At 38.9% G+C, this 288,358-nt stretch overlaps 2 protein-coding genes and 1 pseudogene across 4 annotated transcripts; 1 reads left to right on the top strand and 2 right to left on the bottom strand.

Moving 5' to 3' along the window:
* Nucleotides 1-6,273: 6,273 nt before the first annotated feature.
* On the bottom strand, nt 6,274-7,437 carry LOC149253753 (protein LURP-one-related 6-like). 2 transcript variants are annotated; one of them, XM_089456912.1, is made up of 3 exons: nt 7,133-7,437; nt 6,795-7,046; nt 6,274-6,720 (listed from the first exon to the last, which is right to left on the bottom strand). In XM_089456912.1, exons 1-3 carry the CDS (start codon nt 7,370-7,372, stop codon nt 6,577-6,579), a joined length of 636 nt encoding a protein of 211 aa, XP_089313038.1. In that variant the 5' UTR covers nt 7,373-7,437; the 3' UTR covers nt 6,274-6,576. The 2 variants fall into 2 exon arrangements, with proteins under 2 accessions (XP_089313038.1, XP_089313040.1); XM_089456914.1 differs by having other exon boundaries at nt 6,274-6,687.
* Nucleotides 7,438-48,382: 40,945 nt separating this feature from the next.
* On the bottom strand, nt 48,383-69,134 carry LOC149253752 (peroxiredoxin-2B-like; annotated as a pseudogene). Its single transcript, XR_016265477.1, has 4 exons — nt 68,849-69,134; nt 68,423-68,502; nt 48,610-48,686; nt 48,383-48,427 (listed from the first exon to the last, which is right to left on the bottom strand). The product of XR_016265477.1 is annotated as a peroxiredoxin-2B-like (transcript).
* A 48,130-nt stretch (nt 69,135-117,264) lies between these two features.
* LOC149253751 (putative ribosome-binding factor A, chloroplastic) lies at nt 117,265-226,518 on the top strand. The gene is made up of 3 exons (XM_089460012.1): nt 117,265-117,940; nt 145,016-145,189; nt 226,077-226,518. The coding sequence occupies exons 1-3, from the start codon at nt 117,521-117,523 to the stop codon at nt 226,275-226,277; spliced, it is 795 nt and encodes a 264-aa protein (XP_089316138.1). The 5' UTR covers nt 117,265-117,520; the 3' UTR covers nt 226,278-226,518.
* Nucleotides 226,519-288,358: the final 61,840 nt, after the last annotated feature.

Genomic DNA, 288,358 nt, shown 5'->3' with positions numbered 1-288,358 from the left:
ACCCTACTCCTCAGGAGCCAACGTGCTTTCAAGGGTTGCAGTTTAATGCACATGCTACATAGGAGATAGGTGCTGCCACGGTGTTCAGCCATGGGATGTTCAACTCACAACTTACTTTCTCTGCCAACGGGCCATGGTGCCTTGTAATGGTACATTGATGCTTGAAGGCCTCATTCAATCAAATATGCAGGGAAATATGGAAGGAGGAGTGGCAGCAATCTGACTATCTGAGTTCGAGTCCTAAAATTGAAAAAATCTCGAAATTAGTCTTTCTCCGAAGAATTTTCAACTTCAAAAGAAGTCAAAATGGCACAAGTATTTTTTGTTTTAGGAATTCTCCAACATTTGTACCTCACTCTGCTGCAGTGGGATTATATTAGAATATCTGAAAACAAATATCTAAACATTTTAATACTCACAATAAATTCCATTGTAGACCTTGATGTTCTCCCTGTGTTTTAGACATTATCCTATGTTAAAATTTCTATTAAGTATCTAATACAGATGCGAGGAAAGAATTATCGAGAGAAGTTGCAAGTGGGTTAATGTAATGGTTAGAAATTCACAAGTTGCCTGTGGAGCTCCCAAGTCACCATGACATCATGGTTGTTGAAGGAGCACATAGTTACATTTGAGCATTTTTCTTTACTGACTCAGACTCAAAATCAGACATATTAGAGCACGGTTCTTACAATTCCTCTACTAATTACAGCAACCATCGCTTTGGCAGTGGACTGCCTGCCCCTCCTCCTGCTTATCAGTCTTCTTTTATACATTAGGTAGGTACGGTGCTTATCTTACCGTGGTCAAGCAAGTTGTGAAATGTATATGATTTATATCATATCATCCATGAACACAAGATTTATCGGGCCAGAAACTGGTTTTTGGTTTTGGTGTGCAAGTCCCTGGCTAATGTCATAGTCTCAATAGTCATTGTTAGACATGTCAGCATTCACACTGGCTTTGACACCTTCAAACCTTACTATACTTCAATTCGTTCTATTATTATAATAAAGTATTATTGTTTGTACTATTCAATTTTTTCTGGTAAAAATAGTACTGGACTACATTCCATACATTGCAATTTCATACTGACCTCCCATCGTGGCAACTGTCCTTTCAACCTAAATATGGAGGAGATTAAGCCCTTTCATTGCTTCCACCGACAGTGTGTGAAACCATCTACTTTCGACCTAACTCAACATAAATCTCAGGGCCATATCTGCACTTCACGTGTACTGCTTGTACTACCAGATTTTGGTTCCTTTCTCCTTCTCTATCAATCTCATTTCAATAAATTATAAATTACAGACATTCATTGACGCAGTTTCAGAAAGGGTTTCCCCTGCATATTGGGTCACATGAATAAATGAGACAGAGCAGGCTCGATTGGGGTGACCTTGCAACACATTCACAGGACTAATGGAGAGATCAAGAGTTTAGAGTAATGTGGACGTGTTCCCAGGTCGCCCCAGTCGAAACCTCCTCTGCTACTGCTGCTTTAATGGTGTCCTCCGCTTCTCTTCACTTCTTATCTCACAGCCAATATACTCAAAGGTAAGGACAGATACTATAACTGCAAGCAAGAAAGAAACAGAATCTGCAACAAGCAACAATGTTTAACAGTCTCTTTCGTTTGTTTGTGATTCGTGCAGTCTCCCCTCTCTTTGATAGCAGTGCTTTGTTTTCAGGTGAGCAAATGTTGTTTATAGGGGCAACCATGGGCATTTTTATATATATCAGGAATCTGGCAGATAACAGCAAGGTTAATGGTTTGAACTTGCTCTTATTTTTAGGATTGCAAGATATTTTTAGATTCTAATAGTTTTTAAATGTGATTTTTTGGAAAGTTTTCTTATTAAATTTGTCTAAAATCTACTAGGGATTCATTGAAATCACAAGCTCTCGAGGTGAACTCTTCACAAAGAAAGTGCCCCAGAGATTTTTGAGGGTGCTGAATCTATATATGCAATTAAAAAACCAGTTTAAACAACACAAATCAAGATTTGGCCACAAATTTTTTCACTAGGAAACTCCAAAAAATCTCATTTAAAGACATTGGCTCTACCTATCTGTTATGTAGAATTTGCATTTAATAGCGACCTTGGCCCTCATTTCTAAAAATATTCTTGTTTCTTTGATTGAGAAAATTGTATGTCACAACTGGCATAATTCAAGTGCAATAAGTTGTTTGTTACTGAATCCTTCTATGCTATCAAAATCTACAAATACAATTACAGCCAAATTATTTGTTTACTTTCATGATCTTGCAGAAATCAGGATGCAGTATATGTTTATTGCTAAATCCAGCTATACCATCACAATCTACAGTTTTAATCAAATTGTTTGTTTGTTCCATGAAATTGTATATGAAACCCATAGTGCATAATCAGGGTGAAGTAGATATTTGTTACTGAGTCCATCAGTGCCAATCAGGCTCTACAATTTCAATCCATTTAATCATAAATTTCAACAAAAATTGGTCCACCATGTATGTGGATCAATCATTAGTCAGTAACCTTACTCCTCAGGAGCCAACGTGCTTTCAAGGGTTGCAGTTTAATGCACATGCTACATAGGAGATAGGTGTTGCCACGGTGTTCAGCCATGGGATGTTCAGCTTGCAACTTACTTTCTCTGCCAACGGGCCATGGTGCCTTGTAATGGTACATTGATGCTTGAAGGCCTCATTCAATCAAATCTGCAGGGAAATATGGAAGGAGGAGTGGCAGCAATCTGACTATCTGAGTTCGAGTCCTAAAATTGAAAAAATCTCGATTGTTTTAGGAATTCCTCCAACATTTGTACCTCACTCTGCTACAGTGGGATCATATTAGAATATGTGAAAACAAATATCTAAACATTTTAATTCCTTTGAATAGTGAGAGTATCTAGCTTATCAATCTTCTTTGGCACACACATACTATTCCCAATCGAGGAAACTCCGGAGGAGTAGCAAAACAACTGATGCCCTCTGGCAAATGTAGCCACCCATGAACCAAATCGGCCTCAGGCAGATCACGGTTTGGTCCAGTCGCTTGATATTTTTGCGTATGTTTAGCAGTTCAGTAGTTTTGTTGATTTGCTGTCATGTCCAGTGTTGCTGAGTTGCACCTTTTTTCTGTGTCACAAGGTCGTATTATGGTGTCTGTTGATGTCAGTTCAGGGTTATATGGTAACTGTTTTGCAATTTCATGCTGGTTTCCCCAATCTGGGGCAGTATCAACTGTTTCGATGAAAGCTAGAAACAGAGTTTGAGGCGGGGCCTCGGTGTAATTATATTTTTGCCTTTTTTAATTGAATTAGTCTTACTTAGAAAAAAAAAACTGTTTTATGCATCCTATTTACTTTTCCAGCTATTGTATGATTGTTGCTATGGTCCGAAATTAATTTCTACATTAATTAAATTCAATAATTGATTTGTTTGATTGAGATCATAAGGGAAAGAATCACTTAGGGCTAGAATTTTCTACAATTGGAACAATGCACAATGGGTTCATTATTGAACAATTAGAAGCTAAAATGCGAGAAATTTCACAATGGATTCATGATTGAAACCATTAACTTAAAACAAACATGTTATTTTTTAATCACCTTGTCAATTTCGAATAGTCACAACTATGGAGCAATTTTAAGGTAACCTTTCATGAGGTGAATGCTCAATTTGAAAGAAGTTTCAACTTAGAATAGGGTTGGTTATGTCGATATTAGTCAACAGTGTCAATTTTATAAATTGAGAAAGAGCCAAAGCGGACATGCTATTGCCAAATCTCCTTGCTCATGTAGAAAGGGAGTGGCATTACATGTGACAACTCCTTAGTTACCTCAAATATCATTTCTCAACTTTTACCTACATTGTATTTTTAATTAGTAGCATGTCGGATAACCTTTGAAGGAAAAAATCAATTATAATTGAATTGTGGAATGGTAATATTCAAACCTTCAAGTGAGCAACTGCTTTCTTTTTGTCGATGAAGACACCTGTGGGTTCAACCACATACTCATTTGTTGACACAAATATAAGTTCCAGGCCTGTACAACATACTAAGTACTAGGCGGGTAAGCTGTTCAGAGCTTTTAGATGTTCCAGAATGGTGCCAAAGGTGAAGTTATTTGGCTTAAAAACACTCTCCTCATTTCACCAAAAACATTTAGGGCCTCATGGCATTACCCAACGCAGGCCTTGACAATGGTGCCAAAGCTGAAGTTGTTTGGCTTAGAAACACTCTCCTCATTTGACCAAAAACATTTAGGGCCTCATGGCATTACCCATTCTGTGCATATCATCAAATTACGGAACCTGAAACAATTGCACAACATCTCTCCACCATTATGTACAACATCGTTTTCTCTGGAAACAACAATACTCATGCAAAACCCAAATTCCACAATACGAATTTTCCCAATACAAAACCCACAACATAGCTCTGGTGTTGCTACTGCCCAATGCCCTAAAAAATGTATACATTATTTGGCATTAACTGCATTTTGCAATTTAGTATTTAAACATTAGCCGATGATGATAGTAATTGTTGCTAAGCTTGAATAAATCTCTGTTTATAGTTATGACAAACTTTATCGGTCAGCTGGTTTTACCTTGTATGTCTAGCTAAGCCAACTTCAACTCAGTTTGGTGATTCTACAACTAGACCTTAGTTGATATCAACTCCACTACACATTTTTACATCAACTCAACCAAAGCTAACATGAACTTGGCTCATTCAATGGACTCACTCAACAAAGACTTTAAGTAACGGGAAACTCAATAATCATGGCTTATCTGATTGTTTCTAACATGTGCAGGTTTCTGAAATTGTTAATTTACGGTTTTAACTATGTTTCAAAAAGAATAATCATATAGAAGTTGTTGTAATAAATATCTTTTTTATTATGTTTACGAGCTTAGATAACCACTCATTTAGAAACAAATTGAACATGCTTCTTGCCCTTTCTCCACACCCATTTAATCTAACAATGGACATAGAGCATGTATATTTATACCTGTGCGTTGGAAATACCATTTTATACTTTAATGTTTATTATTTTTGTTTTATTATTATTACTTGAATTTCTTCTTAACAAGTGGTTGTGTTTCTTTTCCTTTTAGTGAAAGTATGGGCTCCAATGTTGGCTCTCTTATTATGGAGTATAATTCATCTTTGAGAATTTTTCAATTATTAAATTAGGTTAGTCAATTGCTTAAACTATAAAATTTATTTCAAAAAGTTTTTGTTACTTTATAGGTTAGACACTGGCTTGAAATATTAAACTTATTTCAAAATGTTTTTGTTACTTTATAGATAAGGCGTAGATTTCTTGGCTCTGTGATGAAAATAATGAAGGGAAAATACATGTTAATCTGTTACTTGTGCTCTTTGATGGAAGTTTTGTAATGCATGACTGAAAAATACATGGTGAGAGAAAAATGCATATTATGCTAATTGAGGAATTTTTTTCGCTTGTCAAACTTACAGTATTGAATTTAACACACTAACACTTTACAACAATGAACTAACAATATTCATGATGAAAATAGCAATATGGAAGATTTATCTGCATAATTAAAAAGACAATATGGGAGATTCCAATCACGTTCCAAGGCATTTTTTAAAATGTGGATGTGACAAAAGGTTGTTGTGGAAGGTGTTGTTTGTATATGGGAAATTTCTTGATCATTGTGTATAATCCTAATGTTGATAGATATGTCTACTAACTGGTTTCAGTTAATGGGGCATTGATTTGAGCGTTCAATATATTTTTATTCTTTATCAAAGTATTCTTTTGTTGTATTTGTGTTCTTCAATTTATGCCTTACGGCGTTTCCTTTGCAACATCTGGTGCAAATGCTAGTTTTATTTTAAAAGAAATATAAAGGGATAGATCTTTCCTGTCTAGCTCTAGGCTAGAATTACAGGAAAACAAGTTTTTAATTTATACCCTATATATAACAAATCTCACTTGTATAATAATAATAAATATTGATGATGTATAATATTTCCATATATATTTTTATTTTATTTTAAAAGAAAGATAGATCTTTCCTGTCTAGCTCTAGGCTAGAGCTTTTTATGCAAATATAAACCTGAGAATTTTTATGGTCTCTTCTCCGATAAGACGTTTACTTAATTTGTTACAGTAATGTTCTCTGCAACCTTATTTGTTTTCATTTGAATGAATCGATTTTCCGAGAGAGCGATGGATTTAGACCATGGAACGGAAGTTGTACAATATTTAGAAGTAAAAATAATCACGATGATGTCTTACACACGTAAATTTAGTAATAGAGATTTGTATTATATTTTTCTCAAAACATTTCTTTCCTTCCCATACCAATCAATATCTACAAAACTTCAACTCCAAGTACCGTACTCGCATGTTTACGATATTTATTTACCCCAATTCCCATCAAACTCTGCTAATTTATTAACATTTATAACAGATAATTCCAGAGCACATTACATTAATGTAAAAATTCAGAACACGGCCTACTCAGAAATGGCTACAAATGTTAGGTTAAACGCCAACAGCTTTATAACCGAGTATTCCTTATCTACAGTTTGTTTCAAGGAGTATGTGTTAATACTGTCCGTAGCCATGATCTTCTTCACTAAGTTTGTCAAGAATAGCAATCACTCCAAAAACGAATGCTTGATCAACTCCTGCTCCCACTGCAACGCTGTATATGTCCTTCACATCCGTAAATGCAGTATCCACAAACACCTGCAAACCATTCAATATTTGGACCATTTATATGAATAACCAGGCAGAAAGCAAGAGAAAGATAATGGGCCCACCTCTGCAGCAATTGCACCGGAATGATCGTAGATGCTACAGTCTCGTTCAGTGAAACTACCCACAATCTTGTAGTCCCACCCTCTTTTATTCTTCTCTGAATTTGTAAGAGAGACCTTAATGGGGTCGTCCTTCTGGCAACAACTCACGGCCGAAGCGATGACCTTAAAAATGGGTTTCTGGTGCTCATCTATCTCGTCCTTCACGAACCCTTTCCATTGAGTTCGAAAGCAGAACACCTCCACGAGACCCACCTGGAAAATGCATACATACAACCTTAATATTTTCACAATTATTATCAATTTCGAAAAATCAATTGGGTGCTTTCCAGGGATATTACCTTGCGTTTCAGGGAGAGTACAGAATTCCCTTCCCCGTCTTTAAGAAGAGCTTCGTTTTTAAACAATGGACCGCATCCCTCCACTCTGAATACCTCGTCGCCTCCACAATTCATGACCACAAAGCCCCCGCCATTAACAGCGCACGGCCTCTTTCTCACAATGAATTGTGTTTGTGAAGTGGAGCAGAAGTGTTTGCTAACTACAGGCAGAATAGTCACAGTACCACCGTTTCCATTCATCTTTTCTTGTTTTCAGTCGCCGGCTGCTTATCACATTCATCTATCAGCTGCTCATGGGGATTAAATAGAGGCCAACATACTTCATTTCTCTACGGCAATTCTGCTTTAAAAACTTGGAAGTTAAGTAACCTTTAAAATATAAAATTCTCTGTAAGTTTTCATTACCCTATGAGGTCGGCAAAATATTGCACGAGGTATAGGTATAGGTATAGGTATAGGCATAGGTTTACATTACCCTATGAGATCGGCAAAATATTGCACGAGGTATAGGTATAGGTATAGGCATAGGCATAGGTATTGCGTATCGGTTACATGTTTCGCTTTGTTTTATATTTTTTTAACGTAGAAGAGACGAAGAATCGCAGAAATGTGGACTTATCGAGCCAGGTTTCTAAGTCTACCCTGAATTGTCAAATCACGGGCTCTGCGTCATAATCAATGTTCAGTGGCTTTTGAATCAAATACAGTTTCTTGACAAAATATGTTTCTATTGTGCACGCGCTCAATTTTCTTAGGGGAGTCATTTTCACCAAACTAATCTATTAAAAGAAAAGTAGCTAAAAAGTAACATAATTATTAGCTACAAACAAAAATATGCTCATGGATTTGAAAGCCCCCAGAACAAGTCAAAAGTATAATGCCAACCGCATAAAGTTCACCATTTATCCACTAACCATGATTAAATTATAAGTGACCCTTAAAATAATAATAAAATTAATTTTCGAATGATTCACTCAGCTACAGTGAGGGAGAGTAACACAATATTAAAACCCCAAATCAAATTTCATTATTATTTATATTAATTAAAATAAATTAATATTTAAATTAATTACATAAATTAAAATATATATATATATATATAATATTTATGTGTAAAGGTTCTAAGTATGTTTTAAGTGGTGGGGTGATAATTATGTACTTAAATTACTAATAGGTAATTACAAGTGGTGTGATAAGGAAAGTCAAATTTGCAAGTAAAGATGTGCTTGCTGGGTCGTTGAAGTCACGGTGTAGAAACTTGGCAGGAGCTCACCAGCCTCTTATAGGGCATTAAATTCCCAGTTATATGTAGGCTGGATAACCCCATAACACGGGCGCGGGGAGACTAGATAAATAAGAAATAAGCGCTCGTGTGTTATCGGGTTATCCAACCTGCATATAACCAGACATTTAATGCTCTATGGCAGATTAATTAGCCGCTGCCGTAAAAACTTGAGAAAAAACTAATGTTTAAATTACCAATAACTAATGAAGCTAAGAAACTCAAGTTAAACGTGCGTTCAACATATTCTCCAAAGTTGATAAATATATTGAAAATTTTAATAAAGAATTACAACCCCACAGAGTTGAGAAAACTATTAAAAGGTTTAATAAAGTAATACCACTTTTGGCAGCCCCACAAAGTCTCATGTTTTTCCCAAAAAGGATATCCGGTAAAATTATTTTTTGATTGAAAAATAGGATAAGAAAATAGTTGGGAAGCAAACGTGTTGTTCACTCCACAAGTAATGATTATTATTATAATCAATTTTTGAAATGGTATTTTATAGAAAAAATTGATCAGTAATATAAAAGGTTTTTTTGGTTGAATTACCTAAACGAAATTACTATTTCAGATACACTAATTAGCTGAAAATTTAATCATTGGCAAAATATTTTTATCGCTATAAGATTTCATGTATACGGTCTATTATTTTTTCTATTTCACTATTAAAAAACCATTTTTTTGAGTTTGGATATTATGAACTAATAAAAATATTTATATTATTTTATTCTTTCGTTAAATATTGATGATTTATCTTACACCAATTTAATTTGTATTTTAAGTTTAATTTTTTATTTTATTAGAATAATGATTTTTTATAAAATTACTTTACATATTTTTAAAGAATATATAAAGATATTTCTATATTTTGAGAGTTAACTTTTAAGATTGTTTATTTTCAAATATTATTAGATATTAAATTTTTCCTTTTTATAATCTTTTGAAATAGATTAAAAAAAATATTATGAATCTTAAATCTCATGAAAAAGTTGCTAATCTAGTAATTTGGAGGGCTTTCTTGTAATAAACAAGAATCTAACACCCCTCTTGCTGTAACATTTTTTTCTTTTTTGGTAATGGTAGACTCACACCATATATAGTAGTGCCTCATTTTGTTTCATGCCCCCTCATTTGAGGGGGTGATCACCCTCCCTAATCTCTTTTTCATTGGGATGAGATAAATCTTTCCTTCAAAGTGTACAATGCATATCTAATAAAAGGAAGAAAATAAGAACCTTGGGCCCAAGATAAAGCTTATTGCATTCATGTGCTATGAATTAGGTCTCAAACAACTGAACAAGTCCTTTCTAAGGGATATTTAGCTCATGGATGGGATATGGGTTCCATGAAGAGTATTTAGCAACACATGTGGTATTTAATTCTTATACCATGGTTAAGGGAGGAAAATAAGGCCCTTAAGCCATCAACAAAACTTTATCATACTCAATTTCCATAAGAAAGGCCTCTAACTAGAAGTATAAGAAATACTATATGTTTTGCCTAATAAGAATGAGTATTAGGACCCTTACCATGGTTAAGTAAGGAAAACAACAACCTTAGGCCATAAACAATATTATTTATCTTGATGACCATGAAAAAGGCCTCACAAAACTACACAAATTCTCTCTAAGGGATATTGGTCCCCATGTTGGATATGGGGTCCATTTGCAAGTTTTGAGCACCACAGTTGGGTCTCAAGGCCTACATGTTGGATGTCAATTCCATTAGGTATTTTTATACATAATGCAATGTAGTTGGGACCTTAAACATGGTTAGGTAAGAAATGTAAGGTGTTAATGACCTAACTAAGTCTTCTCAAGATAAAGCTTCATGTAGTACTCCTCAAACAACCAGATAAGCCATATATGAGGAATTTTTTGTCTCCATGGGGTGATTTTGGCATTGTTAGTATGTTTTTCATAATAAAAATCAGTTATTGAGACATACGCCATGGCCTAGGGAGAAAATTAAGGACTTGAGACGCAAAACAAAGATTCTCAATTTAAAGAGCCATGAATTAGTACTCAAACGACTATATTGATATTTTCTAATGTATGTTTGGCCTCCAAGTGGACTTGGGTGCTATTAGGGGTTTTCGACAACACATATGGGCATCATGGCCTATACCATTGGTACAAGGGGAAAACAAGGGCCACATGCCCTTAAAGAAGTTTTCTCATGCTTAATGACCATGAATAAGGCCGACCATTATGAATTTCCACATTATTAATATCCTTTCATGATAAAATGAATCTTGGGACCCTTATCATCACCAAGGGTGGAAACAATTGCATTAGGCCCTAACATTGCTAAGGAAGGCAAACAAGGGCACTACACCCTAAACAACGCTTATTTGACTTAATGGGCATGAGAGGAGGTATCATAGCACTTAACATAAAGGGTATATTCTACTGTATCATGAGAGTTAGACAAGGGAAGGAATAATATGAGATGATGAAATTTTATTCATAATTGCATGTGCACATTCTAAAAACATAAAGGGTAACTTCTATTGTATTATAAGAATTATGAAAAGAGGCAAGGATAATATGAGAATATGAATTTTTATAAACAATAACACATGAACATTCTAAAAATAGGCACATAATCTATAACACAGGCACTTTGGAGCAAGCATACATTTTATAACTTTAGAATGATATGACAACTAGAACTAAAAAAACAATAAAACCTCACTTTTTTCAAGATGTTTCTCAAATATATCCATTTTTACATTATTTCTAGATAGGCTACAGAAACTTGATTTATCATACATGTAAACCTCACACATTAGTGACATTGGTGCAACTATCTCATGGCATGTGCCACAGGGTGACCCATAAACCGTCATGGATATTCAACTAGACAATTCGTCACAATAGTTACTTTTAGAATTTAGGATATGTAGATTATTGTTAATAGAATATGCATGTGAATTAAAATTATGTATAAATTGGAGAACAATGAAATAAAACCTCACAAACACATTTGACACAAGAAATGACTTGGGAACCCTTTCTGAATAAAAACCCAACTAGAAGGCGATGTTGCTCTACTCTATTTCTCTAAAAAGAAAATGGTTGTGAGTACAAAGAAGTATGGCCTATGGTTCTTGGGCTACTACAATACACAAATCCTCTTTGTGTTCTATCTCCTACCCCTCTTAGCTATTTTTTTCATGGAACAAATGCACTCAAAAGAATGGAAACCCTTTTCCTTCTAGTGAAGACCATGACCCTTGACCTAGTTTAGCCACTCCAAGACCAAGACACCAATCCTCTTCTTTGTCACTGTTGAGATTTTCATCTTCACTGCACCACAAAGATCTTCATTACTATTGCAACACCATTGTTGCACCTTCACTGAGATATTCACAATGAGATCATCACTGAAGTTATATTGTCACATCTTCACTGAGATCTCGATATATATGACAGTTGCATCGAGATATTTTCATGATCAATACTGATACCGAGATCATGACTTCGTTCAGTTCATCATCAATGTGTCGAGACAGAGTATGCTATGAATGTGTTACTGTAGGATCACAGTTGTACCGAGATAGAGATCATTATTAAATATATCGAGACAATGAGTGTGTTCCTTCCTTGCACCAAGATCTTCATTACATAACTATGCTGAGACTGTTGGTATGTCGAGAGTGTGTCCACAAGCATGCCAAGACAGAGGAGATGCTTTAGTGAAGGATGTCGAGATAGTGAAGAGGCCAAAACTGTAAGAAGTCCAGAACTTTGATCACCGTGACTCAGTTATTTTCATTGCATCGAGATCATCATTACACTGAGATTGTAATTACTCAGAGGTACCCAAGATTGTGTCCTCCTGTCATCATAGATATGTTGTGTCTATCTAGTATGTTGAGAGTAAGTGTGCTCTATTCCTGCTACGAGATCCTTATTATATTACCCATCTGAAGAAATGAGATTGCAAGGTCTTTATGCTTACTCATTGTGATTTTGTTGAAAACTTCAGAGACACCCGCGATCATGTAGTTGTATCCACGAAAAATCACAGAGGAAATCGATTTCTTCTTTTGCGCAAATCCTATATGGTATATATAGTAGTTTTGTTTTCCATAATAAGCCGACTTGAACCATTGAAGAGGTGTGTCATTTATGCAAGCCGACATGACTAATTTTTCTTCATTTCGCTGGTCAACTTCATCAAGAGGATTGTGTTTGTCTTGGAGGGCTAATCTAGACATTTTGTAGATGTAACGAATAAAATATATAAATAATATAAATATAAATAATAAAGATAACTTGTAATAATGATTAGTTAACTGGTAATTAGGTTGAAGAGGCATGTCTAAATGAGACATGACTCTTCATGAAGAGACACTTGCTTGATATATAAGCAAGCCTCTTGTTCTCAATTGTAATTCATTCATTCTCATTCTTATTCTTATTAATATTTAATATTATATTTGTATCCTCATGGATATCTTGATATTCCAAGTCTTCTGGAGTAATTAATTTTTAGAAGGAACTTTGTTCGCTTCATTTGGTATTAGAGCAGTTCGGTCCTCTAGGTTGCTTAATTGGTGCACAGAGCTCATTCTCTGATCCAGGTCCTTGGCTATCGAAATTCATCAACCGTGTTGCCGTACAAGTGAAGCATTTTGCTCAGAATTTGGGAGTTTCTCCTTTTCTCCATTTTTCTAGGCCTTTGGCCATAAATAAAAAACAAAAAATTAAAATAAAATAAAATAATTAATTAATTAATTAACCTATATATATATATATATATATATATATATATATATATATATATATATATATATATATATATATAAAATAAAAATAAAAAGAAAAAAAAAAAAAGTAAAAGAAAAAACAAAACGGATACAAAATCTCATACCAAGTATATTTAAAACTTTTTACGTGGAGAAGCCCGTGGTTTTAAAAACAACCCATGGTAATAGCCCATGGTATTTTAAAAGTTAAAGAAAAAACAGGGATACAAAAGCTCTTACGTGAAAGGTAAATATTACTTTTTACAAGAGGTTTTAAAAACAACCCATGGTAATAGCCCATGGTATTTTAAAAGTTAAAGAAAAACAGGGATACAAAAGCTCTCACGTGAAAGGTAAATATTACTTTTTAATTAAAAAGTATTGTGAACATCGTGACGAAAAGACGTGACCTTTATATTTATTAAGTGGGGTGACATTAAAAAGGTATCAAGGGAGTAATTAAGTATATAAAAAAGGGACCAATTTATTATTAAAAAAAAAGAAGTGAAACTATTATTATTTTAAGATAATAAAGCTATTTTGAAAATGGGTCTTAATATAAAGAAATACATACATATATAGAGGGCAACAATATAAAGGAGTATTTTTTTTAATAAAAGGGTATTCAAGTTTTAACAATCCACATTAAGGGAGAATATTGGAAATATATATATATATATATATAAGGGAGATAAAATAAGTTAAAAAATAAATAAATAAATTCCATACAAAGTTAAAAGAAGTGAAGAAAAAGAAAAAATATGGAATCCCCGAGTAAGGAACAAAAACAATCAATCGCAAGAGATATAGAATAATTAATTACAATAATTGAGCGACAAGGTGAGGAGAGAAAGAGAATGGATTCCTTCTTCCATTCTCTACATCCATCATCACTTCCACAGAATGATGTTATCCAGTGTACCAAGAAAGTGCAACTAAAAGATCAAGAGAATGACAAAATAGCCAAAATTCAACAAAGCAAGGAAGTGTTAAAACGCGAACATAAAAATCTTGTGGATATACATTACAAAGAAATAATGGAAAAGGATGAAGAAATTTCTCGTCTCAAGGACCACGTCAAAAAATTACTGGCACAAGTGAAGAAGACTAAAATCTCAAAGAAAGAACTCAAGCAACATTTATCAGAACAAGAAGAGGAAAATTTACGTTTAAAGTTCCTTAATAAAAATTTATTAGAACAAATCAGAGATCTAAAAGATGTAAAACTTAAAATTCAAAACACTGAATATAAGGTTGATGAATCGAAAACCAAAGAACTTTTACGTCTGAGAAACCATAATCAAAGTCTGCTCAATCAAACTAAGAAACTTAAGGAGGAAAAGAAAGCATTAAAAGATAAGTTGGAACAAGTCACTCAAGAAGAAGTATCGAAATTTCTAGTCGCAACAGTTCAAGTTGAAAATAAGGGAACGAATATCGATCCAATGAATATGACAACTCAAGAAGATAAGTCTGTTGAAGAAACGACACACGTAGATGTTGCAGTTCAGACAATAGGCATCCCAAGTGAATGTTCCATAACCAATTCAACAACATCTTCGCAAAAGAAAATATAAAAACTTTATATCGGCATCTGAATCATGAGAATAGACAAATCAACCAAGCTGTGTATCAGGACCATTCAAACCGTAGACAACAAATTAATGTTTCAGAGAATAATGACGTAAAATCAATCCAGTTTTATGCTAACAAGTCGTTACAAAATTCCAGTGATCAAAGTACTATACAGAAGATTAATCTGGGATGGTCTGATCCCTTCTCAATGCGACAATTTTGTTTGTCACTAAAAAGATCATATCAACTTGTATCAACAAGGATGAATATTCCAAGAGAGAAAGACGTTCGAAGCCGAAAAAGAGATCAAACCTTTTTTCATCGACAAGCTTTGAGGACAAAGCTCTTTGAGGAAGGAGGCAATGTAACGAATATAATATATATAAATAATATAAATATAAATAATAAAGATAAATTGTAATAATGATTAGTTAACTAGTAATTAGGTTGAAGAGGCATGTTTAAATGAGACATGATTCTTCATGAAGAGACACTTGCTTGATATATAAGCAACCCTCTTGTTCTCAATTGTAATTCATTCATTCTCATTCTTATTCTTATTAATATTTAATATTATATTTGTATCCTCATGGATATCTTGATATTCCAAGTCTTCTGGAGTAATTAATTTTTAGAAGGAACTTTGTTCGCTTCAGTAGACTTGTATACATTACACATAGGCTCAAGAAAAGCTCCTTATACATGACTTTGACTCTGTGACTTTCCTAGACTTATGAAATGAGCAAGAAACTCATTCTTATAATTTGCAAAAATAATATTTATTTTTCTTGACAAGCACAAAGATCAAAATTACATTTGTAAATACCAAACCTAATTACACTTTCTTCAACAAAAATAAACAACAAAATAATACTTAAAATACATTATGAATAATGAAATAAAATTTGTTAAATACATATTTTCATTGAATCAAATAAATAAATGAAATAAATCTACATTTAGTTATGCATTTCGCATTGGATTAAAGCCATTAATTGGAGCAAAATAAAAGATTGTTACACTATCTTCAACAAAAGAAAATTACAAAATAATATTGAATGCAATTTATAAACATTTTTTTTATAATAACAACCATTTATTTTTTTCCGGATTAAGGAATAATGCACTCAACAAAGAAATAAATTTTTAATGTAAGACGATGCATTGAGAAATTCATGTTTATTATCAAAATCATATTCAAGCAAAAGACAAAATTAATTGCAATATTAAAATTAATAATATACAAAATTGTATATATATATATAAAAGGTGAGAATGATTTTTCATGAAAAAGGAATGTTTGAAAAATGTAATAAAAAAAAATGTATAGTGCACTTGCATTTTTATAGAGGTGCAAAGCATTACAACATAGGTGTAGAATTAACACAAGTGAAACAACACCATCTCAAATATGATTACAACAATATTTTGGTGCAAAGGTGGCATATGATATATAACCTATATGAAAGTGATCATTGAGTGAAGTTTGACTTCATAAAAAAATAACTGACTATATTAACTCTCATTAATAGTTAGTCAAACGCTTGTTATATTTTACAAAAAGCTTGTGAAAGACTTGATCAATGATCACACATACATATATAAATATGTAAATACTTTATTCACACATAGATTAGAACAAGAAATTATAAATTAAATGTTAAAGTCATTTGCCATAATGTTGTGTACAATGTTATCTACCAATTATAAATTTCTCTATAAATTATTGGAATTGTAATCTTCTTCTATAAGATAAAAATCCATATAACATATTTGAAAAAAAAAATTAACTTTAATATTAATAAATTCATTTTAAATTTATTTCTCATCAAGTTAAATCAAGTTGTACACTTTTTTTTAGGTAAGACACCATGTCTTAAGAAACACTTGTTTTTGGTACACTTTTTATAATAACACAATAATCTGATTTTTTTTTGTAAAATTTGATCATAATTTCTATTTATATCTAATAAGAAAAATTACATAGGATCAACGTGCTTAGCCCAATATTGTCCTGGTCAGAAGACCAAAATGAAGATAATTTCAATACAAAAATCACCATTGGAGAGATACTAACTGGACGACGTGACAAAACAAGCCAAGAGATTCCACTGTGAGGAATTCACTACCATACAAAACGAAGATATAACAAAGAGAGAAAATTGCAGCAAATTTCTAATAAGTGACTCACCATCGCCTAACCAAAGAAGGATAACCAAAATAGAGGAACAACCATGTATGATAAACCCATGAACCAGAAACATAACCTGAGAGAGACTTAGTCATCCAAGATAATCATTGGTTGGTCCGGAGAAGAGTTTGCAGTAACCATATTGATTGGTTGAGCATTTATAACCACTTCACCATCGGGGGGAACATTTGAATCTGTATCTAAATCAGAGATGATGTAGTGTTCTATCTTGCTCAACCGAACCGCGATCTCATCCATATCATAGCGAAGGTCCCTGTAAATCTGTTTCAAGTCCTCATGACCCACAAAGAGCTTGTAGTTGTCAATATGCTTATCTTGGATAACCATGTTCAAAAGAGTCTCCATCTACCTGTGGGTGAATATGGAATTCATGAAGTATAACCTCCTCTTCCCAAGCTTTCCAGGATCGGGCACCCATTTGGTGTTGCCAATACTAACCTCAGAATCAGAGAAATACATGCGGACTCTGAACTCTTTAGTTTCTAGAGTTCTTATTTCCTTCCTAACTTCAAAGGGAACTGCATCAAAGAAATTTGCAACGGACTCCCAGCCAAAGAGTCTACAGTGCCTAGAATAGGACTCCATATGTGATCCTCCTCTTTGGTTGGTTAAATTTTGATGGGGGGCATGACAATCAAGGACTTATCATAATTCTTAGAAAAGACTTGTCCCAAGAGCCATGATGGTAAATAAGGGATCCAAATTAAATGTCACAAATGTAAGGTACAAAGAGAGAGACGTTGGCCCAATGTAACTTGAAACCGTTCAGAGCTTGAATACCCAAAATTAGCCACTTGAGTCATCCGAGAAGATAAAAAGAGTATGAGGTCAAAACCAAATTGATAAGGACCTTACTATACCAGACACCCACCACCAACACCAGATAGTTAAACTAAGTACCAAATGACCCGAGGGATTGGATATCAGTAGAGGGTAAGATGACGACAAGCTCAAACGAAGGCCCTAAGGAATTGTTATGGAGAAAGCATACAAATAACATTTGCACTAAGTCTATGACACATAATGCTTAACCAATAAACACTTTAGGAAAATACCATGGAGCAGTGTCATGTGAGCCAACGCCAATTCACCCAGACAACGCAATTGCAACCAAAACGAAACTAAACCCAATGAAAAACAACAACACTTAACCTGACGCATAATGAAATTTACCTCTAAAAATAACCATGGATAGAAAGTAGAGGAACCCAAATGCTGAAGAGACGGAGCAACAACCACCTGAAGTGTTCGCCACCTTTGTTCATGCACAAATCTAATATATAATCAGGCACGCTCAATGGACCAGTTAACAGTCGCAAGCCGAAGGTGAAAACAAGAGCTCAACAATCACCAACTGTTAAACTTCTCCCAGAAAGCCAACATCCCAAGAAAATGTCGAGAGGTGAGGTCATAAATGGGGCTTGATCTCCTATCGGGACAATTCCCTGTCATATCCATCCCCACGAATATGCTCATTAACTTACTTGCTTCAAAAAACCAAATCATCTCTTGGTAATCATGCAAACAGGCATGCCTCCTCCCTGCCCTTGTGAATTTAATGTGACACCTCTTCCACCATACAAAAGTTATACGAAAAACAAGAAGTTTCCACATGTGGAGTAAGTGACGCTAGGTGGAATCTAGGGCACTACCTCCGAGACAAACCTTTGGCTTGGCCAAATAGGTGGTGTGCATGATAATGATTAACTGAAAAAGACCCTTTCACTTGAGAACGAGGAAACTGATGACCATCTTTCAGCGGGACACCCCCTTCAGGGAACATTTATGCCACGATTATACTATAGGTTGTTGTACCATTTGCATTGTTATATTTAATAAAAGCGATCTTTTATACAATATTTTCGTAAAACATTTTTTTCATGTATGTGGTGAATACTTTACTATTCATATGTTTGAATTATTATATTAACTTTTTAACGTGCTTCAAATAAATAATTATATAATTAAATATTAATATTTTATGTATTGTTGATGTAAACTTTCTAACTTGTATAAAATGTAGTTTTGTTCATTGACTTTTGCATCATTTTTAATTGACACAAGTGGTGTTCAAATGTTGTTTGATGCAAAAACACTTTGAATAATCAACATATAAATGTTTTGGAAATTAATAAAGGATTTTGATGTGAAAAAAAGAAGAAGTGATTTTGTGATGTAAAACACTTTGAATAATGAACATGCAATTGTTTTGGAGCTTGAGAAAGGATTTTGATGTGCCGCCCAACTACTTTGAAGAAGATGTGCTTTTCCTTGAAATTTGTACATGTCGTGATTTATATTAGTATTAGAGAGGGTTGGATATGATCACTAAAACATTTAGTGTACTATTACTTCTTTGATATAAAACTAAAAAGTTCTAACAAATTTATAAAATTTTAGATTTTTCACATTGGTATATGGTGTCTTTAGCCTATACAAAAATGGGTTAGCACTCTCACAACACATTTTTATTATAGATGGATAAATAAGTTCACCTCATACTTATGTCACATTAACCCAAGGTTTAATGAAGTTCACATCATTGCACACTTAATTTGTGGAAAACTTGACCTTTGATCACTCCTTCCACCAATTTTACGTAAGTCACTATATTTATTTCTCTTGATCTCCAACTCTCCTCTACACACTTGCTTAGCCTAATATGACATGGTCAAACAATTTAGAAACAAAAGTAGAGAAACCCCATCATAAGGAAGTTTTGGTATGGTTTCTTCCCTTATATATTTTTTTTATCTTAGTACAAGCATTCATTTGCCTGATTACATTAGATTGTTAGCATATAATTTTGACACTTTCTGATATAATTGTCTGTGCCATATGAGACTCTTTTGCTGAGGGGAAAATGTGGCCTTAGATATTGATTTTTTCATGCAACCTATTTGAGCCCAAGAATTAACAAAGCATAATGTGTGTACTTTGTACTCTTGATAGTGTGTGTTATCACCCCAAGAAACTCTCCTAGGTTGTATCTCAAAGATGCTCGGGAACATTACAAACTCAATAAAATGTTGGAAATGGATGAATGGAAGGAATGATGCATATTCAAGCTAGATAACCACTTCTACTATGTTTAACTCCGGACATGGGTGAACACCCCTAGACTACAAGGTTTTAGACCACCAATTACTCTCAGTTTGGGGATTAGGTGAACATGGAGAATATTGACCACACCAGCAGATGCACAAGACCATGTGATGGGTGGTTGCAACTAGTAAAAGAGGTCTGCAAATCTACTTCCTAATGCACAGACAGGATGACATCTCTCTAGCACTAAGTAAACAGAAACTTGCATAACACATTCAATGATACATACCAGATTCTAACACAGAGGTGCGATGATAGCCCCTCTAATGCTAAACATAAAGAGCACATGAAGAATGCATAACAGGCACAGCCTAGAACAGAGCAGAAATGGAAAGTGAGCAATTAACAGCAAAACAAGCTTGTATTAGTTGAAAATGAAGCCCAGACGCTGCAAGTATCACAGTAGTTACAGTCTCCAGAAGTTGAACCTTACATCAAAACTACAACCATCAACCCTCATTACATTTGTGTTCAGGGTATATATAGAGGTTGATTACAAAAATATTCTGTTATTCTATGCGTGGAGGGGTCATAATGGACCACCAACCACCTTGACTCTCTAATGGAGTCTCTGCTACAATCTGCTTGCTTTAATGAACAAAATTGATCTTTTGAGATACTTTGTTGTCCTTCTCGAGCAGGTGGAGTGCCGTATGGAAGAAGTTCCATAACCGGTAAATGCTGTGATCTACTCGAGGCTGTCCTTTTTCTTCTCGGCCATCCTCTTCCTTAAATGCAGTTGTTGAGGATCTGATACAAATAGTACAGGGACTAGCTATGCTCGTCCTTCGGATGCACAGAGAAATTAAGGAGCTTGGACTTCTTGGTGGGCCAACAAACTAAATGGAGGAACGAGGCTGACCGTCAGATTGCGTATATCAACGGCGGAGCACTCTTAGCGGGAGACGACGGGAGGAAACAGGCAAAAGTGGGTCAATTAAACGTGTGTCGTCGGATCTCGGGCAGACAGATCCGACGGCAATCGGACGACAAAGGTGCACAGATGATAGCGAGCGGGGAACGAGCGAGTAGGTGGTAAGCGGTATTCCCTGCACTGCTTACAGGGTCGGGCAGTATTCGTACGCGGGCGCGTGATACCTTTCAACGTGCGACACGTGGCGGACGTGATGGGAGGGAAACCGCTTTCCCCGCGCATTATCATGTGGTTAAGTTATGGGCACGGGATGAGTGATCACTGTTGGATCTCACGGTGGATGCTATCGACGGTGGAGGAAACAAACGCACAAGTGGTTTGTTGAATGCAACGGGGACCGTTAGATCGTGATGCAGCAATTAATGGCTGCAATCAAAAGGCAGCTATGGCGATGAAGGCGCAGGGTCATATGGTGACGGGGCTATGGGGCTTCAGGCTTAGCTCTTTGGGGCTTAATGAAACGGGGCTCATGTTGAGTTTTGGGAGGAAAAGCAGAGATGACGGGGTTAAGGGAGAGTAAGGAGAATGAAGGGGAAGCGAGGAATGGACTGATGTGAGCTTTCTTCAAGCACAAAACAACACGGCCAAGCTGTCTTTGACCCTCAAATGTTGAATTATATAGCAGAGCTAACACTGGCTCCTTCTGGGGATGAGATCCTCCCTGTGAGGTCTCAAGAACTGCAGACCAATGCCTTCATACAAAACAAGCTTAAAAATATCGCCTAGTATTCCATTAGGCATGGAGTCTAATTAAGTCTATGCTAAAACCTGTAAAAGAAAATGCTTACAATCATTAAGGCTTGAGAACTTTAAACAACATAAATATTCAAAAACTGGCCATCTGCAGGACCATCAAAACTATTTCTCCTCCTCTCGGCCAGTTTATCAAAGAGCTGCAAAACTAGATTTATTTGATCATCTACCTCAAAAAGTTTAGGGCATTTGGCCTTATCAGGTATAGATGATTAAAATTTCATCCCCTCTCTGTGTGCTCTCATCCTCGGATGTTCTTCATGGGAGCCTCTGTACACTTGCTGAATAACCACTGTTGTTGTGTACTTGTCTTTGTCATTTGTGTCCTGCACAATTAACATGAATGGCAAACCAATGTATTCTTGTGTGGAGGGCACACAGACATCACCTGCTCCTACATCTTGCTTAGAACAATCTTCATCTAAGGAGGAGTCCCAAAACTGTGCACCCTCTCCCTCTGTGATCTGGAAAACTGCCCTTTCAAGCTGTGTTGAGTCCATCTGGGTAGGCTTCATGATATCAAGACTGAGATTATCAATATCAACCTTGAGCATTAAGTTATAGCTGGCCTCAGAACCTAGGAGGCAATTATGAATGGTTTTATCTTGAACAGACAGAGAAGCACAAGATGATAGGGAGCTTTCTTCACCCTTTTTAATCACTGGGCTAAGAATAACAGCAGGTTGGTCAGTTTGCAGAGATGCATAGTCATCATAATCTGGGCAAGCTTTAGGCTCAGGCTCTTCAAGGATGGTGGGACCTGCCGCTGGTCGCTTATGCTTATAAGCTTGTTGTTCTACAGGTACAACAAAATTATGAGCAGGGCCTTTGGATAATGACTTTTCATAGGCAACTATGGTTAAGAAGGGGGCACTGCCCTTGTCTTCCTTGCAATGAATTTCATCCTCTTCTTCAAATTGTTCCTCCTCCATGACTACATTCTGGAAAGGAGCTTTAACTTTTTGTTATTAATTTGTTTCTCTACTTTTTTTCAAAATCTATAACTGCTCCTGTGCTCCTCTATATGGATTTTAGTTTGGAAGAGTAAAGGAACAAGGAGCTCCTGCTTCCTGAGAATACTGCTCAGCCTCCAATCTGGAAAATTCAGAGGCCAATAGCTCTATCATCCTGGCCAGTTTATCGATCTTAGGATCAGAGGATGATGAGGACTCACCTCCATGTCTTTTCCTTTCAACATCACCTTCGAGTCTTTCTACAACAATGACGTTTGCTTCTACTTCAAAGGCTGCATTTTGCATATCAGCCAAAGAAGCACATCTTCTTTCTTTTAACAGCGGGCAGAACTGAGAATCTAAGGCATTGGCATAAGTAATCATAGCATAAGTAGGGGTAGGCTTTATTTCACATGGTATTTTGTTGTACATATGGTTGAATCTCTTGTTGAAATCAGACAGCAGCTCACCATTTTCTCTCTGCAAGTTCCCAAATTTAGTATGATAGTAGAGCAAATTTCTCTTATCCCCCCAATGCTTTAGGAACACATCATCTAAAGCCTCAATGTATGCAATAGACCTAAGGGGTAATTCTCTGAACCATTTTCTAGCTTCCCCATCTAGGCTTTGGACAAAAACCCTCATCCACACATCCACTTCATTGATATCTAAGTTATCAGAATAACTATAAAAGGACTCTAGATGTTCTTCAGCTGCTACTCCCTCTACACCAGTAAACTTAGGCATAAATTCCCGATAATCTCCTGCAGGCATGGCATTCAAAGGGGCAGGCAAGACCAAGGGTCCATACCTAGCAGCAACGATTCTTTCTATCTTTGTAAGAGCTTGTTGAACTGCCATGACTGAGGTGGGTGGAATGATACTAGTAAACTGAGTGATATGGATCAATGAAATGAATAGCAGAGACAAAGGAATATGATGGACAGCATGGGATGCTTTCTTTGGACTGAGATCCGAAAGGGAAATGAATGAACAGGAGCTTTATGAATCTCTGGAGGTGATTTTTCACTAGCAGAGATACCTAGGACCTTTAAGGCTTACCTGATCCTGATGCTCCTTTCTGTGATGTTTTCTTCAACTTGACAATCTTCTCAGGGTCAGGCACTGGGTCAGCTGGTGATTTCTGAGGATTTCTTCGAGTATGCCTCACAAACTGAGCCAGGACTATAACGTGGAGTCGCCAAAGGTTGGTCTTCCTCCAGTGGAGTCGCCAGATAGATGATTACAACCAGAAATGTGTCCAGACCTTGTCTATCATCAAAATCTAGAACTATGTCGTCTCCCAGGGAAGCTGAGCTTCAATCCCCTCCCCGACAACGGCGCCAATTAATGTTATCACCCCAAGAAACTCTCCTAGGTTGTATCTTAGAGATGCTCGGGAACATTACAAACTCAAAAAAATGTTGGAAATGGATGAATGGAATGAATGATGCATATTCAAGCCAGATAACCACTTCTACTATGCTTAACTCCAGACATGGGTGAACACCCCCAGACTACAAGCCTTTAGACCACCAATTACTCATAGTTTGGGGATTAGGTGAACATGGAGAATACTGACCACACCAGCAGATGCACAAGACCATGTGATGGCCGGCTGCAACCAGTAAAAGAGGTCTGCAAATCTATTTCCTAATGCACAGACAGGATGACAGCTCTCTAGCACTAAGTAAACAGAAACCTACATAACACATTCAAGGATACATACCAGATTCTAACACAGAGGTGGGATGACAGCCCCTCTAATGCTAAACATCAAGAGCACATGAAAAATGCATAACAGGAACATCTTAGAATAGAGCAGAAATGGAAAGTGAGCAATTAAGAGCAAAAGAAGCTTATATTAGCTGAAAATGAAGACCAGACACTGCAAGTATCATAGTAGTTATAGTCTCCAGAAGTTTAACCTTACATCAAAGCTACAACCATCAACCCTCATTACATCTGTGTTCAGGGTATATATAGAGGTTGATTACAAAAATATTCTATTGTTCTATGCGTGGAGGGGTCATAATGGACCACCAACCACCTTAACTCTCTGATGGACTCTCTGCTACAATCTGCTTGCTTTAATGAACAAAATTGATCTTTTGAGATACTCTGTTGTCCTTCTAGAGCAGGTGGAGTGTCGTATGGAAGAAGTTCCATAACCGGTAAATGCTGTGATCTACTCGAGGTTGTCCTTTTTCTTCTCGGCCATCCTCTTCCTTAAATGCAGTTGTTGAGGATCTGATACAAACAGTACAAGGACTGGCTATGCTCATCCTTTGGATGCACAAAGAAATTAAGGAGCTTGGACTTCTTGGCAGGCAGACGAACTGAACGGAGGAACAAGGCTGATCGTCGAATTGCGCAGATCAACGGCGGAGCACTCTTGGCGGGAGGAAACGGACAGAAGCGGGTCAATTAAACGTGTGCCATCGGATCTCGGGCAGACAGATCCGACGGCAAAGGTGCACGGACGATAGCGAGCGGGGAACGGGCGAGTAGGTGGTAAGCGGTATTCCCCGCACTGCTTATGGGGTCGGGCGGTATTCGTACGCGGGCGCGCGATACCATTCAACGCGCGACACATGGCGGACGTGATGGGAGGGAAACCGCTTTCCCCGCGTGTTATCATGTGGTTAAGTTACGGGCACAGGACGAGCGATCACCATTGGATCTCACAGTGGATGCGATCAACAGTGGAGGAAACAAACGCGCGAGTGGTTCATTGAATGCGGGGGGGACCGTTAGATCGCGATGCGGCAATCAACAGCTGCGATCAAAAGGCGACTATGGCGATGAAAGCGCAGGGTCATATGGTGACGGGGTTATGGGGCTTCAGGCTTAGCTCTTTGGGGCTTAATGAAATGGGTCTCATGTTGAGTTTTGGGAGGAAAAGTAGAGATGACGAGGTTAAGGGAAAGTAAGGAGAATGAAGGGGAAGCGAGGAATGGACTAATGCGAGCTTTCTTCAAGCACAAAACAACACGGCCAAGCTGTCTTTGACCCTCAAACGTTGAATTATATAGCAGAGCTAACAGTGTGCATATAATATTTTAGAGCAACTATGCATGATTTGGTTCATAGTTTGCCTAAGTTCTTGTTCTAGCTCCTTTTGGAATCTTCTTTACGATTATTGAATTCCCTTAGGTCCTTCTAGTATCCCTATTAGATCCTAATCAACGAATTTTTCAAGAATTTTGGGAGTATTTTATGGTCAAAGCAAAAAATTGATAAACTTCTCACCCTTGGATATTGTTTGGTGTCTTGTCCCATATGTTTACACGTGCTCTCCATATTGTGCATTTCTACCATATTGACATGTAATAAATACATGTTCATGGTGAGATTGCACCGTTAAACACTCTCCCTCTTAGCTATATATTAATGTCTCTATTACTTATCTTAACATCCCTTTTTATGACAATGACACTATTATACCCTTGATTTAATCTATCATGGACACTATTCTTAGGTTGATGGCTTTAATTTTTAGAGTTTTCCCTTCACATTCAATATGCTTTATGAATTACCTTTAGAGCCCTCTCTGATTACAGTTTGGCTAGGAACTGTAATCCAAAGCTTGGTTAGTGGTTACCCCGGCCGTATTCCCTTGGGAGTCAAAGGGAACAACCTGGGTGTTAACATAAATGGCGACTCCGCTGGGGAACTGGATAAACTTTGCAACCTCCTATCTGATTATTAATGTTGTAGATAAAGCCTGAGTGACAGCCAGATAGCCTTAGAAACTGCCTCTGCTTTGCATTTGCAGGAGTATATAAAAGCTGCCTCAGTCAATCTTTATTCAGTATTAATTTTCATATAGTTGTGCTATAACTGACCAGTCCTTGTCAAAAGATCACTACATCCTTAGAAATCCTTACAAAAAGAAGTTCAGAAGCTGGCTCCCAAAGGGAAAACTAGGCACACCAGGTCAAATCATGACCCAAATCCTCATCCTGTTTTCAATAACCCCAATTTGATCCATAAAACTCATAAAAGCCAAGAGGAATGGGAGCAATCTCCTGAATCTAGCCCTGAGGCAGTTCAACATAGTTTTATCCCCACCCCTTCTAAACCTACTATTCACCTCCATACAACTCATTCCTCCCCCTCTTCATCATCCACTTCACAAAACATATTGGCAACATCTAACACACAAACTGCTATTGTTGTTCCTGGTGTTCGTGTTGTTCCAGTTGTCCCACCAAACATGGCAAATCGGTATGCACCCCTCCAGCTGCCTAACAATCCTGGGGCCATACCTCAGGATTACCAAGGAAAAATAACTTATTTTGATGGAACCAGTACATACACTGCCTTACAGCATACAAAGAAGATGCAAGATTACTTCGAAAACTATGAGATAGATGATGATGATGTGAGAATGAAAATCTTTGTACAAAGTCTGACAGGTGAAGTAAGAACTTGGTTCAGGGCACTGGCTGCAAATTCTATAGCTAATTCGGGTGCCCTTTATCAGTCCTTCCTAAACAGATGGGAAAAGAAAAAGGACCCTCTACACATTTTATCTGAGTATGACACCATAAAGAGAGGTCCACAAGAAATTGTCTCGGACTATTGCACTAGATTCAATTCTATCTATAGTGCTATTCCTCAAAACCTTAGACCTCCACCTGATTTAGCATTAATAAGGTTCCCCGATGGGTTTGATGCTGATATGGCATATCAACTAAGAGAAAGAGCCCCTGCAACTTTGGCAGACATGCAAGACATAGCAGTAAGTGTAGAGGCAAATTTGATTGCCAAGAGAAATAGGGCTAGAACTGAAAGAAGAACTACCTTTAAGGAAGAACCCTCAGCATTTGAGTAGAAGTTAGATGCAATCATCAAAGGTATGGATAGACTTGGGGACAGAGTGGAAACCATAGAAAGAAAGTCATCATGGGAAGGGCAAACAAGCAATGTAAGAAACCAAAACTTTAGAAAGAATCAAAATCCCATTGTTGGAAGAACTGATCCTGACCAACATGTCAGACCCCCTTTCCAAGAGAATTATACTGAGGCTTCTACATCTAGTGAACCCAATGAAGACCCTCACATTAATCTAATGGGTTTGGATGGTGAAAATCAAGTTTTTTTAACTCAGGAAGATCATAAGGATGATGACATCAAGCGATTCCAAACCAAATCAGGTGAGTCATATGATTTCAAACAAGGATATGATACAGTTGTTTTTGAGGTTCATAAGCAATACAGATTGAGGAGTAGGACAATAAATGTGACACAGCCTGACAAAACAAAGGACACCCCATAGCCTAAGAAAGCTATTGTCACAGAGCCAAGTGACAAAACTGGTCCAATTACAAATGAGGTAACAGTTGAGGAAATAACTGAAACATCTCCCTCAAATCAACAACCAGTGGATACAACACCCTTCCAACATAAGCCAAGCAACATTTCTCAAAAGACAAGTAAAAAGGACAAGCCTCAAGATCAAAAAGAGAATCAGGAGGAAGGCATCAAGGATTCCATTGAAAGGGAAAAGGCTGTCAACCAGAACACCAAAACCCAATCTGAAAAACCTTTTGACTTGGAAGCTGAAATTGGAAAACTGAAAATAGCCATTCCTCTCTCAGAGTTGGCCAAACATAACATCTACAAACAACAAATCAAGAGATCCCTTCAACTTACTAATAACAAAGATGATGTTAATGTGTTGGATGATACTCCTGAACTACTTTTCGGCCCAGAAGTTGATGGAAAGACAGCAGTTACAGGAATTTTACCTTTTTATGTCAGCCTGCATGTTCATGATAAGATATTACACAATGCAATGTTTGACTCTGGTGCCTCTCACAACCTGATGCCCAAATCAGTGATGGAAAGATTAAATCTAGATATTACAAGACCGTATAAGGACTTATTCTCATTTGACTCCAGCCAAGTTAAGTGTTTGGGCCTTATAAAAGATCTCTGTGTGTCACTTGTCCAATACCCTAATAAGACAATCTTGATGGATGTTGTAGTTGCTGATATCCCACCCAAGTATGGAATGTTGTTATCAAGGTCATGGGGGGCTAAGCTCTAAGGTTCCTTGCAGTTAGACATGTCATATGCCACTATCTCTGTCTTTGGGCAACCAAAAAGACTATACAGAGAAACACTGATGAAATACATGGTAAGCAGTGAAGAAAAACCTCAAAACTTCCCCATATATGCTATTCATTCTGACATTGACTCCTATATTCTCTTCAATGATAATACAGGTTCTACAAATGATGATGAAACCAAGACACTCAAACAAGATCAGGACATTAATGAACAAACTGCTGCTCTAGAAATAATGGTTGAGCAATCAATAAACAAAACTGTCCTAGAAGACAAACCAGATGAAAAACCAGAACTCCAACTCACAATTCCAGGTTACAGAGAAACTATTAAGTCTCCCCTAAAACAAGAGGTCCTATGGTTCATTGAGTTTGATGGGTCTGTCAACAAATTAGGGGCAGGAGCAAGAGTTTGGATACATAAAAAACAAAACAATCATGCAGAAGTTCGAGCCTATAGACTAAATTTCAGGTGCACCAACAATATGGCAGAATATGAAGCTCTTTTACTAGGCCTCAAACTAGTAAAATCCTTACAAGCCACAAAAGTTTCAATCATGGGAGATTTACACCTAATTATCCAACAAGTAAAGGGGAATTTTGTCACTAATGACAAAAGATTGAGATCTTATAGGTCTGCTGCTGCGGAAATACTAAATTCCTTCACAGAATTTCAAATCACCAAAATTTCTAGAACCCATAATCTTCATGCTCATAGTTTGGCCACATTTGCAAGTACCTGTAAACTACCTTTTGAACCCAAGCACTGTTTTTCAGCCGAGATAAAACACAGACCTTCTGTCTCAAACAATGTTAAAGATTGGCAAGTGTTTGAGGATGATACACAAATAAATAATTTCTTAACTTTGCAGCAAGAATTTTCAGGACTAAACATTGATACAGAGGTTGCAAGTGAGTTACAAACACTGAATGAACAGAACCACAAAGCAATATCACCCAAAACAGCTAATCAAATGCTACATCCAACAATTTTCAACAAAGATAACATACAAGAAATTCAACAAATCGGTTGTGAAGAAGTAGCTGGTATAGAGGTTGAAATCATAGAGCTGAAGGATAACTTTTTACCAACAGGCCTAACTCCATTGGAGGACATTTTTGACTCAAATGATCTCCCTAGAAAACCGAAAATGCAGCCCCTTAATGCTGCCATTGAAGAATGCAACATTGGAACTATTGATAAGCCCAAGATAATAAAATTGTCTGCATCCTTACCTCCTGATCAGAAGCCTAAATACATTGACCTCTTCAAAGAGTTTCAAAATGTCTTTGCATGGAGTTATGAGGATTTAAAATCCTATGACACCTCTGTTATCTAACACACAATCCCTCTCAAGCCTAATCAAAAGCCATTCAAGCAGAAACTAAGAAGGATAAATCCCATGCTTCTCCCTTCAATTGAGAAAGAGCTACAAAAAATGTTTAAAGCTGGCATCATAGCACCAATCAGATTCTCAGATTGGATTTCAAATTTGGTCCCTACAAGAAAGAAAACTGGTGAGATAAGACTTTGTGTTGATCTAAGGAATTTAAACCAAGTATCCCTCAAGGATAATTATCCCTTACCTAAAATGGATCACATTCTCCAAAGAGTGGTAGGGGCTTCAAGGATCTCATTACTTGATGGATTCTCAGGCTTTAACCAGATCTTACTTCACCCTGATGATCAGGACAAAACAGCATTCACAACCCCATGGGGAACCTTCAAATATGTAAAAATGCCTTTTGGATTGAAGAATGCAGGGGCTACATTTCAAAGAGCAATGGATATTGCTTTTGCTAAAGAGATTCATGACTTCCTTGTCATTTATTTAGATGACCTCACACCTTTCTCAAAATCTGACCAAGAACATTTGAAACATCTAAGACAGATATTCTTAACATGTAGGAAATACGGAATTTCCTTAAATCCTAAGAAGTCTCTATTTGGTTTGGAAGAAGGTAAGCTGTTAGGGCATATCATTTCGAAGGATGGCATTAGAATTGACCCAGACAGGATACAAGCTATCTTACAAATGCCCCACCCAAGAAACATCAAAGAATTACAAGCATTCTTGGGGAAGATCAATTTCTTAAGGAGGTTTATCCCAAACTTAGCAGAATTGATCAGATTACTAAACAACATGCTAAAGAAGGATTCAAAAGTGAAATGGACAGTAGAAGCCAACCAAGCTTTTGAAGGTATAAAATTGGCCCTTACCCAAACCCCAGTCTTAACAAATCCTCAGTTTGACAAAGAATTTATCATCTTCTCTTTTGCCTCCCAGCATACCATTGCTGCCGTTTTATTACAGAAAGATGACCAAGGAAATGAAAAACCCATTGCTTTCTTTAGTAGAGCTCTTAGAGATGCACCTCTGAAATATCAAATCATGGAGAAGCAAGCTTATGCTTTGGTCAAAGCCATCAAAGACTTTAGGATTTACATCCTGTACTCCCATGTTATAGCTTATGTGCCAAGTCCCATTGTGAAAGACATAATCACTCAAGAAAACTTAGAGGGCAGAAGAGGAAAATGGATTGCCAACATTTTAGAATTTGACATTGAAATAAAAGCTACAAAACTGATAAAAGGGCAAGGTTTGGCCAAACTAATGACAGAAGCAAACTTTCAAGCTTTAGACATCAACCAACTGGACAGTGAACCGGAGCTGGCAACTCCAAAGATCAATGTAGCCTTTCAACAATCTCCCTGGTATTCTGATATATGTTACGTGTTGCAAAACCTGTGTGCTCCCCCAGGATTGTCCAGAACTAAAAGTAGGTTCTTAAAAATGAAAGCTTCAAGATTTTGTGTCATGGATGGCAATTTGCTTTGGAAAAACCATGAGGGTATATTGTTAAACTGCCTAATTGAGAATGAGACTAACAATGTCATGAAAGAATTTCATGCAGGTGATTGTGGTGGACACTTGTATTGGAAGTCCACTGTGGATAAAATACTGAGGGCTGGTTACTATTGTCCCACCTTGTTCTCTGATGTCAAAAAATTTACCACTTCATGTCATAAATGCCAAGTGTTTGAGGGAAAGAGAAAGTTACTGCCACTTCCTTTGAGGCCTATTGCTACAGAGAGACCTTTTCAACAATGGGGCTTGGATTTCATTGGGGAGATTCATCCCTCATCTTCAGGCCAACATAGATGGATCCTAACAGCTACAGACTACTTTACTAAATGGATTGAAGCTGTTCCATGCAGACAAGCAAATGATTCCACTATCATTCAGTTCCTTGAGACCAATATCCTTTCTAGATTTGGTTGTCCTGATAAGATAATAACAGAAAATGCTGCTGCTTTCAGATCTAAGAAGATGGTGAATTTCTGCCACAAATTTCACATTACGTTGGGCCATTCTACTGCATACTATCCCCAAGGAAATGGCCTTGCTGAATCATCAAATAAAAGCCTTGTAAACATCGTAAAGAAGGTGTTGGAAGAAAATAAGAAGAATTGGCATAAGAAACTGGTCAATGCCTTATGGGCAGATAGACTAACAACCAAGAGATCAATTGGGGTCAGCCCATATGAGTTGGTCTATGGACTAGAAGCCAAATTTCCTTCATCACTAGGGGTTCCTGTTATGAAACTACTTCAAGAAAGCCAGGCTGAACCAAATGACATGCAAAGAAGGATCAATCAAATAATATGTCTGCAGCAAACTAGAGACCAAGTTTATAGCAGAGTTCAAGTTTTACAAGAAAAGTTAAAGAAAGCTTTTGATAGAAGGACTAAGGCTGAAGATTTCAACATTGGTGACAAAGTCCTCAAGTGGGATTCAAGAAGGGAAGATAAAGGAAAACATGGAAAATTTGACTCCCTCTGGAGAGGACCATTTGCTGTGCAAGCAGTGCAAGGAAATAATACTTACTTCCTTAAGAATCTTAATGAAACTGATTTGGATGAAGGTCCTGTGAATGGCAGGATGTTGAAGCACTATTTCGACTACTGTCCATGAGTGTAGCCTAATTCTCCCCTATACATACTCAGGTGTATATATTACTTTCTGATTAACATGTAAAAGAATGCAGTTTTTCAAGTTTTGTGAATTATCAGCAAAAGGCAAATAAGTTCAGAGATTTACCAAGATGGCAAGAGCACAATTTTGAGATTTCAAAGAGCAATACTCCAAGTTTTGATAAAAGAAGTCAAGGGCCAAGGCAATCTGACCTGCTGTTCTTGGTCTTTCAAATGGAAAAACCATCCCCATGTGGAGCCACTGTTAGCTACCTATACCAATAGGTTTCATATTTCATGATTGGCAAAGAAAGTTCCAAATATTCTCTGCTTTGGTAATGCAAAGATCCCATATTTTCAAGGGAAGACAATATGTGTATATAGCTTGATGTTGATTCAATTTTGATGGATGGTCCAACAGCCTAATCTGGATCATGCCATGTTTCAATTTTCTGTTGTAGAATAGAGAAAGAAGTCTGTCCAAACTGTTTAATCTTGGCAGACCAGTAGTTAGGTAGAGAATTAAGGTTCCCAACTGCTTAATCTGGGACCTTGGAAGCAATAAGGGTAGTTCTAGAAACAAAATCAAAAGAAAAAGCCAAAAGAAAAGAAAAGGCACATAAGGGTCTGCAAGTCTAAGTGCACCCTCCATGAAGAAACAAAAAAATGCTAGGCAAGTAGATGGGTAGGTAGATGGGGTTGCAGAAATGTCATTCCTTTCAACTGAATTGTGCTGGTCTAACATAAAGGAAGCATCAATGGATAAGAGAAACTCCTCTTCCCTATCGTTTTCAGCAACACAATGGAGCATGTCTAACTTCCTAATCTCCCCCCTCACATTCATTGCTAACATCCCATTGCCAACCATGTTCATGAAAGAATTCAAGGTCTTATGGTGGTTCTTGTTTCTTTAAAAGCCACATTTCTTGTCTAAAATTCTTTTCATTTTGATCTACTTCCTAAACTAAGTTGATTTCATATAAAACTTAGTGTTTCACCCTCTCACCCCCTTCCTCCACTCATACTAACTTCTAAAATTCTTATTATCTAAATCCCCTATGTTCCCCTTTTTTCCCTACTATTATAAACACTATGGTGTATAAATCCCAAGCAATGTATAAATATTCCCTTCCCCTTGGCATTATAGCCATATGTCCAAAGTCAGGGATTAAATTGACCTCTGGTCAGTTTAACAGCCTAAGCATTACCCCTCTTTTCCCTTCAGAAATCATTTAAACCATTTGCCCCTTCATTTGCAAAAGAACCTTGTAAAAAACCCCATTTCCACCCCTAACCCGCTTTATTTGCAAAAATACATCAAAAACCCACTTTTCGGCTTTATCCAAAGTTTGGCGCAAATACACATTTTTATAAAAAATTACATTGAAAACCCATATTATCCGCCGAACTCCTAAGTCCCCACCGGACGCGTATTCCAAAGAAAATATTATTTTAATCCCCGCCCGCTGCCGTATCGTCCTGGCGCCTTAGCGATCCGTCTACCGTCGGATTTGGTTCTTTTCATCCGACGGCTTACATGCATATCGGGTCGGACCCGACGTCCGTAAGATAGCACCCGAGAAACTGTCAGAGGGTGACGTGAGGCCTCTGCCACACGTCGCCCCCACAATTTCTCGGGTCACCCTCTGACAAAACAACTTCCGTATCGATAGTCGTCCGAGAAAACCCACTTACCGTTTTCTGGTTTTGTGTTAACCCGCCATGCCAACGTCATTACCACGTCAGGCCCACGTCTTTGCTACATCACCGCCGCGTCAGCACCCCTGTCCGCCACTGCTCCGACCTGTCCGCCACCTCATCATCCCCGTGGACCACTCACAGGCCACCACGTCACTCGATGACGTCATGCTGATGTCATCCGACCTTGACCCCACCTGATGACGTCATCCAAAAAAAGCGCCAAAATCCCAAAAAGTCCATATTTTGGCCGAAAATCGTGTTTTTTATAACTTTTGTTAAAACGACTGTTGCTCACCTCTACATGCATTTTACGACCAATCTGTCGCCAACCTGCAAAAATCGACCCGAAGACCGTTGGCGCGCCAATTCCACCTGCATTTGTGACCATTGCCGACAGTTTAACAAGTATTTATCCCAGTCATTCCCTCTGCGCCTGGTTTTGTCCATAATTCTCCAAGAATAGCTTAAAAGAGTGAAAAAACACAGTATCTACCAGTAAATCCCGGTGGCTGGCCTCCTTTTTCAACTGTTGAGTCGAAATTCACCTGCAGAGCCTTGTTTGTCCGAGTTTTCACCAAACCTGCAGTCTGTCCGCGCATTCGTGGACTTAAAACCCGAACTGCTCTAATTCACCGTAAAGAGGGTTTTTCAGGCCTGACATTTGCTCTGGCAGTCCTCTGTGCAGTATTTCAATTGCTGCTATCACAATTTACCCTCTGTTCCTTGCAATTCACCTCTCTACTGTAAAGATACCCCTCTGTGTTGCTTTGTTCACTCAAAACCAGTTCATATACAAATCAGAGGCCTTATTAGCCATGGAAGCACCATTAAATATTCAGCCTCTGAATGCCCCACAGAGAGAGTTAGAATGGAAAGCTCTAGGTGACAAAGATTATCAAATGATAGACTCATTTTCAATGAACTCCAAATTTAACATCCATCTGCTGAACGAGTTAAAGGCCCAACACCTCAGTGGAGCTGATATATTAGGGATTTGGGACTCCAATTTGCCCATTTTTAACCTTCCTCAAGTCAATTCCCTACCAGACTTGATCCATAGATGTTGTGAATGCTATGATCCATGTCAGAGAGCTGTTCTCAGTCCCACAGGCTCAGTCTTGTTTCATATTACCCCTGAGGCCATAAATGAGATGCTGCACTTTCACACTGCAAGACCATTGACTCCTCTCTCCATGTTAGACTTATTAAAGAAGGGGGGCAACCTATCCAGTACCCAGATCATCAAAATCAAACAGTTATTCATACAGCCAAGCTCTGAAACTGTGAGAACGCCTCCTATTGGAAATCCATACCTCAATGACTTGGGCAAAATGCTTGTAGATTTGATCAGCTATGTCTTGGGCTACAAGGGAACTGAGGATGTTGATGACACCATTATGGCTATGCTGTCCATATTTTCTCCTGGAAAGCCTCCTGCTGTGCACTATGACTATGCTACATATATTGCGAACAAGATTCATGAGCAACTGATGAATCTAGAAAGGGAAAAGTTGTTTAGATACACCAGATACATATATCATCTATTCTTATTTTATCAACCTAACAGTTTCCCTATTCCTCTCAAGAAACTTGATGCCCAGGGAAATCCAAGGTCAGTTGTGTTTTGGACCTCAGTTTTTCATCACACCTCTTGCTCACCATACACATACTCTGAATTCATAGACCTTTTCATTCATCCAGCTTTGACCTTGTTATATGGTGTTCCTCCTCCAAGATTAACAGATGAAATGCAAAGAATTCTCCATCTCTCTAAGTCCTACAGCATTGGTGATTGGTACTTTTACCAACACCACACAGTAATCAGAATATATGGCTGTGAGTTGGACCCTTATAGGCTGCCAAGATATGTCCCTATGAGACTATTTGCCTTGGAGTATTTCAGGCAGTTTGGAAATGCAGACATGATCCATTTCCATAGTAAAAACAAGAAAGTGCAACTAAAAGTCAGGAACCAGCTAGGCCCTTTCCTTTACAACATAAGGGAGGAGGGATGGAAGGAAGCAGATGGCATGCTAGAGGCCCTCTGATTTGAAACTAGTTTCAAATGGATACCTTATGACCCTAATCATTTCATTTCTCTCAGAAGGATAAAACATAAATTGGGTGGCTATGCTCACATTAAATTGCCTCATATTGAGAAATATGCCAATCAACTAAGTTGGAAAGAGGGCACCCTAGAAGAGCCAATCACTAGAGAGCAAATGCTACAAAGAGAAGCAAAAAATATTGAGAAAGAGGCTGACTTGGAAACTTGTGGGCAGGTTTCCTCTTCATACCAAAGGCAGCTTGGAGCAGCTGCATCATCTTCAACAGCACATCAGCAAGCAGCCAGAACTACTCATCAAACTTCCAGCAAAGGCAAAGAGAAACAGATGGAGCCAAAACAGCTAGCTCCTACAGAACAGCAGCAGGAAGTACAACAGCAAGAGGTACAGCAGAAAAAACAGCAAGAACAAGAGCAACCAGGGCAGCAAGAGCAAACATCTGAAGCTCCAATATCCACTGAGCAACAGGCTCAAGAGAATGTGCCTCCTAGGCAAGAGAAGACAGTGGAGGCCTCAGTGCTACAAACTCCACAAAAAGAAGAATTGGGAAAAAAGAGGGATAAAGAGCAGGAGACTCCCCTCACCACCTCCATAAGTCATGGGGAGAAAAGGCACAGAATGAATCCCCTCTCTGAGGAAGAAATGCCTATTGGGCAATCTTTAGGAATGGGCCCACCAAGCATGGAAGCATCTGCAAGTTCCTTTCAGCAGGAACAGGAAAGGACAGTTGGAGGAGAAGTCAGCTCCTCAAGCCACCAAAGGGGAGCTGAAGCAGGCATCAAACAACAGTTTATAGATATCAAAAAGAGGAATGAGCCACTCAAGATACAACTCTACAACCACTTGTTAAAGATGGCTCCTACAAACCAACAGAGGTTAATGTCTGCCTATGATGTACATGAGGGCAAAATGGTAATGAGTCATTTCATGCCAACCATGTTGCAGCCACAGTCAGCTGCAGACTACATAAGGACCAACCTTGAGGTCCTTGCAAAAGACATCCACCCTATGGATCAGATTGAATTGCATAAGCAAACGGGTGAGATGGTGTATGCCACTCTTGCAGACAAAACATTGGTAAATCTTAGGCTGGAAAATAGCCTAAACAATACAGCTGCCCAACTTGAGTTGGAGAAAGCATCCTCTCAAGCAAAGGACAACCGAATCAAAGCTTTAGAGGATATAATCATAGAACTTGGGCATGATCCCAAGGACATCAAGGCTGTACAAGCACTGCTGAAGCTAAGAGATGCAGATATGGCAGCACTAAGAAAAATGGTTAAGGTCCCAGCAACTATTCACCCACAAACGGAAGAAGTTGCTCAGCTGAGACATGACCAAGATGTAGCAGCTATGCTGGTATCGTTATACAAACAGCTGATCCAGACACAAGAGAAATTGGGAGAATCAGAGGCAGCACTGCAGGCAGCCCTACAACAGAGGGAAGTAGGCCAAACATCACAGCCCCCTCCACAAATAATCAACCTTGAGGAACCCCCTCAGACTACTGCTCCTCTTACAGAACAGACAGCTCAGGCAGCACCATCTACATCAGCACCAGCACCAACAACAGAGTAGGCTCCAAGCCTTGATATGCAGAAGCTGAAGAATGAAATTCAGGCCCTAGAAGCCCAAATGGCAGAGTTAAATGAAGCCAGGGAAAATTTGGCTAAACTCAATGAAAAATATGACAAATCAAAACAAATCATAGCTGAAAAGGGAAGAGAAGTGAAGGCTCTCAAAGAGAAGATAAAGGAGCTGGAGAAGGAGCTCACCCTTGACAAAGTGGTGGCTCAGCTCAAGACAGTTTTATGGGCCAACATTGGCCAATCAATCACATATCAGTGGCAGTATATTGAGACCATTCATGAGCAAATAGAGCTCATAGGAAAAGCACACAGAGAAGTCTAGAGATCAAGGGCATCTCTAGGCAACATGCCTGAGGTAGCCAATAGAATGATTAATGTGCTCAATAACCGTATAGGTCCTTAGCTAGCAGCAATGGGAATTCCCAACAGAACTGAAACCATTTTGCTGATAAAGAGGGTCCTTACATTAAGAAGCCTGGTACAAACACTAGAAAGAAGAAGCCAGGACATGCAGACAGAAGTAAACAGGTTCATGGACAAGTTTGCAGCATTAAAAAGCAGAGGTCTTCCTGGCTTACTGAACAGCGCAGGAAAACTTCTTTCACATGAGAACTATGCTAAAAGGGTCAATACATTTGCTACCAATCAGATCACTGAAAGACCAAGTACTTCAGAAGAAACAGGGCCAGCATCTGGGCAAAGTCTCTATAATAGAGTAGAGAATTTATTTTTTATTATGAATGAGATCAAGCATTTGTTTGAAGTGCCTCCAAACTTCTATAAATATACAGAGGCAGATGAGACCTTAGATGCAATTCTGAGACATCAACTGCCCACACAAGAATGGTGGACCAAAATGATACAGATGATACTGTGAACAAGAGGCTCTCATCAAGTTTTTTCATCAAAAAACATAAGTTATCATTGTACAGGAAAATTTGATGCATTCAGTATGTATGAAGAAGAGTGGACTAAGCCAACTGAGCAGAAAGATTCGGCCACCAAAGCAATACTGACAGCTGCAAATGACAGGGCCGAGAAAGCTACAGCGTGACAGAGCATAAAGACACATCAGTCAGCATTTATTCAGAACGCTCAACCGACTCAGTGGCCTCCAAAGGTCAAAAAGTCTTCTGACAGAATTAAAGAGCATTCATTTTGTATTCAGAGCAGTAATAACTTCCTTATCTGCTATTTTGTAAAGTTGGTGAGCGTATTCAATTCATCAAGTGACTCAGCGGTTCAGATATTTTATGAAACCGATTGTATATATTCCCCCTCGCATAAGCATGCAGGGGTTGGTGATTTTCTTTTCTAGAGACCTTAGGCTGTAAATTTTCAGAGTATTAATACAAAAGCTGATGGAATTCCTAAAGTTCTGCGTTGTCTGAGGCGTTGTAGTGTGTTTGCTGAATGCTACAGGATTCCTGCGTATTTCATGGCACAATAAGTCTCCTTTACACTCTTCGTTATGTGTTTTTATTATTTCTTTATAACCCATTCATGTTCTATGTTTTACAGTTTAATGGCAGAGAAAAAGAATAGTTCCAGGATTTATTCATAGAATACCCTGGCCTCAATCTATGCTATTATAAATGTTTTCTTCCGATATAGTTATAAGGGTGTAATTCTTAATTGCTGCACCTCCACACTATATCTCTCACAGTGGTTATTGCTCAGGAATTCAAGTCTGCTCCTGTGCAGTATATCCCTTTCTTGCACTCACAGCTTAGTGGAAAATTCTTAATTGCTTTTCACTGGTTAAACATATTTCACCATCACAATTTCAAATTTGTTTCATGAAATGTTTAAATGGCCCTGTAGTTTCAACAATCTCACTCAATACTTCAAACAACCTATAGCCCCAGACTCCTTTGCCCAATGGACTAATACTGTATGAAGATTTCCACCCTAGGTACTGAAAGACATTATTCAACCAAAACCTTGAACAAAACTGAACATCATAACTAGCCTGAAAACTTGACAAAACAGAGATAAATCGCAAAGAGAGAGCCCTCTCTGATTACAGTTTGGCTAGGAACTGTAATCCAAAGCTTGGTTAGTGGTTACCCCAGCCGTATTCCCTTGGGAGTCAAAGGGAATAACCTAGGTGTTAACATAAATGGCGACTCCGCTGGGGAACTGGATAAACTTTGCAACCTCCTATCTGATTCTTAATGTTGTAGATAAAGCCTGAGTGACAGCCAGATAGCCTTAGAAACTGCCTCTGCTTTGCATTTGCAGGAGTATATAAAAGCTGCCTCAGTCAATCTTTATTCAGTATTAATTTTCATATAGTTGTGCTATAACTGACCAGTCCTTGTCAAAAGATCACTACATCCTTAGAAATCCTTACAAAAAGAAGTTCAGAAGCTGGCTCCCAAAGGGAAAACTAGGCACACCAGGTCAAATCATGACCCAAATCCTCATCCTGTTTTCAATAACCCCAATTTGATCCATAAAACTCATAAAAGCCAAGAGGAATGGGAGCAATCTCCTGAATCTAGCCCTGAGGCAGTTCAACATAGTTTTATCCCCACCCCTTCTAAACCTACTATTCACCTCCATACAACTCATTCCTCCCCCTCTTCATCATCCACTTCACAAAACATATTGGCAACATCTAACACACAAACTGCTATTGTTGTTCCTGTTGTTCCTGTTGTCCCACCAAACATGGCAAATCGGTATGCACCCCTCCAGCTGCCTAACAATCCTGGGGCCATACCTCAGGATTACCAAGGAAAAATAACTTATTTTGATGGAACTAGTACATACACTGCCTTACAGCATGCAAAGAAGATGCAAGATTACTTCGAAAACTATGAGATAGATGATGATGATGTGAGAATGAAAATCTTTGTACAAAGTCTGACAGGTGAAGTAAGAACTTGGTTCAGGGCACTGGCTGCAAATTCTATAGCTAATTCGGGTGCCCTTTATCAGTCCTTCCTAAACAGATGGGAAAAGAAAAAGGACCCTCTACACATTTTATCTGAGTATGACACCATAAAGAGAGGTCCACAAGAAATTGTCTCGGACTATTGCACTAGATTCAATTCTATCTATAGTGCTATTCCTCAAAACCTTAGACCTCCACCTGATTTAGCATTAATAAAGTTCCCCGATGGGTTTGATGCTGATATGGCATATCAACTAAGAGAAAGAGCCCCTGCAACTTTGGCAGACATGCAAGACATAGCAGTAAGTGTAGAGGCAAATTTGATTGCCAAGAGAAATAGGGCTAGAACTGAAAGAAGAACTACCTTTAAGGAAGAACCCTCAGCATTTGAGTAGAAGTTAGATGCAATCATCAAAGGTATGGATAGACTTGGGGACAGAGTGGAAACCATAGAAAGAAAGTCATCATGGGAAGGGCAAACAAGCAATGTAAGAAACCAAAACTTTAGAAAGAATCAAAATCCCAATGTTGGAAGAACTGATCCTGACCAACATGTCAGACCCCCTTTCCAAGAGAATTATACTGAGGCTTCTACATCTAGTGAACCCAATGAAGACCCTCACATTAATCTAATGGGTTTGGATGGTGAAAATCAAGTTTTTTTAACACAGGAAGATCATAAGGATGATGACATCAAGCAATTCCAAACCAAATCAGGTGAGTCATTTGATTTCAAACAAGGATATGATACAGCTGTTTTTGAAGTTCATAAGCAATACAGATTGAGGAGTAGAACAATAAATGTGACACAGCCTGACAAAACAAAGGACACCCCACAGCCTAAGAAAGCTATTGTCACAGAGCCAAGTGACAAAACTGGTCCAATTACAAATGAGGTAACAGTTGAGGAAATAACTGAAACATCTCCCTCAAATCAACAACCAGTGGATACAACACCCTTCCAACATAAGCCAAGCAACATTTCTCAAAAGACAAGTAAAAAGGACAAGCCTCAAGATCAAAAAGAGAATCAGGAGGAAGGCATCAAGGATTCCATTGAAAGGGAAAAGGCTGTTAACCAAAACACTAAAACCCAATCTGAAAAACCTTTTGACTTGGAAGCTGAAATTGGAAAACTGAAAATAGCCATTCCTCTCTCAGAGTTGGCCAAACATAACATCTACAAACAACAAATCAAGAGATCCCTTCAACTTACTAATAACAAAGATGATGTTAATGTGTTGGATGATACTCCTGAACTACTTTTCGGCCCAGAAGTTGATGGAAAGACAGCAGTTACAGGAATCTTACCTTTTTATGTCAGCCTGCATGTTCATGATAAGATATTACACAATGCAATGTTTGACTCTGGTGCCTCTCACAACCTGATGCCCAAATCAGTCATGGAAAGATTAAATCTAGATATTACAAGACCGTATAAGGACTTATTCTCATTTGACTCCAGCCAAGTTAAGTGTTTAGGCCTTATAAAAGATCTCTGTGTGTCACTTGTCCAATACCCTAATAAGACAATCTTGATGGATGTTGTAGTTGCTGATATCCCACCCAAGTATGGAATGTTGTTATCAAGGTCATGGGGGGCTAAGCTCCAAGGTTCCTTGCAGTTAGACATGTCATATGCCACTATCTCTGTCTTTGGGCAACCAAAAAGACTATACAGAGAAACACTGATGAAATACATGGTAAGCAGTGAAGAAAAACCTCAAAACTTCCCCATATATGCTATTCATTCTGACATTGACTCCTATATTCTCTTCAATGATAATACAGGTTCTACAAATGATGATGAAACCAAGACACTCAAACAAGATCAGGACATTAATGAACAAACTGCTGCTCTAGAAATAATGGTTGAGCAATCAATAAACAAAACTGTCCTAGAAGACAAACCAGATGAAAAACCAGAACTCCAACTCACAATTCCAGGTTACAGAGAAACTATTAAGTCTCCCCTAAAACAAGAGGTCCTATGGTTCATTGAGTTTGATGGGTCTGTCAAAAAATTAGGGGCAGGAGCAAGAGTTTGGATACATAACAAACAAAACAATCATGCAGAAGTTCGAGCCTATAGACTAAATTTCAGGTGCACCAACAATATGGCAGAATATGAAGCTCTTTTACTAGGCCTCAAACTAGTAAAATCCTTACAAGCCACAAAAGTTTCAATCATGGGAGATTCAGACCTAATTATCCAACAAGTAAAGGGGAATTTTGTCACTAATGACAAAATATTGAGATCTTATAGGTCTGCTGCTGCGGAAATACTAAATTCCTTCACAGAATTTCAAATCACCAAAATTTCTAGAACCCATAATCTTCATGCTCATAGTTTGGCCACATTTGCAAGTACCTGTAAACTACCTTTTGAACCCAAGCACTGTTTTTCAGCCGAGATAAAACACAGACCTTCTATCCCAAACAATGTTAAAGATTGGCAAGTGTTTGAGGATGATACACAAATAAATAATTTCTTAACTTTGCAGCAAGAATTTTCAGGACTAAACATTGATACAGAGGCTGCAAGTGAGTTACAAACACTGAATGAACAGAACCACAAGGCAATATCACCCAAAACAGCTAACCAAATGCTACATCCAACAATTTTCAACAAAGATAACATACAAGAAATTCAACAAATCAGTTGTGAAGAAGTAGCTGGTATAGAGGTTGAAATCATAGAGCTGAAGGATAACTTTTTACCAACAGGCCTAACTCCATTGGAGGACATTTTTGACTCAAATGATCTCCCTAGAAAACCAAAAATGCAGCCCCTTAATGCTGCCATTGAAGAATGCAACATTGGAACTATTGATAAGCCCAAGATAATAAAATTGTCTGCATCCTTACCTCCTGATCAAAAGCCTAAATACATTGACCTCTTCAAAGAGTTTCAAGATGTCTTTGCATGGAGTTATGAGGATTTAAAATCCTATGACACCTCTGTTATCCAACACACAATCCCTCTCAAGCCTAATCAAAAGCCATTCAAGCAGAAACTAAGAAGGATAAATCCCATGCTTCTCCCTTCAATTGAGAAAGAGCTACAAAAAATGTTTAAAGCTGGCATCATAGCACCAATCAAATTCTCAGATTGGATTTCAAATTTGGTCCCTACAAGAAAGAAAACTGGTGAGATAAGACTTTGTGTTGATCTAAGGAATTTAAACCAAGTATCCCTCAAGGATAATTATCCCTTACCTAAAATGGATCACATTCTCCAAAGAGTGGTAGGGGCTTCAAGGATCTCATTACTTGATGGATTCTCAGGCTTTAACCAGATCTTACTTCACCCTGATGATCAGGACAAAACAGCATTCACAACCCCATGGGGAACCTTCAAATATGTAAAAATGCCTTTTGGATTGAAGAATGCAGGGGCTACATTTCAAAGAGCAATGGATATTGCTTTTGCTAAAGAGATTCATGACTTCCTTGTCATTTATTTAGATGACCTCACACCTTTCTCAAAATCTGACCAAGAACATTTGAAACATCTAAGACAGATATTCTTAACATGTAGGAAATACGGAATTTCCTTAAATCCTAAGAAGTCTCTATTTGGTTTGGAAGAAGGTAAGCTGTTAGGGCATATCATTTCGAAGGATGGCATTAGAATTGACCCAGACAGGATATAAGTTATCTTACAAATGCCCCACCCAAGAAACATCAAAGAATTACAAGCATTCTTGGGGAAGATCAATTTCTTAAGGAGGTTTATCCCAAACTTAGCAGAATTGATCAGATTACTAAACAACATGCTAAAGAAGGATTCAAAAGTGAAATGGACAGTAGAAGCCAACCAAGCTTTTGAAGGTATAAAATTGGCCCTTACCCAAACCCCAGCCTTAACAAATCCTCAGTTTGACAAAGAATTTATCATCTTCTCTTTTGCCTCCCAGCATACCATTGCTGCCGTTTTATTACAGAAAGATGACCAAGGAAATGAAAAACCCATTGCTTTCTTTAGTAGATATCTTAGAGATGCACCTCTGAAATATCAGATCATGGAGAAGCAAGCTTATGCTTTGGTCAAAGCCATCAAAGACTTTAGGATTTACATCCTGTACTCCCATGTTATAGCTTATGTGCCAAGTCCCATTGTGAAAGACATACTCACTCAAGAAAACTTAGAGGGCAGAAGAGGAAAATGGATTGCCAACATTTTAGAATTTGACATTGAAATAAAAGCTACAAAACTGAAAAAAGGGCAAGGTTTGGCCAAACTAATGACAGAAGCAAACTTTCAAGCTTTAGACATCAACCAACTAGACAGTGAACCGGAGCTGGCGACTCCAAAGATCAATGTAGCCTTTCAACAATCTCCCTGGTATTCTGATATATGTTACGTGTTGCAAAACCTGTGTGCTCCCCTAGGATTGTCCAGAACTAAAAGTAGGTTCTTAAAAATGAAAGCTTCAAGATTTTGTGTCATGGATGGAAATTTGCTTTGGAAAAACCATGAGGGTATATTGTTAAACTGCCTAATTGAGAATGAGACTAACAATGCCATGAAAGAATTTCATGCAGGTGATTGTGGTGGACACTTGTATTGGAAGTCCATTGTGGATAAAATACTGAGGGCTGGTTACTATTGGCCCACCTTGTTCTCTGATGTCAAAAAATTTACCACTTCATGTCATAAATGCCAAGTGTTTGAGGGAAAGAGAAAGTTATTGCCACTTCCTTTGAGGCCTATTGCTACAGAGAGACCTTTTCAACAATGGGGCTTGGATTTCATTGGGGAGATTCATCCCTCATCTTCAAGCCAACATAGATGGATCCTAACAGCTACAGACTACTTTACTAAATGGATTGAAGCTGTTCCATGCAGACAAGCAAATGATTCCACTATCATTCAGTTCCTTGAGACCAATATCCTTTCTAGATTTGGTTGTCCTGATAAGATAATAACAGACAATGCTGTTGCTTTCAGATCTAAGAAGATGGTGAATTTCTGCCACAAATTTCACATTACCTTGGGCCATTCTACTGCATACTATCCCCAAGGAAATGGCCTTGCTGAATCATCAAATAAAAGCCTTGTAAACATCGTAAAGAAGGTGTTGGAAGAAAATAAGAAGAATTGGCATAAGAAACTGGTCAATGCCTTATGGGCAGATAGACTAACAACCAAGAGATCAATTGGGGTCAGCCCATATGAGTTGGTCTATGGACTAGAAGCCAAATTTCCTTCATCACTAGGGGTTCCTGTTATGAAACTACTTCAAGAAAGCCAGGCTGAACCAAATGACATGCAAAGAAGGATCAATCAAATAATATGTCTGCAGCAAACTAGAGACCAAGTTTATAGTAGAGTTCAAGTTTTACAAGAAAAGTTAAAGAAAGCTTTTGATAGAAGGACTAAGGCTGAAGATTTCAACATTGGTGACAAAGTCCTCAAGTGGGATTCAAGAAGGGAAGATAAAGGAAAACATGGAAAATTTGACTCCCTTTGGAGAGGACCATTTGCTGTGCAAGCAGTGCAAGGAAATAATACTTACTTCCTTAAGAATCTTAATGAAACTGATTTGGATGAAGGTCCTGTGAATGGCAGGATGTTGAAGCACTATTTCGACTACTGTCCATGAGTGTAGCCTAATTCTCCCCTGTACATACTTAGGTGTATATATTACTTTCTGATTAACATGTAAAAGAATGCAGTTTTTCAAGTTTTGTGAATTATCAGCAAAAGGCAAATAAGTTCAGAGATTTACCAAGATGGCAAGAGCACAATTTTGAGATTTCAAAGAGCAATACTCCAAGTTTTGATAAAAGAAGTCAAGGGACAAGGCAATCTGACCTATTGTTCTTGGTCTTTCAAATGGAAAAACCATCCCCATGTGGAGCCACTGTTAGCTACCTATACCAATAGGTTTCATATTTCATGATTGGCAAAGAAAGTTCCAAATATGCTCTGCTTTGGTAATGCAAAGATCCCATATTTTCAAGGGAAGACAATATGTGTATATAGCTTGATGTTGATTCAATTTTGATGGATGGTCCAACAGCCTAATCTGGATCATGCCATGTTTCAATTTTCTGTTGTAGAATAGAGAAAGAAGTCTGTCCAAACTGTTTAATCTTGGCAGACCAGTAGTTAGGTAGAGAATTAAGGTTCCCAACTGCTTAATCTGGGACCTTGGAAGCAATAAGGGTAGTTCTAGATAGAAAATCAAAAGAAAAAGCCAAAAGAAAAGAAAAGGCACATAAGGGTCTGCAAGTCTAAGTGCACCCTCCATGAAGAAACAAAAAAATGCTAGGCAAGTAGATGGGTAGGTAGATGGGGTTGCAGAAATGTCATTCCTTTCAACTGAATTGTGTTGGTCTAACCTAAAGGAAGCATCAATGGATAAGAGAAACTCCTCTTCCCTATCGTTTGCAGCAACACAATGGAGCATGTCTAACTTCCTAATCTCCCCCCTCACATTCATTGCTAACATCCCATTGCCAGCCATGTTCATGAAAGAATTCAAGGTCTTATGGTGGTTCTTGTTTCTTTAAAAGCCACATTTCTTGTCTAAAATTCTTTTCATTTTGATCTACTTCCTAAACTAAGTTGATTTCATATAAAACTTAGTGTTTCACCTTCTCACCCCCTTCGTCCACTCATACTAACTTCTAAAATTCTTATTATCTAAATCCCCTATGTTCCCCTTTTTTCCCTACTATTATAAATACTATGGTGTATAAATCCCAAGCAATGTATAAATATTCCCTTCCCCTTGGCATTATAGCCATATGTCCAAAGTCAGGGATTAAATTGACCTCTGGTCAGTTTAACAGCCTAAGCATTACCCCTCTTTTCCCTTCAGAAATCATTTAAACCATTTGCCCCTTCATTTGCAAAAGAACCTTGTAAAAAACCCCATTTCCACCCCTAACCCGCTTTATTTGCAAAAATACATCAAAAACCCACTTTTCGGCTTTATCCAAAGTTTGGCGCAAATACACATTTTTATAAAAAATTACATTGAAAACCCATATTATCCGTCGAACTCCTAAGTCCCCGCCGGACGCGTATTCCAAAGAAAATATTATTTTAATCCCCGCCCGCTGCCGTATCGTCCTGGCGCCTTAGCGATCCGTCTACCGTCGAATCTGGTTCTTTTCATCCGACGGCTTACATGCATATCGGGTCGGGCCCGACGTCTGTAAGATAGCACCCGAGAAACTGTCAGAGAGTGACATCAGGCCTCTGCGACGCGTCGCCCCCACAATTTCTCGGGTCGCCCTCTGACAAAACAACTTCCGTATCGATAGTGGTCCGAGAAAACCCACTTACCGTTTCTGGTTTTGTGTTAACCCACCATGCCAACGTCATTACCACGTCAGGCCCACGTCTTTGCTACATCACCGCCGCGTCAGCACCCCTGTCCGCCACTGCTCCGACCTGTCCACCACCTCATCATCCCCATGGATTACTCACAGGCCACCACGTCACTCGATGACGTCATCCGACCTTGACCCCACCTGATGACGTCATCCAAAAAAAGCGCCAAAATCCCAAAAAAGTCCATATTTTGGCCGAAAATCGCGTTTTTTATAACTTTTGTTAAAACGACTGTTGCTCACCTCTGCATGCATTTTACGACCAATCTGTCGCCAACCTGCCGAAATCGACCAGAAGACCGTTGGCGCGCCAATTCCACCTACATTTGTAACCATTGCCGACAGTTTACCAGGTATTTATCCCAGTCATTCCCTCTGCGCCTGGTTTTGTCCATAATTCTCCAAGAATAGCTTAAAAGAGTGAAAAAACACAGTATCTACCAGTAAATCCCGGTGGCTAGCCTCCTTTTTCAACTATTGAGTCCAAATTCACCTGCAGAGCCTTGTTTGTCCGAGTTTTCACCAAACCTACAGTCTGTCCGCGCATTCGTGGACTTAAAACCCGAACTGCTCTAATTCACCGTAAAGAGAGTTTTTCAGGCCTGACATTTGCTCTGGCAGTCCTCTGTGCAGTATTTCAATTGCTGCTATTACAATTTACCCTCTGTTCCTTGCAATTCACCTCTCTACTGTAAAGATACCCCTCTGTGTTGCTCTGTTCACTCAAAACCAGTTCATATACAAATCAGAGGCCTTATTAGCCATGGAAGCACCAATTGCATTAAATATTCAGCCTCTGAATTCCCCACAGAGAGAGTTAGAATGGAAAGCTCTAGGTGACAAAGATTATCAAATGATAGACTCATTTTCAATGAACTCCAAATTTAACATCCATCTGCTGAACGAGTTAAAGGCCCAACACCTCAGTGGAGCTGATATATTAGGGATTTGGGACTCCAATTTGCCCATTTTTAACCTTCCTCAAGTCAATTCCCTACCAGACTTGATCCATAGATGCTGTGAATGCTATGATCCATGTCAGAGAGCTGTTCTCAGTCCCACAGGCTCAGTCTTGTTTCATATTACCCCTGAGGCCATAAATGAGATGCTGCACTTTCACACTGCAAGACCATTGACTCCTCTCTCCATGTTAGACTTATTAAAGAAGGGGGGCAACCTATCTAGTACCCAGATCATCAAAATCAAACAGTTATTCATACAGCCAAGCTCTGAAACTGTGAGAACGCCTCCTATTGGAAATCCATACCTCAATGACTTGGGCAAAATGCTTGTAGATTTGATCAGCTATGTCTTGGGCTACAAGGGAACTGAGGATGTTGATGACACCATTATGGCTATGTTGTCCATATTTTCTCCTGGAAAGCCTCCTGCTGTGCACTATGACTATGCTACATATATTGCGAACAAGATTCATGAGCAACTGATGAATCTAGAAAGGGAAAAGTTGTTTAGATACACCAGATACATATATCATCTATTCTTATTTTATCAACCTAACAGTTTCCCTATTCCTCTCAAGAAACTTGATGCCCAGGGAAATCCAAGGTCAGTTGTGTTTTGGACCTCAGTTTTTCATCACACCTCTTGCTCACCATACACATACTCTGAATTCATAGACCTTTTCATTCATCCAGCTTTGACCTTGTTATATGGTGTTCCTCCTCCAAGATTAACAGATGAAATGCAAAGAATTCTCCATCTCTCTAAGTCCTACAGCATTGGTGATTGGTACTTTTACCAACACCACACAGTAATCAGAATATATGGCTGTGAGTTGGACCCTTATAGGCTGCCAAGATATGTCCCTATGAGACTATTTGCCTTGGAGTATTTCAGGCAGTTTGGAAATGCAGACATGATCCATTTCCATAGTAAAAACAAGAAAGTGCAACTAAAAGTCAGGAACCAGCTAGGCCCTTTCCTTTACAACATAAGGGAGGAGGGATGGAAGGAAGCAGATGGCATGCTAGAGGCCCTCCAATTTGAAACTAGTTTCAAATGGATACCTTATGACCCTAATCATTTCATTTCTCTCAGAAGGATAAAACATAAATTGGGTGGCTATGCTCACATTAAATTGCCTCATATTGAGAAATATGCCAATCAACTAAGTTGGAAAGAGGGCACCCTAGAAGAGCCAATCACTAGAGAGCAAATGCTACAAAGAGAAGCAAAAAATATTGAGAAAGAGGCTGACTTGGAAACTTGAGGGCAGGTTTCCTCTTCATACCAAAGGCAGCTTGGAGCAGCTACATCATCTTCAACAGCACATCAGCAAGCAGCCAGAACTACTCATCAAACTTCCAACAAAGGCAAAGAGAAACAGATGGAGCCAAAACAGCTAGCTCCTACAGGACAGCAGCAAGAAGTACAACAGCAAGAGGTACAGCAGAAAAAACAGCAAGAACAAGAGCAACCAGGGCAGCAAGAGCAAACATCTGAAGCTCCAATATCCACTGAGCAACAGGATCAAGAGAATGTGCCTCCTAGGCAAGAGAAGACAGTGGAGGCCTCAGTGCTACAAACTCCACAAAAAGAAGAAAAGGGAAAAAAGAGGGATAGAGAGCAGGAGACTCCCCTCACCACCTCCATAAGTCATGGGGAGAAAAGGCACAGAATGAATCCCCTCTCTGAGGAAGAAATGCCTATTGGGCAATCTTTGGGCATGGGCCCACCAAGCACGGAAGCATCTACAAGTTCCTTTCAGCAGGAACAGGAAAGGACAGTTGGAGGAGAAGTCAGCTCCTCAAGCCACCAAAGGGGAGCTGAAGCAGGCATCAAACAACAATTTATAGATATCAAAAAGAGGAATGAGCCACTCAAGATACAGCTCTACAACCACTTGTTAAAGATGGCTCCTACAAACCAACAGAGGTTAATGTCTGCCTATGATGTACATGAGGGCAAAATGGTAATGAGTCATTTCATGCCAACCATGTTGCAGCCACAGTCAACTGCAGACTACATAAGGACCAACCTTGAGGTCCTTGCAAAAGACATCCACCCTATGGATCAGATTGAATTGCATAAGCAAACGGGTGAGATGGTGTATGCCACTCTTGCAGACAAAACATTGGTAAATCTTAGGCTGGAAAATAGCCTAAACAATACAGCTGCCCAACTTCAGTTGGAGAAAGCATCCTCTCAAGCAAAGGACAACCGAATCAAAGCTTTAGAGGATATAATCATAGAACTTGGTTATGATCCCAAGGACATCAAGGCTGTACAAGCACTGCTGAAGCTAAGAGATGCAGATATGGCAGCACTAAGAAAAATGGTTAAGGTCCCAGCAACTATTCACCCACAAACGGAAGAAGTTGCTCAGCTGAGACATGACCAAGATGCAGCAGCTATGCTGGTATCGTTATACAAACAGCTGATCCAGACACAAGAGAAATTGGGAGAATCAGAGGTAGCACTGCAGGCAACCATACAACAGAGGGAAGTGGGCCAAACATCACAGCCCCCTCCACAAATAATCAACCTTGAGGAACCCCCTCAGACTACTGCTCCTCTTACAGAACAGACAACTCAGGCAGCACCATCTACATCAGCACCAGCACCAACAACATAGCAGGCTCCAAGCCTTGATATGCAGAAGCTGAAGAATGAAATTCAGGCCCTAGAAGCCCAAATGGCAGAGTTAAATGAAGCCAGGGAAAATTTGGCTAAACTCAATGAAAAACATGACAAATCAAAACAAAGCATAGCTGAAAAGGGAAGAGAAGTGAAGGCTCTCAAAGAGAAGATAAAGGAGCTCACCCTTGACAAAGTGGTGGCTCAGCTCAAGACAGTTTTATGGGCCAACATTGGCCAATCAATCACAAATCAATGGCAGTATATTGAGACCATTCATGAGCAAATAGAGCTCATAGGAAAAGCACACAGAGAAGTCCAGAGATCAAGGGCATCTCTAGGCAACATGCCTGAGGTAGCCAATAGAATGATTAATGTGCTCAATAACCGTACAGGTCCTCAGCTAGCAGCAATGGGAATTCCCAACAGAACTGAAACCATTTTGCTGATAAAGAGGGTCCTTACATTAAGAAGCCTGGTACAAACACTGGAAAGAAGAAGCCAGGACATGCAGACAGAAGTAAACAGGTTCATGGACAAGTTTGCAGCATTAAAAAGCAGAGGTCTTCCTGGCTTACTGAACAGCGCAGGAAAACTTCTTTCACATGAGAACTATGCTAAAAGGGTCAATACATTTGCTACCAATCAGATCACTGAAAGACCAAGTACTTCAGAAGAAACAGGTCCAGCATCTGGGCAAAGTCTCTATAATAGAGTAGAGAATTTATTTTTTATTATGAATGAGATCAAGCATTTGTTTGAAGTGCCTCCAAACTTCTATAAATATACAGAGGCAGATGAGACCTTAGATGCAATTCTGAGACATCAACTGCCCACACAAGAATGGTGGACCAAAATGATACAGATGATACTGTGAACAAGAGGCTCTCATCAAGTTTTTTCATCAAAAAACATAAGTTATCATTGTACAGGAAAATTTGATGCATTCAGTATGTATGAAGAAGAGTGGACTAAGCCAACTGAGCAGAAAGATTCGGCCACCAAAGCAATACTGACAGCTGCAAATGACAGGGCCGAGAAAGCTACAGCGTGACAGAGCATAAAGACACATCAGCCATCATTTATTCAGAATGCTCAACCGACTCAGTGGCCTCCAAAGGTCAAAAAGTCTTCTGACAGAATTAAAGAGCATTCATTTTGTATTCAGAGCAGTAATAACTTCCTTATCTGCTATTTTGTAAAGTTGGTGAGCGTATTCAATTCATCAAGTGACTCAGCGGTTCAGATATTTTATGAAAACGATTGTATATATTCCCCCTCGCATAAGCATGCAGGGGTTGGTGATTTTCTTTTCTAGAGACCTTAGGCTGTAAATTTTCAGAGTATTAATACAAAAGCTGATGGAATTCCTAAAGTTCTGCGTTGTTTGAGGCGTTGTAGTGTGTTTGTTGAATGCTACAGGATTCCTGCGTATTTCATGGCACAATAAGTCTCCTTTAAACTCTTCGTTATGTGTTTTTATTATTTCTTTATAACCCATTCATGTTCTATGTTTTACAGTTTAATGGCAGAGAAAAAGAATAGTTCCAGGATTTATTCATAGAATACCCTGGCCTCAATCTATGCTGTTATAAATGTTTTCTTCCGATATAGTTATAAGGGTGTAATTCTTAATTGTTGCACCTCCACACTATATCTCTCACAGTGGTTATTGCTCAGGAATTCAAGTCTGCTCCTGTGCAGTATATCCCTTTCTTGCACTCACAGCTTACTGGAAAATTCTTAATTGCTTTTCACTGGTTAAACATATTTCACCATCACAATTTCAAATTTGTTTCATGAAATGTTTAAATGGCCCTGTAGTTTCAACAATCTCACTCAATACTTCAAACAACCTATAGCCCCAGACTCCTTTGCCCAATGGACTAATATTGTATGAAGATTTCCACCCTAGGTACTGAAAGACATTATTCAACCAAAACCCTGAACAAAACTGAACATCATAACTAGCCTGAAAACTTGACAAAACATAGATAAATCTCAAAGAGAGAGCCCTCTCTCATTACAGTTTGGCTAGGAACTGTAATCCAAAGCTTGGTTAGTGGTTACCCCGGCCGTATTCCCTTGGGAGTCAAAGGGAACAACCTGGGTGTTAACACCTGGGTCGCCCTGCCTTGGCTTTTCCTTTTGCTCTGCGGTTTGGGGGCACCTTTCCCTTGCTTCATATTTGTAGATCCAAAGTCTCACTTTTTCTATTTAAACTTATGCTCAATCTTGACAACGTATTGGTACGTCATATCGAGCGAGGAGATGTCCAGGAACTCCATCTCATCCTAGATATACTTGTGTAGGCAGTCGCGGTACTTAAGTACCAAATGTTCCTCAAAGTCCTTGATACCCAACTTCGTGTGAAGGGTATGAGAAACATTGGTAAACTCTGGCACATCTTGGTCCCTTCCTTGTCGTAGCGGGTAGCATTGCTCCTTGATGGCGTTCCGAAATGGATTTCAAGTGGGTGCAGACAAAAATACTAAGGGCATACTTTCATCCTTCTTATCACAGTAGGTTTCCCACCAGTCCTTGATGTGGGGGGTGGCTTTGAGAAGAGAAAAGTAATATTTTCTCGGCTGGAAAAATCATGAACAAAAAAATATCCTTCTAGCAGATTTAACCATTTATCTACAACGTCTGCATCTATCTGACCCTCAAATATGGGAATGTCAAAGTTAACTTGTACCTTAAAGGGTGTGGTGCTTCCAGAGTAGCTGTTGGAAGGAGATGCGTCGCCCTTGGTTAGTCGCTGAAGGATTTGGCCAAAGTTGTCATCATCATGTTCCTTTGTTACTTGAGGGCTTCTTCGACAAGATTTTGAAAGGATCTCCTGCCCCCTTGTCTTTCTTTTCTTTGACCATGGGAGGTCGTGGGGATTTGCGAGGCTAGTCTTGCAAAGGTTCGACCAGTTCAAGCCCTAACTCCTTATATCTCGACCTCGTTGGGGACATGCAAAGAAAAGTAGAGAAAGAGCAGAACGCTCTGATACCGTTGATCCGAATTTAAACAGGAACGCAAAAAAATACAGATATAACCATAAATACAGAGATGCAGTAGAAATAACAATTCATTTCATTAATATCAAATACTGAACTATGCTTACAAAAAGAATGGAAATAAGACTAGCTCGGCCGATGCTAGTTTATCTCTGAGAAGAGATGTGGCGACTACATGCTTCTGAACTATGTTACAAATAGGCTCAAGGGCCTATTTATTATTGAAAAACATGAGAAAAACCTAACCCCAGGAGATGTAACACCAAGAGTTTGTGGGCCCCGTTGGGGTTAGTTGGGCAGCCAACTTCCCAGTGTTGAGAATAGCAACAATAAATGATAAATATAGAAATGCTAAAAATAGCATGCAGAATATTCCAATTTTAATTTGTCCTTGAATTAAAATTGTGAATTAAATTCGAATTTAGTCTCACCAGCTGCTTGAAAAATAATTAATTAATTCATCTTGAGTTAATTATTTGGAGAAATTCAAGCTAAAAGTCTTTGTGAAGTCATGCAACAGTTATCCCTTAAATTAAGGAAGTTTTCCCTTAGTTAAGGAGATAAGGATGAGTTGTATTTGAGTTGTAATCAGTTAGCTCAGTTAACTAAGTTAAGTCCAGTTAAATTAGTTCCAAACAGTTGGAGGAACTAATTATGAGTTCAATCAGTTAATGCATGCATGCATGCAACTAGTGTACTTCAGATAACTGAGGATTCTCTCATAAATAACTCATGCATGTCAGTTCAGATAAAGACCCAATTGAGATTAAAGACAGGGACATTGTACTATCAGTTGGAGGAATTTTCCTATAAAGGAAACTCATCCATGCAGAAGGAACAAGGTTCCTTGAGGATTGCGCAGTTTTATAGGGTGTGAGATCAGTGTGAGTGATCAGTGTTACACTTGGTAACAGTAGGATCACCCAGGAGAAACAGCGCAAGGAAATAGGAGGCTTGGAGGGCAGAGGAGAAGGTTTGTGAGAATCCTTGTTTGCCTGTGAGCATCCAGGAGGATTGTACTGAGAGCTGGCTAGCTATGAAAGCTAAGGCTTTGTATAGCTCTGATGTATTTCCACCTTGTATGATAATATAGATAGCGAGGTTTTAGCTGAGGCTTTCCCCTGAGTATTCTTCTGTGTTTCATGTGCATTGATTCTACTTCTGGTTATATGTGTTCTGCTTAATCTTGCTCAAATTGATTCAGCTTCCGCAAGTTTGATAGTAGAAGTAGATTATAGTATTTTGCTTTGGTATATTGCATTATCAAGTTAATCTATAATCAAATTTTCTACATAGATCTCAGAGGTATATTTGTAGAGAATTTGCAGGAAAATCTACATGGTATCAAAGCAAAGGGGATCGAAGTTGTGAACAATATACTGAGAAGGGAAATTCTAAGTTTGAAGTTCGGGATTGAAGGTACAAATCGAATTCATCTCATACTTCAGGTTGGTCAATGGCATTCTATTGCTTAAGACTCGAGTATGACTTGGATGGCAGCTCGAATTACATAGCATGGAAAGATCACATGGAAGTTGTATTAGAAGACAATGGTTTGAAGGATTTCACTGATCAAGAAATCCCCAAACCAGCTGCAGCTAATGCACAAGAATTGGCTGAATGGAAGAAGTGTGTGGCGAGGGAGAGATGGATCATCCTGGAGGGAGTTCGAGACCATATTGTCTCGAGTCTCCATGGGAAGGATACTCCATATTCAATTTGGAAGACATTGAAGGACCTCTACCAGAACAGTAGCGACAAGAGGAAATTGGCCCTCAAGGACAAGCTTCGAAGAATCAAGATGGAGAACAACGATACTATTTCCACATATCTGAACAATCTCACCACTTGCAGAGATGAGCTTAGCAGTGTGGGAATAACTACTGTCGACGATGATGTGGTGAGCCTCGCTCTCCTTGGCCTTCTAAAGAGCTGGAATAGCTACCAGGACTTTGTGAATGGAAGGGAGAAACTGTCATATTGGGAACTACTGTGGTCGGATCTCATGCAGGAGGAGATTAGGAGGAGCACACAAGATGGTTCTTCATCCAAGGAGGATGAAGAAAATCTGGCCTTAGCAAGTAAGGCAAGGAAATGGAAGGAGAAGGATTCTCATTCCAAATCGAATTCTTCTCATGGAGGGAAGAAGGTTGACAAATCTAAAGTGAGATGCTTTAATTGTCACGAGATGGGTCATTATGCGACTAATTTCCCATCAAAGAAGTCCAAGAAGGGATCCTCGAAAGGATCTAAAGGTGAGGCATTAACCTCTCAGTTCGAGATGTACTTCACCCTCATTGCATGCATGGTTTCATCAATGATGGGTTGTGGTTGGTTTCTTGACAGTGGAGCCTCATTCCACATGACCGGCGATAAAATTTTATTCAGTACCTTGGAGGAGAAAGACCTCTAGATACTCATAGATATGGATGACGATGAAAGGTATAGTGTTTCAGGAGTGGGCACGGTTGCTTTTTAGAGGGAGCATGGAGCTCTTATCACCTTAACAAATGTGAAGTATGTGCCTAGACTGAAGAAGAACTTGGTATCGATCACGATGTTGGAGGACAAAGACTACGATGTTGTCTTCAGTAAGGGAAAGGTTTTCCTTAGACACATCACCACGAGACGGGTGAAACATATTGGTTCACGTGTATAGAACTTGTATGCTCTTGAGGTTCAAGATGCATGCAAAGCCTTGAGGAGAAAGGCAAATGTTAGAGACTTGGTGGTTGAGAAGGAGAGTAAACTAGCATTTGCACCTAATGTTGCAAAGGAAACGTCGTAAGGCATAGAGTGGGGAAGAATAGCGGACATGTAAATGGAAATTATTGAAAGCAAGGGTGGATGATCAGAAACCAAGTGACCATTGCATGTTTAATCAGAAGATTGGGCAAGCGTTCTTTGGATTGGTGATCATTAGTAAAATTGCAAGGAGGAATATATATATCAGTAAAAGCTCATTGTCGGGAGAACAATGAGTGCAGTTTGACTGCAATATCTTTTCCTTCTGGCACTTTTATTGCTATATCTTTTCCTTCTGCCATGCTCCTGCTCTCTAGAAAGTCCCAGAGAGCAGTTTCCCTTGAATATCTGTCATGCTCAATTGTGTAGATTTTGATTTCAATTAGAGCTAGAGAAAGCAATGTAAGAATGTCATTCTTGATCACAATAAAACAAGTCGTTGGAGGATATCAAAAACGAAGTGACCAATACATGTTTAGTCAGAAGACCAGGCAAGTTCTCTATGAATTGGCGATCATTGGTAAAATTGCAAGGAGGAGAAGATATAGCAGTGTAAGTTCACTGTTTAGAGAACATTGAGCACACTTTGACTGCTATATCTTTTCCTTCTAGAACTTCTACCGCTATAGCTTTTCTTTCTGTCATGCTCCTACTCCGATATACTATATTCTCATTCCATTTTCATTAGCAAACATAGTACAACTATAGTCCTGAGCACACCTCTCTCTCCATGAAGTCCAGCTAATCTTATTCCTTCCGTGATGACAAGTTCTGGATTTCATTCCAAAAAGGTGCATATGTCTGACAAGTTTGATATGAAAATCAAGTTTATATCTAGAAAGTTTGTAGATACTAGGCACAGTCGTTGCCTACCATGTAATCACATCCTTTGCATTCATTCCTTCACTCAATAAAATGTAGTTTAGTTTCTCACACTAACATCTATCGATCTATCTACATATATGACTAGCAGTCTCCACAAAAAACAGAGCTCATAGGTAGCTAAGTCATTAAAATTAACAGTTGGATTGATTTTCCTTTCATAGGTCAGTTCACCCTGATAGGTGCTGCAATTTTAAATGGCCAAAGAAGATGCTTCAGCCCTATCACTTATGATTACAACTATCAAACCATGTAATGGCACCCACCCTGATAAGTGCTGCAATTTTAAATGGCCAAAGAGGATGCTTCAGCCCTATCACTTATGATTACAACTATGAAGTTGAAGAACAAGACAACCATATGTCTAAAAATAACTTAAGTCAAAAGCCAGACACTGAATATATTTGTTCTTTTGAAACAGGGCTATTCATTACAAAGATGTAATATAACTCTTCACAACAAGAAGCTTCTCCATGCATGTCTTTAGGTGCCAACAAAACCACTTATTATGGTATTTTGGCAACACCAACAAGGTGGAAACTAACAAAGGTTGCACTTTCCACTATTCCCTACATGATCCATCCTTCTCATTAAAGTTCGAGCCACTGGTCTATCCTTCACTTTTTCTCTGAGAAGAAACCCACTGATTTATTATTCAAAATGCTTGATTGATTTTCCCTGGTAAATTATCTTAATTCAAAAGAGACTGTAATTGGTTTTCACCTGTGTTCATCTGGAAAGAAACATACAAGAATAAAAGCTAAAGAACGATGTCTCATTCAAAATTAGTGGGCCTCCTAATAACATTTCCAAACCTGCTTTCACTCACTCCCCACGAATTTAGATAAAAACACATTCCAAAGAAGAAATAAATATTTTTTCTATAATCTAGATCTATCTCCATAAGCACTAGACCCTAGCAGAGCAGTTTCCCTTGAATATCTGTCATGCTCAATTGTGTAGATTTTGATTTCAATTGACTAAAATGATATAAAAAAAGTTGTAAAAAAGGAAGCCCATTTTATCTTCAGATGCATAGCCAATTACTTCAGAGGCTCAGCGTATATCTATGGTTGTAAACATGGCCAGGTCAGTGGCTGACCTTAGAGAAGACAAGCATGCATTTGTAATCTTTGCTTAGGCAAAGGATTGATTACAACAATGAAGATCAAATCACAAGTCTGAGTAGTCGGAGGCAAATTGCACATGTATCTCAAGTTGGTGAAAATACTCATTATAACTTCAGCACAAGGAATAAAAAAAAAAACAGACTCATTTTCTCAGATTATATTGTTCAAATTTATACACTCCCCTCTTCCATTAGTGAATGTATTATCTCAAGTTGGTGAAAATGCTCATTATAACTTCAGCACAAGGAATAAAAAAAAATAGACTCATTTTCTCAGATTATATTGGTCAAATCTATACACTCCCCTCTTCTATTAGTGAATGTATATCTCTTGTATATACCCATTTTTTACAAAGGAATATGAAATCTAAGGTTTATAGTTATTGAAAAAAATAGACCTCAAGTTTAGAGAATTTAAGATAAAGAGGTTGTCTCATGTCAGGAATTTGTAATCCATGGATCTGCACAACTACCCTCTATTTTTCCAATTGAACTTCACATCCAATCAGTACTATAACAAGGTGATCATGAACACTTATTGAACGATTAATTTTTTGGTGTTGTTTATTGGGGAGGTTGACTAATAATCTGTCCACCAAGGTTCCATTCTTGGAATAACTACACCTCAGGCTAAGCACAGCCAAAGGTAGTTTGCTATTCACAGTGCAACCCCTCTAGACATGATATGTCATTAAAAGAAAAAAAAAATCATGTTCTATTCAGAACAGTTGCACATTTCATTTTAAAAACATGCTAAGAGACAAAAAATAATAATTTGACATCTTCATCAGAGTAGTTAACTTTCCAAAGAGTTCACTTAATTGACTTCTTAAATAAATATTGCTTAATATTTAGACCACTTTAATATGATCACTAGTTTGCTGCTGACAAATGAACAATTTCTCAATGTTAATAATCATCTATAGTTCCTATTGCCTTCGACGTTGGAGGACAAAAATGCATGTGGATGTCTTAACAACTTGTTAAGTGCCACTCATTCATGATTTTCTCTTAAACGTCACCCTTAAGAATGCCCTGGATCTTCCTTGAGGGGAATCGATTTTCTTAATGCTTCTTATTTTCTTAATGCTTCTTATCACATAATGGTATCCCAAAAGTATCATAAATCCAGTCCAATGGAGAGGTATGACTGTAGGGGCTAAATGTCAAAACATACATTTTGCATGCATGAGGCTTCACTGATGCTGTAAAGCTGCCTTTATGATTAGCTGTCGGAGTTCTGTGCTGTAATATCCACACAGAGAAGACTATCAGTGAAATAACAAAAAATGTCATCTGCAACTGAGAATTAAGTATAACGGACACGCCACTGATAACCATCCTAAAATGTTTATGTGCAACTCTAGACATGTAGATGAAATTTACCTTCCATAAGTTCCTGACTTTGGCAGAAAAAGAAGAGTGAAGTCCAATGTCTTTCCAACCATTTTTCAAGCAATCCCACAAATACTAATTCAAATTCTATTCTGAAAGGAAGGAGTTATGGTGGCTTTCACAATAATCTTGCAGTTCTACTTGAGCTTACCATGGTTTCTTAATTGTACTCCAGTATTGAATAGTGTTAACAATTAGCTGACCTCATCTTTGATACTATTAGCCAACCTGTTTAAATGAATTATCCTGATAAAATTATAATGGAAATGTTTATATATTTACCCGTTAAACATTGAAGCAAGTCTCAAAATCATTCTGTCATATAGTCTTGGAGACAGGACTGCAAGTTTATGGTCTGAAGCATTGTCCAAAGTGAAGAGAATGCAGCTTATCCAGAAAACATGGGTACAATTTCAGAACAAGTCAGGAAACATTATTTCCAAAAATGTTGTTTTGAACAATTCAAAGAGTTCATTTCAACTTCGTTTGTACTAGAGCAATAAATAAATTCTGTTATGCTCTGGTTGCTGATCATGTTAGAGAATAACTCTCCAATACATAAATGTAATAGGCTATTTAGGGATTCTGTTTTAGAGTACAAACAGCTCATGTATAAGTGTTGTTAAGGATGATTAGCTGTAGGTTAATGAGTTAAAATAGGGAGGTTAGTTGTTGTTGAAGCTGGAATCTTTCAGCAGGACTCCACTACTGTGTTTGTGTATAAATAGAGGTACCAGTGAATAAAGAATTAGTGAAGTATCTTTGTGTGCACATTTTGTATTGCTGCAATATGTATGTTTCTCATTATTTATCAAGTCACACTCCCAGTTGTAGAATCTAGATGATTAACATGTTGGTCTCCTTGTTGGACAGTAAGTAAATAACTGTGGAGATCAAGTCATCAGTCAATCGATGTGAACTGTGGTGTAGTTAGTGGAGTTGGAAAGATATTTGACTAATGTAGTCAAGTCTGGTCTCGTGCTAGCTGAATAAGCTATGTAATCTGCTCATATAATCGAATATTGAGACTTTACCTTCTGTTTATATGTATTTATGTTTAAATTTGAAGCCGCACTGTGACTTTAGGAAATTTTTTGACCTATATAACTTTAGGATGATTTTTGGGTTCAACTGAGTTCCACAAAATTCCAATGCAAGAGGGAAGAAATAAAAGGAGCAAGAGAATACCTTGAGGATGCAGTTATCACTCTAAAAACTGTTTACAGTTTCTATGGTGAAATGATATATACACAATTTTTTGTGATGGTATGGTTCATATAGGCAAAAGACAGAGTTTCATCTCGTTCTACCGCTTGTACTCTCTGAGAATGACCATTTTTCTTGTAAATTCGGCACAGCACCCAATCATCAAGCTGGAGAACAGAAGTGCCATCAAAATCAACAATACCAATTTTAGTTGAATGAATCAATTCCTATTCATAAAGAATCAAAACACAAGAACTGTGAAAGGAAAATCATTCATATTGATCAATATTCAAGAAAACATCACTTTGTAGGGTGTGTTATTTGTATTTACACAATTGATTTTTTTATTCAATCAACTATGCTATTCTCTGTGCTTTTGCTGGGTTCCTTCATCACCACCATCATTGGGAAATTCATTTCCCTCTTGAAGCATGAAACGAGTAGCAATTCCCAATTGATCTCACACTACCACCACAAAGAAGCTAGCAATCCTGATATACAAATCGAACCAGCCATCCTATCAAGCAATCCATGTAGTTCTCAATCTATAGCTTTGATAACCCAAAACTCAAATCTTTTATATTCAATATGCACAGAAATTTTCACATTAATATGTTTGGATCTCATTCTAAGATCTTTACAGATATGATACAGAGGTAAACCAGATTTTTCATACTATGACAAGCGATATTAGCAAGTCTTGGAGTCTCTCTTATGTAATGTCTCCTCCTTATTTGATAGAGTTGACGCTGTATGAGCATCGACTGCACTGAAGGGATCATCCAATAGATAAATGTCAGCATCGTTATATACTGCTCTAGCCAACTAAATCCTCTATTTTTGTCCTCCACTCATATTCAATCCTCTCTCCCCAATCTCTGTCATATCTCCATGAGCAAAACTCCCTATATCCTTGTCTAACGCACAAGCTTTTATTGCCTTCTTGTATTGAATTTTGTCCATTGGTTTCTCATAGAGTATGTTATCTCTGACAGTACCACTCTAAATCCAAGTTGTTTGTGCCACGTAAGCAACATTGCCATGTACTTCAACCTATACGTAGTCCAATCAAAAAGTTTATGGAAGAATTTATGTATATAGAAAGCACAAAGTTGCATCTACAATCTTGTTGAACTATGAAATGGTTACTTTTGCTCAAGAAGAGTAGTTAATGTTCAACTTACATCTCCTGAAATTTTTGGGATTTCTCCAAGAATTGTATATATCAGAGCAGATTTCCCTAATCCCACTGAGCCACAAATTGCTACCTTTTCTCCAGTTTTAATGTGCAGATGATGTGACTTTGACGTTTGGACAGTGGATTGGGATCATCTATGGCAAGTCAATCTATTCACTTTGACTAATGTATCATTGTACTTATGGATTTCTCTCTCTCTGAACATTTGATATTATCAAGAAGAAAAGATCTGTGGGTTTTCCACCTTGTGGGGTTTTGCCCTGGCTTTAAGCCTTTGAACTTTGATGTTCTTTCATTAGTTACTGTCATATGATAATGGTTAATGTGATTGCTAATGAATTAATGGAATTAATAATGAGCTAATGGATTAATGAAGTAACTGACCTAAACAAAGAACATGTTAACTCAAAAATTAACAGCAATTCATTTATGGCGTTTGCCTATAAAAAGACATTTAACAAGTTCTTGGCTTCCCACTCAATAACTGAATTATAACATGAGGCAGAAATTGTTTCAGCTATGAAATGTGAATGTTGTGTGATCCTGCATGGTCATGCCCTTACTTCAAGCTTCAAATTAGATCCATAGACATTGTCTCCTAATACTTTGACAGCAATACTAGTCTTTTTGGTATGTGTTGTATTGGATGTTCAAAGCTCTACAATCCACCTGATGTAGAGAAGTAACAACCTGCGAAGGCAAATGCAACAACCGATATTACATTAGAGGCTCTATAGCCAACATTCAGCTACACTTTCATGTGCCAGATAGCTAAAAAACATATAAGCTCTAATTTAGCAGTCCTATATTACCTCGGGGAAATGGAGCAAAAGATTTTCCACATCCTTCTTTCAGGACATTTGGCTCATCAGATAGTACAAGGTAATCATCAGCTGCAGTGCCCCAAAAGAAAGGCACTGAATCATCAGCATCCTAGCAAAACAAATAGTTATTGGTCAAAAGTCAAGAAACCCACAATTTCAAGGAATGCTTAATATTTTATATGGGAACAAAATATGTTCAAATAAATACTCAGGGCACCATTCTGTTATTGGGAAATTGGAAGTGCAGCCTATGATAGATCATATGAGCAGAATTTTCGGGGTAACAGGTGCCAGTAGCCCATATGATTATAAATAACTAATCTTCCCCCTTCCCTCTCCCAAAACAAATAATTAGAGAAACGTTATGGGAAAATAACTTAAATTTATTTCAACGAAGTAGGAATCTGGGAAAATCTTGGGAAATTGCTTTAGCACATTTGCAAAGGAATACAAACTATCAGACTGGAATCTTAAAAGTTTTCGGCAAAGAGATATATTTACAAGCCAAACTCCTATATCATGTACCCTATTAGAAAAGCAAGTTGAAAATTATTTCCAAGACTCAAGACCAGATCTCAAGAATTTAGAGCAATCCATTAAAACAGAAAGTCGGGCTGAAAGATTGGGATCCGATTTAAATCACTGTTCTGTTTCAAGTAAGTGATAGTCTTATTTTCCTGCATCAAAGTTGTAAAATAAATCGGATAAGCCCAATGTCATTACAGTCATTATTGGTCAACCTAATATTCTAATAATGGCTGTGAGGATAACCACCAAGTAAATATTTCTTTAGATTACAACATTTCTTTAGAAAAGGCTAACTCTGCTACATGAATCAGCTATGATCAGTGAGGGGTAGTTTGTTGTAAAATAAATCGGATAAGCCCAATGTCATTACAGTCATTATTGGTCAACCCAATATTCTAATAATGGCTGTAAGGATAACCACCAAGTAAATATTTCTTTAGATTACAACATTTCTTTAGAAAAGGCCAACTCTGCTACATGAATCAGCAATGATCAGTGAGGGGTAGTTTTAGTTATGATGACAAATGCAGATGACCTTTTACCATGGATAGAATTTTTCATAGGATCTTACAATGGATAACTTCTGTCATCTGGACTCTGGGATCAGATAGAAAGTCATGAATTTGGCAATTTGTCCCGTAAATTGTCCACAAGTGACTATATATATATACTTTCTCTAATTTAAAAACAGAGTACATAACTTCAACTGCCACTTCATTTCAGAAATATCCACATTGTAAAAGTCAACGCCTTCAAAGCACTAGATAAGTTTGAGGGTAAATTCAGCGTAGAATTTACAGCAAATGCTTCAAGACCGACCAAATTTGGTATCCTTCTCGAATGGAAAAATTAAGGGTCAATATAATCCAGAACAGTAAAAGCATAATTTAGGAAACAATTAAAAGAAGCAAAGGCAACAAAAGCTATTGTTGAAAAGTTTCGATTATATGGTTCAGGGCCGAGAAATATTTAAGAACATTACGTAGAATGGCTACAAGACAATGAATAGCAAAGCCAAAGTTTCGTGGATCTATCAAATGTTAGAAATTTGCTACACGAAGAAAAGGGGCTACGGTAGAAAATTCAGTAATGAAAATCCAATGTTTTAGCATAATTAACATAGATAGAAAGAATTGATGCAAACACAGATTGCTCAGTGGGACAGCTTGCGTCGATTCAGCTAATTCTTCTGCTCAATATCTATCTATGAACATTTAATGACTAGGAGAAACCTGAAAGAGTGATAACGAGAAAACATTACGCAATGTCGGATGACTTAAAAAAATTGTTGTTATTATTAATCTGTATTCTACAAGCAAGCAATTAACACGTATTACTTGAGCTCGAACCATAGTTGACATGTCTTTATCCCGACATCCGAGTTAATGTTAAACGGGGTAATTTCTAATTACAAGAAAACATGAGAATGATACACAGGAACTAGAGTATCAAATTTACTTGGTTCTCCACCAAGAAAAGCAACTTTGAACTGCAGGGGAATACCCAACTTGGGTAATTTGTATTTACAAGAATAGATGAGTGCCTATACAAAGGAACTAGTATAAAATACACTTGGTCCTCCACCATGGAGATAAATGCAAAAGGCAACTTTGACCAGCAGGGTTTGGTTCAGGTCAACAGAATATGAAGCTTAGCAGGGTACCGTTCTTGGGCAGGTCCAGGTAACTTATTGATGTAGCCTTCCCCCAACCAGCACGAGTTTAAAGGAAATGAGGCCAGGTGTAAATGCCGGACAAATTGAATAGAAAAAACTACCCCTCAAACCTGACACCAAAAATCTGAAAGATGTCTACTTAATGTAGCAGATTCTGTGTGTGTTCCTTGAAGCATTTCCAATAAAGATAAAGATGACTTCAAAAAAATGAGAGGTTAGGAGCGGGGCTGCAACAATCATAGTTCATGCGTTTCTTGAAGCATTTCGAACAAAAATGAAGATAACTTCAAAAGCGCATAAAGAGGTTAGGAATGAAACAATCACAGTTCGTGTGCTCCTTGTATTTCTTAAAATAAGTAAAATAAAGATAACTCTAACCACATGGGTTCGAAGTGGGGATGCAAAAAAATCACTCAATATAACTCAGTTGCTAAAAAAAATCGGGAGTTGTTCATTTGTGGCTTTGGCAAAGTTATATGTCAAGAAAGAGTATGGTATGATAATTACCTAGAAGGGTTTATAAAAAGGTATATGAATGATCAAATAGGTGTAATCATCAATCTACGTCGACTATGCCCTCTCTTTAGAACATGCAGAGGCACACTATATGAAACGGTAATTAAACCTATTTTATAAACGTGTGTCTTTATATGAAGGCCTGACTATTTGAAACGGTGATTAAACCTATTTTATAAACGTGTGCCTTCATATGAAGGCCTGATGCCTGATCCCCTCCCGGTTGGATCCTTAGCGTGCTTTTAAGAGTGAATAGTGATTAAATATTTACAAGCAGGTGGTACAAAGCTCTCGAACCACGATTCAGACGTTACTATACGAAAATAGGTGTTTAATAAGCATGGATCCCTCAAGTTGGATCCTTAGCGTGCTTTTAAGAGTGAATAGTGATTAACCATTTATAAGCAAGTGGTACGAAGCTCTCGAACCACAGTTTAGACACAGTTCAGACATCACCATGAGAACATCAAAACATCGGTGCTCAGAAAGCAGGAATAAATTTTGAATTTTGTGTTTCTCAAATAAAAATAAAATACATAAAAAACCAAATACATAATTAGTATAAATTTATACTAAACTGAGATATTTTAGGTACCAACAAAGATTGAAAACCTATGTGCAAATCTATTTACACTACGTAGATTCAATGTTGAGATCCAACCTGACAGGGTAATCAACATTCACGGCCATACTACAGAATCTAGTCAAAATTCATTGACTAGATCAGGTTAAAAGCAAACAGGGCAACCAGCGTTGAGCACAACATGACAGAATCCATCCAAAATACGATGATTGGATCAGGCCAGACAGATTCAGAGTACAACGAATAATACTAAATCATCCAAACGGTTAATAGGATTGTGATTTAATGGTAAGCCTGTCAAATATAGTTAAAAAAATTGCAAAACCGTCAAAATCTTTCCTTGAAATGTGCAAATAGGTCAACGAGGTGTGAAAACCGTAGGTAAGTCTGTTTTGAAATTCAAACCCGGCCAAACCACTACCAAAGTACGATTCCCAGCACCAATAAGCTTACAATCAAACTGTTGACGGGATCGTGTTTTAATGATGAAGATGACCGCATTCCAGGCCACCTATCAAGATCCCATCCATCCCCCTAGACACTAATAAGCCGTTGACACCCCTGTGACCGCACTAGACAACTTTGAAGGAATAGTACCCCTATGGCCGCACCATAGACAAAGGGAAGTGTTGGTCTTAATGGTACAACCTTCGAGAGACATTCCTCTCACACAGACAGGTATCTTGTGTTATCAATAAGTCAATATAAACTGCACCATTTACAAAACCCTAACTCCAGTCAGATATTAAATCAAACTTCATAAAAATTACCACTTACGCAGATAATTTCGTCGATCCATTTTCCTTTCAACTCCTCCGCCTTCTCAACAAACCCCAGAACATGCTTCATACTGCCATGGCGACAACATCTTAGTGTGTATTTTATTGATTTAATAGCAAGAAGAAACTCAATGAGCCATTAACCTTACAGCCTGATAATTAAATCCAGACTCTAATAATCCAAATGCCAGAGCATAGCACTATCAATCATATCTCAAATCAAGCATTCAAGCAGAAATTCAAGTTACAGAAGACTTATCGATTTAATAGCCAGAAGAGGCTCAATCAGCCATTTAACCGTACAACCTAATAATTAAATCAAGATTCTAATAATCCGAAAGCCAGAGCATAGAACTATCAATCATAGCTCAAACCAAGCAAAAATTCAAGTTACAGAAGAATTAAAAAAACCCTGACCTGCAAGTGGGAGTGAAAGCCCCCCGGGACGCCGAAGAGAATAATCTTCTTCCCAGCGGCCAAAGAGTGGACGGAAACTTGCTGGAGCTTGCTCTCTTCGTCAAAATAGGCCAGAACGCCATCTGGAATCTTATCACCGACTGCTATGGGTGCCATTGTAAACTCTCTTATCAAAATCTAACACAGCCCACGGGGATTCGAACTCAAGCGCAGCTGCAAATACTCGATCCCAATACCTGAGGACTCTATGGAACAATGTAACTCATTACACTGTGAATTCGGCCAGCTGAATAAAACCCTCGTTTAGAAATTAAATAGAATGGTGTCCAAAAATAAAACCCTCGTTCTGTACCCTGGATGATCTTTCTTCTCTGCGATCTGGTCTGGTTGTGCCGCTGCGGCCGACCACTAGAAAGGGCTTGCGCTAATCTAGAGTTCGAAATTGTGCTGTTATGATCACTGAGTGTCTCTTTGTGATGCAGTTACATGAAGGGAAAGCAACGGGCCCAGCGAGTCCCAACCGGTCACCAACCAATTCAAATCAACGGCTGAGGATAATCTAATCGTCTAACAAAGGATCTAACGGCGTAAAGTGATGACAGAGAGGCAGTTGAGAGAATTGATTTCAGAGGGGAACGCCTTACGGCGTAATTACCTCTCAACATGCAGCCCCAGAAGAAGTCTCAGACAATTGTGGAGGAGCCACAATTGGAGATGTTGAGAGGAGATCGAGTGGAGGCATCCACTCATGCAGAGACCTCCAGTAGGGGGAAATTTTGAGCCAAGTGGGTAGAGGGATCACATGCAGCCATACCTCCAGTTGTGAGGTGGGGCGATGTGAAGTGATAGTCCCAAAAAGGATGAAATTAGGCAGGGTTCATTGAGAGGTTTTATCTCATGGATCATACCTTGCTACGAGAACGCAAAGTACATAGTAGCGAGAGGAATCAGTGAGATTGATGCAGTCAGAGATGAAAAAGACAGAGGCTAGAGGAGTCAGATACTGAAGAGCGCAGAGAAGGATTGACAACAGTGTAGAAAGGCCGAGTCAGCAGAAGCGTGGAGTTTTCAGTCGACAGAGGCAATAGCAATCATAGACTTTAATGACAGAGGCATCATACTGATTCAGGTTGGATATTTTTTGTTTCTAGAGTTTCTAGAGCAACAACACTAGGGAGAAGTGTTGCATGCAGAACATTCCGAAGGTTCAAGATCGAGATCGAGTTGAATTCCTTTCTTGTTGAGAGGGAGTGTTGAGAATAGCAACAAGAAATGCTAAAAATAGCATTCAAAATATTCCAATTTTAATTTGTCCTTGAATTAAAATTGTGAATTAAATTCGAATTTAGTCTCACCAGCTGCTTAAAAAATAACTAATTAATTCATCTTGAGTTAATTAGTTGGAGAAATTCAAGCTAAAAGTCTTTGTGAAGTCATGCAACAGTTATCCCTTAAATTAAGGAAGTTATCCCTTAGTTAAGGAGATAAGGATGAGTTGTATTTGAGCTGTAATTAGTTAGCTCAATTAACTGAGTTAAGTCGAGTTAAAATAGTTCCAAACAGTTGGAGGAACTAATTGTGAGTTCAGTCAGTTAATGCATGCATGCATGCAACTAGTGTACTCCAGATAACTGAGGATTCTCTCATAAATAACTCATGCATGTCAGTTCTGACAAAGACCCAGTTGAGATTAAAGACAGAGACATTGTACTATCAGTTGGACGAATTTTCCTATAAAGGAAACTCATCCATGTAGAAGGAACAAGGTTCCTTGAGGATTGCGCAGTTTTACAAGGTGTGAGATCAGTGTGAGTGATCAGTGTTACACTTGGTAATAGTAGGATCACCCAGGAGAAACACCGGAAGGAAATAGGAGGTTTGGAGGGCAGAGGAGAAGGTTTGTGAGCCTTGTTTGTCTGTGAGCATCCAGGAGGATTGTACTGAGAGCTGGCTAGCCGTGAGAGCTAAGGCTTTGTATAATTATGATGTATTTCCACCTTGTATGATAATACAAATAGCGGGGTTTTAGCTGAGGCTTTCCCCTGAGTATTCTTCTGTGTTTCATGTGCATTGATTCTGCTTCTGGTCATATGTGTTTTGCTTGATCTTGCTCAAATTGATTCAGCTTCCACAAGTTTGATAGTAGAAGTAGATTATAGTATTTTTCTTTGGTATATTGCATTATCGAGTTAATCTACCGTCAGATTTTCTACATAGATCTCAGAGGTAGATTTGTAGAGAATTTCCACCTTGTATGATAATACAGATAGCGAGGTTTTAGCTGAGGCTTTCCCCTGAGTATTCTTCTGTGTTTCATGTGCATTGGTTTTGCTTCTGGTTATATGTGTTCTGCTTGATCTTGCTCAAATTGATTCAGCTTCCACAAGTTTGATAGTAGAAGTAGATTATAGTATTTTGCTTTGGTATATTGCATTATCAAGTTAATCTACAGTCAAATTTTCTACATAGATCTTAGAGGTAGATTTGTAGAGAATTTGCAGGAAATTCTACACCGGGGTCATAACTTGGTCATATTATCTTCGTTTGGCACATATGATACCTTGTTGGAAAGGTCTCTTCGAGTACTACAAGATTTGTTGTAGGTCCATACCTTTGGTAATGGGCTTGCAAAAAAAAAAAATGTCATTTAGGGGGTCAAAACTGCTTCCGAAGTTCAAGACCTAAAAAATGCTAAAAATAATAATTGCTGAAATAAACAAGGAAACAAATGAAACTGTCTGGAGGTCTAAGTGGGATAGGTGGGTGGCCACCAATATCCACCTGGATCAAAATAATATCATGGTGCAAAAAAATTGTGTGTTCTTCATACTAATGAACTGGATGGCTAGTGGTGAATTTAAAGGACGATGTTTCATTTAAATAATGCATATAATAAGAATAGTGTAGTCCAAATATGATCATTTTTTTCATGCATTAATTTGATAAAAGCAAGAGTAGGCGACAACACACCTTGGAAATAATGCAGAATAAGCCTATGCATTTTAAATTTGAAAACAAGATTACGTTTATACTTATCCTCGACGGGACACGAGAAAAAAAAGGTTATTGAAGTTTGTTCCATTTGATGTGATAGTTTGTCAATACATGGAGAGAAACGACTCCCTGAAGTTTCTTTGGTTCGACTTGTTGAGAAAGTTTTTTGTGAGGATGGCAACATTCATAGTTATAAAAAAACCATATGGGATAGTTTCTTTTATTTAAAAGAGTGGCATATTTTTTACTTACGCCGCTAATGCTAACTATTATATTTAGCATCAATTTGTTTATTGAGTGCCACAGAATATATTTAGTTTCGAACTGTTTTAAATACGTTTATTTGATGGAGATAATGACAATAACTAAAAAAAAATGTTTACCTTATTAGCTTATTTACCATACATATCAATACATAGGAAGTTTGGTTGATATTGTTGATTGTTTTGGTTAATAAATCATTGTTTCATCTGTATCGAATATCATGATTATTGTTTTACCAAGGGTCTAGATCCCATACCTAGGAAATCACAACCATTCGAACACATGGCATCAACAACCAACCCTGACATCTCGATATACAAATGTTTCCATCACAAGTTTAAAGCCCAACACCGAGGGTTATATATATATATCTATATATATATATATGGTTGATTTATTAACGCCTAAGCCTCTCCAGAAAGTTCCATTTTGTGATGACAGCTGGCCCAGGGTACAGGGTAGGTGTTAATCATCTGACATTCGTGGGCAACCAATAATTCCTATGCTATTGGGCCATTAATGCTTTCCCATATGTCTTATGCAGCACCATACCATGCCCATGGTATCGCGATGCCCATCCTGGGCCAGTGAATGTGGTTGTGCGAATGGATCTGATGTGTAGATACGATAGGTACAATTAGCAGTGAATGCAGTGATGCGGATGGATATCATAGATTTCCGACGTCCATTTAACACAATCATATCTACCTGCACTAAATTATACGTTTCCCGCCGTCTAGATGAACCAATTTTGCCTTTTATATAACAGATGAAGGGCGAACAGGGTATGGGCATCCATTTCTGCATTTTGAGCTATTTGAAGAGCGGCACAAAGGATTTTAAGCACTAAACCTGCTTTCTCAGACTGACAGGTACGTTTATGATGCTACCATTACGATTTCGCATGGTTTGTCTGAGTTTTCTATAGTCGTGCAACTCAATATTGGATCTAATTTTAGTGCCTATGGAGATGTTGAAATTGTTTTCTTTTCTATAGAACAACAACTTTCTCAAACCTGCACCTGCTTTCTCAGACTGATAGGTAAGTTTATGATGCTACCATTACGATTTCGCATGGTTTGTCCGAGTTTTCTATAGTCGTGCAGCTCAATATTGGATCCAATTTTAGTGCCTATGGAGATGCTAAAATTGTTTTCTTTTCTACAGAACAACGTCATTCAAGCATACTTCTGTGGCATCTAGAAAAACCTGGTGTCGTCCGATTTCTGCATAATATCTTTACAGATGCCTGCAGCGATTAGGAAGCTCTGAGAAACTGTTAGGGGGTCGCCGCTCGTATTGATTATTCGTGCAGATTTAATGTTTTTTAATTTAAAAATAGTAGATATTAAGTAATTATAGGTTTAACGTAAAACCTATACTATATTCTTAAAAAAAAACCTGTTAGGTTAAAAAAATATTTCATTTCTTACCTTAGATCAAGCATTCCAGGAAAAGTTTTCATTAGGATTTTGTTTTGTTAATAAGAATCTAGTGATTTTGGCTTATTTAGTAAAAAAAAATTCTTATTTCAGGTTAAAAAAATATTCCATTTCTTGCTTTAAATCAACCATTCCAGAAAAAGTTTTCATTAGGATTTTGTTTTGTTAATAAGAATTTAGTGATTTTGGTTGATTTAGTAAAAAAAAACTATTATTTCAGGTTTTAAAAATATTCCATTTCTTGCCTTAAATCAAGCATTCGAGGAAAAGTTTTCATTAGGATTTTGTTTGGTTAATAAGAATTTAGTGATTTTGGTTGATTTTGTTATTTCAGGTTAAAAAAATATCCCATTTCTTGCCTTAAATCAAGCATTCCAGGGAAAGTTTTCATTAGAATTTTGTTTTTTAATAAGAATTTAGTGATTTTGGTTGATTTAGTTTTCATAACATATAAATTTAGTATATTTGGATTAGTTTGAGTTTCTTAACATATAATTAAGTTTTATGGAATATAAATTATTTTCTATAAAAAATTAATTACATTTACTTTTGAGTTAAAATAATATTTGTTTATATAATTTGGTTTATTTGTATTAGTTACTATTTATTAGTCTGCAATGTTAAAATAAATTGGTTACCAAAACTATATTGGGTTGCATGATTTTTCAATTTAATTTAATTTAATTTGGCCTAATTTTACATATGAATTTGTTATGATTTTGGTTTCAAAAATCCATATCTACTCATACTTATCTACATACATTCAATTTATTATACACATTTGCGAAAATAACTGTGAGATTAGATATAATTTTGTTTATTTAATTGAACACTATATATTTGTGAATGAAAGTTTATAGCTAGCCTCTTAAGAGAAACGAAGTGTGACACTGTTTTTAATTTGTTTTTTTTATTTTTCACAAGTCACATAACTTAATTAGTAAAGGAGTAAGTGGTCCATAATCCACACATATTTTTTACTAACCAAAGCATTTTTACTTCATTAGCAGTGGGACTAGGAACCGAGTGTTATTAAAGAAAGGGAGTAGCCCCTGCTTCCTGTGCGTCTTTTAGACGATCCTGGGCTTGCATCTGAAAGCTTTCTCAAAGCACTTGGTTTCCCATCTCCCTTTTTAGGCTCACATAGTGTAATAGGAAGGTAGTAAGTGGCCCATCAACCACACATTATTTTATTTGCAGGTAAGGAACAAGCATAACTTAGTAAAAGTAGAGGATTTTGTAAAGGATCATCGTATGTCCACATCATTCCACTTTTTAGGCTGCTTCAAATCCTTCAATCATCCCACGGAAAAGACTACCCGAGCAGCACAGAGACCCGATTCAGAGGGGGTTCGGCTTAGGCTCAGTGCATGCGGTACTATATGGGGCTACCCGACTTGTATAGTGCTCGGTACTGATCACCGATTACCAAGAAGCTAAAGACTCGACTGCCCCCGTGAGACGAAGGTATCTTATTGGCCAAATTTTAGGGCATCTTTCCCTATAGGTGGAGGTGCGGGAAGCACTAAAGCCTGATTCATTACCTTGGTTGATTCTTTTGGCTACTGGAAGCGTCACTAGTTCTTTTGAGACGTAGCCCCAGCACCCATCATAAAAGATATCTCTGCAAGGCCCAGCTACTTTGAGAGTGGAAAGGACGAATAGTCTTCATAGGATCTTTTATCATACACCAAACAAACTAAAACCATTTTTCTTGTTTGATTTATCACATAGCTTAACTTAAACAGAAAGTAACAGTTTATTTTTCACTTTGTTTTATGTATGTAATTTTTTTTGTATACACATCCCTCGCCTCACCACAGAAATGACAAACAATCCATTTAACAATATATAAATACCTTACTTTTTCATATTAAGAATATTAAGAGAATGATATGCAAAACATTCCAATTCCCGTTTCACCTAAATATACATTTTCTACAAATAAAAATTGAAACGAAATATTTAACTTTATGAACAAAATATTTTTAAATAATAAAATAATTAATCAAATTATAATTAATTAAGAAAATTGAAACCATTAACTATATTTCATTCACTATAATTATAAATTCTAATTACTTATAAATAATGTTTCCTTTTTGTCCATTAACTATTCTAGAAATGTAATTAGGACTGTAAAATATACTATTATTATTACCAAAATTTAATAATTTAATCAAATTCAAATGATCCATTAAAAAAATGAAAAGAAGTGTAAACTTACTTCATAATATATTTTGTACAAATTGAAATATGTTCCCAAAATACTCTTGTTAATATCTAAATGGAAATTTTGTTATACTAAAATGGAAATAATTCACGTATTTGTCATTGAGATTTTGAAATTTGTTACCAAATGATATAGAACCGGTTATGGTTTATTAAGTTTTATGTCTTAGGAGCCAAATCAATGTTCTTAACATTTATTTATAAGTGGAGAAAGAAATACAACTAACACATTTTAATAAAAGCACACACATATTGAATAAATAAATAACCTACCGAGTTCATCAAATGTACTGACAAAAGTAGGATTCTAATTCTTAGAACTAGCTGCAAAGTTTATGTTCGGTTAGAAAAATTCAAAATAATAAAACTAGTGCAGTCATAAAAATGAGATGGCTAATAAATATTAGTAGATATCAATTTTCAAGGAGATATGCCTTTCTCATTATATATCAAAGTAAAAAAAATTACTTCCAAAGCTTGTGTTTTTAAAAACAATATGTTTGATTACAAAAGTTCAATGAAACCACTGCAACCATATAAATTAGATGACTAGTAAATAATAGATATCAATTCATAATCAATAACAATAGACACTACTTTAGTATATCTCATTTTATTAAGATTTAAAAAAACATAAAACTTAACTAATTTATAATTGTATTTTAAATTATATTATTATTATTAATTATAAAAACAAGTAATACATAAATTAAACATCTATACATTTATAAAAAAAGTATCTAGATTTTTAATCACGGGGATTTGCACTCACTTTACGATGGAGATTTTCTAATGTAAATAAGCTTTCATATAATATGAAGGCTTATCAATACCACATGACCAAACACCATAACTTGTTTTATATGATACTTGGTTGTATGGAATTTTTTTTTAATTGATCAATTTAATTAAAAAGACCAAAAAAACATAAATATTCTAGAACATTCCACGAAAATTAAATTCCTACCACTAATAATTATTGATTATTCAATTAAAATTCTAAAAACTCTACTAATTTTCTTAACTTACTAATTAGCATGTTATAGAGTGGGGTGGTGGGTGATATAGGGGTTATTACAGATCCTATATGATTAATTGAAAGTGCATTTGTTTGGGTTCTTGATATTTCAATAAATAATCATGCTGAATCTTATACACTATGGAAAGGTTTGAAGGCTTCCATCAACTTTGATTTTCAAATTTTGAAGGTGGTGATGGATTTTTAGAATGTAACAAGGCATATGGTTCACATTACTCCATTGAACACTCATTTGGCTTTAATACTAAAGTGGGTGAAGAAGGTATCTAAGACCTCTCTAGGGTTAACTTCTTGCATGCTTTAACGGAGCATAATGCTTTGATCGAGATATATGAAAATCAATTCGCACGTTGCTTATGTGAGCAACTATTTGGTTCCACACAATTTCGATCCAGCGAGAGGTTCCACCCTTTATTCTTTAGGGGTTATGGTTGTAGGCTTTGGGATTTAGCTAGAGGAACTAGATTGCAAAATAAAGTTTGATTTGGTGAGTCTTAACTTTCGGAGCTACTTGATTTGCACGATCCTTATCCTATTCTATAACATTAGTAAGTCACCACCATTGTGTCTTGTTTTCTGAAAGAAGATTTAATAGAGGGGATTGCCTCTTGTCTTAATTCACAACATTTTTTAGTGGTTTTACTCTCGATATTTGGGGGTTTGCTGGGAGAGGTGTTATGTCTCCCTTTCATCCCTCTTCGAAGGGCCCCTATTAGCACATTGATTCCCACTATTGTACAATCAGTGGGGGTGTATCATAGCCCACACCCACTACCTTTTTTCCTATTTCACTTCCACCATGCCTTTATCCATCAAGCTTAAACCATGCCTATATCCATCACCAAGTGGTTCGACATCTACCTAGGAAGGGCGGTCTTCTCCATTGCCCAAGATCTTCACAGTGAGAATGAGTAGTTAATCAAAATCTCTTCATGAATTAATAAAATTGATTCTATGCATTATATTTTTTACAACTAATTGATTAATGTAATTTTTGCAGAAATATCAATCAGGAAATTCACTTGGGAGTACCATACATAAATAATCATTCTTTGTTTTAAACGAAAAATATTAGAAACTTCCTTAAAAAAACATAAAACACAAGTATATGATAAACAAAGCACAATATATCGTCCCATGATAAATGCAACTTATTGTATAAAAAAAAAAAATTTCATGTGCATTGTAAAGAAATCCTTGTAGGAAACAATCATAGACTCTAGCTAATAGATTATAGGAAAGAAAACTTGGGTCCCCACCAGGACCTTCCAATTTAGAATTTTAAAAAGTGGTATACGATAAATAATAAATATTAAAAATTAACGCACACTGTCTTTACAGAAAGTAACTAATTAGTATATACTTACTATGGGTTTTTTAATATGAACGAAATTTATTAATGGATCTATGACATTCATCAAGGGATAAACCTTCTTCAACAATGTTTTATTTTGTTCAATCATGTCTATAACAAGAATAACACATGAGAAATAAAAATTGGGTACTTCTTCAACTATGTATCCTAAGTTGGGGAGGAGAGAGCTCTGCGATGGAGCTGGTTAGGGTTTCGAAACCAGAGCTCAAGTCGGAACCACGCACGGGCCACGGGTAGGTAGTTCAGGTCAGGTGTCAAAGAACAGCTGCCGGCGTAGGTGCAAAGGCGACTGGCAGGTGGAGGTGGAAGCTTGTATCGGGCCAGGTTTTGTCGTTTTATGTTTTTACCATAATACAGTCGATTACAGTTTGTTATCCGCCTTTTTTCCGTTTTTCCTCCACAAGAAACCGTGAAGGTTATCACCATTGACCATCGGCTGTAGCAAATACCTTGGAACGGGTTGTAACCATGGTTAATCCCGCCGAACTTGTAGACCTGGACCCAGCACTGGAGGACATCCTCTCTATGTGGGGGAAGGATATCACCGCTCAGAATGTGGAACACTATTTTGGGGCTTTCGAACTATCAAGGTTGGAGGATTTAACTCAGGCGGAAACACCTTTGTTTCGGTTACAAGACAAGGATGCGGGCAGCGCGGCTCACAATAGATGCATAACGGCCGTCTCCAAGCAGGTGGGAAGCGAAATAGTGTCCAGGGGGACAGATGAGGAAGGGTTGCCCACAGATCCAAAGGGTAAAGCAGTGTCGACCCGATTTACGCCTTCTAAGGGTTTTGAAGATTTAACTAATTTAGGGCTTTCTGCAGGCTATAGTCTGTCAAGGGCCCCAGGGGGTCTTCCATCGATAACAAGGTTATCTCTGCCAAGAGAATCCCTTTCTCTAAAAGGGTCTACAGCAAACGGCCTCGGAGAACCTCCAGCTGGGGAGCGGGCAGGCTCTGATGGACTGGCAAAGGGCCTTTTGTCACCAGGGAATTTTGAAGCAGGATTTGCGAGTCAGACCCCGACACAGCCGGAGATAGAAACTATTGGGGGCATAACGCAGACAATCCCAGAAAGAAATGATGGTCGAAGGGGTTTTGGATCTCCGGTGGAAGAGTTAAGAATCAAAGGTGCGAAAAGGAAACCGCAAAGACCCATTGGATCTCAGGAGATTGAAGGCAATTTGGTCCTTGGGATGGAGGTTTCTATCGAAGAAACCCTAGCTGTCGCAGACTGTACCTTGGTCGGCAGAGCTAGAGGTAAGAAATACTCTTCTAAATTTCTTCAAGTATGGGGTGAGACTTGTTTTGTGTCTGCCAGACCTATACAGTTTGAAGCTCAAGTTTTAGGGAAGGGTTGGTTTAAGCTCAGTTTTGTTGATAAAGACTCGGCAGAATGGGTTTTCCACCGTAATTGGCATATTGGGAACATTCCTGTTCTGTTAAAGAAATGGACCCCCATGTTTGATGCTTTCAAGGAGAGAACGGACGAGTTCCCTGTGTGGGTGCGAGCTCCGGGCTTACCATCCTTCCTGTGGACAGAAGAAGTGTTCAAATCAATTGGGAATAGGCTGGGGGTTTATTTGGAGGCAGATATGACTTTCTTGGAGACGAAGAATAGAACGATGGCGCGTATTTTGGCTCTCCTTAACCCTAGTAGAGGCTTGGCACAAAAAATAAATCTCCAGTACAAAGAATACATGTTTGAGCAGATATTAGACTATGAATACTTGCCGTTCAGATGCCATCGTTGCCATGAGTATGGGCACTTGGCAAAAGATTGCCCACAGCTGAGAAGAAGGAGACACTTTCGGAGGACTACAGCTAACAGAGGAAATGTTCAAACTCCTGTTCAGATGCCCATGGAGCATGAAATACCGGAGACGCAAGGAACAGAGGATATGGAGACAGAGGAGACTGTTAAGGATCCTGTGGGTGAAGCTGTACCAAACCAAGAGGATGCTCAGGAAACCATAAAACATCCGACGGTTGCTGTGGAGGAACCCGATAAAGAAGTGGAAGCCGCGGAAGAGATCGTCAAGGAAGATCCTGCAAGTCAAATCCCGCACGAAGATGAAGAAAAGGGTATGTGCTCAGGGACCCCTATCTCTTCTCTAAACTCTCCTGAGCATGTTTCTGTCCCTTCGCATGTTTCGTATCCAAATAGTCATGTGCAAGAAAATAATGCTGTTGAAAATATGGAACATACTTCGAGTTCCCCGAATGTAGACACTATTGCTGATGCATTACCGTCTCTGGATATAAACTGTGAAGACCAGTGGCCCCCTCTTTCACATCCAGCTTCTCGTTCCCTTTGCCCTTATAACCTGAGATCTCTGGGAGGGAAACATAGTGATCCGGGGACATTAGGTGGATTGGGACAGACCCCCTCTCAGAGTTGCCCCAAAAATAAGAGAGGTAGGAAATCGGATATGTCCAAGGCAAAACTTAAAGCTAAACTGGATGTTGCAGATGGTAAACAATACTCTATCCCGGGGGTTCTTAGAGCAGCCCACCCCCCTGAGAGTGTTATAAAATGATCTTGACATCCTGGAATTGCAGAGGTTTGGCCAGCAAACCTAAAAAACTGGCCTTGAAAGAGTGGATAAATAATTCAAATTTAGATGTTATCTTTCTGCAAGAAACCCTGGGGAGGGCTTGTGAGATTGAAGCTATGCTTAAAACCCTTCTGCCTGGGTGGATCTTTTCTGCTATAGATTCCTCTGGTCACTCGGGGGGCATTGCTATTGGTTTCAAAGAAGGGCGGGTAAAGGTCATAAACCAATGGGGGATGAAACATGTTATGGGCATGGAGGTTTTATCTCCAGATTTCTCTTTCCCTATCTCCTTAGTAAATATCTATGGGCCTTGTCAGGGCAGGGAATTTTTTTGGGAAGATTTGATGTCAAAATCTGTGATGAAATCCCCTTTGATGATTTTGGGAGGTGATTTAAATTTTTCCATAGGCAGAGCAGAAGCATGGGGACCATCAGCAAGAGAAGAACCCCTAACAGATTTCTTCTTTAACCTCATCTCGGATAATAACTTCACAGATCCTTCTCCGATCAAACTAAAGCCCACTTGGAGGAACCGAAGGATAGGTGAAGATCGAATAGCCAAAAGACTAGACCGCTTTTTGGTAGCTGAGTCTTTGTATTCCAAAATTCCCATGCTCAGACAGTGGGTTGAGGAAAGAGGGAATTCGGATCATTTCCCTGTTTTTTTAGACCTTACTCTTCCTCCTCCCAAACCTCCTGCCCCTTTTAAGTTCAATCCAGCTTGGCTCCAAGACCCCTCATACTGCAATCTGTTTAATGAAACATGGATTCACCCTGTTCACAATACAGATGAGGATAAATGTTTTTTGTTCATGGAGAACCTCAAAAGATTGAAGAAAGCCACAATCTCCTGGGCAAAGGAAAGAAAACTGAAACAAAATGAGGAGCTGGTTAAAATTAGGGAGGAGCTGAAGCAGATGGAAAGTATGGAGGTAGATGGATACTCTTCACAGTCCTCAAAAGACAGAATCCTTCATTTGGAGAAGCAGCAAAATAAAATCCTCTTGGATAAGGAAGAAGAATGGAGGATCAAGAGTAGGGCAATTTGGTTAAAATCTGGGGATGAGAACACTAGGTTTTTTCATAACTTTGCAAAAGGTAGGAAAGCTGCAAATACTATTTGGCGCCTTAAAGATGAAGAAGGGAGGGAAGTCAGTTCCTTTCCAGAGCTTTCTGGGTTAGGAAAAAGACATTTTCAGAATATTTTTGCAGATTCTGGGGAGGCTACTATTGCAGAAGTCTTTCGAACTGTGCAAAGCTTCCCTAGATTCATTGAGGAAGATGAAGCAGAAGATCTTTCAATCCCGGTATCAAAGGAGGAGGTTGAAGCAGCTATGAAGCTCATGGGCAAGGATAAGAGTCCAGGCCCAGATGGCTGGACTATAGAACTGTTTCTCCATTTTTATGATCAAATAGGATCCGAAATTACTGAAGTAGTTGAAGAGTCAAGACAGAAAGGAGAAGTCTATATACCTTTCAACTCAACTTTCATTGCTCTTATTCCTAAGAAGGATGACCCGGAAAGTTTTGAAGACTTCAGACCAATATCATTGTGTAATTGCATCTACAAGATTATAGCAAAGGTTATTGCCCTCAGAATAGCTCCAATCCTGTCACAAAATATATCAATGGAACAATTTGGTTTCCTGGATGGAAGACAAATTCATGAAGCCATTGGGGTAGCACAGGAGGTTATTCATAGTATCAGATTGAAGAAAAAGAAGGGGGTTGTTCTCAAAATTGACCTATCTAAAGCATATGATCGGATCAGTTGGCTCTATCTGCGGATGTTGCTAACTCAAGTGGGTTTCAGCTATTCCTTTATTAGCTGGATCATGGGTTGCATCACAAATGTCAGCTTTGCAGTTCTGGTCAATGGTGCAGCTTCCTCTTTCTTCAACAGCCAGAGAGGACTCAGGCAAGGTTGTCCATTATCCCCTCTTCTGTTTCTTCTTGTGGCAGAAGGGCTAAGTAGATTGATTCACAAAGCCAGAAGAGAGGAGAAGGTAAAGGGTATCGAGGTAGCAATCAATCTCTTCATCACACACCTTCTTTTTGTTGATGACATATTGATTTTCACCAATGGTTCCTACAATGAACTAAAGGAGCTAAAATGCATTTTTGATCTTTTTCTAAAAGCAACTGGAATGCAGATAAACTCAAGAAAATCCCAAGCGTGTGTGGCAGATTTTGAAAGAAGAGAAAGGAATAGAATGGCTAATCTATTCCCTTTCCCCATACAGCCCCTGGATTCTCCCTTCAAATACTTGGGCTTTTGGTTAAAGCCAGCAGGTTACAAAAAAGAGGATTGGAATTGGCTCATCGCAAAGATTGAAGCCAGAATCTCACATTGGAGCTTCAGATGGTTATCCAGAGCTGGTAGGTTGACCCTTATTAAATCAGTTCTGTTAGCCATTCCGGTTTATTGGGCCGCTCTGACTTGGATCCCCAAAGGCGTGATGGAGAAAATCAGAAGAATTTGCTGCAGATTTTTATGGGCAGGATCAAAGGAGTCCTCAGTGTTACCCTGGGTAGCTTGGGACAAAGTGGCCAGACCAAAAGAATGGGGAGGGTGGGGCATTAAAAGACTCCCTGAATTCAGCCTCTCATTAGCAGCAAAATCAGGATGGAGGCTAATAACTATGGAAAATCTATGGACAAGGGTGGTGAAAAGGAAGTACATCGACCCTATCCCTATGGAAGACTGGATCCGGAGTCAAAATAAGAAGATAAAAAATATATCAGCCATCTGGAAAGCCACGGTGGAAGCCTTTTCAGTGATCGAGCAAGGATTAGCTTGGAAAGTTGGAGATGGAAGACTGGTAAGGATTGGCAGAGATCCATGGGTAGGATGCAATGAAGCTTATGCCTTATCACCAGGGCTTCTCAGACACTTGGATAGTAAAGGTATTACAGCATTAAATCAGGTGGAGAAGGTTGGACAGTCTACTATATGGGGACAGGCATGGAAGGATGATGTAGACTTGGGGCTAAATGTCAGATGGAAGATTGAGTGGGAGGGTTTCATCAAAGAATTACAACGTTCAAATGTCAGGATAAAAGATGAACCTGATTGCTTGATGTGGGCACAGAGTAAATCAGGGGAATACTCCCCAAAAGATGGATACCTTTTCTTAATGGGAAAGAAAGGATGGGGAGTACCGGTTTGGTGGGCCAAAAATATCTGGAAACTCAAAAGCCCATCTAAGGCCAGGCTTTTTCTCTGGTGCATCTTAAAAAGGAAGGTCCCAACATGGGAAATTTTACAAGCTAGGTTCTTAGTTGGGCCTGGTAGATGCCCCCTATGCAAGTCTGAAGAAGAAACCATTAGTCATCTTTTCATAACTTGTGCTGTTTCAAGAAAGATATGGGAGGAGGTCACTGGTTTGCTCAAGATAAAAGCTCAGTGGGGGCATGATCCCTTGGAGACAGCCTGGAGGAAATGGTGGCAAGACCATCCGGAGGGGAACTTGAGAAATCTGCCTCTTATTTTCTGTTGGGGAGTATGGCTTGCCAGAAATAAAAGTCTTTTCCAAGATAAGGACACCCTTTCTTCCGTCATTGCCATTAATATAGCTGCCATATACTCTGCCTTACCGCCCCCTGAGGTTAAAAATCCTAAACCAAATCAAAAACAAATCAACATACAGGAAGGCATTCCATGTGGTTTCTTTGATGGGGCTTCCCAAAACAATAGGGCTGGAGCTGGCCTGTGTATACATATCAATCCGGATCACTCTTTAAAAGCTTCTGTTGGGCTGGGTACAGGCACAAATAACTATGCTGAATTATCTGCTCTGCGCTACCTCTTATGCTGGCTTCTTCACAGAAATATCAACACAATTCAGATATTTGGGGATTCACTAAATGTCATAAATTGGGTCAATGGAAATGCATCTTGTCAAAATCAGATTTTGATGACTCTTGTTGAAGAAATTTCTTTTTTAAAGGCATCTTTTAATAAGTTTTCTATCTGCCACATTTACAGGGACAAGAATGAGGAAGCAGACCAGCTTTCTAAGGCTGGTTTACAACAGGATATGGGCAGCTGGACAGTAGAAGAGATCAGACAGGGGCAGTCAGTCATAACAAATCTGCCTCCTTATACACAGTCACTTTGATTACAGTTCATCTTTCCTTTTTTGACAGCAGTTTTCGCGGATATATATGTTTCTGTTTATATATTTATCAGTCTTCTTTTCAGTTTTATCAGGTATATAGCCACAGCAAACAGTTTTAGATATATACTTTTTTATGGTTCCTTTCCGGGTTATAAACTCATAATTTTTTGATGTATGGGGTTGTTTTCCTTTCGTTGAAGGAGACCCCAGCTTTTTGTTCGGTTTTCATCATGAGATTTACTATGCCTCCAATGGGAGGAAGACTGTACAGGTTCAAAAAACAGCAGAAGCAGCTCCTAAATGTTGAGCAGATCAGCAAACAAATGAGCCACCTGTTATGGCTTAAGACCAATATTGCATGTAAAACTTTTTATAGTCTCTAAATAAAAAGTTTTGATTTTTTCCTCGGAAAAAAACAAGAATAACACATAAATATATTAAATATGTTTTTAAATTTTTATAGAGTGAAGGACCTTACAAGACTACATAGTGAAATGTAAAGTAGTATTTCTTCATATGTTGATTAATGGTAAAAGAAACAAAATCGTTGCTTTTTGAAGCTTCATGGAACTTCCAAGATTTTATTGAATGTTTGTGTTGTTGGCCATTATTTCAACAACCCAACCACTAGCTAATTAGTTGATTAATGAATGTTCATATTTATACTTTTAAAAAACTTAATAAAATATGACATGAATTTTCATGTTTATACTTTTAATAAAATTAATAAAATACACCATTAGGAGAAGAAGGGCCAAGTGAGTAGGATGTTGATTAATCTTGTATAAAACTTTAATATTCTTTTATCATGAATAAATCAGTTAATCTCCCATCATGTCTTCTACCCTTTCTTCTTCTTCTCCTAGTGAAATTCTTGATGCCGGTAACTAGGAGGATAAGAAGAATAACATAGGGAAGAAGTAGAAGAAGCAACATAAGAAAGGGTTTAACAAACCGGCCATGGCCGTGAGTGTTGGCAATGTTGAGGAACCCTCCAACATGCAACACATGCCCAAATACCTTTGCAAGCTTTGTAAGGGTGCTCACCTTCTTAAGGATTGTTCTGGTATACCTAGAGTCTTAGAAGTGTGGTATAAATATTCCCATCAACTTATGGTTGATCCATTGACTAGTGATTCTTAAGTTCTTGGGGAAAAGGGTAAAGTTAGGTTTCCTTGTAGGTTATTTGAGGGGAGGCATCAAAATCACCTTTTCCCTCATATGGATGTAGCCTCTAAATTTTCTAAATCAACTTTGTTCAGAATGCCCACTTTTACTATGGAGAATGCGTTGAGTCTTGCTCCCTTTAGTAAACTTAGTTCTTTCTTGATCAAACTCAAAGTGGTGTGACATTCCTACATTAGTTTTGACCCAAACCGTCAATCTAGGAGTTTACAAAACCTTCCTCCTTTGAGAGAGGTGTTATGTCTCTCCCTTCGAACCATCTTTGAAGGGCCTCTATTAGCACACCATCTCATGTCTCGATGTTGGGCACATCCTTGATTTTATGAGATTTTCATGTTAGGCATTTCCCTTCGACCCCTTCCACCTCAACCACTCATCACAAGTTGTACCATGAGACCAACATGGTGACACCACCTCCACAAAGACATCATATGTCATACATGGTTAGTCTAAATTTGTATGAAATCTATAAGTTGATTAATGACCCAAATATTACCTTTACCAAAGTGGTTTACCTGAAAAGTATAAAATAGTTACCTAAAAATGTGATTTCTATTCTTAGTGATATGCATTAATCAAGACCATAATATCTACTCAAACCAAATTATTTTCGATGCAATTTTTATAGGTATTTGAAGAATGAAGAAGTGGGAGAGGATTAATGAGTTGGAAGTTGAAGACCCAGAGGATATGATTGAATTTTCAGCAGAAGATTTAACATGGACAGAGATTGATGGGGACCAAGTTGCAATTATTCCATATTGTCGACTTGATGATTTTATAAGAGGAGAGGAATCGAGTGAACGTGCACCCACTCAATTTCTTCTTACTTCTCAACGAAGTAAAAAAGCAGAGGATATCAGACAAACATATTTTTCAACATATCTGGAGTACATTATGTGAGTCTTTATATATTTTTTCAATATATGTATAATTTTTTTCAATATGCATAAATGTTATATCTAATTTGTTGTAAATGTTTTATATATAGTTATTGGTGTGCATATGGTCCGAAGTGCAACAACAGAATTATGAGTGCATCCTCAGATCAAAACGAAAAACACAATCGACATGAAAGTATTAAAGTTGGTTGCCAATGTCACTTCATTGTGCGACGACTTCAACTTAGACCAGATGATGTTGTAATAATATATACTGCATGTAGGCATATTGATAAATCCAATGTTGTTTGTCATGGAAAAGATGCAATCAGTAGGCCTATGAGATTCAGTTATGCACCACATTTAACAAGGGATATGCGATCTATTGTCCAACATTTAATCCAAAGAGGTTTTAATGTTACAATGATATGGGACAAGTTCATCTCTGATGTGAAGGATGGACTCGGTGAGTTATACACAGGGACATCTCGAGATACATACATGACAAGACAAGATATATTAAACATTTACAATGATACCATAAGGCTAGAGTATGTTAAAGATCAAAGCGATCCAAGCAGTGTAGAATGTTGGTATAAGGAACACGCTGAGAGCTTTTTCTTCTACCAGAAACAAGATCTTGCTGAAAACATCCCTTTTATCATAGGCATACAGACAAAGTGGATGCGTTCAATGATGCTAAAATATTCTCACAACAATATAATCTCAATGGATTCAACATTTAGTACAAATAAGTACGGGGTGAGTACAAAGTTATCCTAAATCTAATTCATTTATTCAACACCATTTTAATGCTTGTATCTTATATAAATATAATTATGTACTTTGTTTGTAACGTAGTATCAACTTTGTAGAAATTTTGAATAATTTAACACATATTCACAGAGATTATCCTAATCATACAATTATAAGAGGAACATGTATAATACATAATATCCTCTACGTTGATCATCAATTTACACAAGCAGAAACATTCACAGGCACACATAGAAGCATCGATCAAACTCATTAACACAGTATGTATCCCGGGGAAAGCATCTCGCTAAAAACCCCACACTATCTGTATATTATATTGATTGAATCATGTAACATTACAAAGTACAATGCTTATCACAAGCAATCCAGTACCAGCTCCACCTGTTACACACAATACAGCTCAGATCTGATCTCCAAATCTATTCCACTGCTTGCCTGCCTCCACTGCTCAATACCTGCTCAAGAACTGATGAGAATGGCTTCCCAAACTCGTATTTCACCTCAAAATAATCACTCACACTTTGTTGGACGTGAGCAAAGGCTACAATACTGGGCAAATACGTGAGCAAACTCATTGGCATACTCAATCCCTTGATTGTGCAAGATCTGGTGCACAACTATAGTCACAACTGATAGCAATCTGATTCTCTACCACATGTCCCTGTTGAACTGAACATGCACTGACATGCAACTGAGTTAACTGATGTATTCTATAGTTGTATTATGAGTTAATAACTTGTGAATTAATTAATAACTAATTCACCCAACTCATCTCTAGTCTATTGATCAGTTAGACTAAATACAACCAGTTTAACAAAGCTAAACTGAACACAACTCCATCAACTGCACCTCCAGTCCACTAAACTCAACTCACTTGAGTTCTAACTAAAGTCATGCATGCAAATATTAGTCATCCCATAGGTAACCACGTATTTCCCTCTGGGATCTGCATGTACCACATCCGTAGCTCATCCTGAAGTGCTCCAAGAAAATAAGATCAAGTTTATAGTCCAAATATTATTATGAGACAATAATATTTGACTTTTCTATTTTTGACAGCCAGTCTAAAAATAGACTTTGATCACTCACACTTTCATCAAAAATAGAAGTCCATCTATTTTTCCCAACTTGACCAATCATCCATAAACAACAACTTGCAATCCATAGACATGATCCATATGTCTAAAAATAGACATAGTCTAAAAATAGACTTGTGCCAAAAATAGCCTACGGGCCCACTTAGTGAAGGTGACTCTTTTCACTAAGCTCCATCATCTTGTTGCACTCTCAACAAGAATTTCTTGTTGCACACTTTTCAACACTCCCTCTCAACAAGAAAGGCTTCCTCTCAAACCCGATCCTGTAACTCTGGAATGTTCTCCATGCAACACATCTGGTCGGTCCACTTGCTCTGTCATCAGAGTCTCTGACTGCTATTGCCTCTGTCTACTGAAACTCTGCATCTCTGTGCTCTTCAGTATCGGACTGCTCTAGCCTCTGTCACTTTGATCTCTGACTACATCCGTGCTGCTGCTAGTTCTATCTCCCAGCATTGCATCCGCACTGCACCTCCCAACTGACCTCCCTGTTGGGATAGAAACATCCTCTGATGCTGAAGCTCTACCTGCTGCTGACAAGTGCTCCCTCTCTGACATCTGTGCTACTGCAACATTTACATGCATCTCGCACCATTGCACACCTCTCTGTGCCACCTAGCACTGTGCAAAACACTTGTGCCTCTCGCATTGCTACAACCTGCTAGCTATGTGTTGTCCTAGGATTCCCTGCACTGTCGCTCTCTCTGCCGCTCCATCCGCATCTGTCTCTACCCAATCAGTCAGTTCCTGCTACTACACATCGGGGCTCCCGTAGCAAGGTCTCATCCAAGAGGTTGGGTACCTCAAGGATCCTGCCCCTCCTCCTTGGGACAATCAATCCACATCACCCCACCTCCTACCTAGAGGTATGCCTGCATGCGATCCTTCGGCCCATCTGGCTTGAAGTTTCCCCCTACTGGAGGTCTCTGGATGAGTAGATGTCTCTACTCTATCTCCTCTCAGCTTCCCCTGTTGTGGCTCCTCCACAATCTCCTGAAGTTGCTGCACCAATCGTGGCTCCTCCACAATCGTCTGAGACTTCTTCTGGCTCTGCATGTTGAGAGGTAATATACGCTCCCTCTCAACCACCAAGTCTCCATCAATTGCCTCGCTGCTCAAGGCTTTGCATGCATCTTGAACCTCAAGAGCATACAGGTTCTTGACCCGTGAACCAATCTGCTTCACCTGTCTAGTGATGATGTGTCTAAGGAAAACCTTTCCCTTACTAAAGACCACATCATAGCCTCTGTCTTCCAACATCGCGATCGACACCAAGTTTCTCTTCAGTCCTGGTACATACTTGACATCGGTCAAGGTAAGGCGAGCTCCATGCTCCCTCTTAAAAATAACCGTGCCTACACCTGAGACACTATACTTCTCATCATTACCCATCCCTATGAGTATCTGGAGATCTTTCTCCTCCAAAGTACTGAACAAACTTTTGTCACCGGTCATGTGGAAAGAAGCTCCACTGTCAAGAAACCAACCACTTCCCACCATGGATGAAACCATGCATGCGAAGAGTGTGAAGTCCAACTCAAACTGTGAAGCAAGTGAGGCTGCCTCACCTTCAGATCCTTCCCCGGATCCCTTCTTGGACTTCTTCTTTGGGCAATTAGTAGCATAATGACCCAACTCATGACAACGAAAGCATCTCACCTTCGCCTTGTCAACCTTCTTCCCATCACTGGAAGAACTAGATTTGAAAAGAGAAACCTTCTCCTTCCCCTTCCTCGCCTTACTCGCTAAGGCACAGTTCTCCTCATCATGCATAGATGAAGAACTGTCTCTGGTGCACCGTCTAATCTCCTCCTGCATCAAATCCGACCATGGTCGTTCCCAATTTGGCAGTTTCTCCCTTCCATTCACCGAGTCCTGGTAGCTATGCCAACTCTTAGGAAGGTCAAGGAGTGCTAAACTCACCATCCTCATCCGACAGTCACCCCCACACTTCCCAACTCATCCCGGCATTGGGTGAACTTCATGAGATACTGGGGCATACTGTCTCCATTCTCACACTGAATGTTTCTGAGTTTTTCTCTTGCTTTGGAATTAAATTCGAATTCCACCAGCTCAAAACTCAACCGCTTCCGATCTAGAATTCGTGAGAACAAAGTATTTCTTGTACAGAGATTGACTGTCTGGGCATTCACCGGATATCTCACCTTCCAAAGGAAGGATGAATCCAGAGGCTACCTGGCCCGATTACAGACTCTGCCTGAAGAAATAAATTGTAAACACTTCCTGAATAGTAGATCTGATGATCAATCCTCGCTTGATATCCTGTAAAAATCTCTTCTACAAATCAAGCAGCTCTGATACCATGTAGAAATTTTGAATAATTTAACACATATTCACAAAGATTATCCTAATCATACAATTATAAGAGGAACATGTATAATACATAATATCCTCTACGTTGATCATCAATTTACACAAGCAGAAACATTCACAGGCACACATAGAAGCATCGATCAAACTCATTAACACAGTATGTATCCCGGGGAAAGCATCTCGCTAAAAACCCCACACTATCTGTATATTATATTGATTGAATCATGTAACATTACAAAGTACAATGCTTATCACAAGCAATCCAATACCAGCTCCACCTGTTACACACAATACAGCTCAGATCTGATCTCCAAATCTATTCCACTGCTTGCCTGCCTCCACTGCTCAATACCTGCTCAAGAACTGATGAGAATGGCTTCCCAAACTCGTATTTCACCTCAAAATAATCACTCACACTTTGTTGGACGTGAGCAAAGGCTACAATACTGGGCAAATACGTGAGCAAACTCATTGGCATACTCAATCCCTTGATTGTACAAGATCTGGTGCACAACTATAGTCACAACTGATAGCAATTTGATTCTCTACCACCTGTCCCTGCTGAACTGAACATGCACTGACATGCAACTGAGTTAACTGATGTATTCTATAGTTGTATTATGAGTTAATAACTTGTGAATTAATTAATAACTAATTCACCCAACTCATCTCTAGTCTATTGATCAGTTAGACTAAATACAACCAGTTTAACAAATCTAAACTGAACACAACTCCATCAACTGCACCTCCAGTCCACTAAACTCAACTCACTTGAGTTCTAACTAAAGTCCTGCATGAAAATATTATTCATCCCATAGGTAACCACGTATTTCCCTCTGGGATCTGCATGTACCACATCCGTAGCTCATCCTGAAGTGCTCCAAGAGAATAAGATCAAGTTTATAGTCCAAATATTATTATGAGACAATAATATTTGACTTTTCTATTTTTGACAGCCAGTCTAAAAATAGACTTTGATCACTCACACTGTGATCACTCACACTTTCATCAAAAATAGAAGTCCATCTATTTTTCCCAACTTGACCAATCATCCATAAACAACAACCTGCAATCCATAGACATGATCCATATGTCTAAAAATAGACATAGTCTAAAAATAGACTTGCGCCAAAAATAGCCTACGGGACCACTTAGTGAAGGCGACTCTTTTCACTAAGCTCCATCATCTTGTTGCACTCTCAACAAGCATTTCTTGTTGCACACTTTTCAACAAACTTTACACTCTAATGGTCTTCGACAAACATCACAATGGGGTTCCAATAGCTTGGGTGATATCATCACACAATACTATAGTTGATATTTGTCAATGGATGTCAACTCTCTTTGCCATTGGGAAGAAAGAGCAACCAGATTGGCATGTTAAAGCCTTCATTACAGATGATGCTACTGCTAAAATTGAAGCATTAAGGTGATGTGTTTATTCTTTTTATAAGAGACATAAAAATATTCTTAATGTATATTCTCTCTAAAAATTATGTTATTCCAGGTCTTCAATCAACTGTACAATATTATTATGTGTGTGGCATGTTCGTCATGCATGGTTGAAGAATGTTGGAAACAAAGTCCAAGGAAGGGAAAACCAAATCCAAATTTTCCATGCTTTAGGAGAAATCATGCACACATGTGCAGATGATGAATCTGTAAAAAAGGCAGTTGAAAATTTATTTGAAGGATTCAGTGACCATACAAAGTTTTTGGAATATTTTAAAACAACTTGGTTAGCCAACAGCAAAAATGTAAGTTTCTTATAAGTGGCTTTAATGACTCTATTTTGCATGTCATATGTATAGTTATTAATTCATAACCAATAAATTTCTTTCTACAGATATGTGGGCAAAAGCGTATAGAAATTTTCCACATTCCAATCAAAATACAAATAATGCAATTGAGTCTTACCATCAGTATATCAAGCAAAGGTACCTAAGTGAGAAAAACAATGCATGCCATAGGCGGTTTGATTGGTTGATTTATGTGTTGTTGACAAAGGTTGTATTATATTACAATCATATGCAACGTTTAAAAGAAGCTGGTTTTGTACGACCCAAAAAATTTGAGGAACAGTTGAATTCATCCAAGTGTAGAGCTAACCAAATCCCAAATGAAGATTGTGTGCCTGATGAAAATAGTAACAACGATTATTGGGTTCGTATCCAAAATAACAATACTCGTGATATTTGGTACAATGTCGTATATAAAGATTCCAATCTACACTTTTGTAATTGCAAGTGGGCCTTAAATGGAAACCTCTGTAAACATGTATTGAAAGTTGAGATGTTGGCAAGTAACATTAGTTTGGGTGAAAATGTATTCCCTAATGTCACTAATCCTACTACAGAAATTCCTAGAATTTTATTTGATTTGAATGAATCACCTATATTGGGCCCAGAAATCCAAACAGAGCTTCTACCATGCTTTGATTCTCCTCCCATTCTAAATTATGATAATGAAACAAGCATTGATGATTTAGATAATTTCTCATATAATGTTTAAATGACCAATGTACGACCAGATAGTGCATTATTTGAAGATGATGAGTTGAAACGTGTTAACTCATCAACTCATGAGAAATTGAGATCCATAATACCTACAAATTTGGAACATGCATATGCATTAAACAACTTGGTAGACAAAGTATGTCAAGAATACAACAAAATGTTTTTCAATACTATAACTCCATCCAAGATCACTACCAAGAAAAAACATAGTTTATTGAGCCCAGTCAATAAGAAAAGGCATTGTGGTCACAAGTCAAATGCAGGGAAAGATAAACTACAATTTGAAAGGGTTGGACGAGTTCATGCAAAAAAGATAGCATGAATGAAAAACTGGAGTTGTCTTCTCAACGACAAAGAATTGTGGACCACGTGCCTGAGTTAGTGCGACATTATATTATACACAAAAATGGTAAATCTGATGTTATGCATTTTTCCATTTGAAATATGATATACTATCATTTGCAATGCATAAGCATAACTATATGAAATTTTTTTGTTGTTACAGTTGACGGGCCAACTTGTCGACTCCAATTATTTGATGAGCATGTTGATGAAAGAAACTATAGCATTGGGAGCACTTCTCCAATCAGTACCATCCCAATTCCCTCCCCGAGGGTGCTTCCCCCTATTGTACAACCAATGGGGATGTATTGTTGGCCACACCCACCACCTTTTTCCTTCATAAATTCTCCCATGCCTATAACCGCCTCCCCAAACCCTTCCCAATTCGCACCCCTACCCTTTAACCATCCGCCCTTCTCATTGTTCAAATCATCCACCCTTAACATTCCAATTTCCCCTCCTAGGGTGATCCATCGCCCTAGGGTTATTCCCACTATCATACAACCAATGGGGATGTATCATCGCCCCAACCCACTACATTTTTCCAATGTTTCTCCCACCATGCCTTTATCCATCACACCTGAACCATGCCTATATCCATCACCAAGTGCTCCACCATCTACCTAGGAAGGGCAGTCTTCTCCATTGCCTTAGATCTTCATGGTGAGAATGAGTAGTTGATCAAAAACTTATCATTAATTAACGAAATTGATTATATGCATTTTGGATTTTACAACTAATTGGTTATTGAATTTTTGCAGCAATATCACTTTGGAAATGCACTTGGGAGTGCCAAGAGTGGCGATGGTGACTTATACACCCAATTTCTAGATCAGTCATGAGGCGGCAATTCCATAATGTCATTCATGGGCATGAACTTCCATTATCTATGTTGGGAATGAAGTTCCATTTTGTAGAAAAGAAAAATGTATAACTAGACAAATTTGGAATACAAATACACGAATTTGAACTTGTTTGTATGGCAATGTCTTCATTGACTTTTAAATTCATGATGTGGATTTGATGTTATATTCTATCAATGTTACATTAGTTTTGAGGAATGTAGTTAGAATGGATTTATTTGTTTCATTTACAAGTTATCAAGTTTTCAAGTTAAGTTACTTTTATATTTATATCTTACTCAATGTTGCACACATGAAAAAACATATCATTACCAAGGAACTTTGCTTAGTTATAATAATAGATGTATCATGTACATGAAGAGAGCATATATATGGACTTAGATTTATTTTAATTTTTAATTTATGAAAAAGAAAACTAAAGTTGAATTTATGAAAAAGAAAAGTACACTATACAAGCCATATAAGAAAATCTGAAAAAATAGATAAAGATTTGAGCGGTTACCACTTAACTACTAACATTTAAAGATGAAAACTTTATTGATAAGTGGTGTAGTATTATTTAAGTTTTATTATATATATATATATATATATCTATATATATATATATATATATATATATATATATATTAACAATTCTTTTATTTATCTTTGGAGCCCTGTAACATAATGTACACAACTCAATGCAACATAATGTCTTACGTAAATTCCATTAGGTAGATCAAATTAAGTATCCTATTGAACTTTACAATACCTTATAGAATATGTGCCACATGTCAAGTTTAGGTAGCTTAGAGTGGATAGAGACAAAGAGAGCACAATTGAGAGGATTTACATTTTGTAATAGCCCATGGACCACATGTCTCAGGTAACTACATAGATAATGTCTTCTCCTTTGCACCTACATTATTTCAATTCGAGATAAAAGAGAACATAGTAGATTCACCTTTCGAATGAATTTTCTTTTGAAAGGGTTTTCCAGAAAATAACTGGCATTCATTGTGGTTTGTAAGTGATTGTGAATACTTTTCTTTATTTTTCACATTTAATTTATTGCATACATAAACAACAAAATTGGTAACAAGGGATCTCGAGTAGGAAGTAACCCTTCATAGTATAGATTTATATTTAAGTAACATATATGTTTTGATGGACTATCTAGTGGAATATCCATGATAGTTTATAGATCAACTATGGTTAAGGACCTAATGTACATGAACAAGATAAACAACATGGATGATAAAAGACTCCCCAAAAAAAATTTCAACTCTATCCATTACTATCAACACCTTAAGCAAAGATGGCATCAAGATGATGTATTGGTTAAATCATTAGGGAATATAGGAGGATGTCATCCTACCCATACGGACAATATTAAAAATATAATTGTATCTAAATTTAAAGAGGATTTGTGGTGCAATGAAGAGTTAGACATTAAAAGGAAGCCAAGATATTACGAGGGAGTAACCAGGATTCTAAAAGATCAAAAATATCTTTTAGTTCTAACTAGTATAAAAAAGAAATCAACATTACTAAAACAAGAACCAGCTCCCATGAACTACATAACTACAATGGTCATTGGGAAAATTCCTAAAACCATGGGATGTAAAAATTTGTCATCTTTGTGATCGTTGAAGATGAAAATCAATTTCTCAAATTAAAACTCATTTACCTTTCTAACCTCCCAAATCTACAAAACTATGATAATCTTGGAATGCTTCTCTTACAACTTTTAAAGCATAAAAACAAGATTTCAATGAATTTAAATAAACTTTCCCTTTTAAAAACAAAATTTTTAAAAAATTTAAATAATCTTTACCTTTTAAAAATGAGATAAACTAATTTTGATCTCAATGAACATGAATTATCATTATTATAATCACATTAACATAAACATTATTATTTGGTATTAATATAGATACCATTATTTCAATGATTAAAATCTATTCTTTATATTCAAAGTATTTCTTCTTTATAAAAAAAAGTGATAATAATAGATAAGATTTAAATAATAAGTTTGATGTTTATGTTGAATTTTGTCGATTTTTTTATAAATTATATATAAAAAAAATTTATAGCATTATATCATATCCATATGTAAATAATTATTTTTTATAAAAAATAAAAAATTTAATTATTATAACATTTTAAGTAACTTATTATCTTTAATTCATAAATATGTATTTTAAAATATTTCAAACAATTGTAAAAATAATTAATTATTAAATATAAATTATATTTTATAACATATTATTTTTTATTAAATTAATAATTAATAATAAATTTTATATAAATTATTTTAAATTATTTAAAAAGATTATAATATAAATAAAATATTCGGAATGAGCATAGTAATTGAGATAAATATTAAAAAAAAAGGTCCTTTATAGGTTTAACGTTACTCATTTTAAACACTTATCATAAATAAAATAAAAGTTTAACAAATATGATACAAACAAAAACCAAATTCCAATTGAATTAACAGGTATGATTGGAATGTAATATTTAATGCTATTGCATTCAATGTAATATAATGTTCATATCGAAAAGCCTGTCCGTATGATGTTGTGAGCGTTTTGGTTGATCTCATCGCACGAATGCAGTGATGTGTAGATGCCGTAACCACATTTATTGTGGCCGATTACCATCGCATGAAATGGCTATGGTCATACATAAAAGGGAGTACTATAAGGCATTACAATCCCAATAGCATAGGATTTATGGCTTGCCACATTCGTGAGGCAACAGTTAAGTAATCCTAACAACGAGCTTCTAGAATCTACGCCAAACTGCCTACAATAATTATTATAATAATTATCGATCATTAACTGTGTCAGTTGTTTCATTAAAACTTAAGTCATATAGCTTAATGTCATAAATGCTCTTTTCACTCGTGTTAAAAACCGCCTGACGGAAGCTTTTATGGATCAGCTAAAAGCAAAAGCTTCAAACAGTCCAGGTAAGAAATCTCTCTTTGTTGATGCATCATATGAAAAGAATACAAAATCATTCCAAAGGCATCAGCAGAAGCCTGAAAGAGTAAGATCTCTTACTCTAGGAGAAGTTAGCAGAGAGATTCATAATCTCAAAACCGAAATTTCTGCACTAAAAGCTCAAGTTGCAGAAATTCAGAAAGGAAAACAGATGGCAAAAGAAGACGATGATAATCAGCCATGGCATACTGCTTCTCATAGCAGTAATCAAGAAGTACAAATTGCTGAAGGTATGAAGGATCCAAATTTTGGATTCAGAGACATGAGATTGTTAACCATCTCGTACCAACAGCACCATGTTCTAATAAATATCTGCATAAAAGGGCAAATGTTTGAAATGATTGCTCTTATTGATTCTGGAGCAGATATTAACATTTTGAATATGAAAAATATTCCAGCAAAATATTGGGTGACTGCAGAAAGAGAAGTGGTAGGATTGGGTAACAAAAAGCTTAGATACGAAGTACCCAAAGCATCTGTTTGTTTTGAAAGCTTAGATACGAAGTACCCAAAGCATCTGTTTGTTTTGAAAGCTTAGATACGAAGTACCCAAAGCATCTGTTTGTTTTGAAAGCTTCTGCTGATGCCTTTGGAATGATTTTCTATTCTTTTCATATGATGCATCAACAAAGAGAGATTTCTTACCTGGATTGTTTGAAGCTTTTGCTTTTAGCTGATCCATAAAAGCTTCTGTCAGGCGGTTTTTCATTTCTCCATCCTCCATGGCACGGATTTGTGACAGGATTTTTAGCTCTTCTTCTTCTGTTGCGGCCATAAGGACTTTTTCCTTATGGGGCTTAGGCTGTTCCCTGTGTTCTTCACTTGAGTCACTGAAATATTCAGAGTCAGAATTATATTGGACATGACATGCACATTCTTCAGAATCAGAACACAAACAATCTGAAGAAATAGAATCTGAATATTGCCCCATCTGAGCATGGAGTTCTTCTTCAGATGAAGAACTAAATGAATCATAAGAAGATTCATTTATTTGGTGCTGCTGAGCAATTTCTCTGATTGTGACATTCGGGCAGTGTTCTGTGCTGTGAGCATGAGAACCGCATTTCATACACACAATTGGTCTTCTTCCTTCTTGCTTTACTTGTTTGTTTCTTTGGGCAAAGACTTGGGACTTCTTTCCCCTGTTTAGTTTTGATTCTTCACCCTCTGGACATCGGGAGGAAGTATGTCCAGTTTTCCCACATAGCCAACAAGTAATTTTATTCCATCTGTCTTGTTTATGAGTATGCAGATGGATATCAGAAGGATTGTAATAATGAGTTTTGGGAACATATTTATAATACCCTCTTTTTGTTCCAGAGGCTTGACCATGCCTCGACTTTGAATGTCTGCCTTTGGGCTTTGGATAATTTCTTCGGTTTTTGTAGAAAGTTTCTTTAAACTCTCTTTTGGATTTTTTCTTAGCCTTCCTTTTCTTTATCAAAGGATCATCCAATGTTAATCCATATTTGCTGCATATGGATTTTCTGTCAGGCAGTCTAGAAAGCTTTTCCAGAGACTTATTTACCTTTGAGCTAGTGCATAGACTGACCAATGTCCTTGTAATGAGAGAATAAATCTCTCCCCATGTGTATGACTCAAAAGGTAATTGAAAGACTTCCTGCATTCTGATATAATCAACAAATTTAGATGGCAGAGCTGCAAGATATACCTGTTTCCATAACAGGTTCTTTTACTCCTTGACTTCATATATTCTCTGCATCCAATCTCTATGGAAGTCATCATATTGAGACATTTTGTGGCACTTTAAATTCATCAGAATGACTTCATTTTTATCAGTGATTTCTGTTTCACTGCCGCACCAATGTTCCAAGATCATTGATGTAAGTGCTCCTATCATGTTGCTGATAACTGTGCCATCAGGATTATGAATCACATCTCCTTTCTCATCTTTTAGCACTTCTGCTTCCATTGTTTCTATGAGTTTTGGAGATGATTCTATCTCCCACCACCTGAGGAGTGTCCCTGTAAAACACTGAATAATTGTCCTGCAAGCATCAATTTCAGATTTCCCTCGCAGACACATGAGTTTATATTCTGTGTACATGATATCAATCATTTGCCTTATTTGGCCTACACTCATGTTATCTATATTCCACTCTCTGTGGGAATCTGGAAAAAATGTGTGCGCTTCAGGAAGTTTTCCTTTGCCTTCTATGTCAGGTGCTGGATATCTGTTGAACCTGTGTTCAAGCGGTTCATATATAGGGAGGATTTGTGTATCCCGGTCTTTATGTTCCTTCCCTATGTTTGCTTCTTCATCCTTAAACAAGGATGCTATTGTGATCTTATTTGTAGCCTCAGTATCTGATGAAGACATGGCTACTTCTTTAGGAAATAATGCAGGAAACCTGTCTACAGATTTCACAGGGTCCTGAATTCTTATGCTTATTTTTACAAGAAAGGAGTTTGGAACTGGTTTCTCAATTTTAGACAGACTTATCTTTTCAACTTTGCCAGTTAAACCAGATATAATTTGTTTAGTTGTGTCTAAATGACCAACTAACTTTTCTTCTACTCCTTCTATTTTGTTCAATGACTCTCTGGCATAAGAACGAATCATGCTAGTTTCAAACTGTACATTGTTCAAACATTTATTTACATCATTTAATGATACTTGGACAATATCAATTTTTTCCCTAGATTCTATTGATTTTGCAACATTCATTTCCAAGCCTTTTACTGCAATATTTGTCCAGTTAAGCTGTTCACTAGCTTTCTGAATCCTTCCATCAATGCCCAAGGCATTGTCATCTTTTTGGACTAAAGGGATGGCTTTCATTGCGTTTGTGTTTTCTCCTATGATAAATCCTTTGTAAGGAGGAAAGGTCGTAGCGGTTTCAATTTTTGATCCATCAAGTGCAGTCTAAGCATGCTTGCTTGCCGAGGTGCTGGTTGAACCAGTAAAGACATTCAAGGGAGCAATATTATCTTTCCATGAATAAAAAGATATCCAAGTGTTATTCATCTCCATATAATGCTTCCAATCGTCAGCAAATTGTTTCTTCTCTGCAGGAGTATAGTTCTGATCGAACTCATCTGCTTGAGGATTAGTGTTCAGATCACAATTTAGCATGGCTTTCATCCATTGGGCACTAATCTCGGATTTCAAGCATCCATCCATAAGTGAGAAGAATTTATGCATTTCCATTACTGCGGGCTTTTTACAGTCAAAAGGAACAGGGCGAAATCTACAATCTGTAATCAGGCCATTTGCCTGCTCAAGGTATCCCAAACCATATCTGGGTTTGGTTGGTCTCATCAAACACAGCATCTCTGTCAGCCTTATATCTTCTCCTTCGAGAGTGGTAAGTTCATGCATCATGAGCACATGATCTAGATCCGATTCATGTGGGGAAGGAATATTTGTGCATTTGGGATTTGGGCATGAATTTACAGATGTAGTAGGAGGAGTGATTCCAGTTCTGGGGTTATGATTTGAATGGAGGTTAGACTCAACTAAAGTAAGTAGATTAACAAATTCTTGACAATCTGGGCATTTGACTTCTAAAGAAGAATAATTTCCAAGCTGGACTAATTCATACAAAGAATTATGTTTACAAAAAGATGAAGAGGAACAAGCTGTATCTACAGTAGAAGGATCTCTGTAATACTTGTATTGCTTACAGGCTAACTCTATTCTTCTCTGGTAAATAGTAGATCTTCTGGGGAATGAAATAACTGCAGAAGATAGATTTTATGTAATATCAGCGGAGGTGATAGCCTTAGGAATGAGAGGCTTAGGATTATTTACAACCCAGTGTTCTGGAAATGTCAAGTCTTCCCATCGAACGGTCTGATGCTCAATTTTCTGATTATTTGCATCAGTGAGGACAACTATACTTGATTTTGAGTCTCTGTTGGGTGTATGGCGGATGGCTGGCCAAAGGGTATTGGTGTGACGGAAACAACCCTTGGTCTAGATGGCTATATTATTTCTCTTTTTCTTCATATCAAAACCAGTTGTTTGAATATGCAATTGTAGAATCTGATCTATCGTTTCGTCAAAGGTATACACAGAGAAATTGGGGTAACAGTCAAAGTAGACTGGGCCATCGGATAATGGAGCAAGAATCCTGCCTATTAGGGAATCTGTGTATTTATTGTGTGTCATATCTCTTACAGTAGCAAGCACAAAAGTATTTAAGCCTTTATGGGTTAAGGCATTGATCCCTACTCGGATACATCCTAAATGCAAATAATTTGTCTTTAGTCTCTTTGCCTCTGCCTGTAGTTCTTTGGGTTTTAACAGAGATATAGTTTGTATATTATCTGAATTCTCCTGGATCTGGCTTACAGACTCTTTAATGCTTATTCTAGTGGCTGCAATCAAATGAAAAGCAGAAAGGTCACTATACACTTCTGAGGGAGCTATCTGGGGCAGTTCCCATCGGGCTGATGGCTGGGATTCTTCATAAGAAAGTTCAGCAGAATTTAAAACTCTACTGGAGCTACTAGCAAACATTTCCCTTAATGGGTTTTCCTCAGCTTGTGAATCTCTCTCTTCAAGTTCTCGGAAGGAAACAAACTTTCTGAAAGATTCCATTCTTAAATGAGTATTTTAGTTTTTGAATACCAACCTCAAGAACCAGACGTTACTGGCTCTGATACCAATTTTAAGCAGGGGCTCCTGTCACGAGCTTGCTGCATCTCTTCGTATGACTTTGACAACCGACTCCTGGTGAACCAATGGTGAACCTACTCAGAACTTTCACGCTCTTATGGCCTCAACAACGGCTTCCTTGCCTAACAACGGCCTTGGCGTCCCTTTGTTCCTTTGGCGAACTTCCTGTGGTAGGATAGGTATGGCGAGAGAAAATCATATACGAGTAGACAAGATTGTCCTATATATGGTACGTCGCCACGTGTGGTGTGCCACATGCATTATATACATAAAACAAATTATCCATTCATATATTTGTGCAATTTTGGATCATTGTGCAATCACAAGTTACGAAGCATGGAGAAATAAGATGTTAAAAATCACAACCAATAGCGTTACACATAAATGTTGGTAATTTTTTTTAAGAACTATACAAAAATAATTGGTAATGTTTTACTTTATTAAATTGGAAATTATTTAAATAGTTTGACCAAATTATTAGTGGTCAGCGAACAAACTCGTTGCATTATACCCGCGGCGACAGGCATAATAAGTGTATAGATTAATATTTGATTTCTTAAAATAAGTAAATATACAATTATTTGAAGTTTTTAAATCAAAAATTTTATTTAGTTTATCCAAAGAGGATAAAGTTTACTTATTTAAATAAATGGATAAAGTTTACTTATTTAAATTATAATTAGCATAGATTAATATTTGATTTCTTAAAATAAGTAAATATATTATTTAGTTATTTTAAATCAGAAATTTTATTTATTTCATCCCAAATGAATAGAGTTTACTTATTTAAATTATACTTCATTAAAATTAATAATAGTTGTTAAAGATTATTCGGGGAGGTTGGAGTGGGAGGGGTAATAATCAACCTTGAAGAAAATACATAAGTAAAATATGCATGGGGACTTGGTGTTACAACCAACAATCAGGCTAAGGCTCTTGCACTTTGGCAAGGAGTGAAAATATGCTTGGATAAAGGTTTCAAAACTTTGAATATAGTGGGTGATTCCAAGCTAATCATCCAAAAATGTATTAAGCTTCTCAAGAATGCCACTCACCTAGAAGAAGAAACTTCCTCAATCATGGTAAGGATCACATACATGTTAAAAAAAATGAGAAAGTTCACTTATTCCACGTGTTGCGCGCCAACAACCATTTGGTGGACAGTCAGGCTAACGCGGGGGTTATATTAGGAATCGATCGAATTTGCATAAACCATCATATTACATCATGTCCCATCCCATGATCGAAGGCTTCTGGACAATGTTGTATACTGGGGGTACGAGTCGTTAGAGCATTAAGGAAGCAATTGAGGAGGCCATCTCTCCAAGGCGTCTTAGTGCGATGATAGTTAAGAAGGATAGTCCCCCAAGGTACCTTTGTTGTATCTTGGATACAGTGTCAGTAGGTGGTGAGTTAATTCATAGTTGTGGTACTGTCGGATGACAAATCATGTATGTGTAGAGGGGGGTGGTGAGGCATCATTTTCTCACCAGAATTTGCAATGTAATTGATTCTCTTGGGGATGAAGGAACCATCGCTGCTTGATTTTGGTTTTAGACGATGGAAAACATGGAAGGAATAGGAATTGACAAGACTTTGTGCTATTTCGCTTTATGAAAGACAGGCTCGGGAGCAATGTCAGGATGGATCAGGTCATTATATACCTTAGCTAGCTCCAGTCAGTTAACCACAAGATCTTCATCATGCAAAAGCATCTTGCTGCAAAAATGTCATCTGTGAGAAATGGTAGCGGGGGAGGATCTGGTCCTAGAAGCTCAAGGTCTGGCCATGGCATGGGGCATGTAAGAGTTGAGAGCTTGGTGGAGGGCTATTGCAAGCAAGTGGTTAAGGAAATTGTCAAAGAATTGAATGAAAACATGGCAGTCATTCATGCCCAATTATCTAGGCTGGGTAAAAACTGGGAAATAATGCAGAAAACCATGGAAGGCCTGCGCATGTATGTTATGAGTGTCCAATAGAAGGTTGATAATATTGAAATCAAGGTGGAGACAACCACGGTTGGAGTTTTAAAGGAAGTGTTCAGGGTTGGAAATTCATCGACCATCAATGTTGATAATGTTGAGGAGGCTGCTGCGAGGGCTCTGGAAGAAGACGAGGATGTTTTTGTTGTTGCTGCGAGGGTTCAGGAAGAAGAAGAGATTGAAACGGAGGAACCGAACAAGTTTGTGGGAAAGCCTACAGGTGATGATGTCGAGACTGGCAGTAGCTGATTGTGTTTGTTTTAATCACCATTTATGCAATATCGTTGTATAGAATATGCAGGAGTTTTTTGGATATTATATAGCTATAGTTTTCCCAATGGAATATATGTAAATAATAGTGGTAAAAGAAGGTCCATACTCAATGTAAGGAGAGGGAAGATGTAGATAGAACAAGTCTGAATTTTATAAGGGACTGGCCCATTTCCAGTGATTATAATGAAATGATATATGTTCCTTTAAAAAAAAATAGTTGTTAAAGATTATTAAATTTAACAAGATTAAAGATTTTAATTAGGATTTGATAAAGAACATTTCAACTTTTACTTATTTAAATTATATTTCATTAAATTTGATAACAGTTGCTAAATGTTATTTTTTTTTAAAGGAACACATATTTATTGCATTAGAAAAACCTGGCTTGAAGGCCAAAACCTTTTACAAAATATTCCAAAAATTATGTTGCATCTATCCCCATACACCATTTCAGTCTTTCAAAATTAACTCCAAAATTACATATAGCATATTGAAATAGGTTCCTCCCATATATTCTCCAAAAAACTCCTAGAAAGACTACATATCTGCATAACATAACCAAGAACTAAAAGAGTATATAACTACAATTCCTACAGACCATGATCGACATGGTCTTCCTCTGCTTCTACATCGAGTTGAATTGGAATGAGTCCTTGTTCATCAATGCCTTCACCTTCTTTCTCATCCAATTGGCCCTCCTGATCATTTTGCTCCTATTGGTCTGGATTCACTTACATGTGTTCATCAGCACTAAGATTTTCTTCATTCTAAATCATGCTTTTCCCTCGAAATTTGAGCACCTCATTTGCAAATTGTAGCCAATCCATCTTGAGATCCAACAAACCTAGACATTGCGTGAGCGCTTCAAAGTAGGCCCTGGATTCTGCCAGAAGCATTTTAGTATGTTGGAATATCAAGGAGATTACAAACTCTAGAGAGTTGACCACCCTTGCGAGCAAGGTCCCGAACTCCTCCTCTGCAACTCTTATATTATGCTCCATGAATTGGATATTGTGTTGGATAGAACTGATAATTTGATAGGTTGCATCCCTTGAAACACTTTCACAACCTCCATACACTCCCTGAGATTCCTTATATATGTTCTATCCTTCTCTATTCACCATATTCCTATTCCAAGCATCATTAATGTGGGTCCTGACTAACATTGTCGAGTGTGTAGACTTCGTTAGGAAAGATTGCAGTCATAGCAAGTTGCAGTGCAAATATATCCAACGAACGGACAACCATACACAAAGAATGAAACTTCCCACATTCAACCTACTCTAGGAATTAAATCAAGCAATCTTGATCTGTCCCGAGCTGAGCTCACCATGACGAATACTGCCCAAGTGTCCTCTGCAACACAATTCACCATGATGACAACATGCCTCCATAAACACATATTTAATGATAACTCGTTATAGTGCATTATGAAAACAAAGGAAGGGAATCAACTTGATAACCAGTGCTTCCCTCTCTCTGTATCAATTTAATGCTCATATGATAACTAAATATTAAGGGATATCTTTGATAATAGTATCAACGTTGTTGAGTTTTAAAATTCCTTGTTCCAGTTGCACACCCTGATTAGCCAAGGCATTGACTTCGTTGTTGAGGTTTCTCTTATGTGAAAGAGTTCTATTTGGTCATATTTATTCATAGATAGCTTGATTCGATGTAGGATAGTGGGAAGGAGTTTCTCATTATTTCCCTAGAGTTTAATATTATGTTGGATCACTATCACAGAGTCTCCAAAACTAATAATTGACAAACACCTTTAGAAAAAGCCAATTCCAAACCCTTCCATAATGAAAAAAATTCTTCCTGGTTATTTGTTGATACTCTTATCCCCCAAGCCAATTGAATCACTCTTTCTTCATTAGGGCGAATGAAAACCCCTCCCGCTCCAGCCTCCCTAGGGTTTCCTTTTGAGGCATCATCAAAGAATAATGCATGATGTCCTAAATTTATTTTCCATTTTCTGAATTCCTTTGCATCCATTTTGATTAAAAAAAATTGCAATCAATCCTTTAGGTCTGAAGCTACTAGCATGATGAGAGTACTAATCTAATCTCAACCATTCCTTTTCCGAAGTGGAGAACTCCTCCAATTATTTTTTGTTAAAACATTTCTCTGCAATTGTCCTATAGAGCAGAGATAACACTTTTGAAGAAGCGACTGAAGCACTTGGCGCTCTTCCTTGAATATCACATGATTGCAAGATATCCAAATAGACCAGCATAAGAATTTGGGGAGAGCCATCCAACTTCTTGAAATGACCAATTTGGAATTTCTTTGCCATGGAGATTTTTTACGCCAAGAAATAAACATTGCCTCCCAATAATTTGGAATTCTTTGTAAATCCAGTCAAGATCTAAAGCAAGACGGTAAACCTTTAGAGCAAAGGAACAATTCCAAAATAGATAGGGAATATCTTCCTTCACGTTTGACATAAGACATAGTGGGACGAACCATATATGTTTCGTTTCTTTAAATTTTTCCTTAGTTAACACCTTCCCATGCATCATTTCCAAACAAAAAAGATTGACTTTTGGAATCCCATCAGTGTTCCAGATCCTCCCCCAAATAGGATCGCACTACCCTAGGGTAGATTTTGAACAAGAAAATTATAACCATATTTTAATGTATAATTGCCTAACTTATGCCTTTCCATATCCTTCGTTCTAGTCTTGTAGTAACTACAGGAGTGTATCCTTTTAACACTTTAATCATTAAATCCTAAGATTGCTAGAGGTTAGTGGGGATGTTGTCATTATTCTATTTGATCCACCTTCCTTGGTTATCTCATTGAGATATATCCATGAGTTTTCGTATCCCCTTATCCTCCATCCATCTCACCAATTCTTTTATATCATCATTATCTTTTATGAGATCTACAAGAGGGAGGCCATCCTTCTAGAGAGGAATTCTTGCTCCATTCTCAGTTTTCCATCCTAGATGATCATATATAAGAGAAGCCACCGCTTGATAAAGTCTCCATATTTTCAATCCTTATTCTTGCCACACTTCCTGGTCAGGAATCAAAATTCTATTTTTGTTAAAATACTTCCTCAAAAAAGCATGCTTCCACCATTCTTTAGATTTCGAGAGAAGCATCCAGACAATTTTTTCTCCTAATGCAATGTTCATTAATGTTAGATCTTTGATTGCAAGACCTCCAACTGCTTTAGGTAATAGAACCATTTTCCAATTTATAAGATGAAAACAATGATCATTTTTCTTATCGCCTTGCCAAAAAATTTCCTCATTTTCCTACTAAGTTGATGAAGAATAGATTTTGAAGCTAATAGGCCAAATCCCAAATAAGCTAGGAGAGAGGACAAGACCGACTTAATTAATACCACTTTACTTTCTACGGATAACCATTGCGCGCCCCAAGATTGAATGCAATTCTTCATTTTTTGAATGACCTCTTCCCAATCTTGAACATTGGTTGCCCCTAAAGAAATAGGAATACCAAGATATTTGAAGGCTTTCCATTCTGAGTTTGCAGGGAAATAAAATATTCTAGCAATCTTGAAAAATGTCGTCTCATTGCAATTCCAACCATAGATTTGACATTTCCTTTTATTGACTAATCTACAAGATATTAGAAAGTAACTATCCAAAATTTTCTTAAATCGACTTGAAATTACCTTAGAAGTTGTAACCCACCTCCTCCCACATTTACCCACTTTCACCGGTTTGCTCAGGGTAAACACGAGCTGAGGGTCATTATGATAAGAATCAACCTCCTATATGACCTTAAGGAAATGGAGTTGCCAACTTAAGACTTTACTGACCTCCCTCAGGTGTCATAGGACCTCCGGGAGCAACCCAACCCCTTCAGGTGTCCAACCCCTGAGTTAACTCTCTCTTTCATTGACCTAGAGCCTTAGTCGCTCCCTTTCTAAGGCCTCAAAGTGTCTGTAACTCTCCATTCGCTCCCATAGGCTTGCTTCCAAGCAATTGTGGACCTTTTTGGTCAGTTCTATGCTAGCGACCCCAAATTCTGAGCCACTTTTTCAGGGCTAAGACTCATGCCCTTACCCATAGCTCAGTGAAACTCCCAGAAATGATAAATCACATATAAACAAGGCTTCCAAACAAAGACTTGAACCAGGACTTGACCTGACCTCTCCCAACTAGGACTGACATTTTGTCAAACACGTGGTGAACGTGTAACCTACAGGTCATGAATGCATATATGAACATAAGGATTTGAAAACTTATCTGAGGTTTAGCAAGAAGGATTAATGCCTTCTCACAATAGTTGTCATAACCCCAATTAGGCCATGCATTCATTAACCAGGAATTCATTGAATGAAATTTGATAAGAGCCATACTTAGATAAAAGTATAACTAGATAGATAACAATGATAAAACAACCATTAAAACCACATAACAACAAGCACATTTACTTATCAAAGAAAAGAGAAACTTAGCTCTTATTAACCATATACAAAAGCAACCAAGTCAGGGAATTACACATACCACCCGACCATACATTGGGTTGAACCAAATCTTTCTTTCAGCCAATCACCCCCGTGCCATATTCCAAGCATGAATGTGGGATCTCATGGGATAAACCAATCCACAAACAAACAAGGCAATCCAGAGGTTAAATCGCCTCCACTCTCACCATACCGCGATCTCACCTAAACCGGTCCCAAGATCACAAAACCAAACCGAGATTGGATGCCTTAGAATTCCTTCACCATCCCTTGAGGAATTTTCCTGTCTCCACCAACTTGTTGAGGGCTTCTAGGAGAAAACCATATCCGCTCACAACCCTTGGGATTTTCTTGAGACCACCTCACTCGGATCCAAATCCTTCTGACAATCCAAAGCTCAACCGAGAAAGAATCCCATCATACCATGGCTATTCGGAAAATGGAAAGGCAAGGCTGAAAACCACCATCAAAACCTGACAAAATCTGAGCGACCAACAACAATGAAACCAAATACACACATACACATACCATGAATGCCAAAACCAACTAGGAAAATGATACATGCAACCTGTTACCTGCAAGTATTCCTATTGAAGTTGCTTGATCCAACCTTTCCTTGGTTGATCCTTGCTTTCCTTTGCTTTCCTTTTCCTTCCTTTGCTTGCTTTCTTTCCTTATCCTCTTGGTTCTCTTCTCCTCTTTGAAACCAATTCTAAAAATGAACTGACCAAAGGCTACAAACTGATGCTCTGATGTATTTTATTATTGATGCCTATAATTTCTTTATTTTCCTTAATTTTCCTTCAATTTCCTCCTCACATGAAAGTTGTGACCTTTCACTTCCCATTTCTCCTATTTTCCTTTATTTCTATAAATAAAATGCCAATAATAACTTTTTGCCTTTTCAAATCTTTTGTCATTTCCTTTGTCAATTTTCCCTTAGCCATAATACACAACGAGTGATGCTCACTAGAATATTTTGCCCAACATTCACCTTGGAATAAGTGTCCCTTGACCTTGGTATTATTTTACCTTTATTAACTTTATTACATGAAATTTTAACTCAGGGTTGTTATAGAAGCCCCTCCCAACAGTAGAGTATCGTCAACAAATTGCGAGTGATCTACTTCCTTGGCATTGCGAGCTATACTTAATCCCATTAGCCTTCCTTCTTGCCTGGCTTGTTCCAAAAGTTGACTTAAGATTTTAGCCATGATAATATATAGAAGAGGAGACAAAGGGCACCCCTAACAAATTCTTCTTGATGCTTTGAAGAAGAGAGAGGGATGACTATTCATCAAAGGATCTATTCAGGGAGAGAAAATACATGCCTTAATCTAGCTGATAAAATCTTTGTAGAAGCCCATTTTTTCTAACATTAAGAAGAGAAAGAAGTACCTTACATGATTGAAGGCATTCTCCATGTCTAATTTTATCACCATTCCTCTTTCCCCTGCCTCCTTACTAGAGTGGATTACCTCCTAAATTAGAATTATATTGTCAATAATTTGACGATGTTGCATGAAGCCACCTTGATTCTTAGAAATGAAATCAAGGAGTAGTTTCTTTAGTTGAGTGTTATGATTTTTATGAGGATATTATAAGAAACATTTTAAAGTGAAAATGGACGAAATCTAGAGAAATTGACAGGATTTGAATCTTTAGGGATGAGGGCTAAAAAGGAAGGATTAGTAATGCCTCCCAAATTTTCTTTTGTTATGGAATAATTTAGCATCGAAGAAAATCCTCCTTGATTAGGAACCATAAATATTTGTAAAAACTTATGGTGAATCTATTTGGGCTAGGGGCCTTATCAGGATCCAGTCTCCAAATAGCTTCTAGCATTTTGTCTTCACTTATTTCTCTGACTAGATCTCTATTGGAAGACTCAATTACTACTATGGGAACACATTGAAGGAAACATTGCGCTAGATTCAACTCAACCTCTTGTTCCTCTTGATATAGAGCAAAAAAGTGTTGAAATGCTTCTTGCTTGATCTCATCAAATGAGGAGATTCTTGGTCGCCTTCTGGAATAATCTCCTTTACTTTGTTTTTGGGCTCTCTTGCTTTGGATTGATTATGAAAAAAGGAAGTATTTTAATCACCATCTTAAAGCCATAAGCTTCGAGACTTGAGACGTCAAGTCTCTTCCTCTTGGCGACTGACTACATATGTTTTCTTGGTTAGAGATTGATCTTTCTCAAGGTGCCAAGATTCTATTGGATTTTCTTCCATCATGCTTTGATGCTAGGCTAATTGCAGAATTAGATATTTATGCTTTTATCTATGAGGCACATACTTAGTCTTGAGCTAGAGTCTTAACACGTGCTTCACAACTTTTAATTTGGATTCCCAAACATAGAATGGAGATCCAAACACTAGGGATAGCCATGCATTCTTAATAAAGTCGATTACTCCTTCTTCAGATTACCAGACTGGATTATATCTAAAGGGAATAAAACCTAAGTTTTCAATTTGTTTAACAGATAAAGAGATCAGTCGATGATCCGACTCACCTTATGCCAAATTTATGAAGAACAATCCAAGTCATTCAACATCCAACTACTATGCATGAGGAACCTGTCAAGATGAGCTGCAATAAAGATTTCCCCATTTCTTCTATTTGCCCATGTAAATTTCCCAATTTTGGGGGTGATATCCACTAGATCCCATGTTGAAATATGTAACTAGGTTCGGTCTTCATAATGAGATATGTAATCATGATTTTATGTATTTGATGTAAAGAAGAAAAATAAATTTATTATTGTCATTATTAATGCATGGGTTTCATGCTCAAAGCTATTTTATTTAGGTCAAGCACCCATTGAGCGCTTCTAGGGCTTGCCATTAATTCAAGAAGTCAATTTAGTCATTGTCATGTATGGAATACCCTTTTGGGCATGTTGTATATTGCAAAGAAAATTTATAAGTGTCAAATAGACCATCGAAGACCTTGTCAACAAGCAAAGATCAAGTCGGCCTTCATGAGAGGACAAGTCGGCATCCAAGCAACAATTCAACCTAGAAGAACAGCGTATATAATACAAACTTCAACCTCACTTGAAGGACACACAACACACACAAGAAGTTCGAGAAAGGAAGAGAAAAAAGTGCGAAGAAGAGGAGGACTAGAAGAGGAAAAGAAAGCAATTTTTTTATTGTCTTTGGGCTACTATCCTTCAAATGTGTGAGAAAGCTAGGGCATCTATTGCAACAACTAAGGCCAAATTTCAGAGACCAAGTTAGGGCTTTAATTGGCATACTTTGCAAGCCGAGTTTCTTAAAAGAAAGGATAAACTCAAACGAAGAAGAAAAGAGGAATAAATCACCATATTCTCCACACGTGCAAGAGATAGGGTTTATGCAGAAGAAATTGCTTAGGGTGAAAGTTGCAGAAGAAACTGTTGGGGGTCGAAGTTGCAATAGAAACTGTTGGGAGTCGAAGTTGCAAATGAAACTGTTGGGGTCGAAGTTGTAGAAGAAATTGTTGGGGGTTGAATTTGTTGGAAGGAAAACTCATCAAGGAGGAAGGATTGACTCGGTTTTGGAGGGGTCTTTGTCAAGAGTCTCAGGTATTGGAATTCATCATTTGAAGTTATATAAGAAGATATGAGTTCTTCTGAGTTTTCCTCTCAAGAGTAGAGGTTTTGGCCTTGGCTGACTGTCTGCATTTTGTTTCTCCTTATCTCATTTATATTCATTGTTTGGTATTTGTTTGATGAAAGAAGAACACAAATAATAATTAAGTGAAAGAAGAAGCTAATCAAGTTAAGTAAAAATACATAACAAGCAATTATCAAAATAAGAGAAATAATCTATTTAGTTGCCCCTAGATTTATCAACATTCCAATCGTTAATAAGCTCTTCCATTCTTCCATGAAAAGGATTTCTGACAAGGAATCCACCTCATTTCTCTTCTAACTTAAGAATTGTGTTAAAATCACCACCCATAATGCAATTTGAAAATCTGCCCCTAGCCTTGATAGAATTGAGCGAATCCCATAAATTAGATTTGTCCCTATACAACACAGGCCTATAAACATTAATGATAAGAATTCGTTCTTTAGTATCTTTCCTTCCGAGGATGGTTGCAATTCAAAATTGTGACGTAATGTTATCAATTCCCTGAAAATGTTGTTCCGACCAAAACATGTTGATTCCTCTAGATGCACCTCTTGCATCTTGAACATCTCCACCATTGCCCTCCAAAACAATTGTGTCGCCTTATATACCTCTTTTTCTTCCATCTTTGTTTCTTGCAACAAGAGAATTCAAGGTTTTTCTTATTTTACTAAATCCCAAATCACCTAGGTTTTAATAGGGAGACTTAGACCCCTTATATTCCAAGAAAGAATGATCATCGAGAAGGAGGGATTTGGGAGGAGCCTCCTATTTTTTTTGGAATTTCTGGGCCTTTAGGACCTTTTGATTTAAGAATGTCTGGAAGCACCTGTTGATTTCCCATCTTCTTATTATTTTTCGCTTCTCTTTCTCGAACGACCTTCCTTTTAGGGCGACCTTGTTTCTTTTTATTACTTTTTGTCTCATGACTACTACCTTTATCAACCCAAACTAGGGTTTGTGCCATGTTCTTGGTTATGGCTCCTGTAGGGAGAGCATCACCATCGACGTGTACAAATTTGGGAGAGGAGGATTTGATTCTTGGTTGAGGAGATTGGGGAGCAGCTAGGATCGACTTTGCTGAAGGAAGAGATTGTTCTTCTATATTTTCTTCTTCTTCTTCATTAATTTCTCCTTCCTCCTGCACTTCCTCATTTGTTTCAACGTTTTGGGTGCCTTGATCTTGAGGGATGGCACCTTGATTATTATCTGAATGATTCTGTAGGGCATTAAAAGGATTGGAAGATGAAGCTCCATTGGTGTTCCACATTTTCTATTGACGGGTAATGTTAGATCTACCTTTGTTGTTCCCTTGCCTTTGAACTTGCCAATTTTCTCCCTTATCTACTGGCAGATCTGGGCCTTTGCTAGCCAAAGACTTTTTGCAATCTCTCATGAAATGACCATATTCATGGTAGTAGTGACACTTGAATGGGATTTGTTTATAATCTAGGGTTTGATAATAAGTCCATCCCCCTAGGGTTAAGTTGATCTAAGAAGGCAACCCTTTCTCCATATCTACTTCAACACATATTTTAGCACATGTAAACTGAGATCCCTTTGGTTTGACTTGATCTAGATACTTCCCAACCTCGTTCCCTATTGCTCTGAGGCAATCATCACTCCAAAAGAGAAAGAGGGAGATGGGGGAGTTTCACCCAAACTGAGATTGTTGTTGAGATATCTTCATCAGGATTGAAATCCAGAGTCCACTGATTCAAATACATACCCCTAGAACTAAAGAAATATAGACCATTATGAAAAATTACATCCCTATCCTTCTTAAATTGAAAAAGAAAAGCAAAGAATCTATCACCATAAGCGTAGAACAAAATATCTTCTTTCATCTCCGACCTCAATGATTGGTCAATCTAGGATTCCATTGAGCGAGGGGAAGGCCACATTCTGGTAAAATTGCCGACAAGGGCTCTCTGCGAAAAATCTAGGGTTGTTCTGATCGCACCATAGGGGAGTGTGGTGAAGGGAATTGCATCGGCCCTCTTCACAAATCTCGATTGAGCATTCTTGGGTTTTGGCCAATTTGCTAAGACTGCAATTAACAATTCAAAAGCTGCAACTTCATCTGCAATTGCAGAGAAAGGGGGAGGCGCAGAGGCCTATGGGGACGCCATTGCAGGATGAATCAATATATAGGGTTATTATAGAAGGCAAGTGCGATTGCAGAGCTCTGAAATCCAAATTTAAAGATTCCTGAATTTAACTGCATTAAAATGAATGATTTTAAATCAACCTTTTACTTATTTAAATCATATTTCATTAAATTTGATAATAATGGTTAAAGTTATTAAATTTAACTAAATTAAAATTAATAATTTTGCTTAGGATGTGATAAATTTAATTCAACTTTTTATAAATTTGATAAAAATATTTTTAAAATATATTGATTTATTTTAACTTTTTATTTATCAAATTTTCTCTAAAAATCTTATTTATATTTACAAAGTCCTCTCTGCAGTACTTCATCAAATTTAATACAATTTTGATTTAGCAATGTCTTTCGGATTAATCACATTATCATTTGTTGGTCGAGTTTTGTATTTTGTGGTTCATCCTCAAGACATTAGATGGATGAACCACATTAGATGGTTCAAAACATCTACCAACAAATGATAATGTGATTAATCTGAAAGACATTCACTAAATAATATAGATCACAAAAGCCTGAAATCAATGATTAATACCATTCATTAATAATTAATAAGTGTAATTAAAATAAAATTTATTAATTTTAATAATGTATTTTAATATGGTTAATTGTTTTAAAAAATTATTTTTCAAACTTCATAAATTTCATAAAATTATATTTCAAAATATAGTGGTGCAACGATGTAAATTTAATCACTGGTAAATGCTTATTGACATCAATCTATGATAAGCATCAAAACGCTCCCAAGAGACATCTCACATTTGTTAGATTAAGAAAATTCATAAAAATTAACTAAAATATAACTTTATTTCTAATTATATTATTAATTATAAAAATAATTAATATATGAGTTAAACACTATTCTTATCCATGGAGATTCACCCCACTCTACCTTAGAAATTCTTAATTTGTAAATAACTTTTGTTATAATACCATAGGCCAATATATGACTTATCAATACCACATTGTCATATGATACTTGTTGATATGACATTTTTTTTAATTAATTAATTTGAGATAAATTAGTTAAAAGAACATAACTAATTTGAAGATAAATATTAATAATTAATATTTGTATATTACTATGAATATTTCAATATATTTCATGAAACTTAAATCTCCATTATCCAACGAATAATTAAATTAAAATTCTAAAAAACTTATTCTCACAACATCTTAATCAAATCAAAACAATTTCAAAAAATACTCCAAGTCTTAAAATAAATTAATATATTTACTTTGAGATAAATTAGTTAAAAGAACATAACTAATTTGAAGATAAATATTAATAATTAATATTTGTATATTACTATGAATATTTCAATATATTTCATAAAACTTAAATCTCCATTATCCAACGAATAATTAAATTAAAATTCTTAAAAACTTATTCTCACAGCGTCTTAATCAAATCAAAACAATTTCAAAAAAAGCTCCCAGTCTTAAAGTAAATTAATATATTTTATTTTAAAAAATTAAATTAATTTTTTTTCAATTTCTTTTTTAAAATAAAATATATTATTAATTTATTTTAAAATTTGAAATGTGTCTTAAAAGAGCTCGTCTTCCTCGGACCTAAGGAAACAGGTTAACGGCCCAAGACGTAGAGGCATCTGGCAGGAGTGAAAGCCTCCTCCCTTACGGACCCTAGCGGGTTATTTCAGGGGGCATGGTTTTCCTTGATAACAGTGATGTGTCAATTGACATTCGCGGATAGCAGCGAGAGATGGCTGTCCTCACTGTTGGTTTGACAAACTAAGTTTGATAAGTTTTTCCACCTTTAAAAAAAAACAAAAAAACTACTCTGCTTTTATTTAAGTTCAATTTTCTCACGAAATATGGTCCAAGCCCTAATATCATCTAGCAGATAAAAGCCAAACACCCTTCTAACCACTAACCAGTAATTTTATGGTCCAAACCCTAATATCATCTAGCAGATAAAAGCCAAACACCCTTCTAACCACTAACCAGTAATTTCAAATGCTCTAATTCTTACATATATTATTTGAATCAAACTTATGAATATTGTTTAAAAAAATAAACACGTCTGGCTGATCGATAATTTTACTATGTTAATTTTTTCACTTCGTATAAAAAAAACACATTTTAACTTTTTTATATTTCCCAAAGGATTCATACGCTTAATAATAGTCTGTCTTAATCTTGAATTCATGTGGTTCTTAGAGTTCCCATTTATAGGGCATTCTCCAATTTTTTTATAAAATATAATGTGAATAAATATAATTTTTGATTGCAAATTGAGAACTTTCGAACACAATTCAAATCCGTACCAAAAGGTAAAGAGATATTTCAGGGAGAGATCTGAGAAGTAAGTTACTGTTCCTTTAAAAATTTGAACTGTTTTAATCTCCACAAATTAAAGCTACTCGGCAGGGATATTCACAAAATGTGCCCTTCTGAGTGATTCACCCACCTGATCTTTAATCTTTGCCTTTCAACCCAGATGCCCATTAGAGAATATCAATACATCGTTCATCGTTCACTTTGATTCGAAATATGGTGCGCCTTTTGGCTCACCCAACAAGTCTCTTGTCATTGCCTGCAACCCAGAAGTGCCTCCACACAATCGTGACTGATGCCCAGACGATGACAACAATACATTCTTTAAACTTGTCTGCTCTCAAACATTTCCAATATTCCATTGGACCCAAATTTAACAGAACCCCAAATCAGAATTACCTGTACTCCCATGGACCCAAATTTAGCAAATTCCCAAAACAGAACCAGATTATATGCATGGCTCATCCAAGGAGAGTCAAGATGGTTGCACAGCAAATCAGGAGGGAGCTAGCAGATATGCTTTTGAGGGACAAGGTATTACAGCAGGCCATTCTTCCAGAGACTGCACTCGGAGCAGACAAGTACTTATCTTCACTAACAACAATAAGTGATGTTGAAGTCTCTGGGGACTTACAGGTATGTAAAATTATTGTCTATATGTTGTACATTGCATATATATACATACATATATAATGTAGAGTTTTATGTGAAAAGTTGGGTTTTATACAAGTGGCATGTGTTTGGGAGGCTTATTCTCAGGAATTGCTTCAGGAAACATTCCCAGGGGCTTCAATGCAAAGAGTGAACTTCGTTCCACTTAAGTGCTAGGTTCAAGGGGCATTTATACTGTTAAAATTGTCAAGTCTTGCACCCAGCTTAATTCCTTTCAAGCTTATTCCTATGAATTTCATCCTTATGAAACTGAGAATTGAACTCAGGTGGACAGCCTAACACTCCACCCACCTCATCAGTGAACCAACGCTCTGATGAAAATTTTGTGTTTTCCCTTACCTAGTTGAACTTGATACACACCCCATGTGCCGAATTTGCTATTTAATACTTAACTGACATCATGAAATTAGAACCAATCACCTGGTATGAGGTACCCAAACATGTGCCGAATTTGCTATTTAATACTTAACTGACATCATGGAATTAGAACCAATCACCTGGTATGAGGTACCCAAAGGTTTGGCAACTAGCCTAAGCCCTGTGGGTCATATGAATCAGACTATTTTGTCTATGTGTGGGTGCCTGTGTGTAAATTTATATCTGTATATTCTTCTGTAATATGTGTGCGTGTTGTCTAGCTGTAATTTCATTGATTATGCAAGAACTCTAGAAAACCGTGCAAATTGCATTTTTTGGAGATTAATTTGTTAAATGTAATCTAAATGTAAAGAATCAAGGTAACTTTTGTTACATCAAACAAATTGCAGACAGTTACAAAGAAAATTTCAATGGCACTTGGTCCTTGAGATTTACCTTTTCCGAACCACGAAACTTGGTTTACTTTATGAAAGCAACAAAAATTGTTTCACATACTCGGTTGTCTGTTACTTTTAAATGTGAGCTTCTTGGATAAGATTGACTCTATGAGATTGGAAACATTGACCTGCTGGACAGAAGACCGATTTTTGGCAACCAGACTAAATTGTTTCGGTCAAGTACATCAGATTTCAGGAGCATACTGCACCAGATCGTCACAAAATACTTTTGGGAACTTAATATGGCTTTTTATAGAGGTACAAAAGATATGGAAAAATTACGTAATATACACGCAAGAAAATTGTGAAAAATCTGGAGTAGTTCATACGGAAAATCAAGAAGGGAACAAAAAATGAAATTTAGGGATCAATATGATTATAAATCTTGAAAACCTTAATAGAAAATTACATAGTGCAGAATCATTGCTTCTTTGATTGAGAGTACTGATATGCTATTAATATGGGGTTCAGAAAGAATGAATATATATATATATAATTTATGTGTTCTATTTTGATTATGCCACAATGAGATTGGATACGTATATACTTCGCAAACTATTAGGCATAAAAACTGTCTTCTTATCATAGGATGAAGCTCCAAAAGAGGTTCAACTTCGATAAAGAGCAAAGGGATAAACAGTGGAGAATGTGGAAGCCAAGAACACAGGCCTTAAATCGTACCATGTTCCGTACCATTTTGTGGGTTGCTCTTTGGTTGAAGATGATCCACAATATCTATATTTTTGTCATGATTCTGTTTTGGACATGCTGATTTTGCTTTGGTAAGAATTGCATTGTCACATATTTTTCAAGTTAATAGACTTTCTATGATGGAATGTGTTGCAAAACTAAAGAGGAGATGTGTCTCCCTCTAACTGTGAACTGGCCCTACCTGAGAAGTGTTAGTTGTTGGTTAAATGCACATCCATTCTAGATGTACTTTAGGTGCATGGGCGTGATACAACAACATATCTTTTATTTTCAAGGGTAGCATTAGAATAGGGGTTTTTGAATGTTATCACTGGAGATCTGTTTTAGGAAATTATATGATTTTTTTTAATAAAAAAACTTTCTTTTATCATATATTGATCAAATATGTACATGGTATTTAATACCCAAAAAGTGGGCTGCAATAGAAGCTGCCATTCGCTAATTACCTCTAAGACCTAGCCAATTAATAAGCTTTAAAAGCATATATAAATTACCAGACAGGCTGAATAGTAAGTACATCAAAATTAAGTCCAAGTGCAACAAACTTAAGAGAAGTGCTAGCTGGTCGAAACAAATTGTCATATCCATCTCACAGCAGCAGGAATCATGCCTGTATCAGACCCTCCATCCATTGATACTCAGCTTAGATTAGTAATGATTCGATCCCACCCATTGTTGCCTTGTTTTAGTTTATGGAGGTGTCTCATCCTTAGCGATGGTTAAGGCCAGTGATGGGAACTTATGGTTTTAGGCGACAAGCCATGGAGGCCAGCTATAGTATTATTATCATGCAAATTTGCACCAGTGGACCTGCCTTATAATTTTAGACAACCAACCCTGTCACTGTTGGAAGCCTCTCCATTTGAACTGGTGCTTTTCCAATCTTGGAGGATGTTCTTAGGGGTTGTGTGCTGTTATCAAACGAAGATTTTTGTGTAAAAAGTCCAATTGATTAGTACACAATAAAAGGTCACTCTTGAGTTGCCAATAAGAAAAAGGCAAGTTAAACTTTAAAAAAATAAGAGTGGTTGAGATCAGATCCCAAAGATAGCTGTAACATGTTGACTCATATATCAACTATTTGCTCTATGGCTTGCAAAGTGTTGCAATGTCTATATCCCTATGAAACAAGAAACTAAAGTATGTGGGATCCTGTCACTGTTCCTTTCAGTAGGGTTGTTGAAGATCCTTACATCCTGCTAGACCAGCACACACAGATTAAAGGCCTTGTTACCACAAAATCTAGCAAGCCTTGGAGAGGGAAACCCTGCAAGACAAGAGCTAGACAAAGTGCTAACAATGGGGTAGAGGCCCAATGTCACCTCAGCCAAAACCCCTTGCTCTTTATGGACTTTCACTAATGGGAGGAGTCCCGGTAGGAAGGAGATCACTTAAAATAGATATGCTAGATATAAGGCACAAAGTGATCTAGCTAGAACTCATTCGAGAGAGAGACTCAATAATAGTTCAAGGCTTCAAAGAAGCAAAATGATTTCAAAGAAAAGCTCAAGAAAAGAGGCCCAAGACCTAGGGTTTTGAGATTTTCGAAGCTAATAGGTATTCACAAGGTCAAGGCCCGAGATAAAAGGCTTCTTATGATATACTTTGACATACTAAGCTCATACAACCTTCAAGGAAGTCCTCAAGTTCAGGGGAAAAGGAGTAGGGTTTCCCTCTTGGAGCAACACCTAGGGCATGATATTTTATGGATGCCCACCGAACTTGGAGGATATTTAGCCTAGACCCTAAGATTGATGTTTAGACTCTCAAATCACCAAAAAGTCTCCTCCCTAAAATTTCGTTGCAAGCCCTAGATTTTCTCCCTAGCCTTAAAAGGACCGAATTTAAGGAGAAATTTATGGAAAAAGTTTGGGGTTGACCACCAAGGACTTGGATTAGTGCCTTGTCCTTTTTGGGCATATGGAATCTAGGAGGTTTTGATAAGCTAGATCCTTTCTAAGGAGGCTAAAAAATTGATGACCTAGGTATCAACTTCTAACATTTACTCACTTATAAAGAAAATGGAGTTTGAAGGAGAAATTTAAGATTTCCTCCACTAGGAACATTCATTACATGCACAATCAATAACATATGCAATACTCAACTAGATATCCTTTCAAAATTAATTTTCAACAATTAGGGCACGAATTAGCATCATCTAGAAGCAACAATTCCATATATATGCCAATTTCAAGATAGAAAATTTTCAACAATAAGCACTTACAAGACAATATGTAGTATATCCATCCATTACCCAAAAAAGTAGCTCCAAAGACCATCAAAAATAGCTTCCAAATATCGAAATGCATCCAATAGATCTCCAGTAGCCAAGAAGGAACAAGTGTGAGTTTCTCTAGTGAGGTCGAATTGTTCAAGAGATGATGATGAGAGACTCAAATAAAGTCTCTCTTATTTATACATGTCCAATCAAGTCTAATATTAGCCTAAAGCCCCTTTAAGTTGTCAAATGATGGGCAAAAACTAAGTGTGTTTACAAGTCAACCACATAGCCAATGTGAAATCATAAAGATTAACCCACAAGAGCGCTGAAATATTGACGTCATCACTATGTGGGCCTCTTAGAGGCATGCTTTGAGCTCTCTTGGTGCTAAAATGATTCAAGAGGGCTCCAAAAGTCATCCTCCAGGGGTTGGCCCCTAGATATCCATGCAAATCATCGTGTGGACCCCAGTTTTGTGTTTGGGGCACAAAATGGGTCTCATGGGTCTCCTGGTGATAGAATAGCCTAATTTTTCTCCAACGTTGAATGCTGAAAGTATGGTGCTAGCCCTCCCATGTCTCAAGGGATGAGACAAACCTCATCTGGGCCTTGGAACAACTGCCAAATCATAAGTGTACTGCTAAGTTGGCTGGGGGCATACTAGTCCAAGTGCATCATCTCATGAATAATGTGGGACAAAGCGCAGACTACTGGGGTGCTATAGGTGTCCGTAGAGTGGAGTGATGGTCTGCAAGTGATAGGAGTCCCATGGCTCTCAATGCTTCACATGTAGGGTGTCATAGGCTCCTCTACTGGACTTGGGCCCTAGTTAAGTTGCCTAGCCCATGATGAAAACCACTTGCAAATCACACATAATGTCCAGTGCTGCATCTTCACCATCAGTTACAATTAACCATTCATGCATCTAAGTGAACCAAGCTTGTTAGTCAAGGGCAAATTCAAACTTCATATGGGGCTTCTCTTCCTGCAAAGACATCAACCCTCCCTCTCAATGAGGGAGACATTTTGCATCACGCCAAGCTTGTCTCTGAAGTATACAAACTTTACTTTAGATAGAGGCTTGGTGAGAATGTCTGCAATCTGCTCATCTATGTATATTTACTGTAGCTCCATTGCTCCTCTCTGCACCATGTCTCAAATGAAGTGACCTGATCAAAGAGTGCTGTAAGAAACCTCTAGAGCCACACTACTAAATGTTTTGTGACATTGGCTGCGATATACTCTGCTTTTGTTGTCTTGAGTGCAACAATCTGCTTCCCACTAAGCCAAGATGTCGTAGTTGATTCCAAGTTGAAGCAACACCTTCATGTGCTCTTTCTGTCCTATATACTTTCGACCCAATTTGAATCTATATATCTCGTAGCCTCACTTCACCACCTGAGACATATCTCAAACCATATCTACTATACCATGCAGGTACCTCAACCATGCTTTGCTACAACCCAATGTAGATGCCTTGGCTCGATCATATACTGGCTCAAGGTCTTTACTGTAAAGCAAATATTAGGCATAATGTTAACCAAGTACATCAAGGATCCAATCAAATGTTTGTACATCGTGGGATCCACCAAATCTGAATCTAAAGCGGAATCACTCGACTCTTCAAATTGGAAACCATAGGTGTAGGCATGGACTTGCAATCCATCATACGAATCTCCTCAAAATATAGATAATGAAGATCTCATTTGATCTCAGCTACACGTCCAATACCAGGAAATAGTGTATCAAGCCAAGATCCTTCATCTCAAACTTCAAGGCCAAACCCCTCTGACACTAAAGCAGGTCTTCTTGTGGTAGTCCTGGTTGCTCGCTCTGTCACAGAAGAAAATCCTCTTGCCACTGTTGCTCCTCATGTAAGCAAGTCCTTTTGCCATTGCTACTTCCTTTGTCATGTAAGCAAGTCCTTTTGCCATTGCTACTCCCTTTGTCATGTAAGCAAATCCTTTCACTATTTGACATTGTCTCCTCAAAGAAGGCACACTGCTCTTTGAGACCCGTCTCTGAGCATCTTGATAATCTCAATCGATGACATCCTCTAGGAAAACTACTCCTTCCATTCAGCCTGACGGTTTGCACCCTCGGAACTGGAAGCCCTTTCAGTCATCTGGCACGATCCTGGATGTCCTAACAATCTGTACAATTTCTTCCTTTCGAACACTAATCACTTTTTTGAATCTATGCTTGAGCCCTGTTGGGAACGGGATCCCCCAAGGACATTTTTGGGGCTAAAAGCCCATGTTTTGGGTCGAATTTTGTAATAAAATAGTAAAGTCTCTGCATTTTGTGGTCGCGGAGTGCGAAGGTGTCATGAGTCATAAAGGGTTGTCTGCCCTTATTTTTGTAAAGTAAAGTCAGTTGTAAAAGATCTACCCATGGTCTGCGGACCATGGGATTGTATAAAAGGAGCTAAGCTCTAAGTAGTTTTGAAAAGAGTAATGAGTCAGATAATGATAGCTCTGAAGTAAGAAGTCTAAGTTTCAGGTCGTAGCGTAGGTAGAGGCTCTGCAACTGAGTGCGCATAAACCTAGGATAAAAGTCGCAGCTGAGTGCGCGGACCCCTGCAGCTATGTGTGCAGGGCGGATAGAGTCTGTAATCATCTGAAGATATCAATAAAGAGAAGCATTCTACGAATTCTGTGTCTTTGTTTCCTGTTAATGCATCTTGACATGTTATGTATGAATTTCATTTATAATGCTTATATGATGTGCGAATGTATGTAATTACGTTGGTTAAGTGAACGCAAGTAAGAACATCTGTTCATTCTATGAATTCTGTGTCTTTTTTTCCTGTTAATGCATCTTGACATGTTATGTATGAATTTCATTTATAATGCTTATATGATGCGCGAATGTATGTAATTACGTTGGTTAAGTGAACGCAAGTAAGAACATCTGTTTACGCGGTGCTAACTATGATTGTCTAATAAGATAAGTAAGACACTTAAACTAGTTTGGGAATCTGCACGGTACGCTGCCATAGCAACGCGAAAGTACCTGAGCCGCAGGTTAGGGCTGCGCGAAGGTCAATCGTACCTTTTTGCGGAGGTACTGAAGGGCGGAATAAAGGGCTAGTCTGGCAAGCCCTAGAACTAAGTGACCTGCGCGAAAGCAAGAATAGAAGGAATAAACCGACATCACGACCATCTCAGGGTGCGGAAACTTGGTTCCAACATCCCCCCATACTGCTTCGGGTGAGACTTCGGTCCGCACTCCGCGGGCTGATGCCGAAAGGGTCAGTAGTGTAGGGATTTGTTTGGCTAACTAACACTAAACCTGGGTCAGGCCCCCACAAGCCAACAAGCCCTTAGGTCATACAAAAAAACTGATCATCTAGTGATTGGAGCAAAACCATCTTTGTAGTCCACTCCCTCTTATTGGGAGAATGTTGAAGAATGTAACTAGGTTCGGTCTTCATAATTGTATTTGAGTCATAATGAAATGTATTTATCAAAAGAAAGAAAAATATTTTTATTATTATTATTATGACTTATTAAAACATGGGTTTCATGCTTGGGTCAACATTTCATAGGTCAAAGTCCCCATTTAGGACTTCTAGGTTTTATATCGAGTCATTAGAGTCATTGTCCATTTAATGAGACCCTTCTTGGGCTTTTCAATCATGTAAAAAGAATTTTTATTGAGTCAAATAAGTCATTTGTCACCTCCACACCAAGTCGACCCTCACCTTATCAAGTCAGTCTACATGAAGGTAATTCGAACCCCAGAAGAGGCTATAAATACAATGCAGTTCGATTCATTTGGAGCATCACTCACACAAGTTCGATATACAAGAAGAGGAAGTAGAAAAGTGTGAAGTTCCAAAAGAAGAAGAAGAATTGCAGGAGAAGGACAAGATTGAAGTTTTGGGCTATCTCTCTCTCACTCATACGAAGTTACTAAGCTACTGTTGGGGTCAAAGTGTTGTTGCAACTAGGTCGAAGTTCTGTTGTGGAGAGTTCGAAATTCTGCTGCTGCTTCTAGGTCGAAGTTGCTGTTGCTAAGGTCGAAGTTGCTGTTGCTACAATCGAAGTTGTTGTTGCATCAAGGTCGAAGTTGTTACTGTTGAAGAAAGTGTAACTAGGTTCGGTCTTCATAAATGTATTTTTGATAGTTGTATTTATTCAAGAAAAGAAATATTATTTTTGTTTTATTTATCAATGAGTTTCTTGCTCATTGAAGTAGGTCTAGCACATGTTAAAGTGCTATAGGAGAATCAAAGAGTCAAAAGAAAATGTTGAATACCCTTAAGGGCATGTTACACCATGTATATACTTGAATAAAGAGTCAAAGGAAATCCCTCCAAGCAAAGTCAAGTCCTCTCCATGCAACGACATCCTTCAAGGAGCAAAAATGATGAAGAAACTTCAAGTCAGTCTACAGTCAACAAGTCAGCCTAAAGGAGGGACAATCCTCTATATATAGAGGCTGTCCACTCCCTCATAATGTCATGTACTCACCTCTGAAATCAACGAGCAAGAGAAGTCGAAGAAAAATGAAGAAAGTCAAAGTTTAAGGAGCCTCTAGTGTAGCGAAGAAGGAGAAGACAAGATCAAAGTTTAAGGGACTGTTCTAAGGGTCAAACACAGTCACACGTGCGAGAAAAGGAGGCCTCTCTGCAGTCATAACAACAGTAGTATATCAGCACCATATCTCACATCATTTGGGCTAGTAACTTAGGCCTCCCACTATAGCGAAGAAGAGTCTATCTCAAGCAAAGGTTAAAAGAGCCTAATATCCAAGGAAACCACCCACACGTGCGAGAATCTAGGGTTGCTGTATAGTCACATCAGTCTTCATACAGATCTCAAGAAGAATCTCGTTTGGTCAAGAGAAGGAAGGTGTCTCCATAAGTGAAGGATATCACCAAGTATAAAAGAGAAGCATCTCATCTAGAGATCACATAAGCAAGGTCTATCTTCAATCAAAGAATGAAGAAGGAGGACGAAGTGTCGAGAAGCAAAGTGCTGGAAGAAGGAAGACTAAGTGCCGGGGAACAAAGTATAGAAGGGAGGAAGGACTTGACTTGTGCTTGGAGGACATTCTAGTCAAGGGTCTGGGGTTTGGCATTGATCAATAAGAAGCTTCAATAAGAGATACTTACCAAAGGGTTTTCCTCTCTAAGATAGAGAGGTTTTGGCCCTGGCAGAGAGCCAACATTTTGTGTTCTTATGTTTTGGTAGCAGTTTGATGTAGTAAACAAACACACTAATCTAAAAAGAAGATCAAACTAAGATAAATTGTAAAAGTGCTTCACAAATTGTTATAAAGTCTAGAAGAATCCTACTATACACCATTGCCCTTGATTCTTCAACAATTACTGCTACTAGATCGAAGTTTCTACTGCTACTATTAGATCGAAGTGTTGTTGTTACTGCTGCTGCTGTTCTAGGTCGAAGATATTGTTGGAATTTGGAAGGTTATCATCGCAAAAGAAGGGAAGGGCTGACTTGGTGATTGGAGGAAGTCTGTGTTTAGGTCAAAGAGTCTTGGATTATCTCGTGAAACTATTGAAGGAAGAGTTGACAGGGTTTTCCCCTAGATAGGGGTTTTTCCCTGGCTGTCTGCCTACATCTGGTGTCTTTGATCTCGTGCTATGATTTTGGTAATTGCTTGATGAACTAAGAAAAAAGAAGAACACAATAAAGTTAATAAGAACATAAGAATATCACAAGTAATTATCAACATAAAGAAAATATTTCTGCCTTTCTGATTTTCAAACACCCTCTTGTCACAAGCTTTGCTTTGTTCTTCTTGATGTTGCCATCTGTTGCCTGAATCATTTTCTTGGCAACCTTCATGATGTACCTGCAAACCTCATTTAGGAGGCCATGGAAGAAACAATTATAACCAATCAAAAAATATAAAGGCAAGAGGTTGACCAAAGGAATAAAAATAATAATAATCAAGGGAGAAAGATATGAAGTACTTATCTTTTGATTAAGAAAGAAACTGCTGAGAGTTGTAAGAAATTGTCAACTCCCTCTTGATCCTTGCCTCCTTGTAGAAATCAATGAAGTCAATCTGCAATCTCATCAAGCTTGGATTCCTTTATCTTCTTCTGAGGTGGATGCTCATCCTCGTCCTTAACATTAGTTGTTGATGCATGTTGCCTTTTCTTGCATGAACTGTAAGGGTTGGGGTTTCTTCATCCTGCGGATTCATCGAGTTGTCTAGCCATACCAAAGGCTCAACAACCAGTTGGTATCAACACCAAGTCATTCCACATGCTATCAAGGAGATAACCAAGTATGCATCGCTCCAACTGCACTTGCATCCAACACTTCAAGTCTTGCTTTAGGGTTTCGTCCCACAAACCCTAGGAATTTCAACAAGTATAAAGACTCCAAGATGAATATATTAATAAAGACTCCTCAGCTCCTTGTCTTGACTGGTGCCGAACTTCCAGGTGCTTTTTTATCTTTTGACTTAAGCACATCAACATTCCCCTTATCCATTGACAACCTACTTTCATTGCTAAGTTTTGAAAATTATGAATTTATGTCTATAGAAGGGAATTTACTGGCCATTAGAAGACTTGATGGTCTAAGAACATTCCGATCAAGGCTATTCTAGAGCAAGAACTATTTCCATGGCCTTGTTGTCCTTTGCAAGCAACCCTTTCTCCTCTTTGTCCTTGTAGCCTTAGTCCTTTGCTGCTGCAAACTTCTAACACATGGTCTGCTCCGTTAGACTTCTACAAAGATCAAATCCTTTTAATCTCTGTCAAATTGCTTGTTGTCCTTTGATGCTACAGGCTTCTTTTCACCTTGTTGTCATCTCCTTTTCTTTCTTGATAGATTTCCCCTTTAGCTCCAATGCCTTGTCATCATTTACAACACCCTTTTTCCAGCTCGATCAACCTTACAAACTTTTAGAGCACTCAGTTTGCTACAGTTGACCCTTGGCCAGCCTGCCTATCTCCTTGAGGCCCTCGACCTAGCTTGATCATACTGCAGTCCTATTCCTAGCTACCTCGACCCTTGTCAGATGCTTCTCGACATGTTTGGGTACAATTCTTGAGGCCCTCAACCCTTTCTACGACAAACAAACTCTCCAAACTCAACCTCCTGATGCTAGCTTTGGTTCTCTTATTTTCTAAGGTTACGACTCTCTTAAGGTTGCTCTTCTTTGCACAAATGAGTCCAACCAAATTGTCTTTTAGACTGGCTTCAATGGCTGCTCTTTCTATTGAAAATTGTAACTAGGTTCGGTCTTTATAATGACCTAATTGTAATCATGACATTGTATGTTCTTTATAAAGAAAGAAAAGGGAAGAAAAAGGAATTATATTTTATTTTGGAGTATGGGTTTCATACTCAAGTTTGAGTCAAAAGCATGTTCTTTGCGCTTTTAGGTTTTCTAGGTCTTTCTAGGATAAAGAATAATATTGGTCATGTGTCATAGTCCCAATTGGACTCATTGTAATAAAGATATTTATTTTATCAAGAAAAATCCATTTTGTATCCCAAGACCAAGTCGGCCTAAGGGAGGGCTATTCAACCCCTCAAGAAGGCTATCAGTACAAGGAGCTCGACCTCATTTGAAGCACTCACTCTTCACAAGTTTGATCTGCAATAGTGAAGGAGAAGAAGAGCAAGAAGGACAAGGAAAGGAATGAAGAATCGAAGTTTCTTGGGCTAGATATCTCTCTCTCTCTGTCCATATGTGCGAAGTTAGGGTTTCTGTGAAGCTGTTGTTGCAGGAGGCCAAAATTGCGGGGCCGAAATTCTGAGGAGTAATTGTAGGGCCGAAATTCTGGAACGAAGTTGTAGTAGGTCAAAGTTTGGAAGCTGCCTTAGAGAAGATCTTGCTGGGGGCTGACTTGGTGCTTGGTAGGGTTATTGGATTTGGTCTTTGGGTCTTGGAAGTCTCTTTGTAAACAAATTCTATATAAGAAGAGAAGTTTTTTTCTGTGTTTTTCCCTTGGCGGGATTTTTCCCTGGCTTGGAGCCTATATCTTGTATACTCTGTCTTGTTGTGATCTTCATTGTTTTGGTAATTGCTTGATGAACAAGATCTAATAAAGTAATAAAAGGCCAACATACATCACAAGTATTAACAAGTTAAGGAAAACCATCTATAATACATGAGTCTCCAGATTTTGCAACATGTATCACAACTAAGGTGCAAGGAGACTAAAGATTACATTCTAGTTGGCACTATGGCAAGAGTTGTAAGGAAGGGTTTCAAGTTTCTTGGGAATCTCGCTACATCGATCAAGGATTGCATTTTGAAGATCATCTCCAAGATTGCGAAGAAGTAATGGATGGAAGTTTGTTCTCCGCTTTATCCAACACTTTGTAGGACAAGAATGTATGGGTTATTGACAGTGGTGCCTCCAGACATATGAGGGGAGAATGCAGTCAACTTCAAATGCTATCTAAAGGAAACTCCTCCCACTCAATCGAACTTGGAGATAAGAAGAGCTATCTAGTGAAAGGCATTGGATCTACTTTGTTGGAGCTTGAGTCTAGTGGAAGCATTCACCTCAACAATATTTTATATGTTCCAGGTTTGAAGAAAAACTTACTTTCTATTTCTTGTCTAGAGGATAAGGGTGATAGAGTTGCTTTTGTTGATGGCAAGGTTTTGGTTTGGGGTAAGGGCTCTAGTATTGATGATGCTAGGGTGATTGGGATTTGTGAGGGGACATTATATAGACTTTTTACACCTCTATCTCATGCCCTAGTCCACTTGGATGTAAGTCCTTCCGAACTATGGCATAAAAGGTATGGAACCTTCATTATAAGATTTTGCCATCCCTAAGTCAAATGGTTAATGGCATGCCTAAATTGAAGGAAGAACATGAAGGAACCTACAAGGGATGTGCTCTAGGCAAGAACGTGAAGAAGCCATTTGCAAGAAGTGATACAAGATCTAAGGAAGTTTTAGATCTCATACACTCAGATGTATGTGGACCTATGGCAGTTAAGTCACTTGGTGGACATTAATATTGTGTGACCTTCATTGACTATTTCTCAATGAAAACTTGGCTATACCTCCTCAAGAACAAAGATGAGGTATTCAAGAGTTCAAGAATGAAGTGGAGAATCTGACCGAGAGAAAGATCAATACTCTGAGGTCAGACAATGGTGGAGAATACACCTCCAAAGAACTGATAGCATTTTGCAAGGAAGCAGGGATTAAGAGGGAGATTATTGTTCCTTATAATCTTGAACAGAATGGCGTGGCTGAAACAAAGAACATAACTATTGAAGAATGTGTCAAGGTCATGCTACATGATCAAGATCTCCCTCAATTTTTGTGGGGAGAGGCATGTATGACAACTGTCTACATGCAGGACCGAAGTCCTCACAAAATTCTCAACAACATGACTCCGGAAGAAGCATTTATCGGAAAGAAGCCAAGTGTGGATCATCTTCAAATATTTGGGTGTCCTATGTATATTCATATACCCAAGGAAAAGAGAAAGAAGTTGGATCCTACCAGTCTAAAGGGCATCTTTGTTGGGTATAGTGCTTCATCAAAGGCATATAGAATCTATGTTAAGGAGGATCGTCGAATTGAAGTGAGTAGGGATGTCTTGTTTGATGAAAGTATAACTTACAAGAAATCAAAGGATGTTTCTGTTGACTCTGATGAAGAAGAAATACCTATCTTTGAGGATATCTCAAGGGACAATAATGGTCAAGAGCAGACCAACGTTCCCCAAAGCGGGGGCGCGGAAGTGTCATTTCCCGAAAGCCTATGAAGCAAAGCGTCTACTATATATATATATTACTTTTTTGCATTTATATTTAAAAAACATCCCAAATACCAAATTAGTTGTAGAAGACATGAAAACATGCATATTTTTACATAAATCAAGATAGATACGGCATCCATGATTCCATTGTACATCAATGATTAATTATTCGAGTGTCAACCATCTAGATTCTAGCAATTACAAACATACATCAAATTTTTAAGCATATCATAATGATAAAACATAAAACATTTAGAAGATAAAATCATCAAACATTTAGAAGATAAAATCATCAAACATTCAAGTAAGTTATATGGCAAGTGAGCAACTATCAACATGAGTCATGTCCAAAAGTCAAATAATAATGTTTACAAAATAGGCCACTTGGCCACCGCCAAGACTTAAGTACACACTAAACTAGGAAGAGTAAGACAAAAAAGTTCAAATTCACAACAAGAGTCTACAAGTCTAATCTATGACAAAAGTAGTAAACTATGAACACTGAATATATCTACTAATCTCTCCTCCTCCCACCATGAACAGGACATGAACCTCCACGTGGTGGTAATGAAGAAGATGGTGGCTCCGGAAGTTGTGGCAGCGACTGTGGAACTGGTGAAGATGAAGTCCTTGCTGTTGGTGTTGAAGCATGGGACTTGGGAACCAAGGGACTGGATGGTGGTGGCGTATCAACTCGATCATCATCATCCTGGATAAGAGCATCCTCCAATTGCTCTAATCACAACACTCCATCCTCCAAATTGGACTCCTTTGGATTTCTGTCCCAAACCTTAAGGTATTTATTAGTCGTTGCATCATCACAGTAATGGGACAACAATCGCAAGTTGTAGTGAACATAAACCAAGCTCTCTGCCCAATCTAAATTTAACTTGTTCCTTTTAACATTGTGGATGAAAGAATAAGAGCTCCAACACCTCTTTGCAGAAGAAGTGTTTACCACCTGTGATAGCACCCACAATGCCAAAGTTCGTAGAAGTGGAGTAGCATCTCCATGCACGTTCCACCACTCAAGAGATGAAAAATTCTCTCGATCTCTAATTGCATGCATGCTCCCAAATGGACTAGTGCTAAGCGTATAGTTGCTCAAATGTTTCTGTACCATGGCAACTTCCTCCTCATCAGGAGCTAATTTATCCAGTGCTTTCATATAACCAGATAGAACCTCTGGATCTAGGTGTGGTTTTTCCCTGTCCCCCCTAGGCACTGGTGTTGAAAGCCATGATGGATGATAGTATTTAGGTGTCAGAACATATGCTAAGGCTTGCAATGGAACATTTAGCATATCCCATCGTTTTACCACCTTTGCACGAATATAATTATACAAGGTGATATCTCTAGGCTCAACAATGTCTTTAATCTGCCCCAACATTCTATCCATTTGCTCATACACCTCCCCAATTATTGGTCGATCTGAATTTGCAAACTTGATCTTGCAATAAATTGGTTTGGTGAATTGCAAAACATATTTAATCTGTGACCAAAAGTAACTCTCAAGAATAGTGTCCTTGGATCCATTAGCACCATCTCTATCAGTGTTAATTTCCACCCATGATTCAGAGGTCCTCATATTAGTTAAAGCTTGTCTTACCTTCACTAGCCGCCTAAAGGTGAGGTAATAACTTCCAAATTTTGTTTTTGCAAGTTTAAGAAACTGCAACTTGGAGTAAGTGCCATAAAAGTAGTTTACCCTTGTATGCCCTGTGATAAATTTAATGAGTTGCTTCCCTCTCTTGTAAAGCTCATTAATCCATCCACATTCTTTATGATTCACAATATCATGCATTAAAAGGTTCAATGTGTGTACCAAGCATCCGAACCAAGAGATGTGTGGATGAGTATGCACAATAATTTCTCGTGCTGCCTTACAATTTGCTGCATTATCAGTGATCACTTTAACCACATTATTAGGACCAACATGTTTGATTGATTACAATAGGATATCTGTAATGTTTTGGGTAGTTGCAATGACGGAGGAGGAGTCATGACATGTAATAAATACTACACCACTAGCAGAAACACCAAGAACATTTATCAAATGTTGGTTTCTAACATTTGTCCACCCATCTGATATGATGGATACCCCACAATCCACCCACTCATTTGTAAAACGTGTCAAAGCTCTTTGAACCTTTGCTTTTTCTCTTTCTAATAACAATGTTCTAGCTTTCTCATAGTTGGGGCTCTTGTATCCTTTTGGGGCTTCATTGATGGCCTTAACCATATCATGCCAATAAGGAGAGCGAAGCACATTGAATGGTACACTGCAAGCACAAAGAAACCGAACTATCTTTCCATCCACATCATCCCTCCCAACAACATTAAGGAAATCCCCTGTTGTTCTTCTACTTCTAGAGGTTGTAGAAGTACCATGAGGAGATGAGCTACCAAATCTAGAGGATGCACTTGTTTCAGAATGAATTTTTTAATTCTTGTTTTTTTGTTGTAACCTCTATTTGGATGTATTTTCTTCTTTGTTCAGCTGAAACCTTTGGGCAAATTGCTATCCCCATGACACCCTTTTTGTCATCACTGTCCAAAACCCCACAAAGATGCCTCCTCACACAGGTATGTGAACCACTATATGGTTTTCCTCCATGACAACCATGAGGGCACAAAAACTTGTAGCTTCCACCACCATTTCCCCCTTCAAGTTTGGTCACATAATTCCACAAGGGTGTCAATGCAGCTTTCCCCTCTAGCATTTCAGTGTTCTCTTCATCCCCTTCCTCTTCAAACCCTTCTTCCTCATCATGCATTGGGTCACTCATATGGGGACCACTATTCTCTTGTTTTTCTTCCCTTTTCTTCCTACTCCCCCTTGCCATCGTGAAAACCAAAAGTAGAATGATACATAGAAGCCAAAATAACACCATTTTGGAATATGAATATAGATGGACAACCTACAATGAAATGAGCAAGAAGAAAGAATGGGAAAGAGTAGGAGAGGGAGGAGAAAAAATACAAACAACAATGACAGAAAAATGAGGGAGTTTGGGGTTTGCACTTACCTCTTTAGCTCTTGTAGATGGAAGCTTTTCTTTACTCCTCCAAGCTCCTCCTTTACTGCTCCTAGCTCCTCCTCCTACACTCCTCCAAGCTCTCTTTAAGTCTCTCTTCTCCTCGCTTTCTCCTCTCTTCTCCTCTCCTCTCCAAGCTCTCCAAAAATACAAGAGTGAGGAAATGAGTTTTATCCCCATCTATCATTTCCCTAACTCAACCTAAACCCACCCCCAACTAAAGTTAAAAAAAAAGTTTTTGCAGGTCGGCCTTGTGGAACCGCTTGTCAAGCATCGGATCCGTGCCCAATCTGGTACGAATCCGTAAGGGATCTGTTGTCGGATCTGTTGTTCGGAAATCTGGAACTGCGGATCGTGCCAAAACGGTTCTGAAATTCCAAGAACTATTATTTCCGACCCGATTCGTGGTTCTGGATTTCCGAATCGCAGATTCGGCAGCGGATCCCATATGGGACGCGGATCCCGGTTTAGATCCGGGGGGGGTTTGTGCAACACTGGAGTAGACATCTACTCAAGAAGATGTTGAAGCTCCTAGTGAGCCTATACAACAAATAATTGTTCCAGAAAATTGAAAAAGGCCTGCTTGGTTGAGAACTACTCTACAAGAAGCAAAAGGACATACAACACCAAGGACCTTCAGGGGAAGTAAAAGACCAAAGAGGTATTCTGGGTATGCTGCATATATGACAAAGCTTATTGAAGCAGAACCTTCCTCCGAATATGCGGCTAAACATCAAGTGTGGAGGAATGCAATGCAGGAGGAATACCAGTCAATCATGAAGAACGATGTCTGGGAGATTGTCCCTTGGCCCAAGTGACAAATCTATAGTCACTTCAAAATGGATTTACAAGATAAAACATGTTGTAGATGGGAGCATTGATAAATACAAAGCAAGGTTTGTAGCAAGAGGCTTCTCATAGAAAGAAGGGATTGATGATGAGGAAACCTTTGCTTCCACAACTAAATATACAACAATAAGTTTGCTTGTTTCATTGGCTGCCATCCATCAAATGGATGTCAAGATAACTTTCCTGAATGGAACCATTGATGAGGAGGTTTACATTGAGCAACCTCAAGGATTTGAAAAAAATCATAGGGAGACTCATGTCTGCAGGTTGAAGAAATCTCTATATGGCTTAAAGCAAGCACCTAGAGCTTGGTATGCAAGAATGGATGCATACCTATTGAGACTTGGTTTTACCAAGAGTACTGCAAATCCTAACCTATACATTAGGGTGGTCCAAGGTGAACCAGTTATCATACTCTTGTATGTGGATGATCTACTAGTCACAGGTGTAGAGCATCAGATTCAAGAATGCAAGAAGCAATTAGCAACTGAGTTTGATATGAAGGATCTTGGGATTATGCATTATTACTTGGGACTAGAAGTATGGCAGAAGCCAGGTGAGATATATCTTGGTCAAGGTAAATATGTGATCAAGATACTTTAGAAGTTTGGCATGATGGATAGCAAGCCTATGATGACTCCTATGATTACCAATTTAAAGAAGTTGAGGAGTTCAGAGTCTAGTCCAGTGGATCCTACTTGCTACAGACAGTTGATTGGGTCCTTAATGTATCTGGTAAATACAAGACCAAACATTTGTTTTGCAGTGAATGTCCTTAGTTAGTTTCAGATGGAGCCAAAACATGATCATTGGATTGCAGCCAAGCATATCCTAAGATATTTGTGTGGAACCATACATCACTACCTCTGGTATACTGGTAATGAAATCCAACTCATGGGATATACAGATTCAGATTGGGGTGGCAGTGAGACAGATGGAAGAAGCACAACAGGTGGATGCTTCAGCCTAGGGTCTTCCATGGTCTCATGGATGAGCAGAAAGCAGGATACAATTGCTTTGAGTAGTGCTGAAGCAGAGTATGTCGCTGCAAGTGAAGTCCGTTGGGAAGCTGTTTGGCTTAGGAAGTTATTATCAGTCTAGTTAAGGCCTTCAAGGACAATGCTAGTTATGATAAAGATGCTTGACAAAGATGAGTTATCAATCCAACTCTTCTTATGAAAATGCTTCAAGATTGAAATTCCTTGTACCATGTAATGGGATTATGAATACCTCCCTAGTTAAGAGGGAGTGTTGAAAATTGTAACTAGGTTCGGTCTTCATAATGACTTAATTGTAATCATGACATTGTATATTCTTTATAAAGAAAGAAAAAGAAAGAAACAAAAAGAAAAATAAATTATATTTTATTTTGGAGTATGGGTTTCATACTCAAGTTTGAGTCAAAAGCATGTTCTTCACGCTTTTAGGTTCTCTAGGAATATTGGTCATGTGTCATAGTCCCATTTGGACTCATTCCAATAAATAAAGATATTTATTTTGTCAAGAAAAAACTATTTTGTATCCTAAGACCTGTTGAAGTTTCTAAGTCTAACAGTTAGAAACCCTCCATGTACTTTTTGATTTATTCCTTCCTACTTGTTCTGATTAATTAACAAGTTATTTAACATGTAAATACTGGAAATAAACACAAGTACATGCTCAACACATTACAGATCATCAACTGAAGGAAACTGAAACAAGCACACAAATGACACAGTTATTTTTGGACTAATATCCCCGGAAAAACCCAACGCGGGAAAATTGGTGCAGCTATTTGAGGGTTTGATTTATTAAGCAGTTTCAGAATACAATCTAGATGCTAAATCCGGCTCACCCAACAAAGAAAAATCTTGGCAGTAGTACCTCTCCTTCGGAGACAAATGTTCTGGCTAAAACCCCGAATAAACACTCCGACAACTCCTCAGCCCCAATCTGCCCCACGAAAAACCCCAGTGTCAGCCTCTTTTGCCCTCTGCGTAAGCTTTCCCGATAGTTCCTGGCAGTTCCGACTATTCTCGGCAGTTCTGGCTTCTGCCCTATGCGTCAACTTTCTTGCAGTTCCGACAGTTCTGGCTTCTGCCGTCCGTGTCAGCTTTCCCGACTGTTCTAGCAGTTCCTCCCGACACTATCTCTGCCTCTCTGCTTCTGTATTCACTGCCTCTCAACTGCAACTCCAGATCACTCTCTAAACTTTCTCAGCAAACCCAGCCCCAGAAAGTCAAAATCTTGATCTCTTGGTGTGTTCTCCAAGTGATCCTCAAGCCTCCTCTTATACTTTTCTCGTTGACAAATCAATGGCCGAGATTAAGTCCCTAATCAACAGCGAAGATTAGATCTGGCTTGATCCATGACTTTTGGACCATTCTAACACAGTTTTATATTAATTCACATTAATATTTTAATTTCCCTAAGTTTAGTCTTAGGGACTCCATTAAAAATATTAATTATTTTAATATCTCCCAAACTGTTTAGAATCTGCCCAAACCCTTTTTGGGTATTGGAGATCTCATGTGCCTTAGGCTCTCCACCAATTTTCGTGGCCAGAGCACATCCAATGCTACCCCAAATAAACAAGACCAAGTCGACCCAAGAGCAGATCAAGTCGGCTTAAGGGAGGGCTATTCGACCCCTCATGAAGGCTATAAATATAAGGATCTCGACTTCATTTGGAGCACTCACTCATCACAAGTTCAATTTGCAATAATGAAGGAGAAGAAGAGAGCAAGAAGGACGAGGAAAGGAAGGAAGAATCAAAGTTTCTTGGGCTAGATCTCTCTCTCTCTCTCTCTCTGCCCACACGTGTAGAGTTAGAGTTTCTGTGAAGCTGCAGTTGCAAGAGGCCGAAATTGCAGGGCCGAAATTCTGAGGAGCAGTTGTAGGGCTGAAATTCTGGGACGAAGTTGCAGTGGGTCGAAGTTTGGAAGTTGCCTTGGAGAAGATCTTGCTAGGGGTTGACTTGGTGCTTGGTAGGGTTTTGGCTTTGGTCTTTGGGTCTTGGAAGTCTCTTTGTAACCAAATTCTATATAAGAAGAAAAACATTTTTCTGGGTTTTCTGTTGGAAATACTGAGAGGGGGGGGTGAATCAGTATTTCTTATTAATTTTTTTAATTATTCTAGTGATTGCCAAAAGCATATATAGATATGTATATGTATACACAGAACACAGAAACCAACAGCTGGAATAAATGCTTTTATTAAAACTCAAGACAGTGCAATGAAATAAATACAATATAAGTATATATCTGACTGTGAATAGTTTCCAAGCTCCAACTTGGACTTCAGTGAGGCTCCAACCTCCAGAGCACCAACTCTGTTTAGCAGTGGTTCTGCACTTAGGAGCACCTACCCCTAATGACTTTAGTCCTGTTCAGTTCTGAGGCTCCAACCTCTTGGGCTCCAACCCAATCTTGGTATACACTAGTATGCTGCTGCACTCTATTCAGCTGAGGTTCTCTCACTCCTACTCTCCTGCCTCTGCTGCCTCTACAGCCTCCGCTGCTTTTGCTGCCTCTTTTGCCTCTGCTACTTCTACTACCTCACCCTCTGGTTCTTCACCACAACAACAACACCAACAGTTCTCTGTTTTTACTGTTTTATACATTCTCATGCCTTTTTCCATTCGTTTCCGCTTACTCGCTGGCTCTTTGGCTTCCTCCTCGCCTGCTTCAGCTTCCTCACCACTGGCTTGTCTGTTGCTGTAGCTTCCTCTGTCTCATCGTGCTCACAGGACACGTTAATTCATAAGAGAGTGCCAAATAATCCACAGAGAACACATCTCATTGGTTACGACTGTAACAACGCTCCTTTAACAATGATTGTGGGCATGCACAGAGTTCAGTTTCATTTAACGGATAGCCATGTCCAATCGCAATCGATTTTGCCATGAATCACCCCATTTACTTGACGTTCAGCCTAAAACCATCAGACACAGCCATCATAAGCCTTTCGGCTTAAAACCACCCCGCAAGCAAAAACACGGTTACACAGGAAAATATATGAAAAACAGGTGAGAAACACTAATGGCAGATTTCAAATTTAGTTTACCCGCACCTATTCCTGTATCGGGTCCATGCTTAAATCGCAATCGGTGATTCGTGACTCCCGGGGGTCCTTTATATATCGGACCCATGACTTCGCCGATGGCCGACGACTGATCCTCCACTGCTCCGATGGATCGGATGTGATATGGTATTAAACCATGTTTTAATGTTTAATCGGGTCCACATGCTTTATCGCAATCGGCGCTTCTAGTCGGACAACCCTCTGTGTAGCATTGCGATGGGCGGATGTGATATGATATTAAGCAGCAGTTGATAACCCCTTCGGGTCCGTGTGTAATCGCAATCGGGGGTTGCCCTTGGCGGAGGTCCGATGCGATATCGCTATCGGCGATCGCAAGTCGCACAGGGTCAGGGCTTGACGTTAACGCAGACCACTCCATTTTTGCGATGCGATATTAGGTGTCGGACCCGATATGACTCACCGCTCCCGTGTAATAAATTTCAAGTCCGGTTTCCGCCTCCGATAGTGTAACGGCATATATACGTGAGTTTTGGCCTCCGATAGTGTATTGTCGGGGATGCATAGTTTGCCCGCCGATAGTGTTAAGGCCGCTCCCGATAGTGTTTAAATGCATGCATATATATATTGTTCCATTGTTTTTACTTTGTTTATATATATATATATATATATATATATATATATTGCTCCGCTTATGAACCTTACTCTTGGCATATGTGATATGCGATAGCTCTACTCCTCCGATAGAGTATTCCTTTGGCATTGTTGCTCCGATAGCTGTGAATGCATATATAGATGGGTTTTCTTCTCTGATGGCTCCCGATAACTCTGTCTGCTTCCTCTATGGCTCTGTCTCCTCCTCTTGGCTCCGATAACTCTGTGTGCTCCTCTTGGCTCTGTCTACTCCTTGAATATTGCCATATTGACATCAATGACAATCTGTGTCCAACATTTTCCCCTTGGAGGGGTTTTTCCCTAGCTTGGAGCCTATATCTTGTGTACTCTGTCTTGTTGTGATCTTCATTGTTTTGGTGATTGCTTGATGAACAAGATCTAATAAAGTAATAAAAGGCCAACACACATCACAAGAAATTATCAAGTTAAGGAAAATCATCTATGATACATAAGTCTCTTGATTTTCTAACACTTTCAACAAGGCTCTAATACCATGTTGAATTTTCTATAAGATAAATAGTAGAAACCAATTTTTTGATCTGATAATTACTACCTAATGATCTTTAAAAATTTATCTTTATGCCACTGATATCATTGAGCAATTATAAACTAAAAATCTCAATAGTTATGCAACGAAAATAGTAAGATCAGAAATAGACATCCATGCACAATAGAGAACAAATTTACCCTGGGAAACTCAAACTTGGGAGAAAACCTAGCAACTTTTCGTCTAGGAGAAATTATTCTTCAATAAGGTTTACAATTCCAAAAAACTGTTTAGAAATTTGTGCCAAAATCCAAGTCCAAAATACCAATCAAACCTGGTTAATTTCTAGCTAGTCAACATTGGTCAAAACACTAGAAATACCAAAAGTCAATGGTGGTCAACAATCAAAATTTCAGCCTGCAATCAGCTTGGACCTGTGGTCAATTTAGCCCACGGTTAGATTCGTAATGCGTTCAATGGTCAAACTCAGTCAAATCAAGTTCGATCAAACTTTTGTCAACTTGGCCCTCTTTTGTTCACACATGCTGCTAATTTTGGATAGAAGATGTGATGATCGAATTTGTCAAATGAAGGTGTCACATTGTGTATTCATGCTTGTCAAATGGGTGAATTTTGACCACGGGTCACACTCTTTCATGGTGGGGTCGACTTGACATTTTGGAGCCTACATGAAGCCCAATTATTATTTTTTATTATTATTTTTTTATTTATTTTTATAATTTTAATTTCCATAATTCTTTTAGGTCGACTTAGGAGGCCTCTTGGCATGTTGGAATACGTCTCGATGCTACTCAAAGATCAACATGTTGAACCATATCTTGAAACCTTAGGTATCAAGTACTCTTATCTAGGCTTTGCTAGTGGTACACCATTCCTTTACATCAATAATTGTACCCTAATCCAACGAAGAAGTACCTTGCTTAGCCATTCACATACATTGCCTTGAACCAATTGACTTAGAACATGCTTTAGGTGATATACTGGGAAGCCTCCAGTGTGGTGAAGTTCCACTAATGGGTAGGAGGTGGAGTGCTAAGGTGACAATGGCAATCACCTCATTGTTGTATCTTAGTCTAGTTCTTCCCTTGTGAGGGCTTTCACAAGGCCTACTAGATTTTAAAGCAAGATGCCCCAAAACATTAAATGAAAACACATGATTACAAAAATAGTTAGTGTACCTTCTAATAGATGACTCACTTTCCTTCAAGAAGCATGTTAGATGGGGTGAGTATTGATTGGAGCATAGGTGGATAGCTTTGATGTAAAGCTATCCGTGGGCCATCATAGGGTTACTGGCTAGTTGGTTGATCAATGGGGAGAAAAAATTTCTCCTATGGGTTACCCACTTTTAGTGGGTAATAGGGAGGATCACAATGATTCCACCCAACCATTGAGGTTAAACTCAATTGAAAAAATAACACATTATATATCTATATGTGTGTGTGTATATCACATTTCCCCTTTTCCAAAATTTTAAGGGGTTATGTTTCCATCGCATTTCTAAAAATAATGCATTATATATATGTGTGTGTGTGTGTTTATCACATTTCCCCTTTTCCAAATTTTTAAGGGGTTATGTTTCCATCGCATTTCTATTTCCGAAATTCGTATTCATTTCCCTGTATCATGCAACTCAGCGTTCAACGGTAGTGTGCATGTAAATCATAGTTTAAAAAACCGGAATCGGGTTTCGAACTGGTCCACCTATCAAGGAACTGGAACCAGATCAAACCAGATCGCATAGGATTAAATGAATCGATCTTTAAAAAATATATAAAATAATTAATTTTTAATGAAGAAAGTTATTTTTAAGATTTCAAACCATGTTTCCAAACCATTAGAGACAAAATATGCAAAGTTTGCTCATCTATATATCATGTAAAGGTGCATATATCAAAATGGCACCAGGTGCAATATATAACATTAACAAAATACATAATCAATGAGGCTCTAAGTGGCCTCTATAGTCTAAAAATAAATGCTACAAGCTACTTGGCCATTGTCCTATTTCAAATCACTCATCAAACTCATCACTAATTCACCACTACTAGAAATGGAATCATAAACAAGAGCTACATAAACATCATTTGCCTCAAAGTCATCAGACACAGATTCCTCAACCTTATAATATGGTAGAAATTGTAAAAACTTAAACATGCCTAACTGATGATTTTGGTTTGAGTGAAGGGTTCATCTCCTCAACCTTATAATATGGTAGAAAAAGCTTAACGCACTAACCAATTATTTTGGTTTGACTGAAAGGTACATTTTTGTTAAGGCCATGACAAAGGGGTTCAACAATCAATACCACCAACATCAAGGTACATAAAGGGATTCATGCTCTTGATTAATTCCAATCCCGTACCCTCATACATGATAGAATTCAAAGAAAATGTTGCAATCCTAAAATCCTAAAATCCTGCAAACTGTTAAGTGTACTGAATTTTGATGTGGGGAATTATTTTTTCTCCATATGATGTCTGCTAAGGTTGGAACTTCTCTCAAACATCCTGAAACAATTAATGGTAATGATAAAAATTTAAGTAGAAGGATAAAAAGAAAGGATGAAGGAAATGTCAACTTTAAAAAGGAAAGATAAAGGAAATGTCAACTTCAACAAGAAAAGTTAAGGGAAATGTCAACTTTTATTTTAAGAATTTAACATTACTATTGATTGCCAACATTGCTAGGGTTGAGTTAGGTTTTCTGTTTAGATTTAGGGTTTGGGGAGGGGTTTAGTTTTATAGCCAAGGGGACGGCTTTGAGAGAGAAAAAAGCCCCTAGTTTCATCCAAAACCACCTGGAAAACATCCACTGTGGCTACCAGACTCCCCTCACACATGCGAGATCTGACTGGCCTGGTTTGGAGCACCAAAACACTCGATTTGGTACTTAACTGGTACCAACTGGTTCCCAAACCAGATTTTTCTATCGGGTCATTGGCTGAAAATTGCTGATCAGCTGGTTTGACTGGTTACCAGTTCAAACCAGTCTGTTTTTAAAACTATGATGTAAATACATTGGCAGTTACACGTTGAAAGGTTTGGCAAGGATGTGGGTTCTAGTCCATTACATGAAGACTGTTCTCTACCTGTGATTACCATAAGAATATGTTCATTTTTTCCATCCATCTGTCTTTGTATCTATCTATGCATAGTTTTTAATATAAAGAAAAAGTCATCTATACTTATGTCAAGTGCTTCCTGTCCTTGACTATGATTGAGTGTAATGATCTAGAGTTTGATAACTAAAAGGAATCCCCCATCTGTCTTTGTATCTATCTATGCATAGTTTTTAATATAAAGAAAAAGTCATCTATACTTATGTCAAGTGCTTCCTGTCCTTGACTATGATTGAGTGTAATGATCTAGAGTTTGATAACTAAAAGGAATCCCCCATGACCTAGTGTAGTGATTTTCATGTTTCTGCAAATCTTTCAACCTTGGACAAGAACAGAGGACGATGCTTCATTTTTAGAAGCTACTCTAGGACCTACAACATAACTGACTAACATGCAGTCTTAGGAGTCTCTAACTATTACCCTCCACCAATCTTCCCTGTGTTACATTTTTCTGGTCTGTCAAATTTAAATAGAAAGAACCTTGGAAATAATGAGAACCTTTATGTGGCAGTTTTTCATTGATTGCCTTTCAACAGTAATGTGCATGTAAATATTTTGGCAGTGTCCTATTGAAAGGTTTAGCAAGGATTGTGTTGCAGTCCATTACAGAAGTCTCTTCACTGAGATCACCATAAGAATAATCATCTTTTCATCCATCTGTCTATGTATCTATGCATAAAGTTTAATATAAAGAAAGAGGAATTTGTACTCATGTACGTGTGCCTCCGGTCCTTGATTACATGATTAACTATAATGAACTCTTGGCCATTGATGATTTTTGTTAAAATTTTTCCATAATTATCCGCAGTGAAATATTGACCATACTTGAAAGCAGCTCAAAGTTTCATCCATAGATATTCTATCCAAACTATTATTATGGTGTTCCAATGGATAATTGAGGACTATTATTGTGGCAATTGTTTACCTCTGTTTGTACTGGTGAGTTTACATACATGCATATGCACAGACGTCTACATCGATCAGAATTCTTTTTGAATTACAATAAAAGATATATATTGAAGCAAATTGAATATCAATGGCATTCTTTGTAAGGACACCACAAGTCCTTGGTATGTTCATATATTTATTTTGATGGACACGATGTTCCAGATTTCCTGGAGGATAAAAGGGAAGAAGCTTTAGTTGGGGACTTGAATGAAAAGAAATTTGATTTGTGTCAACTTTCTTCGAGGAATTTGTTTTATGTTGTTATTGTTAATAGTTGATAGTGCATGTGTGAAAACATTTGGCATAAAAATCACAATGATGTAGTTTAGTTTGATGATTGATCCCACATGTATTTACTTTTGGTAGTTTGGCTGTCTAAAATTTTTCATTTTCTTTCTGAACACAGGTAGTAAAGGTTTATGTCTCTGTCTATGGTGACGATAGGGGACGAGAGATAGCTATAGAAGGCTTGAAATCAAAAAATAAGTATGTTCGTTCTGAACTGGGGAAACGCATGAAATTGCGGATGACACCTGAAGTTCGTTTTATCAATGATGATTCATTAGAAAGAGGAAGTCGGGTATGCACATTTCTATTTGGCAGATTTAGAAAGGAAAAGCTTAAGGAATGCCTAAGTTTGTATAGATATAACTAATTGGCAAATTTTATGAATATGCAATGAGTGGGATAGACCTTACGTAAATGTTGGGATTTTTTTGTTGTTGTTTTTTTTCATATTTAATTAAGTAGTGATGTAGATGTTTGCAAATACAATGAGACTTTTTATTGAATTTGAATAATTTTTTTTAAATATCTTACTAGAAATTTGCTATTTGCAAATTTGTTGAAAATACCCTATTATCCCCTACAATGTCCCAGGCTGAGGAGGAGATCGAAAGAGGTAACTTCAAACCACTTGTAGTTTAGCAGCTAGCCCTGCTAAACCAGAGAGGGATCTCTCTAAGGATTTCATAGTCAATGACTGGAAGAGAAATGGATTTTAGGCTAGATATAATAGTTTTAGTTGAGTTTTTGAAAATTTAGGGTTTTTATGTTGCTGGACTAGGGATGAGAAAGAGCAATTAGGTTAAGGTCTCAAAGGTTTGCAATAGTAGGCATAAAGAGGAGCAAGATAACAATGTCTTGTGATGGATTTAAGAGTTTGGTCAATGTAGTGTAGGGTCTGAAAGTTTAGAAAATCATAATGAGCATGTATTACCATGAATTCATTAATCTAGAAGAAGAAATACACAAACATGATTTTCCACATAAACAGAGCTTTGAATATAAAGAATTCTGCCTATATAATTGTAAGGAAAATCACTGAGGAAAGCAAAACATGTTAAGAGAGATGGATTCATTCATAAGAAACTAACATAGAAAGAAAACAACATCACAAACTCACTGCACAAGTATTCCTGAAAAATAGCTGCAACTGCTCCTTGATTAACTGTGTGAAAGCATAAGATACAAGTCCTCTCCTCTGAAGTCCAACCCTTCTCTCTGAATGAGAAATGATACATATAGACTCAAACAAACAGCTTCCCCACCTTCAAGGGTCAAATCCCTAAGTGGTGGAACAATTTCCAAGAATCTCTCAACCAACAAGTGAGAGTGAGAAGGTCAAAAACAAACTCTTCTCTTAGACTTTGATTTGAGTTTTGCTTCATTTATGAGGCCTAATTAACCATAAAAACAACCTATCATGCTAATTTATTCATGATTACATCATCTAGACTTCAAACTATTGAAGTTACATCATGAAGTTAACTTTGACTAAGTCAAACTAAAAACCTGAGAAATTACACAGTGGAATTTTTAATTAAAAACTCAGAAAATTGCAGAAGCGCAACACCAACTTTGAGGCCACTTTTAGGTGCCTTTCTGAAGTCAAATTTGAAATCTGAGAGAACGTCAACTAGCCTTGTCTGTCTAGTTTCCAGAACATCTTGAATTTTTTAAAATGACCCATGGGAAGGCCTTCAAAAATTGATTATCCCAAGGTGTCTCCAAAAGTGCATCGCCTGTCAAAAAGGGGCAAATGTTGATTTTTGACCCCTTTTTCTCATTTTTCTCAAAATTTGAGCCCTGTCTGAGAAATCTGATGAAATGGGTTTTGAGAGGAGGCCACTAGATTTCCAAAAATGCAAGCCACTTGTCATTTGGAGGTCTGAGGAAAAAGCACAGTGCCAAGGTGCTGCGTTTCTGTAACTAGTGCAATTTCTGAGTTTTGCACCAAAATTCACCAAAAACCAAAAATGCTTAGAAAACTCCCAAAATTGGTCCAGAAGTGCCAAATGAGGTATATTATGCTCTCATGGATGCTTCAACAAGCATCTCCAAGTTATCCCTCTCATTTTTGTCTTTTAGGGTTTCCTTTAGCTTGTTTTGCATTTGCTTGAGCTTGATGTTGCAAATCATGTTTCTGGTTTGGTAGTGGTGGGCCATGTGCCTCAACAGCTAGTTGTCCCTGTTAGCCTTGTCAAGAAGCTGCTCTAGATGGCCATTGACCTTACCTAGCCAATACTCTCTGTCTTCATTAATTTCCAAAGCAATTCTGTCTTCAATGTCCAAGTCTTCATCCAGTAGGTTTTGGTCTTTTTCTTTTTGCAATGCTCTTTTGTAGGTTTTAACCCTGTACAGAATTTACCTGCATACGAATTCTTAAACAAAGAAAATAAACAATGCGAGAGCATAACCCATAAAACGCATATGCACAGAGATTTTTCCCTGGATCCCAAAACCGGGACTACCAGCTTGATTTTTCATTATGTTCCTTTCAATGTTACAATACATATTTATACATGCCGAAGCATCCAATACCATGGACCGAAAAACCATCGCGTCCAATACCATGTGCGAAAAACATGCACAAAACCATAGGTAGGTTCGCCCAACCTAATATAGGGTCCAAATTTTTTTTTCCCGGGGCACTGCCCCGGACCCCGTAGAGGGGGGCTACCCGCCCCCCTCAAACCCCCCGGACAGGGGGGGCTGCCGCCCCCCCTGTGACCCCCCCACTGCGCAATCGGCGCAACGAAGGGGGGCTTCCGCCCCCCTCTAACCCCCCGTTTAACTACGTAGGTTAGTCGTGGAAAGAATATAACACAACCCAACATCTTTTGAGACCATTTGTCCTTGGCTTCTTCTTTCCAACTTGCTTTTCCTGTTCATCATGCTCTAACACTACTTTACCTTTGTCTCCTTGCTTCAACATCTTGGATTGCTCTTTCTCCATGATTAGCTGTTTGGCCTTGAGTTGACTGTTTTCTTGCTCAAGGAAAGAAATGATGAATTTGGCCCTTGCCAAATTGTCCATGAGCTCTCTGATTTGGGAATCCTTTTCCTTGATAACTTGTTGCAAGTTTGAATTCTCATCTGTTGCCTCCAAGTCAACTAGTTCAAAATCATGCTCAATTAGCTCCTCATCTTGTAAATGTGATCCCTGTTGTGTTGATGTAGAAGGCTTGGCCCTTTTCTCAACTTGAGAAGTAAACACAAGCCTATTTCCTCTCTGATATATTTTGGTCACCTTAGGTCTAGGTGCCTTGGGAACCTCCTCTAATTTGCTTGATGATCCTACCTCCATAGGCTGTATTGATGTGTCTTGGTGATGGCTTGATGAAGTAGTTTCATGCCACTGCAAAGCTGTTTCAATGAAGGTATCCCATGCCATGTTCTTTTCTGCCAACTGATGGAGGACTACAACCTTTATCAAACTGTGATGGAAAAGGCTAGGGTAATGCTCTTTACTTTTCATTTGCACCTTCTCAGACATTTTGATAAGACTTCTACACAAGTAATTACACAGGTTGAGAGGTTTCACAGCTGTGAAATGCATTAGCAGCCTAATGTGGTATTGATACAATCTGGAAAATCTCCCCTCACAGGTGAAAAAATTCATTACAACCTTCATTAGTGGTGCATACTTTCCAACAGGTATCTGAATGGAATGATGTGTGAATGAGCCTCTCTGTAGGGTGATTTTAAGAAAGGTTTGTATTGCTCAAGGTCTAGGCTCATGCCTTTGAACCAATACTCCCCATGATTAGGTATCCCTGTGGCAAGAGAGATGGCAACAACTGAGAATGTGAAATCAATCCCTGCTATGGTGGCTTTTTCTCCCTTCAAATTGGTGGCAATCCAATCAGTGAGCTGTTCATGAAAACCTACTTCACCCACCCTTTAGCAAAACCCTAGGCAGCTAACATCTTCAAAGCACTGTCTGATGAATGGTGAGGAGTTGATTTCATTGCAGTTTGTTGGCTTATACCTCAAATTCCTCCCTCCTTTATGATGTTTTATCTTTTATGATGGTGAGGAGTCTCCCTCCATTTTGAAAACCTTGTTAATGGCTTAGAGGAATAAAAAATTGGAATGCAAGCTTGACTTTTGAATTTGGGCGATTTTTTGTAAGTTTTGAGATACTTTGCCCAAAGCGCAGCGCAGTTCACAGAAGCGCAATGCCTCTCCCAGAAACGCAGCGCAATTCATAGAAGCGTAACACCTCTCCCAGAAACGCAACACATTCTTCCAACCCGCTTTTGGAGGCCTTAAACTACTCCAAATTTCGAACTTGATAGCTTGTTGGAAAGCTCTTGAAGTCTGCTATAAGATGGACTCCTTAAGAATGTAATTTGGACACTCCAGCAAGGAGATAAATTGATTTTCCCAAGGTCGCTCCAAAAACGTAGGGTGTCTCTGACAAAAGCACAACACCAACTTGTAGAGCACTTTTGGATGCCTTCCACTAATCCAAATCATGATCTGAAGGTACCATTGGAAATATTAGGATGTCTAGTTGTCCATAGAGTATTTAAGCATGTAAAATGGCCTCTCCAAGGCTGAGAAAAATGAGTTTTCCCAAGGTCACTCCAAAAACACAGCGTGCTTCTAACAAAAGCGCAGCGCCAACTTGCAAAGCACTTTTGATTGCCTTCCTGGAGGAGTTTTGGGCTGAAAGTGGTATGGTTGGAAAGATTATGATGTCTGCTACACAATAGAGTCCTTAAGCACTGCCAACACCTGCTCCAAATCCCTGAAAAACTGTCTTGAAGTCAAACTATCCAGAAGTGCAACAACTCTCCTGTAGCAAGTGTAGTTTGGAGATTTCTCTCAAATCATAACACCTGTGCATAAACGGAAGGATGTTTTCGTTCCTTGGACTATAATTAACCAAAACCTCTTTCAATTTTCTAAAATTCTTCTCCATTGGTCAGAAACATATTTTGAAGCAAAAATGGCCCAATGAGAAATGATGAGACGAGGTAGTGTATTGCAACATTGTCTTATTTGAAATAAAACATTACCTTTACCTTTATTTTGCTTTCCCTAAGCTGCTAACTCCCTTTACCCACTGAATCACATGATGGACATGTTTTTTTTGACATATGGTATCACGATGACACATGGAGTGAAACCCTAGACCATGACCTAAAATGAGGAATTTAACCATTTCATGACCCAAGACATTTAAATGAAAATATGATACCTTGAAGAATACAATGACCATGATGAGTGATGAAGACCATGAGTAAGTGAAAGGAGCAGCAGTGACCTAGACACAACAGCCAGTGACCAAATTTTTATTTGAAGATTCACTGAAATGACAAAAATTTGACTTGACACCCTAACAACACCTTGTAAGAGCATATTTGATCACTGGTGACAGGCTGAACTGATTGACACTAACATACCCAAGGATGAAAATAGTTGATCTCATACTCACAGTTTCTGCTCACTGGTTTAAGTTGTTGAATTCACTTGAAAAATACGTTGAATAATTATACATTTTGCATGTTTTGTTATTTTAAGTGTCTTTGATTTAGAAGATTTCAAAATTTTGGGAGATAATGCAACTGCAACTATACGGATAGGAGAACAGGCAGTCATATCAATGTGACTATATGGATAAGAGAACAGATCACCACACTGCTGTACGGATGGGTGAGAGGGCTATGGCATCTTACTAGGTCTGGATCCAAGGCTTTCCAAGCGGTGTGTATGCTCTTCTAGTGGAATTGTAGGTACAAAGGAAAGAGGAGGATCACTAGCCAGAGATAAAGAAGATGGCGCTTGGGTGCATCCATGGAGGAATCAATTTCTAGAATTTTGGCCTTTTGATTGTGAGGATATGAGTGACTTGGTTAGGGTCGTAGTCCATTTATTGAATGCCAAAATTGAAGGTGCTCCAGATACAAATCCCAAAACTCAAGAATAGTGGTCACCATAACCCTTGATTTGGTTGTTGGAAAAAATGGATTGAAAGTAGATCTCATGGTCAGTTTGAGTGCATATACATAGACTCAAATTGTAGACGCTGCTTTGGAAGGGCATATTAATGGATCCTTGAAGGAATTGTTGCTCGAAATGAATGATGTCATTTACTCCTCAAAGAACATGGGTAATATTGAGTTTTGAAATTGTCATGGGAAGTGGTCATATTAATGGGGTCGTTTTGCTTGAAAATGGTTTTGCATCATCTGAGAAGGATCCCTCCTCTTCTCATTCAGTTTGTTTTAGTGTTGTCAAAATTGGTCTAGACTCATGAGTGTGAAAATTTTTGAATCTAACAAGTCAGAAATCCTACTGCAGTAAACTGATTTGCATTACCTACCTGTGTTCTTTATTTTAACAAGTTATTTTCAAAAATATTCAGAAAATATTAAATGCAAATACGCTGCAGCCTACACCAACATATAGATCAAGTACTGAAAAATAAATGAGACAATCACACATAGGACACACTTATTTTTGGACTAAATGTCCCTGGAAAAACCTAATGCGGGAAAACTGGTGCAACAACTCTAAGGGTTTTCTATTATTAAGCAATAGTTTTGAATACAAATGCTGGTTGCCTTCCCAGAAAACTAGTGACAGAGAAATACAGTGGCGGAAAAACCTGAGTGAGTTTTACCTCACTTCACCTGGCAGATTCCGGTTGATCCGGAAGCAAAACTGGCTAGACCTGGCTACAACTGCATTGCCCCTTCACAGTAACTACGTGGGCCTGTGTGGAGCTCTTTGAGGCTCTGCGTCAACTCTTCTACCCACTGCGTCAACTTTCTCGGCAGTTCCGACAGTTCCTAACAGTTCCGGTTGCGCTGGCCCTTCTGGCTCTGTGTCAAGGCTGCGTGGGCACAGATTGGCCCAGCGTTAGCTCTCTTGGCTACTATGCTGCCTCCACAAGCTTCTCTATGCCTTTTTGTCAGTGTTCCCGTACTATCCCTGCCCCTCAGCTATAAGATCTCCCTAATCGATTTCCTCCTAAGAACTTCTCACCTCAGAAAATCGATTTCCTCAATCTCTCTATGTGTATTCTCCAACTGACCCCAAGCCTCCATTTATACTTTTCCTGTTGAGAAATCAATGACCGAGATTAAGTCTCTAATCAACGGCTAAGATTAAATTAGACTTGATCCTCGTCTCTTAGAAGCTTCTCACCCATATTTTCATTAATACCCATTAATATTTTAATTTTCCTAAGTTTAGACTTAGGAACCCCATTAAAAATATTAATTATTTTAATAAAATACAATCTGGGTGGAATTTCACCAAACGATTTCTGGGTCTTGGAGATCTCATGTGTTCTAGCCTCTCCACAAAATTTCAGAGCTAGAGCACATCCGATGCTACCCAAAATCAACACTCCCTCTTAGCGAGGAATGTGCTCTAGCAATACTTCCCAGTAGAAGTATCACATTGATCCACGACATCAGTCCTCTGCGCTGCTGATGCTCGGCCTGCTACCCTTCATCCACTGTGCTGCTGCAATCTGTACTGCTGCCCATGACACTGCCACTGTCACTGCTGCATCTGTACTGCAGCTCCCTCTCAATACGCTGCATCATGCTGCCCATAGCACTGCCACTGCTAACTACTGCACTGCAACTCAGTTGCTGAGAAGTAAGCAACTGAAGAAGCCACCCAAAAGCTGATATGCTGGTCAGTTTGTGTAGGAATTTACAGGGTAAGTTCCTCAGAAAGAATACCAAAAGGACACCGCTCACAACCAGATCTCAAATCAATACACCAGTATTTTTGACGTGGTTAAAACCCTCAGAGTGCAAGGAGGGAAACAGTCCACGGCCTGTCCCAACGTGGGTACAGACAATTTATTAATCAAAGAATGAAAATTTACATAAGCTTCTCTCATGCACGGATTACCCGAACAATGACCCTCCATGCGCTTTAAATAGAACTCATGGACCAATCGGGTGTCAAGCCACGGATCAAGTGTCGGTAATACCGAGGTGAGAGTGAACCGTCGGATCACTACATATCGTGACCGTCGGATTGTAAGTTACAAAATGTACAACGGTAAAGAAACACACTTTACCTAACTCTAACCTAACTCTATGCTAGACCAAGTTGAACTTAACTATATCCTATGTGTCGGAATATCCTAACATCCCCCCTTAAGAACAACTTGGGATAGGATTGAAGGATTTACAAATATGACACAATAGGAGAAGGAAGGAGGCACTAGAGCCTATCCCCCCTTAGTGACAACTTCCTGAACTCCAAGCATATATCGAAGTTTAGTGAACTTCGCCTCTGTGAGAGCCTTTGTGAAGATGTCTGCAACCTGATCATCCGTTGGACAATATTGCACTTCAAGAACATGGTCATGAATGAGCTTTCTGATGAAGTGCATGTGTAGTTCAATGTGTTTGCTGCGCTGATGCTGGACTGGATCTTTGCATAGCTGAATGGCACTTTGATTATCACACCAAAGTGTGGTTGGATGCTGCTGCTCAAAGCCAAATTCTGATAGGATCTGACGAAGCCACAAGGCTTCCTTACTAGCTTCCACGGCACCACGATACTCTGCTTCTGCTGACGAAAGAGAAATGGCAGCCTGTTTCTTACAAGCCCATGTAATAGGTCCTGAACCAAGAGTGAAGACATAACCGGCAGTAGACTTCCGATCATCAAGGTCACCAGCCCAATCAGAATCAGTGAAACCAACTAACAGAGGAGCTGCTTTGGCACTGTAATGAATCCCAAACTGTACTGTACCTCGAACATAACGAAGTATTCTTTTAGCTGCTTTCCAATGACTTTCACGGGGGTTTTGCATAAAACGAGCAACAAGGCCAACAGCAAAGGAAAGATCAGGACGAGTATGGGTTAAATACAAGAGTTTTCCGACAAGTTGACGGTATAAGGTAGCATCAACTTCAGGAGAAGTACAAGAGACTGAAAGTTTGACTCCAGACTGAAAGGGAGAAGGGGCTGGCTTACAGTCTTCCATGTGAAAATGACGAAGAATATCACAAGCATACTTGGACTGGGAAAGGAAAATACCTTCTTGGGATTGCAAGACTTGAAGACCGAGAAAATAGTGTAAGTGTCCTAAGTCTGTCATTTCAAATTTCTTTTTAAGGCTGGACTTCACATGGTTTATAAGGTTGGGATCACTACCAGTAAGAATAAGATCATCAACATAAAGAACAAGGATGATAAGAGAGTTGCCCACTTTCTTGGTGTAGACAGTATTGTCAGAATGACACCTAGAAAAGCCAGATTCTAAAAGAAAGCTATCCATTTTGGCATACCAAGCCCGAGGAGCTTGTTTGAGGCCATAAAGGGATTTCTTAAGTCGACAAACGAGGCTGGAGTCTGTTTGTATGAAGCCAATGGGTTGTTCCATATAGATTTCTTCCTGCAAGTCCCCATGCAAGAAGGCAGATTTAACATCCATTTGATGGACTTCCCATTTTAAAGAGGCAGCAAGGGAAAGAACAAGGCGGATAGAGTTCATTTTGGCAACTGGAGAGAAGGTTTCAGTGTAGTCAATGCCTTCAACCTGTGAAAAGCCCTTAGCAACTAGACGAGCTTATGTTTATCAACTTTCCCATCTGGTCCATACTTGGTTCTGTAAACCCATTTGCATCTAACAAGTTTGCGTCCCTTTGGTAGAGGAACAAGATCCCATGTATCATTTGTCATCAATGAATGATATTCTTCATTCATAGCTGCTTCCCAATGTGGATGGCCTGAAGCTTCTGCAAAAGTGTCAGGATCATGATTTACTGGAGCTTGAGCCAGTAAAGAAGAGGCTCTTTCAAACTGAGAACGTGTACGTCGCTGATCTGTAGGATCACCGGCAAGATCACCTGCTGCATCCCGAGTAGCACGGACCCATCTTGGAAGTTGAGGATCCTGAGAAGGTGGGGGAGGATTATCATCCTCGCTTTCATCATCAGAAGAAGAAATGTTTTCAAAGATAGAAGAGATAGGAAGAGGTGGCACATCCGCCGGACTAGGCTCGCAGGCCGATTTATTTTCATCAAATTTTACATCTCTTCTAATGATAACATTTTTGGACTTAAATGGAATAAGTCTATAACCTTTTACATCTTCAGAATATCCAACAAAAGTACATTTCTCACTCTTAGGTTCTAAAGCTTTATGCTTTTCATCTGGAATATGGGCCCATGCTTCACTTCCAAACACACGAAAGTGACTTACATCTGGTTTAATGGAACTCCAAGCTTCTTCTGGAGTGATATTCTCTAGAACCTTAGTAGGAGTGCGATTGATTATATAATTTGCACAATTAATTGCTTCGGCCCAAAAACTAAGACTGAGTCCTTTAGATTGCAGCATACAATTAGCCATTTCCTTTAAGGTGCGATTTTTCCTTTCAGCTACACCATTTTGTTGTGGAGTGTATGGAACAGTATGTTGCATTTGAATTCCATTTTCGGTGCAAAAGTTGATGAATGCGTTTTTAACATATTCTCCACCATTATCAGTTCTTAGCTTAAGAATTTGATGTCCAGATTGTTTTTCAACAAATGCTTTGAAGGCCAAAAAAGTGCTAAATACTTCGCTCTTGAGTTTTAAGAAATATACCCAAGTGCGTCTAGAGAAATCATCAATGAAAGTTAAGAAGTACTTGCAGCCAGAGAATGAAGCAACAGGAAGAGGACCACATAAATCACTGTGCACAAGCTGTAAAGGGGCTGAGGCGTGCCAAGAGGCACGTTTGTCAAAACTGTCCCGATGATGTTTTCCGAGTACACATCCGGAACAAACACCATCTTTGCAAGATACCATAGGAAGACCTGTCACCATATTTTCTTTACATAGATGCTGAAGGGAGCGATAGTTTAAGTGACCAAACCGCTCATGCCAAAGTTTGCTCACTTCATCATTATGAGCAACAAATACTGAGGGAAGATGGGATGACCCAAAGTTGTGAAACTTATACAACCTTTTGGAATCATCAGCAAGACCAGTAGCTAGAATCTGTTTAGGATCTTTTAGATCCTTGATTACAACATCATGAGGTGAAAATTCAACAATTTTACCTTCACCTGAATGAGTTATCTGATAGACAGATAGAAGGTTGCAGGATAAGTTTGGAACACATAATACATCATTGAACTGACCATTGTCTAGATGAACAGTTCCAGTCCCTACAACATTAAGAGATCTATCATCACCAACATATATATTTTTGGTGTTACAATCATTTAAAGAAGAAAACATGGCTTGGTTTTTGGCCATGTGACAAGAGGCTCCAGAATCAATGAGCCACTCATGAGAATGAGAAGAAGAAGAAGATACATTTAATGCATAACCAGACTGAGATGATTGACGATGACATGCAGAAAGTGCCGTTCCGGAAGTTGAAGTTGAAGTAGGCTCCAGATGGATGTTATGTTTCTTCATTGCGGCTTCCAAGGCTTCCATCTTCTTAAAGCATTTAGATTCTAAGTGGCCATCTCGATTACAAAAGTTACAATGTCTGTCAGTCCTCTTCCATTTGTTTTTATTGGTCTTGTCATTTTGCTGAAATGATCTTTCATCTTGAGGCTGAGTTGGTTTAGGACCATTCCTTTGAGGATAAGACTTCTTAGGATTCTTTGAATTTGGTTGCTGCTGGGCGGCTAACGCTTTCGAGGAAGAGTTTCCAAGATTAAGAAGACCAAGGTGTAAGAGTTTTTCTTGTTCTCTTATTAAGGAATCACAAAAGGAGTCAAAGGAAGGGGTTTGTAGTCTTTGCCTTGACAAATGAAAGCTTCCCTTGTAGAATGGAAAGTGGAAACAAATACAGAGTAGGCTGGTCCCAACTTAGTAAGGATGGAATAAATAAGGTTACCATCTTCTTTCTTAACTTTAACACCTTCCAAGAGATATCTAAGGGTCTTGAATTTGGACAAGAAATCTTCAATGCAAGAAAAATTATTAGGATCCAAAGTAAGCAACTCATTCTCAAGTTGATGGGCTCTAATTTCATTTTTAATCCCAAAAACTTTAGCAAGTTTTTCTAATGCTTCATGAGGAGTTTCAATTTCTGCAATGTGGAATCTAAGATCAGGAGAAACAGACATTCCTATCAAACCACGTGCTTGATCTTGTCTATTTTCCCATTTTTCGGCCTTGTCTTCATCTTTGGGTTTCTTCTCTTGGTCTGTGGCTATTCTGAAGAGACCTTTACTTCTAAGTAAATCTCCCATGTAGGCTACCCATTGGAAGTAGTTAGTGCTGTCAAGAATGACTTGGCATGGACTTTCCATTTTTTGAAAAAAAACTGAAGCTGAAGATGCTGAAAGTAAGTGGTCCAATGGATAGATCTCGAAAAAATAGGCGGTTTTAAAAAAAAACGGCTCTGAAAAAGGCTTCCGGATGAAGAAGTTATGGCTTTTTGAAAAAAAATTGTTGACGTTGCCGGCAAAGTGCGCGAATGTGCGGGAATGAAAAAATCCGCCCCCACAAAATGGAGACTTGAACCCAAGACCTCTACTCTCTTAAAAAGTCTTTGAACCAATTGATCTATACAAAAAATTTGAGAGAGAGAGAGAGAGAGAGAGGGGGGGGGGGGGGCCTCGATTTGCGTGCTTGCCTTGGAAGGCTCTTTTCCCCTACAAAACACAAAACACAAAACCCAACACGAATATGCAAAGAAAAACGAACCTTACGGCTCAAAGTTAGCTTTAGCCAAAAAACTAGAATTTTAAAAAAAATCTCAAAGTTAGCTTTTAACCGAAAAACTAAATATTTTTCTCAATGTTTCTGATTTTCCAAGATCACACTAAGGTGCAGGGAAAAGAGCATACGCATGAGAAAAATCCTTTCTTTCTGTTTCTGATTTGCCCAGATCGCACAGAGTCGCAGGGCAAAGAGCATACGCAGAAATGAAAGGTATAGATCCGGGAAAAAAAAGGCTAAATAAACCGAAACCGAAATAAGCAGAGAGAAAATGACAGTAAACTGCAAAAAAAACACTGTATACCTCCCGATCTGAAAAATGACGCAGCTAGGGCTACCGGAAACCTTTTCGCGTGAAACGAAAGGGGTTCCTCACTGAAACAGATGCTCCGAACGCAACAGAGCAGTCCTCTCGGCCCGAAAGCAGTTAGAAACAGCAGATCTAGGAAACGACAGCCGCATGCAGTTCTACCGGCTTCAGATTTGGATCACCAACGGACGCGGCCCTCAAATAGCTCCTGATACCATGTAGGAATTTACAGGGTAAGTTCCTCAGAAAGAATACCAAAAGGACACCGCTCACAACCAGATCTCAAATCAATACACCAGTATTTTTGACGTGGTTAAAACCCTCAGAGTGCAAGGAGGGAAACAGTCCACGGCCTGTCCCAACGTGGGTACAGACAATTTATTAATCAAAGAATGAAAATTTACATAAGCTTCTCTCATGCACGGATTACCCGAACAATGACCCTCCATGCGCTTTAAATAGAACTCATGGACCAATCGGGTGTCAAGCCACGGATCAAGTGTCGGTAATACCGAGGTGAGAGTGAACCGTCGGATCACTACATATCGTGACCGTCGGATTGTAAGTTACAAAATGTACAACGGTAAAGAAACACACTTTACCTAACTCTAACCTAACTCTATGCTAGACCAAGTTGAACTTAACTATATCCTATGTGTCGGAATATCCTAACAGTTTGGATGTCCTTGGACGCTGAAGCTACCTCTGCTGCTAATCTGCGCTGACCCTCTGATGCTACTGCGCTGCTGTTGTATCTGCTCTGTGCCTCCTGCACAGCTGCAACACTCCATTGCGTTGCTTCAGACTCTAGCACTCTAGCTCTGCCACTGTTGCTCCATCATCCCTCGTACCAACTGACTCTCGTCATTTTGCGACTGTCATTAAGCGCTCCCGTAGCCGTATGTGATCCAAGAGTTTGGGCACCTCAAGGATCCTGCCCTCTCTGTAATCCTTCCGATTACAACTCAATATCGCCCCACCTCTTCTCTAGAGGTTCATGAGCACTCATGGCGTAATCCTCATCGTCCTCCTTGTCAGCTTGCACTGCAGAAGCCTTTGAGTCAGACTTCTCTTCTTTGCCCTTCTTCCGAGGGCACTACGTAGTGAAATGACCCATTTCTCCACATCTGAAGCATCTAACTTTGGATATGTCATTTTTCTTTCTCTTTTGCTGTCCTTGTTGTCCCACTGATGTGAGAGTCACATCCTCTTCTTCCTCCTTGACTCTGATCCCTTTGCTGCTGCTTCTTGCTTTGGTCAACCGTCTGATCTCTTCCTGTCGAAGAGATGCCCACATCTCCTCTCAACTGGGAAGAGAAGCCTTGCCCAAGATGCTTTAGACAAAGGTTTCCCAGTCTTCAGTGACTGCATTCAGGGCAGTCCTGACCATGAATTCGGGATCTGGTGTAGCCCTTATGGAAGTTAGTTGGTCACGGATTGTTTGCAACTTGAGAAGGAAGGGATCGATTTCTTCTCCCTTCTGCATCTGAAACTGTCTCAGCTGACCCTCAAGCAACATCTTCTACTGAATGGAAGTTCCCTCGTACAATGTGGTCAAGGCCTCCCACATTTCCCTTGTTGTGTCCTTCTCAACAATATGTGAGATCACATGATCTTTGACCTCGTCCAAGATCATGCACTTTGCTTTTGCCTGAGCCTCCTCGTACTTCTTGAGAGGATCAGCATCAACCGGAACAACAACCGTCTTCAAGGCATAATCCTTGATGCGATTTTTATCCAAAACTGCCAGGATCCTGGCCTTCCAGATGACGAAGTTGGATGCTCCATCCAACCTGTCCTGATCCCTCAGTCCATTAACGACCATCTCTGCTCAAATGAATGTCGAACTGGTTCTCTTCTCCCTCTTTTGTTGCTGCCCCAACAAAACTTGGATCTGGATTTCTTTGGCGCTAGAAATCCTCTAAGGAACAAGCTCCCTCTGAATTTCAATTTCCTTCACGGAAATCCTTCTGCCAACCACTGTTGAACCACCCCTCTCTGATCTCTCTTTGCTGCTGCTCAGCACTGGATCTAGATTTCTTGGCAAGAAATCTTCTGAGGAACTGATTCCCTCTACTTTTCTTCTGCCCCACTAGGTACTGTTCTGCACCAACAGAATCAGCACCCCACCAGCAACTCCAGATGAAGTTTGCGTTGCACCTCTAGCCTCAACAACTGGAAAAACGAGACTCAACAGTCTCTGCGCTGGCCCAGTAATCACTGCGTTGCCCTCTGCAGCAACAACGTCACCCAATTAGGTTGACGCAGGCTCTGCGTGAGCCTCCCTTGGTGATTGCGTCACCCCTCTGCTCTCTTGGCCTGAAACTGCGCTGTCTCTCGGGACAACTGTCTTTGGCACAGATTTTCCTCTGTCCTTTCGCTGATGGCTTCAATACTCCTTGATCTGGAATCGCTTTGATACCATGTGAAAATTTCTGAATCTAACAAGTCAAAAATCCTACTGTAGTAAACTGATTTGCATTACCTACTTGTGTTCTTTATTTTATGTTAAATTTGGCAACTAGGGCCAAACTCCATGTGGGTCATCTTATTCATGGCTGATAATATTTTATTAGATTCCTCTCGTCGAGAGGTGTAGGATTGATCTAAATATCATCCGATTCCGATAAGTATTTATGGAGATATGAATTTATTTTGATTATGGAATAATTATCAAGCCTACCAACAACTCATATAGGCTCAGAAACCCAACAGTCGCATCTATTCAATTATCATCAGATGTGTATAAATACAGGAGGACTTTTCCTCATTTGGACTCACTCAACTCATCACATCTCTCTCTGTCTCCAGCGCAGTAAAGAGGCTCTTCTCTCCTCCGCAGTAGGTGACTCTTCTCTCACACGTGTGGAAGGAAGGTGCAAAACCTGAAGCTGCAACTGCAGATCCAAAGTTTGACTAGCGTTGACCATCAGACCTCCTCTGAACTGTGCTGTAGGTGTACCTGGATCTCCTCTGAAGGTCGCATTTTTTGGTGAAGGAATCAAGCCAATCCGACGGTCGGTTTGCGAGATATCCACTGCCCTAGTTTTGATGATGAAGCCGCTAATGCTAATGCTGCTGATCTAGGGTTTGCTACTGCTGATATAAATCAGATTTTTGTACTATTTCTCTCTGCTAAATTATTGAAGATAAAAGAAGATTTGATCAAAGGGTTTCCCCATATTGGGGTTTGTCCCTGGCTAGCCGCCACATCTTGTGTCTCTTGTCTTGGCTTGTTTTCTGTTGATCGTTTAATGTTCTATCTGCACTTTACTTATGCACATGTGATTGCTAATCTGTGAATAATAATAAGAAAGAGAAGTAAATTGCTCTAAGCATAGAACATACCATAAATTAACATGGTATTAGAGCTGAGGTGAAGACAAAGCTCAAGCAAGAGCAAGAGCAAGAGCAATCACCAGAGAGAAGATTGGCAAGGCTATCTTAAAAGAACTATGGGGTCCTCAACACTCTTCCCTGCCGAAGACAAGCTCCGTGAGAAAGTTGACTATCACGGATGGAAGATGTCCATCGATCTAACCTTAGAAGATCAAGGAGTGTTGGACCATGTGAGAGGCAATATTGTTGAGCCTCCATCAAATGCACCCGTTGCTGCGAGGAACAAATGGAAAACCGGCGAAGTCAAAACAAAGAAGATCATCCGGGACTCTATCGACAAGCGCTTGGTGGCCTACATCTCCGATCTGAACACCTCCAAGGAAATCTACGATAGACTGGTGAGTTTATTTAAAGTTAATGATGCAAATCAAGTTCTATTTCTTAGAAATAAGCTGAAGGAAATTAAGAAGGGAAAAGATGAGAGTATGCAAGCATACTTCTTAAGGATCACCGAGATCAGGAACGATCTCCTATCTATTGGGGAGACTATTACTGATAGGGAAATGGCACTCACAACTCTTGGAGGATTACCATCCGAATGGTACGTGTTCAGGACTACTCTTCTGAACAATAATGTAATTCCTAGTTTCGAGGAATTAATGGCTAGATGCATTCAAGAAGAAACAAGGGTAGAAGAGCAAGAAATGCCCATGCCTAAAGGTCCTCCTGCTGCCTTTTCTTCTCATGCTAAGAAAAGAAATAATTCGGGGAGTAAATCAAAGAAAGGCTGGATCTAAGGGTGGAAGAAAAGGACGATGTTACATTTGCGATAAACCAGGTCACTATGCGAAGGAGTGCCCTGATAGAAAGATCTCACACCGGGACGATGATCAAAATTCCTCTCATGGCAATCAAAGGAATGGGAAATCTAATAGCAAAGGTAAAAGGAGTGTTGGTAATCAAGGAAGAGGACAACCATTCAAGAAGGCTAAAAATTCCAGGTATGAATCCAACATTGTTGAAAATAAGCAAGATGAATATTATTTACCAGCTGCTCTATCTACCTCTGCTCCTTCAAAGTCAATGGGAATTTGGCTCATTGATAGTGGTGCATCAAGGCACTTCATTGGTTACAAAGAAGTTCTCCATAATCTAATAGAGAAGGAAACTAACCTGGAAATTGTCCTTGGAGATAATATGAAATATCCCGTGAAAGGTGTAGGCAATGTCTCTCTTAAATTGAATCAAGGAAATACGATCCACTTACAGGATGTATTATATGTACCTGACCTCAAGAAGAACTTGGTGTCCATCTCAGCAATGGAAGACAAAGGCTACAAGGTGACCTTTAGCGACAACAAGGTACGTGTATGGAAAAATAATGTTAAAGATGCCTTCACTCTTGGGTTTCGAGTTGATTCATTATATCAGGTCGGTGGAAGTCCGCTAGGTGTCATGTCTTGTGACACATCTATTCAGTCTGAACTTTGGCATCGAAGGTTTGCCCACCTTCATTATAAAGCTCTACCCGATGTAAGACAAATGGTAACAGGGATGCCCGAATTCCGAGTAGAGAAAGAAGGTGTATGTCCGAGATGTGCCGAAGGAAAGCTCAAAAACGGACCATTCCCCTCAAGCCAAAGCAAGACCTTCGATATATTACAATTGGTTCACTCAGACATATCTGGTATGATGCCTGTGAACTCCTTGGGAGGATATTTATATTATCTTACTTTTACAGATGACTATTCTCGAAAGACTTGGATATACTTCTTGAAAAGGAAGGATGAAGTGTTCTCTTGGTTTCGACACTTCAAAGCCCTGATCGAGAATCAAACCAAAAAGAAGATCAAGATCTTAAGGACTGATAATGGGACTGAATATGAGTCTAACGAGTTTCATGACTTTTGTAAAGAGGTTGGCATCAAGAGGGAGACTACTACACCATATACTCCTGAACAGAATGGTGTGGCGGAAAGGAAGAACCGTACGATTGTGGAAGCTGTCCGTGCCATGCTCCATGATCAAAGACTTCCGAAGTTTCTATGGGCTGAAGCTGCAAACACCGCCGTATATGTACAAAACCGATGCCCTCATCAAGCATTGGGTTCCAAGACTCCTGAAGAAATGTTCACCGGTAAGAAACCTGACGTATCTCATTTTAGAATTTTTGGAAGCCCTGTATATTTTCATGTGCCAAAAGAGAAAAGGAATAAATTGGGTGCATCTGGAAAGAAAGGAATCTTCGTGGGCTATGGTGAAAATACTAAGGGCTATAGAATCTATGTTGCCAGTCAAAGGGAAGTCGTGATTAGTCATGATGTCACCTTTGACGAAGATATGGCCCTCAGCAAGGTGGACAATCTTCCGACTTTGAGGAACTCTCAAGAAGTCGACACCAAGGAACAGAAAGAGAAGGATGATGAAATAATGCTTGATGTGGAAGAACCCATGGATCCTATTGATCCACCTGAGCCCTCCTCTTCTAGGAAGAGGCCCTCTTGGCTTAGGGGGCTACTCGATGATGCTGAAGGACACACTGCACCCCGAGGAACCTTCCGTGAATGTAAGAAACCCAATAGATATCAGGGTTACCTGACCATCATGAGCACGATCATACAAAATGAGCCTTCATCATTCTCAGATGCCGTCAAACATCAAGTATGGAAGGATGCTATGACCGAAGAATATGAGTCTATTATGAAGAATGATGTCTGGGAAGTAGTTCCCAGACCCCAGGACAAAATAGTTGCCACTTCTAAATGGCTTTACAAAATAAAGCATGCAGCAGATGGAAGTATGGAAAAATATAAGGCTCGTTTTGTCGCTCATGGCTTCTCCCAGAAGGAAGGTATAGACTATGACGAGATATTTGCACTTGTTGACAGATATACCACCATCCGCTCAATCATAGCCCTTGCGGCTTCACAAGGATGGAATCTACATCAGATGGATGTCAAGACAACGTTCTTACATGGTTCGATCAAAGAAGAGGTCTACATGGAGTAGCCCAAAGGATTTGAGATTCATGATCAAAAATCTCATGTATGCAGGTTGAAGAAAGCTCTCTATGGGCTGAAGCAAGCACCCCAAGCATGGTATGAAAGGATCGACAGCGACTTGATGAAGCTGGGATTTACTAGGAGTGAAGCCGACCCTAACCTCTACTTCAAGGTTGAAGATGACAAACCTCTCATACTAGTGCTGTATGTGGATGACCTCTTCCTAACAGGTGCAGAGCCTCTCATTCACAAATGTAAGAGGGAGTTGGCTTCTGAATTTGAAATGAAGGACCTAGGACTGATGCACTATTTCCTAGGACTTGAAGTCTAGTAGAAGCCAAGGGAAATTTTCCTATCTCAAGGAAAATATGCGGTGAAGATATTGGAAAGATTCGGTATGGTAGACTGCAAGCCTGTAACTATCCTGATGGAGCTTGACTTTAAGAAGCTAAGCGGTAGCGTTGCTGGACCTGTTTTACGAAATGCCACTAAGTATCGTCAACTCATCGGAGCATTAATGTTCTTAGTGAACTCCCGTCTAGATATATGCTTCGCAGTCAACACGTTGAGTCAACATATGGTTGAACCTCACCACATACATTGGATTGGTGCCAAGAATCTGTTGAGATATCTTCGTGGCACAATCACTTATGGGTTAAGATACACTGCCGGAGATGTGAGACTACTTGGATACACTGATGCTGATTGGGCAGGTAGTGTGGTGGATCGTAAGAGCACTTCCGGGTGCTGTTTCTCCTTGGGATCTGCTTCGATATCCTGGATGAGCAGGAAGCAGAAGTCGGTGGCCTTGAGCACCGCCGAGGCAGAGTATATTGCTGCTAGCATGGCATCCTGTGAGGCAGTCTGGTTGCGGAAGCTCTTCAGTGAGCTGTTTGGATTTACACTGGATACCACCGTGATCCTATGTGACAACCAGAGTGGGATTCGTTTGTCAGAGAATCCTGTATTTCATGATCGCTCCAAGCATATCGATATCAAGTACCACTTTATTCGAGATATGGTGCAGCGGGGAGCTATAAGGCTCCAACATATCGGTACAGATGAACAGGTTGCCGACATTCTAACAAAGCCCCTAGGAAAGGTCAAATTCTTGACTTTCCGAGAACGACTTGGTGTCATTCAGAAACCCTCTGATGAGGGTCCTGTATGATGTATGGAACTCTTGTAGCTCCAGGAGGGGGTGTGGGGTACTTCTTGGAGCAACATATGACCACAGGGTAAAAGAATCAAAACTTTCCCTGTATCACCCCGTGGCGACTATGTAGCAGGATGATTAGTTCTCCTGTGAGGTCTGGATGATGTGTTCTCCATGACAATTGTAGCAGGATGATTAGTTCTCCTATGAGGACAGGATTGATTAAGTTCTCCTATCAAGGCATCCTACCCATGTAGTCAGGGACTCATGGGAAGTACCTCTCATCTGATCAATGAGCAGGGAAATGAAGTTAGGGACCATAGTAGTACCGATGGACGCATCGCTGTATCTACCGTACTCCCTACGCTAGGATGACCTTCATTGATCTGGGATCAATGATACTGGTCTGGGACCAGTGGTAGGAGTGGTACCTACTATGACGCTGACTTCGGGTCGGTTGAGACTGGTCTGGGACCAGTGGTACGCACTCTGAGACTGACTTTGAGTCAGTGGAGGATGATACTGGTCTGGGACTAGTGGTAGGAGTTGTACTCACTATGACGCTGACTTCGGGTTGGTTGAGACTGGTCTGGGACCAGTGGTACATACTCTGAGACTGACTTTGAGTCAGTATGATGCATCCTCGATCATTTCTTCTTCTTCATAATTCAGACAAAAGCAGAGCAGAACAGAACAAAGCAAAGCAGAGCAGAGCAGTGCAGATCAGTACAGGGCAGAACAAAACAGAGCAGAACAGTACAGATCAGTATAGGGCAGAACAAGACAAAGCAGAACAAGCAGAATAGAGTAGAGCAGGGCAAGGGTCAAGCTGTACAGGGCAGTGCATTTGATGGATGAATAGTAGCGACTGACAGATAGATTGCAGATGGAGTTCTCCCTAGTTGAGAGGGAGTGTTAAATTTGGCAACTAGGGCCAAAATCCATGTGGGTCATCTTATTCATGGCTGATAATATTTTTATTAGATTCCTCTCGTCGAGAGGTGTAGGATTGATCTAAAGATCATCCGATTCCGATAAGTATTTATGGAGATATGAATTTATTTTGATTATGGAATAATTATCAAGCCTACCAACAACTCATGTAGGCTCAGAAGCCCAACAGTCGCATCTATTCAATTATCATTAGATGTGTATAAATACAGGAGGACTTTTCCTCATTTGGACTCACTCAACTCATCACATCTCTCTCTCTCTCTCTAGTGCAGTAAAGAGGCTCTTCTCTCCTGCGCAGTAGGTGACTCTTCTCTCACACGTGTGGAAGGAAGGTGCAAAACCTGAAGCTGCAACTGCAGATCCAAAGTTTGACCAGTGTTGACCATCAGACCTCCTCCTCTGAACTGCGCTATAGGTGTACCTGGATCTCCTCTGAAGGCCGCATTTTTTGGTGAAGGAATCAAGCTGATCTGACGGTCGGTTTGCGAGATATCGACTGCCCTAGTTTTGATGATGAAGCCGCTAATGCTGATGCTGTTGATCTAGGGTTTGCTACTACTGATATAAATCAGATTTTTGTACTATTTCTCTCTGCTGAATTATTGAAGATAAAAGAAGATTTGATCAAAGGGTTCCCCATATTGGGGTTTGTCCCTGGCTAGCCGCCACATCTTGTGTCTCTTGTCTTGGCTTGTTTTCTGTTGATCGTTTAATGTTCTATCTGCACTTTACTTATGCACATGTGATTGCTAATCTGTGAATAATAATAAGAAAGAGAAGTAAATTGCTCTAAGCATAGAACATAGCATAAATTAACATTTTAACAAGTTATTTTTAGAAATATTCAGAAAATATTAAATGAAAATACACTGCAGCCTACACCAACATACAGATCAAGTACTGAAAAATAAATGAGACAATCACACAAAGGACACACTTATTTTTGGACTAAATGTCCCCGGAAAAACCCAATGCCGGAAAACCGGTGCAACAACCCTGAGTGTTTTCTATTATTAAGCAGTAGTTCTAAATACAAATGTTGGTTTCCCTCCCGGCGAACCAGTGACAGAGAAATACAGTGGTGGAAAAACCTGAGTGAGTTTTACCTCACTTCACGCGGCAAATTCCGACTGATCCGGTAGCAAAACTGGCTAGCCCTGGCTACAACTGCGCTGCCTCTTCGCAGCAACTGCGTGGGCCTGCGTGGAGCTCTCTGAGGCTCTGCATCAACTCTTCTGCCCACTGCGTCACCTTTCCCGACTGTTCTGACAGTTTCGACTTTCAGTGTGGGAGGCAACTCTCTCCCTCATCGTTGGCCCTTCTAGCTCTGCGTCAAGGTTGCGTGGGCCCAAACTGGCCCAACGTCAGCGCTCTTGGCTACTGCGCTGCCTCCACAAGCTTCTCTCTGCCTCTCTGTCAGTATTCCCGAACTATCCCTGCCCCTCAGCTGCAAGATCTCCCCAATCGATTTTCCTCCTGAGAACTTCTCACCTCAGAAAATCGATTTCCTCAATCTCTCTGTGTGTATTCTCCAACTGACCCCAAGCCTCCATTTATACTTTTCCTGTTGAGAAATCAACGGCCGAGATTAAGTCTCTAATCAACGACTAAGATTAACTTAGACTTGATCCTCGTCCCTTAGAAGCTTCTCACCCATATTTTCATTAATATCCATTAATATTTTAATTTTCCTAAGTTTAGACTTAGGAACCCCATTAAAAATATTAATTATTTTAATAAAATACAATTCGGGTGGAATTTCACCAAACGATTTCTGGGTCTTGGAGATCTCATGTGTTCTAGCCCCTCCACAAAATTTTGGAGCTAGAGCACATCTGATGCTACCCAAAAATCAACAATGAGTTTGGGCAAGTTAGCACTGGGTTGAGTACTTGCTTGAGACTCGCTTGGTAGACGCACTACCTAGTAGATTTGGCTAAGACTTGAGAGACTCAAGAGACTCAAGAGTCTTGACCTCAGACTCATGAGTCCGACCCTAGCTGAACAACCCAACCTCATTTAACCAAAAAAAGGTCGACACATGCGATTTGACTTGATAATATTTTGGAGGGAGTATTTAAGCTCATGAAATTGGTTAGTATTGAGCAAATTCACACCAAAAAGCGCAATCGTTTAGAGCATGAGTGGTTGGAGAAGTTGGTCTTCATCTACTACAACCTTTGGATGCTTGCAAAAAAAATGCATGCAGAGGATTTGGATTGAATATTGTTAAAGAAGATTGATTTAGTCTCTAATTTTTTCTTTGAGGATGAATCTCCTACTTATGATTTGAGTTGGCTTGACGAAGGAACTTAGGATCTCTTTAGTGTTTCGTTGTTTTGTGTTCTGTTATTTCAAATAGAAACACCAAATACACTTGCATCACAATTGTTGTTTCAGTCTAGTGATGTTGGCACTAGCTCCTCGAGGGCTTGTTCTAGGTGTTCTCACAGTCATGCATGAGACTCGAGATTGGACTTGGAGACATTATCTATTTTTATTTTCTAGTAATGTTAAGAGACTATAACTTATGTTGTTGAACTTAGTGTTATTTGTGAATTTGATCATGGAATCATCTTTTAGTTAACTATTTTGCATACAAATATTTAGTGTCGAATGTTGCATTACTGTATCTTATGGATGATCTTATGATTTTTTTCATGGCCTGTTGTTTTATAATTTCTATAGATTGGAAATGTCATTAGTATACTTTTTGTGCACAAAATTTACCATATTATGCATTTTTTTCCTCTCTTTGTTGAGTTGCTGAGTCTTGTCGAGTCCCAAGCCAACTGAGTCTTTGTTGAGTCCCAGTCTGGGAACTTTGTTTTGTGGCTGATTTGTGTGGATCAAAATCCAAAGTTAGCTATGATTCCTTGTCCCCAAGTGATGGCGATTTTATTTTTTTCCTCATTGGTAACAAGGAGCACTTTGAAAGTTGGGAAAACCTTAAGTGCCATGGTGTGATTATGTTCTCCTTATGCCATATGCTAGATGAGGAAGCATTGAATAGATGGTGCCTCATAAATTGGGAAGCTAAGGAAATTTCACTGAACTCTATCTAGGGATTGAGATCTAAGTATATTTTTCTTTTGTTTAATTATGATGTTGTGGCTCGATGTGTTTTGCAATATGGTACTTGGAACATTGTGGGTTTTCTAGTTTATATGCAATCTTGGAGGGTAGGTTTTAACTTAAAGGATAGGTAGCAAGCACACTATCCTTTTTGGTTGGAGTTTCTGACACTTCTAGTGGATTTGCAACCATTTGTAGATATGTTTGCAAAATGTTTTGTTAATTTTCCAAAGTTCTATGCTTAACACAATCACTTATAACAATTCTTCTTCAATTAGCAATCAATTTCCAATCTGACTTCAATCTTCCAATATCAATAAGGAATTGTAGATAGAACAGTAAATCAAATGTGCAATAGAAGACAAACAAGAACATTAGAAACACAAAAATTTGGTCAAAGACCAGGGAAAAACCTCACAGGGGGAAATCCTTTCCAATTTCTGCTTCTATTAGATTGTCATTAAATGTTCAACAGAGAGATACAATGTCCAAGTACATCAACAATGAGTCAAAGGTCAAAACCTTGACTATCCCAAACACCAATCCAATATCCAATCAAAGATGAGCCAAAAAGTCAAATTTGGTCGAAAGTCATATTTGTAAATTATGGTCAAAGCTAAGTTGCACGAAACGGGGAAACGGGTACAAGTTTCCGAAACGGGAAGCGATACGAAACGCGACCTCCCCAAATTTTGGAAACGGGGAAACGCGAATATATATATATATATATATATATATATATATATATATATTTAAATATTTTCAATATATATATATATATATATATATATATATGTGCAATCATAAAGCATAAATGATACATTATAATTTATTACACTTAAACATTAAGATTTAATTTACATCACATGTACTCATGAATGATCACATAATGAAAATAAAAATATCGGAATATCCAAAAGCAACGTTTATTATATATCCAAATCTCAAAATCAACCTTTATTTATATTAATATATGAGGCTGCAAGTACAATAAAGACTATAAGGCTGCAAGAGAGAGATCCAATTCAGGATTTTCTGCATCCACATCCCATTCTTTAGAAGGACCACTGTTGTATTAGAAGTCTCCTCCTACATAGTTGAACGACCTTAGTGCTCTTGATTAAATACACGTTTCATACCCTAGTACCCTACATGATCTTGATTATTGGGAGTTTCCCCTGCATAGAGGGATTGATTCTCTTGATTAAATACAAATTCCATACCTTAGTACATGATAAAATCCAATGGAAACATTGCAATCCCCCCAATCCTAAAATCCTGAAAAACAAATAAGTCTGCTGCATTTTGAGTGAAATCTAAAATTCTACTTTCTCCATATGAAATCCAATGAGGGCGAAACCACTCTCAAACATCCTGAGTCATTTCATGGTAATGTTAAAAATTTAAGTAAAAGGATGAAAATGAAAAATAAAGGAGAATATCACTTTTACTTTAAGAATTTAACATTACCATGAACTGCATATGCCTCAAACTTCCTGATGAACTGCATATCAACACTAGGGCAAAAATTCACTTTTATAACTTTAGACACACATCTAGAAGTCACTAACATACCCTAAAAGTAAATTAAAAAACAAATTTAAAAAAATAAATAAAAAAACACAAGTTAATGAGGAAACGTGGGTCGTACGGCCTTGAAACGCGTTTCCGTTTCGGGAAACGTGGCAGTACGGCCAGAAACGCGTTTCACAGCCGTACCAAACGCGTTTCCGCGTTTCGTACCCGTTTCCGTACAAAAACGGACCTCTATGCCACGTTTCCTGCAACATAGGGTCAAAGTCAACAACAATAATAACAACCCTAACTAGTCAACGGTCAACAGCGAAATCAACCTCAACTAGTCAAAGTATGCGGTGTTCTTCCTTTAGTGAAACCTTGTCAAGGTAGCCTCAAAACCTTGATCAAAAGAGAGAGAAGGGTCTATGGTCAAACCCTAACTGATCTACGGTCAAACCCTGTCAAAGTTTCTGTCAAAGGAAGTCAACATGCCCAGAAACATCGGACCAAAACCCAGTTAACTCGACCTCCAAAAACAAGTCATAATCCAGTCAAAGTCAATTCCTCCTTGGTAAATGTTGGTCAAAAAACCCCAAACAGAAGTCAAACTCGGTCAACAGAAAAAGACTCTCTCCTTCGCATGTATGAACTCAGACCTGCAATTTTAGAGTTGTACGAACCAATCAAGAGAAGACGTGATGTGTTGATGATGCCTCCATGTGATGTGACATGTAGTCTATTTATATGTGGTTTTGGATGTCGAATTTCCTTGCCCAGGCCAACTTGTACTTTTGTGTAGTTGTGGGTTTCATATTAAAAATAATATTTTTCCTTGAGCAAATTAAATTATTCCAAGGGCTAGTAGGGTCTCTAGAGGGTAAGAGGGCTTCCCAAAGGAGGGAATTTCTCCTTGTGCTGCCAAATTTCAACACTCCCTCTCAGTTAGGGAAAAATTTCTGACTGCATCATAAGTCTCATCTCAAATGTCTAGTCATCATCATCGCTGCATAATATCATATATCGTCTCTGCTCATTTACGGAACACTCGAATCTAAATAAGAAGAATCATCATAAGGGAGATAAATTTTCCACCCTATATGCAATGATAATAGACAAGATACTACTTACCATGAAAGGTAAGGATCACACACTATCCTATTGTTTGTTGATCTTTCCACCTTGACCCTCAAGAGTCAAGTGGTAGAACACCTGCATCCCATCACTTGAGAAATCTTACCATAAATGGTAAGGATCACACCCTATCTCAAGTCTCCTCACCCATTGGCTAGATGGGTGGTAATCCCAACAAGCCCAACTTATGGGTAGCATGCATACCGGGGTATGCTCTGTCAAGTCCCATACTTGATGGTAGGGGGATACCCACTTGTCATAAGTGACAAGGATCACACACACACACACCTTAGAGTGACAATAGGCGAGATACTACTTACCATAAGAGATAAGGATCATACACTATCCTATTGTCCAGAGTTCCCAAGAGCTTTTCGACTCAATTCCTCTCCTTGGGAGCTCAAATAGGGGGAAAGAGCATAGCTCAGTGTTCTCGATCAGCCGTGATCCTTTCCCTCGAGGTTCACATCCATGAGTCCAAACTTCTCTTTAAAGACCAAGAACTTCCCTTTCGACAAAGCCTTGGTAAGAATATCAACTATCTGCTCGTTAGTGGAAATGTGATGGAGTCTTATAGCTCCTCTCTACACCATATCTCGAATGTAGTGATATCTAATCTTAATATGTTTGGACTTGTTGTGGAACATGGGATTCCCCATCAGTCGGATCCCACTCTTGTTGTCGTAATATATTACTGTCATATCTAAAACCTACTCAAGCAACTCTCCAAAGAGTTTCCTCAACCATACTGCCTCACAACTAGCCATGTTAGCAGCAATATACGCAGCCTCAGCTGTGCTAAGGGCAATGGACTTCTGCTTCATGCTCATCCAAGATATCATGGCAAATCCAAGTCTAAAACAACACCTTGATGTGCTCTTCCTGTCAATAACATTTTCGGTCTAGTCAGCATCAAGTTATCCATTAAGCCTCACATCTTCGGCAATATATCTCAATCCAAGATTAATATCCCCATGAAGGTATCTCAACACATGCTTAGCAGCGACATGATGTGCATGTAGAGGCTCGATCATAAATTGAATCAGAGTGTTAACCACAAAACATATGTTTGGACGAGTGTTCACAAGGAACATCAATGCTCCAATCAATTGTCGGTACTCAGTAGGATTTGCTAGATCAGGTCCCGCAACTTCTCCACATAACTTCTTGAAGTTCATCTCCATCAGTGTGGCCATGGACTTATGTTCCACCATACCAAATCTTTCTAGTAGTTTCACAACTTATTTCCCTTGCGAAAGGAAAATCTCACCAGGTCTCTGCCACACCTCTAAGCCCAGGAAATAGTGCATCAATCCAAGGTCTTTCATCTCGAACTCAGAGGTCAACTCCCTCTTACACTCGAGAATAAGAGGCTCTCCACCTGTCAAGAATAAGTCATCAACATACAATACCAAAATAAGGGGCATACCTTGGACAAATTTGAAGTAGAGGTTTGGGTCGGCATTGCTTCTTGTAAATCCAAGCTTCATCAGGTAGCTATCAATGCGGGCATACCAAGCCCTGGGGGCTTGCTTCAATCCATAGAGCGCTTTCTTCAGCCTGCACACATGAGTCTTCTTGTCCTGCTCCTCAAAGCCCTATGGTTGCTCAACATATACTTCTTCCTTAAGTACTCCATGTAGAAATGCAATCTTCACATCCATTTGGTGAAGAGTCCATCTCGGGCTCGCAGCTAGAGCAACGATAGACTGAATAGTAGTGTAGCAGGCAACTGGTACAAAAATGTCATCATAGTCTTCTCCCTCTTTTTGGGAGAAACCTCTAGCCACAAACCTCACCTTATATTTTTCGATACTTCCATTTGCTCCATGCTTGATCTTGTACAGCCATTTAGAGGTCACAACAAACTTCCCTTCGGGTCTTGGAATCACTTCCCACACATCATTCTTCAGGGTAGATTCATATTCCTTTGTCATAGCGTCCTTCCATACCTTCTATTTTACTGCTTCTGCAAAGGTGTGTGGTTCAACCTATATGATGTTGCTCATAGCCACAACATATCCTTGATATCGACATGGCTTCTTGCTTTCCCTGAAGGTTCCTCTGGTAGCAACATGTCTCTCAGTATCTTGTAAGGTGTCACGAAACCAAAGTGGTCTCTTCCTGGCAGGATGATCACACGGAGGAGGATCCAAGGGGTCCATAGGTTCCATGGGATCATCAACAATATCAGACTCAGGCCTAGGCACAGAAGGGCCTTCTAGAATATCCATGGCATCATCCTTCTTTTCAACATTGGCAGGGGAGGAGTGTCCCTTGCTTTCCCAAGGGCAACATCTTTATCAAATGTCACATCCCTTCTAAACTCTATATTCCTTTGACCAAACACATATATTCTATAAGCTTTAGCATTTTCACAGTAACCAACAAATGTACCATTCTTTCTAGAGGCTTCCAACTTGTTTCTCTTGTTCTTTGGCACATAAAAGTAGACGGGGTAGCCAAAGATTCTCAAATGTCCAACATCGGGCTTTATACATGTGAAAACTTCTTCGAGGGTCCTGTCACCCAAGTCTTGATGAGGAGTCCTATTTTGAACATAGGCCGCCGTGTTAGCAGCTTCACCCCATAGAAACTTCAACAAATTTTGATCATGCAACATAGCTCGGGTAGCCTCCATGATGGTCTTGTTCTTTCTTTCAGCCACTCCATTTTGCTCGGGATTGTAAGGTACAACAGTCTCCTTCTTGATTCCAGCTTTCTTGCAAAAGTCAATGAACTCATTTGAAATGAATTCCCCTCCATTATCGGACCTGAAGTCCTTGATTCTCTTTCATATTTCATTTTCTATTAGCGCTTTGAAGTCCTTGAACATATCAAATGCCTCGTCCTTATGCTTCAAGAAGAATATACATGTCTTACGGGAGAAGTCATCCACAAAGATTGTATAATATAGATAGCCACCAAGAGATTTCACCGACATGGGTCCACATATATTTGAATGAACGAGTTGAAGTATCCCATTTGACTTGCTTCTACTAGAAGGGAATGCCCCCCTCATTTTCTTTCCACTAGCACATCGCGGACATACTCCATCATGATTTGCTTGAACCTTAGGCATCCCAGAAACCTTCTTCCTCACCTTAGGTAGGGCATAATAGTGAAGGTGAGGGAATCTTCGATGCCATAATTCACATTGATGATTATTACTGTGGACCAAAGCTCAGATTGGTCTCCCATTGACTTTATAAAGGCCTTCAATTCTTGATCCCAAGGTGAAGGCATCCCTCAGGCAAGATTCCATAGGCCAAGTAAGAACCTTTCCTCTTATAAAAGCAACTCTCATTCCCTTGTCCTCCAAGGCAGATATAGACACTAGATTCTTTTTCAATACTGACACATATAGAACATCTTGTAGATGTATAGTTTCACCATAATCGAAGTGAAATCAAACAGAACCAAAGCCCTCCATAGTGTTGAGAAATGTAACTAGTTTCGGTCTTCATAATTGTTGTACTCATTGCAATATGTATCCTATGTAACAAACAAGCAAAAGAAAAGAAAAATTATTATTATTAAAGCATGGGTTTCATGCTCATTATTGATGGTATTTTAGGTAAAAGCATGTTATTCATGCTTCTAGGGTTTGTAAAGTCTTAGGATTTATTGTCATGAGTCAAAAGAGTCAACATCATGTTTATAAGACCCTTCCGAGCAATTTGTAATTGTAAAAATATTTTTTTTTGAGTCTAGAAAGTCTTGGAATCTCCAAGAGTACAAGTTGACCCTGGGATCATCAAGTCGGCCTAAAGGAGGGAATTCAACCCCTTGAGAAGGCTATATAAAGAGCAGTCATCTTCATTTGTTGACACACGCACTCACAAGTTCGATCTTCAAGAAAGAGTTCGATTTTTAGTTGGGTAGCTGCAAGAAGGAACAAGGATGAATTTTCTTTTTTTTTTGGCTCTATCCCTCTCACACTTGCGAAAATCTAGGGTTTTTGGGTTGCAGGAAGAGGCTGAAATTGCAAGGCCCAGTTGCAGTAGAACAAAGTGCATAAACTTGTAGCTGGGAGGAAGGAAACTCTGTCTAGACCTCACTGACATTAGGAAGAACTATCTCTCTCTTGGAAGGTCCTAGAAGGAGGTTGTATTAGGGTTTCTTAAGGAGCTGCAAGGCCAAAGTTGCAGGTCAAGTAGCAATATTGTAGTTGGCAGATCGAAGTTGCAGTGTGTAGCAATTTTGTGCAGGTTCAAAGGACTTGAGACATGGCTGACTTGGTACTGGGAGGACTTGGTCTAGGGATTGGGTCTTTGTATCTCATTTGAAGCAGATTCTAAGAAGAGAAGAGTTTCCGGGTTTTCCCCTTGGAGGGGTTTTGCCCTGGCTGAGAGCCTATATCTGTGTCCTCTTTTGTTGTTGTTGTTTCTTGATATTGTTTGATGAAAAGATCTAACTAAAGAACATAAAGAAGATAACTAAAGATTCACAAGCAAGCATCAAGGTTAAAGAAAATAAGATATAATCACTGCCATTTTACATTTCCTAACACATAGGATAGGTAGAATTGTCCCCAAGAATGATCTTCAAATTTGTCTTCCTCTCAACTTGGTTTGAGAGGACTTTTCGATATCCGGTGAAGTTTTTCACATGCCCATTGATGTATTGCCCCGCTCGCATACTCATCTTGACTCTTGAACCTATAATGTCTTGTATCTTTCTTTTAGTCCTAACAATTATTATTTATTCTCATTGAGAGAGCAAGATGACAATGTACAAGAAAGCTAGAGCTACTGTCCAAACAAGGGAAAGAAAAGGCAAGCTTGAGTGAAGGTGGTGACTCAAAATGTGGCAACACAAGAAAGAGCAGTCAAAGATTAAGTGGCAGGTTTTGTAAATGAACATGCTTCAACAAACTTCCACTCAGAAGATTAAACATCCACGTTTATGGTGTGACGAAATATCAATTAGTGACATGTTAGATACACCTTTGTCATGACTGAGCAATGTAATTGATCCAAAAGAGCTATGGACACCACATGGCCAATGTGTGTAGCATGACTACTTGACTTCCTTTAGCTAGTGGAGGCTGTTCCTGACAATTAGATGCCATATCGGGGAACCAAATTCAGTTTCATGATTAGACCCCCTAGATTCTTAAACAGGGGGGTGGGGTAATTTTGTAATGCTATATACATGGGCTACGTCCTCGGGTTTAAGGTTGTTGAGGAATGTAACTAGGTTTGGTCTTAATATTTGTACTTAAGTCATAATGAAATGTATTTATCAAAAGAAAAAAAAAAGAATTTATTATTATTATTAATATGACTTATTAAAGCATGGTTTTCATGCTTGGGTCATCATGTTTTAGGTCAAAGTCCCCATTGAGGATTTCTAGGATTTATTCTGAGTCATTAGAGTCATTATCCATTTAAAGAGATCCTTCTTGGGCTTTTGAATCATGTAAAAAGATTTATTATTGAGTCAAATAGGCTATTTGTCACCTCCACACCAAGTTGGCCTCAAATTGGCTAATTCAACCTCACCAGAAGCCTATGTATTGGAGCAGTTCAAATTCATTTGTAGCACACTCACTCACTCAAGTTCGATATCCAAGAAGAAAAAGTGCAAAGTTGGAAAAGGAGGCTAAAAGGAGTACAAAATTGGAGAAGAAGGAAGAAAAAGTTAAGATCGAAATTTTGGGCTATCTCTCTCTCTCTCTCGTGTGGATTCCTCGAGGAGATCGAAGTCTCTTTGTCAAGTCGAAGTTGTTGCTAGGCTAACTGCTAGGTCGAAGTTGTTGTTGGATTGAAGTTTTGTTGTTGCTACTAGGTTGAAGTTATTGTTGAAAGGGTTCTCATCTAAAGAAGGAAGAAAACGCTGACTTGGTGTTGAGAAAGTCTGTGTCTAGGTCAAGAGTCTTGGATCATCTCGTAAAATTATTAAGGAAAAGTTGTTGACTGAGTTTTCCCCTAGATAGGGGTTTTTCCCTGGCTGTCCGCCTATATCTTGTGTCTGTGATCTTTGTGCTATTGTTTTGGTAATTGCTTGATGAACATAAAGATAAAAGAAGAACATAAAGATAAGAAAGTCACAAGTAATTATCTATATAAAGAAAATCTTTTTGCCTTTTTGATTTTCTAACAAATGCAATGTTGCAGGATCCGTCCCCCCTCGAATCAAGAGGCGGATTTGTGTCTCAAACGGATTTGCCACCGATAGTGTGAAGATTCTGAATTGCGGTTCTATAGGCCTGAACGCAATTCCAACAAAGTTCTACAGGCCCGAATCGCAGTTCTGGCATGGTTCCAAAGCTGCTCACATGGTTATGCGAGACTTTTTTTTTGGGGGGGGGGATTTTCGAACTGTTACATGAGGAACTATGTTTCCCAAACACTCCCAAGGTACCCCCTTGATGCTCCCTAGATACTTTCTGGATTGTCCCTAATGGTAATGTTAAATTCTTAAAGCAAAAGGATAAAAATGAAAGATAAAGGTGAATGTTTCTAATTTTTTTAACATTACCATGAAATGACTCAGGATTTTTGAGAGTGGTTCCAATCTCATCAAACTTCATATGGAGAAAATAGAATTTCATAACCCATTTGAAATTCAAAAGACTTAATAGTTTTTAGGATTTCATGATCAATGGGATTGTGGCATTTCATTAGATTATATCATGTATGAGGGTATGTGATTGGCATTTAATCAAGAGCCCCAAGCCCTATATCATTATATACCCTAGTGTTGGTGGTGTTGATTGTTGAACTCCTTTGTCATGGCCTTCGCAAAAATGTACCCTTCACTCAATTCAAAATCATTGATCATGCATGTTAAGCTTTCTCTACCATATTATAAGGCTTGGATTAGGCCGTTTGATCAAAATTGGGCAATGTTGACTAATATCCCTATAGAATTGAAGTAGAGTCAAAGGCTAGACAGAGGAAAGGAATCTAGATTCTAGATGGTTGATGCTTGAATTATTAATCATTGATGTACAATGGATGCCAAATCTGTCTTGATTTATGTATAAATATGCATGTTTTCATATCTTCTACAACTAATTTTGTATTTTGGATTTTTTTTTAATATAAATGCACAAATATATATATATATATATATATATATATATATATATATGCTTCCGAGTTGCTTCGCTTCCTAGATTTTTGGAAAATGACGCCTCCGATGCTTCATTTCCAAAAAACGTTTCTGCTTCGTCCCCGCTTCGTCCAACACTGGTTGAAGGGTTGGGGAATTTTGTATTCAAGGGAAATTAAGTCTGATGTAAGAACTATTTTTGCATCATGCTTAACACTATGAAAGCCGATTTCTTGGCCATTTTTATGCGGAGGAATTTTATCTATCTCTTGGACTATTTTGGCAATAGTATGTTTTTCTTCTGTCATTTAGATAAGTTTTATTTTCTATGTTTGTAGTTTAACTACTTTCTGTAAGAGATTTGCATGTTCCTTGGATAGTTTTGTGGACCTTGACCTCTTCTACTAGGTATTGAGTAGATATGTTGTTTCTTCAATTAACATTGCTCCTTGGATTCCACGTAAGAACTATTACTAATTGTGAATGCAATGGGCCTATGTGATAAGAATTTGTGTGTTGACAGACTATTTTGTACCGGCACATGTTAGATTAGCTACACTTTCTTTATTCACTTAATAGATTTATTTTCAAAATAGATTAATTCTCTTCCCTTCTCCAACTGATTTAGATTTCTAAGTTTTACATTTTGCAGATCTGGACTAATCCTATTTACTGAATTATAACTTATGTTTATAATTTTCTCTCATTTCTCCCATTGAATTTTCTTTTAGTGAATATGGACTAATCTGTTGAAAATTGGGAGCGCACTGCAGGGAGGATTTTCCTTAAATAAAATTTCATTTCTGAAAATTTTGGAGTGACTTTCTAAAATTAGAAAGTCATGTCTAGCATCTCAAGCATGACTTTCCAAAAGTAGTAAATCACCTTGCATCAATTGGCAGTCAAGTATAGATGTTGGAAATTCATTTAACTTATCATTAATCAATCTTAATAGTTCAACTTTTGACTTAATCATCAATATTATCATTACCTTTATTATTATCCTTATGATACTATGGTATTATTATTATTATTTAAAAAGAACTTCAAGTCGCCTTACCTTCATCACTTAATCACTTCGTACCTTTATGTCTCACATAGCACATCGTAACTCTCTCTCTCTTAATGGATACATTTCACTCTCATTAAAGTCTTGTCATGAAAGATTCTCTTACACTTTCATTAATGCAAACGTTACTCTCTCTCTTACACACTCATTAAGATATGGCATATTCCTCTCTCACAATAAAACCCTGTCATAAAATATTCCTCTTACACCTCCTTAATGGCATGAGTTACAAAGGCATGCATACCTCCTTAATGGCATGAGTTATAAAGGCATGTGTACCTCCCTAAATGGCATATGTAACTTTTTCTCAAGGCATGCGTATTGTGTTGAAATATGTAACTAGGTTCGGTCTTCATAATGACATATGTAATCACGATCTTATGTATTTTATGTAATGAGAAAAATAAAATTATTATTGTTGTTCTTGAGGCATGGGTTTCATGCTCAAAAGGAATTTATTTTTAGGTCAAAGCTCCCATTGTGAGCTATTAGGATTTGTCAGAGTCATCAAGTCATTAGAGTCATGGTCATGTATGAGAGACCCATTTGGGCAAGTTACATAGTGCACAAGAAAATTATTTGAGTCAAAATAGAGTCAAGGAATCCTCCAAGACCAAGTCAAAATACATGCAACAAGTCAACCTTCTCAAAGGACAAGTCTGTCCAAGCGACAGTGACAAGTCGACCTATTTGATGTGACAAAGCCTATATATACAAGGCTAGTTGACCACTTGGAAGGGCATGCATTCAACTCCATAGAAGTTCGATGATTGAGCAAGAAAGAGTCTCACATCAAGTGAGGAGAAGACAAGAAAGAAGGAAGAGCGAAGTAATTTTTGAACTGTTTTGGGATAATTCTATTCACACATGGGAGGAGACTAGGGTTTATCCCACTGTAGCAAAACCGAGGAACAATCATCTCAAGAAGTCCAAAACAAAACAACGAAAGAGTCTATCTTGCAGGCTAAAATCATAAATAGACTAGCACAAGCCAAGCGAAGAAGGAATAGGGCTAAAGTTGCCCTAATTCTGTCACACGTGCGGACTTACAGTGAATTGCAGGAGGCCGAGAATTGCAGGAAGAGAGGCCGAATATTTCAGACTAGGGTTGTAGGACAGAGGGTTAAAGAAGAAGGAAGAAATCGCAGCAGCATCAAGAAGAAATTGTTTTGACTTGAAGCAAGGTTTGACTTGGTCTTGGAGGAGTTTTTGGTCAAGGGTCTAGGTCTTGGAATTTGTCAATTGAAGATTCTATAAAAAGAAGAATTCTCGTGGGTTTTCCTCTCAAGTTTGGAGAGGTTTTAGCCCTGGATGATCGCCTATATCTTGTGTCCTTTATCTCATTGTTCTTTATGGTATGGTCGCTGTTTGATGAAGAAAAACACTAATAATTATTAAAGAGAAAGAAGCTAATCTAAAGAAGTAAAAATATATCACAAATAGTTATCATCACAAGAGGAATCACCTACACTTGCTGCCCCTACATTTCTCAACATGGTTTCAAAGCTAAGGTGACAAAGTCAAGGAAGGGCAGCTTAAAGGAGGGCACTCGAGGACCAAAGCACTAGAAGATCATCAAATGCATCAATCATCAAGAAGGGCCACTCACCTCAAGAGCACCTTAAGGACAAGGATCACATCATGATCTTGAAGTAAGTCAAAACCCTAGTTCATTCCAAGAAGGCATCTACACTTGGAACATTCTTGGGAACCTCACTTAGTTATCAACTCAAAGAAGGAGACCTCAAAAGACCCTACCTCTACTCAAATTCAAGAAGAACTACAAAGTGAAGCATATTGAGGTCTACTCATCCAAGGAAAGCAAGATCAAAGGCATTGTCATCATCATCAAGGATTCAAGGTGACCTTCCTCACCTTGGGTTAAAGATCACTTTTGAAGAAAAACATTTTCATCAAGAAGAAGTCCTCTAATATCATCATCAAAATCAAGAAGGCAATAGGTTGAAGAGGAGTATCTTCACAAGTATATTTATGTCTACATCTGAATCTATCAAAATGTCTTTTTGCAAGGAAAGCAACAAGTTGGTTGGGGCTTCAAACTTTCTTGCATGGAAGAAAAGGATAGATCTGAACCTCATAGAGAATGAAGTCATGGAACATGTTAAGGGCTCAATCTCTAAACCTCCAAAGGAAGAAGCTCAAGCTCTTGCAAAATTCATGAAAGGGGAAGTAAGGGCTCAAAGGATTCTCATAGAATCCATTAAGGATCCCCTCATTCCCTATGTATCAAAATTAGAAACATCAAAAGAAATATATGACAAACTTGTAGAATTGTTCTCCGTAAGCACTGTAGGAGAAGTGATCTCGTTAAGACAAGAACTCTACAAGATGAAAATATCAAAAGAAGGAATAGCTTTATACTTTTTGAGTGTGTTTGAAATAAGGGACCAACTACAAGAGCTAGGAGAAATAATGTCTGACAAGGAAATGACTACTATGGTGCTCAATCCACTACCAGAGGAACGAGGTAACTTTACATCAATCATCTATGGGACGAAGGAAGCTACTCCATTCAATAAACTATGGTCACTATGCAAAATTGAAGAAACTAGGTTGAAAGCAAAAAGTGATGTAGGATCAAACGAGCAAACACAAGCATATGTTGCCATGGCAAAAAGGAACGGGAAGTTTGGAAAGTTTGGTCCTCAAAAAAGGAAGAAGAATATGGCAAATGTTCAATACTATGGATGTCAAGAATATGGGCACTACAAGAGAGATAGTCGTAAGCTCAAGAAGGACAACAACAAAAGAGGAAGGGAAGAAGCCCATATCACTGACGAAGTGGAAGAAGTTGAAAAGAAGAAATCCAAGAAATCCAAGATCTCTACTATGATTGAGATAATCTTCTTCACCTAGTTCTTTTCAAGTCTTTGTTTCAACGTTTTGTAAAGTATAGCTATCATGGTAGAAAAACATTAGAAGCATGATATGATGCATCATGTTAGGGGATGTCATCATAAAAGCATACGATTGAAGCAAGAGTTCGTGACATCATCATAAGGAGCTTGAAAGAAAGTTGGAGTAGAAGCCTATGACAATCATCATTAGAAGGAAGTAGCTCTTGGTAACCTCATTTGAAGCATAAGTAGTACTTATGGGTAAAAGAGAGTCATCTAGTATGAAGCTCATCATACATAATTAGGAAGGAACATTTGCAAGATGAGGATAATCAGGATCCTCTGCTGGAATCTTCATTAGAAGGTTCATCTCTTGGAAGAAACAAATGTCTCACTGAGAATTCCACTTTGATGGGATTCATTAATTGAAAGAATGACAGTATGATGACAAAGGAATGCAACATGTCGACATGGTTGAAATACTTTCAAGCAAGGAAAGGAAGTTGTTGAAGGAAATCTAGAAGACCAAAAGAAGGAAAGAGGTATGTATGCATATGTTTGATAAGTTAGGTCATGTCATCAACCAGGATAGATACTCTACCTCATGAGTATGATCAAAGGAAAGGGATCTCTTTCGTTAAAAAGATGCATGAAGGCATGATTCACATATTAATTATATGAAATGAACATAATATGTCCTCATATGGAATATGAGGTGGTTGACAAAGATGAATGAACTATGATTGGGAGTTCCTGGGAAGCAATATGTGAATAAAGAAAAGAAGAGATCATAAAAGATGCAACTATGGTAACATAGATAAGGCAATGAACATCTGATGACTAGAAGAATTGACTATGATATCTCCATGAGAAAGATATGAAGTCCTTGAAAAAGTCTGGAAAGAAAAAAGACACTTGACAAATGAATATCTTGGAGATGTGTCAATATATGTGTGCAGGATGTTGATGTTACAACAAAAAGATTGCGAAAATTCCTAAGCTGGAATCCCTACTGCAGCAAACTGATGTTACTTCTCCTACTTGATTAAATTATACAAGTTATTTACTGTCTTCTACAGTAAATTTCGAAGTAAATATATCTGCAGCCTTCACTTAATTTACTTATATGCGGAAACAAAATACTGAGCAAGAAAGAAAAATACAACACATAGGACACAATTATTTTTGGACAAGTAGTCCTTGGAAAAACCCAATGCGGGAAAACCGGTGCAACAGCTCTGAGGGTTTTATTATTATGCAGTAGCAAAATTCTGAATACATATCTGAATACCTCTCCGATTATTCAGTTACAGAGAGAAATATTGGTAGAAGCTTTGTGAGTTTACCTCACACAATCACTGAGACAAGTCTCGGCTGTTCTGACTACTAGATGAAGTGCCCCTGGCAAGCACCGCGCTAGCTCTGCACTGCCTCTACACTGTCCCAGCGTCAACCCTTCCAGGAACTGCATCACCCAGCTGGGAATTCGATCAGAAGCCCAGAGTCACTGCTCTCAGCCTCCCGGTCTCACACCCCGGCTTTCGGCTGCTGAAACTAACCCTCTGCTCTAATTTTCGACTTTCTCTCTCTGCCTCTGTGTCACTTTTGCATGGCCCTTTTGGCCCTGCGTCAGCCTCCGCATCAAGGCTTCTGGATCACTTATTGCCTCTCTCTGTTGATGTATCTCCGGCGGAGAATCACTCGCTTTGGAAGCTGCTATCCCTGCCCTTCAACTGAGAGAGATTCCTTCAATCGATTTTTCCTCCTGGGAACTTCTCACATCAGAAAATCGATTTTTCTCTATCTCTCTGTGTATTTTCCAAATGACACTCAAGCCCCTTCTTATATCTTCCTGTTGGACAACCAATGATCTAGATTAAAACATAATCAAAGGCTTAGATGGTTTTGGCTTGATCCATGGCTTTTTCTAGAAGTTTCACCCCTGATTAGATTAATACCCATTAATATTTTAATTTTCCTAATTTTAGACTTAGGAACCCCATTAACAATATTAATTATTTTAATAAAATCACTTTGGGTGGAATTTCCCAAAACACTTTCTGGGTTGTTTGGAATACCTATGCCCAAGCCTCCCTACAAAATTTGAGGCTTAGAGCATATCCAATGCTACCCCAAATCAACAAAAATGTCATGATGAAGGGCCATCACAAAAGGTAATCTTTGATATGATGTTCATTTTATCTGGATGGGTTGATACAGGGCTACCAAAAGAGAGTTGTGGAAGTTACCCACAACTAGTAATCATGTGGTGGGATGGAAGATCCTGAAGGAGACATGATATGGAAAAGGTAGATGTATGAGGAAAAGCTAGATATGGTCTAATGGATCACTCTCCGATAAAAGGAAGGATGACATGACTGCCCTGATTCAAGAAGGAAAGTGATGGATGGTCGATGCCCTACGAAGAAGTCCCAAAGATGAAGGCTCCATAATGTTAAAGATGAAATTCATGACATTGAATGGAGGAGCACTACAAGCAACTGAAGGTCCCATGATCTCCACCAATGAATAAAGAGCTGCTGCTGGGAATAGGTCCCTAATTAAGAGGGAACTTGGAAGCAAGTTTATGATTTAGAAGAAACTTGGAAGCAAGCCCCTAAGCTAGTAAGGAGCTTAGACAAGTCCTTGGTTAAGTGGGAACTTGGGTACATTCCTTTTATAGGAATGGGTACATTCCTTCAGTGGAATGGGTATATCCTCCCTAGTTGAGAGGTGGAGATAGACATATCATTCTTGTCTTCACTTGGGGAGAAAGAATGGAGGATTGGGTAAGCATCTGCGATTCGATACTTCAGTCATCTACAGCGAGGCAGAGTGATGCTTTTTCAAAGGTCCGTGAGGTAAGTACTTGAAGTCTTTAAATACCTGGATTAAGATGTTATTGTGTGAAAAACGGTTATGCAGCTACCTTGATGTTCGAGAGCTACGCGAAGCGGAAAAACTTACAAGAACAAAGGAAGAAAGGGTCCTGAATATAACCCATTGAGTTCACCTCCATTGGGTGACGAAGAGGGAGTAGCGCAGGCTTCTCCGTGAAGTGCTATTCAGTTAATAAGACAGTGATTCCCATGACTGCCACCTCCACCCACACCACCTCCAACTTCACCCCCATCACTTGCGACTTCACCCATACCGCCTCCACCTCCACCACTGTTCAGTATGGCAAATTTAGTGAAGCTGCCTTTGTTCAAAAGCTTGGGAAATGAGGACCTGGACCAATTCTGGTTCATCGTGAAGGCTGTATGGGAAGCTCAAGGCGTTACAGATGATCACATGAAGAAGGCAACACTGGTTAGTGTTATGCAGGATCGCGCGCTAACCTGGTACATTAAATACTCTAATGACAATCCAAACGCTGGAGAGGCAGACATCCAGACTGCGCTGAACAAAGAATTCAGTAGGCCTAAATCTGAGGCATAGTCGATTGTGGGGTTTAAGGAAATCGCGATGAAACCAGGCAAGACACCTTGGGAACTAGATCAGAGATTGAAGTGTAAAATCCGCGAAGCTAATATGAAATTGATAGATGGACAGCACCGCGAATGGTTCGTGGCTTCGCTCCTGTCACACCCAAGGGTTGCGCTGTCACAATAGAAGATAACGACTTAGGCAGAGGCCCTGGAGATTGCAATGAGACTGCATGAAACTCCGATGCAAGATCCGAATCTGGGGGTTCAGTAGATCCATGCACAGTTGAAAAATCTTTGCCTTGAGATGCAAAGTTTGAAGCATGACAGAATAGTTCGACGGTCTCTGTTTTACAAGCCGGCCGATTCGAAACCGAGTCGGCCGAGTCGAACCGAGTCATTAACCTGAGGAGTGACCCGGCCACCTAACCGGTTCGGTTGACCGAGTCACACATGACTCGGCCGAGTCATCCAATGACTCGGCCGAGTCATGTGTGACTCGGTCAACCCGGCCGGGTCCATTATGACTCGGCCGAGTCACACTTGGGACGGCTGGGCAGCGTAAAAAGTTAGAAAAAATTCATTTTTTTGGTAATTTTTCAAATGTTTAATGCAGTTTATGATTTATCAGAGAAAATTGCACTTGATTGTTACCTTGCTTTAGTGAAATACAAAGTGTGAACATAATAACACCATAATTATTTTATTAAAGTCACTATGTTTCAGCCTTCAGGAGTAGATGACAGGCCCTGTAGATATTAAAGACCCAATAACCCCTAAGATCTTCCCCAATGCAGTGTTCTAAAGTAACGTTTCAGTAAAAGTGTAATAATATGCAAAAAGCCTTACTCAAAACAAAAGAGTTTAACAATCTGAGACTTCACTATTCAAAGAGTTAGATTTGTCCTTCACATGATTGAAAATCTCCAATTAATTCTTAGAACTCTAAAGCCTAATTTTTACCCCTGTTTTGATAATTAACGTAAGACACTTTTCCTATGCCACCAATGGAACAAGCATTAAAAAAATTGTTATTACAGAAAACATGGCAATCTGAGAGATCAAACTGCATATCAATAGCATGGATTATAGTGCAGCAATTGCATACCGTATCATAATCCAAGGAGAAAAACACAATTTTTTCATCAGCTGCCCCAGTGACACCACCTCTGCACTCTTCATCTAGGGCGAGGCTTAGAACTGAATCAAGATCAAAAGGTGAAAGGTTAACAACCAAAGAAACATGCCAAATCTTTCCTCACTCTAAGCTATTTCTATGATGAGGAGCCATGGGGCCCCTTGTCTGACTCTGATGATGATGATCCAGAGATTGGTCGAGATGATCTTGGCTCCTCTGGCAGTAGCTACTAGCCAGTAGTACTAGTATTGCAGTCTGGTCACCATCACAGTTTACTTTTGTTGTAGAGGCCATTTCTAGCCTCCTTGGTTATTTGTATTTTGTTTTGAGTCTTTGATCATGTATGACAGTTGACTATGTATTGCCATTGGGTACCATTTTGATATAGTGGATTGGTTCATGAGCCTACTTTGATCATATGTTGTCTTCCATCTATATTATAATGCTGTGTGTTTGGAAACATGAATGAAAATCTTTAAAATTATGTTTAAAATATTTAAAATTATGTTTTTTAATAAAAAAAATAAATATTTAATGTATTTTTTACAACGACCGAGTCATTGAAATCGAGCCGGCCGAGTCATTACCGTTTCGGAGTCGGAGTCGGAGTCGATCCTCCGAGTCGGAGTCCGAGTCGTGGCCGAGTCGGAGTCGGAGTCGGAGTCGTAAAACATAACTTCGACCAGAGGTGCACGAAGAGGTATGGTGCCTGAAATGCAAGGGTCAAGGGCATGACAAGGACCATTGCCTGGTCTTTGCGAACTACATTGCAGGAGGGGGACCGATGCCTTTAAGGCTGGAAGCTCAAGCAGGACCAAGTGCGGGGCCTGTGTTGTGGTGCGCTATATGTCAGGTAGCAGGAAAACATGCCACAGATAACTGTCATTTGCTGCAGAAGTTTGTACAGACACCGCAACAATTGTTTTGCAACTTCTGTAGGTCGGTAGGGCATGATGAGCGTAATTGCAGAAGCTATGAATTGATGATGGATAGAACTCCCGCCTATAGGGTTTAGGCAGAAATGCGGCCCCCTGACCAGAGCGCGGGGATGGCGCGAACAAGCTTTCAGGGGCGCGGACGAGGCCGAGGCGGAGGAGGACCTGGCAGAGGTCGGGGACAGCTGATCTGCTACAATTGCGGAGGACCAGGACACTATGCTCGCGATTGCACTAACCCAACACGTCCATCGTGCAAATATTGCACTCTGTTTGATCATGAAACAAAAGACTGTCCTATGTTGATAGCAAGGATACGTGACAAAGGGGTGCTACCACCTCAGCCGACTTAGAACCTGCAGATGATGAGGTATGAGCCTCGCGAAGAGGATTCGAATGTGAATATAGTGCTTCGAAGTGGAATCGCAACAGGAGATGATAAGGGGAAACAGCCCGAGGACAACACATGGGTTCGTAAAGCTTTGGTGAAGGAGGCTGAATTTGATTTGGTGCATGCACGTGAAACGTTCATGGAAGAAAAGAAGAGCTTTGCTGAGGCCTCCACCTCAGGAAGCAAGGATAAGTCTGATCAGGAGATGGACACTTCTATGCTTACGAACTTCGTAGAGACCTGCATGAAGTTGCTGTGCGATAGTAAGGCTGTGAAGGGATTATAGGAACTTATAAATAGATGCGCCAGAAACACTCCGGGTGAACCGTGCGTGGTACGAAAGATTGGTAAGCATAAAACAAGAATAGGACGGGAGATGAGGTTGACCACGCAGATAGGAGAGTACGAAATGGATCAGGTTATTTTGGATCTGGGGTCAGACGCAAATGTCCTACCAAAGTAGACTTGGGAACGGATGGGAAGACCTGCACTGCAATTAGTGTTTTTAAAACTGGCCGGTCCTAACCGGTAATTGGTCAAACTGGCCGGTCAGCAAGGCCACCGGTTGGAACCGGCTGAAAAACCTGGTCAGGAAGGTGCTTTGGCTGATTTTTGGCCCTAACTGGCCGGTTTGTAGTCAAATCGGCCAGTTATCTGCCATGCCAGCCTCCACCATTTGTATTGTTGGTTTGTTTGTGGGGATCCTATCTCTGACATGGATATTGAGAGTTTAATAGAGAAATATGTAATTGGCATACTCAATTACTCCAATTCCAATCAGCGTCGAAGACCATCTCATGAAGCACAGAGAAAGCATTGTAGGGTCTATCTTTGTTGATCTTAGAGAGCCAAACATGGTGGAGGCAGGTGAACCATTTTTCATTATTAATGAACAACCATATGTTAAATTCATCAGGGTGATTTAGTGCAGGATAACAGGCTTTTCTATGACAATAAAATTGCATAAATTTCCTGTCCTTATTACTTAATATCATCAGCTCTTGACCAATTTATGCGTAAAAATTGAGCTAGAAGATGTTTTTGGGGCTGCAATTTGTTTGGACAATAGGGTTTTCAATCAATGATTCATTTCAGAAATTGCAACATATTGGAAAAGGGCAGCAAACCCTGAATCATGAGCTGGTCTATTATTTTAGATCTGATTTTTTGTGTAATACTTCATATGCGTGTTTGGTAGATGGCAACAAAGAAGGCTATTGTAGATTTTTGTTGGAGTCACCTACTAAACGTCTCTTGCTTGAGGGTGTGATAAATGATGGTAGCGAAGGCATAGGGCAACGCTTGGAGCATGTAGATTAAGTGGTCAGTTTGGATTTTACATGTCTCAATCAGGTCAGTTCCTATGAAATTTTATGAGATGCTGTGGTCAACTTTGGTTCTATCTAGTGTTGAGTTTTAGGCCCTGTTCACAAGCTGGCAAGCTATAGAATATCAGTAGGGATATTCTATAGTGATGGATTTTATTCCTTTTCATTTCATACTTTTGCATCTGGTATCCCTGGATATATTAGTAGGGACTTCTGTTTGGAATCTGCATTCTTGCATTTGAGAATAACCCTTCGTTGTGTCTCTTGGTTGGATCAATAAGAAATATGATGCATGTATGCCCTTGGCTAAACATATCAAAGAAAAGTATGGTGTGCTAGATGATTGGAAGCTTGGAAATGAATTGTATGAGGATGACCATTCTCATCACTTGAACCATATATGCATGACATTTCAGATCCAAGGAAGAAAAGTGTGACAAAGGCCTTGTTGTAGCACCCCATGTTTCTATTAAATAGTATGCATGTCATCATGTCTCAAATGAAGCACATTGTGATGATGAGATACACTTGCATGAAGGCAAGGGTTTGGTAAGTCATATTCCCTTCCAAGTTTCTAAATTTAGTAATGATTCTTTGGATGATTTGGAGAGGGTATATTTTTTAGTAGAACCCTGAAGATGAAAACCTTTTAGGTGTTATCGTTCCCTCATGTAATGAAGAGCATGACGGCCAAGAGGATGAGGATTTTGACACTTTTTTTATTGTAAGGCATAGATGGCATTTGTATTACTGGTTTGTTTGTGGAGATCCTATCTCTGACATGGATATTGAGAGTTTAATAGAGAAATGTCTAATTGGCATACTCAATTACTCCAATTCCAATCAGTGTCAAAGACCATCTCATGAAGCACAGAGAAAGCATTGTAGGGTCTATCTTTGATGATCTTAGAGAGCCAAACATGGTGGAGGCAGGTGAACCATTTTTCATTATTAATGAACAACCATATCTTTTCATCGTGGTGATTCAGTGCAAGATAAAGGATTTTTTTATGGCTATAAAATTGCAAACCAAACAAATTGTTTATTTGAGTCATTGCTTATGTATTTTACTATTTTGTTGATGATATGTATTGCACTCTGTGCCATTTTAATATATTCACCTTTACATGGTATATAAATGAGCAAACTTTGCATATTTTGTCTCTATTGGCCTGGAATCATGGTTTTAAATCATAAAAATAGTTTTGTTTCATTAAAAATTAATTATTTAATGTATTTTTCTAAAACTAGTTCGTTTAGACCCCCGGTACGACTGGTTCCGGTTGGTAAACCGGTTCATTAGGTGGACCATTGGTTCTAGTTTTAAAAACATTGGTTGCAGTGGTCTCCGATTCAGTAAAGGATGGCAAATCAACAAAAGATCATTCCCATGGGGCGGCTGCAAGGGTGACTGTAGATATTGAAGGTGCGAGCGCACTAGCTGACTTTGAAGTAATAGAAATTGTGGATGACAACAACCCCTACCCTACGCTCCTTGGCATTGATTGGGCTACTGATATGAATGGGGTAATCAACCTAAAGAAGCGAAATATGATATTTGAGAAGAAATCGCTCTGCGTAATAGTACCCCTAGATCTTGCTGAAGGATTGCACTATACTGAACCAGTCCACGATTATGAGAGTGATGACGATCTAGACTGTATCTATAAAATAACAGTGCAAGACCAAGATTGGGGGAATCCAATAGCGGGTGGAAGAATTACATGGGATCACGAGAGTTCCTGCACCTCGGACTCTAATGAAGAATTAGAGCGCTGGCAGAATCGGTTACATGAAGTAACCACGCTAAGCTGTAACATGATGACCCGGTCGCTACGCTGTGTCGTCGGAGGTAAGAAATCTGCCCACTTATGATGGCCTGAATGATGTAGATATATTTTTGGATGCATTTGAGAGGGAGGTACCAGAGAAGCAGCGCTTCTAGGCGTTGGACTGGGCACTGCGCGCTATGCCCGCAAGATGGTGGGGTACGCACAAGGGTAGTTTTGATGATTGGCGCGAATGTAGGAGGATGATGAGAACACGCTTTGGGAAGCCGAAGGTATGAATGACAGACAAATATGATGGGCAGGATGATCCGCGCGCGCACTTGGCCAAATGGGCTTAGGCTTATGGAGAGAAGCCCCAACCTGAATGGGTGCACTTGTTTTGTCACACCCTGGATGTCATCCCGATGAACTGGTACTTAGAAACAGAGCTCTGCCATGGTACAGGTGAATGGGATATTCTGCACGAAGGATTCATAATGACATTTAGCTTTGAAGATGGGTTTGACTGTATTAATGAGGCGCTACAAGAGGTGAAAGCAGCAATCTTTAGGATACCGCAGGATCCCTTGGACCTGATTCAACCCAATTGGACTACTTAGCCGAGTCACGTGCTGGAATGCTATAATGTAACCGCTGAAAAAGAGGATGAGGATCTGTGAAAGATTAACATCCTTGAAACAGAAGGTCATTGCGAGGTTGAAGGACCACAGATTGAGAATCCTAATATAACCGCGCCACTGAAAACGAAACAAGTAAATATTGGTACGGAGGCAGAGCCCAAATTCGCGAAGATTGGAGATTGTTGAGATGACGCGACGGTGGATAAGATGAATTGCTCCGCGAATACTAGGATTTATTCCCTACCAAGTTTACGGATCTAAAAGGGATAATCGGGGACCTGGGTGTTATGAAGATCATGTTGAAGCCCGATGCGAAGCCAGTTAAGCAAAGACCTTACCGTCTCAATCCGAAGTATAAGGAGAAGGTCCGCTTAAAGCTAGACAAGATGCTCGCAACAGACATCATTGAGCCCGTAGAGGAATTTGATTGGGTACGCTCAATGGTGGTATAGGAAAAGAAGCAAAAGGATGAAATAAGGATATGTGTGGATCTCAGGAAGTTGAATGACGCTTGTGTACATGATCCTTTCCCGACTTCGTTCACTGATGAAGTGTTGGACAATGTAGGTGGCCAGGAAGCATATTCCTTCACTGATGGATTCTCTGGGTACCATCAGATCAAAATTGCGCCGGAGGATAGGAGCAATATGACCTTCGCAACTGAGTGGGGGTGTTTTCATTACATTGTAATGCCGTTAGGATTGAAGAATGCGCCTGCGATTTTCTCACCCGTAGTCGTTGCTGTCTTCAAGGAATTTATTCACAAGTTCCTAGAAGTGTACTTTGATGACTGCACTGTGTTTGGGCTGGTGAAACGCCATGTCACCAATTTACGCCTGATGCTAGATACTTGTCGAAGATACCAGATCACACTCAATTTGAAGAAATGCCTGTTTTGTGTTCCTTTTGGGACCCTACTGGGTCATGTGGTTTGTAGACAGGGACTGATGGTAGATCCTGCGAAGATCGTGGTGATATTGAACTTGGAAGCGCCGAGGAGTGTGAAACAGCTGCGGCTACCGTAGGACACACTGGATATTATAGAAAGTTTATCAAAGGCTATGCCCAGATCATCGCGCCTATGGAGAAGTTGTTGAAAAACGATGTCACATTTTGCTGGAACGAGGACTGTAAGAGAAGCTTGGATGTATTGAAAGAAAAGATGGTCATCGCGCCGATTCTAGTCTTCCCGGATTGGAAGGAGTTTCATGTATATGTCGACGCACCGTGTACAGCGCTGGGAGCAGTACTAACGCAGGCTGGCGGAGGAGACTTGGACCATCCTATATCGTTCGCAAACAGAAGGTTATCCAAGGCGAAGAAGAACTATTCCACCACCAAGCGCGAAGGGTTAGCCATGGTATACGCGCTTTAGAAGTTTAGACACTACTTGCCGGGTGGCCATTTTAAGATGTATATGGATCATTCCGTGTTGAAATACCTGGTCAATAACTCTGTGTTGGGGGGGAGAATTTGCAGGTGGTGGTTATTGTTCCAGGAGTATGATTTTGAAGTTATTGTGGAACCTGGACGACTGAACGCGGGACCAGGCCATCTGTCGCGCATCAAAACAGGGGAAGAGCCCACTAATTTAGAGGAGGGATTGCTTGACGCGTAGCTCTTTGCAGTGCGTGTCGCGGATGGTCATTTTGAGGATATCATACACTTCCTAATGACAGGAATTGCCCCGGAAGGATACACCGTCCAGCAAAAGGAGGAGTTAGTAGTACGCGCAACAGATTTTTCTGTCATTGCTGGGCATTTGTACAAAATGGGGTTCGATGAGATATTGTTACGATAGGTACCGGAGTTTGAAAGGAGCAGTATCCTCGTGGAGGCTCGTGCGGGTACTGCGGGAGGACATTATGCAGGGAGAGCGACCGCGCAGAAGATTCTACGCGCAGGGTTGTGGTGGCCAACCCTCCATCAGGACTCAAAAGCGTAATGGAAAGCGTGTGATGTGATGTTTGTCAAAGGACTGGCAGACCATCGCAGAGGGATGAGCTGCCTCTGAATCCACAGATGACGTTACAACCCTTTGAAAAATGGGCGATAGACTTTGTGGGACCCATTCAGCCCCAAGGAAAGAAGATGAGAGTGAGGTACATTATCACCGCGACAGAGTATTTGACTCGATGGGCGGAGGCACGGCTTGTGAAGGATTGTACGGGCGCGACCGCTGCAAAGTTCCTCTTTGAGTATGTACTGACGCGATTTGGGTGTCTAAAGATTTTGATGAGTGATCATGGTACGCACTTTTTGAATGTGACGATCAGCGTGCTGACGGAGAAATTTCAGGTATATCACCAGAAGAGCACGCCTTATCACCTGCAGGCTAACGGGACGGTGGAAACATTCAATAAAGTGCTGGAGGACGCGCTGACCAAGGTTTGCAACCCTCAGCGAAATGATTGGGACTTGCGCATATCCGCAGTGCTATGGGCCTATCAGAGGCCATGCAAGAAGTTGACTGGACAAACACCCTTTAGGCTTGTATATGGTGTTGAAGTAGTAATGCCCATGGAATACATTGTGCCTAGTCTGCGCATAGCGACACTCACGAGTATGACAGATCGCAGAGCCCTAGAGGAGAGGCTTGCGCAGCTGGCTGAGCTTGAGGAAGAAAGATTTCTAGCTGGATTTCACCAACAGGTCCAAAAGCAACGCGAAAAAGCATGGCATGATCGACACATTAAGCTGCGCACCTTTAAGGTAAATGACCTGGTTTTGTTATATGACAACAAGTTTGATAAATTTCCAGGAAAATTCAGAATGCACTGGTTAGGGCCCTATGTCATTAAGGAGATTACTGATGGAGGAGCGGTTCAGTTGGTCAAATTGAATGGAGATCCCTTCCCAGGAAAGGTGAATGGCAGTCGCTTGAAGCCATACACTGGTGGTTCGACCATGTGACTATATGAAGGTAGCACAGTCTTAGCACTCCAGGCAGTTGAAAGGAGGCGCGGGACTATAAACTACACTGCCCGGGTTGGGGGGCTGCGCGATTGGAGGATTGTGCGAAGCAAGGAAGTGTCCCAGGGTTTGCGGCAGCGCGAAGGGAGCTGCGCTACCCATGGAGAAATCGCGCAGGTTGGCCGGAAAGTGACCGTTAAAGTCACTGTTCATGATTTAACGGTAGAAATGCGGCCAAATAGAGCGGGCGGCTAGCATTTAAAATGGAATTAATGGGTCAGATCCTTGAAAATCTGCCGCCAATCCGGCATTAATGAACTGAATTTGGGGGGAACGGTCAGATTTGAATTCAAAAGCCCTTTAAATTACAGGTGGCTGCCCAGCGAAAAACACTTGGCATTTTGAGAAATGAGTTGTTGAGCTCTCAAGCGCACATGAACCGTGAAAACTTCGAAGCTTTGATAGCCAGTTCAGTGTTTGAGACGTTGCCGAAGGTGACACAGGAGTTCTTGCAGAACATGATGTCGGCACCTACAAAAGCTATAGATATCGAAGCAGAGGTGTCAGTGCCAGAAGTGGTTATGGAGGTCGAAGAAGCTGCTCCTGAAGTGGCCGAAGTATTAGTAGAAGTCCCTAAATCCCCAAGGACGTTGAGACCAAAACCGACCCCGACCAAGGAGAGCACGAAGGATAAAAAGGGTAAGCAGTCTGTGATACTGGTGCGCGCATTGCTAAGAAGAAACCCACCGAAGTCCGCCGCACAGGAAAAGGGCAAAGCCATCAATTTGGAGCCGGAGGAGGAAGAAATCGAAGACATCCCGATGGACGATGAGGATGTGGGAGTAGATGTGGAGGAGGTTGAAGCCCAGGGTGCTGACCCTATCACTCGGTTGCCTGAGTATGTCCCTCCGTGCAAGGGCAAGACCAAGGTGCCAAAAGATATCGATGAGAGCAAGGTCCCCTTGCAAACCCCTCTGCTGCCGGATGAAATTGTTTTTGAAGGACTGGGACTTAGCTGACCATGAGAAGTTCCCATACCTGGCAACCGAGCAGTTGACGCGTTGCATTATCGATACAACCATCGGAATGACCGCATTGGAGCTGCGGAAGTGGCTCAAAGGAGTAGACAAGGCAGGGTTGCTCAACCTGCTTTGGGTGCCGCACTACAACCGCACCCCGGTTACAGTATTGGTCATCAAGCAGCTGCTATGCTTGGTGCATGATGGGTGTCTGTGGCTGGAGGAGCCAATACCCATCACTGACAAATTGGTTCATAGGATAACGTGATTGCCTTACACAGGAGAAAATCCGACCATGATATTTTGCGGAAAAGGTGGTGAGCAGGCCCTCGCGGAGGCCATGAAAGAGAAGTTTAAGTTGGTAAAGAAGCCGTGTGGATATGCCATATCCAACATCTGTGACCTTGCTGTAAAGGTGGCTACGCAGATTTTAGCAGGGAAGGTGATGAGGAAGTGTCGCGCCGATGAGGTGTCGGCGCCTGTCGTCACGCTAGCAGCCCAGTGCGCCGAAGGAGTTTAGTTCAATTGGGCAGACTATCTCCGCGGTGAGTTCCTTGCGAACTGCCGCGAAGCACAAGAGCTCAACAAGATGTTCCACTACGCGTGGCTCTTGCTGTCGATTGTGCTGGTAGCATGGGAGCTGCCAGAGGACAGCCAATTCCCTTCGGTCGCGCCAAACCTACCAGAAGCAACGAAGTACGCTTTGCTATGGGCGACCAAGGATGCGCAGCGCGTCAAGGACAGCAAGATCTTCTGGATCTTGATGGAGATGAACATCCGCATGGCCATCAATCGCAAACCGCGATTGTCGCCTACAGTGTACGCCAACCTGCAGGGCTACGCAGAGTTTAAAGTAGATTTTCACCATGTGTCCATCAGGGCGCGGAAGGACCCTGCGTAGACATGGTATGACTTGCCTTACCTGGCAACAGATGACGCCATTGATGTAGTACTTGATCGATGGCCGGTAGAATGGTGCACCATAGCAGACTTGGTGGTGGGAGGGAGCAAGTCCGCCGCGTAGAAAAAGGAGGAGGCCAAGCTCAAGATGACGCAGCTGGCCGAAAAGAGAAAGAAGGAGGCTGCTGACAAGGCCCAGGTGGAGCGCGATGCCGCTCAACAGACAGAGAAGCAAACAGGTGGAATAGAGCGGGGCTCTGACAAAGGCGTGAGGTCACCTTCACTTGAGACAGAGGAAGAGACGAACGAGTAGACAACACAACACGGCGCGGACCCACAAGCGACGTCTACCCGCATCAAGCATCCAAGGGAGCAAGAGAAAGGAGGGTCCAGGAAGAAATCCAAGGCTACTAAGACATCGCTGGACCCAATCATCCTCACAGAGGGTGACTTGCACGACATCGGTGACACGGTGCAGGATGTCACCGTGAAGGCCCTACAATAGTTTGAGCAGCAACAACAACTAATATTGGGGGCTATCCAGACAGGGCTACAGGAGCTGCGGACTTGCGCGTCATAGGCTAGCACGGTGTCCACCAGCCTTGCTATCAGCACGTTAGAAGCTGTCGAGATGTTGCGCATGAAGGCCTCCAGCGCGATAGTGTTGCCTGACGGAGCGCTGAACACAGAGAATGAAGCTGACAGGCTCACTATCAGCGCCCTTAAGGGAGTAGAGTTGAATCTGGCAGCTCTCCCTGGTGCAACGCTCCACCTCTTGCAGGATGGAGTGATTACGGAGCTAAGGGCCTGTGAGCACCGCGCCCTCCAGGTGATCAGCGAGCAACAGATTAACAACGAGTAGATGGCACTACAACGAGACTCTGCCATCGCTGTCGTGACCGAGGTGACCAACCAGAACAAACGTATTATGCAGGTCGTCAAGGAGGCATGCCGAATGGTCCCAGAGTTGGCCATTCCTGAGGAAGAACCAGTTGAGGTGCGCATCCGCAAGCTGGGCATAGGGGTTCGCGATGCACTTACAGAAATGGCGAGGGTTCAGTTGGAGTTGAACCTGCATATCACCGAGTTACAGTTGAAGGCCCAACCTTCAACTCTGCCAGAAATAAAGGAGCAGCGTGCAACCATTGTCACGGAAGCAATAGTGGTGGTCGACAGTGCAATAGCGGACTACACCCAACTTTTTGAGCAGTCGTTCGAGGTCCTGACAAGCTTGTAGGAGGACCCTAATGTACAGCCACTGGAGATAGAAGCGCGCGAGCTACAACAACACTATGATGAGGTCAAAGGCACAACGCAAACTGTCGTGCTCACATAGAGACTAGCAAAGCTGCAGGAGGCCAAGCAGTTGAAAGAATAGGTGGATGCAGCGCTGCACAAGGAAGCAGTGCTGAAGGCACGACTGAAGCCTTGGCTGGATGAGGCTTACACGGTCACAACCTCTATTGAAGGAAAGCTTGCGACTCTGCAAGAAACTCAGCAAAAGCTTCAGGCCGACAGTTCAGGAGCAGTGACCGAGCAGATGGTTGAAGACGCGAAGTAGGCGGCCGCACAATGCACTGCTGAGGTTGTGGTCATACGGGTCGAGTTGGGAGGTCTTCACGCTAAGATCTCCGCGCCTACCGAGTGACTTGAGGGCGAGTCATGATGTTTGTGTTGGGGGCCTGTTGGGAACAGGATCCCCCAAGGACAGTTTTGGGGCTAAAAGCCCATGTTTTGGGTCAAGTTTTGTAATAAAGTTGTAAAGCCTCTGCATTTTGTGGTCGCGGAGCGCGAAGGTGTCATGAGTCATAAAGGGTTGTTTGCCCTTATTTTGTAAAGTAAAGTCGGCTGTAGAGATCTACCCATGGTTTCCGGACCATGGGATTGTATAAAAAGAGCTAAGTAAGCTCTAAGGAGTCAGATAGTCATAGTTTTGAAGTAAGAAGTCTTGAGCGATAAGGAGAGAAGTCTAAGTTTCGGGTCGTAGCGTAGGTAGAGGCTCTGCAGCTGAGTGCGCAGAGGCCTAGGGTAGAAGTCCGCAACTGAGTGCGCGGACCCCTGCAGCTGTGTGCGCAGGGCGGATAGAGTTTGTAATCACTTGAAATCAATAAAGAGAAGTATTCTGCAAATTCTGTGTCTTTGTTTCCGGTTAATGCATCTTGTCATATTGTGTATGAATTTCATTTATAATGCTTATGTGATGCGTGAATGTATGTAATTACGTTGGATAATTGAACGCAAATAAGGATATTTGTTTACATGGTGCTAACTGTGACTGTTTAATAAGATAAGTAAGACACTTAAACTAGTTTGGGAATCTGCACGATACGCTGCCCTAGCAGCGCGAAAGTACTTGAGCCGCAGGTTAGGGCTGCGCGAAGGTCAATCGTACCTTTTCACGGAGGTACTGAAGGGCGGAATAAAGGGCTAGTCTGGCAAAGCCCTAGAACTAAGTGACCTACGCGAAAGCAGGAATAGAAGGAATAAACCGACATCACGAACATCTCATGGTGCGGAAACTTGGTTCTAGCATTCCCCCATACTGCTTCGGGTGAGACTTCGGTCCGCGCTCCGCGGGCTGATGCCGAAAGGGCCATTAGTGTAGGGATTTGTTTGGCTAACTAACGTTGAACTTGGGTTAGACCCCTCCAAGCCAACAAGAAGCCTATATATACAAAGCTAGTCGACCACTTGGGAGGGCATGCATTCAGCACCACATAAGTTCGATCATTGAGCAAGAAAGATTCTCACATCAAGCAAAGAAGGAGAAGACAAGAAAGAAGGAAGAGTAATTTTTGAACTGTTTTGGGCTAATTCTATTCACACGTGCGAGGAGAGTAGGGTTTATCCCACTGTAGCAAAACCGAGGAACAATCATCTCAGGAAGGCAGAAAAAGAACAAGGAAAGAGTTTATCTTGCACTCTGAAGTCACAAATAGACTAGCACAAGCCAACAAAGAAGGAATAGGGCTAAAGTTGCCCTAATTCTGTCACACGTGCGGAATTACAGTCAATTGCAGGAGGCCGAGAATTGCAGGAAGAGAGGCCGAAGATTTCATACTAGGTTTGTTGGACCGAGGGTTAAAGAAGAAGGAAGAAATTGTAGTAGCATCAAGAAAAAATTGTTTTGACTTGAAGCAAGGTTTGATTTGGTCTTGGAGGAGTTTCTGGTCAAGGGTCTAGGTCTTGGAATTCGTCAATTGAAGATTCTATAAGAAGAAGAATTCTCGTGGGTTTTCCTCTCAAGTTTGGAGAGGTTTTGGCCTTCGCTGATCGCCTATATCTTGTGTCCTTTGTCTCATTGTTCTTTATGGTATGGTAGTTGTTTGATGAAGAAAAACACATAATAATCGAAGAGAAAGAAGCTAATCTAAAGAAGTAAAAATATATCACAAATAGTTATCGTCACAAGAGAAATCTCCTACACTTGCTGCCCCTAGATTTCTCAACATATTGCTCCTTCTTTATGACCAAAATTTGTTGCTCCTCCTATATATGTATCTCATATCATCTCGTTCTCACTACTTGTGCATTGTGAAAGAAGGATTCGAACTTGAGAGAGAGAGATGGAGAGACTTGAAGAAGATTGTGAGAGAGAGAGACTTGGAGAGTAAGAGCAAAACTTGAAGGTTGATTTAGTGTTTGCATCAATCACTGCTACCAGTGATCTTCATGCTACAACTTGTTCAGATTTGGGTGAACTTACTCATTATCTTGATCTCTCTGTAATTTGTATCGCTGCTGAACAATTTATATCTAATAGAAGAAGAATCTGGTTGGGTTTTGCCCTGGTCATTGAACCTAAATTCTCTGTGCCTTATTTTGTTCTTGGCTGTCTTCAATTGTGCATTTGGTTTATGTTCTATCTACAATTGCTTAACTAATGTTGCTGCAAAAAAAGTTTTGGAATAAGTAATTGTTACAACATAGAACATCAAAATTTTAACATGGTATTAGACGTTTGGTGAAGACAAGCCCAAGAAGATAAGAATTGTCATCCTTATATTTTCTGTTGAAATATCACTTGCTTCTCTTTCTATTTTCTGTTGAAATATCACTTGCTGCTCCTATTTACTGAAATATCACTTGTTTCTCTTTCTATTTACTGCTGAAATATCACTTGCTACTCCTATTTACTGCTAAAATATCACTGGCCGCTCCTTGTTGCTGAAATCTGTGACTAGATCAAGATGTCTTCTTCTTACTTCAAGAATGAAGAGAAGTCGAATGATGCTTCGAATTTTGGTCCATTGAAGACAAGATTGGATATTACTCTTGAGGAACATGATGTACTAGAATATGTTGAAGGTGAGGTAGCAGAACCACCAGAAAATTCGAATGATGCTATCAAGGTTAGATACAAGAAAAGAGAAGTCAAGGCTAAAAATATTATCCTTGATTCTCTTGGAGACCATATCATCACCTATATTTCCAACTTGAAGAAATTTAAAGAAATGTATGACAAGCTGATTGGAATGTATCAAGTAAACAACTTGAGTTAAGTCCTTGCTTTGAAGAATCAACTCAAGGACGTTAAGAAGAACATAGGAGAGACCATTCAAGCATACTTCATGAGGATATCAAAAATCAAGGATCAACTGTCAGCTGTTGGTGAATTTATATCTGATAAAGAGTTGGTGCTGATTACGCTTGGAGGTATTTCTCCTCCTTGGGAGACTTTTATTACTACCATCCGCAACAATGATAAGTTTTTCACATTTGATGAGCTCCTGGGAAAGTGCAGTCAAGAAGAGGCTAGAATGATTTCAAGAGGAAGAATTCCGAAGCATGAAGAGGGAGAACCTGTTACCGCTTAATTTAGCAGGGGTTCTAGGAGGGGTTCCAAAGGGACTACTTCTAGAAAAGTGGCAACAATGGGACAAGGACCTACTCTCACCTCAGTCAATGTCCCCTGCTCTTTACGAACTTTCACTGATGGGAGGAGTCTTGATATAGGGAAATCACTAGAATGATGAGGTCAATAATGATGCACAATGTGATTTCCAATGCCCATTCAAAGGAGAGGCTTAGATAATAGGTTGCTTGTTTTAGAAGCAAAAGAAGGGCTCTCCAAGAAAGGCTTGAGGGAAGGATGACCTCAGGTTTAGGAATATTAAAAAATGATGAATGCCTAAGATCAAAACTTCCAAAATCCCTCACTTGTGATTGATGTGTTTATACTAGGGTTCAAAGTGAGGCAAGGATGGCTCATTCAATGGAAATAATCAATTTAAGTGTGAGCTTTGGGAGAAGCTACGACGACTTTCCACGAAAAACCTTGAGAGAAATACTACAAGGGACTAAGGCTTGAGAGATATACCATAGTAAAGGCTCATCCAATGATCACTTAGAGTTAAGAGAAAAAGTTTTGAATGATGAACTACAAAGTGCAAACCTTCAAGAAATCCCCAAGTCAAAGGAGCTTCAAGGGTTCCCTCGCAGTGTGATAGCTAGGGCATCAATTTATTTGGAATTCCACCATCGGAATTCGTTCAAAACTAGAGGATGCCTAGAGGAGACATAAATGAAGAAACTTGTCTGCACGAAATCCTAAAAATCCTCCTTCCTAAGATTTCGTACCAAGCCCTAGAAAATATCCTTTTCCTTGGGGGACCAAGAAAAGACGAAGAAAAGATGAAGAAAAGAATGATATTTCGTTAAGTTAATATAATCACCAAGGATCTAGGACCAGTGCCTAGTCTATTGGGAGAATGGAGTCAAGAATGAGATTGATTTAGGGTTTTGTTCTATCAACGAGCCTAATTGCAGCTTCACATGCCCTAATGAAGTAGATACCCAACTTCAAGAAGGATTTATTCTTCTACTTGTCAAATAATGGAGTTTTAGGGTTAGGTTTTCAAAGACAACCCCTAGGAACATTCGATTTTTCTTGCCCAATGAATAATGCATGCAATAGATCAAGACTACCAAAGTGATTCAAGATTTTCGCATAATTTAGAGCACAAGCAACATCATGATGCAGTATTCCATACATTAAACATATAATGAAAATTTCACATAAAAGAGAAACTTACATGGTAGAAAAAGTATATCCATCCATCACATTTGCAAGAGAGAAGCTCCAAAATAGAATAGCATTAACCCAAACATCAAAATGCATTAAAGAATCTCCAATTCATCCTTCAATAGCTATAGCAAAATTCCAAAAGAAACAATGATCCAAATCCAAGTGATGATGAGTTACAAATGAGGTCTCACTTGTATTTATATGAGCCTCTAATAGTTCAATGGGTCTAATTAGCCTAACAAACCCCTAAAAGTGTCTCTAATGTGCAAAATAACACCCTAATTGGTGACAAGCCCACCAAATAGCTCCATAACATGAAAAATAAGCCTCTCAAGAGGGCCGAAATGATAATACAATAGCTAGGAGGGTCGTTGGTGATGATTTCTGGTAGCATCGGATGTGCTCTAAGCCTCAAAATTTGTAGTGAGGCTAGGACGCATGTATACCAGAATACCCAGAAATCGTTTTGGGAAATTCCACCTGGAGACAATTTTATTAAAATAATTAATTATTTTTAATGGATGCCTAAGTATAAACTTAGGGAATTAAAATAATTAAAGGGTATTAATAAAACTGGGTGTGAATCTTCTAGAAGAAGACGAAGATCGAGTCAATATGATCTGAGCCATTGATTAGAATTTAATCGAGGCCATTGATTACTCAACGAGAATATTATAAGAAGGACTTCGATGGGCATTTGGAAGACACATCAAGAGAGAGATTAGAGATCGATTTTCTAAAGTGAGCAACGCAACAGTTGCTGGAGAAGGTGATCGAGGATATTTCTTGCAGTGAGGGGCAGGGATAATTTTTCGGAGGAGGTTTTCCTGATCCAGATAGTGCAAGGAAGAGAGGGTAGAGAGTAGTTCAGAGAGGCAGCGCTGGGCCACGCAGAGGCAGTGTAGAGCTATGTTGTGGCAGCACAAAGCTTCAGAAGGAGTTTGCATTTCTACTGGGGAACAATCGGGATCTAGTGCCGGAGCCGGGTTGTGAGACCAAGAGGCCAGAGGGCTGAAGTTTCCAGCGAGCAGAGGATCGAGAGGAGGTGCAAAACAGTCCCAACAACAATGACGTAGTAATTGTGTGGGTGTGACACAGTACTGTGCAAAGACATTGCAAAAGATCATCTCTAGTGCAGATCAGTGCTGGATTTCCTAGTGACAGGGTGAGATCATCTCACTATCTTTTTTGCCCAATTAGATCTCTATATAGGATTACCAGTTTGGGCATCCGAAGAATTGTACTAAGAAATCACTGCATAATAATACAAACCCTTAGTTGCTGCACTAGTTTTCCCGCATTGGGTTTTCCCGGGGACATTTGTCCAAAAACAACGGTGTCACTTGTGTGCGTTATTTATTTCTTGCTTACTTCTTGTTTCCGCATATTATTTAAGTTGTGAAGACTGCAATTGTATTTATTTCAATGTTTACCGTATAATACTGTAAATAACTTGATTCAGTAGGAGAAATATAATCAATTGTTGCAATAGTGATTCGGGGATTTCGAATTTTCACATGGTATCAGAGCACAGGTAAAGCAAGAGAGCAGACTGGAAAAGCCCCACGTTGAAGAGAAGGAAGGAGATCTAAGTGTTGTGTAGGCAGTAGATCGAATCCCTAGAGGGATTGCGCAGTCCAGGCCAGGAGGGCAAGATTCTCAAGGAAAATCTCTCTCTGAGTGAGTTGATAGAGAGGTAAGATTTCTAGATCGAGATTTGTCAGTGGCAGAGGGAGTAGCGTAGGAGAAGCATCAACGCAAAGTAGTGTTCAGGTGAGACGCAGTTTTCTGCAGCAGTTGCTGGGGCAAAAAAACGTTAGAAGAAGGAAGGAGACACTTTTTGAGGGAATTTCTTCCTCAGAGAATTCCTAGCCAGGGAATTCGATTTCTCAATTTCTGAGCAGCAGCAGAAAGGGGCAGATCTACTAACTCTAGCAGGGAGTGTGTAGGCCAGCCTAGAAGCAGCGCAAAGGAGAGAGGAGGTAGTTCGACATTTTGTTCGCAGAGATGGCAACTAATGGGCTTAGAGATCAAGATCGGTTGGACAGAGCATCCAACTATGTGATTTGGAAGGCTAGGATCTCCTACGTTCTGGATGACCATAATCTCGAAGCCTATGTCGATAGTGTGGTAACTAAACCTGCAAATGCGGATCCACTCAAGAAGTACAAGGTTGAAATGGCGAAGGCCAACTGGTTGATCCTTGATGGAGTGAGGGATCATGTTGTATGTCACATGGTTGGCAAAGGGATTGCCAAGGAGATGTGGGATGCCTTGGCTACGTTGTATCAGGGATCTTCCGAGCAGCGGAAGATGTACTTGGAGGAGAAAATGAGATCCACGAGGATGTAGAAGGGGGAATGCATTGATCCGTTCCTATTGAAGCTTTAGGAGGTTCGAGACTCGTTGGTCGCTGTAGGATCAACACGTCAGCCCACCGAGATGGTGAGGTTGGCCCTAAATTCAGTCTCAGAAGAATGGCAAGTGTTTGTCTAGAGTATCCTGGGCAGAGAGAGATTGCCAGATTGGGAAGGGATGTAGGCCGCCCTTCAACAAGAAGAGATGAGGCGAGACTTAGTCAAGTGCAAACTTGATAGCAACAACAATAGCGGGACGAAGCCCAAGGAGGAGGAAGAGAATGTAGCCATTGAATCAAAGGGGCAATAGGGGCAACGAAGGCAGAAGAAGGATGTCTCAAAGATCAAATGTTTCCGGTGTAGTGAATTTGGTCACTACACTACACAGTGTCCTCTCAAGAAGAAGGACAAGGATGCAAAACATGATCCGCAGGCTGCAACCGCAAAGATCAAGGAGGAGGAGTTTGCAATGATTGCCCAGATACCTCCAGGGGAGAGGTGGGTTGATCTAGTACTATAGTTTGAAAGAACTGCAGATGGGCAGGATCCTTTAGGATTCCACCTCTTGGATCAATACCTTGGTACGGGAGCCCATATTAGAAGTAGTAGGATGGACTAGTGTCAGTTGGTGCAGAGGAGTGTTGGAGTGACAGTTGCAATGGCTAAGTGCGCCAGAGATTGAGCAACGCAGAGCAGAGTTGGCAGCGGTGCAGAGTCAGCAGCAATGTAGAGGCTTCAGAGGGTCAGCACAGAGACTAGCACTAGTCAGAACTCCAGCAACAAATGCATCATGTTGAACACTTGTTCAGTGTTTTGGATGTTTTTCCATCGCAATTGTTGTAGAAGGCAGCAACAACAGTTGGAGTAGACATGCAGTGCAGATGCAGTTGGCAGCAACATGTAGAGTCAGTAGCAGCACAGATGCAACATTTGCGCAGTAGTTGGTGGGCAGTGATGTCAGACATCAACAACACAGAGGGAGATGCTACAGAGTCAGGGTGATGCTTCAATAGGTTGCATTACTAGAGCACATTCCTTGCTAAGAGGGAGTGATGATTTCTGGTAGCATCGAATGTGCTCTAAGCCTCAAAATTTGCAGGGAGGCTAGGACGCATGTATTCCAGAATACCCGGAAATCGTTTTGGGAAATTCCACTCGGAAACAATTTTATTAAAATAATTAATTATTTTTAATGGATGCCTAAGTATAAACTTAGGAAATTAAAATAAGTAAAGGGTATTAATAAAACTGGGTGTGAATTTTCTAGAAGAAGACGAAGATCGAGTCAATATGATCTGAGCCATTGATTAAAATTTAATCTGGGCTGTTGATTACTCAACGAGAAGATTATAAGGACTTCGATGGGCATTTGGAAGACACATTGAGAGAGAGATTAGAGATCGATTTTCTCAAGTGAGCAGTGCAATAGTTGCCGGAGAACGCGATCGAGGAGATTTCTTGCAGTGAGGGGCAAGGATAATTTTTCGAAGGAAGTTTTCCTGATCCGGAGAGTTCAAGGCAGAGAGGGTAGAGAGTAGTCCGGAGAGGCAGCGTTGGGCCATGCAGAGGCAGCGTAGAGTTACGCTGTGGCAGCGCAGAGCTTCAGAGGGAGTCAGTGTTTCTGCTAGGGAATAGTCAGGATCTAGTGCCAGATCCGGGGTGTGAGACTGGGAGGCCAAGGGGCCGAAGTTTCCAGCGAGCAAAGGATTGAGAGGAGGTGCAGTGCAGTCCCAACAGCAGTGTCACAGTAACTGCATGAGTGTGACGCAGTACTGCGCAAAGACAGTGCAAAGGCTCATCTCCAGCGCTGGTCAGTGTTGAATTTCCCAGTGACAAGGTGAGATCATCTCGCTATCTTTTTTGTCCAGTTAGATATCTGTATAGGATTGCCAGTTTGGGCATCCGAAGAATTGTACTAAAAAATTACTACATAATAATACAAACCCTCAGCTGCTGCACCCGTTTTCCTGCATTGGGTTTTTCTGGGGACGTTTGTTAAAAAATAACGGTGTCACTTGTGTGTGCTATTTCTTTCTTGCTCAGTTCTTGTTTCCGCATATTATTTAAGTTGTGAAAGCTGCAATTGTATTTATTTCGATGTTTACCGTATAATATTGTAAATAACTTGATTCAGTAGGAGAAATATAATCAGTTGCTACAATAGTGATTCGGGGATTTCGAATTTTCACATGGTATCAAAGCACAGATAAAGAAAGAGAGCAAATCAGAAGAGCACAACGTTGAAGAGAAGGAGGGAGATCGAAGTGTTGCGTAGGCAGCAAATCGAATCCCTAGAGGGATTGCGCAGTCTAGGCCAGGAGGCCAAGATTCTCAAGGAAAATCTCTCTTAGTGAGTTGACAGAGAGGTAAGATTTCTAGATCGCGATTTGTCAGCGGTAGAGGGAACAACGCAACAGAGGCTTTAGCGCAGAGCAGTCTTCAGGTGAGACGCAATTTTCAGCAGCAGTCGCTGGGGCAGAAAAACGTCAGAAGAAGGAAGGAGACACTTTTTGAGGGAATTTCTTTCTCAGAGAATTCCTAGCTAGGGAATTTGATTTCTCAAGTTCTAAGTAGCAGTAGAAAGAAGTAGATCTACTAACTCCCACAGGGAGTGCGTAGGCCAGCCTAGCAGTAGCGTAGAGGAGAGAGGAGGCAATTCAACATTTTATTGGCAGAGATGGCAACTAATGGGTTGAGAGATCAAGATTGGTTGGACAGAGCATCCAACAATGTGATCGGAAGGCTAGGATCTCCTGCCTTTTGGATGACCATAATCTCAAAAGCTTATGTCGATAGTGTGGTAGCTAAACTTGCAGATGCAGATCCACTAAAGAAGTACAAGGCTGAAATGGCGAAGGCCAAGCCGTTGATCCTCGATGGAGTGAGGGATCATGTTGTATGTCACATACCTGTCAAAGGGACTGCCAAGGAGATGTGGGATGCCTTGGCTACGTTGTATAAGGGATCTTCCGAGCAGTGGAAGATGTACTTGGAGGAGAAAACGAGATCCATGAGGATGTAGAAGGGGGAACGCATTGATCTGTTCCTATCGAAGCTTCAGGAGGTCCGAGACTCATTGGCAGCTGTAGGATTAGTGCCTTAGCCCACCGAGATGGTCAGGTTGGCTGTAAATTCAGTCTCAGAAGAATGGCAAGTGTTTGTCCAGAGTATCCTGGGCAAAGAGAGATTGCTGGATTGGGAAGGGATGTGGGCCACTCTTCAACAGGAAGAGATGAGGCGAGACTTAGTCAAGTGCAAACTTGATAGCAGCAGCAGTAGTGGGACGAAGCCTAAGGAGGAGGAAGAGAATGTAGCCCTTGCATCAAAGGGGCAGCAGGAGCAGCAGAGGCGAAAGAAGGATGTCTCAAAGATCAAATGTTTCCAGTGTGGTGAATTTGGTCACTATGCTACACAGTGTCCTCTCAAGAAGAAGGACAAGGACGAGAAACATGATCTGCAGGTTGCAACCGCAAAGATCAAGGAGGACGAGTTTGCCATGATTGCCCAAATACCTCCAGGGGAGAGGTGGGGTGATCTAGTACTATAGTTCGAAAGAACTGCAGATGGGCAGGATCCTTGAGGAGTCCACCTCTTGGATCAATACCTTGGTACGAGAGCCCAAATTATAAGTAGTAGGTTGGACTAATGTCAGTTGGTGTAGAGGAGTGTCGGAGTGACAATTGTAGTGGTTAGGAGTGCCAGAGACTGAGCAACGCAGAGCAGAGTTGGCATTAGTGCAGAGTCGGCAGCAACGCAGAGGCTTCAAAGGGTCAGTGCAAAGATTAGCAACAGTTAGAACTCCAACAACATATGCATCATGCTGAACACCTGTTCAGTATTTTGGATGTTTTTCTGCTGCAGTTGTTGCAAAAGGCAGCAACAACAGTGGGAGCAGAGTTGCAGTGCAGATGCAGTTGGCAGCAGCATGCAGAGTCAGCAGCAGCATAGATGCGACATTTGTGGAATAGTTGGTGGGCAGTGATGTCAGACATCAGTGGCGCAGAGGGAGATGTTACAGAGTCAGGGTGATGCTTCAAAAGGTTGCATTACCAGAGCACATTCCTTTCTAAGAGGGAGTGATGATTTTTGGTAGCATTGGATGTGCTCTAAGCCTCAAAATTTGCAGGGAGGCTAGGACACATGTATTCCAGAATACCCATAAATAGTTTTGGGAAATTCCACCCGGAGAAATTTTTATTAAAATAATTAATTATTTTTAATGGATGCCTAAGTATAAACTTAGGAAATTAAAATAATTAAAGGGTATTAATAAAACTGGGTGTGAATTTTCTAGAAGAAGACGAAGATCGAGTCAATATGATCTGAGCCATTGATCAGAATTTAATTTGGGCCGTTGAGTCCTCACAAGAATATTATAAGGACTTCGATGGCCATTTGGAAGACACATTGAGAGAGAGATCAGAGATCGATTTTCTCAAGTGAGCAGTGCAATAGTTGCCGAAGAAGGTGATCGAAGAGATTTCTTGTAGTGAGGGCTAAGTTGTAGGAAACGTGGGCAGAGGGTCCGTTTCCGTACGGAAACGGGGAAATCCTTACGATACGGCCCAGAAACGCGTTTTCGGCCATACTGGCCCGTTTCTCGAGGAGGAAACGTGGCCAGTATGGCCGGAAACGCGTTTCCGGGCCATACGTCGGAGTTTCCTCTTGTAACTTGACTTTTTCTTGTATTTTTTTTTAATTTTTTCGCTTCTAATTTTTTATTGGGTGACTCAAATATCCTCTAGATGCTTCTAGATGTCTCTCAAGTTATAAAAAAAGGAGTATTTTGAGTGGGGCAGCCGAATGTTCAAGCCTATGGCCCTAGTGTTGATATGCAGTTCATGGTAACGTTAAATTTTTAAAGTAAAAGTGATATTCTCCTTTATTTTTCATTTTCATCATTTTACTTAAATTTTTAACATTACCATGAAATGACTCAGGATGTTTGAGAGTGGTTTCGCCCTCATTGGATTTCATATGGAGAAAGTAAAATTTTAGATCTCACTCAAAATCCAGCAGACTTATTTGTTTTTCAAGATTTCAGGATTGGGGGGAATTGCAATGTTTCCATTGGATTTTATCATGTACTAGGGTATGGAGCTTGTGTTTAATCTAGAGAACCAAGCCCTCTATGTAGGGGAGATTCCCAATAATCAAGAGCATGTAGGGTACTAGGGTATGAAACTTGTATTTAATCAAGAGCACTAAGGTCGTTCGACTATGTAGGAAGAGACTCCCAATCAAGCACGAGACAAAAAATTAGAAATTTCTCGTGGCTGATTTTGGATATTTCTATTTTCATCATGTGATCATTCATGAGTAAATGTGATGTAAATTTAGAGACTTATAGTTTATGCATTGACAATTGACAATTTTATCATAATGTAATGAATTAGAATGTATCATATATGCTTTATGATTGCACATATTTCTTAAATGTCCTTATATATATATATTCGCGTTTCCCCGTTTCCAAAATTTGGGGGGTCACGTTTCGTACCTGTGCTCGTTTCGGAAACTCGTACCCATTTCCTCGTTTCGTGCAACTTAGAGTGAGGGCGGGGATAATTTTCTGGAGGAAGTTTTCCTGATCCAGAGAGTGCAAGGCAGAGAGGGCAGAGTAGTCTAGAGAGATAGTGCTGGGCCACGCATAGGCAGCGTAGAGCTTCAGAGGGAGTCTGTATTTCTACTGGGGAACAGTCGGGATCTAGAGCCGGAGCCGGGGTGTGAGACCAAGAGGCCAGAGGGCCGAAGTTTCCAGCGAGTAGAGGATTGAGAGGAAGTGCAGCGCAGTCCCATCAGTAGTGATGCAGTAACTGTGTGGGTGTGACGCAGTACTGCGCAGAGACAACGCAGAGGTTCATCTCCAACACTGATCAGTGTCAGATATACAAGTGACAGGGTGAGATCATCTCACTATCTTTTTTTTCCAGCTAGATCTTTGTATAGGATTGCTAGTTTGGGCTTCCGAATAATTGTACTCAGAAATTACTGCATAATAATACAAACCCTTAGCTGTTGCATCGATTTTCCAGCATTGGGATTTTCCAAGGGCATTTGTCCAAAAACAACGGTGTCTCTTGTGTGTGCTATTTCTTTCTTGCTCAGTTCTTGTTTCCGCATATTATTTAAGTTGTGAAGGTTGCAGTTGTATTTAATTCAATGTTTACCATATAATATTGTAAATAACTTGTTTTAATAGGATAAAAATAATCAGTTGTTGCAGCAGTGATTCGGGGATTACGAATTTTCACAGTTGGAAGGCTTAGCAAAGTCCAACATGTGCCAAAATGGATGGAAGGGCTCCAAAAATAGTGAAGGAGGTGGCCCTTTAATCTCCAAGCAAATGACTTGTAGTGCTGCAAAGTGGCTGTGGGGGCACAAAAACATCCTCATGGGTCTCCAAGTGGATCGAACAAGCCTATATCCCATATGTAAGGGTTGGAACAATGATGCAAGCCCTCCTTTTGTATCCCATGGTGAGACACATCCTCATCTGGGCCCTGGAACAACTGCAAAGTGTGTGGTGCAAGTATGTAGCCGGTTGGGCAAGGTGGTCCAGGTACATCATCATCAAATAAACAAAACACGAGCGAGCATTGAGTGGAGCTGAAGGATCCCATGATGTGGCTATTTGCTCTCTGCTATAGTGGAGGCCCATGGCTCTCTACGCTCACCCTACAAATACCAATATGACCCTCTGGAGGGCTTGGACCCCGTATAGGGAGACCAAACCCTAAGACAAAGACCCACCTGCAATCTTGTATAAGATCCAATGCGTCTCCTCACCTTCTAGTACAACAAATCATCAGTGCAATTGAGTAAATGAGCTTACAAATCATGGAACCAAGTGGACACTTCACAATGGCATGCCTTTCCATAATGGGCTTTAGAACGTACAAGTGTCTCCAAGTTCAAGAAGGAGGTTAATCAAGGACCCTATTAAGTGGTTTCAACCTCTAAGGGAGTGATAGGTCCATGGTACATCCCTTAAGTGGCAGGTGTCATGTGATATAATGATGGAACAAAGTGGGACATCAGGGGAAGGCTCCAAGCCACATGCCACAGTACAAGGGTAGCCATGATGAGGGAAGCCCACACTTGGGTGTATGAATGTAGGAGGGAGCAATCGTGGTACATGAGTTACCTCGACCTTTGTTTTTCCACCCTTCTTCATATGCCTTTTGCCTTTTATTGATTTTTCTTATATAATTGCTCGGGGCTCCAGGGGATGAGAGCATGATGTGAATGATGTAGCAGTGAATACCCCCTTAAGGTTGGGCAGTTCATCGCTTGCTACGGTTGGAACAATCATGGGTTCCTTAATGATGCAGGGGGCTCATATAGGGGCCCTAGGAACCAGGGTGATGGCCATAATGATAGAGGGTAGAGCTCATGTTGGCTTTTGCCCACGTGCTAAATTTGTATGTCCCGACCATCTTTTGCATCTTATGGTACATTTCCTGTTGAGAGTGGCCAAATTATGCTTTTTACTTTCTTTTTAGCTGCATCAACCTCCAGGGCATCGTTCTAGGCCTGACCCAAAGTGTGGACAAGGGGAGGGGGAGGCTAACTCCTTGTGGACCCAATGGACAAATGTGGACCTAGATGGGAAATATGGTGAAAGGGGTTATAATGAGCAGAGGGGAGTGATGTATGTGGTGTCGGGAAACGGGACCACGCAACCAAAATCGAGATTTCCCATGTAGTGCCATTCCTAAAGCTAGTAGCCAATAAAGGAGATCCCACGGGACTAGGATACAAGGTTAACCACCAAGTTGGACAAAGGAGACAAGAGTACAAACCAAGCCCATTCTTTTCGCCGAATCCCCCCACTAATCCATGTCCAACTATCCATGGTAAGTAAGCCAAAATACTCGACTACATAATGAAACGCTATACCTTCAGGGTTGGAAGGTCCACCTTCAAACATACGATCATAACAGATGGGCAAGGGAGCATAATGGCTGGCTTAGGTGGCGAAGATGGTGGCACATTGAGCAATCTGGTAGCTGCTGGCTACCGGTTAAGGACCATCTAGGAGAATTTTTTTCTCCTATGGATATCACCCACAGGTGGTGGGTAACATAACTTACTGCCTTTGATGTCCAAGGCAAGAAGCAAAAAGGAAGAAGAGGTCATCATTTTTCAAGAAAGCTTGCTCCCAGATCCAATAGTTCCTATAAATGGAATAGGGACTTATCAGAAGTTCAATGCTACAACTGCCATAAGCATGGCCACTATGCCTGTGATTGCCCTGAAAACAGAAGAGCTCCAAGATCCAACTTCAACAATCGTAGCCACAACTTCAGATATGATTATAGAAGAAGAGAAGCTCCCGCTGATTGTAAATAAAGCCATTGTTCTTCCAAGACTTAAAGGAACCCAAGGTATGATAATAATGCTACTAAGACATAGTCAGAGTACTTTCTTGTTTCTACTCTTTCTAGTTCCTCTTCTGCAGATTCTTGTGATCGCTGGTTGATTGATAGTGGTGCATCAAGGCACTTTCCTGGTTATAAAGAAGTTCTCTCAAATCTAGTCGAGAGAGACAAATCTAAAAATCATACTTGGAGATAACTCTACATATCCTATAAAGGGATCCGATTCTGTTTCTTTTCATCTGGATGAAAGTAAAACTATTTCTCTTCAAGAAGTTTTATATGTGCCTGGTTTGAAAAAGAATATTGTATTTATATCTGCTTTAGAAGATAAAGGAATGAAAGTTGTTTTCATAAATGGAAAAGTTCTCACTTAGCCAATGAGATCTAGCATGTAAGAAAGGTACATTTGTTGGTTATTGTGCAAATTCTAAAGCTTACAAAATATACGTGCTTGGTCAAAGAACTATAGAGTTTAGCAGGAATGTAACATTCCATGAAGATGCAACTATTGGAAAGGCAAGAGACACTCCTCCTCCTGCTAATGTTGAAAGTCAGGATGATGCCTTGGATGCTCAAGAAGATCCTGATCCTAAGCTTGATCTTGCTGATGAACCCATGGAGCCCATGGACCCCTTGGATCCTCCTCCATGTGATCATCATGCTAGAAAGAGGCCATTATGGCTTCATGACACTCTACAAGATGCTGATAGACATGCTGCCCCTAGAGGAACCTTCAGAGAAAGCAAGAAACCTTGCTTGTTCCAGGGATACGTTGTTGCTATGAGCAACATTATTCAGGCCAAACCATGCACTTTTGAAGAAACGATAAAAGATCAATTATGGAAGGATGCAATGGATAAAGAATATGAGTCCATCATACATAATGATGTATGGGAAGTAGTTCCAAGACCCAAAGGTAAGTTTGTTGTGACTTCCAAATGGTTGTATAAAATCAAACATGGTGCAGATGGCAGTATTGAAAAATATAAAGCTAGATTTGTGGCTAGAGGCTTCTCTCAAAAAGAGGGAGAAGACTATGATGATATTTTTGCACCTGTTGCTCGATATACTACCATCCAATCTATTGTGGCTCTAGCTGCTAGTCAGGAATGGACTCTTCACTAAATGGATGTGAAAATTTCTTTTCTGCATGGATTCCTCAAGGGAAAAGTATTTGTGGAGCAACCACAAGGCTTTGAAGTGCATGATAGGAAAACTCGTGTGTAGACTAAAGAAAGTTCTCTATGGATTGAAGCAAGCCCCAAGAGCTTGGTATACTCGTATTGATAACTTTTTGACGAAGCTTGGTTTTACCAGAAGCAATGCTGATCCAAATCTCTACTTCAAGACGGTCCAAGGTATGCCTTTGATTTTGGTATTATATGTTGATGACTTTTTCTTGATTGGTAGAGAACCTCTTATCCTCTAGTGTAAGAGGGAGTTAACTTCTGAATTTGAAATGAAAGATCTTCATTTGATGCACTACTTTTTGGGCCTAGAGGTATGGCAGAGACCTGGTGAGATTTTCCTTTCTCAAGGAAAATATGTTGTCAAGCTTCTAGAAATATTTGGTATGACAGAATGTAAGTCCATGAACACACCAATGGAAATGAATTTCAAAAAGTTATGTGGTGAAGTTGCAGGACCTAATTTGGCTAATCCTTCCAAGTATCGACAATTGATTGGGGCACTGATGTTCTTAGTGAACACTAGACCGAACATATGTTTTGCGGTCAATACTCTGAGCCAATATATGATTAAGCCATCACATGCACATTGGATTGTTGCAAAGCATGTGCTGAGATACCTGCATGGGACCATCAATCTTGGATTGAGATATATTACTGGAGATGTGAGACTACATGGGTACTCTGACGCTGATTTGGCTGGTAACTCTAGTCTCTGCTAACAGAAAGAGCACATCTGGATGCTGCTTTAGCTTGGGATCTGCCATGATATCTTGGATGAGCAGAAAACAAAAGTCTATAGCCCTTAGCACGGCTGAAGCCGAGTACATTGTTGCTAGCATGGCTAGCTGTGAGGCAGTATGGTTGAGGAAGCTCTTTGGAGAGCTGTTTGAGCATGTGCTAGATACGACATTAATATGCTATGATAATAAGAGTGGGATTCGACTTGCAGACAAGTCCAAGCACATTGAGATCAAATATCACTATATCTGGGATATGGTGCAAAGAGGAGCAGTAAGACTCCATCATATTGCAACTGATGATCAGATAGCTGACATACTTACCAAGCCTTTGTCGAAAGGGAAGTTCTTGGTATTCAGAGAGAAACTTAGACTGACAGATATGATCCTTCCTAGTGGGGGCGGTCATGGATGATCGAGAACATTGAGCTATGCTCTTCCCTCTTGTTTGAGCTCCCAAGTTGGGAATGGAGCCAGGAGAGCTCCTAGGGTTGAGGGAACTCTTGACTGTAGGTTGTGCGTGATCCTTGTCTTATGTTGACAAGTGGTAATCCCCCCTACCAAGTCTGGGACTTGCCAAGTGTATACCCCAGTATGCATCCTACCCACAAGCTGGGCTTGTTGAGAGTACCACACATCTGGCTAGTGGGTGTGGTAAAGTTTGGTTGTGCACGATCCTTGACAAGTGGTAATCCCCCCAAGCAAAGATGAGACTTGGTTGTGCGCGATCCTTGTCATGTGTTGACAAGTGGTAATCCCCCCTAAAGTCTATGGATGCAGGTGTTCTACCACTTGACTCTTATGGTAAAGCTTGGTTGAGCGTGATCCTTGTCATGTGTTGACAAGTGGTAATACCCTCAAGCAGAGGTGAGACTTGGTTGTGTGTGATCCTTGTCAGGTGTTGACAAGTGGTGATCCCCCCAAGCTTGTGTGAAGATGGGAAGATCGGTGGATATAGGGTGAAAGATGAATCTCCCCTACGATGATTCTTCTTCATCAGATTGTGACATCATTGTTCCAGAGCAGAGATGATCATAGATGAACAGAGAAAGCAAAGATCTTTGTTACAGAAGGACATTCCTCCCTAGCTGAGAGGGAGTGTTGAAAATTGACAGCTCAAGGATGAATTTCCTTAAATAAAATTTCATTTTTGACAATTCTGGAGTGCCTTTCTAAAATTAGAAAGTTATGTCTAGCATCTCAAGTATGACTTTCGAAAAATAGTAAATCACCTTGCATCAATTGGTAATCAAGTATAGATGTTGGAAAATCACTTAACTTATCATTAATCAATCTTAATAGTTCAATTTTTGACTTAATAATCAATATTATCATTCCCTTTATTATTATCCTTATGATACTATGCTATTATTATTATTATTAAAAGGAACTTCAAGTCATGTTACCTCCATCGCTCAATCACGTCATACCTCTATGTCTCACGTAGCACATCATAACTCTCTCTCTCTCTCTCTCTCTCCCTTAATGGATGCGTTTCACTCTCATTAAAGTCTTGTCATTACTCTCTCTCTTACACACTCATTAAGACATGGCATATTCCTCTTACTCAATAAAAACATGTCATAAAAGATTCCTCTTACACCTCCTTAATGGCATGAGTTACAAAGGCATGTGTACCTCCCTAAATGGCATATGTAACTCTTCCTCAAGGCATGCGTATTGCTCCTTTATGACAAAAATTTGTTGCTCCTCCTATATATGTATCTCATATCATCTCATTCTCACTACTTGTGCATTGTGAAAGAAGGATTCCAATTTGAAAGGGAAAGAGTTGGAGAGACTTGAAGAAGATTGTGAGAGAGAGAGACTTGGAGAGTAAGAACAGAACTTGAAGGTTGATTCAATGTTTGCATTAACCACTGCTACCAGTGATCTTCATGCTACAACTTGTTCAGATTCGAGTGAATTTACTCATTATCTTGATCCCTCATTGTACTTTGTATCTTTGCTGAACAATTTATATCTAATAGAAGAAGAATTTGGTTGGGTTTTCCCCTTGTAGGTTTTGCCCTGTTCATTGGACCTAAATTCTCCGTGTTTTATCTTGTTCTTCACTGTCTTCAATTGTGCATTTGGTTATGTTCTATTTACAATTGCTTAACTAATATTGCAACAAAAAGAAGTTTTGGAATAAGTAATTGTTACAACATAGAACATCAGAATTTTAACATAATCCCATTTGCTGAATCATAGTTCCCTTTTATAATAGTCTATAGGATAGTGTTTTGGGTTTTTTGGTTTTTTTGTTTTGTTTTGTTTTGTTTTTTTTTCAAATTTTGATTTTAATTTTAATTTAATTTAATTAATTTATTATTATTTATTTATTTTTATTTAATTTTAATTTTATTTATTTTTAGATTTTTCCTGTTCTTTAACTATTGTTAAAGCCTATCGAAATTGTTTGTTGGGCCATGTTACCCACCAAAAATGGGTGATACCATAGAAATATTTTTCTCCCATCATCTCTTCTAGCTGACAGCCAGTAGCCCCTGATAGCCTCTAGTAGTCAATGATGATGTGCCATTCATTTCTCCACCACCTCCATCATTCATGTGTTTCCTCGCCCATTTGGCAAGGGCACATGTTGGAAGCTGGGCTTCCGATCAAAATGTACTTTATTCATTTTGCAATCGGGTGCTTAAATGGGGGGTTAATTTTTCATCTTAGTCCAGTGGCACCTTCCCTATTGGTCTAATGGGTATAGGAGGGGCACTACTTGGGAAACTCTGATTGAGATAGCGTAAACCCATCTCTCCCTATTCCATACTTACCACTTTCCATCTTACATTACAAGCCCCATATTCGACTTCCCTTCTTTGGGTTCAATTGACAATTGGTTCTTTGGGATTTGGCACCAATACATCCTCATGCTTGGGTAGGGCTCGAAACTTAGCCTTGGAAGGTTGTTGTAGCTAAAGGAACAAAAAAAAAGCATATGATGGCCACAAACAAAAACGAAAGATCAAAATGCAACAGATGGTCAGGACATACACATTAGCACGTGGGAAAAAGCCTAGCATGAGCTCTACCTCACTCATTATGGCTAGCACTCGATTCCTGAGCACATGTTTCTCTTCATATTATGAGAAAGAACCCTTGCATGTCCCAACCCTTGGTGGGCCATGAACTGCCTCACCATTAAGGGGCTAATAACAGCTATACATCATACAAATCAAGCTCAAACCCTTGAGCTACGAGTAGTAATACAAATAAAAATCAAGAAAAAGTAAAAGGTGCACAAGAGGGTGTAAAAACAAAAGGCAGAGTTGGTAACCCATGCATCCACGATTGCTCCCTCCCCACATCTATGCGCTCGAGATGAGGAGCCCATCAAAGCTGGTCCCTTTGACCATGGACTTGGCCATGGCGTCTTCTCCCCTATGTTCCATTACTATTCACATGACACCTATCAATTGAAGGGTGGACCAAGGACATGTCACTTCCCCTTGGGGGCTAGAAACACCTAATAGGGTGGTCTATCAATGACTCCTACCTAGGAAGGTAACACAATTATGAGTTCAAAGCCTTAATTTTGGAAGGGAAACTTGATTTAAAGTGTCAAATTGCCCATTACTTTCAATTTTGGTTCACTTAGATGCAAAAGTTAAATGTACCTAATGATGTAGTTGCTAGCACTAGATATTGTGTGTAATTGACAGGTGGTTCCATGGCCATGGCTTGGGCAACTTAACTGGGGCCCAAGTCTTTCAGAGGAGCATATTGACACCCACAGGTGCAGCGTTGAGAGCCATGGGACTCTAAGTAGCAATAGAGCATCACACATATCCTTGGGCACCTCTAGCACCCACAACGTTCCAACATTTTGCATTGCATTGATGACTTTTATGGGATGATGCAACTGGACCTAGCATGTCCCCAGTCGGCTTAGCACTTCATGAGAGATTGGCAGCTGATATAGGGCCTAAAGGAGGATGGTCTCACACCCTGAGACATGGGATAGCTAGCACCACCTTGAGAGCCCTCAACGTTGGCGCAAAGATAGGCATTTTGACAATCTGGAGACCCATGAGATCACTTTTGTGCCCCAAGATGAAAATTGAGGTCCGCACAGAGAGATTAATAGAGACCTAAGGGCCAACCCTTAGGAGGTGATTTTAGAGGGCTTCTACTCACATTTTGGCACCTATAGCCCTCAACGCTAGCCATAGAAGGGCTCATGCATGCATGATGTCATCATTATTTCTCTTTCAAATCACACGTGTGGGCAGGAGTTGATTTATTTCATTGGCTATTAGGTTGGCTTGTGAACTAACTTGTTACTAGCAAATTATTTTATTATTTCAAGGGGCTAGTATTATAAATTAGACATCCGACCTCATATAAATAGAGGAGCATTCATTTGTATTGAATCATCATCACTACTTGGGATTTTCGGCCTTTTGAGCAATTCAACTTCTTTTCTTGTGGAGAATTTGGTATCTATGAATGCATTTTGACATTTGGAGTCAAGTTGTTTGTCTTTGGAGCTATTCCTTGGATCAATGGATGAAATCTTTTGCATGTTATCTTGTAAGTGTACTTATAGTTGAATATTTTTCTTTTTACATGCCTAATGTACGAATAATGTTGAATCAAGGTTTTGCTATTGTGCCCTAATTTATTGAAATTTATTGAAGCCAATCTAGATGATCTATTGCATGCATTACCCATTGATAATGTGAATGAATGTCCTAATGGTGAACTTTAACCAGCTCTCCCAAGAAAATTCCATTATCCTTTGGATTGGTAAATGCTTGATTTTTTGTTGCTAGGGCATCAAGAATTTAGACTCCTTAGCAACTTCATGGCTGATCTATCATATCATAGACTCCATACTCCCAAGGAATGAGGGACTGGTCTACTTTGTTGGTGATCAAACACTTTTTTAGTCCTTTGTTGGTGATCAAACACTTTCTTAGTCCATAGATTCTTCTCTCTAATTTCAGCCCCTTGAAGCCCAAGCTTGCCAACTAGGGCTTGGTGTGAATCCTTAGGAAAGGTACATTTGTGGGATTGGAGAGCCTAAACATCAAGGGGATGGTATTTGCCACAAAATCTCTTTTTTTGGTGGGCATCCACTTCAATATTGTCCATAAATTTCTTTGCCCTAGTTGTTTTCCCTAAGGTAAAACCCTAGTCTAGTCTTGCTTCAACTTAGGGGCTTGTTTGAGGGTTTCATGTGCTTTGATCTGGGTTGAGCCCCTTGAATTGCTTGGCAGTGCACTTGCGCCCATCAACTCATGGCAAGGGATCATTGAAACTCAGATCAAAAGATAAATAATAAATAATAAAAATGAAAGAAAAAAACCTATTACTAAACCCTAGTTGACGTTCTCCTTTATCTTTTCTTTTCTATACTTAAATTTATAACAATACTATTAATTGTTTTAGGATGTTTGAGAGTGGTTCCAACTTCCAACCTCATTGGACTACATAGAGCGAAAGTAGAATTTTAGATCCCATTCAAAATTCAGTAGACATAATAGTTTTCAAGATTTCAGGATTGACATGTTTGCAATATTTCCATTGGATTATATCATGTGCACCAAGCCCTCAACATAACTCAATGCTGGTGGCATTGATTGTTGAACTCCTCTATTATGACCCTATTAAAAATCTACCCTTTACTCATGCAAAATCACAATTTCGGCATGTCAAACCTTTCCTATCTTATTTTAATGCTCAGAGGGTGACATTCAGGATGAAGATCCTAATATAGGAAATGATTTTGATGCTATTTTGGTTATATGCACCCTTTCTATGTACATGAATAACTTTGCATGTTTATGTATAGTGGTTTGGATTCACATGGATGCATATGAACATATACGTTTTTTTTCAAAATTTGTATATTTTATGTATTTTTTGGTTGACTGGTTGTGTCCATTTTCTTTTCAATTCCAGTTTGGTTCAGGTTTTTAGGATTGGTTGGTTCAATGACTGCTCGGGTTCTGATAACATTGGTTAGGATATAAGACATTAGGAGGTTGCTTAAGACCAACTTGGTCTAATGTTCTAGTTAAGTGTGCCTCTAGTCTGTTTCTTTATTAGTGTTCTTTTGTACTTTTGTATCCAAAGATCATTCACCATTCTATCTTGTACGTGGCAGATGTGATGGTCATCATATTTTCAATTGTATTTAGACCTGATTTGTGTCTTTTCACCTTATTAGTCCATAATCTCTACTTAAAGATCATGGAGAGTCATATGTCTATGGCATTGGTGTGATGCGACATGATGAGAGTAGTGCATTAGGTGTAGCCTTTCTTGCTCGAGTAGTAATACAACTTTCTGTTGCTTTGCAGATGTTTCCCTCTTTGAGGTTTTTACCATGTAAACCCTCTTATCTCTATCTTTGCTTTGCGTGAGTTATTTCTCTAAGGTATTCATTCCTGTGGCTACCCACCTATTGCTTTCAATATAAAGTGGGTGGATGGTCATTTTAGACTAAGTCATCCTAAGAGACAAGGATAAGGTACAATGTGTTGAAGTGCAATATTTAAAGGTATTAGTATTGTACATGTTTGCACCAATGTGGAAAAAGTCGAAGTCGGGATTAATTCGGCAAGGGTCCAAAAGTTGAAAAACTCGTCAAAGTCGGGAGTTTTTTGAAAAAGTCGGCAAAATTAAAAAAACACAAAATTATTCATTTTATTTTTTATTTTTTTTAACATCTAGAGTATCCACAACATCAAATAAATGCATTTCCACATAAACATGTAAAGAAAGCTAATATATAATGTGTATATGAAGTCTAGTGCTACATCACATATCAAAATAGTGAATCAACTCCTGAATTTTGAGTCTTGTCTGAGTCTCAACTCTCAAGAGTCAAAATATCAACAAAAAAATAATAAATATATATCATGAGTCATCTAAAATTCATCAAGTAATCAGTCACTGAGATCCTCTTCCCCTTTTAATTTTTGTTTCTGCTAATTGTATTAAGAAATAAGTCATGCATTTATTCAGTAGATTGTAATCTGCTTGGGTAATAAGGTGTCAGATGGTAGGTCCAATGAAAATTAACAGTGAGTATCACAGTAGATGTGAAAATTAATGCTTGGTGACTCCAAGCTGCTTATTTTCTCAGTCTGTCAGATTACTAACCTAGCCTTGGCATCTATTATTCAAAAACTCTTGGAGGTAAAATCCACTTCTGATACATAACCTTTCCCCACATTTACAGGGAGTTCACCACTAAAGAAGATTCCCTTTCAAAACATGCTTTCATTGCAAGAAGGATCTTTGCTGTCACAAGATTTCATAGGTACTTTGTTCCTGTCTAAAAAATGGGTTCTTTTTTGAGGCACTGGTTTTGTTTTTTTTGGGACAGGTTGTCGCTGTTTGATCTTCATGACCTCCTCTTTGTTGTTTCTTTTGGAAGCATTGAACAACTGTAACAATGTTTTTGATGGTGTGTGGTTCTTTCTACGGAAGACTGTTGTATGCCTGTCCTTTTGGTACTTTTGTAATCTTTTGAAGGGTCAGTGGCTGTTGGAGTCTGGATCACTAAAAGCCTGGAGGCTTAGCCAATGTATACTTTGCTTTCTAACTAGAAGTATGAAGTATAAAGATTTGTTTTTCCTTGGAAAACAAAAACATATCTTAACCTCAAAACTAACAGATTACAAATGAGACTGTTATGCTCGCAAGAAGTATGACAAATAATACAATGCAATAACTTGAAAATGCATGGATGGAAGCTTCAATTTACAATTTTTTCACCTTTGCGGCCTCTTTATCCGCGGCCTGGGAAGGGAGGCAGACTTTTTGGGTCGACTCCCGATTAAATTGGGAGTATAAGGAAAAAATCGCGATTTTTTCCTTTGTGAAAAAGTCGCCAAAAAGTTGGGGGATTAAATCATTTAGTTCAAAAAATCGCGTTTTTAGGATTAAATCGCAATTTTTTGCAGACTTTTTCCACTCTAGTTTGCACCATAGTTTTAAAAATTGTATCGGGTTTCGAACCGGTCGCCTATCTAACCGTGATTCGAACCAGAACCGGATCAAACTAGATTGAACCAGATTCAATAAAGTTTAAACTGGAATTGGAAAAAATACATAAATTAATTACTTTTAATAAAAAAAGTATTTTTAAGATTCCAAACCATGATTCCAAACTGTTAGAGACAAAATATGAAAAGTCTTCTCATCTATATACCATGTAAGGGTGCATATATCAAAATGGCACCGAGTGCAATACATATCAATGATATCATTGACAAAATACATAACCAATGAGGCTCTAAATGGCCTCTAGAGTCAAAAAACAATGCTACAATGAGGCTCTAAATGGCCTCTTGAGTCCAAAAACAATGCTACAACTCAAGCTACTAGGCCACTAGCCTACTACAAATCACTGATCGACATGATCACTCATCAAACTCATCACCACTACTACACATGGGATCATCACTAGGAGCTACATAAACATCATCTAGCTCAGAGTTTGAGGACTCCTCAAACTCCTCTCCAACCTCAATAGCAGTACTAGTAGTAGCATGAGCAACAACACTAGGCCTAGTAGAACTAGAAGCATGAGTTCGCTGAGTTGCACGACTATTGCTTCCCTCATGAGTCACCATGTGCCATGCTTGGTCTTGTTGGTTCACTTCCTTCAGCTCTTCGTTCAACTACCAGATCTGCATTGGGATCAACACCCCCAACTCCACTAGACAACTCCAAACTAGCTCCAAGATGACAAAGAACCTCCAAACTTGTTGTTGTTGCTCCAAAACTCAATGTTGGTGCAGAACTGTCCAAGCTCTCATATGCACACAAACACTAAAAATCAAATGTGTGAGGCAAATAGGAGCTTAGGCATTCTTTTATAAGGTTAGGGGGGCATATTTAGAAGGGAACTTACCATGGTTTGCTAAAACCACCTCCAAAAACCACCTAGGAGTCCCATCAACATGCCCAACCATGTGGCTTCCTAATCGGCCGTTTTTTTTACAAATATCAGTTGGTTAGGTACCAAATTGGCCGAACCGGCTGGTTTGGTACCAAAACCGGCTGGTTTGGTACCAAAACCGGCTGGTTTGGTACCAAAACCGGCTGGTTTGGTACCAAAACCGGCTGATTTGGTACCCAATCGGTCCTGACCAACCAATCGGATTTGTTAGGCCGGTTTGATATCTCAGGGAGCTAACCGGATGGTTCAACTTATTTTCTGTTCGACCAGACCAGTTTTTAAAACTAGGGTTTGCACATGCTTGCTAGACCAAGCCTCATCACAAAAGAAGATGAACATAGATGTAATAAAATTGCAGTTAAAGAGAAATTGGTCAGAAGTGTCATACAAGAACAAGTAGAGTCACTATAAAATGGATTGATGAAGTTGGATGCTTCAAAAAATAAACTAATGAAGCTCAAAAACTAAAAAATATTTTCGATGGATGACTTGTGGTGCACAACTGACAACCAGGAAGGCCACACATGTAGCAAGTATGTGGAATTGAGGTTTGTGAATTGTGAAGGTAGGTTGTTCCATTGCTTTGCCCCAGGTTTTCCTTTTATGATATTGTGCAGAATATGGTATGTTGATAATTTAAAGTCTACGTTTATGATTTGATACCCCAATATCTGTGTTGCATTTTTTTCCTTGAAGAAGCACTTTGCTCCCATGCTATTCTTCTTTATTAAGCTTTATTAGCAAATTCACTTTCTCCTTACATAACTCTGAACGTTAACTTTATAGTATTGTGTAATTCAGCTCTTTTAACTTGTACTCTTTTGTCACCTCTAATTTGATTGCTTTACATTCTAAGATGGTTGTTGGAAATTCAGTTTTTGCAATCAAGTTGTAATAATATTCCCCCACAGTTTTGTTTTTAATTAGGAAATACTGTCTTGAATGTTCACAGGTAATTGCAATACTTGAAAAGCTAAAACAGGAGCGGGAAAGGAAAGAAAAGAAAAAGGAATCAGTGAACAAAGATCTGGATATAGATATCCAGACAACTCAGACGGGATCAGTTCATACAGAGCAAGAAAAACAAATAGGATTGTCAGAAGATGAAGATTGGATGAGTGATGACGATGAAGATCTAATATACATAAAATGATTGCAATAGCATTCGGGGATATCCTCATTTCTTTGTGGGATATTAGAAAGGTTATTGTACGATTGTAGATGAAGTTTGTTTGTTTAATGGGAATGACAGATTAAGCATTCCTGTTAGGTACAACTATCGTTTGCTTGTTAATTGATTGTAAAATGGATGGTGAAATCTGTGGAGCTAAAGCTCCAAGTTGACAGAATAAATTATTTCTGAATAAATATTAGGATGCTATTTTCTGTGGTAATATTGAATTTTCTTTACTGCTAATATAATCATCCAGTGTTTGTCAATTGAAGCATTTTCCCGTGCTGTTTCATTCTTTTAAAGAATTGCACGTTTCACAATGTAGTTCTATGATCCTAAAGTAAAACCACAAGTGCTTGTAGTAAAGCTCCTGACTCGGATTTCATTAGTTGCGTGCAAGGCAAAGTGTTCCAAAGTTTTAATGCCATTGCTTATCAATGTTTGTGGCATCCCAAAGAAAATAGAAACAGGAAAAAAATGTCGAGCGTCTGCGATGTCAAGGTCTTGACATCTTTCAAAGGTATAATTAAAATTTACTGCTTGCCACATACAGAGAAGGGGATTCCTGTTATGCATAACTAATTCAGGACATTTCACTATATACCTCATCCTATATGATCATGAATCATTACAGATGGGGCCTTTAACTCGATGACAAGGCTAATAAATATATCTTTGACGTATGAGGCTATAAGTTTGTAAATGGCCCTAGATATTGAGATTAATAATTTTGGCCTCTCACTGATGGCATTGATGGCATGTTGAAAGGATGAAACATTTCTGCACCTCGAGTCTTAAGTACAAGTTCCACTTATTTTGGACACCAAAGTTGCTGAATTGAAGCTGAAGCTGGCCAAAATTTTACAAAATTCTGTGTGCCAAAGATAAAAACAACTTAGCTGTAATGCTTCCTAAAATGTTGCTTTCATCTTGAGTTGAAGAGTCTTGGCAATGTTTCTTCATGCCAGAAAGCCAGGTAAATAAAGTAGCTTAAATATCCTACTTTGTTTCATAACAATCTTTTAAGAGCAGAATGTATTTCATACCAGTGAAGTGCATGTCATTCTTAAAATTGTCTTATTTTATATTATGTTACTAGCCTTTAAGAGAGTTATATTTTGGGGGCATTTATTTAATACTTTTGCATGAATCTGGTTACTTTAAATATAACATGCTGTTGAGATCTAAACATAAAAACTTTTTGCTGGCTGAGCTGGGAAAACCTTTGAATTTTGGTTTTGTTCTGCTGAATTTTTTTGACATTCATAACAAACCACAGCAGCAGTCTTTGCAAGCACTGTATCGAGTTATTCTTAGAAGGCACCACTTGGTTCACCAAAAACGTAGATGATACTAGTTCATGCATTACATCCAAATGCGCGAGGGATAATTGGATTGTTGAGGTGGCGGCCAATCAAAATATCCGGAAGTTTTGATTATGGAGGGGAACTTCAAAATAATTATTAACCTCCTAAAAATGGCAAGGGGTCAAAGTAACATATAGTGGCTAACTTCCCTTTGATAAAAGTTGTAAATCCCTTATCCACAATTTAAAATAATTATTAACTGCCTGAAAATGAGAAGCTATCACCCTGAAATATCAGTGGGAAACTCACAAGGCTCCCTCTGGGAATAACCCCTTACATACTTGGCTCCTCCAACATTGACCTCTACCACAAAACTGAAGACTTCAACGCAATTTGGAATCCCTCCATGCAACTGTATTTTGCCCCGGAATTCTGAAGACACTGTTATGTGCAGTAAGATGACTGGAAACTTCAGACTGAGCTTCTCGGAGTTATAGATCGCCTGAAGGCTTGAAAAATCAGCTATGGATTGGCATCAATGAGATCTCTAATCGGCTTGGAGGAATTTTTGAACAATCACATAAAAGCAGAGAATTTTCCAACTGAAATCGGGGAGCAAGTGGAGGAGGAAAAACCTCAGCTGATCATTCTCTGAGTTGTATTCATTTTCTGCTCATTGGAAACACAAATATATCAACCTTACACCCAAACTTAGAGATGCCTGTGTTGGTTCTATTTTTCATCAGCTGAAGCCTGACAACCGAAATATGAGCACATGATTCAATGATATTACCCGATTTTTCCTCACCCCTGTGCTCTACTTCGGCCGGTAAGAATTTAGCTGTAGCTTGCCCTTATAAATATGTGATATTGGGTAAAACAACTTTTTGAATGGAAGCACAGTTTGAGAGGCTTTTGTAGCTTAAATTTGCATTGAATAAGGCCAATCAAAGCACAGAATGCTGCCTTTCTGGGGTTTGGGGAGGAGTTATGCCATATCTTTGGCGTATGAGCCCTGAATTTGATTTTGTTAGGAACATTGCACAAAAAACACCAATGGATTTCCATCAAGTCGCTGCATGATATGCATAGCCTCTTTCCCAAAGTACAATAGGTAACATATTTGGACATCTAGACAATTTTCTGATCCTGTTAGTCTGACACTACTTGCTAATCCCTACGAACATCATCAACACCATATGACTCATAACATGCCCTTTTGCATGATTTACCCCTCAACTTCAATTTTCTGACCCTGTTAGTCTGACACTACTCGCTAATCCCTACGAACATCATCAACACCATATGACTCATAACATGCTCTTTTGCATTATTTACCCCTCAACTTCTACCTAGAGTAAAGGACCAACACTGTTTTTTGGGGATTGCTGCAGTAGAATATTCAAATGATTAATTCTGGAAGAATGATAAAAGAAGAGGAAGAATGACAAAATAAGTAGATTCTATGATACGAGAAGATGATAGAGAAAAATGCAAGCAAGATGAAGAAACAAGATGATGTAGCCAAAGTAGAAGAAAGAGAAGAAGACATAGACTCATGAAACGAGAGGACAATGAAAGAAAGTTGAAGCAAATAGACTTGGCTTGAACAAATGAAGCAAAAAAGGCAATGATATTGAAGAAAGTAGAGAAAGCAAAAGAATGTTGCAACAATAAAAAGAATGGAATGGGAAAATGAACGATGAAAACACAAAAGCAAAAGAAGAAAGATGGAAGAAAGAAAGATGGTTAATATAGAGGAAAAAAGATGCAAGATAAGAATAAACAAGTATAGTGTATTGAGATGCAAAAGTAGTGAATACATGAAAAATGACATCATAAGCAATTTAATGGCTTTTTTTAAATAATGTTTGTCTTATTTTTTATATGATGTGAAGAAAAGGGCCTTGGTCATATGTTTGTATAAGGTCTAGATTAGCCTAAAATGAAAAGTTGGACATGAGTCAAATGTTGATGTAAGCCTTGATGAGGTGAGTGTTCTCCCATAATTGAATGTTGAATCATTTGTGGCAAACCAAAAACCACTTATCATGATAGAGTATGGTTCATGGTTAGCCAAAGCTACTTGATGTAATGTATGGTTTGTGGTGAGTTAAAACCACTTGATTCTTTGTGGTAAGCCAAACCACTTCACTTTAGGATGTGATGGTTGAGGGTAATCTGCAAAAATATAGAGGATGTAATGGTTGAGGGTAAGCCAAATAAAAACCAAAGTGTAGTTATGGGTAAGCCATGAAAACCCAGGATGATGGTTGATGAATATTTAAGGGGAGTAAAAGGCATAGTTATGGTTGAGGGTAAGCCAAATAAAAACCAAAGTGTAGTTATGGGTAAGCCAAGAAAACCCAGGATGATGGTTGATGAATATTTAAGGGGAGTGAAAGGCATAATTATGATGATACGTTGTTGAAAATGTACAAGAAAACTTTTTCTAGAGAATCAGTGGATACAATGGTTGGTAACCCATGTAATTTGGTGGATGCTAATTTTCTATATTTTGTTTATGTTTTGTATATACAAGACGAAAATTGAAGATGATTTAGGATGAAGAATAAAGAAGACCAAAGATGTACGGAAGAATGAAGATGAAGACAAAAGATCAAAAAAGAAGATTTTAAAAGATAGAAAAAGAATACTACAAAAGAGCATAAAAGACAAAAATAATAGTAGATGAAAATGAGACTAATTGAAAAAATAATTGAAAAGACATATCTTTTTAATCATGAAGGGGGAGTATAAGGGATCAACTCATACTTGTGATAGAAAATAATGTCTAAATTATATGATAGTCTTTGATGATGTAGACCAATTACAAGAGTCTATGTAAGAATCAAATATGAGAATAAAAGAGAAATGTTAGGGATGAAAATTGGTTGAGAGATTCATGGAAATATTTACAAAAATACTTATGGAGATGGTTGAAGACAATCTCCAAGATGACAAAGTTGTTATAGTCACCTATAGTTATATAATGAATCATTTGTATAATGGAAATATACATGCAAATGGCATAATTGATATAATTTCCTCTTCGGGAGTTTTTTGAGTATAGATTCCTATGTCCTTTGCTTCACATGTGTTCGTATATGTTTGTTATTGGCTATTGAAGTCAACAATGAAGGAAGATAGTTACCCCATGAATTATCAAATAATTGTGATACTCTATTATATACCAATTGTTAATGCTCCTACAAATGAATTTACACAAATAATTACTAACATGCAAGAAACCATATGAAATGTGGGGCAAGTTTTAGTGACTATCTTGTTCTATTTTGTGATGGCTCTCTTCAAAGCATGAGATAAAATAGCTCTATCAAGTTGAAAATTGAACTAGTTGTATTGAAAATATTTACAACTAGTACCCAAGCATCTTTGAAATAAATGCAATGGATTTCACCAAATAATATATACATCAAATTCATTACATAGATTATGGGTCTGTCAAATTAGTTTTTATATATATCTCATCACTTTTAACAAAGAATCTTACCTTCTACCCACCATCCTAATTTTTTTTTCTTGATATCATTGTATCAATGGAATTGCTCTACAAAACTAGTTATGATGTATTTTTTTGGTTGATGTAGTCTGTAATATTTCTCCAACTCAGGAAGCTAAATGAATGCACCATCCTTCATCATTAATAAGGCCACATAGCTAGCGTTTTCTGCGGCTTAGTTTAATTTAGCTACCAATTTACTTTGTATTGCTATGATGTAATTAGTTTTGGTTAAATGTAATTTGTCCAAAATTGGTCAAAAGTAATGTTGCTGTCATATTGTTTCTTTTCGAAGATGCTATATAACAATTTCACTTTTTTTGTTTAATGCGTCACCTACATAGTCAATTGGTTCAAGAAATTTCATGCTTTTCATGTGTGACACTGGGAAATTGTATCTACAATGTGAGCCTTTTGTCTTTTCATAACTTTTTGTATGGTGGTGTTTCATGTATTTTTTCAAGCTTTGTAGCAAGATAGTTAATGATTACATTATCTCTGGCTAGGCAGATATAATAAGCATTTCCTCTTCGATTGCCTTATGCACACCTACATTAAATCTTAGTTTCAAAATGTGTTATAATTCCGGCCTTTCTAATTTTGTTTTTCTCATCAAATCACGATGATCGAAGAACATGATTTTTTAAATATAGAAACATGATTTTTTAAATATAGAAACATTTTTAAAATATAGAAATAGAATCTGAAAAAAAAAGAAGCAATTTCCTTACCAAACACATAAAGTAAATTTAATCTACACAAAATTTAACCATCATCAATATCATCCTCGTTAACATGATATCTTTTTTTTTTGGTAGGTAAGCACCCACAGGGGATTTGAACCAGTGACCTTTCGCAAGGAGTGCCTTAACAGTGCACCCATTCACCGTCAATCCAAAGCCTCGTGGGTAATTAACATGATATCTTATTACAACTATTAATCAATATTATAATTATTTAAATTTTATAAATTGATCTCATCATGATATAATAATATTTATAAGAAAAACAATGTCCCTAGTGGTTATTGTTGATGGGGTTTTGTGTTTTCTAATCACAAATAGCCTTAATTCCATATATAAAACCAAATACCATCTCCAATTGTAATTTAACCTATTGTCATATGTCCACACGATACATAATACAATGGTGAAAGTCATTTATTTCTTCTAATGACGTAAAACATTAGGAAGACTGATATTGTAATAGATATTCTGAAATTGTTATATAGTGTGACTATATGCAAGACATTTTAAGAGAGTGATTTTTTTCATCAACCCTTTTAGTTTCACATAGATGATGAATTTTTTCGACCCATGATGTTTTAGGAATTATCCAACACTTTGTTTACTATGAAGATTATTTGATAGTTTGTTTTTATTTTATCAATGTTGATTTTCTTCTTTCTGTATTGAAACATATAGATACTTTTGATATTTTATATTAGGGTTGATCACCTCATTGTAACCCACCACAAGTTCTTTTTAAATTTATATGTAATAATGTTTTTAATATTATCATTATTATGCAAAGTGACATCTTCTATCCCTAATGATTTAGCCAAGACTTGACATCTTTATGCCAACCTTGCTTAAGCCACAAGTGATTTTCACTGGAGTTTGCAGCAATCTTATGAAGCCTCTTGTCTTCCATGTTGTTTATCATGTTCTTATATATTAGGTACATAGTCATAGTTGTGCTCTCAATAGGGAAATACTTACTTTTATGAGGAGGATATGATAAGGTGAATTTCCTTTAATTTGAGATTATGAGTTATAAAACACTCTTGGATTTACTCTTTTTTTTACCACAATTCTCTAGAGATACTATAGCCCCAAACTTCACAACCATATAAGATAATAAGAGTGACAAGAGTTTTAAAAATGACTTTTTTCTTATCCTATAACCAAAGGTATGTTGATAATTTACAACTATTTTTAAGTCCATTATAAACTTTCCACCCTCCATTTATTTTGTTCTCAATGTTGTAGCTTCAATTAACCTTGTAACAAATATCGATTTTGAGATATTTGTGCGAAGTCACTTCCTTCAAATAGTTGTTTTCATACAAGAAATTAGCATAAGTGGTCTTTTTAGATTAAAATATCATAACCTTTAATATTTTGTTCATGGATAAAGTACATTTAATTGCTTGTTGCAATCATAGATACTCATCATCATAAAAATAATATCATTTATGTAAAGAAGAACTATTAATATTCAATAGAAGCAACTTATTTTTTTCAAAAACATATATAATTAATCATGAATTCAACTACATTTATAATCATGAATTCAACTACCCATAGGCAAGCTATTATTAATAAATTTAAATTAATTTTAAAAATATATATGAAATATTATAATATACATAATACGAAGAGAAGCTAAACATGGAGTGTAAAAAAACTCTTGATGTAATATATAATTTAATATAATGTTTATAAGTAACATTAAAAATTTATAAATTAATAGATAAATTTGAATTTAAAATAAAAAATAGCACATATAGTTTAAAAATTGGGGTATGAGTACGATTTTTATTCTTAATAATGTTATTATTTGGATTTTCATTTTTTTTCCAATAATTTTTATATAAAATTTAAATAGATTTTAAAAAATTGGTTATAATAACTTTTATCAAATGTTAAAGTTATACAATGAAAATATACTTTTTAATAATATTGAATTTATTTTTTAATAAAAAATACAAATTCATGAAAAATTAAAACAATATTTTTTAAACCAAATTCCAATGCAAATCATAAAATTTTTAAAATAATATTCCTGAATTGTGTTTTAAAAAATAGAACATGAATAAAGTCAAATTTTTATTTATTCAAAATGTTTGCTTGCATTTCTCTCTCTCTATATGTATTAGAATTTATATATATAATTATTTAAAAATAAAAATGAGGAAAAACACTACAAATTCAAGTAAATCTCTATTTTTATTAAATAATAAAATCTTAGTTAAGTTCTTCTAATTCTTCTTAATTTTTTTGAAACAGATCATCGATAATTATAAATGAACTCATTATCCAAGTGAGGTTCACAAGAATTGATGTGGCTCACCCCTGTAGCTTGCATGCTTTGTGAATTATTTCGCTCTAAGCTGTACATGATTTGGGATCATGCACTTCTGGAGAAGATCACACACACATTGAAAATATATTCTTGTACTTGCATCACTCGCATAATCTATTTATGACTTTGTAACCCACTGCAATTCACATCTGATGGTACATTGCCTTGTACTATATTAAAGACTTTCTTATTTATCTATGACAAAAGAATCACTTTATTGTATCTTAATATATATAGAGGGTTACTTCACAATAACTTGGAGGTTCTTGCTTTAGTACAACCAGTTGTCAAATCATAATCAACATAATTTATTTGCTTCAGCCATCATGAACTGATTATGCAGTGACAATTGTACGTTAGTCATCATTCTACAATAAGACGAAAATGAACTGAACAAATCACCCTTTAAATAAATAAAATTAAAATATATAAAAAAATAAGCTGATTTTGTTTTCTAATGTTTACTTTATACAAAATTATTTATTTTTTTAGTCAAAGGGTGGTTAATTAAAGTCAATTACATTACTAAATGTGTTATACCCTACAACTGTAGGGATAATAATAGTCCTATTTTAGTATCAATATTTAATATAACCCATTCTATAGCTTCCAAACATGGCATTGCAGGAGTTTTGGTGGCTATAATTTGCAAATGAGATCTTCTTGTGTTCAAAAACATTAAATTACCAATAGTTGGGTAACAAGGGGGGATTAAATCTAGATAAAATCTTCTTCTCTAAACTTTATATAAATATATCCCCATCCTAAAAAAGTTGTCTAAGGACCTATGAAGATTGGTTTTCTGAGTTCAATGTAAGGTTGCAACTAGCTTAATCACATGTGTGAATTGTTCTAGAGTTGTTTCCATATCATTATCTATGTACTTTATAGATTTGACAATTGACTTCTTCCATTTGAGAGACTAGTTGAGAATTTTGGGTGTGGATCTTCTATGAAATATGCTATCTATAATTAAAAATATAGATTCTAAAATTATCATCTAAATAAACATTAAAAACTAAAATAAATAAATAAATTCTTATTTTAAACAAAAACTTTCTTTATATACTATTCATCACTAGTAAGAAAAAACTTTCATAATATAACTTGAAATGAAATTTTAATTCTAATTATAAACCGTGAATGACCATAAAATAAGTAATAATGAAACTTACCTATAGCGTTTGGTAAATATCGAAAAATCATTGAGTTGGTTTATCTTACTATGCAACAATAACAACACTACAATAATAACACTTAGAGAAAAATATTGCCGATGAAGATGAACAATGCATAATGCATATCGGGTTGATTTAAGTAGAGTTGGATTCAAATTTGATGATGATGAGTTCTTTGATTGAAATATTAAGAAAGATATAGGATGATGACATCTCATTCATTTTGGAAAAGGCTATCTAGCTACCTAATGGGATAAAAATTTATTGCAAAGCAACACCACTCAATGGTTATCGAGTGAAAGTTTCACTTTCAATGACACGAAAATCAAATTTCACGCAGGTGAAAATTTAAAAATCAAGTGAAATATAAGGTTAAAGATGATGAAAAAATACTATAGGTGAAATAAAAAGTGAAATGCCAATTTTGTAGAATGTTTGAAATGACCTCCATGGCTAATATGGTTCACCATTCAACAACATTATATAAAGTTTTAGCCATGGAGCTAATATGGTTTAAATGGTTCATCATTCAACAAAGGTAGATTTAGATTTAGATTTTTAATGGAGTTAAAATTAACTTTCAAACCTAACCCAAATCAAGATTAACTCCTTGAAACTTTTCAGAGTATGATTTCAATGTAAAATAAAATGAAAGTGTGTACATTTCTCTAAAAGATAAAATCCATTGGGGAAGAATTATGACTTTCAATAGTAAAGTAGATGGAGTTTCAACTCTAATAAAAGTGAAAATTCCATCTTATGCATGTTTTAAAAACTTGTTTTTTTTTGAAATTTTTTAACTTAGAAAAATTTCAAAGCTTAAAGAATATAAAAGAAAATATGAAAAATACTTGTTTAGAGTAATATTTTCATGAAAATTTAAAATGAAAAATTTCAAAAGAAAAGAGTTGAAAATATATAGAAAAAAGAGAACGTGGTACCTAAAATTCCAGAAAATTTTAGGGTGTGTTGAGGTCTTAACAAATATTTACACTTCTCTAAAGTAAGGCGAGGATTAGTATCTAAGTCATTGTGATCAATTCTATGAAAATTCATCTCAAGAAAGAGAGTCTCATTTTTCTTACACCACTATAGTAGAGATATATATGGATAGATAGAAGGAAAGGTTAGAGGGTTAATTCAAGAAACCTATAGTGGAGGAGGGGGTTTCCTAAGATTTTCTCTAATTGTGCAAATTATCTAAAGATTCACTCTTCAAGTTGTCACATATAGGGTATGAGTTCATCACATGAAATGGATGACGTGGGGGGTTGTATTACAACTTGGTTAAGAGAAGAACATAAAGTTGTAAGATAACCATGGTTAGGGGTAAAGAAATGTTCATGTAAGGAGGAAGTGTTAATTGTCCTCCATGGCTAATACGGTTTATATAGTAATAATGGGGGAGAGTCTTTATGTTATCATGTTGGTTATAAATTGTTGCATGAGTACTTAGATAGCTACTAGGAGGCATGTTAAGAATATTCATGTAGGTGAAGTTAGAGAGGTTAGAAATGTTTTGAGATAGTTTTGGTTGATGCTAAGATGAAAGGAGCTAGGATAATGGTACCTGTTACCACAAAATATAGCAGGGCCCTAAGGGGATAAAACCTACGGGAAAACTACTAGACTAAGTGACAACAATGGGACAATGACCCATTGTCACCACAACCAAGTTCCCCTGCTCTTTAAGGACTTTCACTAATGGGAGGAGTCCTGGTATGATTGTGATTACCTATAATAGAAATTCTAGGTTTGAAGGTTCAAGGTGATGGAGCTAGAGCTCATTCGAAGAGAGGATCAATAAAGGTATGAGGATTTAAAGAAGGAAACCGCTCTCTAAGCAAAACCCTAGAAAAGAAGGCACAAGATCTAGGGTATTGAGGTTTTTCGATGGTAATAGGTATTCACAAGGTCAGGTCCCGAGAGAAGAAAGGGATTCTCACTACTACATATAGGACTATATTGTGACGACATAGTCTGACAGTATGGTCCATATTGTCACAAAGGTCAAGAAAAATGTCATTTTTTTAGTTTTCGCGTCTGTGATAGTTGCAATTACAACGACATATTTGTCGTGAGTCGTAATTGTGACGATATCTAAGTCGTTGTAATTGCGACGACAAAATTTGTTCATCACAAGTGAGACAGACTGCACTCTCAAGAACCACAACTACTATATGGGCTCGAATCTAGAATTCCTTTTCAACATGATCAACATATCAAAGTACCTTCGGATATCGGGTATCAATATTTTCTTAGAACAAACAGAACTCAGTGCCCTTCTTTTAGAACAAAACGAAACTCGATGCCATTCTCTTAGAACATAATAGAAATCAGTGCCCTTATCTAAGAACAAAACTCAAGGATCACAAAAGAATAACAGATGCATAACTCACATGCTTTTGGAGTAGAACTTTTATTAGTAGTCTTCCACATAAAAGGAAGAACATAACAAGAAAATATATATTAGAAAAATATAAAATATATATGAAGGGAAAAAGAGGGAAACATGACTTTCCCTTTCCCTCCTTTTCTCATGGTCATTATATATACATAGGCTTGGATCCATAATTCCTTTTCAACATGATCAACATGATCAACATATCACAATATGATCCAGACTTAAACTGGAACGCAACAAATTACAGAGATAACCATAAATACAGATATGCAGTGGAAATAATACTTCATTTCATTAATGGAAAATACTGAAATATGCTTACAAACAGAAATGGAAAGAAACCAACTAGGGCGATGGTGGCTTATCTCTGAGAAGAGATGTGGCGGCTACATGCCTCTGAATTGTTCTGAACTGTGTTACAATGAGGCTCAAAGGCTTATTTATTGTTGAGAAACAATGTAAAGTCCTTCACATCCCGAAACCTAACCCTAGAAGATGAAACGCCAAATTGTGGGCCCCGTTTGGGTAAATTGGTACATCAATTTCCCGGGGTCGTAACTTTGGCATACGATCTCCGTTTGACGCATACAATAGCTCGTTAGAAAGATCTATTCGAGCACTACAACTTTGGGAAAGGTAACATCGGTCCATGGACCCATGTTTCCCCCAGATTTCCAAAAAAACATCGTTTAGGGCCTCAAAACAGCTCTGGAAGTTCAGGACCCGAAAAACTGCTAAAAATAGTAAACTGAGCTACAATTTAGGAAACTGGAAAAGCTGAAAGAGACAGTTGTGGGGGTCCAAATGGGATAGGTGGGTGGCCACCAACATCCACCTGGATCATTCCTCCCCCCTTAGGAAGCAATGGTCCCCATTGCGTTGAGTTCCTCCATCTGCTGAACTTGGTCCCTAGTGAGCTGTTCTGCAATCTCTGATGTGTCCAGTAATGGTGAGAAGCATGGTCGAGGGCGGTACACATTGAACACTTTGTGCAGATGAAGGAATGGAGGAATGTTGTGCTTCAAAGCATTATTTCCCACAGCTTTAGTAATGGTGTAAGGACCATGTCGACGTGGTCGGAGCTTTTGATGGGCTCTTGTAAGGCGTTCTTTCTGTCGATGCAACCAGACTTTTTTGCCCACCTGAAACTTGTGTGGTACCCCTATGGGTGAGGAGAAGTTGTTCCTGTGTTCTGTCATGACCATATCCCTTTGCTGCTGCTGTTGCATGGAGGAACCCTTTGCGGGGGTCATGGATGTAACAACAATCTTCCCCTTACTTTGGGAGTGAACCAGACAGATGAATTTCCTGGTCTGGGAGATGAGCTTGCTGCCTTTCTTAGTAGTGATCAAAGAGGTGGCAATAGGTGGGGCTACCTCTGGTATCCTGTATAATGAATTATTCAAAGAAATAATGACAACACGAGGCCTTGACTCATACACAACATGTCGCCTCCACAAGTATGGTTGGCCTAATAGTACATCGCAAACATCCAGAGGTGTAACATCACACAATACCTCGTCTGTGAAGGTCTTGATGCTGTAGGGAAGGTGGCACTGCTGGCGAACTTTGAGATCTCGTCCTTCGTGAAGCCACCCGATATTGTACGACTGTGGGTGTGGTGTAGTCAGTAGGCCCAACCGCTTCATGACCTCTGCTGACATAAGGTTCTTTTGGCTGCCATTATCGACAATGAATTGCAGCGGCGAACCCTTCACCCACATCTGTGAGTGGAAAAGACGCTCCCCCTCCTCTGGGTCTTCGGGCTCATTCTTCTGGATCTTGGCAGTGGTAACAGTGGTGCTAGGATCCGCATCAATGATCTGCTTCCCTTTTCCATTCCCCTTGTCACATTCTGGCTCAGGTTCGGAACATGCATCTGATTCGGAAGCCTTCAACTCGGCCACCAGCGACTGCTTGGTCCGACACTCACTTGTGTTAAGAGTGGGACTCTTGTGGAATTCACACCACTTTCCTGTGTCCTTCTTCGGCCTCGTGGTGTTGTTCTTTTCTTGTGGTTTCGACGGGTTGTCTTGGGTCACCCCACCTTGGCTTTGTCCTTTGGGCTTCGGATTTGCAGATCCAAAGTCTCGCTTCTTCTGTTTAAACTTTTGCTCGATTTTGACAACATATCGGTATGCTGTGCCGAGTGAGGAGATGTTCAAGAACTCCATCTCTTCTTGGCTGTATTTGTGTAGGCAGCCGCGGTATTTGAGTACCAGATGCAGCTCAAAATCTTTGATACCCAAATGTGTGCGAAGGGTATGAAAAATGTTTTTTAACTCCGACACATCTTGGCCTCGTCCCTGCCACAGTGTGGTCCATTTGATGTATTTGTCCTCATAGCTTTTGACAGGGTAGTATTGCTCCTTGACCGCATCCTGAAATGAATCCCAAGTGGGTGCAGCTGAAAAAAGTGAGCTTGTAATTTCATCCTCCTTCTCGTAGTAGGTTTCCCACCAGTCCTTGACGTGGGAGGCTACTTTGAGAAGAGCAAAAATAATCTTTTCTCGACTCGAAAATTCATGAACAGAAAAATATCCTTCTAGCAGATTTAACCATTTATCTACGACATCTGCGTCTATTTGACCCTCGAATATGGGGATTTCAAAATTAACTTATACCTTAAATAGTGTAGCATTTCTAGAGTAGTTGCTGGAAGCCGATGCGTCGCTTCTGGGTAGCCGCTGAAGGATCTGGGCAAAGTTGTCCATCATCGTGTTCCGTTGTCGCTCGAGGGCTTCTTCGACCTCGTTGGGGCCATGAAAAGAAAAGTAGAGAAAAAGCATACTGCTCTGATACCACTGATCCGGACTTAAACAGGAACGCAACAAATTACAGAGATAACCATAAATACAGATATGCAGCGGAAATAATACTTCATTTCATTAATGGAAAATACTGAAATATGCTTACAAATAGAAAGGAAAGAAACCAACTAGGGCGATGGTAGCTTATGTCTGAGAAGAGACGTGGCGGATACATGCCTCTGAACTTTTCTGAACTGTGTTACAATGAGGCTCGAAGGCCTATTTATTGTTGAGAAACAATGTAAAACCCTTCACATCCTGAAATCTAACCCTAGAAGATGAAACGCCAAATTGTGGGCCCCGTTTGGGTAAATTGGTACATCAATTTCCCGGGGTCGTAGCTTTGGCATACGATCTCCGTTTGACGTGTACAATAGCTCGTTAGAAAGATCTATTCGAGAATTACAAAAAACGTCGTTTAGGGCCTCAAAACAGCTCCGGAAGTTCAGGACCCGAAAAAATGCTAAAAATAGTAAACTGTGCTACAATTTAGGAAACTGAAAAAGCTGAAAGAGAATGTTTTGGGGGTCCAAATGGGATAGGTGGGTGGCCGCCAACATCCACCTAGATCACAGTACGTTCAGATCTCAAGAATCGAGATTTTCTTAGAACATATAGAAATCGATTCCCTTCTCTTAGAACAAAACAAAACTCGGTGCCCTTCTATTAGAACATAATAGAAATTAGTGCCCTTCTCTTAGAACAAAACTTGGGTATCACAAAAGAATAGCAGATGCAAAACTCAAATGATTTGGGAGCATAACTTGGATTAGTAGTCTTCCACAGAAAATGAAGAACATAACGAGAAAATATATATTAGAAAAATATAAAATATATATGAAGGGAAAAAGAGGGAAACATGACTTTCCCTTTCCCTACTTTGTTCATGTTCATTACATTGGTAAAGCTTACAACCCTAGCTCTGTCGATTCAAGAACCATTTGACCTAACAGTGGTATGGGTACAGGCTAGGTGGCCTTGAGGTAGATGCATTTGCTGATAGAGTTTTTTTTTTGGGGGCTTGCAGGGGGGAAGGAGATTGTGGACCTTTGTCTAGATCGGGTGAGGAATCTAGCCGATAACTGCACGAGTTTACATGGTTTTTAATGCTATTGGAGGTGGGACCGAATTTAGTCTAGGTTCATTGCTTTTCGAGCGACTTTCTATTGACTATGGCAAGAAATCAAAGATTGGATTCATGATTTATCCTTTTTTGCAACTGCATTAAACTATCCTTTCCAATAGTTAGTTTAGGTATATGGTTATACCTATTTTTTGTAAATAGTTTATGCAATTTCAGGTTTTTTCTTTCTTTGTGTATCAAATCTGAATGTCACATGAACAGAGGCTCTTGAAGTTACTGGATACAATATTGACTTGAACAAAGGGTCTTGACATTATTGGATAAGGTGTTAGTGCTTTTGATGGTTTTCATTGAATCATTGCATGAACTAGCCAAAACCCATCTAAAATGAGTCTGGTGTACACCTCTAGGTTATTAAACTGTTGGTTGGTATCTAGAGTTTGAATGTTTGATGTGTCCATAATTTCTATGAATTCGATATATGGGTTTGTAAACCCATTTTTTGTTAACTAGAATATTCGTCTATAAACTTGGGTGTGATATGCATCTCAAGGTTGGGAAGCTTAAGGTTCCATATGGGGAAGCCCAATATTTGTTAATTCTACCATTTGTGTGAATGCCATGGGTTGACCTAGTGTCATTATTCAATGCAACATTTTAGATTTACTGGATAGTTACAACTCGATAAGAGTTGATGGATCTTTATCTTTACTTGGGTCATAGAATGCACCTTGTGATGGATCAACATCTTCACTTGGGCCGTAGAATGCACTTTGTGATGGATTTGCGTCTTCACCTAGACTTTAGAATGCACCTTGTGATGGATTTGCATCTTCACCTAGACTTTAGAATGCACCTTGTGATGGATCTGCATCTTCTCTTAGGTTGTAGAGTGCTTATCCATACACTCATGATTTGAGACACCAATATTCTTCTTCTTTTTGAGTTGTGAGGATAACTTGGTTCTTTTCCAAGCCTTATATTTCCATGAAAAGGGGTACTTTTTATTTTTCATTCTATCCATATATTTCCACTAACATATTTTTCCTTCTCTCTATTATTGGAGGCACGGAAATTTTCTTAGCCTATCTCTTTAAGGTAAAGTTTACATGTTCCAATGTTTGATCTTAAACAAAAAAGAGTGAGCCAACTACTTCGTTTCAAATATGATAAGTCGTCTAGCTTATTTGAAAACTACTAGGGATTACATGTCAAGGGGATGGGTCTTGGATTTCAATTTAGCTTTAATATTAGGCCAATGGTTTGTGATCCAAGAGGGCAAAGGAGATGATATAAGAAGATATTTTCCCTTGATGATTCATGAGTGAGGCTTAGACCAAAAAACGATCCAAACATTCTACTTTGAAACCTAACCGTGACTTGCTTATTTGTTCAAGTAAATTTATTGATCATGACTTAATGTGTATAAACTTCAATCTTGAGATGATAACTTTTATCAATTCTCCATATTGATCTCTAAAATATTTTCCTTTTTTTTTTTTCTTCTGTTATGAAACCAACTCACAAAAAGATAGAAAGATAGATCAATGTCTTAGAAATAAGCCTCTTCGAGGGGTCAACCTCCTTTACATTACACAAATGAACAATTCTTAGATGATTCAAATGACAAAACCTCCTTTCTATAGATAGGAGTCTAAGGGGTCACAATATAACCAAATCCAACCTAAAAATAATAATATAAAGGCACAAAAATAACAATAGTGGGATTCTATGGGATACAATAATAACAATATGGAGACAATAGGGGCACAACAATAACAATAAGGGATACAACGACAATAGTAATGGGGGAATCACTAGTATTATAGGGACCTAACATGCCCCTCTCCTTAAAAAAAGTGTCGTCCTCAACGCTTGAGTAGTTCTGGATGCTTCTGTATAAAATTCTCATCCTCCCATGTGGAATCTTCAACGGGTAAGTTCTTCCACTTGATGAGATAATCTGAAATTGATCGATTTCATACCTGTCAAGTTCTTGTTTCTTTTACTGCTTCAGGTTCCAATATGATTTTTCCTTCCTCATCAAGTTCTAGCAATATTGTTTGAACTGGAAGCTTGTCACCTATAACCTTCTTTAAGCATGAAACATGGAAAACTTGGTGCACTCGGGAAGCTGCAGGAAGTTCCAATTTGTATGCCATAGTACCTATCTTTTGCAACACCTTGTATGGACCACAATACTTTGGTGATAATTTATTATCCTTCTTAGCTTGCTTGAGGGACATTTGTTTATATGGTTGTAGCCGTAGAATACCCAATCACCTACATCAAAACTTCTTTCACTGCGATGTTAATCTGCCTGCTATTTCATTCTATTTTGCGCCAAGGTGAGGTTATCCTTTAACAGTTGGAGAACTTGTTGCTGATGCTCGATGTGATCTTCCACTGCTTGAACCCTAGAATTTTCTCTTAAATATGATGTGATGGATGATATCCATAAAGTGCCATAAATGGGGTCATTTTTTTGCAGTATGGAAGGAATTGTTATACCACCATTCAGCTAGAGGAAACCATTTGACCCATTGTGTCTGTTTATCAGATACAAAGCAACGAAGATATCCTTCCAAACATTTGTTTACTATCTCAGTTTTCCCATCAGATTGAGGATGGTAAGTTGAGATTTGAGCTAACGGAGTACCAAGACAAGAAAATAATTCTGTCCAAAAATTTCCAGTGAAAATGGGATCCTTGTCGCTTACAATAATCTTTGGGTTTCCATGTAGCTTTTGAATTGTTTACATAAATGCAGTAGAAATTGTACTCGCTTTAAATGGATGAGATAAAGCACAAAAGTGTGCATACTTGGTCAGTATGTCAACTACCACCATGATAACACTCTTTCTTTCGGACTTGGGTAAACTTGTCATAAAATCCATTGAAACCTCCTCCCAACATTGGCTTGGAATGGATAAAGGTTGTAATAGTCCTGGGGTATTAATTGTTTCAATTTTATTTTGTTGGAAAAACAAACATTCCGCCACAAACTTTTGAATATCCGATTTAAGGCCATCCAAAAAAAATTCCTTCTTAACCCTGTGGTAGGTTTTTAGAAATCCTGAGTGCCCTCCTAAGGGAGAGGTGTGCAATTCCCTAAGAATATTTTGTTTGAGTTGGGAATTCTTACATAGGTATAACCGATCCTTGTACCATAACGAATCATTTTTCCAGCTAAATGTATCAGATGTACTGGGATCTTGTTGTATCTTTTGAATGAGTGCCCACACTTCCTCGTCATTCTTCCATTCATTCCTTGCTTCGTTTATCCAATCTAGTTGGATAATAGAAATGGTGCAAATAAATGCTTCCACATCCTCATCCTTTCTTGAGAGTGCATCTGCCACAACATTTTGCTTCCCTTTTTGTAGATGATTTCAAAGTCATAACCAAACATCTTTGTGACCCATTTTTGCTGCTCTTCTAAAGATAATCTTTGTTCTAAAAAGTATTTAAGACTATCATGCTCTGTTTTTACCTTGAAGTGTCTTCCCATTAGGTAGGGCTGCCATTTATTAAGTGCATGTATTATTGCCAACATTTCCTTCTCATAGATAGCTTTGTGTAAATACTTTCCTTTGATTGGATGACTTTTGAAAGCAATGGGTCTTTATTCTTGCATTAGAATAGCACCAATTCCATTTCCCGAGGCATCACATTCCACAATAAAGGTTTTTGTGAAGTCCGATGTAGCTAGGACTGGTGCTTGGAACATTACCTCTTTAAGATGTTCAAAGGCCTTCGTTGCTTCTGCAGTCCATGAAAATGCATCTTTCTTCAATAATGTTGTTAGGGGTGCTGCTATTCTCCCATATTTCTTAACAAACTTGCGATAATACCCTGTCAACCCGATAAATCCTCGTAGATGATTTATGGATGTGGGGATTTTCCATTCCTTAATGGTTTTAATTTAGCTAGGGTCTACCTTAACACCTTCATGAGATACAATATGACCTAGATATTCCACCTCTTGTACTCCAAAGAAACATTTGGAGATTTTTGAATATAATTATTTCTCCTCCAATAGTTTGAGCACCATGTCAACATGTTGGACATGATCCTTCCAAGACTTACTGTAGATTAGTATATCATCAAAAAATACTGACACAAATTTTCTAAGGAAGGGTTTGAAAATGGAATTCATCAAACCTTTAAATGTAGAAGGTGCATTAGTAAGGCTAAAAGGCATGACCAAATTTTCATAATGACCCTCATGAGTTCTAAATGTTGTTTTTGGAATGTCTTTAGTCTTCATTCTGATTTGATGATATCCTGAATGAAGATCCAACTTGGTGAAGTAAATTGATCCATGTAATTCATCCAATAATTAATCAATGACAGGAATGGGAAATTTATCTTTAATAGTGAGCTTGTTGAGCTCCCTATAATCTAGACACATGCGCCATGATCCATCCTTCTTGTGAAACAATACTACTGGAGCAGAGAAAGAAATTTTACTAGGTTGAATTATACCAACCTCTAGCATTTCTGCAACCATAGGTTCAATTTCACTCTTTTGGACATAGGATATCTGTAAGGCCTGATGTTTGGAGGAACACTTCCTAGAATCAAATTAATAGCATGATCATGATCACGAAAAGGTGGGAGGCCTTTGGGAGTCTCAAATACCTTGGAATGATTGTCCAAGACTTTTTGGAGATCTAGAGAAATGGATGATTTCAATGTGGGAACCTCTAGTGAACATAATTGTGCAATTATGCCTCATTGTTCTTTCTTTAGAATCTTTGTCATTCCGTTAGAGCTAATTATCTTTCTCGGTTTCCCTGCGATACCCCTTAATTCAACTTCCTTTCCTTCTGAAGAGAATTTCATGAAAAGTTTTTGAAAATTAAAAGCTATTGTACCCAAGGATTGTAGCCATTGGACTCCTAGTACAACATCAACTCCACCCATTGGAATGGAAAAAATTGGGCTATTCAATACATATTCTCCCATGGATAGCTTGATATTATGGCACTTTCTTAAGCAATTTATGGTTCCTCCACTTGCAAGCATCACTTGACAGTCTGGTGCTGGATATAGGAAGCAATTCAATTCCTTGTCTATCTTACAATAAATAAAATTATGGGTACTTCCGGAATCAATCAACACTATTACCTTTTTATTCTTGATATTCCCTTCTATCTTGATAGTTTGAGGAGTGGTAATTCTAGCCAATGCATTACAAGATATGGTCGGATTCATTTCTTCTTTTTCTAGGGTTTGTTCCTAGTGTATATCCTCTTCTTTTGATGTTTCTTATCCCTTTTCTTCCTCCTCTTCACAATTTAAGTAAAATAATTTCTTCTCGGCACACTTATGACCTTTAGTGTATTTGCTATCACAACTGTAACAAAGCCCTTTTGCTATTTTTTCTTCCAATTGTTGTGGTGTCAACATTGTAGGTTGTGGATGGCTAGGGGCAACAACACTTCCATCTTTATGATTGTGAGTGGTAGGCTTCCTTGTTGCCATAATTTTTCTTTCCATTTTTCTTGCCAACCTGAATGCCTTCTCCAATGAATCTGGTTCCCAAAGGCGAACCTCATGTTGGATGTTATCTTTTAAAGTCCCTATGAACACATCAATCCTATGCTCCTCTGGAATATCTTTTACCCTTATATTCAATTTTTGGAAGTCCTCAATGTGCTCCATCATTGAAACCTTTTGTTTGAGATTTATCAATTGGCTAAAAAAATGTTGCTTTTTGTATCCTCATAATGTGCTATCATTTCATCCGTAAAAATAGCCCAAGTGACAATTTGTTTACGAGAGAAAAGCCATCAATACCATACAAAATGATTTGGTTCCAAATATAAAGTTGCAATGCATACCTTTTGTGTGTTTTTCACATTATGGAGATCGAAAAATTGCTCCATCTGTAGTATCCATGTTCCGGGATCCTTGCCATCAAACTTCCTCATATCGATCTTTGGAACATGGTGGTTCTTCGATCCAACGTTAGAGTCTATGAAATCATGATTAACATTTATTTTGTTCTCATCATGAGTTTCCTTTACTACCCTTTCACCATTAGTAAGCATTTCTTGTAGAAAATTTGTCAAATCTATCTTCAAATCTTCCATGCCTTTCTTTAAATCATCCATCTTAGCTTCCACACCATCCATCTTAGCTTCCACGCTGTCCATCTTAGCTTCCATGTCATTCATCTTAACTTCCACGCCTTTATTTAAACCATCCATCTTAGCTTCCATGCCATACATCTTAGCTTCTACGTCTTTCTTTAAACCATCCATATTATCTTCTGTTACTTTTTGTGTGAGTGAAATTTGCTGCACTTGGTCTCGTAAGTTTGATATATCATGTTGCATTTCTTCCTCTTCTTCATGAGTCATGCTAGAGATTTAAAGTTGCTTACTAGGTATTTCCATTTTCTTTCTTCGGGGCATCAATTACCGATAATAATTCCTCACTATTCCCTTTGAATTCCTTCAAACTAATTTTTCAAACCAAGCTTATGCAAAAATTTAAAAAAAGCTACACACCTTTTTTCACTTTGTAGGAGCTCAATATTGAATCTGATGTATCTCTGTAATTTTGGATCTCCAAGGTCTGAAATTTCTTCCTGCGGTAACCCTATGAGTAATCTTTCTAACCCCGCAAGTCTAATCAAGATTGGATTCTCCAATGAAGAGTTATGCCAAATCTCCCACGATGACTTGAGTATAGACTGGTTCAGTAGAGTGAACTTGTACGACGTGCCGCGGGTCACTGTTTCAACCTTAGGTTCTGAAAATGATATCCAAAAAACTACAGTCCATCCTATTTCTATAACTTCTTACAAAAATTCAATCTGATGCTTAGAGTGAAAGTTATGACAATTTTCCCAAGGTCACCTGTTTGGAATGTAATTCGGGGGTCTGCAAAAACCCTAACTTCCTCAGATTATATCTCCAAAAATATAGCGAGACAAGATCTAAAATTCGGGCCCAAGGTTTAGACCGATTCCGTCTCAAATGGGTTTTTTTTTGAGCTTCTGAAACTTTGTAGCGAAAAAGTTATAGCGAAAATTCCACGATGAACTATTTGGAACATCAAAACCCTAGAATCCAAAGCTCTAATACCAAATGTTATGAAACTAGCTCACAAAAAGATAGAAAATATAGATCAACGCCTTAGAAATAAGCATCTTCGAAGGGGCAACCTCTTTTACATTACATAAATGAACAAGTCTTAGATGATTCAAATGACAAAACCTCCTTTCTATATATAGGAGTCTAAGGGGTCACAATATAACCAAAGCCGACCTAACAATAATAATATAAAAGCACAAAAATAACAATAATGGGATTCTATGGGGCACAATAATAAAAATATGGGGACAATAGGGGCACAACAATAACAATAAGGGATACAACGACAATAGTAATGGGGGAATCACTAGTATTATAGGGACCTAACATCTTCCTATTTTTAATAATAAAATTTACATCTCTAGCTTGAATTAGTTGATTTACCAAGGTTTGTAATGAAAACCAACCTTCCAAATTTTTATACTCCAAAAATTTGATTTACACGCTATGGCGCTAACACAATCAACCACAATTGAAATAGATTAGACAGATATGTAATAGGGAAAGTAGCAGGAATGATTTAGAGATTGAATGAAATTCCACATCTAGGGCTTTTACAATTAAGGGGATGATATTGGAACCTATCCCTTCTTCAAAAAACTCCATCAATTACACAATAGGGTGTGTGGTATCACTGATTGTGGAGGCTTGGATTTTGTCGAAATCTTACAGTTTTCTACTTAGTTTTGTAGGAGGTTAACAATGAGCTGAGTAAGTAGATACCGCGAGAGGATTTTAACAAGGCGGTTGATGTTTTGTTTTTGGTCTCTGAGAGATTTATGTCAATTAACTGATATTCAATCTATTAGGGTTTGGTGGTGTTAATTTTAGATAACAAGGTATGTTCTGTGCTTGCAACAATTACTTCAATGTCTTTTTATTAGCCCAATGATAATTTCCACTTATTTTCCAATAACAATCACATTAACCATTAACCACATTGACCGTAACTGTAGATATAACATAAACAATAAATACAAAAGATAATCCATGACAAGAGAACACAAGAATTTGGGTCAAGCCAGGGAAAAACCCCAAGATGGGGAAACCCTTGATCAATTCTTCTTATTATCTAATATAAAATGTTCAAAAGAGAGAGAAAGTACAATAATGCAAAGCCAAAGACAAAATTGACTTGCCAATTCGATGATCCAATACCACTATCCAAATGCCAAAGAAGTAACCCAGTCAAATCTGCAATTTTTGCACTCTGTCAACAACAATCAAACTGCCCTAACCAATGGTCAAAGGTGGTCAATGAAAAAAAAAACACTCCCTCTTGAGCTCGGTCAAAGTCAGAGTAGCTTGACCTTATTTGGAGGTAAAATAGTAGAAGAAACAATCAACTTAGGAGTGGTCAAACCCAATCAATAGAAAGATCAGTTCTGCGGTCAAATAGTCAATTTAGGCATGCAGTCAAAGCAGGTCAACCTTCCTAGATTTCCTTGATTTCTGCGACCAACAACTTGACCCTCCAAGATCAAAATTTTGGTGGTCAAATGAAATAAAACCAATGAGAGAAAATCAGTCAAACAAGGTCAAAGTTCTACTGTAGAAAGTCAACCCAAAGAGTCAAAGATGCCTCCAAAACCCTTGCACATATGAAGAATAAAAAGGCTTCCTATGATTTGTATGACCCAATCAGATGAGGAGAGAGAAGAATATGTTGTGTGATGAATGTGCCAAATGAGGTTGGAGGACTCTTCTATTTATATGTGATGGAGGAGGGTCAATTTGTCTTACTTGACCCCAAGCTGACCTTGACAAATTGCACGTGTGAGCTTGACTTCAAAAACATATTCTCCTTGTTCAAATTTAGTGATCTTTAGGTTGATTTTGGTCCTCTCAAAAAGAGGAATTCAATTCAATAATAAGCTTCTTCAAATGAGTTTCCCAAAGTGGAATTTTTCCATAGTTTCAATTTTTAACACTCCCTCTCAACTAGGGAGAATTCCACTTGCCAATATCCATCCATCATCATGCCATCTAGATCATCATGTACTATCTCTGCATCTCATCTCATATTTTCTAAATATTGATATAGATAATAAGAAGGATCGATCGAGAGTGAGTCACAAGACCTTACAACTCTCCACTGACAAAAGTCAGTCCACATAACCAGGGTAACCCTAATCAGACTTGATCCTGAGTGATCACGTTTTTGAACACCATGCATCCTAGACATAAGGAGTATGAAAATACATGATGCATCTGTATGTAGTGCTATGGTCCCTAACCAATTTTCCCAACTCATTAGCCAAATTATAGGTACTTCCCAAGAGTCCCAGACTGCAAGGGTAGGATGTGTGCCGGGGCATCCACAGGAGAAGGTGAACCACTCATCCTGCTCATATGCCATAGGATAAGGTGAACCACTCATTCTATGCATATATCATCAGCCATAGGGAAAAGTGAACCACTCACCCTATGATTACATATATCATCATGGGGCATCACAAGGGAAGGTGAACCACTCACCTTGTACACAACGTACCTATAGGCGGGGGTGAACCACTCATCCTATGGTCACACATAGCTCCAAGAAGTACTCCAAACCCCCAGGAGCTCCCAGAGCTCAATGTTCAACTCAAGCGGGACCCTCATGAGAGGGTGTAGAAATTCTACAAATTCTCTACAAATCTCACTCTGAGACCTCTGTGGAAAAACTGATTGTAGGTTAACCCGATAATGCAATATAACCAAAGCAAAATACTATAACCTACTTCTACTATCAATTTTCTTTGCAGAAGCTTAAAGATCGAGTTGAACAATATAACTAGAAGATGAAGAATCAATGCACAATACACATGAAAATACTTTGGGGAAAGCCTCAGCTAGAAACCCCACTATTTGTATTATCATACAAGGTGGAAATACATGGGAATTATACAAAGCCTTAGCTCTCACAGCTAGCCAGCTCTCAGTACAATCATCACAGATGCTCACAGGAAATCCCGGCTTCTCACAAGCCTTCCTCTTTGCCCTCCAAGCTCCTATTTCCTTGCGTTGTTCCTCTGGGATGATCCACTTCAACTAAGTGGAAAAACTTGATTTACCAAGTGGATGATCTCTTGATCTCACACACTATCAGAACTACGCAATCCTCAAGGCATTGATTCCTTCTACATGCATGAGTTTTATTTATAGGAAAACACATGCAAATGATAGTACACAGTCCTTGACTTTAATCTCAACTGGGTCTTTCTCAGAATAGACATGCATGAGTTTCTGATGAGGGAATCTTTAGTTAACTGGAGTACACTAGTTGAGTGCATGCATGCATCAACTGACTGTTAACTCTCTATTAGTTCCTCAAATAGTTTGGAACTAATTTAACTGGACTTAACTCAGTAAACTGAGTTAACTAATTACAACTCAAATATAACTCAATCTTATCTCCTTAATTCAAGGATTATCTCCTTAATTTAAGGGATAACTCTTGCATGACTTCAAAACACTTCTAACTTGAATTTCTCCAACTAATTAAGTCAAAATAACTTAATTAATTATTTCCAAGTAGCTGGTAAGACTAAATTCGATTTTAATTCACAATTTAATTCAAGGACAAATTAGATTGGAATTTCTGGATTCTATTTTTATCATTTCTCGTTGCTATTTTCAACGCTCCCTCTCAACAAGAAAGGAATTCAAGTCGATCCCAATCGTGAACCTTTGGAATGTTATGCATGCAACACTTCTCTCTAGTGTTGTTGCTCCAACAACTCCAAAAAAAAAAAAAACATCCAACCTGAATCAGTATGATGCATCTGTCATCAAAGTCTCTGACTGCTATTGCCTTTGTCAACTAAAAACGTTGTGCTTTTTCTGACTCTGCCTTTCTGCACTATTGTCAATCCTTCTCTACGCTCTTCAGTATTTGACTACTCTAGCCACTGCCACTTTTATCTCTGACTGCATCAATCCCACTGATTCCTCCCACTACTATGTACTTTGGGCTCCCGTAGCAAGGTATGATACATGAGATAAAACCTCTCAATGGATGCTACCCAATTTCAGCCTTCTTGGGACTATCACTTCACATCGCCCCACCTCACACTTGGAGGTATGGATGCATGTGATCCCTCTACCCACCTGGATCGAAATTCACCTCAGTTAACTCATCCAAGATGTCTGTTAATGTGGAATTTTAATTTTTCTCTTAAGTTTGACCAAGGCAAGTTAAATTGATATTTTCTTGTTGCATTTTCAACAACTGCATGCAACACTTCTATCTGTTGCTTCTACTACTGCAACATCTACAACTAAGAAGCATATATAAAAAACAAAAATAAATAATCATTGAATCAATTTGCAACTATCTACTGGGAAAATTGTGCTACTGAGCCTCCTACTATGATGTCAACACTGATCTACACTTCTCAGCATCTGACTGACACTAATCCTCTTGCTACTAATTATTGTGGGCCCCTGTTGCAAGGGTAATGATCCATGAGGAGAACACCTCAATGGATCATGCTCAAATTTCTGAAACTCTTTTACTAGGGCTTCACATCACCCCACCTCACACCTGGATGTATGGATGCATGTGCTCCCTCTACCCACTTGGCTTGAACTCTCCCCCTACTAGAGGTCTCTGATTTAGTGAATGTCCCCACTCCACCTCTTGTCTTCTTCTCCATTTGTGGCTTCTCCACAACTTCTTGAGGCTCCTTCTGATGCTCCATTTTGAGAGGTAAATAATGATCCCTGTCAACCACCATGTCTCTAGCCCTTTCCTTGCTCCTTAAGGCTTTTCATGCATCTTCTACATCAATTACATACAGTTTATTGACTCGAGCACCGATCTGCTTCACTTGTCCCGTGGTTATGTGTCTCAGGAATACTTTCTTGTTGCTGAAGATCACATCATAACCACGTTCTTTCAAAACTACAACAAATATTAAATTCTTCTTTAGACCTAGAACAAAAATCACATCCTTGAGCATAAGATGGGAGCTTGACTGCCTCTGAAAGGTTACTGTACCGATCCTGGTAGCATTGTACCTTCCGTCGTCTCCAAACTCAATGTTCCTTTGGAGATCTTTCTCCTCCAAGTCACTGAAAATATCTCTATTCCCTGTCACGTGGAACGAGGCACCCCTATCAATTACCACATGCTCCCCATCACTTTTTTCACCATGCATGTGATAAGAGTGAAATAAAGCTCGAACTGTGAAGCCAAAGATTCATCTACTGCTAATATGGCAGGCTCCTTCTTGCTTGCCTTCTTGTGTGGACACTTTGTGGCATAATGCCTGAATTCATGATAGTGAAAGCACTTGATTTTGGAGAAGTATTTCTTCTTTCCCTCTTGGATGGAATCAGCCTCACCTTGGGACTTATTTCCCTTGGCTTTCATTCCTTTGTTGACTAATGCAAAGTCCTCTTCCTCTTCTTTGGATGAGGTCCCATCTTTGGTATTTTGCCTTATTTCCTCCTGTACCAAATCAGACCATAAGCGTTCACGGTTTGGTAGTTTCTCTATCCCATTCACCAAATCTTGGTAGTTGTGCTAGCTCTTAGGAAGGCCAAGAAGGGATAGGATCACGAGATCATCCTCTAAAATAGTAACCTGAACTCCTCCAAGCTCATCACGACATTGTGTGAACTTGCTCAGGTATTGCTAAATAGATTCTTTCTTTTGCATCTTGATATTTCAAAGCTTATCTTTGAGTGCCAATTTCCTATGTTCGATGTTGTTCTGGAAAAAATTTGTCATTGCTTGACACGTTGCATACGGGGTTTATTTCTCATGGATATTGGAGACAATTTGGTCCTTTCCACCCTCCAATATGTTTCTCCTCACCTTGGCTACACACTTCCTCCATTCTGCTAGATCCTTGATGTCAGATGATCCTAGTTTTGGAATGTCATGCTCAAAAAATTCCTTCAACCCATTATCCTCTAGTACCACCTCCATGCGGTCCTTCCAAGAAACAAAGTTTGAGCTACCCTCAAGGGCATACTCAAGTCTTAGACCATAGAACACCATCCTGCTAGCTCTGAAGAATTGATCCTACAAATTAGATATTACTATCATAACAACTTTGAATTATTTTCTCTACTATGAATCCTTCTCTGATACCATGTAGAAATTTAATGTGTAGATATGAAGCTGCTCATGTAATTTACTAAACATAAGACTCAAACCTACTCTACTCATCTACGGAAAGTAATTCATGATCGAGAAAGCAAATCACAAACATGCATCATGATTCAATAGACATATACAAAGATTTATCTAGGGGAAAGCAACTGCCCAAAACCCCTTCTTATTTGTGTTGCATTAATCAAAGAATAGAGAAGAAATACAATTCTTTCTCAAGCATGAGCAATCTCTACAAGTGTATAAGCTATCTCTCTGCATGACTGACTGACTCTAGCCAACACTTAGCTAATTTTCTAGCCTTCCAAGCTCCTACCTCCTTGCGTTTTTCAATAAGGAATTAGGCCCCTATTTCATAGGAATTTTCCTCCAAGGAATTGCACAATTCATTAAGTCTCCTCCTCTGACTGCATGCACCACGTGTACACCTCTGAATAGTCTACAACTAATAGTACATTGCCCTTGACCTCCAATCTCAACTGGGTAACTCTTATTCTTTGCATGCATGAACTAATTTAGGATGATTGATCAGTTAACTGGTTGATCACTCAGTTGTGATTGACTACACACCCCACTACTATACCCTCCACTAGTTCCAATAGTTGGAACTAGTTTAACAGACCATAACTCAATTTAACTGATTTAAATTGTTACTTTTGAAATTAACTCAACCTAGGATCCTAAAATTTAGGAATCATTGCACAGAACTAAAGTTCATGCCCCTAACTTGAATTAACTAAGCTATTTGAGTGATAACAACCATGTAACCTTAGTTAACTCATCCAAGTTGTTTGTTGATGTGGAATTTCGAATTTTCTCTCTAGTTTGACCAAGGCAAGTAAAACTGAGATTTTCTTTCTGCATTTTCAACAAATTTAGCACTGCATCTCAGAGTCAAAATGTATATGACATATTTGGGGCAAATTTGATTGTCGCAACCGAGACATGTTATGTTACTAAAAAGGAAAGACTTGGAAATTACCAATAAGAATCCTTCCTCAAGTGCTAATAGCTAAGTGCATGTAAATAGATGTAAAATACAAACAAGAAATTAAATAACCAAATATATAGAACCACAAAAGGTCTAAAATTTTGATAGTTTTCAATGTTTGCATTTCTATGAAGTGAAAAAGTTTACATGCTTAGTATATTGAAAATTTACAAATTAACATTAATGAGTTTATGACTATTTTATAAGTTAATCATATATACTAGTATAGGTCAAGTTGACCTATGCTAGGGGGAGGAGACATGCTAAAATCGAGTCAGCTTAGAGATGGTGTGGCCCAGGTCGGGTGCAATACCCGAGTGACTTTGACAACTTAGATGCCCCTGGTTCATGATTTCTCAAGCCACAGGTCAAGCCTCGAGGAACAAAGACAACTTAACAAAATATAAATACATACTAGTATAGATTTATCTTAACTTTGGATTTATCAAGTATTTCTACAGATGATATTTTTGGACTTACATAATTTTTTAGTGTAAATTTTAAGCAAAAAATTGCACCTTGAAAGCTTTAATTTCTCTAAAAATATGATAGATTTAGGATTGAAATGGATTTATGCTAATTCTTTATAGTATTATTTATATTATATGTAACCTTTACATCTTTATATATAAAAATATTCTTATTTTTAATTCAATTACAACTCTCTTAATACACATAACTACACAAATATATACATGGAATTTTCTCTTTCAAATGTTTTATAATTGTATTTAATTTTTTAATGTGATACCACTAATATATATCATATGTATTGAGAGATTATTACAAGATTAATTTTTTTATATATTTATTAACTAAAGTAAAATTATAAAATATTATGGTTACCATTATTATTTTAGTTTATATGATGAGATAGATATATTTATTTATATTTTATATATATCTTTATATACATAATATTTTTGTTTTTTATTTGATTAGAATAGTCATAATACATATAATTACATACATATATGTATAACACTCTTTTTAAACATATATATGTTTATAAAATTTTAATGTAATATGCATAACATGGATTGATTATGATTATATACATATAGTTTAGGAAAAGAGATTATTATAAGTATTAAGATTTTATATGGCTATTAACTCTGAAATTATGGAAGATAAGACTATTGAAAGATGAGTTGCAACTTACTGGTGGGACAATTGTTGAGGCAGGAGACTACTCCACTCACACTTACATTTACCAAGCCAATACTCAAGAACATATATAAGATTACAATCTAGTTGAATAAAATCCTAAAATATAGGATCTGAAAACTAACAAGGGCTAATTAGGACAACCAGTGCAAACAAAACACCAACACATAAAAAATTCTAATAATAGGATATTCTATATTTCTCCGTTAATTCAATTACAACCCTCAACTACATAAATATATGCATGGCATTTCTCTTTGACATGTTTTATAATTTTATTTTATTTATTAATTTAATTTTTTAATGTGATATACATAATATAAATTATATGTATAGAGATTTTTTTTTTTTTTAAAGAAATAGGTAGCAATTTTATAAAAAAAGTTGGAAACAGGTCAGGTCCCTTACATTCATGAGAAGTATAGTCTCACAGATATGCAGAGAATTTTCATTGAGACCTTATTGCTACCTTCTTTATTTCTATAGCCTAACATTACATCACATATACTATATATTTTCCAAAAAACCGGCAGAGCTTAACTATCCGACATAACATAAAATTTGAAAGATAGACTACCTGTGACCATCATGTTCCTTGGCATCCTGAGTAGCATCCAGTGGCTGGCTCAATTTCACTATTTCCTCAACATCAGACTCCTGATTATTATTCGCAACTTCCTCAACTCCCTTCGCCTTTGGAACAGGTGCGTCGTGTAGGCCAAACACCTCCTTCAACACTCCTACCATTGTCATTTCAAACTTAACTTCTATGTTATCCACTTTAAACTTCAAATTAATCATCCCTATATTCATATTTTCCATGGCCTTCTGCAATAATTCCATGTCTTTTCTTAAACCATCCAAATGAGGCAGTACCACAGTAATCTGATCTTGAATCTCTTTCACAACTTGCTTGGATGATTTATCAATCATCTACATCACACTTGTGCTGCTCCCTGAATCCTTAGCTCCATTTCCACTGTCGGTATTTGTTGATGTCATCTTCCTTTCAATTCTTGCCTGCACCAAAACCATTATGTTCCTAAGTTGCATAACCCAACTTCTATATAAAAACAAGTGATCATTTTGTGATGAGACTCCCATTCACGTTTTTATGCAAATGTACTGAGAATAATCTCACTTGAATGCCCATTTAATAATCCGCTTGAATTATTCCACTTATCCTACTTCATGGCTGATAACCATTGATGTGCCCATCTATTATTTATTATGCTACAGCCATTGACAGCACCCAACAATCCCTTAACCATCTCCGATGTGTTAATTAAGGAAATATACCTTTGAACCACACTTAACCTGATGATCCACCTGTACTCTATTAGGTGTTTTATTAATATGATATTATGGGTCGTGAAATGTTAGAACATCGAGCATGGAAAATTTTAGGGGCGAATGTTCACCCTTTGACGAAATTAAGGGGTTTTAAATTTTTTGTGGGCGAATATTTTGTATAATAGTACATTTTTACAGATCGCATCAAATAGCCCACTTTATTTTAAGGGAGAGGGTAAAAAAGGTAAATTTAGCCCTTGAGATTAGGAGTTACAACCTTCCATTTGCCCTAATTTTCAAGAATAGGTTTTATTTAAGTGAATCCTATGGGCCAAATACCATATTTATAAAAGAGGTATGGTAAACTAATAAAAATATAAATAAATGAGAGGTATGGTAAATAAATAAAACATTTTTTATATTTACTCTATAAGTCATCTTCTATACATGCAAGGGTGTAAACAAATAAAAATACAAATAAATTGGAGGTATGGTAAATAAATAAAACCTCTTTTTATACTTACTCAAAAAGTATGGTAAATAAATAAAAATATAAATAAACTAGATGTTTGGTAAATAAATAAAACCTCTTTTTATATTTAGTCCATAACCCTCTTTCTATTTATGAAGGCTCAAAATAGAGGCTTTATTTAAGTGAATCTTATGGGCCAAATACCATATTTGTAAAAGAGGTATGGTGATGGGTCCAGCCCACCTTGACACACCACACACGGTCTTTAACGCGTGAATAAAGAGAAATTAATGATGATCAGCAGATTAGGTGTAAGGTGGATTCACCGACGGTTGATTGTAATGATGTGGATTTGGTCCTTGGAACCCGCACTTGTGATTGGTACTTTTTGCTTCAGTTGTTGGACAAGTGTCCTCCCTTGGAATTCTCGAGCCCGCCTTGGTATGGGTGATCAAACCCTAGCATGAATCATTTGCGTGCACATTCATTCAGTTTGTAAGCTCTGCGTTCTTGGTAGGCTGTGGCGGTTTTTGTGCGAGGTTCTACTATTATGTGCTTTGGTTCAGGGTTTTTCCCTGAAAGTTTCCTTCCTCCGTCCGGTATGAATGCTATTATCACTGTAATTTTGATCTCTACTTTATCTGCACTTGTTCTGGTATTTTACTATGTGTTTGTGGCTCGCTGGTTAACGTCTCTATGCCTTCTTAGTATACGGTGTCAATGATGGTGGTTCTTATGGTCATTGAGATTTTCTTTTGGCTGGAACTTTTCCAGGTAACAAACATTGGGTTCTTAGTCGTCTTTCCTCGGGTTCGAGCAGAATGTGGTTGCAGTTCTCTTCGGCTCCTTCAACGTTGCAAGGGTAATTTTACTGGTTCCATGCTATCAACAGTTACCTTTTTTCCCTCAGTCGACTAATGTCTTTGCACCTTCGCGAGCAGGGTGACTTTATCGAACTGCCAAGACCGTAGCTCGCCTCCGTCAGGTAAATTCTGGAACCGGTTCTTATTGTTCTATGTACTCTCACCTTATTTCGTTGTTCAGTCCTCATGAAACTTGATGTATGGCTGTTGTTGCAGGTATGATGACCTGGAGGGTTTCGGAACCTGGCTGTTCGAAACTCCAGCTAGACCCGAGTAGTGTCGTTCTTTGTTCCTCTTGTTGTTTACATTCAACGCCTTAAGTTTGGGGTCACTATAATCTTTGTTTCAGAATTTTGTTGAGCCATCGACTATATGAAGTCTCGACTGTAGGCTTGCATAACTGTTTTTGCTATTTGTTAGTTGTAGGGTTTCTAAGCCCGCACTGTATATTGTCCCGAATTTGTAATAAATTTTTGGCACCGAGTGTATAATTGTTTGAACAGGGTTTTGGAACAATGTATGACTGAACAGAGGTTTCTCCCGTACTTATTTTATAAATGAAAATTATGAATTTTACTCTTCAGGCGTACCTGGGTACTCTGCTTGGTTTCCTGTTTGTCAATGCTTGCACCTTGTTTGTAGATTTGCTGCTCGAGGTTCGACGTTCATATGCTTGTTGATTCGGGTCCGTGGGTCTTGTGTCTGCAACACGTTCGGGAATTGTTTTTGCAACTGTCTGATTTCGTATGCTTGTATGGACCAATGCAACTCAAAATACATGCATATAAATATACCTGTAGGATAGAATAAAGACAGACCTGTATTGTGAATGGAAATCAATGTAATATCATATAAATAATTTAAACAGCTATAGGACGCTGGAGAGGAATGTCTGTGCGCACAACAAATATATTTCTTTATTCACTTCTCAAAAAGTCGAACCTCCCAATTGTGTTGTGTTCCTCTTTTAAAAATGATCTTCAGGAACTGTTTTGTTTTTCCAACTACTATTGGTTACATCTTGTTTAGTTACATCCGTTTAGTTACATAACTGTTATTTTCTTACAATATTATTATGAAAGTAAAACTAGTTGCTTGTAACAATTATCCTAATTAATTCTAATTCTTAACCTTCCTATTTACTGTTTGTTTATTAAATTAGACAACATAAACAAATAAAAGTAAAAGAAAAACAACCACATTGTTCACTCAGCAAATTACTCCTTTGTCCTCTTCAGAGACCAAATAGCCTTTCCTTTTTGTCTTAACCTGTTAGCCAGATGCTCCTGCATCAGGCTCCCGGGGTAAGAAAAAGTCATGGCTCCGTTCCATGAGTTCCTCCACAGAATAACCGGCCTTCTGTATCTGTGCCACGTCGAGCCACGAACTGTCCTCAATTGGACGGTTCTTCCACTTGACAAGGTATCGCAGATACTCTTTCCTACGAGTCTTCTTGGCTACCTGTGTGTCGAGAATCTTCTCGATCTCATGGGGTTGAACCGAAGGCATGTGCCTCATCCAAGAACTATCTCCGACTTGGGTGTCCCATTCTGGTCTTACCACACTGTTTTCCTCTAAGTTGGCAATATATGGGAACATGTCTGCCACATTGAAAATAGGTGATATGCCTATACCAGGTGGCAGCTGTATTTCGTAAGCGTTGGCTGAGAACTTACGCAAAATATTACAGGGACCAATATTTTTGAATTTTAGCTTGTTATACGTGCCCTTAGGAAACCGTTCTTTGCGTAAGTGTGCAAGGACTTCATCACCTATATTAAATTGGACTTCTCGCTGCTTTGAATCTGCCTATTGTTTGTATTTTTGCACGCTGTCCTGCAACTTTAGTTTCACCTGTTCATGTAGTTCACTCATCGCTTCAACAAAATCTTCCCTGTCAGCACTTCTCCGCTCCAACTTTTCCAGATCCCGCAGTTCATGTATTCCACGAGGATGCATTCCGTATAGGATTTGAATTGGACTGTGTCCGGTGCTATAGTTTGGCAAATCATTATAATCGAATTCTGCCTGAGCGAGAGCACGATCCCATAACCGTGAATTTTCCCTAGTCAAACTTCGTAACAAGTTTCCCAAACTCCTATTCACCACTTCCGTTTGCCCATCAGTCTGCGGGTGATATGCAAAACTAAAGTTCAACTGTGTGTCCAACTTCTTCCATAGGGTGCGCCAAAAGTGTCCCGTGAATTTTATGTCCCTGTCAGAAACAATAGATTTGGGTAGGCCGTGTAATCTAACAATCTTCGTGAAAAACAGGTGAGCTACGTGAGTGGCATCACTAGTTTTTCGACAAGGGATGAAATGCGCCATTTTTGAAAACCTGTCTACCACCACCATCACTGAGTCATATCCTCGCTGTGTTCTAGGTAGTCCTAAGACAAAGTCAATGCTGACTGAGTCCCATGGTCTACTTGGAATAGGTAGTGGTGTGTAAAGTCCAGTGTTTTGACTATGTCCCTTCGCTAGTTGGCAGACTTTACACCTATTCACATACCGCTGTACATCCCTGCGCATTCTTGGCCAATAATAGAAGTGTCCGAGCTGCTCCAAAGTTTTGTCTATGCCGAAGTGGCCGGCTAGACCCCCGCTATGTTTTTCCCGTATAATATTTTCTCTCATCGAACAATCTGGGATACATAACTGTCCCCCTCTAAACAATAGTCCCTCCTGCAAGTTGTAGTCCAACCATGGACTTGTGTTCCTCAACACGAGATTTTGACAAGCTTCAAAGGCCTCTTTGAAGTCTGTGTCGGTTTGGTACAAATCTTTCAAGTGCTCGAAACCCAACACCTGTATTGTACTTTCCTGTAAGAGCAAGGCTCTTTGCTCAATGCGTCCACCACCTTATTGGCTTGCTCGCTGATGTGTTTCAGCACAAAGGTGAAACTCTGCAGATACTCCACCCATTTGGCATGCTTGTGGTTCAATTTATGCTGTTGCATTACATATTGCAGTGCTGAATTATCAGAAAATAACACAAACTCATTTCCCAACAGGTAGTGTCTCCAATGCTTTAAGGCTTGGATGACAGCATAAAATTCCTTGTCATATGAGGAATATTTTTTCCTGCTTTCGTTCAATTTCTCACTAAAAAATGCAACAGGTTTGTCTTCCTGACTGAGCACAGCACCAATGGCTGTCCCACTTGCATCGCATCGAACCTGGAAAAGCTTATTAAAATCCGGTAGCCTTAGAATCAACCTTTCTGTAATCTTTCGCTTCAGGAGCTGAAAGCTGTTCTCTACTGCCTTGGTCCAACAAAAAGGCTGACTGGCCTTTTTGATGGTGTCCAGCATAGGTGCACAGATTTCACTAAAATTTCTTATAAACTTGCGATAAAAACTCGCCAGCCCGTGAAAGCTACGTACCTCAAATAAGCTCTTCGGTGACGGCCAATTAACGATTGCTGCGATCTTTTCTGGATCCATCTTCAATTCATTTTCTGCAATTACAAAGCCCAAGTAAACCAGTTCTTTTTGTAGGAAAGTACATTTCTTCAAGTTTATCAGTAGTTTATTCTGCTGTAATTTCTCTAGCACTCTTCGAACATGTTGAAGGTGCTCTTCTTTCGTCCTACTGAAAATCAATATGTCATCAAGATATACTATCACAAACTTACCGATGAACTCTTTCAACATTTCATTCATCAACCTCATAAAAGTACTAGGAGTGTTACTCAAACCAAACGGCATGACCAGCCATTCATACAGCCCTTCATTAGTCTTGAAGGCTGTCTTCCACTCATCTCCTTCTCTGATCCTGATTTGATGATAGCCACTCTTCAGATCAATCTTCATGAAATAAGCTGCCCCACTTAGACAATCCATCATATCGTCCATTCTTGGTAAAGGAAACCTATATCGAATAGTGATTTTGTTGATGGCCCGCGAGTCCGTACACATCCGCCATTCTCCTCCTTTCTTGGGAGCGAGAACTGTTGGTACTGCACAAGGGCTCAAGCTTTCCCTGATCAACCCTTTATCTAACAACTCTTGCACCTATTTCCTAATCTCTTCATTATCTTTAGGGTTCATCCAATATGCTTCCTTATTTGGTAGGCTCGCTCTGGGTATGAAATCGATATGATGACTGATGCTTCTCTTGGGAGGCAACTTGTCCGGTAAATCATCAACTATAATGTCCTTGAATTCCTGTAACATCTCTTGAATTTTAGTAGGCAATTCAGACATTTCCGTGTGCAAAAACACAGTCTTAGTCCTCCTCATGACAGCATAATTCACTTCGCTTTCCTCGATCTATTTCATAAACTGTTTTCCACCTACTAACAACGCTTTTGTCCCGCTTGCTTCTGTTGTATCCTCTTCTTTGATGGGTACAAGCGTATGCTTGACTCCATCTTTAACAAACTTGTAGCAATTCGTCTTCCCATCATGTACCACCTTCCGATCATACTGCCATGGTCTTCCCAGCAGTATGTGACACACGTCCATTGGCATAATATCGCAGACAACCTTGTCCTTGTATCTGCCAATGTGAAATTCAACCTCACATTGTTCATCAACCAATAGCTGGTGGCCTTTCTGCAGCCACGACACCTTGTAAGGTGTGGGGTGCTTAAGTCGCCTCAATCCCAGCTTCTCCACCATCTCGGTGGCAACCAAATTATCTGTACTCCCACTGTTTATGATCAATTTGCAGCACTTTCCGTGCGATTTGCAAACTGTCCGAAACAGTGCTTTTCGTTGGGTCTGCTCGGTAGTTTCCTTGGTTGGATTCAGCAATACTTTGTTTAGAACCAAGGCCTCCCCCATTTCTGCCACATTTTTTGCCTCCTGGGGCGGTGCCTCAGCTTCCTCAGGCTGTGCAACAAATGTTCCCCTCTGGCCAGCTTACTCTGCTTCCGGGCATTCAAAATATCTGTGCCCCCACTTGTGGCACCTGTAGCACTAGACGTTAGCTCCTCTTCCTTGGCCATTCCCTCTTCCTCGCTGATATGGCTTGCCACCTCTAGTGCTATCTCCTTTCTCTGTTGTTCCTAAAGCCCTGGAGCTGCTGCCTTCTTCACTGTTACTGGCAGTTCTCCCTCTGCCGTAGGACTGTCCTCGTCCTCTGCCGTTTCCCTGTCCTCTCCTATTATTTTGTTTTCTATTAATCTTTTCTTCAGCCTTTACAACACTCTGGTAGGCTTCCTCTATGTTTCGCGGGGAAAGAATACTGATTTCATCCAGTATTTCCAGCCTCAAACCGTTTACGTATCTTGCTGTCTTCTCTGGAGTATCATCAGTATAACCAGCCCTCAAGTTCACACGGTAGAATTCTTCTGTATATTCCTTTACTGTCATGCCTTTCTATCTTAAGTTCTGCACTTGTTGATAAAGTGCAACTTGATATCCTTAGGTAGAAATCTGCCTTTCAGCTTGGCCATCATCCTTGGCCACTTTCTTATCGGTAGCTTATTCATTCTCCTTCTGTCTGCTTGGACACTGTCCCACCTGTTACACAAAAATATCGTCACCATAATTATTTGTAGTCAGTATGGGTCTATCATCACTTGTACTGTCCTCCTAAGCAAGTCTCAGACCTCAGCTCTTCAAATCAAGCTTTGAAAATGAGAGAAAGACATTAAAAATCAATGTAACTCTGGTTCCGCACTTTCTCTCACTGTCACCTGCGGTCCCGCACCTTCTGTGTACAAAATCTGCGGACCTGCCCGCTCTGTCCCTAACGGTGTAGGTGCGGACCCATGTGAAAGTCAAAAGGCACAAGTTTTATCTTAAAAAACTCACTTTGGGTTAATTTTAGAGGTTTCTAGAAGGAATTTTGACGTGGATTGTTCGCTCTGAGGTGGTTCATGCATCCCAAAAGAGAAGGAGCTAATCCCTTGATGAGAGGAGCTATCCCTTTGAAGGAGGACTTTATCCCTTTGAAGGAGGACCTAGTAACCTCCCTCCATTGCACTATAAATACAGGCATTTGGTTGGTTGCTGGAGAGGTTAGAAGCTGAATATTTTTGAGGGTAAATGCTGGTGAAATCAAGACTTCCTAGTTGAGCTTAAGAGGAGAGATCACATACCTTTTTGGCTTCATTGGGGAGTGAGTGAAACTTGTCAAAGTAGAGGAGACTTCTTGCTAGTCCCTCGGAGGAGCTTGTACAGCGTCAAGGCACAGGTTGTAAAGTTCTTCTTCTTTTGAATTAATACAATCAAACTCATTTTTCTCAACAAGTATCTCATGTTATTTGTTTCATGGACTCCTTGACTTTCATGTTAAATATGATTTATGCAATTGGCTTTTCAGGTGCTATTTAATTTGTTTGCCTTGTTTGTGTTTGCAGATTCGCAACAAAGGAGCTCATTTGGATCGAAGGAGCGAGGGCATCCACAAGCTTGCATTGGACCTAAGGTAGGCCCTAAAAACACTTGTATGCCATTGTTTATTAAAACATATTTAGAGAAAGATAGTGTCTGGTTGGTTTTCTTGTCATTAGGTCTTCTTTAGATTCTAGGAAGGTCTATCTTGTCCACAAGATCGACTTATTCAGTGTGACAAAATGGCAACTCCACTGGGGACTTGATTGTTTTCCTTGTTTTTTCTTTGACCTGAGAAACTGTGTTTTTGTTTCTGTTTTTGGCTTGTTGTGTGTAAAATTGGGTAGAGTTTGTAGATCCAAGGTTATTTTTTGTTTTTCATAGCTTTGGCAGAGGACCGCACCCTAGCCATTTGACACAGTGCGTACCTACCAACAGCTTGGCTTTTAGCACAGAGCGGGACCGCACCTGTGTCAACTGTGGGCCTGCGGACCCTGTCAAAATTTTGAAAAACCTAAGATTTCCTCTGTTAGTCAGCTTAGTTTTTGTTTAGAAATTGTTATCCACTGCCCAGCCCTGCATATAACTTGTCAAAGGCTTTCCTTAGGTTGATTTCGTTAGTGTTAGGGTTTTAGGTGAAATTCCTAGGAGTTTTGCTTGTTGGGCTGGTTTTTCATTTTGGTTGTGTAGTGGCTCTGAGCTTAGAAGCTGTAGGGACTTCAGATCACCTTAGTGTCTACCATCTTTCTTAAGAGTCTGACCATTTATGAAATCTCCCCTTGTTGAGGAATCCGCTTTGAGTTTTCTCTTTACAAAACTTCGAAAAGCTTGTGTTTGAAAGTTTGGATTTTCATTTTCAAAAAGAAAACAAAATTGGTTGTTCTTGACTGATTTGTGATTCTGCATAAATTGGTCCTTAGCTTACATCTAGCTAAGTAAAACATCCTTAAAAAAAAACTTTTAGTAGGCTTTGAATTCAAATAGGTTTTTATAATTTGTAGATCTCAAAGTTAGTCATTTTCATAGTTTTGAGTGTTTTATTAAAATATAAAAATCTCTTTTGGAAAAAGTTTGTTTTGTAGTGATTGAGTGCTTTAAAACGAAAAAGGGAAATTTTTGTGAAATAACTAGTTGTCTCGTTTTGAGTGCATTGGAAAAGGACAAAAACTCTTCTTTTAATTTGTTTGATTGAGAAAGATTTGTGTTTACAAAGTATTTGTATTCTCAAACTCTTTCTTAGTTAGAAGTTCATCGAAGAGAAAAAGATTGTTTAGATCATCTTAGGTGCATTTTTAGTGATTTTGAGTCGAGTCTTCATACCACGAGTTTCATCTCCGCACCTTTTGACTTAAACAAAAACCAATAAAAATTAACGCTTAAAGTAAAATTCACTTAGTAACTTTTTATTTCTAGGGCTCTGATACACCAACTTAGCTTAAGCTAGTGTCTTGGAGTAGGAGAGTAATTAACTCTCCAAGACAGTAAAAACAAACAAGTAGCTGTATCTTGTGGTAGGGAAGAAATCCAATTGTTGCATTTATGCTCTGGGAAAGCTCCTCTTAAAGGAGAAGCACGAGATTGTGTCCGAACCAGTGTGGGAATCAATCCTTCCTCATTGGGAACGACGCCAGATATTCACGTATTAAAAACAGTAAACCTCGGATTAACCATTGTCGAGGAGCCTGGGGTCCCTTGTTGGTAAACCTTGGATTATGTCAAGGAGCCTTCAAGGGGATTGAGCTTGCTACTCTGCCCTTGCGTGCGTATCAGATCGTAGACTGTTCCCCCAGGTGTATTTGTCTCAGTTGGTAACCTTAGTGGCCATATTCTTTAGGACTCTTCCTGAGGTGACAGTGGTGGGAAGATCCCACTGTACCTGGAGCAGACCTCGGCTAGACTCACTTGGATTTTCTGGGGGGTTCTCTTCACTCGAGACGGTTAAGTGGAGGAAATTGTGCCAGTCTATTCATTAAGCAGGTTTCCGGGGTAACTGTTCCAACCGCCATTTCTGTATTGAACTCTGCGACGTTGGATTTCATCACCAACTAGTGTTTTCAGTACGGAAAGTTACTGTTTGTGTGTGTTTGATCTCCTAGATTCTTTAGGCGTGTGATTCAAATTTGTTTGGTTCTTTAGAGACTTTAGGTGCTTTTCATTGAGATTTTACTTTGTTTGCGTGTGAAGTAGTTAAAAGTTTTTAACTGTGGTTACCAAGGCAGTACCGTAGACTTTGGGGCCAGTCTCCTGAGTTTGTAAACGTGGCTGAGTTACTGAGGAAGTCCCGTAGACTTCGGGGCCAACCTCCTGAGGAAGTACCGAGCCAGCTTGAAGGCTTGAAAGTCCTCGTAACTCCTAGACACAGTAGAGTTGGGTCACCTGAAGAAGGAGAATCTTCTTTGATAGTACATCCTGATTTTCAACTGTTAGTGGCAGATTATAATCCACAGTCAGTGTCTGTTTCCGAAATTGCTGGTAGCTTTTCATCTACTAGTGATATAGGTGAGGAACCCGAAATATCCGAGCCTGAAAGTGAATTTGCTGCTACTCCGACATCGGGGTTTGTTTCTCCAACTTCTAGTGGTCCTGGTTCACCTAGGGTAGAAAGAGTAATCACCCAAGATCTTCCTTATGGACTTATTGCTATTGAAGAACTTGCTCCGGAAGAAGTAGGCATCCCTATCCCTGAAAATCAACCTGTTATTGAACTAAGGGAGCGTGAATCAATTTTTTACAGTCCACCTAGGAGCAGTTCTTGGTATCTTTCTTTGACTAATTTTTTAGAAAACTCAGGGTTAAGTTTTTCACCACCTCATGCTCCTTATCACCCAACACCTAGAGGTTATTATACTCCAGTAAATATGTCAGGACAGTCATCCATGTTTACTCAATCGCCTAAATCTTTTTTGTACGGCGGTCCTTCTGTTCCCTCTGGGTATTAGTCACTTTCTGGTACTTTTTCGGGAGCATCTCCTCAACCCATTGAGCAAGGGTTATTAACTGGAAGCAGTGGTACTAAGCTGTTGAGCGTAGAAGACATTCTTATGATGTCAGGTTCTATTCCCAATCCTCAACCTCAAGGTGGTCAGTTACCGCCTGGGGGGCAGCCTCAATTAACGCCTGGGGGGAAACCTCAAGGTACACAATTTGCATCTGGGGGGCAACCTCAAGGACAGTACATACCTACGGGACAGTACGTTCCTCAAGGTCAACGCCAGACTCAATATGTACCCCAAGGTCAACCCCAGTATCAATTTATACCTCAAGGTCAACCCTAGTATCAGTACGTGCCTCAAGGGTATCAACCCCAAGGTCAGTACTCGAACCAAGGCTTCCAACCACCCTCCAGTCAAACGTATGTTCAAGGAACGGGAAATGTACCTTTCAATTATCAATCCTACCCTCAACCCGGTTATGGTCCTCAATATTCTCAACCTGTTATGGGTCAATACCCCGGAATGAATATAGTGTGGGATCCATCGCAAACTCAACAGGTGTTGCAGCCAAGTGTACAGTTGTCATCTCAAACTGGACAACCCTTAGTTTCTGGTACACCCCAGCAACCAGTCTAGTCTAACATTCAAACTTCTGTACCTTCGGTAGTTTCTCAGCCTGGGCCTAGTACACCTCGTATTCCGCCTCAAACGACTACTACAACTGCCGCAACATCTGTTCAATCTACCCCACCTACTTCTGGAGTATCGACAGCTCCGGTTTCTACTGTTCCTGTATCTACTCCTCAGACATCTTTACCACCGTCTGGATCTACGATTCAAACTTCAGTTCAGATGCCTGTAGGACAACCTGGTTCAAGCACGATTGTCACAAGTCAACCACAATTTACTTATCAGCCATACCAGGGACAGTACCAATTCGGTCCTGCTGTGCAGCAGCCAGTCTATCAGTATCAACCGTACCCTGGGTACACTTATCAACAACCTCAACAACCCTAGTACGGTCCGGTTAATCCTGGTTTTCCGGGAGGATACAATATCCCAAACACAATTCCTATTCCTAGTTATCCTGGATATCCTCCTCCTGGGGCTGGTCTCATGACCTAGAGTTTTAGGGATCCTAATTGGCAGTTACCGTTTATTGCAACTTTGGACTTGCCTGACTTGTCGCGCCTAACGAACGATCCCATTAATTATCTTCCGTTTTGGCCGCCAATGCCGAATAAGTTGCCCAGTGACATTCCCAAGTTCGAAGGTAAATCAGGAGAGGACCCGTCGAACCATGTGATGACTTACCACCTCTGGTGTGCATCTAACTCCATTTCAGATGATTCAATCCGTCTTAGACTTTTCTAGTGCACTCTAATTGGTCTCGCGGCCAAGTGGTACATTGAGTTACCGCGAGGCACTTTTTATAATTTTAGTCAGTTAGCTACCTCATTTTTAACTCATTTTCAGTTGCCAGTCCGATATGACAATGGCACGGAATTGTTAACTTCGTTAAAACAATCGACATCCAATTACATTTCAGATCATATTCATGAGTGGAGACATCGACGGCGTTTAGTGAAGGTATTTATTCCAGATCAGATCTTGGCTGAGTGGTTTGTAAAATCTTTGTTGCCAAAGATCACTGAAGGTGTTGCTAAAGCCGGAGTTGTTACTGAGGAGCAAGTGATTGCTCAAGCACAGTACCTTGACTTGGTCTATACTCAGTCAGGTACGTTACACGAGAAAATCCCCGATCTTCCCAAGCAAAATCAAATCGCTGCAGCTCCTTCGGGATCTCATGCCGCCGATGGTATGATTGGCATGGTTAACACTAAAAGTAAGAAGAAATCTTCCAAGAATTCTTCTCCCATCATAACCTTGCCTGATTCCCCGACAGGAGATTCTTCTGCAGAAATTTCCGCCGATATTCACGTTGTAGAGTCATCTACAGCCAAATCAAAATCCGGTGGGAAGAAGAAAGGAAAGAAGAAGAATAAAACGGACAAAAGTTCAAAGGAGAAACCTGAAAAGGCGGAACCCAATGATGAAAAGCGCAAACCTCATTATCCTTGTCTCATTTGTGACAATGAACATTTTACAAGAGACTTCCCTCATCGTGCAGAGGTTGCGAAAATTGTCAAGGGTTCCCAAACTCCTGCTGTTTTGAAGGATCCTTTTCCGGCTCAAGACAATAAGATGATAGGTTCATCCTCAAATGCCAATGAAGAACCCATACTGATGATGTCCCATGTTAGGATTGCGACTCGATCGCAAGATTATGGTAGTAAAAGTCCTGTTGATGGTAAAGAAGCAGAATCTTCTCATTCTAATCCATCAACCTCAGCTCCCGGTTCCGATCCACTACAGATCGAGAAACCTAATCCAGACTTGGTAATCAAACCGCCCGCCAAGGGTATACTTCGAAAGTCAGCTTTCAATCCACATGCGAGAGCGGCTCAGAATTATAACATTGTTGAGGATTTAGCTGTTTCACCCTCAGCAATGTCGGCTTTGGAAGTGCTGCAATCATGTCCAGCACAACGTAAATTACTTTTGTCGGCTATAGGAGCTGTTGATGTTCAGGACCCGAACCTAATAATTTTCGATCTAGAAAATAGTACACCGCGTTTGCCTCATCAAATGGCTTTCCAGATACCAGTGATAGTAAAAAACAGGCCTATTCATCGGACTGTAATTGATGAGGGAGCCTCAACGTGTATTATGTCGATACAGTGTTGGAGATCGCTTGGTTCTCCTTCACTAAATCAATCCCCGACGATTCTAAAGGCCTTTGATGGCTGTGGGTTTCATCCTTTTGGCATTCTACAGGATTTGCCTATAGGGGTTGAAGGAAAAACCGTTAGTCTAGATGTGGAGGTGGTTGATGCCCCTTTAGATTACAACCTTCTCTTGGGTCGAAGTTGGTCTTACGCTATGACAGCGGTCGTTTCATCGGTCTTTCGAGTAATAAAGTTCCCACATAATGGAAAGATCATAACAATAGACCAGCTGGCTTACTTTTCATCCGACCGAGCCTCTTCTGAGAGTATTCAGCATGTCGGTAAAATGACTATCCCATATAAGGATGTTGGAGTAGGACTAGTTAAAGATGCCGGTTTACTGGGAACTTTTCCTTTTCCTTCAATCAACACATCGTCTTCATTTGCAACTATTCATATGATTACATCAGACACCAATGTTTTATGATGATCTTTGGATCGTTCCTTCTGAATTTGAGATAGACTCATTTGGTAATGCCATGCCTTTGAGTCCATATGAAATTGCCTATGAAGCCGTGCAGTCGTTTGCCGACCCATGTTCAATCGAAAATGACTTAATGAATGTGGTCCGTGAGGAATCACTTTTCACATCAACCTCGGATTTAACCACGTTTTCTGAACTTGTTCACTCTGATGAGCAAATTCGTGAAATCCTATGTGTAGATGATTTACCATGGGAAGATCTCCATCACAGATCTTCGTTTTTACCTGAGGATGATCGTTTTGAAAATGATTTCTCATCAATTTTTACAATTGAATATGTCAAAGAACCTCAGAATCCAATGAAACATCCCGATTCAGAGTTAAATTTGGGAAACATCTCTCGAACTATTCCTATTGACATTTCGGTTAAGCCCGGAATTGTTGAGAACATTCATATAGGTGCCTCATGTACAGATGATGAAATTCAATTATATAAGGCCCTATTTCAAGAATTCCGCGACGTGTTTGCCTGGTCCTATGAGGAAATGCCAGGAATTGATCCCACAATTGTTGTTCATGAGATCAAGACTTACCCGGACGCTAAACCCGTCTGGCAACGTTTGCGTCAGATTCACCCACGAAAAGCTGCTGCAATTAAAGCAGAAGTTGAAAAACTATTGAAAGCAGGTTTCATTTATCCGATCCCGCTAACGGATTGGGTATCGAATATTGTTCTGGTTAACAAAAAGCAGGGAACAATAAGAATATGCATCGATTATAGGGACATTAATCGAGCCTGTCCAAAGGAAAATTACCCAACTCCCTATATCGATCAAATTATTGATGATTGTGCCGACAGCGAAATATTCTCCTTTATGGACGGTTTTTCCGGATACAATCAAATCAACATTCTACCTGCCGATCAACCAAAAATGTCTTTCATTTGTCCATGGGGGACATTTGCTTATTGCAAGTTACCTTTTGGGCTTAAGAATGTCGGAGCAACTTTTCAAAGGGCGATGTCTTATGCGTTTCATGACATCAAGCACATTGTGCAACCGTATCTCGATGACTTGCCTGCTCATTCATTACATCGAGATGATCACCTCGTCCATTTACGAGCAATCTTTATGAGGTGTAGGCATTATCGGATTCAGTTGAACCCACACAAATGTGTCTTCTGTATAGAAACAGGTTGATTGCTGGGGTTTGTAGTTTCGAAAGCCGGCATTTGTGTTGATCCCTCGAAGGTCGAAGCTATCATCAAATTGCCTCCTCCTTCGAGTCTTCGCCAACTCCAAAGTTTGCAAGGGAAAGCAAACTTTTTACGACGATTCATTCCTAACTACGCCGAAGTTACAAAGGGTTTTACCCGGTTGTTGAAGCAAAATACTCCATTCTATTGGGATGAGATAGCTCAGAAATCTTTTGATGCACTCAAACACGCGTTGAACCATGCATCGTTGTTGCATCCTCCCAACTACAACCAAGATTACTTCTTGTATCTCGCCGCCTCTCATTCCACCATTGGAATGGTCTTAGTTCAGGAAGATGAATTCGGAACTGAACATGTGATATATTACCTTAGTCGAAGTTTAAATCCAACTGAGCTAAAATACTCACATGTGGAGAAATTGGCATTGGCAGCTGTTCAAGCTGTCCAACGTTTTCGTCACTACATTTTACTACGTAAAACTACAGTAATTTCGGATTGCAACCCTATGATCTACATTTTGACCAAGCAATTGCTAGGGGGCAAGTACTCTAAATGGATTTTTATCCTGCAGGAGTTCGACTTGGAATTTGAGAAATCTAAGTCTAAGAATTCTTTAGTTTTTGCGGAGTTAATGTGTGACTTCCCGTGTGCTGACACGGAAACTGTGGTGGAGGAGCCCATTGCGGACGAATCCTTGTTTCTAATCAGCACTTTAGATCCGTGGTATGGGGATATCATCGTTTATCTCTAGACCCAATCCTTTCGGCCAGAAATTTCAAGGTTAGAACGTCGAAAAATTCGATTCCAGTCCCAACAACTCAGGATTATTGGAGATACTCTTTATCGCCGTGGGGCGGACTCTGTGTTTCGACGTTGCTTAACACATGAGGAAGCTGAAAGGGTTCTAAATGACTGTCACTCTGGAGCGTGTGGCGGTCATATGTCTGGGTATGCCACAACCCAAAAGATATTGTGCGCTGGCTACTTCTGGCCGTCTTTATTTAAAGATTGTATTACGGCGGTCCAAAAATGCCAAATTTTTGATCGTAAGATGCGCGCTCCACCTGCTCCTCTCCACCCTATAATTTTCGTTGGTCCTTTTGCCAAATGGGGTATCGATTTTATCACATGTAACCCTCACTCGGCCGGGGGGCATGCGTATATCATCCTTGCGGTAGATTATTTTACCAAGTGGGCCGAGGCGATGCCTACATTTGAGGCAGACGGCAAGACAGCTGCAATTTTCGTGTTCAATCATATAATTGCTAGGTTTGGTGTCCCGCAAGAAATAATCACTGATCATGGGCGTCATTTTCGAAACGTTATGATGACCAAACTTACAGGCCAGCTTGGTTTACGTCACGACAGTTCAACCACTTATTATCCACAAGCGAATGGTCTGGTTGAATCCATCAACAAAGTTTTAGTTATCATGATTCGACGAATCATTGGAATTCATCGGTCGAACTGGCACAACATGCTATTTTCAACGCTTTGGGCATACCGAACTTCAGTAAAATCATCAACAGGGTTCACTCCTTTCCAACTAGTCTATGGTTTGGAAGCTGTGTTACCCATTGAATGCGAAATCCCGTCACTGCAAATGGCCATCGAGTTACTTCCAGCCACTTTCGAAGAGGAAAAGCGTTTGTTATACTTGGCTCAATTAGATGAGAATCGACGTGATGCTGCATTGGCGATCGAGACTCACGCAAAACGCATGAAAGCTCAGTATGATCGAAATGTGACCCCTCGAAATTTTTCGGAAGGAGATCTAGTCTTAGTTTACGATCAAGTTAATGATAAATTAGGCGTTGGAAAATTCGTTCCTATGTGGCATGGTCCCTATGTTGTCAAGCGAAAGCTAGCCAAAGGGGCCTATGAATTGGTAGACTTTGACGGGGACTATTTGGGTAAACCCAGAAATGGTCTTTACTTGAAGAGGTATTATGCTTAAAGGATGGGTGTGGAGATTTTTAGTTAGGATAGTTTTTCTTTCTAGCTGGTGTGTTTTAGTTTAAACAATGTGCTTAGCTTAGAGAGTGTTGTTTTTTCGTCATTATTCCTGCTTATCTTGGTTTTACCCTTGATATTGCAGATGTCGATGCCTCTCCAAACATACATCGGTTTCGCTGATGGTGCTTGTCGTAATACACGGAACATCTCTTCCGCAGCTTGGGTTATCTATTCGCCCTCTGACGAGTTAGTATCTATGCATGGGGTAAGCCTCGGTCAAACAAAGAACAACATTGCCGAGTATAGTGCAGTGATTGAGTTATTATTTGAATCTATTTCATTTGGGATTCGGAGTTTGATAGTGAGGTTAGATTCTGAACTCGTTGTATTACAGCTTAATAGAGTGTATGCCATTAGAAATCCAGTGTTATTAAGATTATTTTTGAGAGTGCGTCTTTTGGAACGTGAATTTGATTATATTGAATATCAGCATATTCCAAGATCTTTAAATACATTAGCAGATGCAATTGCTTCTCGAATGTTAAATAGACATTTGAAATAATCATACATGTAAATTTAAAACCATTCCATAATATGATTTACAAGATAAGCCGGTAATAGTGATATATATATAAGAGTGTGTCAAAAAATACATCGTCCTCGATCATAGGTTGAAAAACACCTTATGATCAGCAAAAATGATAAGTACAAAAAACAAAAATGTCACATGTGCCCACAATAGGCGATCATCCTATCAATGGTGATGATCTCTATAAGAAACCACTGCATGGGCCACCTTGCAAAGGAACCTCCTAAAAGGTTCCGAGACTCCAATCACATAGCACTGAAGTCGACGAGGAATGTCATCTATAGTGGTCTCTGGAATATCTCCTGTCAAGCGATCGAGATGACCCTCCAACTCGGCCAAAACCTCTGCTGATTCGTCTTGTGGGGCTGGCGTGGGTGCAACTGGTTGCTTCCTCTCGTAAGGCCGGAGAGCGGCTGGTCGCTGTGGACCCACATCTGCATTTGAAATTTTTTACTATCAGTTTTGAGACGATGGAAAAATAACAAAAAAAGTTAAAATAGGAAAAATGTTGAAAAGGATTTTACCTGACTCATCCCACTGCTCTCCTGGTGGAAGAACCATGTCTAGGTCACCACGTAAATCTATCCCAGCGTAAGGGAAGTCCTAAATAGAAAAGACCCGGTTTTCCAGCCATTGGAAATACTCAGGTTTGAATCGAGCAACCTCTTTCCTCTCGTCCGGGTGACGGCCATAACTGCGACCCATCGCATCAGTTTGGGCTCTCGAGGAAGCCCAGCTCCAACAGTAAGGTGCTGCGGGATCAGCATAGGAACCCTCTCCAGGCCAAAACTCACGACCAAAGCCCCATAACCAAAGGTCTTTAGTCGTCCGTTCTTGGCCCTGGTCAGTTGGCCTTTCACATTGGCCAACACAGCATCGCACCAGTTGAAGATGGTGCCTCAGAAGCAATCAACTGCCATACGCATCTGGGATCCGGTGGCAATATGTAATGCGGCAGCTCCACAAAGTCTGGTGACAGTAAACGCAATCACCATGAGCTCAGGACGGGATATGGTCTTTATGTCTATCCCTTTGTCTCTAGCCTGGCTGTTGCAGTACTCTAGCCTGAGGCTATCGACAGACTGGCCACCTGCCCTAGCCCCAAACAGAGTCAAGTCTTCGCCTCTATTAGGCAAACCAGTCAAGAAATATATGTCTGCCAGCTCGATTTCGAGCTGGTGGCTGCCAATGAAGAAGCACTGGTCCTGTACGGTCCATCTGTCAACCATCCACTGTAAGAAATCCACCTGAGCCCTCATCCCAGGAATGGCCCAGAATTTGTACAAGCCACACACCCTCAAAGCATCAAGTGAAGGCTGATGATTCCATGCGGCAGCATCCACATCCTCGTGCTCTCGTTCGCGCCAATCTAGCATGATGTACTCTCTGCATCAAGTATAAGGATAAATTAAATTGCTAGAAATTGTTTTGTTTGGTCCATTTTTGAGAATTTTTGGGTTAAAAACCCTTGCGACGGGGACCGCACCCTCCGGGTTAGACACAGTGCGTGGGACCGCGCTTTGTCTACATGGAAGGTGCGGACCCCGACCTTTTTCCCAATGGAGAAAAAGTCGGGGTCCGCAGGCCAGCAGTGGTAAACCTGCGGGCCCCCGCGCGCGGGTTTTATGCCTAAAAACCCTCCCAAAAATGAAATAAATGACTAAAAAAAAAAATCAAACAGTTAAAAATGAAGAGTAGGATGATGTGGATTACCTGGAGCAGACGGCGTTCGATTTCGACGGTTGGATTTTCTGCAATCTTCACGGGAAGTTTTCTGAGCAAAAGCACTATTTTCTCACCCAAACTTAAACGGTAAAAATGAATTGACAAAGGCCCTTTTTATAAGTTTTTTGAGTAAATAAATTACAAATTTGTTTATGTTTCACTTTGAAAAGGTATTTTTGCAACATTTTTATCCATTTCAAACAGGTATGAGTAATGTTTGTGTTTTTGTGCAGAATAAAGGATTACTCAGGCGAAATCTATCATTTTCGACGAAAAAACATTTAGAGTCACCTTTAAGCTCTTTTCTGACTCCTGAAACATGAAAAGATTGACTCGTTAAAACGGAATTAAAAGATGGTCCACTTACAGCTCTTTTCTGACCGTAAAAACATGAAAAGATCGCCGGATTTTTGTCGTTTCAAATTCGATATTGGTTATAAAACGACGTGTCATTGATCGCTTTTTTACTTTTTCGGGTCAAGGGCACTAATGACGAAAAGTACCCCTTGGTCGTAAAAGATCAAGCAGTTCTCTCAAGTATTATTTTATACTTTTTCGGGCTTGGGAGACACAAATTTACGAAAAAGGTCAACCCTGGAGTCTTCTTAAGTTTTTTCAGACTCTCTAAAATTGAAAAACGCCGAGTTTCTCCTATACTGGACTCGTTAAAATATCAAAGTAAAGGACCTGTTCGATTACAAACAGGAATGAACCACTCCTTAGGGTTCGAATTTAAACTAAGTTGGACTCATCCGAAGGATGAGCTTATAATCAAGCAAATGTTATCCTCCTCAAGCTTGTCAAAAATAAAGAGGTACTTGCCAGAAATGGTGGGGGAAAAGAGAGAAAAATGAGTCTGTTTGTCATACTTTGTAACCACTCTTGAACACGACACTTTTATTCACCTGGGTTGGGAAATCCTTTGCCTAACAGTTGATCAAACCACATTGAAAGTCTTCAGCCAGTTTCTGGGTATTAACTTTGGGTCAATTGTCACCAAACCATCTCCCGTGTCGTTATGTGTTCAAGAGGTCACTGCCAATAAGCCATTCATCTGCAAAATATATGTCATCCATCTTGACCATCCCTGAGTCAGTCCTTGCAACTAAATTTCTTCAACTTGATCTATGATTTCGTGTTGTGGGCTTGCCTACGATGGATCGCTTTCTATCAACATCAACTCATTATCTAGAAAGATGATCTAGAAATCGTCAGTACCTTGAGATCTGCATGCCTCAATGGCAGGTTTCTCGCCTTTGACGACAGTTTACATCATTGACTTTCGATCAAAGGATTCCGTGACATGTTCGACATCAACACATTTATTCGCATCTCATGGATTGTACTGGGTACTTTGAGAGCCATTGACATCACTGGTGGCTTCTCTCACACTTGTTAACAGTTTACATCATTGACTGGTAATCAAGTGGTTTCTACCATGTTCGACATCAACACATTCATTCGCATGGATAGAATCGTACTGTTTGGGAAGTAGAAATGAAGACCCTGGATCTAGTTTCCACAATTCAGGTTGCGAGGAATTTTGTATTCATTATATAATGGACGATTCATAAACAGATGGCTACGTCCATACTGTGTCCACCTGAGTCTATACTTGTGATGTTTTACAATATCATTCCTATATTAGAGCAGTAGTTAGTTTTTCTAGTCAGTTTTGATCTGAGTATGGGAATGCCTACCTCAGCGATGATATGATCTCATATATATATCTTGCATTGAATGTTTTTACAGGTTCCAACCAAGCTCTCCACGAGATGATCCTCGAAATGATAAAGTACTTCACTCTTCCTAAATGATGAATGAAATCCTCATCTACTACAGACTTCGAACTTTAGGGGGCAATCTGTTACACAAAAATATCGTCACCATAATTATTTGCAGTCAGTATGGGTCTATCATCACTTGTACTGTCCTCCTAAGCAAGTCTCAGACCTTAGCTCTTCAAATCAAGCTTTGAGAATGAGAGAAAGACATTAAAAATCAATGTAACTCTGGTTCCGCACTTTCTCTCATTGTCACCTGCGGTCCCGCACCTTCTATGTACAAAATCTGTGGACTGCCCGCTCTGTCCCTAACGGTGTATGTGCGGACCCCTGTGAAAGTCAAAAGGCGCAAGTTTTATCTTAAAAAACTCACTTTGGGTTAATTCTAGAGGTTTCTAGAAGGAATTTCGACGTGGATTGTTCGCTCTGAGGTGGTTCATGCATCCCAAAATAGAAGGAGCTAATCCCTTGATGAGAGGAGCTATCCCTTTGAAGGAGGACTTTATCCCTTTGAAGGAGGACCTAGTAACCTCCCTCCATTGCACTATAAATATAGGCATTGGGCTGGTTGTTGGAGAGGTTAGAAGCTGAATATTTTTGAGGGTAAATGCTGGTGAAATCAAGATTTCCTAGTTGAGCTTAAGAGGAGAGATCACATACCTTTTTGGCTTCAATGGGGAGTGAGTGAAACTTGTCAAAGTAGAGGAGACTTCTTGCTGGACCCTGGGAGGAGCTTGTACAGCGTCAAGGCACAGGTTGTAAAGTTCTTCTTCTTTTGAATTATACAATCAAACTCATTTTTCTCAACAAGTATCTCATGTTATTTGTTTCATGGACTCCTTGACTTTCATGTTAAATATGTTTTATGCAATTGGCTTTTCAGGTGCTATTTAATTTGTTTGCCTTGTTTGTGTTTGCAGATTCACGACAAAGGAGCTCATTTGGATCGAAGGAGCGAGGGAATCCACAAGCTTGCGTTGGACCTAAGGTAGGCCCTAAAAACACTTGTTTTCCATTGTTTATTAAAACATATTTAGAGAAAGATAGTGTCTGGTTGGTTTGCTTGTCATTAGGTCTTCTTTAGATTCTAGGAAGGTCTATCTTGTCCGCAAGATCGACTTATTTCGTGTGACACCACCACAGGGCGGTGTGTCCCTGCAATTTGGTTGCAGCGAACTTGAATCTTCTTTCCTCACTGACTTCTTCGTTCTCAAAATACTTATCCAAATCGCTTATCCAGTCCATCAGAACTTCTGCAGACAGACTGCCATCATAGTTAGGAATTTCCGGTTTGGGCTTGTTGCTAGCTAGCAACACTGACCTCAACAATTTTATCTCTGGGGCTTCCTCATCTGATCCATCTGTAGTAGCTACTGCCTCCTCCTCGCTGTCATCTCCAAGTTCTGGGTCTCTTCTCCTTCCTGCCTCCACTGCCTCTAAGCGAGTAGTAAGGGTCCTTATTTCTTCCCTCAATCCCTCGTCTGCTGCTCTGCGCACACCTCTTCCACATCCTCGTCTTCCAACCTCCATATCCTGGCTCTTTCAACTTCCTGCTCTGATACCACTTGATGGGTCCAGCCCACCTTGACACACCACACACGGTCTTTAACGCGTGAATAAAGAGAAATTAATGATGATCAGCAGATTAGGTGTAAGGTGGATTCACCGGCGGTTGATTGTAATGATGTGGATTTGGTCCTTGGAACCTGCACTTGTGATTGGTACTTTTTGCTTCAGTTGTTGGACAAGTGTCCTCCCTTGGAATTCTCGAGCCCGCCTTGGTATGGGTGATCAAACCCTAGCATGAATCATTTGCGTGCACATTCATTCAGTTTGTAAGCTCTGCGTTCTTGGTAGGCTGTGGCAGTTTCTGTGTGAGGTTCTGCTATTATGTGCTCTGGTTCAGGGTTTTGACCTGAAAGTTTCCTTCCTCCATCCAGTATGAATGCTGTTATCACTGTAATTTCGATCTCTGCTTTATCTGCACTTGTTCTGGTATTTTACTATGTGTTTGTGGCTCGCTGGTTAATGTCTCTGTGCCTTCTTAGTATACAGTGTCAATGCTGGTGGTTCTTATGGTCATTGAGATTTTCTTCTGGCTGGAACTTTTCCAGGTAACAAACATTGGGTTCCTAGTCATCTTTCCTCGGGTTCGAGCAGAATGTGGTTGCAGTTCTCTTCGGCTCCTTCAACGTTGCAAGGGTAAGTTTACTGGTTCCATGCTATCAGCAGTTACCTTTTTTCCCTCAGTCGACTAATGTCTTTGCTCCTTCGCGAGCAGGGTGACTTTATCGAACTGCCAAGACCGCAGCTCGCCTCCGTCAGGTAAATTTTGGAACCGGTTCTTATTGTTCTATGTACTCTCGCCTTATTTCGCTGTTCAGTCCTCACGAAACTTGATGTATGGCTGTTGTTGCAGGTATGATGACCTGGAGGGTTTCGGAACCTGGCTGTTCGAAACTCCGGCTAGACCCGGGTAGTGTCGTTCTTTGTTCCTCTTGTTGTTTACATTCAACGCCTTAAGTTTGGGGTCACTGTAATCTCTGTTTCAGAATTTTGCTGAGCCATCGACTATATGAAGTCTCGGCTGTAGGCTTGCATAACTGTTTTTGCTATTTGTTAGCTGTAGGGTTTCTAAGCCCGCACTGTATATTGTCCTGAATTTGTAATAAATTTTTGGCACCGAGTGTATAATTGTTTGAATAGGGTTTTGGAACAATGTATGACTGAACAGAGGTTTTTCCCGTACTTATTTTATAAATGAAAATTATGAATTTTACTCTTCAGGCATACCTGGGTACTCTGCTTGGTTTCTTGTTTGTCAATGCTTGCACCTTGTTTGTAGATTTGCTGCTCGAGGTTCGGCGTTCATATGCTTGTTGATTCGGGTCCGTGGGTCTTGTCTCTGCAACACGTTCGGGAATTGTTTTTGCAACTGTCTGGTTTCGTATGCTTGTTTGGACCAACGTAACTCAAAATACATGCATGTAAATATACCTGTAGGATAGAATAAAGACAGACCTGTATTGTGAATGGAAATCAATGTAATGTCATATAAATAATTTAAACAGCTATAGGATGCTGGAGAGGAATGTCTGTGTGCACAGAAAATATATTTCTTTATTCACTTCTCAAAAAGTCGAACCTCCCAATTGTGTTATGTTCCTCTTTTAAAAATGATCTTCAGGAACTGTTTCTTTGGAACTGTTTTGTTTTTCCAACTGCTGTTGGTTACATCCTGTTTAGTTACATCCGTTTAGTTCCGGAACTGTTATTGTCTTACAATATTATTACGAAAGTAAAACTAGTTGCTTGTAACAATTATCCTAATTAATTCTAATTCTTGACCTTCCTATTTACTGTTCGTTTATTAAATTAGACAACATAAACAAATAAAAGTAAAAGAAAAACAACCACATTGTTCATTGAGAAAATTACTCCTTTGTCCTCTTGAGAGACCAAACAACCTTTCCTTTTTGTCTTAACCTATCAGCTAGATGCTCCTGCATCATATGGTAAATTAATAAAAATATAAATAAACGAGAGGTATGGTAAACAAACAAAACATTTTTTTTATATTTACTCCATAAGTCACCTTATATTTGCGAACACTAAAAAAATGCGTTATATTTAGGTGAAACCTATGGGAAAAATACTATGGGCCAAATACCATGGGCTAGATTATTATTAATACCATGCAAAAAACATTATTAACCCTAATATTAGTATTAATAAAAATAAAAAATGGCACATGGTATTGACCCATGGTATTCATGTGGAATGTAGCCTATTTAAATGGGGGAATTAAACCAGCATAGATCCATAGATCCATCTTTACTCTGGATCTACTAAGCCCGGAGAGGGATCAAATATCGTGATATGAAAATTAGCATAGAGTGAAAAAATATTTGATCCCTCTCGGGGCTTGGTGGATCAAGAGTAAAAATGGATGTTGTAATTTAATGTATGTTAAACATTTTAACTTGGTTAAAATAAAAAATAAAATAAAAATCAATTATTAATTTTATTAATTTTTATAAATTACTAATAGTAACTTTTAAGCTCCAGGTTTATGATAATCCATGGTAATACCATGGTATTCATGTGAGCATAGACTATTTAAAGGGGAAATTCTATCATCCTAGATCCATCTTAATTCTGGGTCTACCAAGTGCTCAGAGGGATAAATAGATTTCATCCCCCTAAGAGTGGTAAATGTGGAGTTAAGATGGATATAGGTTGGTTTTTATGATAATGAAGATATTAAATAGACTTAGGAAATTATATTGTAAAAACATCTTAAGGTGAATGGTTAAAGCTACATTTAGTCACTTCACAAAATTTAGTAAAAAATACCAATATCTCCATTAATATTTGTTTTTAACTTTTTTTGATTTAACAAAAAAAATTCAAAACAATGAAACCTTATCACTCTTTCCACATCACCCTCGCAGAAGATTTCTCACCATTTTTCAAACATTCTCAATATGATATCTTCATGAAAAAGTTTAGGTACTGATGTTGGATTAGTTGTTTGAAAAATAAGCTGGTTTGTACAACCTTTCATCTTCTGTGCTATTCTTAGTTTGTCCTAATGATCTGTAGGGGTTGGAGCCATTGCACCATATTTTCCTAAAAGGTGGAGATTGTTCACCAAAAAGGAAATTAATCTACATGTTACAACGCTGTTAAAAAATGCGAGACCTATGAGGGTAGTGAATTATGCTAATAAGCAATTTAGATTGGGAGAGACGTAATTAAATTTTATTATTTAATTGAAGATTTCCAATTAAAATAATAATAAATCTACATTTATATATTCATATATTGATTGGAAGGATTCTCACAATGGTTACTTCTTTCAATTAGATCCTCTTCAAGCCTTTGGGATACCTAATACTTTCTTATATAATATAGTTGGGGCTTGCTACTTGTTGGCATGTTGGGGTAAACAAACTTGATGTGTTTCTTTTTATCTCGCAGTTGGAGTCTATGGAATAAGAAAGAAATTTGATAACTTGAAAAAAGTGGTAGCTTGACAAAAGTTGTAGAGAAAAGATTAATCTCTCCTACCTTGACAGAACTCGTTGTCAATATCAACACCTACAAGAACTTTGTTGTGGAATATTATCAAAACTAATAGAATGATATGAAAGAGTGTATTGTAAGAACCTTGACAGACACGACCACTGAAACTTGGAACATTGTTTGTAGGAAGAGAAAATTATGTTTCTTTTTTCCAAACATGTATGCTAGTATATTACAGTTTAATGAATATGTTTTCTTATTATCATATATGGTTTCATACTTTAACAAAACATTCGCCAAGACTTCACAATGTTTTATTATTCAGTAAAAGATTTACCAAGATCTTACAAGATTTTATAATTTAGTGAAAGATTCTCCATCACTGTATAAGATAATATAATCTAGTGAGAGATTCCCCAAAAAATTATATATACATATTATATTATTGATAAAATCGCCTCCCATTTTTCCTATGTATCATGGGGATTAGCCCATTTATTATACATATAAATTTAGGGTGGTTCTTAAAATTTTCCCTGACATCGAGATTAGTATGTAAAACCCCTTGGGCTAATGTCGCTCCAATGTTTGGTTGGAGGTCTTCCATTTGATTATTTCCAATGTTTACATGAAAAAATTTAAAATCACCATGCTTTTTGAGAAAAATAACAATCCTTGTTATCAATGGAGAATGATCGATGTCAAAAAGATACTCGCTTCTGGAAATCCTTATGCATTTTTGGATAACCACCATTGAGTCACCGACAATAATCAAATTGTTAATGCCTTAAGAGATGCTTATCTTCAAGCCTTATCAAAGTGAGAGTGCTTCGGCTTGGTTATTTGAGGCTTTCTCAAGCCCATGCATACTTTGTTTCATATTTTTCTTCGAGGTTAATTATCATCCCTCCGTCTCCTGCCTCCCCATGTATAGAAAAAATATTACAAGTATTAAGTTTTTTATATATTTATTAACTAAAGTAAAATTATGAAATAGTATTGTTATCATTATTATTTTAATTTATATGATGAGATAGATATATCTATTTATATTTTATGTATATCTTTATTAATGTTTTTATTTTTTATTTGATTAGAATAGTCATAATACATATAATTACATACATATATGTATAACACTCATTTTTAACATATATATGTCTAGAAAATTTTAATGTAATATGCATAACATAGATTGATTATGATTATATACATATAGTTTAGGAAAAGAGGTTATTATAAGTATTAAGCTTTTATATGGTTATTAACTATGAAATTATAGAAGATAGGATTTGAAATTATGGAAGATAGGATTATTGAAAGATGAGTTGCAACTCACTGGTAAGACAATTGCTCACACTTACATTTACCATGCCAACACTCAAGAACATATATAAGATTACAATTTAATTGAACAAAATCCCTAAAATATAGGATCTAAAAACTAACAAGGACTAATTAGGACAATTAGTGAAAACAAAACTCCAACACATAACAAATTCTAATAATAGGAGATTCTGTTATGAAACCAGCTCAAGAAAAGATAGGAAAGATAGATCAACGCCTTAGAATTCAGCCTCTTCGAGGGGGCAACCTCCTTTACATTACATAAATGAACAATTATTCGATGATTCAAATGACAAAACCTCCTTTCTATATATAGGAGTCTAAGGAGTCACAATATAATCCAGCCGACCTAACAATAATAATATAAAGCCACAAAAATAACAATAGAGGGATTCTATGGGGCACATAAATAACAATATGGGGGTAATAGGGGCACAACAATATAAATAAGGGGTATAACTACAATAGTAATGGGTAATCACTAGTATTATAGGGACCCAACATGCCCCTCTCCTTCAAAAAAGTGTTGTCCTCAACGCTTGAGTAGTTCTGGATACTTCTGCATAAAATTCTCATCCTCCCATGTGGAATCTTCAGCAGATAAGTTCTTCCACTTGATAAGATACTCTGAAATTGATCGATTTCGTAGCTGTCGAGTTCTTGTTTCTGTGATTGCTTCCGGTTCCAATATAATTTTTCCTTCCTTGTCAAGTTCTGGCAATATTGTTTGAATTGGGAGCTTGTCGCCTATAACCTTCTTTAAACATGAAACATGGAAAACTGGGTGCAATCGAGAAGCTGCAGGAAGCTCCAATTTGTATGCCATAGTACCAATCTTTTGCAACACCTTGTACGGACCATAATACTTTGGTGATAATTTATTATCCTTCTTAGCTTGCTTTAGGGACATTTGCTTATATGGTTGTAGCCGTAGGAATACCCAATCACCTACATCAAAACTTCTTTCACTGCGATGTTGATCTGCCTGTTGTTTCATTCTATTTTGTGCCAACACGAGGTTATCCTTTAAGAGTTGGAGGACTTGTTGTTGATGTTCGATGTGATGTTCCACTACCTGAACCTTAGAATTTTCTCTTAAATATGATGTGATGGATGGTGGTTGATACCCATAAAGTGCCATAAATGGGGTCATTTTTGTTGCTGTATGGAAGGAAGTGTTATACCACCATTCAGCCAGAGGCAACCATTTGACCCATTGTGTCTGTTTATCAGATACAAAGCAACGAAGATATCCTTCCAAACATTTGTTTACTATCTCAGTTTGCCCATCAGATTGAGGATGATAAGATGAGCTATGAGCTAACTGAGTACCAAGAGAAGAAAATAATTCTGTCCAAAAATTTCCAGTGAAAATGGGATCTCTGTCACTTACAATAATCTTTGGGTTTCCATGTAGCTTTTGAACTGTTTCCATAAATGCAGTAGAAACTGTACTGGCTTTAAATGGATGTGATAATGCACAAAAGTGTGCATACTTGGTAAGTCTGTCAACTACCACCATGATGACACTCTTTCCCTCAGACTTGGGTAAACCTGTGATAAAATCCATTGAAACCTCCTCCCAACGTTGGCTTGGAATGGATAAAGGTTGTAATAGACCCAGTGTCTTAATTGTTTCGACTTTATTTTGTTGGCAAACCAAACATTCCGCCACAAAATTTTGAATATCTGATTTAAGGCCATCCCAAAAAAATTCCTTCTTAACCCTGTGGTAAGTTTTTAAAAATCCTGAGTGCCCTCCTAAGGGAGAAGTGTGCAATTCCATAAGAATCTTTTGTTTTAGCTGGGAATTCTTACAGAGGTATAAGCGATGTTTGTACCATAACGAATCATTTTTCCAGCTAAATGTATCAGAAGTACGAGAATCTTGTTGTAGCTTCCGAATAAGTGCCCACACTTCTTCATCATTCTTCCATTCCTCCCCTGCTTCGTTTATCCAATCTGGTTGGATAATAGAAATGGCACACAACAATGCTTCCACATCCTCATCCTTTCTTGAGAGTGCATCTGCCACCACATTTTGCTTCCCTTTTTTGTAGATGATTTCAAAGTCATAACCCAACATCTTTGTGACCCACTTTTGTTGCTCTTCAGAGGATAATCTTTGTTCTAAAAAGTATTTAAGGCTATCATGATCCGTTTTTACCTTGAAGTGTCTTCCCATTAGGTAGGGTCGCCATTTCCTGAGTGCATGGAGTATTGCTAACATTTCCTTCTCATAAATAGCTTTGCTTAAAAACTTTCCCTTGATTGGACGACTTTCAAAAGCAATGGGTCTTTCATCTTGCATTAGAACAACACCAATTCCATTTCCTGAAGCATCACATTCCACAATAAAGGTTTTTGTGAAGTTCAGTGTAGCTAAGATCGGTGCTTGGCACATTGCCTCTTTAAGATTTTCAAAGGCCTTTGTTGCTTCCAGAGTCCATGAAAATGAATCTTTCTTCAATAATGTTGTTAGAGGTGCTGCTATTCTCCCATAATTCTTAACAAACTTGCGATAATACCTTGTCAACCCAAGAAATCCTCGCAGATGCTTTATGGATGTGGGGATTTTCCATTCCTTAA

The sequence above is a fragment of the Pinus tabuliformis genome, chromosome 7 (genome assembly GCF_031772625.1).
Source record: "Pinus tabuliformis cultivar Carrire ecotype Pingquan chromosome 7, CPIR1, whole genome shotgun sequence".
In the NCBI taxonomy this organism is placed as follows: Eukaryota; Viridiplantae; Streptophyta; class Pinopsida; order Pinales; family Pinaceae; genus Pinus; species Pinus tabuliformis.
The sequence above is the reverse complement of the archived record's forward strand: the minus strand, read 5'-3'. Positions and strand labels throughout refer to the sequence as shown.

Bases quoted from the DNA above. Each gene is read 5' to 3' on its own strand.
- LOC149253753 (XM_089456912.1), bottom strand. From the start codon at position 7,372: ATGAATGGAAACGGTGGTACTGTGACTATTCTGCCTGTAGTTAGCAAA. The intron at 7,047-7,132 runs GTAATATCCCTG...TGCATTTTCCAG, and splicing joins TACTCTCCCTGAAACGCAAG to GTGGGTCTCGTGGAGGTGTT. The intron at 6,721-6,794 runs GTGGGCCCATTA...AATGGTTTGCAG, and splicing joins CCGGTGCAATTGCTGCAGAG to GTGTTTGTGGATACTGCATT.
- LOC149253751 (XM_089460012.1), top strand. From the start codon at position 117,521: ATGGTGCGCCTTTTGGCTCACCCAACAAGTCTCTTGTCATTGCCTGCA. The intron at 117,941-145,015 runs GTATGTAAAATT...TTCTGAACACAG, and splicing joins AAGTCTCTGGGGACTTACAG to GTAGTAAAGGTTTATGTCTC. The intron at 145,190-226,076 runs GTATGCACATTT...GAATGTTCACAG, and splicing joins CATTAGAAAGAGGAAGTCGG to GTAATTGCAATACTTGAAAA.